Source organism: Delphinus delphis, chromosome 11 (assembly GCF_949987515.2).
Source record: "Delphinus delphis chromosome 11, mDelDel1.2, whole genome shotgun sequence".
Lineage (NCBI taxonomy): Eukaryota > Metazoa > Chordata > Mammalia > Artiodactyla > Delphinidae > Delphinus > Delphinus delphis.
Genome location: NC_082693.1, coordinates 20281063 through 20533408, shown reverse-complemented (window position 1 = coordinate 20533408; position 252346 = coordinate 20281063). Strand labels below are relative to the sequence as shown.

The 252346-nt window shown below is 40.8% G+C and overlaps 1 protein-coding gene and 1 non-coding gene across 3 annotated transcripts; one reads left to right on the top strand and one right to left on the bottom strand.

The window, feature by feature from the left end:
* The first annotated feature begins 23117 nt into the window (after positions 1-23117).
* Positions 23118-240830, top strand: BCAT1 (branched chain amino acid transaminase 1). Of its 2 annotated transcripts, XM_060026135.1 has the most exons (13): positions 23118-23179; positions 59494-59565; positions 69648-69848; positions 77018-77128; positions 79788-79907; positions 88587-88750; positions 96076-96218; positions 102320-102405; positions 105034-105174; positions 108922-108996; positions 237263-237458; positions 238766-238869; positions 240723-240830. In XM_060026135.1, exons 1-12 carry the CDS (start codon positions 23174-23176, stop codon positions 238843-238845), a joined length of 1395 nt encoding a protein of 464 aa, XP_059882118.1. In that variant the 5' UTR covers positions 23118-23173; the 3' UTR covers positions 238846-238869; positions 240723-240830. The 2 variants fall into 2 exon arrangements, with proteins under 2 accessions (XP_059882118.1, XP_059882119.1); XM_060026136.1 differs by lacking the exons at positions 23118-23179; positions 240723-240830 and adding an exon at positions 59067-59419 and having other exon boundaries at positions 238766-238930.
* On the bottom strand, positions 138470-138577 carry LOC132434674 (U6 spliceosomal RNA). Its single transcript, XR_009521389.1, has one exon. It is a non-coding gene; the product is annotated as a U6 spliceosomal RNA (small nuclear RNA).
* Positions 240831-252346: the final 11516 nt, after the last annotated feature.

Below are 252346 nucleotides of genomic sequence, written 5' to 3'. Positions count from 1 at the left end.
TACTCTCTAATCAGGATGAAAAGTCTTTTTTTTTTTTTTTTTCGGTATGCGGGCCTCTCACTGCTGTGGTCTCTCCCGTTGCGGAGCACAGGCTCCGGATGCGCAGGCTCAGCGGCCATGGCTCACGGGCCCAGCCGCTCCGTGGCACGTGGGATCCTCCCGGACCGGGGCATGAACCTGCGTCCCCCTGCATCGGCAGGCGGACTCTCAACCACTGCGCCACCAGGGAAGCCCGAAAAGTCACTTTTTAAATTAAATTTCATATGTTTCTATTGGGCCAAATGCCGTATGGTTTCTCGAAGATTAATGCTATTAATTATTGCGTCTTTTATGGGACCCTATCTGGTTTGGAAGACATAGCATATAAATTATGGAAACTGCAGTAAATGAGCAAAGAAGTAGATGAGTGGTACATTAAGCTCCAAGGGACGTCAGGATAGGGTGAGTTCAACGTGGGTTGAGAAGCCATTATAAAGTATTGTAGGTGGGACATAAGCTGGGCTTTAAATAATACATTATTTTGCATAACAGGGGCTTGGACACACCTGTGAGGTGGGGCGAGACTGAGTAAAGCCTAGTGGTGAGATTAAGCTTGTTGTTTTGGCAGCACTGGGTAAACAGCCTGATGGAACCGTGAAATAGGTGGGAGGGGGTGGAATAGTGCAAAAAATGTAAGTTTAAGTAGGGAGGACACAGGCAGATTCAGAAATAAACGAAACCTCATATAATGCCATTTCCCATCCAAGGAAATGATATTCAGCTGTGACAAGCATCTTAAAAACAGAACAAAACAAACCCACCACAAAACAAACAAACAGAAAAGCAAACCAGAATCAGGGTTCCAAATGTACAACCCGAAGCATCATAACTGGAACATTTTGTTCTCAAACTGGTAGGTTTACTTACTACCTGTGGTGCTTCCCCAGCCTGACCTCTGCAGTCCCTAATCACACGCTTCACAGACCTTAGCATCGGTGATTTCCTACTTCTCCCCTCTTTTCTCTCTTCCCCCACTCTGCATAGGGTGCTCTGAAAATCTATTTTTGGAATATCAAGATTTTTATATATGCTCCTATGCCTGTGGGTCTTCATCATTTCTGCCACCAGGCAAGAGGGAGAGGAAGTGTAGTACTTAAGAACTGGGGCTCTAGTTTCAAATAACCTGGGCCAAATCCTAGCCCTTCTGCCCACTAGTGAAAACATTGAATACCCAAAGTGGTCTCTGATAGTACATTATAAAGAAAAATTCTATATTTTTTTGAATTTTATTTTATTTATTTTTTATACAGCAGGTTCTTATTAGTTATGTTTTACACATATTCGTGTATATATGTCAATCCCAATCTCCCAGTTCATCCCACCATACCCCCTCCACTGTCCCCCCTTGGTGTCCATACATTGTGACAAAGTATTGATATTTAATTCTCTGTGCCTCAGTTTCTTCGTCTGCAAAATTGCATCAATATTATGAATGACCTCCTGAGTTTACTGCAAGGATTAAATGAGATAACATATGTATGATACACTTTCTGAAACTCAGTGTATTTATTCGGATATTAAATGTCCTCTTAAAGCACAAAATAGTGCCAGAAATAACTAATTAATCCACTCCTCTCATTAGACTTGCCCTGTTTAATTTCCCATGAAATGAACTCTCTTATAACATCCACGCTTGTGATCTTCTTATCAATCCACAGATACTAAAACTAGCAACACCCAGAGAGATTTTCCTCCTCGTCATAAAGGAAGCCAGTGGCAGAGCCAGAAATAATATGCAAATTCTGAATCCACTAGACTGTATCACCTGTCTGGCAAACTCTACTCTTTCTTCCTCCTCCAAATGAGTGTTTCATACCTGATGTTTCTCAGAGCAGTGAAACGAATAACCTGAATTTATTCAGGAATAATCTGAATAAATTCCAATGGCTCTGCAATGAATTGAATAAACATGTTATTTCATCACTTATTATTTATCACTTATTTATTTCATCACTTTTTATTGTTTGCCTTGGGCTGATTCTAACAGAATACAGTCGCCTCTGGGTATCCATGGGGGATTGGTTCTAGGACCCGCTTGGATACCCAAATCTGTGGAAGCTCAAGTTCCTTATGTAAAGTGACATAGTATTTGCATATAACTAAACAGCTTCTCCAGCCCTGAAAACATGCTTTGTTAACAGGGGAGGGAGTACAAAGGGATAAAATGCAGACTTTACCCCAAAAGAGCCAAGATGGGGCTTTGGCTTTTGGATATACTGCACGTAGGATGGATAACATGTTTCCTTGCCAAGTCATTTCCCTTTAAGGTAGGTTGACCAGACAGGGCCCCTGGTATTGCCAGACCTGAAAACAACTCTCTGTCTTGCTATAATTAGAGAACCTTTAAGAAATGCCATCCCCAACTCTTCAAAATTACATTTCAAGGAAATTAAATCTTGTTGTGTAAATAGGTTAAAAAAAAAAATCTATTCAAATAACATATATCCCCTTCTCTCTAATGCAGTCTTTTTAAAAATTTTTTAACGAATTTTTTTTTTTTTTTGGCGTGCTGCTCAGCACATGGGATCTTAGTTCCCTGACCAAGGATTAAACCCATGCCCCCTGCAGTGAAAGCATGGAGTCTTAACCACTGGACCTCCAGGGAAGTCCCTCTAATGCAATCTTTAATGTTGTTAGACATTAGCCAGTAGCTGGATCTCTGGAATTAATCTCTGGTTGATCTAAGGGACTCATTTCATCTAACCAAAACTGGATTGGAGGGGAAGAGAAGCACTATTGGAAGAAGAGAAGGAAGGAAAGAGAATTTCAGGAAAGATTTACGCTCCTGAAATAAAGCAAGACCTACTCGTCCTCATTCAGTTTCCCAGCAGACTGACCTCTACGGACAGCATCAGTCTGGCTCCCCTGCCCTCTGATTTCCTGTTGAACTTGGCCAGATAGCGGAATCCTCCTTCATGAGAGGCATGGCCAAACATACATACATTTTATTTTTCAAAACGTGTTCTATAGGGCTTCCCTGGTGGCGCAGTGGGTGAGAGTCCGCCTGCCGATGCAGAGGACACGGGTTCGTGCCCTGATCTAGGAAGATTCCACACGCCGCGGAGCGGCTGGGCCCGTGAGCCATGGCCGCTGAGCCTGCGCGTCCGGAGCCTGTGCTCCGCAACGGGAGAGGCCACAGCAGTGAGAGGCCCGAGTACCGCAAAACAAACAAACACACAAAAAAAACCCCTGCTCTATGTAAAATTCACTATTTCCTTTTTTTTTAGTGACTATTTCTTATAGTACCTCCCTTAGATTCTAGGTATCATTGTCTTTAAACTGCTTTCTGTTAATTAAACCTTAATAAGCAAAGGCAGTGTCTTCAGGAAGCCAATTTTCATCAAGATACTATCCCAGAAAGAAAGGGACTGGGAATTTTAGGGATATATGGGTTCCATTCCGAAAAGCAGGAGCCCAGAAGAGAATACTTTGGAAGAAACTTGGCAATATCTTTTTGGAGGGAGGTTAAAATAGAGTGAGGCCCTGAAGATATTACAAGGTGTGTATTAGCTGAATGACAATCATCTGTTGCCCTCCCAGATTTACGCTCCTGAAATAAAGCAAGACCTACTCGTCCTCATTCAGTTTCCCAGCAGACTGACCTCTATGGACAGCGTCAGTCTGGCTCCCCTGCCCTCTGATTTCCCGTTGAACTTGGCCAGTACAAGGCACCAGCAGAAAATAGATGGGCTGAGCAGAAAGAGCTCGGGACATTTTTCTCCTGGATCCCACCCTGCCAGGTCTGTCTGACAGTGGTCCATGCTTTTCCACAGCTCCTGTCAGGCAGCCCTCTCCTAAAGTGACAGCCCTCACTTGGTTCTGAACATCTTCCCTCCCTTGGCCCTTGCTGGGATGCTGATGGCTCCCTAGAGCCACGACCCAGCACCACGTGGCACTCCCCACTCCTTATTATTTCCCTTAACCTTGCCCACACGATCATGATCAAAATTCTTTTCATCCTCCCTTTTAAAAAACTGTGCCGTCTGTTTCCTAAGGGACCCTGACTGATATACACTCAGAGATTCTTTTTGTTGTCATGTTAATTTCCATAGCCCAATATGGCTGTCATCCACATTACACAAAGGGCATAATACCTCCCTTAAAATATTTTGTTTTTATTTTTAAACTCTGGTAGCCTTTCCTTCTGGTTAAGTACATGCAGCTAATTCAAAGAAAGAGATTTGACTTAAAAAACAAAACAAAAACAAAACACTCCACAAACTTTCTGTTGAAAATTGGGATAGCTGTTGCTACACTGGTTTCCATAGCAATTGTATCAGTTTATCATCTCACCAACAATCTGCGAGCCTGTTTGATTCCCCACACCCTCATCAAAGCAATGTGTTGATCTTTGCCAACCTGAGAAGTGAAACATGGCATCTCCTCATTTCAATTTGCATTTCTCTCCTTATGAATATGGTTTCATGTGTTTAAAGCTATTTGTGTTTCCATTTCTAGGTTCTATTTCTTCGTATTCTTTGGTCATTTTTCAATACGGGCTTGATTTTACCAATTTACAAAAGCTCTTTACGTATGAAGAAATTTAGTTCTTTGTATTTTATGTGTTAGGAATGCATTTGTACAATTCGTCATTTCTACTTTTATGGTATTTTTGCCACGCATATTTTAAAAAAATAAACTCAGATTTCTATCTTTTCTGTGTGGCTTCTGAGTTTTTTGTTTTTTTTTTGTTGTTTTTTTTTTTTGCGGTACGCGGGCCTCTCACTGTTGTGGCCTCTCCCGTTGCGGAGCACAGGCTCCGGACACGCAGGCTCAGCGGCCATGGCTCACGGGCCCAGCCCCTCCACAGCATGTGGAATCCTCCCGGACCGGGGCACGAACCCGTGTCCCCTGCATCGGCAGGCGGACTCCCAACCACTGCGCCACCAGGGAAGCCCCCTTCTGAGTTTCTGTTAGACTTAGAAAGTCCTTCCTGACTCCAAAATCATAAATCATTCTCCCATGTTCTTTTCTAGTACTTTCATGAGTCAATACATTTAGAATTTATCTTGGTATATAGGGAAATAGGACTCCACCTTCATTATTTTTCACATGACTACCAGGTTTTTCTAGGAGGTTATACTAGAGATATACTTGCACATATTTACAAAGATAAATGTTAAAATATATTTATTATAGTTTTGTTTGAAATGACAACATATTGAAAACAACCTTTGCATCCTTCAATAAGGACTGGTTATATAAATTAGAGTTTATTCACACCTTACAATAAAATACAACTGTTTAAAAGAAAGAGGTTCTCTAAGGACTGATATGGAATCCCAAAATTATGTGCTCAAGTTATAAATCAACCCTAATGTGAAGAACAGTGTTTATTCAATTTCTGATTTTAAAATATACATACAGTACAAACCAAAGCAAAACATAGGTATACATAGTTACAGAAAAAACTAGAGAAAAATGATAATCTGGGGGGTAAGAAACGGGTAGAGAAGAGATTTAGTTATTTCTTTATATTTTTTGTACTGTATTCATGTACAAGATCATCAGTTTAAATAAATGAATAAAAAAGAGAAAAAATAATAGATTTTGAAAACTCAAGTCATTCTATTTTGGTGGCTGATTCATTACCATGTTATGTAGATTTGTAAGATAATGTCATTTACATCATTGAAACCTGCCCCTTAGTTTAGCGCTTTTTAATACATAGGGGTAAAAAATGTGGATCAGCAGTTCCCTCTGCTGGTCATCAGTTGAAATGCAATGACCTAGAAATCAATAAACCTATCTTATGCTTTATTTTGTGATAATTATCATGTACTCAGTATATCATGAGTGATAATACTTTATACCATAATTTTAAAAAAATCACAGTGGGCGTTTCCTAAAGTTAAAAAAAAATCACACATTTTTGTAGCAGTTCACAATTCTAGAGTTTTAACTGTTGTCTGAGTACAGAACGCTACCTTTGATGATGTGGGAATATTGAGAATAAAATAACTTTTTTTTTTTTTTTTGCGGTACGCGGGCCTCTCATTGTTGTGGCCTCTCCCGTTGCAGAGCACAGGCTCCGGACGCGCAGGCTCAGTGGCCATGGCCCACGGGCCCAGCCCCTCCACAGCATGTGGGATCCTCCCGGACCGGGGCACGAACCCGTGTCCCCTGCATCGGCAGGCGGACTCCCAACCACTGTGCCACCAGGGAAGCCCCAAAATAACTATTTTTTAACAATAGTTATCAACAATTTGTATAAAAGTAAGCAACATTGTGTATGCCTTGTCAGGCTGTATATTTTCATCGTGTTCATCACTGTTATAATTCATTCATTCTACAGCTATCAAGTACTTGGTATGTGTCAGGCACGTCCTAATGCTGGGATACACTGTGAATAGGCAAACTTCCTGCTCTCATAGAGCTTACTTCCTACCAAAGGAGACAAAATTAACATAATTGATGAAAAATACATAGCATGCTAGTCTGATAAATGCTGAAGAAAGACAAATAAATATAATGTGAAGAATGAGTTTGGAGGGAAGGCTGCAATCGTAGATAGGGTAGCCAAAGGAGGGCTTACCTAGGGCTGAATTTGAATAAAGACCTGGAGCAAGTGAAGAGGCTAGCCAGGAGATACCTGAGAAAATGCATCCAGGCAGAAAAGCAAGTGCAAAGGTCCTGAGGTGCAAGTTTGCCCGGCATGTTTGAGAAACAGCAAGGAGGCCTGTGTGACTGGAGTGAAAAGGATAGAGGAGGGTAATAGGAAATGAGGTCAGAGCATTAATGGGGAAAACTAATCATGTAAGGTCTTTGGGTTATAGAAGAACATTGGCTTTTACTCTAAGCAAGGTAGGAAGCCGTTGAAGGATTTTAAGGAGAGCAGGTATGTGCTCTGAATAAATGAATAAACTGAAAGGAGTCAAGGGTAGAAACAGTGAGATTAGTTAGATGTTTATAACAAGAATCCAGGAGGAGAAATAATGACAAGAAGTCATAGAGAGATGGACAGATGATGATAGATAGATAGATGAATAGATAGACAGATAGGTAGATAGACAGAGAGGTAGATAGGTAGATAGATGCTGTTAGATGAGACAGGATATGCTGGCATGAGACTAACAGAAGACTCAAGAATGACTTCAAGATTTTGACCTGAGCAACTGGAGGAATGTAGCTGCGATTAATTGAGACGTCGTAGAGGGAGGGATGAGTATCAGGAGCTCAGTTTCAGAAGGTTGAGTCTAAGATCCTATTAAATATTAAATATTTGGGGCTTCCCTGGTGGCGCAGTGGTTGAGAGTCCGCCTGCCAATGCAGGGGACACGGGTTCGTGTCCCACATGCGGCTGAGCGGCTGGGCCCATGAGCCATGGCCGCTGAGCCTGCGCGTCCAGAGCCTGTGCTCCACAACGGGAGAGGCCACAAGAGTGAGAGGCCCGCGTACCGCAAAAATAAATAAATAAATAAATATTAAATATTCAAGTGGAGGTTGTCAAATAGGCAGTTGAGGACATGGTCTGGATTCAGGGGAGAGGTTTGGGTTGGAGATAGTATAAAACAGGGAGTCCTGGGGCTTCCCTGGTGGTGCAGTGGTTGAGAGTCCGCTTGCCAATGCAGGGGACACGGGTTCGAGCCCTGGTCTGGGAAGATCCCACATGCCGTGGAGCAACTAAGCCCATGAGCCACAACTACTGACCCTCCGCGTCTGGAGCTTGTGCCCCGCAACAAGAGAGGCCTGAGCACCGCGATGAAGAGTGGCCCCCACTTGCCGCAACTAGAGAAAAGCTCTCGCACAGAAACGAAGACCCAAGCAGCCAAAAATAAATTAATTAATTAAATTTAAAAAACAAAACAAAACAGGGAGTCCTCAGCATAAAGGTGGCATATAAGTCTGTGGGACCTATTGAGCTCACCCAGGAAGCGAAGGCAGATGGGAAAGAGAAGTCCAAGGCCTGAGACCTAGGACATGTCAACATTGATCAGTATGGGTAATGGGATGAGGAGGAACCAGCAAAAGAGACTGAAAAAGAGCAGCAGAAAGGTAGAAGGGGGACTTCCCTTGTGGTCCAGTGGTTAAGAGTCCGCTTTCCAATGTAGGGGACTCGGGTTTGGTCCCTCGTCAGGGGACTAAGATCCCACATACTGTGGGGGAGCTGAGCCCGTGCGCTACAACGACTGAGCCCACGCGCTCTAGAGCCCATGCACCACAACTAGAGAGAGGTCCACACACCGCGAGGAGCCCACATGCCACAACTAAGATCCGATGCAGCCAAATAAATAAATAAACAAATATTTTTTTAAAAAAAAGGAAGGTAGAAGGAGGAAAATCCAGTAAATGTGATGTCCTCAAAGCCAGGTGGGGAAAGTTTCAAGCAAGACAAAGTGATCAACTGCTGATCAGTCAGGTAAAATGAGGACCAGGACATGATTTGGGATTAGCCATAAAGGAGCAGGTAGGTGGTAATCTTGAAAAGAGCAATTTCATTTTGCGAACGAAAGAATGTTGCTCACCATCTAGTTCTACAAGAATGAAGTCACTAGCCACTGCAGTCACTGACCTTTAACACACCCTGAAAGGAGTTCAGGGCAGAGATCAGGAATGAGGCACTCCGTGCTCCGGGAAAAACTGGCAGAACAGGCCTTCAGGTAGTTATTTTCAGGAGAAAATTTTATGAACCCAATGTCTTGCATCTTCTCATACCTTGAAAAGCACTAAAATCATTAACAGAGACACCTGCTCCTCGTGACTAGCAGCGACCTTCTACCGAGATCTGTGCTTGGTTGCACGTAACCCCTTCACCAAAATCACATACATGCTGACCTCCCCCTGCACACCTTTGGAACAGTTCCTCAAGCTACCTGAGAGACTCCCGGGCTATAGTCCTCAGCAAGCCCCAAATAAAACTTAACAGCCCTCACATTGTGCTTTTTTTTTTTTTTAAGTTGACAATTATAATGTGTTTAAAAGTGAACAGGAGGAGAGAAATTAGAGACTGAGTATGGATCCTGCTTCTTAAGAGTTCACTGATTGGGGAGCTCCCTGGTGGCACAGTGGTTAAGAATCCGCCTGCCACTGCAAGGGACATGGGTTCGATCCCTGGCTCGGGAAGATCCCACAGGCCGTGCAGCAACTAAGCGCCCTGCGCCACAGCTACTGAGCCCGCGCTTTAGAGCACGGGAGCCACAACTACTGAAGCCTGAGCACCTAGGGTCCGTAACAAGGAAAGCCACCACAATGAGAAGTCAGTGCACCGCAATGGAGAGTAGCCCCCACTCACTGCAACTAGAGAAAGCCAGCGTGCGGCCACGAAGACCCAACGCAGCCATAAATTAATTAATTAATTGTTAAGAAAAAGAGTTCACTGTGATTGCTGTACAATATTGTGCTTATAGTTCACAAAATTATAGAGTGCACTTAAAAGTTTGTTAAGAGGTAGATCTTGTGTTAAGTATTCTGACCATTAAAAAAAAAAGGGCAAAGAGACATAAGGAAACCTTTGGAGGTAATGGATATAATTATTGCCTTGATAATGGTGGTGGTGTCACAGGTGTAGGCGTATGTCCAAACTCATCGAACTGTATGCATTAAGTATGTGCTGGGGTTTTGTATGTTAATTCTACCTCAATGAAGCTGTTTAAAAAGAAAAAGAGTTTGCTATGAAAGGAAAGATATAGACAATAGCAGAGAAGGAAATGGAGTCAAGGAAGTTTAGTGCTTTGGGTTTCTCTTAGTTGGAAGAAATAAGAGTATGCTTGCATGTTTATGGGAATAATCTGATGTAGAGGGAAAAATTGAGATTGCAGGAGAGAGAGTTGGGAATGGTGGAAATTGTGGGTGACCATGTATCAGAGAAGGAGGCCTAGTAGCCGGTAAGGGCTAGCCACAGAGACAGCCTATCCCCAGGACTGGGAAGGTACTGAGTTTGGGCCCAGATGCAGGTAGGTGGGTACAGGGGAGGGGTGGTGAATGTTTTCTTCTGATTGTTTCGATTATCTCAGCAAAGGGAAACAGTGTTGGAAGTTTGAGGAGAGAGGGAAACGTATAACAGAACCTAGGAGAAAGCATGAGAGAGACTGGATTAGGGAAGCACAGTATGATTGCTGGACAGTATGAGAGTCAGCACGAAGGTTCATTGTCCCTAATCTCACGTGAGACCAGCTAGCACAGTTGCATGATTTTTAGGTGCGTGGGTATAAGCACAGAGTCAATGGAAAATTGGAGTTAACTAGGGTTGTGATTTATCCAAGCAAGTTTGATATGAGACATTAGGAGTCAGTGGTTCTGAGAGTGACTCTGCTGATGGACACGGGATTTAGCCTGGGCAGAGAGGAAACATAGGATGTCAGTGAGGGGATACAGGACGATGCAACAGTAACAGAATCAGTGGAGGGGAGATGCTGGTGGAGTGAAAGAACGGTGAAGGTGGGGTAGAAGATGGCAGTCAGAGTGGAATCCAGAATTTGGGATTCGACAGGGCTCTGGCTATTGTTAAAAACAAGGTCGGGCTTCCCTGGTGGTGCAGTGGTTGGGCGTCTGCCTGCCGATGCAGGGGACACGGGTTCGTGCCCTGGTCCGGGAAGATCCCACATGCCGCGGAGCGGCTGGGCCCGTGGGCCATGGCCGCTGGGCTTGTGCGTCCGGAGCCTGTGCTCTGCAACGGGAGAGGCCACAACAGTGAGAGGCCCACGTACCGCAAAGAAAAAAAAAAAAAAAAAAACAAGGTCAAGGGTATGACTGTGGCAATGAGTGGCAGTGGTAGGGTGTTCCAATAACTATGTAAACCCAAAGTTTAGGTTCTTTCTCCAAGAGGAGGCTGTGTATGGCTCTAGTGACTGAGCCATTTATATTTTATATATCAGCCTGGGGTATACTTTCAAAAACAAGCCCTCAAGTGGTTCATGTTTCCATATTATATACTAGAACACCAAATAGAACACATACCCATATTTTTAAAATGGAAGAGAAATTTCATTCCTCCCAAATGTGCAATCATAAATACTTGAACCAGAGCTCTGATTAGTTTGCAAGACAAACATGTTTTTATTTTTCCCGCCTGGCAGGTAAGAATCAGTGTTAGTGTTGTGTTACGTAAGTATTCCACCCGCCTTCTTGTTTTTTATGATATGCAAAATGCAATCACTTATTCGCCATGACTTTTCCCCCATAAAACTACTCACAAAGTAACTAGCACACGGAGTTGAATAATGGATCACTCTCCGTAAAACCTGCGCCTTCTCCACATACCCAAATCAACAGATTCAGCTTTGTTGTGTTATGGGAGAGAGGAGGTTTCTCAGACAAGAACTTCTAGTCCTGAAAATCGGCAGCCAGGTGTGAAACTGGGACAAGGGTAGAATGATCCTGACTCCTGTGATATAAGTCAGCACTGCGTAGGTCATAAGAGGGAGTCATCAATACTTACACCTTCTTTAAAATTCTTTCCAATAATTGGTTTTGTCTACCATTATCTTGCTGGGACAACTCAACTGGGCTTCATTTCCTGATCTTCGATATAGCATTTTTGTCAACAACAACCAAAGTGTGCTGGGGATTTATTTTTTTCGCCAATCACGTGACAGTGCTCATAGCACAGATGCTGGGGATTTCTTGGTGGCCTCTGCGTGGACAGGACCGGCGTGAATGAATCTGAGGCTCTGCTGAGACCCCAGAGTGCCTGCTCCCTTCACGCTATTTTAAGTGCCACATATGGTTGCACGGAGGTCACTGTGAAAAGGAAGAGAAAGAAAGCAAAATGGCCTATGACCTCCATTATTTGTAAAAAATCACAATAATATATTTTGTTTTATCCTGGAGGAAGGCTGCATGGGTCAATCTGTTGATGAGTTTATTTCTTCTGAGGGAGTCATTTGGGATGGGAATGTTAATTTATTTGAGCAAACAGACATTATCACAGGGATAATGTCTGTGTATTTAACATTTATTAAAATAAATGTTAATTTATTTGAGCAAACAGACATTTTCACAGGGATAAAACGGAGCTAGATAACTGAGCTAGATAACGACTCAGGTGCTTTTACTGCCGGGGACCTGGTTCGATACCTGGTCAGGGAACTAAAATCCCACAAGCAGCAAGGCGCAGCCGGAAAAAAAAAAAAAGATATTATCACAAAACGGCACTGATGGCCATATCTACCTTATCTACTACTTAGGCTTTCTGTGTCTCTTGAAAAATGCTCCCAAAACAGGCAGATTTCCTCCTAGTCTGCTAGTTGCTCTTAGTGGGAGAAAGGGGGTGGGGTGTGATTTTATTCACGTAGAGTATGCTTAGTAAAGTCAAAGTTAGCCCTTAGGGAGCCTTTCCAACTTCTTGTTTCTGCTTATGCCTCCTCCGCCCCTGCCTATAATGGCAATGACCCCCGCCTATTCTGACCAAATTTGCTTCACTCTCCCCACTAGAATTAACCATAAGAGGAGCAGGACAGCAGAGCAGTTAAGAGCATGGACCCAAGATCTAGACGGCCGAGGTTTCCTCTAAGCTCTGCCTCTTGGACTTAACCTCTCTGTGGCAGTGTCTTTGTCTGTAAAATGGTGATAATAACAGGATCAAAGTGAGAATTAAATGAACTACTATATGTAAAGTACACAGAACACTGACTGCCTAGCACAATGCAGGCACTCCGAGCGTTAGCTATGTAATTGCCAAAAATATATCGGACACCCCAAGATATCGGACACCCCAAGTCGTGTCTTTCCGCTTCTTTAGGTCTTACGCACCTGTCTTTATTAATTAGGTATTGCTGGGAAGCAAATCACCCCGAGAGTTAGAGGCCCAGATCAATAAACCTGTATTACCTCACAGTTTCTGCGGGTGAGGAATCTGGAACTGTGTAGCTGGGTGGTTCTACTTCCAAGATCACTCCCGTGATTACTGGCGGGCCTCCATCCCTCACCACATGGGTCTCTCAGCACGGCTGCCTCACAACTTGGCGGTTGGCTTCCCCCAGGGTGAGCAATCCAAGAGAAAGTGGGAGAGAAAATGAAGAATTTACACAAACACACACACAGACCAAGAATAGCAAAGTCTTTTTAAAGCTAATTTTGGAAGTGATATCCCATCATTTCTGCCATATTCTATTCATTGTAATCAAGTCAGTAAATCCAGCCCACACTTAGATTCAGGGATAACACAAAGGCAGGGCTCACTGGGGGGAGCCTATCATACCTTTGATTGTGAGTTGAGCTAGAGGGGGTCCCTAAATTATTTTGCCTATACATAGATCGAGAGAGAGTATTCTTTTCCCCAGTGAGAACCAGCTTCTAACATCCACACTCTTACTAAACAGACACTAGTTTTGGCAATAAAAACTCATATTTAACATCCAATATACTAATTTGCCAAGGTTGATGGCGGAGCTCGGATAGCAGAGAGCTGGCTTTTTCTGTGCTGAGCTAGATAACGACCCTGGAACACATGCTGGAGAGCAGGGCAGCTGGTCACCCCTGGAAATGCAGCTTCAACTAATTGGCGCATACGTAATATTCTGCCAACTACATTGAAGTTTTTAAAAGTAAATTACACACTTTATAACACCTTCCTCGAAGATATTCTCTATGTCCAACCAAAGTCCTATGTCGATGAATACCTCTTATTTTAGAAAATATGGCTATCAATAAAAGCATAAATAAAGGAAATAAGAACAAGAAAATGGTAGAACTTACATATTTTTCTAACGTACATGAGTCTCAAAATGGAAAATCCAGACAAGTGGAATGTCTGTGTTGAATCCCGCTGCACAGCAGCTCAAAGCTGAGGAAGTGTTTTGTTGACTTAATAAAGCTCTTTGGCAGCTCAAAAGGCTGTGGTGGCATTTCTGCAGCACACAGTTCTGAGGAGTTGATCTTCTGTTAACTCTCAAATACAACTAAAAAGGCAGGGGGACACCCAAAGCTGATAAAACGAGAATAGTACAAAAATAATCTTTAAATTTTTAAAGCAAATAAAAGCAAATTATATATACTATGATCTCAAATATATAAAGAGAAAAGGAAAAAGCCTGAAAAGTAAACCCAGATTATTAACAATGGAAGTTCTGAGTAGTCAAATTTTACTTTTCTTTAACTCCCAATATTTCCAAAATAAAGCCATGTGCTTGTGTGTGTATGTGTGTGCGCACACGCACATACACACACACAGACATGCATGTTTTAAATAGAGCTTTTCCATATCGGACTTGCAATGTCAATGGGCGGTCGAAATCCATTATAGAAAACTAAGAAATTGAAATTCAGCTATCCTTCAATAATCTATTACATCCAAGCCTAGAAACTTCCTTCACAGCATTTTATATGCAGCCTGTTCTCTTCCAGAACAGACACTCTAGCAGTTTAATCTCTCTCAGAATCCATAGTGCTGGGCTTCCCTGGTGGCGCAGTGGTTAAGAGTCCACCGGTCAATGCAGGGGACACGGGTTCGAGCCCTGATCTGGGAAGATCCCACATGCTGCAGATCAGCCAGGCCCATGCACCACAACTACTGAGACTGTGCTCTAGAGCCCGCGAGCCACAACTACTGAGCCCGCATGCCACAACTACTAAAGCCCGCGTGCCTAGAGCCTGTTCTCCGCAACAAGAGAAGCCACCACCATGAGAAGCTGGCGCACTGCAATGGAGAGTAGACCCCGCTTACTGCAACTAGAGAAAGCCCCTGCGCAGCAACGAAGACCCAACGCAGCCAAAAATAAATAAATTTATTAAAAAAAAAAAAAGAAAGAATCCACAGTGCAACTGAGATCCCTGAGAATCTATATCTCTTCCAGGTTTGGGAGTGATTTCTAAGTCTCCTGTGGACCCATAATATCTGAAGTGCTGTCTATTTTTAAGAATATTTTCCTAAGTGGTAAAAATTAATTAAATATGACCACAAGTATATCATTCCAGCTTTATATTTCCTAAACTTGAGGAAACTGCTACGGCAAGCCACTTCCAGCTTGAGAGCAGATCCTGCCTGTTATACATTAGCCCACAAAGCTGTGAATATTAAGACACCAACTGACCAATCTGCATACCACTCATTATCTGGAACCACACCGGAGGTTTTGGAAAAAATTGAACTCCTATGATTATATATGCTGCCCATATGTGGTTATTTAAATTTAAATTAATTAAAATAAGACTTTTTAAAATTCCATTTCTCAGTCACATGCGCCACATTTCAAGGGCTCCATAGCCACATGGCTGGTGGTGACTCTATTGAACAGAGCAGAATATAGAACATTTTCGCCATCACAGTAAGCTCCATCTGACAGCGCTGCATTTGATTATTGAAAAGTTACCTGTGGGTGGACCTAGAGGTGAACATAGTAAGTGAAGTAAGCCAAATAGAGAAAGGCAAATATCATATGATAACACTTAAATGTAGAATCTAAAAAAAAAGATACAAATGAATTTATACACAAAACAGAAATGGATCCACAGACATAAGAAATAAACTTATGGTTACCAAAGGAGAAGTGGGGGGAGGGATAAATTAGGAGTTTGGGATTAACATATTCACACTATTATATATAAAATAGATAACCAAAAAGGACCTACTGTATAGCACAGGGAATTATACTCAATACTCTGTAATAACCTTTAAGGGAAAAGAAGCTGAAAAAATGGAGATATATATATATATATATATAAAACTGAATCACTTTGCTGTACACCTGAAACTAACACAACATTGTAAATCAACTATACTTCAATAAAAAAAATATTAAACAGAAAAAAAAGAAAGAAAATTTGCCTGATATCAGAAAATTCTGGTTACTTACTTTGTGACACAGATGTGTACATAATACAAAATTTTTTCTTATCTCCTGGAACTGAGAGTACAAAAATGAATAGAACTTAAGTAAAATCAAGATATTAGAGAAAAAAATGAACAGAACCTTAGGACTGCCTTCCAGGAGATTACCATCTAGACCTGTGATGGTGAATTGCTGTAATCTATTTCTTTGCTCTTCACTGACTTTCCAAATTTCCCATAAACCCTCTCAGTGGGAGTTGTGACACTAGTGAAAAACACCAATGATATGGGACATCGGATGTTGCAGACATATTCCTGCCATTTTTGAAAAAAAGTATTACTCTCTTACACAGGATTTTGTTCTTACAGAAAGACTTAGTATAAAGGCCACCTCTTTCATGCAGAGTTCCCTGATTCCACTTCCTTCTGTAACTCCCTTCCTTCCTTGGCAGCAGAGCATGGTGGTTAAAAGTCCTGATTGGAGGAGATTGCCCAGTTTCAAATCCCAGCTATGCTACTTACTAGCTGTGTGACCTCGGGCAAGTTGCTTAACCTCTCTGTGCTTCAACAGCACCATCAGGAAAACAGCAATGATAATACTACCAATATGAAGAGGTTTTGTAAACATTCCACAACTTCAAACATATAAAGTGCTTAAAGTGGTACCTGCCACAAAGACAATACTCAGTGAATGTCAGCCAGAATTAAGTTATTCAAATATTTTTTCAACAAGTAAAATATTGTCTGTCCACTGTGAACTGTCCTATACTAAAAGAACTACTAGCTCTATTTTCTAACCTTCCAGAACACTTTGTTTCTTTATTAGGTAGGTTATAAAATCTATCATCTATTAGAGAGGTCTCTGCAGTACCTGTCTCCACTACCTGATAAACTCTTGGAAGGCAATTAGTCTCTTCCATTCTCGTGGTGCTAGTGCAATACATTCATTAGCCGTTAAATCAAGTGTCGCACAATCTCTATCACACTCCTTCTTGAATAATAACAAGGATCTGCAAAGGCCCCAAGTCAAAATGGTCTTTCTATTTGAGAAATACGTCAATTTAAACTTTCGTTTAAATAATTATGCAAAATAACTTTGCCATCTTGTTTCTGCATTCCCTCTTTCGCTGACTACAAATACTTCTGTCTCTCCTATAATTTCTGGAATCAGCTTTATTCTCATGTTGTCTCCCTCATTAATGAATGAAATAAATTTTTGACACATGTTCATTCTATATTGTACGGAGTCGTGTTACTAGCTTTTGCAGTTTATTCTTTGGAAGCTTGGGAGGTCTTACTGAGATGTCCAAGTGGACTCATCTGCCAGGATCAATTAACCTGCCTTAGAGGTACACCTCATGGGCTGCTTAAGCCCAGTCATGGGTCAATAGAATTTTCCCTCTGCTGACTCTCTCCCTCAGTCTCCTTTTCTTTTAATTCTGTGTATTTGTTTTTATTTCTTTTCTTGGCCAAATCTACTAATCTATCCACATTCTGTTTAACTTGTGATTTGGGCCATTTGTCTTTTCATTACTAGGTCCAGAAACCAGTGGATAAAAGAGAGTGGTGGGCTTCCCTGGTGGCACAGTGGTTGAGAGTCCGTCTGCCGATGCAGGGGACACGGGTTCGTGCCCCAGTCCGGGAGGATCCCACATGGCGCGGAGCGGCTGGGCCCGTGAGCCATGGCCGCTGAGCCTGCGCGTCCGGAGCCTGTGCTCCGCAACGGGAGAGGCTGCAACAGTGAGAGGCCCGCGTACCGCAAAAAAAAAAAACAAAACAGTGGTAAATGTTCAACAACTGGTTCTTTGAAGTGGCACAGGGGCTTATTTTCAGCATCTACTGACTTCTGTGGTATAAGTACTTCCAATATAGCCAATGATGAGCTACCAACATGGAGTCCCTGGCTGCAAAGCTAGGAATGGCTCTTGTGAGCCAGTGGAGCTGCCGCAACACACAGCTGGTCCTGGACCACTAGCTGGGTCTTTGTTTTATAATTGAGAGAGCACCCTGTATATTCCTGAGTCCTTAGGAAATAGTGGTTGGACCACATTTTTTCTACAGTATGGTCCAGGAAGTCGTGGGTAATGGACTTTTAGGCGTCACTTCCATGTGACACACATGGTGGCAATCTCCTCATTGGTGGCAGCAATAATTGCAATAACTGAGGATCTGATTCCATCATCTGCCCCCTTGGTGATCTCTCTGAGAATGATGAGGATCAATCTTCTACGGTAGTCATTTTTTGTTTCTGTATTTGTCTATTCGTGAGCACAAGTCAATTCAGAAAATATTTTGTGCCCACTGGGAAGGAGAATAGCTCTTTGAGATATGACCAGAGAGTTTTTGTGTTTCTATATTGACTTTTGACCTGTGACTGAGAACAGAAGTTGTAAATTCTCTGAGGCCTGTGTGTCTATCACTGAGAACAGGAGGTGAAATATTAATAAATTAGATTGTAAATCATTAATACATTAAATTATAATGTCTCTAAAAAGAGTATGGACCAATTCCTTGAAAGATTCAATCTGCCAAAACTCACACTAGAAAAAATAACAATGTGAACAGGTCTATATCTATTAAAGAAACAGAATAAATAATAAATAACCTTCCAAAATAGAAAGTAACATGCCCAGATGGATTCCTTGGTTAATTCTACCAAACATTTAAGGAAAAAAGTTATTCCAACTCTCTACAAGCTCTTTCAGAGGATACAAACAGACAGAATACTTCCTAACTCATTCTATGAGGCCAGTATTACCCTAATACCAAAACCAGACAAAGACATTACAAGAAAAGAAAATTTCAGGCCAATATCTCTCATGAAATAGATGCAAAAACCCTCAACAAAATGTTAGCAAATCACATCCAAGAAAGTATAAAAAGAATTATATACCACAGCCAAGTGGTATTTGTTCCAGATATGCCAGACTGGTGCAACATTTGAAAATCAATTAATGTGATCCATTACTTCAACAAACTAAAAAAGAAAAACCACACGATCATATCAATAGATGCAGAAAACGTATTTGACAAAATTCAATACCCGTTCATGATAAAAACTCTCAGTAAACTAGGAAGAGAGGTGAACTTTCTCAACTTGATAGACTATCCACAAAATATCTCAAGATCACATTGTACTTAATGGTGAGAAACGTGAAGCTGATGAAATAAAATTTGTGTTTTAAGGCAGAACAAGAAAAAAATTGAACATAAAATTCTCTCTCTGTGTTTGTTTGGGCCTCTTCCCTCCCGAATGTGCAGGGTGCAACTGCATTACACATTAACCAGAGCTCCTCAAAGTTGGGAGGGACCGCTCAACCATAAAGATCAATTTTTTTTCTTTCTTTCTTCTTACCCTAGCTAAGTAACTTCTTAAAAGAATAGTGTTCTTTCCCAGCTCTGTAGGAGGTCATGGTGACTTGCTGCTTGTTTTGTACGTGCTTATCTGGACTATGTATCCTTGGTAAACTACCAGTATGTCATTTTGATGTTTGATCCTTTGTCTCAAAGATGTATATGATTAATGCCTTTGACTTCTAACAGGCAGAACAGTTCTCAGAGCTTTGAGAATCTGCTTCCCGGGTTATAATCCTCAGTTTGGCTCGAATAAAATGCCCTTTTTTTCTTCTTAACTTGATGGCTAATTTAATTTTTGTTGACAAAGATTTCCCACCAAGATCAGATACAAAGCAAGGATCCCCTCTCACCACTCCTTTTCAACATTTTATTGGAAGCCCTTGATAATGCAATGAGTCAAGAAAAAGAAATAGAAGGCATACAGATAGGGAAGGAAGACAGGAAACTGTCTTCATTTGCAGATGACATGATCATCTATGTACAAAATCTGAAAGAATCTACAAAAAAAAAAAAAAATTCCTGGAACTAATAAGTCATTCTAGCAAGGTTTCAGGACATAAGGTTAACATAAAAAAGTCAATTGCGTTCTTATATACAAACAATAAACTAATGGAATTTGAAATTTAAAATATAATACTATTTATATTAGCACCCCCCAAAATGAAGTACTTTGGTATAAATCTAACAAGATATATACAAAATCTATATAAGAAAGACATAAAACTCTGATGAATACAATCAAACTAAATAAATGGGGAGGACTTCCCTGGTGGTGCAGTGGTTAAGAATCCGCCTGCAAATGCAGGGGACACGGGTTCGAGCCCTGGTCCAGGAAGATCCCACATGCCACAGAGCAATTAAGCCCATGTGCCACAACTACTGAGCTTGCGCTCTAGAGCCCGTGAGCCACAACTACTGAGCCCACGTGCCACAACTACTGAAGCCCGCGTGCTTAGAGCACGTGCTCTGCAACAAGAGAAGCCACCGCAGTGAGAAGCTCGCACACCACAACAAAGAGTAGCCCCCGTTTGATGCAACTAGAGAAAGCCCACATGCAGCAACGAAGACCCAACACAGCCAAAATAAATAAATAAATCTAATGAAAAATATAATAATAAAATAAATGGGGAGATATTCTATGTTCGTGGATCAAAAGATTCAACACTGTCAAGATATCAGTACTTCCCAACCTGATCTATAGATTCAATGCAATCCTAATCAAAATTGCAGCAAGTTATTTTAGGGGTATTGACAATCTGATTATAAAGATTATATGGAGAGGCAAAAGACCCAGAATAGCCAACTCAATATTGAAGAAGAATAAAGTTGGAGGACTAATACGACCAGGCTTGAAGACTTACTGTAAAGCTACAAGAGTCTAGAGAGTATGATATTGGTAAAAGAATAGACCAGTGGAGCAGAATAGAGAACCCAGAAATAGACCCCCATAAATATAGTCAGCTGATCTTTGATAAAGGAGCAAAGGCAATACAATGGAGCAAAGATAGTCTCTTCAACAAATGATGCTGGAACAACTGGACATACACATGCAAAAAAAAAAAAAATGAATCTAGACACAGATCTTATGACTCTCACAAAAATTAACTCAAAATGGATCATAGACTTGAATGTAAAACACAAAACTACAAAAGCTCCTAGAAGATAATGTAGACGAAAACTTAGATGATCGTTTTTTGTTGTTGTTGTTCTTTTTTTTCGGTACGCGGACCTCTCACTGTTGTGACCTCTCCTGTTGCGGAGCACAGGCTCCGGACGCGCAGGCTCAGCAGCCATGGCTCACGGGCCCAGCCGCTCTGCAGCATGTGGGATCTTCCCGGACCGGGGCACGAACCCATGTCCCCTGCATCGGCAGGCGGACTCTCAACCACTGCGCCACCAGGGAAGCCCAGTAACAGACTTTTTAATGACAGTGATGACAAAATGGAGCTGGGCTGTCTGGGGCTTTGAAATGAATCTCAAAGTTAGTGTCTCTGGGAACTGTTAGAAATTCTGTCTCTTCTTCGAGTTCAGAAAAACACACAAACACATACACACAAAACAAACAAAAAGCCCACTGCCCATGAATAAAGATATGGAATACATCAAGTTTGAAGAATGCAACTTCTTTTAATATCTTTTAACTGTGACTTTCTTGAAGTGTAGCGCCACTGACAGCATAACAATCTTGGCTGACGATGACCCTCTTCATTTGGGAAACAGCATTTTTGGTGTCCAGGAGGGAAGTTTGCAGAATGTTTGCATATTGCAATGAGAGACCTCTGTGGGACACTCCTCTCAACATCAGAGGGAAATAGGAGAACAGACAGAGCCATAGAGAGATTGTTCTCATATTCTTCTGTAGATGTTAATTCCCACAATTCCTCTTTCGCTTTACTTCTAGCTTCCCTTCAAGCTCTTTGCCTTTATACCACCTTCTCTCTTCCTTTGTTGCTTACATAGGAAAGTCATTGGATCTAGAAGTCATTGCGAGGCATGGTTCAGAATTTACTCATTAATTCATTTAGGTCTATCACCCCATCAGTCTCTATCCCTTTACCATGGTTTATTTATCCCCATAAAAATTTCTACTTGCCACCTGATTTTTAAAAAATAACACGTTTATTGAGATATAATTCACTTCATACAATTGACCTGTTTAAAGAGTATAATTCTATTTTATTGTATTCACAGAGTTGTGCAACCATCACCACAATTGCATTTTAGAACATTTTAATCATCCCCCCAAAAAACTCTGTACACATTAGCAGCGACTCTCTACTCCCCCCTCTCCCTAGATTGGCAACAACCATCTATTTTCTGTCCCTATGGATCTTCCTATTCTGGGTATTTCAGATAAATGGAATTATGATTTGTGATCATTCGTGACTGGCTTTGTTCACTTTGTGTAATGTTTGCAAGGTTAATTCATTTTATAGCATGTATCAGTAGTTCATTTCTTTTTATTACCAAATAATATTCTTTTGTGTGAATATACCGCATTTTATTTACCCATTCATCAGTTGATGGACATTTTGCTACCTGATTCATGTTCATTTTCTGTTTCCCACTCTAAAATATAAGCTCCATGGGCTTCCCTGGTGGCACAGTGGTTGAGAGTCCGCCTGCCGATGCAGGGGACACGGGTTCGTGCCCCGGTCTGGGAAGATCCCACATGCCGCGGAGCGGCTGGGCCCGTGAGCCATGGCCACTGAGCCTGCGCGTCCGGAGCCTGTGCTCCGCAATGGGAGAGGCCACAACAGTGAGAGGCCCACGTACCGCAAAAAATAAAATATAAGGTCCATGTGTATCACTTTTTTTTTTTACCACTCTACCCCTAGAATCTTGCCCAGTACCTGGCACTTTATAAGAGTTCAGGGAATTCCCTGGCGGTTCAGTGGTTAAGGCTCCACCCTTTCATCACCCAGGGTTCGGGTTCAATCCCTGGTCCGGGAACTAAGATCCCACAAACCCCGCAGAGACACCAAAAAAAAAAAAAAAAACTCAATAAATTTATCAAATGAAAGACTCTGTCATTCATTCACCTAACCAAATTTAGTTAAGCATCCACACACACATTTGTGTTGATGGGGGCATGCAGGAAAGTTACTCTGGGGAGTGGAAAGTGAGGTGGGCAGGCAGCCAGCTAAGGAGGGAATGACAATCATGATCTGTGACCTGTTTTTCTCCTTTTCTTTGACATCGCCACATCAATGATATACGCACACCCAGGCACTAATTCAGGGGTTACGCGTTTGAAAAGCTGGCATCCTCCACCCCCAGGAGTGAGCGGTGGGTATGGGTCTGGACTGGGCGCCGGGTCAGAATTTTCGTGCGCAAGAGGCTCTACCCGCTGGGGCCCGTCTGCGGGAAACACAGCCTCAAGACTCTTCCTGCTGATGCAATCTGCAGGAGGGCCAGCGATCGCCGCTGCCAGGGCCAGTCTGCGAGGCGCCCGCCACGTGTGCCCGCCGCCACTCCAGCCACTTCCCCAGACTCGCGCCGCCCGGAACGCCTGGGACGCAGCGCCTTTGCCTCCGCTCTCCTCGAGCTGCTCTCACGGCCGACCGAACAATGAAGGTAACTGCTTATGATTCTGACTGTACTTTTACAAAAATGTGTGTGTGGATTGAGCCTGCGATTCCTCAAACGCACAGTTGGCAGAAAGGGGACGGAGGAAGGACCACACGGTTTCTTGCCACGCAAACGTTTGCAATTTTTCCCTTATCAGTCATCGTCGGACAGGACCTTACATTCTTCTTCTCTTCAGACTTCTGCTTAACCCCCGCTCACAGGATGTACCGCCCGCCTCAAGCTCTTTCACAACTGCATTCGTGAACCGAGATAAAAGGCTGCTCGCAGCTCCTTTCCCTGCCTGTTTTGAAGCGCGGAAAGGAAGAGGAAGCTCTTCTCAATTTTCTAAGATGCACAGGAGGTGGGGAATTTCGGAGGAGAGGTCTGGGGGATGTCACTGGCTGTAAACGGGTTTTCTGCTCGGTGTTACGTTATAAAAGAGGGAGGTGCAGAACTAGGTAAGGGGGGCTGTCTCACCGCTATTAAAACAGAAGGCTTGTCTTACTTTGTTTCTTGTGAATAGTCAAGCTTCTAAGAGTTACAAATCAAAGAAGCCTAAGGGCATCCTTTTATTCAAGAACACCCTAGGGTCTTTTATTCTTATGCTAATAAAGGATAATTAGCCCAGCTGCCTATTCCTTGGGAAGGTTTATGTGTAGAAATGAACAGATTTAAGGGTTCTGTTTTCCTGGTCCTACACGCTGGAAAACTGCAATGATATGAAAAACTGAAGGGCAGCTTTTTTAAAGGAAAGTGAAGGATGGGCAAGTAGTCCTGCCTTCTAACATCTTGGAAGTAGGAGATTCCTATATGCAGTCTGAACTTTGAGGAGAAAAAAAAGCTGAGCTTCAGAGTTTCCAAGGAGGGAGATAAGTATGGTTTTCAACTGGGCTTATCCACAACCCATTCCAGTCTACAGTTTCACTTACGAGAAATAATATGTCAATGGTGCCTTTTCACCAAACAAAAATTTCCACTATGATTAGGCAGGAAACGAGTGGAAACGTAGTTCTGTATTAAGAAGAGATATGCAAATGCGCCGGGGTGAAAAATTCAGCAGCCTTCCTCTTCTAGAGTTAAGACATTCTATTTCTGACTTGCTCATGCCTGTCTACTTTCAGCTGAAAAATACACTTTGATTGAGTATTGAATTAGTGAGTAAAAGGAGAAAATTATGAGAATAAACAGTCTTGCTTTTCCAACTTTCCCCTGTACCATGTGGAACTGTGGTTGATTATCTGTATGTAGTTGATTATCTGTAAGTTCATGGGTGCTTTAACATGAGTCCGAAACCCCCTTCCCTTTTACGACGTACTTTTTATAACACAGGAACTGAAGATATCTTCAAGTAGTCTCATTTCTGTTTTCTGATATGTTACTAAGATTAAGAAAGAAATGCTTATGTATTTTAGGCATGATCTAAGGAGTATTTAAGGTTCCTTTAAGTGTGTTTTTATTATTTCAAAAAACCTTTCTACTAATCTTTTACCTAAGTATTGCTCATACTTAGGTCATCATTTAAAAAAAAAAAAGTTATTTGCACAAGACACCATGATAGGCTCTGTCCTCAGCAAATTTTCCAGACATGGTCTTGCCTGGGAGCTATTATTTTAAGATGGACACTTACAGAATGGGCAACCGAGTGAGTAAAATAGCGTATACATTGAATAGGATGTGTATAAAAATGGTAATTACATACTATAACTTACTGAATTAAGGTGGAGATTTACAAGAGACACATATCTGAAAAGACAGAGATAAGAAGTCATTGGCAGGGGTGCATGGTTAAATGAAGGGAGAGGGCTGTTTGTGTGTGTGTGTGTGTGCACGCAGGGGGCCCAACAGGACGTGGGGCAGGGAGAGGGGATTCACATTCCAGACACAGGATGTGGCCCCTCAGGCCAGGCTCAGAGATGCATAGCTAGTTAAGCAGGCCTAACAAAAGGGCATTGGTAGAACCTGCAATGGTGAGAAAGAAAAAAAAGAAAAAGGGAGAACAAAAAATGAGAGTTTAATTTTGGCCAATATTTCATTTAGTGAGCTTCCATAATAAATAATTTTATTTAATTTTAGAACTACAGAGAGAAAGGAAGATGAGTTAAGAAAATTTTCCGTTTGTACGCAAGAATTGATCTTGCCTGTTAGCTCATTGAAACTGAGAAGGTCTAATCATTTGAAATGGGCTTAAAATCTTGTGAAAAAAAGTTGAGAACAGTCCTCTGATTATTACAGAGGTTTATGCTAAGAATTAAAATCAAGTTATGGTTTCCTTCAGTAGTTGTGTATCTCCCAATTATTTTCATAATTTTAGATGTTATCCCTTACATCAGGTCAGGACTTTTAGTTCTGTAGGGGAGGAAAAATAATTTTCCCTCTACCCTTCTAGATTCTTGACTAAGATATCCCTGTAATAAAACACAGCTTAACAGGAAAACAACCCCAGAAGTTTAATAACATGTATACCTCCTGTATGCATGAAAGATACCCAGGAAAACTGAGTCACTCCCTGCAATGGCCCAAGCTATCGCCTTAAATATCATCTTCAGCTAAAGACAAAAGAAAGATGCTGGAGCAGTGGAGCAAACCAGTTATGGGAGGTTATCAGACAATGCACAGAAAATTACAGATTTAAGTCGGTACCTTCTCGGTACAGAGAGGGAGACACCCTTACAAATGGGGATTTCCCTTGTAAATGCAACTTCTACTCTGTTTTCAAATATTCTTTTGTGTCTGCAGCCTTTCAGAGATAATCAGTTCAAAATAATCCTTCTGCCAAAGAGGCATATTTTAGGGGTGATCTATTCTGCTCCCCTTCAGTTCATTATTTCTAATATTAAGAGATAGACCAGGGAAGGGTTGACCTAAAACAAATAGACTGCGGCAAATATTTCTCCAGCAAAAATGGGTTTGTTCGGGATCAGCAGAGAATTGCAATTCGGGGTTCGCGACCAAGGCCAGCCACAAGCAAGTCTTTGCACAGCAAGGAAAGAAGTCTTTATAGAGGGGAGGACATTGGAACGGCTCTAGTAAACAGAGTCCGTGGCTTTTCACTGACCGAGTTGCTGCTGGAGTCTTTCTTCTTCTCGTTGGGCTCTGCTGTCATTGCGGGCCCGGAGAATTCCCTCTTCTGGGCTCCTGACTCTATTAAATTGAAGGTTCTGTAATTCTTTAAAGAAGTGCACAGCTGGATAGTATAACCTGAGAGGTCTAGGCTTATGAGTAAACTTTTTCTGTGCATAAATGAAGAGTTGCTTCTAAACTGTGGGCACTGTGAGAGTTCGGGTTAGTTATATCTTTGGGGGTTTCTGGTTGTTTGCTTCTCTGAATGGCCTCTCCTCAATGGGTGTAGAAAGATGAAAATGAAGAGTTTTCTCTGTCTTATTTTAGGCTTGGCAACTGTAATTCCTCTAACTAACAGATGCCACACTACGGAAACCCAGTGGAATGTTCAGCCTTATTATGCCCGAGGGGATTTAGTTACCCCATTAGAGTGAGAATCTGGTACCTCCCATGATAGACATCATTATCCCAGGCAGCCTCCACTTCCTATATGGTACATCATTCTTTCTGAGCACAGGAGGATACCATGGCTGGTCGGCTCACTTTACAGTTGTAAATGTGGGCAGCCTTTGTGTTGTAACTTTATCCCCTTAACAGCTGTCCAAATGCTCTAAACATTTAAAGTGACATATGGTAAACATTCCTACTGATGGGCTTTACTGAGTCTCTGTAGCCCATTTGGTAATACATGTCAGTGGCCATTCAACTAAGGCTACTGAAATTGGAATCCACGTACGTCAAACTTGGGTGCAACTCAAATGTTTAAAATGTTTCCAAATGAAGCATTTGGGATGCTCTGATTCCTAAACGTAACTGTAAATATTTGCACACATTTTAATCATAAGATCTAGTCTATGATTCGCAATGTCGGTTGTAAATATGAAGCCACCGCAGAATCAGTCTTTTCTATCACACAAGGGTTCATGATGTGTCAGTTGCGCCTGTGTTTCCAATCAGTCTTCTCAAATCTACAAGATGAATAATAGTACCCTAGAAATTGACTCTTACATCCTTAAAATAACTTAGAAACTGGATCACCTTCTTAATACAGTATAGCATATAAATATTTTCCTATTGTCATATAGGCCATGCCCCTTTTGTGGGAAAAGCCATTTTGCAAAATATTTCTCTCATGTTCAGTGATTAATGGGAGAAAGAAAATCTTAAAAAAAGAGATAATCATGCTCCAGAAATTTAGGGAAAAGATCAAGAAGAGAAGAAAAAGGAAGATAAGTGAAAAAAAAAAAAAATAGAGGGAATTACATTACAACAAGCAATAATCAGGAAAAGTCATACTGAAAAACATGTGATTCTTTGTGATTGAAAAATTCACCTAGTTCCATTAATAGTCTTATATTTCATCTCAAAAGAACCAATTCATTAGTTTTTTAAAATTTTGATATGTAGATCTGAATATTTGATCAATTGCATGTACAGTCTATCCCCTAGTCTGAGAAATGTTTTTGCTATTTTGACTGGAGATGGTTAAGAATCCTAGGACATAATTAGAGTTCAAATTCTGCTTGACTCCTTATAAATCTAGACAGAAGGGGCACCTGTTGGGATGTTCTAAACCAAACAAGCTACAAATGTCTCTTACGTGACCAGCAAAGACCTCAATGGATTTCCGGCATAAGGCCAAGGGTGGATTTGCACACGATGATCACTCAGCAGTTGTTAACATTCCATCTCTATTAAAGGGCAATTTTGCCTAGTACATTTCATTTCATTTTACCTGATTCAGATTCAAAGTTATATTGTTTTGATTTTAGTACTAGATATTAGCGCAGGAATCTGAAATCACAGTAAATGTTTCTTTGAACTTTGAAGATAAAAGGTAGAGTTAAAATGGAGCTGTAAGGTCACTTGGGGGAAGCATAATAATGCATTGCTCAGGGATTCCATGGTTTTCAGGGTTAGTGAATGGTTTGTACTTGCAAGGTTAGTGTTGGTGTTCATAGTAGAAACACATCCAGGTTTTGGGAAGGACTTCTTTGCTTAACAAAAGTGAGATGCTTTATATTTTTAAATGCTATATAAGTTACGTAACATTGAATTGTAACCTCAAAACAGTCATATGGGGCTTCCCTGGTGGCGCAGTGGTTGAGAGTCTGCCTGCCGATGCAGGGGGCGCGGGTTCGTGCCCCGGTCCAGGAAGATCCCACATGCCATGGAGCGGCTGGGCCCGTGAGCCACGGCCGCTGAGCCTGCGCGTCCGGAGCCTGTGCTCCGCAGCCGGAGAGGCCACAGCAGTGAGAGGCCCACGTACCGCAAAAAAAAAACAAACAAAAAACAGTCATATGAGGAAAGCACGGCGACTATTATTAACTCCCATTTTACAGGCAAGGAAAATGAAGATCAGAAAACTCACTTAAATTGTTTAAGATCACAAACTGCCCAACATTACAAGAAACTAGATATATTTGATTCCTAGTCCAGTGTGCTGTCTCCCTCACCGGTGGTTCTAGCTCTTTTTGGGTCTGATGTCACTTTGCAACTCTTAGAAGAATGGATAATCACCTCAGGAAAATGCACAATTACACATAGGCACAAAATTTTACATCTAAACTATTTATTGTTAAAACCAAGGCAATGCAGTCCATACAGCATGAAAGACTAGTGGAAAATACTGAAATGATCTAGTTATTTAGAACAGTGGAGTGCTACTGGCTCTTGCACCTGAAATCAGCTGAGATATGTAAATATATAAGCAAGAGAGCCACACTGCCCTTTGAATATTGAAAATACCTGCCTTTAGTCCAAAAGGCAAGCAATTATTTTCTTTGCCTTTTAGCAACACATGAGTTATCAGTTTCTTCTTTTTATCTCTTAAAGTACATAGTGTAGTGGAGGGAGAAAAAATTTTCTTCTTTCCTTTTAGGTTCATTTCCTGGTATCATGCAAATTAGGCTGACAAAAGACAGATTAGCAAGTGAAAACCAGAGTTTATTAGCTCTTGCAGCTTGCATACATACAGGAGAAACCCAGTGATGAGTAATTCAAGGGGTGGTTAGAACTTGGGTTTATATAGCATCTTAACAAAGAGAAACAAATTTGTAAAGGCAAACGTTTTAAGTTTCCAAGGGCAGCAAACTGTGGGAAGGTAAGTATATGGGGGATACTAGTGGGGGAATATTTGTGCAGGTCCATCTCAGTACTGACTTTCTGTCTTCTTCATGGCTGTAAAACTTCTTCAGGAGAGGAGATTTTTGGCAGTCCTTTTTCTCAGAAGTTTCTGCTTTTAGTCAGAGAAGGGAGGTTCCAGGAAGCCTTCCTGTTGCATCTGTTCATCTCATTTTGAAGTGTATGCATGGCTGTTTTTATTAAACAGGGTTAGTACACAATTTCTTAGCAGAGGTTAGTAGTTTGGGGTGCCTACCCTTCCCATTTCATTGGTAACTTCCCTACCCAAATAGGTCTACATGGCTATGTTGCTACCAGATGACCACTGCCTCAGCCGCAGCTAATTACAGCAAGGGTGGATATCTGGCCCAAGTCCAACCATCTTTCACTTCTTTCTTACTCTCTTATCCCCTACATTCAGATACCATATCCTGCGGATTCTGTTTTATCTGTTTCTGTATGTTCTCTCTTTCCCATTGCTGGTGTACTGATTTATGCTCTCATTACTTCCTGCTTGCATTATTTCAAAAGTCTCTCAACTGGTCTCAAGATTATTTTTTCTTAATTTTCCTAAAGCATTATTTTGATTATGTCATTCACCCACTCAAAATACCTCTATGACTTCACCATTGTCTACTGAACTGAACTTAGTGCATGAGGCCTTTTTCTAATCTATCCTCTCTTCTATGTGGATGTGCTCCTCCAATCATTATGGAGGATTTGCTGTTCCTCGAAATGAGCTTTTGCATTTCCATATATTCATTTCTAACTGCTTCTTCCTCATACCTCCTCCCCATTTGTGCCCTCCATCATGCCACTCACCATGTGGCTTAGCCCCCAGGCACTTTTTGAGAAAGCGACTTGTTTTACAGTAGAATGAGTATGGGTGGAAGATGGTAAGGTAAGAGTAGGGTTACCTTTTGAAGTCAGGAAATAAGATATTGATCATATCTTGCAACTTCTGCACTCACATTTCCTCTCTTCCGTGAACCTTGTACCATCATTGGGGCTCTTACAGATATTGGTTGAGGTAAATCAATGACCACTTTCTAGACTTCCTAGATCCAGATTAATTGATTCTGTTTTATACTTCTTTGTTTTCAAACAGCAGATACATTTTTTTCCACATCTGGATTTATTTGAAGTCAAAGTTTTAATTGACTCCCAAAAGATAGAGGGTTATAAAACCAGACAACTGTTAGTAATTACATGTTTTAATGCTTATTGCCAAATTCAATTTATACAGCTACTTTTTCCTGATTGATTTTTTAGGGGTGGTGAAACTGTACATAGATTGTAAGCATTTATTGCACACATTTCTGGGAAAGTTCATTCAAAAAGATGCTACATAACAATATGAACTGGACCCATGAAAATCATAAGGATCAAACTCAACAATGTCAGTCCACTAAATCGCTACCGTCTTCAGATTTATGCAGTATGTAAAGAGAAAGCATCCCTGCCACAACCCAAGGAACTGACTTAGAATATAGAACAAAGTCATGTGTCTAGGAATGTTAACAAATTCCAATACTGTTTAACATGGGAATTTTGTTGTTGTTTGCAAACAAAGCAGTTTTTAAGCAAACTAATTAGTGCGTACACAGACAAATCCAACAAAAGAGGCACTTAGAAGCAGTGTTCATTGAATATTGGAATTCTGAAAGAAAAAATCTATTAGGTCATTTTTGGCGTTTACTTCTGCTAAAGAAGGATTGTTCTTTTGAGTTTATTTTTCTAGCTTTCAATTCTATTCCACTTAAAAACCTAAAGAACCAAGACTTCTCAAATCTTCTGTGGACAATTTTGCCACTTACTATATTCACTATTTAAAAGTTTCCTGATAATTATTTTCCTTTCCTTTTAGTTCTGTATTCTATTTGCTCTAATTAGTAATGTCAGTAGTTCAGTGAATATGTAGATAGAGAATGTCAATAAGTCTTGTGCTCCTTTAATTATTTCATGCATGCCTCTTATATTAACACTGTGTCTGCTGGTCTACCAGCACCTTTCCTCCTCTTGACCAATGTTCTTAGAACATTTATTCACAGTAGTCCATCAGTCTACCATTTGATGTTAAAAGACAACTTTTTTTTTTTTTTTTTTTTTTTTTGGGCTGCGTTGGGTCTTTGTTGCTGTGCACGGACTTTCTCTAGCTGTGGTGGCGGGGGGGCTACTCTTTGTTGCAGTGCGCAGGCTTCTTATTGCGGTGGCTTGTCTTGTTGCGGAGCATGGGCTCCAGGCATGTGGGCTTCAGTAGTTGCGGTGCGTGGGCTCAGTACTTGTGGCTCGAGGGCTCTAGAGTGCAGGCTCAGTAGTTGTGGCCACAGGGTTAGTTGCTCTGCGGCATGTGGGATCTTCCCAGACCAAGGCTTGAACCCGTGTCCCCTGTATAGGCAGGCGGATTCTTAATCACTGTGCCAGGGAAGCCCGGACCTCATTCTCTTTTACACCTGATGAATATGTGGGTGACTTCCAATCTTTTCTTATTACAAACAATGCTGCAGTCAATACTCTCATTTGTATGTCACTTCACACATGTACATGTAAATACAAGGCACTTTTAATTAAACTAAGTATTAACAATGATGTTGAGCTATTAAATCTATCTCAGACTATGCAGTTAAGATAATGTGGTTGCAAATGACCCCTCATTCCCAGCATCATAATGTTGTCTTTTGGGGCTTTCCTGGTGGCACAGTGGTTAAGAATCCGCCTGCCAATGTAGGAGACACAGGTTCAAGCCCTGGTCCAGGAAGATCCCACGTGTCACAGAGCAACTAAGCCCCTGCACCACAACTACTGAGCCCGTGCTCTAGAGCCCATGAGCCATAACTGCTGAGCCCATATGCCGCAACTACTGAAGCCCACGCACGTGGAACCCGTGCTCGGCAACAAGAGAAGCCACCACAATGAGAAGCCCGCGCACTGCAATGAAGACCCAATGCAGTCAAAAAAAAAAAAGAATGAGGTTAAAGAAAAAAACAACTAATGGAGGAAAGAATGAGTGAGCTCTCTATACACAGATTAAAGGAAAATCTCCAGGAGCCTTTTCACTGTATAGGTTTGTACATTTGCTTTTTGACCATGTGAGTTTATTGCATTCAAAATTGAAATTAAAACAAAACAATGGAAATCCCTTGTAGTGGAATTAATTTGACTCTAGAGCTATTGTCAAGGAAATCTGAAATTCTGGGTAATTCAGCACAATCAGTTAAGACCAAGGATATATTTCTTGACAAAATCTCCAAACTATTATTTTTAATTATAACTAACTAAAAATTATCCTTTGCTGTACACCTGAAACTAACAACATTGTAAATCAACTATACTCCAATGTAAAATTAAATTTTTTTTTAAATTATCTATTGAGAAATCAGGTAAACATAATATGTACAGCAAACTTTACAGTAACTATTATATTAAGAATACACAGAAGAGAAGATGGCCTTCTATGAGCCAGGAAGTGGGCCCTCACCATACACCAAATCTGCCTTGGTCTTGAACTTCCCAGCCTCCAGGTCTATAAGAAATAAACTTCTGTTGTTTAGAAGCCAAAAAAAAAAAAAAGTATACAAACTCTTCTTGAAACCTGACATTTATAATAATGACTAGCAAACAATGATTGACTTGAGTTTCATTTAATTAAACACGTAGCTCTTACTAAGACTACCAGGCTTTATACCAGGTAATAGGCGAATGGAAATAATTCAAGCATTATTCATACTCTTGAGAAATTGCTCTATTCAGAAAGAGATATATAAAAAGTAACACAATAAAGTATAATGTGGGTTACAGCAGAAGTCTGCACAAAGTACCGTGGTACATGAAAAAGATTAGCCAGAGAAATCAGGGAAGGCTTGAAATCAGTGGAGGTGATGTTTGAGCAGAAGCATGAGAGAAGGTCAGGTGAACAAGGAAGTAAGAGTGTTTCAGGCACATACGTGGTCCACTTTCACCCACCCCCAGACTTCTGGGCCTAGATTCAATCACTCATTCCTTTACCGTAAAAGACCATGAGGAGGGCTTCCCTGGTGGCGCAGTTGTTGAGAGTCCGCCTGCCGATGCAGGGGACACGGGTTCGTGCCCCGGTCCGGGAAGATCCCACATGCCGCGGAGCGGCTGGGCCCGTGAGCCGTGGCCGCTGAGCCTTGCGCGTCCGGAGCCTGGCTCCGCAACGGGAGAGGCCACGGCAGTGAGAGGCCCGCGTACCGCAAAAAAAAAAAATAAAAATAAAAAAAAGACCATGAGGAAAAGCGTGCCTGGCCTCCCTTCTAGACCACTGGTAAATACAGAGGCCTGAGTACCCAACATCCTTGAGGAATGAACTATTAGAACTCACACCACTGGCAACCTTGCAGTCAGTTAAATTCACCAAATCACATTTTGCTCACAAAATGAGCAAATGGGGATCCCTGGTCAGGGAATTAGATTGTGCACGGCATGCGTGCACAATCTAATTCCCTGACCAGGGATCGAACCCGGGCACCCTGCACTGGGAATGCGGAGTCTTACCCACTGGACCACCAGGGAAGTCTCCAGCTGGCTTCTCATCACCCTGCCAGCCTCAGACTGAATGTCGCTACCTCAGAGATAACCTCACAACCCCCCAGTGATTCCCAGTCCTTTAGAGCACTAATTACAATTTACAGTTATTTACTGGTGTGATTATCTGTACGGTTTTGGGATTGCTATCTGACTCTCCCACTAGATCATACATTTCTTGAGGGCGAGGAGCATATCCAGTTTTTTTCCACTGTGTAAATGCATGTAATCCAATACCTGGCTTAGCATAAGTGGTTGGTGAGTGTGGTAAGCTGAGTAATGAACCCCCAGTTATGTCTATGGCTCAATCCTCTGAAGCTTTTACGGTAAAGGAGATTTCGCAGGTATGACTAAGTTATAGCTCTTGAGATGGGGAGATTATCCTTGATTTTCTGGTTGGGGCCAGTGTAATCACAGGGGTCTACACAAGGGAGGCAGGAGGGTCACAGGAAGAGAAGGAGATGTGACAATGGAAGCAGAGGTTGGGGGGAAAGAGAGAGGGAGTAAGATTTGAAGATGCTATGCTGCTTGCTTTGAAGATGGAGAAGGGACCATAAGCCAGGGAACGCAGGTGGCTTCTACAAGCTGGAAAAGGCAAGGAAACAGATTCTCACCCTACAGCCTCCAGAAGGAATGTAGCTCTGCTGACACCTTGGGACTTCTGACCTCCAAAACCGCAAGATAATGCCACAAAATGTATGGCGATTGGTTTCAGCAGCCATAGAAAATGAATATAGATTTTGGCACCTAGAAATGGGGTGCTACTGTAACAAATACCCGAAAATGCGGAAGTGGCTTTGAATTGGGCATTGGGCAGAGGATGGAAGAAATTTGAGGAGTACAAAAGGAAAAACCTACATTGTCTTGAACCGATTGTTAGAAATATGGATGTTAAAAGCACCGCTGATGAGGGCTCTGAAAGTACCGGAGGATATATTTATGGAAACCAGAGGAAAGGGGATCCTTATTATATAGTAGAAGAAAGCTTAGTGGGTTTGTGTATTACAGTTATGTGAAAAGCAGAATTTGTAAGTGATGAACTGAGATATTTAGCTGAGATTTCCAAGCAAAGTCTTGAAGTTGCAGCCTGGTTTCTTCTTTCTGATTATAGTAAAATGCAAAAGGAAAGAGATATGTTGAGGGGAGAACTGTTAAGCCCGAAGGAACCAGGTCTTGATGGGTTGGGAAATTCTCAGACTCTTCGGATTATGAAAGACGCTCACGTGAGGAGATTCACCATTAGGAAAGCATGCTCTGGCTGTGGTGACATGCAAAGAAGAGGTGATGGTGCTTGGACTAGTGGGGTGGTGGTGGTGTGGAAAAGGTAGAGGAATGAGTTGGTTTTATTGGGACTTTGTTTAGGGTCTTTGGGGTCTATAAATGGAAACACATGTTGCACTCTTACAGAGCTCCCTTTCCTGGCCACCTGAGCTCTCTGGCTGTCTAAACCCTCTCTGGAATGTTTTGTCTTAGTGTCCCTTGGGACCAGATCATCTTTTTCTCCAGAAATGCACTCTGGATTTCTCCCTGGACTAAAGGTCCAGTGAGGAGCAGTCTCTAGCTTCCTGCTCTTCCTCCACCACTCCATCAATGAGTCTTCCAGATGCCCTTTAGGCAACTCACTGGATCCACTTGGTCCAAGAGACAGTCACCATCACATCCATCTCACCCTGGACACAGACCAGAGGGCGGGGCCATCTTGTCCTTCAGTCCTTGGGTAGCAGACAAGTTAATACAGTGTTAACAGGATTAGAGAGAAAAGGAGAGATAATAGTAATGTGATGGAGCCACCAAAGGACCCAAAGCCTGTAAGGAAGATAGAAATCTCTTGATTAAGAGATCCAAAAACTAGAAGAACCAGAGCAGCTGGTGCCCAAAGGTAAACAAAACTGAGATGTGGTGATATAACTAATAGCAAAGAAGGAAGAACATCCACACCCTTCTTCTCATTTCCCTCAAGATGATGACTTCAGATTACTATGATGCACTCACTGAACAAATATCTGAAGAGTACTTACTGTGTAAGCATCCGGCACTGCTCGAGGTCTTGAGGCTATGAGAATGAATACCAGGCAGAGTCAACACTCTCATGGCACTCATAGGGAAAGGCCACGTAACATGACGGTTGTGGGCAAAATCTGGGACCAGACTGCTGGTGTGTTTTCTTATCTATAAAATGGTGGTAATAATAGTACCTACCCCACAGGATGCTGTGAGGATTGAATAAAATAACAAATGTAGAGCCCTTCTATCAGTGGTTTGAAATAAGTACTACGTAAATATTAACTAAAGTTATTCTAATTTACTCTCATATGCTAACAAATAAAATATGTCAATTAGTGATGCAGTAGCAAGGAAATAAAATGAAGTGATGTTATAGTGATAGAGCTGAGGGGAAGCCAATACTAATTTATACTGGCTGGTCAGGGAAAGCCTCACAGAGAAGGTGAATTTTGTGCTAAGACCTGAGTAGCATGAAAAACCATGGGGTGATCTGGAGGTAGCGTCCCATGCATAGCGAGCAGCAGAGTTAGCTTACTAAACTTCCTGGAGTTTAGTGAGAGAGGAGAAAAGTTTCAAGATGGGGCCACATCATGAATACTCCTTTAAGCCATGGTAAGGAGTGTGGATTTTATTCAAAGTGCAGTGGATCATTTGAGCAACAGATGGAATTACATTTTAAAAAGTCACTGGTGAGTCAAATAGTATTTTACGGTTACATTTTTTTCCTTACACAACCTTTTGTTTTTCCTGTAGTTAATTATTGCATTCTTTTCTTCCATTTGCTCACTTTACTACATATTTATTACGAATTATTCCCAACTCTCAAATAGCCTCTATAATTTTGCATAGATCAAGTGTATCCATTTTTCTGTCAGTCCTTTTTTATTTTTCCTGGACTATTTTTTTGTTGCCACCCTTCTTGTTCTTGTTCCAATCTGTCCTGGTTTCTCTTCAGGACAGCTGCACAGCTGTCTTTCTAAGACTTCTCCTTGGCATCCTGTATCCTCTGTGTTAGGCCCCCAGATTTCTGAATCTCATGGCTTCCTCTTTCTTAGTTTACTTCCTCATTTGTGTGGAGCATATCCTTCAGTAGTTTCCAATTAAAGAGTATATAAGAGGTAAATGTTTTGATTCCTTGCATGCCTGAAAATGCTCTTGTTTTATCACACTAGGTTGATACTTGATTATGAACAGCTTTCTGAGTTAGAAATGATTTTGCATCCAAATTTTAAAGATATTACTATATTATTTTCTAGTTTCCTGTGTCATTAATGAGAAGTCAAAGTGTGCTCTTATTTCAGATCCTTTTTACATGCAACCTATTTTTGTTCTTTCCAGAAGTATTCAGGATCTCTTTTTATTGCTTGTGTTTAGAAACTTTACAATGACATGAGTCCTTTCATCCTAGGAAAATTTCTGGTCATATATCTTTTGATAATTTCTTCCCCTCCTCTTTCTTCTTTTCTTTTTGTTAATCTCCTATTTGTTTATTGTTAGACTGCCTTGATTGATCCTCTAAAAAAATTTCTCCCCGAATGTCCAATTTGGGAAGAGGGGAGATTTCATCAATGTTATCTTCCAACCTTTTCCTTGAATTAAAAAATTTTAGTCTTCATATTTCTAAGACCACTAAAAATTCCCTAATTATTTAAATAATAACATCATGTTCTTGTTTCATGGATGAAATATCTTTTTTATATTTCTGAGGAAATTAATTATAATGAAAACATTTTCTTCCTACTCTCTGTATTGTTCCTCCTCTATACCTCTTATTTGTTTCTGTTTTTTGGGAAGAGGGGGTTACCTTTCACGTAGGAGGCTTTCTTCAAATATCTGGTGACCTGTGCCAACCCATTTATATTTAAGAATGAGGCAGCAAGAAGCCTCTGGGAAACTCTGTACACATGCTTGGTGCCTTCTCTGGTCCATTTCACAGTTTTATGACCACGGGGAAGTGACTAGTCCATTTCATTGGAGGATTCCCAACCATCCTTAATTCTAGGTCTTTTCTCAGGGCGTTATATAGTTTTTTCAGGAAGAATCATCCAATCTGCATAGGACCTTCTGCCTATGTTTTGTGGACCACTGTAGGGAACTAGTGGTTTCATCATTTAGTGTGTGGATTTTCATTATTTTCCCTGGAAAGTGTTTAGATTCCCTTAAGCCTGGATCTCTTGTGGCTCATTCCTCCAGTGACTAAATCTCTCATTTCCTGCTGGAATTAGGAAGAAGTAGTTACCTGGCTGGGCTAGGTGGGTGTGGAGCCCCAGAGGTAGGTGTATATGAACCTTATATGGGTAAGACAGGATGTTAAATGGGACCATGGTCTCCACTGAGGCTCTAGTAGAGTCGACCCTCCATATCCACGACTCTACTACGTGGTTTTATATAAGGGACTTGGGCATCCTCGGATTTTGGTGTCTGAGGGGGTGTCCTGGAACCAATCCCCAGCAGATCCTGTAGGGAACACAGAGAGACAAGTACCTATACATTCCAAGCAGACAGTTTTGATGTATCCAAAGAACTTCCTAAAGGACAGCAAAATTAGTTCTATAAACTTGTAACTCATTACTTATCTCCAATTTATATTTAACAGAAGGCTGGAGATTGAGCAGGCAGGGAAGAAAAGCATTATTTGGAAAAAAATTGTTGGCCAAGCAAGATGTGCTTGGCATTTCCTCTCCTTTACCCTGGAGGAGGGAAGGAGGGATACTCCCATCTCTCCTACAGGATCCTCACCAAAAACTTTGTGAGGAGATCAGTGGGTCCCTTTGCTGAAAGGGTCTGGAGAGGAGCCTGGAGATTTCTTGAGCGCACTTTATTTGTGTTCCCTGGCATTTGGGGGGTGGGGTATATACCAGTGTCTGACTCTCCCCTGGGTCAGTCAGGGCTGGCTGGTGCTGCCTGTGATGAAAGAGTCAAGAGAGAGGTCTTCAGAGGATGCAGTTTACAATTCCAGAGTTTTGTGTGGCAAAGATGCCATGAGCTATGAGGATTCTTAGGAAAGGAGCCATATCAGAATCAGCCAGAAAGGATCCTGTCCAAGAAGGATGCTTTCTGGGGCAAGGAGAGGCCAGCTGTCAGAGGCTGCTTAGGGGGTATAATGCCAGCGTCAGAGCTGAAGGGGCCCCATCGGAGGTGAGGCAGGGTGTGCACTACTGCAGAGGGGAACTGCAGGGCAGAGGTCTCCTTTGGTGGGGCGGTAAGAGAAGACAGGTGTGTGAAGCATCCACAGATGCCCTATGATGCTATTAAAAGCCATGGGACGGGGTGGGAGGGAAATGCCAGAATATAATGGTCCTAGACAAGTCTGTTCCCGTTTCCTCTTGTTGCTGGTGCACATGACCCTGGGGGATCCAGAAATTGCAGCTGCGGAGTAGAGAGAAGACGGAACAAGGAGAGTCGTGAAAAAATAGGAGGCCACATTCCATGCTGGGTTTGGGGTGAGGGTTGATCAGGGAGAAACAGCCGTCAATGTGATGTGAAAGTTTCATTTCAGTTCATACTGGGTCTTTTAAATACTTGAAAACGAGATTGGACTCGTACTTAAAAGTGACTGGGGACACAACAGGATCAGCCTGGTCGTCTCCACACGGGAGCTAGGTTTTAAAAAGTGGGGTTGAGGGTGGTGGTGAGAGAAAAATAAAACTCTTACTGACTGTACTCATCCCAAGTTAATGCCATTCAGTACTGGTTATGCAGATTTTTATCAAAACTCCCTACTTCAGCTTTAAAATCCCTGGTGCCTCTCTTCTGAGTCTTTCTGAGCTTCTGTGAAGGAAATCAGATTTTCTTCAGTGTCCCCTTTGCAATGTGGTTTCAGTTCCTTCTAGGCTACAGAGTTGGTGATTTCTCACTTTCCGCTTTCTGCCTTCCAGAATGGCTGACGTCACTCGGTACTATTGTCTCCTATTCTCTTTCTCCTGTGGATTACACTTTAAAAACTACTGTTGTTTCAGTGAGTTTCTGGAATGATTGTGGAGAAATGGGCTTGTATTACACCACGTTTAACTGGAATCTCAGACAAATATTTTAAGGATAAATAATAATATTCTCAGTTTTCCCAGTACTGTTACGTAGAGCTTGTCTATATAAATCACCTTGAGTTCTCCTTTTTTTCCCCCATAATTGGATTTTTGGTCATTTCATCATCACCAAAGAGCTAAAATTTTTCTTTTCTTTTTCTTTCTTTTTTTTTTTTTTTTTTTTTTTTGACCACACCACGCAACTTGTGGGATTTCAGTTCCCCGACCAGGGATTGAACCCAGACCCTTGGAAGTGAGAGCACAGAGTCCTGACCACTGGACAACCAGGGAATTCGTGAAATTTTTTTCAATTTAATTTTTTATTTTTACACAATCTTTAAAGGTACTTTCCATTTAAAGTTATTACAAAGTACTGGTTCTATTCCCCGTGTTGCACAACACATCCTTGAGCCTGTCTTACACCCAATAGTTTGTACCTCCCCCTCTACACCCCTGTATTGCCCACCCACCCACTGGTAACCATTAGTTTGTTCTCTTATCTGTGAGTCTGCTTTTTTAATTTTATATTCACTAGTTTGTTATATTTTATAGATTCCACATATAAGCGATATCATATAGTATTTAGCTTTCTTGAAGAGATGAAATTTAACTCAAACCAAATAACTATTGTTTTATGCAAAATTTTTAATAAGGGGATGAAGATTGTAACTCAGAGTTGAAGTGGGGTTTAAAGGTTGTATGCGTTTTTTAATTATTCTGTCCCACATTTTACAGACAAGTGAAAAATTTATATATATGTATGAATTTTTATAATTTCTCCACAATTTTTTTTTAGAGGACTTCCAAACCTACTGTATTAGGCAGGGCTCTCCAGAGAAATAGAACCAATAGGGCATATAGGGAGAGAGAGATTTAGGCTAAGGCATTGGCTCATGCGATTTTGCGAGCTTGCAAGTTCAACATCTATAGGGCAAGTTGACAGGTTGGAAATTCTGGTAAGAGTTGATGCTGTAGTCCCAAGTCTAAAATTTGCAGGACAGACCAGGTAGGCTACAAACTCAAGGAGCGTTTCTGTGTTGCAGTCTTGAGGCCAAATTCCTTCTTCTGGAAAACATAGTCTTTTTTTTTTTTTTTTTTTCCTCTTAAGGCCTTCAACTGATTTGTTGTGGCTCACCCACACTACGGAGGGTGAACTGCTTTACTCAAAGTCTGCTGATTTGAATGTTAATCACATCTAAAAACTACCTCCACGGTAACATCTAGACTTATATTGGACCAAACAAATGGGCACCATAGCCTAGCCAAGTTGACGCATAAAATTAGCCACCATCACACTTACTGTAGAGATGACAGAATATGCAAAAAACAACCTGTATGTCCTTTATCTAGATTCATCAGTGGTTAAGCTTTTCATGTGCTTTAACTTTCTCTCAAGTGATGAATCATGTGAAAATAAATTCCAGCTGTGATGATACTCCTCGCCCAAAATACTTCATGTCCCAGGAATAGGGACATCCTCCAAATAGCACACTTAAGAAAATTAAAATTACTGTAGTGAGATCATTTCCAGTCCATATGCTGCTTGTTCCAGTTGGCCTCAGAATATTTTTCATAGCTTTGTGCTTATTGGTTTTGTTGTTTACACATTGCATTTGTCTCTTTTCAGCCTAGAACTACCCCTTTTTTGCTGCTGTTCTTTTTCATGACGCTGTCTGTTTTGAAGATTTCAGCCAGTTGTCTTGTAGGATGTCCCCACATTCTGGATTTGTCTAGTTTTTTCTTTTGGGTCCAGGTTAAACCTCTCAGTAAGAATACCACTGAGGTGAGATTGTGTCCTCATTGCCTCCCATCAGGAGACACATAATGTTTGCATACCTCCATGAACACGTTAAGTTTGATCACTTGGTGAAGGTGATGGCCAGGACTTCTCTCCTTGTAAAGGAATATTTCCCCCTTTTTATTTTTTAAAATTTTTAAAACTTATGATTTTTGGCCGCATCACGTGGCTTGCAGGATCTTAGTTCCCCAAGCAGGGACTGAACTGAGGCCACGGCAGTGAAAGCACCAAGTCCTAACCACTGGACCACCAGGGAATTCCCTCCCCCTTTTTAATTAGTATGTAATCTGTGGCATGATACTTTGAGACTGTGGCTATCTCATTCTCCAACCACCTTTCATCTGATGATTTTAGCATCCCTTGACTGATCTAATTATATTATTCTCAGCATCGGTCCATTGGCATTCTCATGTAAGGAAGAGGTTTCCCTTTCTCTCTCTCCTCTCTCGTAATTTGTTATTTTATTATAAGTTATTAAAAATTATAATATTTTTCAATAAATGCTCAGTCTAGAAAAGGGAGGAAATGAGAGAGCAAGTTACAAACATACCTGATTGAAAATACCTAGTGCTGTAATCATGCCATCATTTAGACCAAAAAGCTACCTATGCAAAATCAACTTGTATTTTTTTGTTCATTTTGTAATAAAATCTAACAGCGAATTAGTAAAAATTAAACAAATTGATCAAGAGCCCCAGTAATTGCAGAGATGGGCATAGACTACACAGTCTGCTTTCTACTTTCACATCTGTTAAATGCTCTGTGTGGTCTGAAGACTTGGGCTCTAGTACCAGCACTGCCTCATTTTATTTTATTTTACTTTTATTATTTTTTTTCTTTTGGCTGTGCCACGCAGCATGTGGGATCTTCGTTCCAACCCGTGTCCCCTGCATTGGAAGCGCGGAGTCTTAACCATGGACGGCCAGCCAAAAAGCTGCCTCTTTTTAGATGTGACTTTGGTCAAGGCAATCTACCTTTCTGATATGCAGTTTGGTTATCTCCAAAGTGAACATGAGAACTTCACTTGGATTCTTTATGGCCTTTGCCCTCAATGACAACCTCTCCACAGTTGATCAGGTCTACTCCTGTGCATAAAAGGACTAATGAAGTCGATCTGAGATTGCTAGTCTTGGAAACGTCTACTGGCAAGGCTGGCCCTTGGTGTCTGGGAACTTGAATTTCCAGAGGGTTCCCACAGTTCCCTGATAAAAGTGGCTTACTGTACCTAAACTATTTGTACAATGTGCTTTCTGCCATACATCTGTTTCCTTCTGGGAGCCTGAAATTTGTTATGTGCTGGTAGAGGGTGCCTACCTGGCCAGCCCCCGCTAAAAACCTCGGGCACTGAGTCTCTACTGTGCTTCCCTGGTAGATGACATTTCACACGTGTTGTTGCAACGCGTTGCTGAAGGAACAAAGCGCTTCCTGTGTGACTCAGCTGGGAGAGGACCCTTGAAAGCTTGCACCTGGTTTCCTCTGGGCTTTGTCCCATGTGCCTTTTCCCTTTGCTCATCTGCCTTTGGTCCTTTTTCACCCTGTAATAAATCACAGCTGTGAGCACTGAGTCCTGCACATCATCCTAGCAAATCATCACACTTTTTCCAATTTTCTCATCTGCAAAATGGAATTTATAATGATAATAATACCTACCTTATAGTGTTGTTGTATGAAACATGTGTGGGATTAAGGGCCTGATATAAATGTGTCTGATGGACGGTGGTTATTATGATGCAGTATGTTCATTGTTTATATGAGGAACACCTTGTGTTTTGAGTGCATTCTCATGTCTTTTTGTCAAAGTAACACTGACACATCCGCTCACATAAATTAACTCTCACATCTTTGACTCATTTGGTGAGAACAACAGGTTCACACACCAGCTTATAAGGACACCTGCATCTTTCACTAAAATGTGTGTGGGGGTGTGTGTATGGGTGTGTGTTTCATCACTTAACAAATATGAAATAACTTGGGAGTTTTTTATGGTCTGAATGTGTCCCCCCAGCATTCACATGTTGAATCCTAACCCACAAAGGTGATAATAGTAGTAGGTGGGTCCTTTGGTAGGGGACTAAGCTCTCGCGACTAGGATTAGTACTTTATAAAAGAAGCTCAAGAGAGATCCCTTGCCCCTCTACCACCCGGGACACAACAAAAAGTCTGCATCCCCAAAGAAGGCCCTCACCGGTCATGTTGGTACCATGATCCTGGGCTTCCTGCCTCAAGAACTGTGAAAAATAAATGTTTGTTGTTTATTAGCTGCCCACTATTTATGCACCCCTATGTTCACTGCAGCACTATTTATAATACCAAGAAATGGAAGCAACCCAAGTGTCCATCAACAGATGAATGGATAAAGAAATTGTAATACACACACACACACACACACACACAGGAATATTATTCAGCCACAAGAAAGAAAGAAAGCTTTCCATTTGCAACAACATGGATGGAACTTGAGGGCATTATTCTATCTGAAACTAAGTCAGACAGAGAAAGAAAAATACTGTATAATCTCACTCATATGTGGAATCTAAAAACAAGCAAACAAACAAATAAACAAACAAGCAAAGCCAAGCTCATAGATACAGAAACAGATTGGCGGTTGCCAGAGGTGGGGTTGGGGGCTGGGCAAAATGGGTGAAGGGGGTCAAAAGGTACAAAGTTCCAGTTATAAAATAAGTAAGTAAGTCCTGGGGATGTAATGTGCAGCATGATAACTGTAGTTAACAATGCTGTATTGCCTATTTGCAAGTTGCTAAGAGAGCAGAACTTAAAAACTCTCATCACAAGAAAAAAAATTTCTGTTAACTATGTATGGTGACAGATGTTAACTAGACTTATTGTGGTGACCATTTCACAGTACACACAAATATAGAATTATGTTGTACACTTGAAACTAATATAATGTTATATGTCAACTATACCTCAATTTAAAAAAAACATGTAAGTTTTTTTACATGCTCACACTTTTAAAAACATCTTTTTCTATGGCAGAAGGTAGCGTGTATGAGAAATGCAATTCTTTACTGCTGAGCCCAATTTTACACAGTAGATGGCTGCATTATTGTAAAGTCATAATATCTACTTATATTTTATAAACTAATCATACTCAAATGCACAGAGTAAATTGCTTTTTAAAATCTGTACTCAGCCATAAAAAAGAACGAAACAATGCCATTTGCAGCAACATGGATGCAACTAGAGATTATCATACTAAGTGAAGTAAGTCAGAAAGAGAAAGACAAATACCATATGATATCACTTATATGTGGAATCTAAAATATGACACAGATGAACCTATCTACAGAAACAGACTCACAGACACAGAGAAGTGTCATAACTGCTCTAGTAAACGTAAGGTTAAACTAGCATCTCCAACCTGCAGAATTCACACCCCTGGGGATACAGGACGACTTTCCAAAACAGTACACAGGACAGACAAGTGTTAGGAAGCCAAGCAGCTCCCAGGTTCTTAACCTTTATTTAACTCTTTCCCAAGCTCTGCCGGGAGGAAAACATCCATGGAGCAAGCATCTTGCCAGTTCCCTTTTCCCATCTCCCTTTTCTCAACAGCCTTCTCCCACGCTACAGGAGAAAAGCTTTTCTTTCATTCACTCCAAATTGCCCAGCAAACCACCAGAGCACAAAGAAATGGACGGTTCAGATGATGTGTCAATAAAACCTTTTAAAATTAAGTCCTGATAAACCCACTGTTGGCCTTCACTTCTTCGTCTTATTGCTGTTTCTCATCTGGGGTGGAGAACGGCATTAGAAACAGGAAGTTTTGCCGTGTGTTGTGATAGTCTGAATTTGGACTATGTTTAAGATCGAGGAAGCAGGAGCAATGACAACTTTCGTTGAAAAGCCTTGCCTCTTCCATCCATTGACTCTGATTGATGAATCGTCCCGCCTGGCGAGGAACATTGAAGAAGGCGGCCGTTATTCATCCAGGTGACAGACACATGGCACTGTTCCTTCTGTGCCTTATCTTTCCACATTAAAATGAGAGTATTTGAGGTTTATAGAAAGCATGCTGGAAAGACAGATAGACAAGGCGTGCCCTTGGCCTTTTCACCTCGAGAAAGCTTGATGGCCTCTCATCCCATTTGTTTGCATTTCTCTTGCATACTTGGAATGATCTCAAAGAGCAGGTGGTGATTAAGTGTCCTGTTTACCGTTCTGATAGGGAACGGCCAAAGGGACATATCTGAGAGAAGTTAGTATTTTATATTTTCTTGAACGTATATTACACTCACAGGAAAGGCATTTTCATTAACTTTTTCCAAAAGTTCACTGTATTCCAAAATACCTAACTTTCCTTTGCTGTATATCTTTTGCTCATGTCAATCATCAACCACTCCTCATTTTTCCTACTTATCATGTACTTATTAAAATTAGTTTATCTTAATGGGAGTATGTTGTGGATTCTACTGTAAATAGTATACTTAACAAATATGTATAAAACTTAATACATCTACCTTGGTCGTGGCCCAAGGCCTTTTCTTTCTGCTGTTAATTTCCTCAAAGTAGATTAACTAGTACTCTTAAAAGCGGAGCAGCTGCTTTCGGTGGAAAACAAAATGTCCTCTAAAGCAATCCAGGATCTAATACTCTGGATTTAAAAAAACAAGCGTCATTTAGTTAGGATTAATTTCTCCCTCTCAGAAGTTGATATGTGGTTCTATGTCTGTAAAATGCAATATTATAAGCATAATTGTTTCCAAACATGAAATGAAATGTCTTATCTTTCTACCTAGAATCTTCAGGTGTCTATTTCTCTGTCCTTCTGTCACTCCTTTTTAGGGTACGTCAAGATGACCCTAGTGTAGAGACTTTCCATGCTAAGGATTTCTTCTGTGTATGAAGGAAAATGAGAAGTGCCCGTGAGGGCGAGAGGAAGGGCAGGAAGGGAGAGAAAGCAAGAGCTTCAGAATTTGCAGAATCCACCGAGCTCAGGAGTCTGCACTTTGTCTGCGAGCCCAGTGGTATCAAGGTGGCTGTGTACCCCCAGGATGTGCAACAGAGACCACTGGGGTGTCAGAAGCATTGATTATATTTATGTTTTTTCTAACATGTAGGAAAAAGTGAAATTGTACATATATTTAACTCACATGGGTTGACATGGGCACCGTCTACTCAGTCCATCGGAGGGTCACAGTCACTGACTTTGAGCACTGAGTGTCCTGAGGCAGTGCAGGGGAAGGGTCTCCTGTGCAACCTTGAGCATCCTCTTTCAGCAGAGGGGGTTGTGACTGTGACAATTTATAAGAGCCTGGTTAAGGGGCTTTGTAGATTATGTCAGCCAGTGTTAATTGATAATCCTTGAAAAAGGGACAACTACCTTTAACAGATTTCTGCAAACAGAATAAAACAAACACAAACAAAATTCAAAGCATATATCATCAAAGAGTCTACAAATAATAAATGCTGGAGAGGGTGTGGAGAAAAGGGAACCCTCCAACACTGTTGGTGGGAATGTAAATTGGTACAACCACTATGGAGAAGAGTCTGGAGCTGCCTTAAAAAACTGAGAATAGGGGCTTCCCTGGTGGCGCAGTGGTTGAGAGCCCGCCTGCCAATGCAGGGGACACGGGTTCATGCCCTGGTCCGGGAAGATCCCACATGCCAAGGAGCAGCTGGGCCTGCGCTCCTCAACGGAAGAGGCCACAACAGTGAGAGGCCCGCGTACCGCAAAAGAAAAAAAAGCAAAAAAAAAACCCAAAACAAAACTGAGGATAGAGTTACCATGTGATCCAGCAATCTCACTCCTGGGCATATATCCAGAAGAGATGAAAAATCTAATTCGAAAAGATACATGCACCCCAATGTTCATAGCAGCACTATTTACAATAGCTAGGACACAGAAACAACCCAAGTGCCCATCAACAGAAGATGTGGAGATACACACACACACACACACACACACACACACACACACACACACACACTCACACACACTGGAATATTACTCAGCCATAAAAAAGAATGAAATATTTCCATTTGTATCAACATTCAACATGGATGGACCTAGAGATTAGTAACTCAGACAAAGACAAATATTATATGATATCTCTTGTATATGGAATCTAAAAAATAACACAAATCAACTTATTTACAAAACAGAAAAAGACTCACAGATATAGAAATCAAACTTACGGTTACCAAAGGGGAAAAGGGAAGGGGAGGGATAAATTAAGAGTATGGGATTAACAGATACACACCACTACCTATAAAATAGATAAACAATAAGGATTTACTATATAGCACAGGAGCTATATTGACTATCTTGTAATAACCTATAATGGAAAAGAATCTGAAGCTGTACACCTGAAACTAAACAATATTTTAAATCAACTGTAGTTAAATTAAAAAATATAAAGTATTAGTGATATAAAAATAAGGAAATAACAAAAACAAAACAGCTAATATTTTTCCAATTCTATTTATTTGTTTATTTGTTTATTTATTTATTTACAGCTGCATTGGGTCTTCATTGCTGCATGCAGGCTTTCTTTAGCTGCTGCGAGTGGGGGCTACTCTTCCTTGTGGTGCGCGGGCTTCTCTTTGTTGCAGAGGATGGGCTCTAGGCACATGGGCTTCAGTAGTCGTGGCTCGTGGGTGCTAGAGTGCAGGCTCAGTAGTTGTGGCTCATGGGCTCTAGACAGCAGACTCAGTAGTTGCAGCGCATGGGCTTAGTTGCTCCATGGCGTGTGGGATGTTCCCGGACCAGGGCTCGAACCTGTGTCCGCTGCATTGGCAGGCAGATTCTTAACCACTACACCACCAAAGAAGTCCCTATTTTTCCAATTCTTATTACAGCTTCTCCATTATTCATATCCTGAGATAGAAATACCAATGATCTAATCAGAACTGACAAGCAGTGGGGCACAAAATTGTGGTATCATCATGAAGACTATTTAAAAGGGAATTCTGTCTACTGTCATTAATGATTACTTAGCCCTTCTGTATATTTGGCCTGTAGCCAAGGATGGTAGACGAAAACCACCATAATTAGGAAGATATTTAAAAATGCTAATTATTTCATGTTTATCTCATGTTTATCTCATCTTTTTTAATTCCTATTTTTGTGTTTGACTTATGTATTAGGTTACTTTCATAAACGACTATATATGTTAGGCTTGCAAGCTGTTTTGGTTAACATTGCTATATAATGAACTAACCCAAAACTCTGTGGCTTAAAACAATGTTTTACTGTCTCTCATGGTCCATAGATTATCTGGGCTCAGCAGAGTAGGATTTTTCTTTTTTTTAACTTTTTATTTTATATTGGAGTATAGTTGATTAACAATGTTGTGTGGGACCACCCTGGCGGTCCAGTGGTTAAGATTCCATGCTTCCTATGCAGGGGGCATGGGTTAGATCCCTGGTCAGGGAACTAAGATCCCATATTCCGCATGGCATGGCCAAAAAACAAACAAACAAGAAAACAATGTTGTGATAGTTTCAGGTGTACAGCAAAGTGATTCAGTTATACATATACATGTATCTATTCTTTTTCAAATTCCATTCCCATTTTGGTTGCTACATAATAGTGAGCAGAGTTCCCTGTGCTATACAGTAGGTCCTTGTTTGTTAGCCATCTTAAATATGTACATGTCAATCCCAAACTCCCTAACCATCCCTCCCCCCCACCCTTCCCCTCTAGTAACTATAATTTCATTCTCTTAGTAGGTGAGTCTTAGCAGAGTACTTTGAACTTAGGCTTTCTCATGTGATTTCAGTCAGTCATCTGAACGCTCAGCAGGGCTGGATGCTCAAGATGACCACTCACACGGCTGGCAGCTGGCGCTGAATGTTGGCTGGGAGCTCGTCTGGGACTGCTCACTAGTGAGCCCGTACATGGCCTCTCCCTCATTTGCGCTTCTTACGGCATGGCGGCTGGGTTCCAAGTGAGGGAGCCCCAAGCACCTTCCAAGAGGAAGGATGCAGAAGCTGCCAGGCCATTTACAGTGGACGCCTAGAATGGGAGCAGCATCGCTTTTACATTTCTGCTCTATGCTATTGGTCAAAACAGTCACAGGGCCCACCCGGATTCAGAAAGGTAGGGGAAAACTCCACCTCATGATGGAGTTGCACAGAAGAGCAGATGCAATGGGAGAAAATGTTGTGGCCAGTCTTTGGAGAATACAATCTGCCACGCATGCTATCATTTTTAGTGATGGGTTTTTAGTTGTAAGATTTGGAGCCACTGAAACAAGTCAGAATTGTAGGTAAGATCACAGTCTTGAGGACACACTGATTTAACTGACAGCTTTTTGATCTCAGGGAATTTAAGTAATGTCTCTGAGTCTCTGAAAATCAAGAAAGTAGAAGTTATGGTGCGTGTGTCGGGGAGGGGCTCTTTTGAGTATTAGGTGAGAAAATGTGTACCCAAAGTGTTACGGAATCAAACCTGGGTCCACTGGCCCGTGCGTTGTAAAGCCAATCTACTGACGCCAGGTTGTGGTGAAGGAAAGTGCAGCGCTTATGATAGAGCGCCAAGCAAGGAGTCCAGGGCAGCTAGTGCTCAAAATCCCTGAACTCCCGATGGGCTTTTCAGCAAAGCATTTTTACTTTTTTTTTTTTTTTTTTTTTTTTTGCGGTACGCGGGCTTCTCACTGTTGTGGCTTCTCCCGTTGCGGAGCACAGGCTCTGGACGTGCAGGCTCAGCGGCCATGGCTCATGGGGCCAGCCGCTCCACGGCATGTGGGATCCTCCCGGACCGGGGCATGAACCCGTGTCCCCTGCATCGGCAGGCAGACTCTCAACCACTGCGCCACCAGGGAAGCCCTCAGCAAAGCACTTTTAAAGGCCACGTGAGGGAGGGGCGTCGCAGGGTGCACAATTCTCTAACTGGTTGATGGTGAGATAACAGGGCGGTGTCACAGGGGTTCACATTATCAACCCTTAGGCACCAATAGGTCTGGGGGCTACGTACTCATGATCTTCAAGTAGTTTTCTTCCACCTGGTCGTGGTTTTTAGCATCTGTAAAACAACTCCGGAAATGTGCATCAGATACCGTTATCTACGTACTTCGATAGGAGCTAAAGCAGAAGATATGGGGGAGGGGTCTGTCCTGGGAAGGCCCCATAGGGTCCTGCTTGGTTACAAAAGTGCCCAGGACATCATAACTGGCTGGACCAGTAGCAGATATCATTATGGTTTTGAACTGGGGAGTGACTAGTTTAGAAAAAGCTTTTCAGAACAAGCACTCTGAGGACAGCATGGAGGATGTAGGAGGCAGGGGAGGAGATGGGAGATCAAGAATGGAGTGGGTGGAGGGACCACCTGGGAGACTGGAGCAGCGATGAAGGAGAGAAGCAGGTGGAGAAGTGAAATGTGCAGGCAGAGTCTCAGTGTGACTTGGGGACTTATTGAACGGGCCAAGAGAGGGGAGGGAAAAATCTAGAGCCACGCTTTTGTGACTGATCTTTTGTAGACTATAAGTAAATTTTTCTTTTTTTTGCCTGCCCCCTGCCCCCGCCCTATAAGTAAGTCTTATTAAAGATCTGTTCCCATGAAATCATAAAGTCCTGATGAAAAGTTGTGTGAAAGTCGTATGTTTTGTAAATCAATTCATTTTACTGGTAAAAGTTATTATTCAAAGTGGAAAACAGGACACTAAAGATGGCGTGATCATTAAATTTAAAGTTAGTTAACTGTTATGGGTTGAATTGTGTCCCTTCAAAAAGATATATTGAAGTCCTAAAACCCCAGTAACCTGTGGATGTGATCTTACTTGGAAGTAGGGTCTTTGCAGATGTAATCAAGTTTAAATGAGGTCAAATTGAATTAGGATGGGTCTTTAATTCAATATGACCGGTGTCCTTATGAGAAGAGAAATAGAGACACAGGAAAGGAGACACCTGTGATCTCCCATCAGAGGGTGAAGGCTAGAGCTGCAAGCCAAGGAACAACTAAGGTTGCCAGAAGCTGGAAGAGGCAAGGAAGGATTCTCCCCTACAGGTACCAAAGGAGGCATGGCCCTGCCCACCCCTCTTAAGACAGTAAGTTTCTGTGGTTTTAAGTCACCTAGTTAATGGTACTTTGTTACAACAGCCTGAGGAAACTGACACAGTAACTACAGTTGACCCTTAACACAGGGGTTAGGGGCAGGGACCTTCCATGCAGTTGAAAATCTGCACGTAACTTAGAGTTGGCCCTCCGAAGATCTCATCCGAGGATTCAGCCAACAGGGGATCAGGTAGTACTGTGGTATTTACTATTGAAAAAAATCCAATCCGTGTATGAGTGGACCCGTGCAGTTCAAACCTGTGTTGTTTGAGGGGTTAGTTGTATATACAAAGAACTGCTAATTTTACTTGGGTAAAGGAGGCATGGCATAAAAAAGGCCAACTCAGAATTCTTTTGTCAAGATTTCTTTATGGTCGTAGAAAAAAATTATTATTGACATGGAAAGGTCAAGTCAACCTTTCCAACGATGGGGTGTTCTCAGGGCAGGAAGGAGCTGTTTCTCATCCATCTGTGTCCTCCCAATGCCAAGCAGAAGGCATGCAAATAATAGATGTGCAGTTTGCTCATAAAGAGCCAAACTGAGCCTCTCTTTTTTTTTTTAACAAACTTTACATTAAAAACAAGAAACACTTGAAGTGCTAGATGTAGATTTTTAAGATTTCTCCTCATATGATATAGTTCTGATTATTAATATACCTAACCTAAGGGCTACACATAAGTGAAAAGCAATCATGGTTTTTAATTTAAAAAAACAGAAAAATAACAGCTGACATTTATTGAGCAATTATGAGATGCTAACTAAGACTGCTGAGTCCCTTATACAGTATCTTCATGTTGAATCTCATCATTGCCTTGTCACTTACTCTAATTTAAAATGTGAGACTCAAAAGAGGTTAGTCATTTGCCAAAGATCATAGAGCTGATAACTGACAGAGCCAGGACACCAGCTCTCAGCTATGGCCAAACTTATAACCATGCCCCCAAACTGCACTAAGACCAGAGCCACATATGGCTATTTAAATGTAAATGAAAATGAATGAAAATGAATGAAAATTAAAAATTTAGTTCCTTAAGCACAGTAACCACATTTCAACCGCTCAATAGCTACTCGGCTTGGTGCAGAGACAGAACATTCTCATCACTGCAGGAAGTTCTGCTGGAAAGCATTGATCGAATCCCTTAACAGTCATAAAATGTTGAAAGCCCATATGATGGGTGGTTAAGGGAAGAGATGGAATAGTAGAAGGATGAGAACAGAGGAAAAGAAAGGAGAAAGATTTAGAGAGAGCAGTTCATGGAGAAAGGAGCTAAATCTACCGGTAGAGTGGCCCCTGAGGACGTTTTTAGTCTATTATATTTGTAAACTTTGGCAGTTAAAATTCCAAAATATGTTAAATACATACTTCAAAAAAATTAGAGTTGCAATTCAACAGATAGTTAAGTCTCAGTTGTGTGCCTGGCATTGGGTGAGGGGGGATTCCTAGGTGAACAAAATGGACACAATTTCCCATCATCAAAATTAGAGCAACATTAATCCAATAATTAGAATAAAGCATGACAGTTATTTTGTAGTGGAAAGAATTCTATAGAAATAAATAGCAGAGGGACCCATGTAGCCTAGACAGGGCTTAGAAATGTCTCCCCAAAGAAGTGCTGTCAATCTGAGAAAGGAAGGATGAGAGAGGCAGTGGGCAGTAGCAGGGGGGTGTTGCAGGCAGACAGCCAGCTGTGAGAAGGCCTGATGTCAAAAAGAAGGACTGAACTAAGTTACACGGGTGGCTGGAGAGAGGAAGAATAGCGAAAGGTGAGCCAGGGAGCCAGGGACAGGTGGGGGAGCTTGCTAAAATATTCTGTCATAAGGATGATGTAAAGCCTGAAGATTTTTCAGCCAACAAGAGATATGTTCAGGTTTGCATTTTGAGACAATTTCTCTGGTTGACACGCTAAGAATGGCTTAATGGGAAGCAAGCCTGTAGGCAGAGGTTACCTGGAAGTTATTTTGTACTAGGATGGCGGTAATATGGCTGGAAAAATGGTGATTGTCATGCTATTTGGAGCTAGAATGTAGACGGTGGTGATCACTTGGTTGTGTCTGAAGGATGACACTTATATTTCTAGCTGGGGAAACTTCATAGAGTAGGGGTCAGTAACCTACAAGCCAAATCCACTCTGTACTGTTTTTGTAAATACAATTTTATGGGAACACAGACATGCCTGCTCCTTGATGCATTGTCTATGGCTGCTTTTGTGATATAGTGACAGATTTTGAGTAGTTGCAGCAGAGACCACATGACCCTTGAAGCCTGGAATATTTACTATCTAGCCCTTTAAGAAAATGTTTGCCAACTGGGATAAATGATCATTACCTACAAGGTATTAAGATTTACTAGGGAAGGCTTTAAATAACTTACATCTGTTACATATATTATGATAATCTATCTCAATCGGCAAACATGAAGTGTTTGCTATTGTCCCATTTTACAGATGAGAAAACCAAGGCAGAGATAGGACATTCTCATTCACACCCATAGCTTCAGTGATCACCACCAGTGACTTATCAAATGTTTACTTCTAATCCAGACTTCTCATTTGAGCTTCAGACAGGCTCAATATCTCTAGCAGCCTTGTATCTCTAACAGCCAGTCTCAGAGGCACCTCAAAACTCAATAGGCCCCAAACCAGACTCCTGCTCACCCTCTCAAACCACATCATCTGGGCTTCCCTTGTGGCGCAGTGGTTAAGAATCGGCCTGCCAATGTAGGAGACACGGGTTCGAGCCCTGGTCCAGGAAGAATCCACATGCCGCGGAGCAACTAAGCCCGTGCACCACAACTACTGAGTCTGCTCTCTAGAGTCCGTGAGCCACAACTACTGAAGCCTGCGCTCTAGAGCCCATGAGCCACAACTACTGAAGCCCATGCGCCTAGAGCCCGTCCTCTGCAACAAAGAGAAGCCGCCACAATGAGAAGCCTACGCACCACAACGAAGAGTAGCCCCCGCTCACCACAACCAGAGAAAAGCCCACATGCAGCAACAAAGACCCAACGCAGCCAAAAACAAACAAACAAACAAACAAACAAAACCACCTCATCTTTCAGTGTTCCATTTTTCTTGGTGAATATCACAACCAGAGAAGCAAGCCAGAATCCAGGGAGCCCTCCTAGGCCCCTCGCCCTCCCTTGTTCTTCTCATTTCCAATCTATCTAAAGATTGCTGAAATCTGACTGCTTCTCTCCATTGGCATCACCTACCACCTGCCAAGTCCAGCTTTTTAATAGGATCATCTCACATGTGGGTTCTGTTAATAGCTTCCTTATAGCCCGCTGCACCCAGGCCCTCCTCCAATCTCCAAACTGCAGCCAGAGGGCACTTCAAGCCTGTCAACTCCCACCCCCATTCCCTACCAGATCCTAATCTTTTTTTATTTTTTTATTTTTTTTTTTTGCGGTACGCGGGCCCCTCACTGTTGTGGCCTCTCCCATTGCAGCGCACAGGCTCCGGATGCGCAGGCTCAGCGGCCATGGCTCACGGGCCCAGCCACTCCGCAGCATGTGGGATCTTCCCGGACCAGGGCACGAACCCGTGTCCCCTGCATCGGCAGGTGGACTCTCAACCACTGCGCCACCAGGGAGGCCCCGATCCTAATCTTTTGAACGTTTTTTCTCCTTCTGAGGATTCCTTGGACCCTTTCATTGTGGTTTTACATTGTTTTATTGTTTTTTTGAGTTATTGTTCAGCTAACTGATAGAAATGCAAAATAATTCTTGTCAGTAGACATGCAAATCAATTCTGAAGGTCAGGGTTCAACTAACATCTCTCCTCCACTTGGAAGAAGCCAGTTTCATGTCCTTTAGCAACTTCCTTTAACAATTCACTAACCCAGTAATGTGTCTGTTCTTTGAACCAGTTTTAACCTGTGCCTGGTAACTTCATTAAATGAGTTAGATAAACTCTACAAGTTCATTTTATATCTATATGACAGTCATACTTTTACCTTTTGGGGAAACGTAACCTTTAACTCTCTCTCTGAGGCACTAGCTGGTTGGCTCTCTGCCTCTCCTCCCAGGCTCTCCTTTGATGGACCCCCCTCCCCATGTCTCTCCTCCAGCCCTGGCTCTCTCTCTTTTATAAGTACCACATTCCTTCCCTTCTCAAAGATGTCCTTTCTGCCTGGAACTCACTTTCATCCCGGACATTCTTCATCCTTTCTTCCTATAGTAAATTTGTTTATCCTCCAGATCTTTGCTCGAGGATTTCTTGCTGGAAAGTCTTTCCAGACCTTTCTGAGTCAGTTACATTCCATCATTCCGTCATTAGAGGCTCTTAAAGCACAGGCAGCACTGGCTACATTTGCAATTTCACATTTGTGGGATTAGTTAACACTTTTTTAACACGAGCAACATTTTCTATTTGGCTGGAGGCAATGCGTGGTAATAGGATGGAGGTGTGCTCACGTTGCATCTCCAGCACTTAGCCCACTGCCTGCACACATGTTACATACTTAATGAATATGTTAGACAGATTTTTGACTGTAAGCACATTACTGCTCAGGAGAGAGGTGGACTGAAAAAATATGTATTAAGAAGTCATCAACATCTAGATGCTGCCATGAAAATGCACATGAAGGAAAACCATTGGGTTGAGCAAAATGAAAGCTACTAGGAACCTTGTGTAGGTGGAATAATTGGACAGAAGTCAAATTATAGTCACTTGAAAGGGAAGGAAATAGAAGCAGTTAATACAGATGGCACCTTCTCAGAGTTTGGCTCTGGAGGGGAGGAGAGGTCAGGGTGGCCCTGTAGTAAATCTTTAGTAACACCATTCTTGTATTACACGTGCTTTCTTGGCTGAAAAAGGAGGATTTACAGGTCACATTTAAAATGGCAAGAAAATTGGAGTTGTATAGGATCTACCTTTAAAACGATAATAGGCTTTGAATGAACAGTACAGTGTAGACTTTTTAAAAATTATTTATTTATTCATTTATTATTTATTTATTTATGTATGGCTGCGTTGGGTCTTCGTTGCTGCGCGCAGGCTTTTCTCTAGTTGTGTGGCGACCGGGGGGCTACTCCCCGTTGTGGTGCACGGGCTTCTCATTGCGGTGGCTTCTCTTGCTGCGGAGCACGGGCCCTAGGCACACAGGCTTCAGTAGTTGTGGCTCGCGGGCTCTAGAGCGCAGGCTCAGTAGTTGTGGTGCACGGGCTTAGTTGCTCTGTGGTATGTGGGATCTTCCCGGACCAGGGATGAAACCCATGTCCGATCCTTAACTACTGCACCACCAGGCATGTCCCAGTGTAGACATTTAAACCAACATTTTGAATGCAAATAAGTTGTCTGTAGCTCTTCAACTAAGGGTTTCTTATTTTTAGGTTTGGGGCAGGAGTCAAAAACTGGCAGCCCTACAGTATACTTAATCTGTATATCTTCTTTACTTGTTCAATTCAATTTTACATTTCTTTAAAAAGGACTCTGTCCAATAAAATATAAAAATAAAAATAAATTAATAAATAAAAAAGACTCTGGTTTTTAGTGACATGTGACCTGTCAGGGCTCCACCCCAGCATAAGAGGCTTTTCTATGCCTAGTATTAAGGGGAGAGAGGAAGGGAGAAGTGAATGCAGTTTTCTGAGCAATAAGATTAGACCTGTATTGTCTTTAGGGCTGTATGAAATCAATTCTAAAAGCAGACTGGATTTAACCGCTTTTACCCAAAATAAACTGCTCTCTCCCCTTCCTAAGATCAAATCAGCACAAGTCACCACTTCCTATTAATTTAAAAGCCCAGAAAGGCTCATAATTTAGGTTGACATTGCTTCAGGAGCACACAGCAGACAACAGCCATTACAGTCTTCCTTTTCCCTCTTTATAAATGTTGCCATCACAGGCCTACCTCAAAAAATTGTCAAAGCTGCTTGGTTGGGAACGCGTGGTCTACTTTGCCTGAAAGCGATAAATGGGTTGGGTGGGTAGGTGGGTCTAAGTGGCATCAAGGTGTTTGGGGAGAAACATCTCTTAGGGGATGTGAACCTAGTAGCCCCGTAACACCCCAAGTTACAAATCCGACTTGGGTAGGTGGCGGAAAGAAATCTAAAACCCGGATTCACGTTCTTCTCCTTCAGTTTGCGCGTGGAGGTTGGTGGCAGACAAGAACCCAGGCACCACTGCCAGTCCCGGCTGCAAACTCTCGGGGCAGGAAGGGGGAGGGAAGCAGAAACTGCCTCTTGTGGTCTGGTCGAAGGAAAATCTGCCCTAATGTAAATTAATTTCCCCGAGGTTGCCTTCCCCTGGGCGGAGGGGCGTTTCCAGGCCCACCCAGGCGTTGTTTGGTAAACAAGGATGCTTGCTGAGTGCTTGCAGCCAGAAAGGCGCTCCTGCACTCTCGTGCCCTGGGGGCTGGGACTACGGCTTGGGGTTTCCCGACCGAAGGACCACAGAGACCAGACAGTTGAAGGTTTCTCCCCCAGGGATGCTGGAGGCGCTGCGCTGTTCCCTGCGCCTGGCCCTGGCCTGGGGTTCCGGGTGTTGGCGGCCGGCTCCGCGCGGTCCGTGCGCTGGAGCTTGGCCGCGCCGCCCGCTTTCGCGTCCAGCCGGGCGCTGCGTGCCGCCGCAGCTCTCCGCAGCCGCGCGCTCCCGGAGCCGCCCCATGGCCAGCCCTCCCCCCGCCGCCGCCGCAGCCCTCGCCCGCCAGGTACCCCGACCCCGGGCGTTCGCGGGCGTAGGGGTGGGGCGGATTGGACCCCGGGTCCCGGAAGCCCACGGGCCCGGCCGGGCGCGCTGCTGCTGTTTCCCGCACCACCCTGCTTCGCCTTGCACCACCGTGCTGTCTCCATCCGGGAGTCTCCTCTTTCCCCAGCCCTGCCCGAAATCTCGAGTCCCAGCCTGCGAATTCCTCGGAGAAGCCCCCGCCAGACAGGTCTAAAGTCCCGCCGGGGACCCGCTCCGGAGCGCGGCGCGGACAGCCACGGGGAGCGTGAGGGTCGCCATGGAAGCCGCTTTGGTGGAGGAGGGGTTGGTGGGGGGAAGCGGAATTTCTGGGCTGCCAGAACTGACAGCCGCATCCTGCGTGCCTTCGCCACCCCAAAATATTTTGACCGCAGCCTTCTGCCTCCTTGGATTCCCTTTCTTCCTCTTTCCCCTAGTGCTGTACCAGATTAGGCTTTTTTTTTTTTTTAAGGTCTTCACCGTTTCCAGTTCGACCTGTTTCCATTGTGTCCTTAAGTATGTTTAAAATTTACCCCCTAATTCCATGCGGTTTTGTCTTTCACGTGTGGGGTTTAGTGTCCTTGCGCCTGCATCGGAGGACCCTGCCCGTAGAGAAAATGGTTCACTCTGGTCCCCATCCTTTTTCTAGGCTTGCTATTGTGCGCCCGTGATCGACAAGACCACGAGGCTGAGCGCGCCCAGGAGGTTTTTTCTATAAATGGCTTAAAGCCCTAGTCTAGACTATTTTCTCGGATAAAAGGGGGAGACAATTACCTTCTTGTTCTTTGCTGGTGAACCCTGGCTCTGTAGGGCGAACCTGGAATTTAACCAGTCTGCCCGAAGCCGGCTGTGGAGGACAAAAACAGCCGCGACCTCCGGCAGGGCAGAAAGAGAAGGGCAGCCCTCAAAGGACGCTCTCCTTTGGGGCTCGTGCCTGGGTGTTTGATCCTCCTTTTCCTGTTTGCTTGGGGACCGGACCGGAGCGGAGCGAAGCGAAGGGTGTGATGGTGAGTGATATTGATTACCCCAGACCCCAGTTACCCACCTAGTTTTACTTAATGGATTTAATTCTTCTTTTAAGGACTGCAATAATGGATGCTCCGCGGAATGTACCGGAGAAGGAGGATCAAAAGAGGTGGTGGAGACTTTTAAGGTAAGTTATTTGCCAGAGGCTAAGAGAAACAGCAATTCAATTGAATACAGCCATTTCTTGTTGAGATTGGGGCAGTTTTCACTGTACGGGTTTATACAGTAGTTTAGATAAGCTGCCATGCATTTTAAATTCCACTCTTCCAGGGGAAAAGTGGAGAGCAGTGCAGTACGGATGTGTCTAAAATTACCTGGCAGTTAATTGCTTATTTTATTTCATGAATTATAAAAGTTTTCTTGGAAAGTAACCAGTTCCTGAATTTCACCTAGAGGTTTACATGATTATATAATACTTTTAACCCTTCACCCTATTTGTGGAAAAAGTTAAACTCATGTATTTCGTCTTTAAGCAGCAGCTAACATTTTACAGTAAAAGAGGAAAAATGGCAGTATTTCCTTCTTTTCTCTCTAAATTATGGAATTTATATATTAAATAATCTCATACATCACAGAGGAATAGTGAGGAGCAAAAGAGAACGAATCTTGTAAAGTACTTTAAAAATCATAAAATCATAAATGTAAGGTTTATTATCATTTTCTCTATAATTCATTATCTCCACCTACTCCCAACCCCCCACACCACAGAGATTTTTGCTTTTTTTTTTGTCTCCTTCTGCTCTTCTGCCTGTTTCAGTCACTGTCAATTGTCATCCATAGCACAGAGTGTCCTAATGATCTCACATCCTGGCAGGGTTCAGAGAGGGAGTGAAACTTGACTCATCAATTCCACACATACCCTGCTCTTACTGTGTGCCAGGGACTGTGCTAGGCATTGGAAATCCAAAGATAAATTTAATAGAAGATCTCTGCTCTCAGGACTTTTTAAAAACCAAAATATAATAGGATATAGTAATAAGTTTGTGAATTTGTTCCTTGTCCTTTAATGTCCTCTATAACCCAACAGTCAATCTACTCTGCTAGCCTATGAAGACTAAGCCCCTAATACATTTGAGGGACTTAGATGTTGAGATGTGGGTCCTTGAAAGAATGAGATAAAGAGGAATTCTACTTCATAATCTCTGAGGGTCATCTTATATAGTAAATTCCTCAAAGGTTATAGATAAATTAAAAATTTCCCCAAAGGCCTTTATACTTTTATACATAGAAGAATTGTTTGCAAAGTGAAGAGTTAATTCATGTAAGTAATCTTCTCTTTGTTAGTTTAGATTTCAGGTAAGGAGGGGTGTATTGATAGTCTATACTCATGTCTTTGCATATCAAAACATGAGTGGTAATGGTGGTTGTATTCACTGTGCAAATGTGATGAGGTAAACGAAAAATGAAATTGATAATTTGGGGGAGAAAAATGGTGGCTTTTACAGGATCGTGTTGGCTTTGGACATATTCTATCTCCCTTTTGATCAACTCCATTTATAACTTTTAAATTGCCTTTTGGGTCTCATGGGTAGTTTTCACATTGCATCTCTTCCCCCATTTTGATAGTCATTTTAACGTGAGGAAACCGTTATCCAAGAGTCCAGTAATGAGATGCCTTATTACTGGGAAATCCTACAGAATCTTTCTGTGGACTCCAGGGTTGTTCTTGTTTCAAGGAGGTCAGCTGTCTGTTTCTTCCCATCCCCCCTGCTTCCACAGAATGTGCCGCTCCAAAAGCCCTAATTTACTCCTATTCGTACCTCGTTATTAGATTTTTAGAAAGTGTCTGTAAATGATAATGAACGTAGCACCCATGGTTTTCCAAATAGAGCAAGACAAACACACTTGTTTTAGAACAAAGTTACGCAACATCTGATACAGTTGTAATGCAGAGATAGCCTTCGAAAGTTTAAGTGCCAATTCAGAGAAGTACTGATGCCATGTTGCCTGAATGCCGGCTGATACAGCCCTCAGGTGCTCTCAGTCCAGTTGCAATAGCCTGCTGTGGCTTCCCCATCTCAGACCAAATGGTTCCCCAACCACACATTTTGAGTCAAGAAATTGTGGTTTTTAGTATGCCCTGTTTTTGTCAATATTTCTTGCCATTTCACAATCCAGTCTTTGTGACCTTCCAAATTCTTCCACAAGTATATGGTATCCTGACTTTGAAGTCATCAGAGACCATTGGAGCATGGGAAAGAGCACTAAGTTGAGCATAAAAACATAAAAAGGCTTTGCCATTAACTAACCTGATCTCAGGGCAAGAGGGTCCTACCCACTATGGGTGGTCTTAGAGGTATTTTAAAGAGAGGATTCAGAAAAGTAAAAAATATATACTAGGCCTTGATCATTCTTCAAGTTGGCTGTCTAAGGGTTTGGAATAACAACAACAACAAAAAGGTCTTTTATGAATTATAGTAGTACAAGTTTTTGTTTTCAGTTTTGTTTTTACACAGTCTGTTATGTTGAGATATCCAAAACCGTGAAGATAAATCTAGGTTTAGTGAAGTTTAGAACAGAATTAATCAGACATGATACTGTGCTAAATGAGAGGCCAAAATGATAAAGAGAAATGACTCCCATTTCCCAATTGTTCAAATCAATCTGAAGGATTTTATAGAGGAAACCAAGCATTTTGGAGAGTGGGCTGTCTATCTGGAGGGTTTGCATGAGCAGTAGGTAAGGCAAGTGTTAGGCAGTTGGAAAGCTGAGGATACCCCAGACTGCTGGGCTGGGTGAGGGTACTAGTTTCCACATATACTGCTGGAGGAAGAAAGGAGGGAGTTTGGATAAACTGGAGACACCTGATTTCTGCTTTACAAGTGGAAGAAATAATGGAGAAAAACAGGTGAGGGTGGGAAGACATCTGTAGCCAAGTTTTAGTCCTTCTGTCTCTTCCCATGTTAGACAAGAATATGTAAGTGTTCAGGCACTAGGCTGATGTGTACTGCAAATACAGCCCCAGACACGTTCCTTGTTAACAGAACTCTGATTCACAGTTTTCCAACCGGCCCTGGATGACAAACCTGCCTTCCCAGCCTCCCTTGCAGCTAGAGAGATCACTATGACAGATTTCTAACCAATAAGGCATAGGGAATTTCTGGGAAATTTTTGCTTTTGCGGTCAAAGGGAACAGATTTGTCTGGTATTGTCCTTTTCCTCCCCTTTCTTTGGACTTTGATTAGATCATTAACACTGAAGCTGCAGCTACAGCTGTAGCAGCCTTCTTTTGACCCGGAGGAGACGGCCAAGAAAATCACAGAGCCTTGACATTAACAGGTGCTGGCAGGCCTGGCTCCTCCAGACTTGTTATGAGAAAACCAGCTCCTGTTTGGTTTTGATTTACTTGCAGCTGAACGCATTGATTGGTAAATGATAAAAGGTTTATGCATAACATTGGTGACAGGTAGAATTGTAAAAGGAAGTTAGTGCCTTGCTTGGGATCCTTGATTTTGGGGTTAAAATATTTGGACTCGAGTCTGTAGCCATTTAGCTGTTCGTGGACTTCTGAAGGTAATGATTAAACATGTGATACTTGAAAGTACAAGTGTCTTAATTCAGTGATCGATATGGGAAGCAGGGTTGGGAGAATGTTGTGAGAATGATAAGCTCAAAAGTAATGAACAGGGCTTCCCTGGTGGCGCAGTGGTTGAGAGTCCGCCTGCTGATGCAGGGGACGCAGGTTCGTGCCCCGGTCCGGGAGGATCCCACATGCTGTGGAGCGGCTGGGCCCGTGAGCCATGGCTGCTGAGCCTGCGTGTCCGGAGCCTGTGCTCCGCAACGGGAGAGGCCACGACAGTGGGAGGCCTGCGTACCGCAAAAAAAAAAAGAAGTCAAGAAGTAGAAAGTAATATGAGTATCAGAGATAGAGACCCAATTTTGAAGGAAATATTATGTGTTCCATTTTAGACATATTCAGTTTGAGATTACCAAGTTCATATGATTGCAAGAGAGTAAGTGGCTTTTGGTAAGTATTCACAAATCTGTGAGATTTGAATCTCTGTCACTGGTTCTCAGCCTTTCTTGTGCATTGGCATCTCCTGGAGAGCTTGAAACCAAAACTAATGTGGAGCTCCACTCCTGAGTTTCTTTTGCACTGATCTTAGGTAGGGCGTGGGCATTGATATTTTTCTTAAAAAAAAAAAAATCCTCCCAGGTAAATCAACTCAGCAGCCAATGTTGGGAACCATTGCTGTTCAAGTTGATGAAATCTTCAGGGGAGATGGTGTGGTGTGGTTCTCAGCCCTGACTGCACAGTTGGAATCCACTTGGGTAAACTTAAACAAACAAGCACCCCCCTGCTCCATCCTTCTGGGATTCTGGAACGGGGTCCAGTTTAATGTTTTTTAAAAACCTCCATGGTTGAATCCAGTGTTTGGCCAGGGTTGAGAACACAGATGCCAAGGGGGGAAGTGTAGAGGCTCAAGGAAAAAGCTCAGCATTACCCAGATTCTCTTATTTTTCCACCATTTAAATTCTCCTCCTTCCTCCAACTTTGCTCTTCCATACTTAGTAAAAACAGCGAGAAATTAAAGCATGGTAGCCTGGCTCTAGTATTATCCCTCAAATTACCTGGAATGGAGAGAGAAACTGGGTTTACCCTAACTGCCAGCAGTGTCTATGGTACTGGTCCCAGGGAAAGAAAGATGGCGTACAGTCTTGGTTACACAGAGCCAGGGCTCATGGAGAATTGGAATGTCGGTCAGTGTACAATGGAGTAACTGGCTCTCTCAGCCCCTCCCTTTCCTGCATCCCCACCATACCGGCTGTCTGCTGTTTCCTGTACATGCCAAGTGTGTTCCCACCTCAGGGCCTTTGCACTTGCTCCCTCTGCGTGAAAGACTTTGCCCCTAGATATCTAAATGACCTACCCTCTTCATTTCAAGTTTCTGCTCAAATGTCACCTCATCAGGGAGGCCTTCCCTAACGCTTCTATCTAAAATAATCCTTCTCTTTCCCACTCTATCCTTTCAAGCTGCTTTCATTTTCTTCTTCATAGCACTAATCACCTCCTGACATCTATTTATCTGTTTATTTCTTCATACTGTTTTTCCCCCTCGCTAAGAGAAGAGGACTCCCCTGAGTTTCTTTGTGCCTATAGCAATACAGGTACATAGTAGCTCAAAAACTGTTAGGTTAAAAAAAAAAAATTGTTAGGTTAATATGTTACTGAATTGATCAACCAGACCTGTGCCGGGGTCCTAGCCTGGGCCAAGACCCCAGTTTTTCCCCCAGGGAGGTTCTTTTTCCAATCAGATTGTGCAGCCAATAACAAAACCAACGCTGAGATTGGAACAGCACAAGCTTCATTCAGTGGTTAAAGAATGGAGAAGTGGGAACCTAGTTCATTAATCAACTTCTCAACCCAAGTTGGGCGGGTTGTATAGGAGGGTCAAGGTAAAAGGGAGGGAATTGGAAAGAGTGGGAGGAATATTCATGAGTTATATGAGAACAGGGGTGTGATTTGAACCCAGAACTGATGCAGCTCTCCTTTTCAGTCCTTGTACATGCTTTTCGTGCTTTTCCGATTGTTGTCATGGCAATCATCAACTGTCATGGTGCTGATGAGGGTGGCATTTAGCTAACTTATTACAATGAGCGTATAATGGGGCCCAGGGTCTAGTGGAAGTCACATCTTCCTCCATCTTGGGCCTACTTGGTTCTAACCAGTTCTTGTTTTTTTCTTTCAGCTTCATCCTGAAACTTAGATGAGTTTCTATTGGTTTCTATTCAAGGGAGGGGAAGGGGTATGATTCTGGGGCGACAACCTTCGTAACAGAATGAATGAATAACACTTGTTCACAGAGGCTACCACCTGTCTTTGGCCGGCAGCAGGTGTGCCTGAGAAGGAAGGCTGAGCCCTTGCATCTTGGTATCTGCTGTGCTTGTTAAGTGCACTACCTGAGCCACTGTGCTGGTGCAGTGTTCACTGAGTGAATAAAAAGGCAAAATACTAAGAATAATAAAGTAGGTGAGGAAGGAAGAAGAGTGAGGGAAGGAAAAAATAAAAAGAATCACCCTACAGTTTGATATGAGGCAAAGCCATAGTCTTGTTTTTAAAATATTCTATGCAGATTGTTGTTGGAATAAAGTTGTATATATTCCATTGCCTATTGGTTTCATGGCAGGTAGGGTTACTGGAAAGCCTAGAAATCCTGAAAGGTAGATGGACCCTGTGTGGTTTGCTTCTTGTTGATTAGCTAATGATAGAATTGTTTGTTTTTTTCACATCTTTATTGGAGTATAAATGCTTTACAATCTTGTGTTAGTTTCTGCTGTACAACAAAGTGAATCAGCTATGTGTATACATATATCCCCATATCCCCTCCCTTTTTCGTCTCCCTTCCACCTTCCCTATCCCACCCCTCTAGGTTGTCACAAAGCATCTAGTTGATCTCCTTGTGCTATGCAGCTGCTTCCCACTAGCCATCCATTTTACGTTTGGTAGTGTATATATGTCAATGCTACTCTTTCACTTCATCCCAACTTCCCCTTCCCCACCCCCTATGCCCTCAAGTCCGTTCTCTCTATTTGCGTCTTTATTCCTGCCCTGCCACTAGGTTCATCTGTACCGCTTTTTAAAATTCCATATATATGCATTAGCATATGGTATTTGTTTTTCTCTTTCTGACTTGCTTCACTCTCTGACAGATTCTAGGTCCATCCACCTCATTACAAATAACTCAGTTTCGTTTCTTTTTATGGCTGAGTAATATTCCATCGTATATATGTGCCACATCTTTATCCATTCATCTACTGATGGGCACTTAGGTTGCTTCCATGTCCTGGCTATTGTAAATAGAGCTGCAATGAACATTGTGGTACATGACTCTTTTTGAATTATGGTTTTCTCAGGGTATGTGCCCAATAGTGGGATTGCTGGGTCATATGGTAGTTCTATTTTTAGTTTTTTAAGGAACCTCCATACTGTTCTGCATAGTGGCTGTAACAATTTACATTCCCACCAACAGTGCAAGAGGGTTCCCTTTTCTCCATACCCTCTCCAGCATTTATTGTTTCTAGGTTTTCTGATGATGGTCATTCTGACTGGTGTGAGGTGATAGATACCTCATGGTAGTTTTGACTTGCATTTTTGTGGTTTTGATTTGCATCATTGTGGCTTTGATTTGCATTTCTCTAATGGTTAGTGATGTTGAGCATCATTTCATGTATTTGTTGGCCATCTGTATGTCTTCTTTGGTAATGATAGAATTGTTTAGCTAATGTTAGAAATAGCAGGTGGAGGAATTCCCTGGTGGTCCAGTGGTTAGGACTCCACACTTTCATTCCCGGGGCCCGGGTTTGAACCATGGTTGGGGAACCAAGATCCCGCAAGCTGTGGGGTATGGCCAAAAAAAAAAAAAAAAAGGAAGAAATAGCAGATGGGAGGTTGAGATTTTTTTTAATCTTTTTTTTTTTGTTTTTTTGCGGTACGCGGGCCTCTCACTGTTTTGGCCTCTCCTGTTGCGGAGCACAGGCTCCGGACGCGCAGGCTCAGCTTCCATGGCTCACGGGCCAGCCGCCCCGCGGCTTGTGGGATCTTCCCAGACCCGGGCACGAACCTGTGTCCCCTGCATCGGCAGGCGGACTCTCAACCACTGTGCCACCAGGGAAGCCCTATCTTACTTTTTTTCCCCCCTCCCCTTCCTCCCTCCCTATCTTACTTTTGAAGAACCATGCAAATTACTGGTTTTGTCACTGGAAAAAAAAAAAAAAAAGCTAAGGTCTGTTGCCTTTGCAATATTTCAGATGTATCCAGAATCCAGGGATAAAAAACTCACCCATTCTACTCACTCTCTCTGCTACATTTTCTTCTACTTTCATCTTTCTGCTTTTGTTTTGTATCTTACTGCTCTCCCGTTATTAAGAAACTTTTATTAATAGTGTTAATAGGTAAAATTTTGCATTAAGTTTGTCTTACTATATTGATATAGTTCTAGATTTTTCTTAGCCCAGGATCCCCCCAGCCACTTTTTCAAAAAAGCTAACTAAAGCAAAAGCACAGGTACTTGTGGAAGAATACTGTGAAACCATTCATGTAATAAAAAGTTTATGTTAGAATTTCACTCACTTTAAATCCCGGCCATCTTCTGTGAATGAGTCTGTCATTCATTACAGAGTGCATCTGAAATCAACCAAAGTTATTTTCAGCATTTAAGAAAACTTTACTGCTGTGTGTGCCGGGCACTGTGCTAGGGCTGGAGATTTAACTGCAAATACTCTAGCCAGATTTCTTTTTTTTTTTTTTTTTTTGCGGTACGCGGGCCTCTCACTGTTGTGGCCTCTCACATTGCAGAGCACAGGCTCCGGATGTGTAGGCTCAGCGGCCATGGCTCACGGGCCCAGCCGCTCCACGGCATGTGGGATCTTCCCAGACCGGGGCATGAACCCATGTCCCCTGCATCGGCACGCGGACTCTCAACCACTGCGACACCAGGGAAGCCCCAGATTTCTTATCTAAACAGTCAAGAAGGATTGGCAAGCTTTTTGAATAGGCCAGATAATAAATATTTTTGGCTTGAGGGTCATCAGGTTTCTGTCACAGCTAATGGACCATGCCATCAGGTGAAATTTGCCCAACATCCTACCTAGTCTAGAGGATAAGGGGAGAGAAATGGAATTCAAAGATCAAAACAGTTTAGCTGGAATAAATTTATTTTCTTGCACTTAGTAAAGGGTTTTAGGTTAACTTACTTACTTGGATTAAGTACTGATAGAAGAAATTTTTTCCTCAAAGTTTTGCATTTTACTGGCATATTCCAAAGTAGCGTTACTAGACTGGCCTGAAAATTACAGTTAATATGTTGTCCTTAATGCCTTATACTTTGTAATGTGAGCTTTCTGGTTGTTTTGAAATAAATACCATTTTTATGTTATTTGGCAGCCTGAATGGGAGGGGAGTTTGGGGAAGAACGGATACATGCATATGTATGGCTGAGTCCCTCTACTGTGCACCTGAAACTATCACAACATTGTTAATCGGCTATACTCCAAGATAACATAAAAAGTTAAACAAACAAAAAGTAAATAACATTTGTAGCCTAAATGTTTTTCTAAAAATAACTATCATTCATAATATATCAAATGACTAAAGCAGCTATAAAGCAGTGAATTAATCCGAAGTAATTAGATTATTTGAAAAAATAATGATCAGAGCTGGTGATACGAAGTGAAATTCTGTATTTGATTTTGGGGGGCAATGACTACTTTTGTGTATAGAAAGAAGTGGAGTCCGATCTTCCTTAGAACCTATTAACAGCTTGAACTTGTCCTTGGTTAGTTTTGTTTTTAAGTGGTCTAAAAGCTCCTTCCCCTGTGGTTTTTGTCAGTATTCTACCGCTATTGTATAGTTAGTGGTGCTATTGTCTATGATCCGGATGCTTACGTGTGGGCCATTTGTAATAGGCAAGCCGGCTGTGGAGAGCTGGTGAAATGGGGCTGTGTGAAGTTGTTTCCTATTACTCTTATTTATCTTTCTTTGAATAAGGGGTCCTTTGTTCACTGTTTCCTCAATACAGAATAGAGGATTTATATCTTAGTGTTCAATCTCTACTTCTGTTTTCAACGAGGAAAACATTTGCTTCACTCTGCTTGCTGCCTGTCCCCTACGACGCACCCAGAGGGTTTTGGAAGCCTTCTGCCAAGAATTCTTTGGGGGAGCTGGAGTATAACCATCCCAAGAGCTGCAGTTCTTAATGACATTCTTTTTAGTGTAACAAGTCATTGTGAGTGTTGCTGTTTTCATTCTAAGACCCCTCTTTCTTCTTTCTCGAAGGATCCACATGGGTTCTGTGGTGGGAGTGAAGAAGAGATATGTTCTTTTAGCGTCATTTAACTCCATCTACTCTTTTGTCCCTGTTTCTAAATGCCACTGAATTTTGGTTCTGATATTTGTTCGGCAGTATACCTTGCAGAGATCTCTCTTTTTTTTTGCTGTGCCCTGCGGCCTCTGGATCTTAGCTCCCTGACCTAACCACTGGACCGCCAGGGAATTCCCTCCATTGAAGAGATTTTAAACAACAGTCCAAATTCTGAATGCAGGCATGATTTGCTTCTCTCACACAGTGTTAAGTTTCTGCGTTAGTTGCCAACATTTAAAAGTCAAATGATGGCCAGTGACTTAAATTGTATCTGTCTTTTTACCCTCTGTCTCATCTAGCCATGGATGTTCAGTTACTTTTCTTTAATGGTGCTGATTTTCTTCCCCAGGCTAAAGATCTAATAATCACACCAGCCACCGTTTTAAAGGAAAAACCAGACCCCAATACTCTGGTTTTTGGAACGGTTTTTACGGATCACATGTTAATAGTGGAGTGGTCTTTGGAGTTTGGATGGGAGAAACCACACATCAAGCCTCTTCAAAACCTGTCATTGCATCCAGGTTCGTCGGCTTTCCACTATGCAGTGGAAGTAAGTACTTGGGAATTAATGATGGCGACATGCTTGGTCTTCACTGGGGTTACTAGGTAGCTCCCTCGCTCAAATAGCTTTAGGGCAGCAGGGCTTTACCGTATTAACTAGAGGCAATCATAAATGGCCTGTAAACAGTTGTATTGAGGGTAAGTCTTAAGAACTAAATTTTCAGATAATCTTGAATTTTTTAACATCTCAATTAAAAAATCATGTAGCTGGTAAGCACGCTGTAGGGTATACAGAAATAAAAATATAATGTGCACATGAACTTGTAACATCGGCTTATAATATCATTTAAAAACTTATTTAGAGCAGATGGGAATGACAGTTGGCAAAAAAATTAGCAACCAAAAAGCCTGTACTGTTAATATTTCACTAAATCACCTCTCTTAGATCTTCTAATGATTGAGGAGAGGTCATTGAGTACAATATTATATTTAATTTTAATGCTAACTGCATGGTTTTATGACAGCAATAACTTGTAGTTAGGCATGTTAAGGGACATGTAATTAAATGTCATCCTTCAGGCACGAGTGGGATAATTATAAGCATAAAATATTAAATAGTTAGAGGGTGCTTCTCTGGTCCTTCTCAGGATACACACTTAGCCAAATACACAATACACTCCCCATTCCCTTGACCCCAGTATATTTTACTCTTTTTTAATGTGTTAAATATCTTTCCTAGAATATTGGGGTATAGAAATGAAGCAATGGGCTACTTACTAGGAGACTAAAAGCTGGTAATAGTAAATATTCAGAATGATAATGATAAAATAACTACATTTGTTTATTGAAATCCTGCAATATGCCCTGTACCTAGGTATCTTATACGGGTCATTTCATTTAATTGTTTTAAGTGAAAAAGCATATGGTTAATTATTCAGGTTCTGGAGTCAAACTTCCTGGGCTCAAAGCCTGTCTGTGGTCATATTATTTTAATCCAAAAGTGAACATACGAATAATCTCCTTGGATTTCTTTCTCCTCCACTCATCAGCCCTACTGATTTTAGAATCCTATTGATTTTATTTTTAGAGCTACAATTACATGTGGTTTTGTTGATTTCAAAAGTATTTTTTGATAAATATGTGAAGATTTCGAAAAGTGAAGGAGAGACATGTGAAGTGTGAGTAGGGAACCTGGATGAAAGAAAATGCAATTTTATTACAGTTACTTCATTTTTCAGGTTGATATTAATATTTAGTGAGATAAAACGTAATTTGAAAAAATGGAAAACATGTACTATTTAATGAATACTTATAAATGAGTGCCCACGTAGCTACCACCCGAGTAAGGAAATAGACCTGGACCCTTTGAGCATCCCAGAAGCCTTCTCGTGTCCCTTCCGCATCATAAACCCTGTATCTTCTGGCGCTCGTTATTCTTACTTTTGTGGTAACTTTTCTTTTCTTTTCTTTTCTTTTTGGATTGTATGTATCTCTAACACTTCTTTTTGCTTCTTTCTGAACTTTGCCTAAGTGGAATTATAGTGTGCATGCATGTGTGTGTGTGTGTGTGTGTGTGTGCGTGCGTGTGTGCGTGCACCCGTGACCCTGTTTGAGCTCAGTGTTATGTGAGCTCTAAGCATCCAGGACCAACCCTAGTATCTGTGGGTCCTGGGACAAATGTACAAGCAGAGCCACCCCAAAGTCCACCCTGTATCTCTTTCTGTCCTGGCTCCATCCTGTACGACAGGGGGCCTCGCGCACACACGTAGATGCCCACACCACTTGCAAATGGATGACCCTTGGCCGTCCTTGGACTTAGACTACTACATCCTAGTAGTCCTGTCTGTTCTTAAGAGGATGAAACCAAGGATGCCCATTGAGGCCCTGAAAATAGGATCAGGGCCATTTGGGTAGGGAATTCTGGGGAACTGAGTACTTGGAGTCTGTCTAGAAAAAGGATTCTGCCAACTACTTGCTCCAAGGGGGTCACAGCTGGAGAAAGACAGGAGTGAGAGGCCCTCTGAACTGTGAGACTCCGGGCAGAGGCCCAGGTTATCTGGGTCAAAGCGTGGTAGGTACCACATCATATGCTCCTTGAAGCAATAGGATTCCGTTATGTGAATATATTCAGTCTGTTGTTGACGTGCGCTTGTGTGGTTTCCTTCTCTGTGAACATTCTTGTACACAGTATGCTGGTGTGCTTGTATACATGTTTCTTTAAATCAGCAGTTCTCAAAGTGTGGTCCACAGACCCCTGGGCTCCCCTTTCAAGAGATCCCGTGTCCCGTGCATCGGCAGGCGGACTCGCAACCACTGCGCCACCAGGGAAGCCCTATGATGACTTTTTGATGTGTTCATTTGCTTATTCTGAACCACAGTCCCCAGAATAACATTTTTGATCTCCTGCTGGGGATGGACTACAAGGACATTGTCTTGTGAGCACTGGAGGACATAGGAAGGCAGTGGCGGTTTTGTTGCGTACACACGCCTTCTTCTAGTTATTCAGTCACACACTAATTTAGGTGCTGTTTGAAGGAATTTTGCAGATGGGGTTAAAGTCCCTAATTAGTTGATTTGAAGTTGATCAAAAGGGAGATTATTCTGGGTGAGCCTGACCTCAGGACTTCCACGCAGCAGCTAGGCCTACACAGGCACTCAATCTCTTCCGCTGCCCCTCCTTCCTGACTCACTTGCAGATGGACTGCAGCCCACACCTCCTGGGTCCAGCCTGCTTGTGATCTTCTCCTTCTCACAGCCTGTCCTACAGATTTTGAACTTTGCTTAGCCAGCCTCCACAAATGCGTTGGGCATTTTATTCTAATAAATCTGTAAATGTCATACGTATTTCTTTTCTTTTTTTGTTTTTTTAAAATAAATTTATTTATTTTTGGCTGCGTTGGGTCTTCGTTGCCGTGCGTAGGCTTTCTCTAGTTGCGGCGAGCGGGGGCTGCCGTTTGTTGCAGTGCACGGGCTTCTCATTGCGGAGCATGGGCTCTGGGCACGCAGGCTTCAGTAGTTGTGACACACGGGCTCAGTAGTTGTGGCTCGCGGGCTCCAGAGCGCAGGCTCAGTAGTTGTGGTGCACAGGCTTAGTTGCTCCGCGGCACGTGGGATCTTCCCAGACCAGGGATCGAACACGTGTCCCCTGCGTTGGCAGGCGGATTCTTAACCACTGCGCCACCAGGGAAGTCCCTGTTTTACGTATTTCTACTGGTTCTCTTTCTTCTCAGTTGAACTCTGACTGACGGACCATTGAATTTTAAGGAATTAACAGAGTATGAAAACCTCATTGATGGGGTTTGATTCCACAGTGTAACTAACCTTTAAGGGACTGCCACTTGTCAAGTTTTGGAGGAGTATCAGAGAAGAAAATCCACAATTATCTGAAAAGGTTATCAAAAATACCTCCTTTCTCAACCACATATCTATGTGAGACTGGGTTTTCTTTGTGTACTTCAACCAAAACAACATTTCAAGAGATTGAATGCAGAAGCAGATATGAGAATCCAGTTGTCTTTTGTCAAGCCAAAAATTAAAGATTTGCAATAATTTTAAAACAATGCCACACTTAACATTCATTCTCTTGGAAAATATAGATAATTTTAATGAAAATATTTTAACATGTCATAGTTTATTGTTAATAAATAAATAAATTTAAAATTTCTCACTACTGATAATGGTAAATATTAATAGAATTACCTTATAAATAAAAGCTCTTTGGGACCTTTATAATTTTTAAGAGTGTAAAGACATCCTGACACCAGAAAATTTGAGAAATGCTGCTTAAGGGTCTAGGAATATGCTGCTGGTACTGGATATTAGCTTCATTTTTACACAAAAAGGGTAACTATTTTCCATAGTGATTTTACCAGTTTTTACACCCACCAGCCATGAATTAGCAACCACATTGAACCATGACTCATCAACCTTGCCAACTCTGAGTATAACCTGATTTTAAATTTTTAGCCAGTTTAATGCAATGGCATATTATTGTGATGTTTATTTCAATGGATATCTCTTTATTTGAAGTCCCTGCTTGTTTCCATCTTTTGCTCACTATTGTGTTCCCTTTCTTTTTGATCTTCAGAAGTACTTTATATATTTTAGATATGGGTCCTTTATCAGTTATGTGTTTTAAGTATCTTTTTCGACACTTTTTATTCTCTCCAGAATTTTTTGATGACAAGAAATACATTTAAATTTTAAAAAGTTGAATTTATCAATCTTTGCTTTATGTTTGGTCCTTTTGTGTCTTGCTTAAAGACTCTTTTTCTATTCCTAGATTATGAAGACATCTTCCTATATTATTGTATGAAGTAGGGTCCAATTTTGTATGAAGTAGGGTCCAATTTTTTTTTTTCCCCTACAGATACCCAATTGTCCCAGCACCATTAAAAAGACTGTTCTTTTCCTCCTGATACATTTTGTCACATCTTAACATATACACATGGGTCTGCTTCTCGATCTCCACTTGCATTCCATTGTCTTGTCTATCTGGATCTCTATTCTGTTTCATCATTTTGCTTGTCTATCTGGACAAATGCCGCACTGTCTTTATCTCCAAATCATTATAATGAGTCTGGATGTCTACTAGGACAAATCCTTCTGTTTCTTCAAGAGTGCCTTGGATATTTCTTGGTCATTTGCTTTTCCATATTACTTTTAGATTCAGTTTATCATGTCAGTCAACTTTTGTCATTCAGTTTGTTACAAGAAAAATAAATGCCCTGACATGATTTTCATTTGGATTGCATTAAATATATAAATCAATTTGGAGAGAGTCTTTATAATATTGAATCTTTCAATCTATGAGTGGCGGATTGCTTTCTACATTTAGTTATGTCTTTAATGACTTGGTAAAATTTTATAGTTTCCTTATGGGTCTTTCACTTACCTTAGATTTTCCCCACTTAAGTATTCCTTTTAATTCTACCATAAATAGTGTTTGTATTTTCTAACTGCTGCTGTTACATGGGAATATAATCTTGTATCTGGTTACTTTGCCTAAACAGATAATTTCAAAAGATTATATCAGTTTTTGTGTATTTTCTACGTTTAATCTTATCTGTGTTGCATGATCTATGACGGTTTTATTTTTTTTCTTCTCCTAACTTTATGCTTTTTATTTTATTATTATTATATTGGTAGTACAATATTGAATTAAAGTAGTCGCAGCAGGCAGTGTGTGATGTTCTCAATCTGAAAGGAAAGCTTTAAATTTTACCATTTTAATAGATAAACAACAAGGACCTACTATATAGCACAGGGAACTATTATCTTGTAATAATCTATCATGGAAAAACATCTGAGAAAGAATATATAATGTGTATATATGTATGTATATATATATATATATATATATAACTGAATCACTTTGCTGTACACCTGAAACTAACACAACATTGTAAATCAACAATGTTCCTGTTCAATTAAAAAAAATTTTTACCATTTTAAGTATAACGTTTGCTACAAGTTTATTTCTCACATAAGGAAGATTCCTTTTTTTCTTAGTTATCCAGGAAACTTTTAAAAATCATAAACGAATGTTCAGTTTTATCAGATGCATTTATTACAATGAGATGATCATATAGTTTTTTCCACATAAACTCTTCATATAATGAATCTCATTACTGTATTTTCTAATGTTAAACCCAACTTCTATTACTGGGATAAATCCAGCTGAGTTAGGCTGTGTTATCCTTTGTGTATTTTGCATCTGTATTTTTCAAGTGAGATTATCATACAATCTTTGCATAAATTTGAACTTATATCAAATGTGTATAATTTTTAAACCGGGAAGTAAATTGAACTCTACGAAGTTACCTTCTTTATCTCCAGTAAAGCTTCTTGCCTGAAAGTCTATTTTGTTTTATATTTAGCAATATAGCCTCACCAGCTTTATTTCACAAAGTATTTGTACGATATATTGCTCTCTGTGCTTTTTTGGGTTTCAGATGTTATCAGCTGAGTTAATCTGACAACCATATCTTTTAACTAAGGCTTTAGTCCTACTACATTTAAAAAATTACCCATATATTTGCACTTCAACAAAACATCTCAGTTTTTGCTTTTTAATTGTGCTCCAGGATTTATATGTCTTTTCTCATGTAAGCTTTAAGGCTGTAAGCATCTAAAGGCCCTCCTTTTCATTCTCATTCAGTTCAACATATTTTCTAATTTCCATCATTTTTCTTCTTTGACTCACACTTAATATTAAGTAATGGGTTTCTTCTCCAAAATGTGGATATCTTGGGGTTATAGTTTCGGTTTTGATACCTAGCTTATCTTAAGATCAGAAAACATGTGAAAAGAACATGCCTTCTACAGGTGGTGTGCACAGGGCTCTGTGTGTCCATTAGGTTAGTTTGTTGTTCTTGTTCAAATTGTCCATATCTTTACCATGTTTTGGCCTATTTGTTCTATCAATTACTTAGAGAACCTGTGGTAAAAATTTCCCTTTTTTTTTAAAATTTTAATTTTATTGCAGTGTAGTTGATTTACAGTGTTATGTTAGTTTCAGATGTACAACTAAGTGATTCACTTACACATATACATACATTCATCCTCTTTTAGATTCTTTTCTTATGTAGGTTATCACAGAAAAAAATTCCCTTTAAAATGATTGATTTTCCTCTTTTCTCTGTATTTGTCAGTATGCACTAAATTCAAAGCCTTTTCACGTCCCTGCCCATGTTTGTCTGTGGCAGCTCCCTGAGAAGGTGGCGTGGCCCTAACATAGTGTAGTCTTGACCTGCTTGGTTTCTGTGATTTGGGAGACTGAACCAGCTCTGGTCACATCTAGATTACCCGCTCTCCAGAGTTCATAGGAGCCAGATAAAATGAAAAGATACATGGGTGTTTGGGGGTGGATTGGGGGCCGGGTACTGCGGGGCCTTTGATTCCATTTCTATTTTCTAGGCAGTCAGTCAGTCCATGTTGTGTGGAGATGTTTTCTTCCAGCCTCCACTGATGTGTGTTAACATCTGGCTCCTGTTAAGCAAAGGATAGCTCTGAATTCCCACCAGATCTTGGTAATAAAGGGACTTCTTATGATCCCAGTGACTGTAACCAGTCTGTCCGGCTTTTCTAGATTTAGGGTCTGTGTCAGTAGCTTTACATGGTAAAGGAGATGAGGGCCCATAGAAAAGTCAGTCTTTTGAACACAGGGATTGTTTTCATTTAGTTACCTTGTAACATTTATTTCTCTTTTATCTTCAGTTATTTGAAGGATTGAAGGCATTTCGGGGAGTAGATAATAAAATTCGTCTGTTTCGGCCAAGGCTCAACATGGATAGAATGTACCGGTCTGCTATGAGGGCCACTTTGCCGGTATGTATATTTAGGAGTTTCTCTTGTGTTTCTCTTGCTGTAATGGGTCACTGAATTCCACCAGACAAACCATTTCTGAATACTTAGATCAGTATTTGGTATAAACCATATGAGTACTGAATTTCTTTCTGATCTGTTTTTTAATCAGTGAGTTAAAAATACAAGGAAATAACCATTTGGCAACTCCACAATCTGTTTCTTTATGAGTGTCTGTGGGAGATAATGGGATAAGGAAGAAAAATATGCCTCAAACTGAAATAATAAAATTTAAAGACCATATGAAATTATGATATGAAAATACGGTGTACTGCACAGATATATGTGGGACGTTTTGCCTAACTGCTTAAGACACTAGCAAGTATGCAGTGCTTTAAGTAGTTGTTTAGATATTTTAGCCCAAGTTTTATTTAAAGAAAAAAAGAAAGGATATATAAAATGGTTTCTCATGGCCACTGGGTCCTGGCTGTAACATTGTTTTTTAGGGAGCAGAATTCATTCTAAGGTGGGTTGGATTTAGACCCTAAGGTTCATGTCTAGGTAGGAGGTGACTTAGATTACTTTCATTCCCTGAGATTTGACCAGGCTGTCTTTCTGAACTGAAAGAAGTCTTTTCCCCCTTTGACATACTTTGTCCCTAACCTTCAGCTGTGCGTTGAAGAAGCCCAAGTGATGACTCCTTTTTAGCCAGGCTCTTCCTCCTTCCTTTTTTTTTTTTTTTTTTTTTTTTTTGCCGTACGTGGGCCTCTCACTGTTGTGGCCTCTCCCGTTGCGGAGCACAGGCTCCGGACGCGCAGGCTCAGCGGCCATGGCTCACGGGCCCAGCCGCTCCGTGGCATGTGGGATCTTCCCGGACCGGGGCACGAACCCGTGTCCCCTGCATCAGCAGGCGGACTCTCAACCACTGCGCCACCAGGGAAGCCCTTCCTTCTTCCCTTTATAACACACGCTTCACCGACCTTCTTCAGAGGCAGAAGGGAAATTCAGGAAATTTCTTTGGACTCCGTCCTAGTTCCACTCTTTACCCATTACAGACAAATCATTGGGAAATCCTTTAAAATGAGGACAGAAGGAAAGGGAAGTAACATTTATTGGACAGCAGCTGCCACAAACTGTGTTATGTGGTTTTACCTTCCTTGCCATTTTAATCATAACAGTAAGCTATTGTCAAGAAGGTATGTTTTGTAAATTTTAGCAGCACCTTTGTACAGAGAAGAAAACTCAAGCCCACAGAGGTTCAATGACTTGCCTAAGATGACACAGTCTAATGGGACAGGGCAAGAGCTTCACTAGGGATGTAAGTTTTAAAATCCCTAGTGAAGTTCTTTCCACTAAATCTTACATCTAGACAGCAGTATCAGGGAGATGATATGTCCTATATGATTGGCAATCCCGATTTCTATAACATTACCACACTGTGATTGCTGTTGTAAGTAAGTATTTAAATAGCCAAATCCTGATGCCATGAGCTCTATTCATGTGTGTTTCTGACTCATTTTCTACCTTGAATAACCCATAGCATCTCTGAAAGTATGTTTCTTTGCCCTGCCAAGTGAATAGAAACTACTTATTTTACAAACTGTCACCCATCTAGTATATAAAACCCTTTTTCACCTTAGAAGTAAACTACTCTTTGCTTTTGCCCATTTTCCTGTTGGATCATCTGTCTCTTTCTTACTGATTTTCAGGTTATCTTAACATTTTCCTGTTACGATCCTTTGTTGGTTATGTTACAAATAAGTTCACCCAGTGTGTCACTTACATCGTTTGAGGAACAGAAGTTCTTAAGTTTTAAATAGTCAGATTTTGTCCATTTTTTTCCTTTATGATTTATGCTTTGTGTCTTTTATTTAAGAATTCTACTTTAAGGTGACAGAGATATTTTGTATGTTTTTTTATAAAAGTCTTAATGTTTTCTCACATTTAAGTGTATAATCCAACTACAGTTGGTATTTGGTTATGGTAAGAGGTAGGGAACCACTTTTTTATCTTTCTCATGTGGATAATCTCTCATTCCATCACAGTTTGGGGAAAAGTCACAGAAAAAAGAATTCTTGTTTGGGTTTATTATTATTACTTTAAAATATTTATTTATTTATTATTATTATTTAATAAATTTATTTATTATTTTTATTTTTGGCTGCATTGGGCCTTCATTGCTGCGCACAGGCTTTCTCTAGTTGCGGCAAGCAGGGGCTGCTCTTCGTTGTGGTGCACGGGCTTCTTGTTGCAGTGGCTTCTCTTGTTGTGGAGCACGGGCTCAGTAGTTGTGGCTTGCGGGCTCTAGAGCACAGGCTCAGTCGTTGTGGCGCACGGGCTTAATTGCTCCGCGGCATGTGGGATCTTCCCGGACCAGGGCTCGAACCCGTGTCCCCTGCATTGGCAGGCGGATTCTTAACCACTGCGCCACCAGGGAAGCCCCTTATTATTTTATAATTAAAAAAAATTTTTTTTGCCCGCACTGCACGGCCTTGTGGGATCTTAATTCCTTGACCAGCATTGAAAAAGGGCCACTGCACTGAAAACACCGCGTCCTAACCACTGGACCACCAGGGAATTCTCTATTATTACTTTTTTAATAGTCAAAGCTTTCATGAGGATCATTTCTTACTGCTACAATGGAAGAACATTGCATTATTCATTATGTTTTTCATTCCTTCAGGCATTTGACAAGGAAGAGCTTTTAGAGTGTATTCAGCAGCTTGTGAAACTGGATCAAGAATGGGTCCCCTACTCAACATCTGCAAGTCTGTATATTCGTCCTACATTCATTGGAACTGAGGTGCAGACTGACTTCCTGTTTTGGGGTACTTTGGTGGGGGAGTTATCATTGTTTATGCTTGAAACTTCTAATATGTAGTTTGAAAATAGCCCCCCCCCAGTAGCATCATTAATGCTCCTTTCCCTTGATTATTAAGACTGTAAACATTTTTTTAAAGGGCCAGATAGTCAGTATTTTAAACTTTGTGAGCCATATGGTTTCTGTCACTAATCAGCTCTGCCACTGTGGTACAAACACAGCCACAGACACCAACATAAATAAGTAAAGAAATGAGCGAGGCTGTTTGCCTTCTGCTAATCAAGACTAACCATGATCTCCTCAGCTTAGCGGTGTAAGGCCAGGTAAGTGCTCCTCCAAGGTAGGAGTGGTAATGGTTTTGAAATTTGGAGGAGAGAGAGCTGCTACTTTTTTATCTTCATTTTCCTCATGTTTTGGGATTACTTGGTAAGGAGAGGGAGTGGGGGGCCCTCTTCCCCCACAGAAAATGTTGGAAATAAAGTTCACGGTGGATATTAGGGGAGGCACTTGGGAGCTAGGGGAACAGGTTTAAACAACATGGCTGTGAGATCTCCCAGTAGCTCACAGTCTATTGGTTGGTGCCCTTGCAAAGGAAGGACATGCCTGGAGTGGCCAAGGCCATCTGTGCGGGTGAATATGTGATATAAAATATAAAGACCCTGTCCCTATCTCCTTCCTCTGCTGGGTAGGGTTGGCCTTATGGAGAATGGGTGATATGAGAGATAATTGATGGGGGGAGTTGAATGTGGGTGGGGGGGTGAGGGGGTGTGTGGCATATGGAGATCTTCAAGGATAGGGGCAAGGAGACAGCTTTTGCCATAGTCTAACCATTCTGCTCTCTACGAGGTAATTGTATGGTTACCAGATTTTCCACTAGGTTGTATGAATGCCAGCAGTAAGGCCAGAGGATAAGTACCTAAGTGGTCCTTTGGGATCCTTTTCGATGCCTTTTGAAATACTATTAAGAGCCTACATAATGAATTTCATGAATTGCAGTCTCCCTCATAAGCTTTAAAGAATTGGGACAATTTAAAGAGTCATCTTCTCCTTAAGTTTCTGACATTTTAATATTGATGAGTTTTTAAATATTATTATTTAACTTCAGACTAAGAAGAAGTAATTTTTTAATTTTGTTGAAACGTTTCTAATCTCAAAGCACTACCTTCTAGGTATCCTGAGGTGCTTTCCCACTCTGAGATCTGATTCTTCTATTCCTAGTTTGTTGAGAGTTTTTGTCATGCATGCAGGTTGGATTTTGTTGAATGCTTTTTCTAAATGTCTTGACATGATTATGTGGTTTTGTCCTTTATTCTAATGTATTATATTAACTCATTTTTAGATGTTAAAACAACCTTGTACTCATTGGCTAAATCATACTTGCTCATGGTGAACAATTCACATTATATCTTGCTGTGTTCACTTCGTGCAAATATTTTGCTACGAATTTTTGTGTCAACGCTCATGAAAGGTGTTGGTCTGTAGTTTTCTAACATACCTAGTTCTGTGATTTAGTCAATTCTTTAGAGTCCTGGAATTCTATAATCTAGAGTTAGACAAGCTTTTAAATCTGATTTTATAGTCTGGCTGGTTGTCCCAATAATCCTGTCTATTGGTAGCCCTCAAATTTTTGCATATGAATCACCCAGGTGTTGTTTAAAATACACATATTTATCCCAATCCCCAGAAATTCTGGTCGAGTAGGTCTGGATGGTGATTCTGATGCCTGCCCAGATTTAAGAACCTCAGTGATAAAAATCCTGCCAAGCAGTCCTCTCCCACTGCACTCTATCAACTTACATGTTGGATAACGCTTTGGACCTAAGAATCAAGAAGTTTTAAAAATCTGCTTTCCAAGAATTGAAAGCAATAACTGATACCATCTGATGAGTCAACACTATTTATATTTGGTTGGTATGTTTATATCAACTAGAATCTTCTAATTCATGGCATAGGCAGAAAAAACAATAACGTGTAATTCAGAAATGAGCATGATACAGATAGCATTCAGTGAAGTATATGGGTTTAAACATTTGTGCACCACATGAATGTGTATACAGTCCAGTCTGGTAATTATCACTTGTTGCCTTTTCATGGTGGCTACATTTGATATGTGAGCTACTGGCTGGAGGATTGGAGCCAGTGGGTTCTAGGTCACTAGGATTCTTTCATCGGCAGGCGGACTCTCAACCACTGCGCCACCAGGGAAGCCCTATCAGGCCACTCTTAACAATGGACATCCTCTTGAGGCTGTTCTTGCCCATTTCAACATTATTACAGGGGAAGATTGTTTTTATTCTCTTTGTTTTTACTTTTTTGGAGTGTTGGTGCACATGGTTAACAATGATACCGCGCAGTTCGATGCACTTACCATCGCCGGGCAGAAGGGAGGCCCTCTCTTTTTGTTTTTTAATTCCCTTTTATCTTCCCTACTCTCATCTCCTCTTCCGCCGTTGGAAATCATTCTTATGTATTGAACGAATATTCTTTTGGTTTATATGGGTTTTAAGTATCTCTTATTACCTTGGATGCCTGTAATTTTAATTTATATAAATGATTTTGTCTTACACATCTCATTGTGTCTCTTAACATTTTCCCTCTGTGCTGTGTTTCTCATTTCTATCCAGGTTACTACGTGTAGATCCAGTCCATCACTTCTAACTGCTGCAGAGTTCCCCATGCTAGACGCTAACCACACTTTGTCCTAGTTCCTTTACTGGGATTCCATTTCCCTGTTTCCTTATATGCAATGAGCAGTTTGAAAATATGCAACCTAGGGAATTGCTGAAAGAGTTACTGTTTCCCTGAAAGATGTCGTAGGCCAATCCCAGGAAAGTCCTGCTGCCTTTCAGGGAGGTCCTGGTTCTCTTTGATGAAACACAGTGGTCCAGTCTGTCATCACCCCCATCACCTGGCTTTGTGAAGTTCTCCTAAGTGCCAGGCGCTATGCTTGGTGCCACCCCTGCACTGACTGACAGCAGCCCTGTGAGTAGGTGCCACTGGCATCACTTTAGAGATGAGGAAACTGAGGCCCACAGAGGTGAAATCAGAACCCCTGTGTTCTTGCCTCTGTGCTGTAGCATGTTTTATGCACTGGTTACTGTGCTGTTCTAGGGATGCTACCTCCCTGCCTTCATGGAACTCAGTGTCTCATGGAGCTTGTGGGAGTGTCAGACCCATGGAATGAATGTGTTGATAGATGTAGGTCAGTGTGGTGAAGAAATGGGGCCTGGTCGAATAAGACTGCTTGTTGTGGTAACTCGGATGGGAGCTAATAAGTGCTTTCCCGTCTTGTTTCTGTTTTTGTTTTTTATGGTAATTTAGTTTGACAAGGATGTCAATACAATTCATTGGGGGAAAAAGTATAATCTTTTTCTTAAAAATTTTTATTGGCGTATAGTTGATTTACAATGTGGTGTTAGTTTCTGCTGTGCAGTAAAGTGGATCAGTTATATCGATATATATACATATATACCCACTCTTTTTAGATTCTATTCCCATATAGGTCATTACAGTATATTGAGTAGAGTTCCCAGTGCTGTACAGTAGGTTCTTATTAGTTATCTATTTTATATCTAGTAGTGTGTGTATGTCAATCCCAATCTCCCAGTTTATTCCTACACCCCGTCTCGTTTTAATGTAAATCTGCCTTCATGTCCATTTCCTTTCCTCCTCTGAGCTACCAGCTTTCCTGCTCTCAATTATAGTTGACATAATCATTCCAGATTTTATATATTGTATTATATATTTTACAATATGTTATATGTATTCTATAACACATGTATAGTGACACTAAGTCTAAAGTTCATTCACAATGCTTCTGAGTTTAGGAATATCAGTTTTCACATGAAACCTGCCAGTATATTTCTGGGATTTTAAAGGAGGGATTTGGGGGAGGGAAAAATTTGATTAGAAAATTCAGATAGTACCAAAAGTATACAATGGAAAGGAAGTTTCCTTCCTACTCTTACTCTGATCCAGAGTCCACAGTTCACCTCCTTCTGAGCAATTCCTGTTGCTGGTTTTTCTTATATCTGTCTAGAGATATATATAGATAAATATACACACCTCTTACCTGCTTACATGTGTTTGTATATTAAGTATTATCCTTCTTTTTACAAAAATGGCAGTAACTCTTTGCCCAGTTTTTGCCAATACTCAAGACTGTTTTCAAATGATTTTTCTTATTGGCTGTGTTGGTTCTTCATTGCTGCACGTGGGCTTTCTCTAGTTGCGGCAAGCGGGGGCTACTCTTCATTGCGGTGCGTGGGCTTCTCACTGCGGTGGCTTCTCTTGTTGCAGAGCACAGGCTCTAGGCATGTAGGCTTCCGTAGTTGTGGCGCATGGGCTCAGTAGTTGTGGCACACAGGCTCAGTAGTTGTGGTGCGCGGACTGTAGAGCACAGACTCAGTATTTGTGGCACACAGACTTAGTTGCGCCACGGCATGTGGCATCTTCCTGGACCAGGGCTGGAACCCGTGTCCCCTGCATTGGCAGGCGGATTCTTAACCACTGCGCCACCAGGGAAGTCCAGAGAAGGAATGTCTTAGTCAGCTTGGGCTGCCATGACAGAATACAAAGATTAGGTGTCTTAAACACCAGAATTTATTTCCTCACAGTTCTGGAGGCTGGAAGTCCAATATCCAAGTGCCAACAGGGTGGGTTTCTGGTGAAGCCTCGCTTAGTGGCTTGTATATGTCCACTTTGTCACTGTGCCCCTCAGGGCGTTTCCTCTGTGTTGGGGGAGGAAGAGAGGTGCGGGAGGGAGCAGGGTGCACTTGCTCTGGTGTCTCCAGGCTGACAGGATTAGGGCCCCATCCTTTTGACCTCATTTAACCTCAGTTACCTCCTTAAAAGCCTTATCTCCAAATGCATTCACATTGTGGGGTCAGGGCTTCAATGTATACATTTTAAGTAGAAAATTGAGGAAGAATCTGAAGGGTTCTGTATGGTTTGAACATGGGTTGCCTAGACTATGAGAGCTGTGGTGAAGGCTGAGGGTAGAAGGAAGGTCTGGTTTGAACTCTCTTCACATTAGGAAATCCTGGGAATTTCACTTTTTTTTTTTTTATCAAACTCATATCGAAAAAGAGCTCTGGACTAAGAGTAGAGGGTGTAGAGCTTAATAACTGAAACTTCGGGTGAATCATTTGAGCCTCAGTTTCTTCAACTTAAAAATAGGAATTATAACCCTTAACTTCCTGGATTGTTGGATTTTCTGAGATAATGGCTATGGAATGTCTTGGAAACTGAAAAGTACTGTGTAATTATTGAGGATGCGGTACGCGGGCCTCTCACTGCTGTGGCCTCGCCCGTTGCGGAGCACAGGCTCCGGACGCACAGGCTCAGCGGCCATGGCTCACGGGCCCAGCCGCTCCGCGGCATGTGGGATCTTCCCGGACCGGGGCACGAACCTGTGTCCCCTGCATCGGCAGGCCGACTCTCAACCGCTGCGCCACCAGGGAAGTCCCTGCCACCTGGCAGGCGGATTCTTAACCACTGCGCCACCAGGGAGGTCCCTTTTGATTAATATTATACTATCATAAACTACTCTTAATTGTAGGAGTAGTGCAGAATTTAAATTGCTTTCCATGAAAGAAGGGAGAATTAAGAAAAAGGAACAAATAATGGTTCCTTGAGGGTAGAAACAGACCTAATCACCAAGTTCCCTTCCTGATAAAGGAAGGGAACTTGGTGATTAGGTCTGTTCCTACCTTAAAGTTACATTCCATAAAGTTTCCCTGTTTCCCTTCCATAAAGTTACATTTTATTTATTCTCACTCATGAAGCAGTGACCATTTTCAGTAAAGTCATAGTTCTTTTCATGAAAAGACATTTGACATAAATAATCATTTAAGGATGAAGGTGACTGAGCTATGATCAACACCAGTACTTGAAGTGCTTGTAGAGCATGAGTTGACCTTGCTTAAATTTAAAATAAAATGTTAGTACACATAAACACATTTTTTTCTCAGCACTGAAGAACTCTAGTCTATTATTTACCTGCTTGCTAAGAGTAAAAGTATTGCTTGAAGGTTTATCAAGATACTCTTTTCTAGAAATAGATTTAATGCATGTTATTCTGTTTTCCATCTGTGCTCTCTCTACTACCACCTAGTGGAATAAATGCAAGTTTACCTGTCAATTAAATCAGGGGAAGTAAATGAATAAGATGAAATTTATCTCTGAAAAATATTTCCATGATCATGAGTTATTGTTACTTTTTAAAAAATATTTACTTATTTATTTGGCTGTGCTGGGTCTTAGTTGTGGTGTGTGGGATCTTTGTTGCGGCACGCGGGATCTTTTAGTTGAGGTACGTGGGCTCTTAGTTGCGGCATGTGGGATCTAGTTCCCGGACCAGGGATCGAACCTGGGCCCCCTGCATGGGGAGCGTGAGTCTTAACCACTGGACCACCAGGGAAGTCCCTGTTACTTTTTTTAATAGTGTGTAGGTTGCAAAATATACGTGAGTGAGAAAAGTCCAGGCATTCATGTGGTATCTAATAAAATGCTTGTTAGCTTGTCCATAAATAAGCTATTTTATTGAGAACACTAGAAGCTAGGTAAATTACTGAGATGTGTCCTGCATATTGTATTTCTAAATTATGTTGAGAAGCTTAATTCCTCATTATAATGGTCAATAAAATTTTTTTTAAATATTAAGCTTCAAAGCATCGCTGATATGAAGTGTACTTACGTAACTGATAGGTAAATAAAAGTGCAGAGATAAGATAGTCAATTTTTATCAAAGTTGGGAAGAAAGGCAGATGTGTGTGTTATTCTGAGGATTTCTTTTCCAAGTAACGAAACCAAAAAAAGCAAATGGAGTTTAAGTCTCCTCATTCTTCCCTCGTAGGGGTGTCCTCTTTAGTCCCCATTAAAGAACAGACACAAATGAGCAAAAAAACCAAAACCTGTGGTCGCTTGCTGACTCATATCTTTTGTTTGTTTTTGTTTTTTTTTTTGCGGTATGCGGGGCTCTCACTGTTGTGGCCTCTCCTGTGCTCCAGACGCGCAGGCTCAGTGGCCATGGCTCACGGGCCCAGCCGCTCTGCGGCATGTGGGATCTTCCCGGACCGGAGCACGAACCCGTGTCCCCTGCATCGGCAGGTGGACTCTCAACCACTGCGCCACCAGGGAAGCCCTGACTCATTTCTTTAACTCAGTTATCCGTCACCTATAATCCGTTTGCTCTGGGGCCAGCCAAGCCCCGCGTGGTCCTCACGTTCACATGGAGTGTGAATGGACTCAGCTTCCCATTTCCTACGCCTTTCCAATGGCATCAGTGTGCACATGTCCAATCACATTTTATTCTGCTCACGGATATTTTCCCTACCTGATTCTTGATGATCTGGGCACAAGTAGTGGGTGCGGGGCCTTGAGCTAATAGGTAGTGGAGGAAGAGATTTAATTGAAATTCAGAAAAAAATATATCCCTAGGTCCACTTTCAGTCAGTTTCATCGAATATTGCAACAGCCACAAAATCAGGGGAACGGAGTCTCCTCTCATTATTTCCACGCCATACTACCACCCCATCCAGGCAGACCAGGTTCCTTTTGAAGACTAGACACAAGTATTTTATATCCCAATACTTAATGTAAGAGTCCTGACTTGTTTTCTTACTCGTGTGGTCTTGAATTGCACAGGATAGCCCAGTGGCCTTTTTTGCCTTTATAATACGTAGCCCTCAGAGCTTTTCAGTCTCTCAGTTTTCCTCAAAAAACAACTGGCAGTAATTACTTAGAACCGCTTCTGTGCTGGAGGAATTTGTATGATTTCGCATCGTTGGCTTGTGGTTTTCCAGTATTGGTGGGAGAGGCCATTTTCTATCTTTGTCATTCCTGACACGAGTTCCTGAGTCCTTCATCCCCTTGTCTTTTTTTGGGCAGGGGCGGTTACCTTGTCTGGTGTCTTTGCTTCTGGTGCAGCTGCGCTCCTGCTGTCTGCTGTCTCTCACAGTCAGGTGTGCTAACGGCACACTCCCCCGAGCCCACTGCCTGCGGGAGGCACTGGTACGTCCAGAAGCAGAAGAGCAAGTTAGAGAAGCAGATATTCGGTTTCACCCCCAAAGACTGAAATCATGTCTAGGTTCTTCCCTTTTTCAGTTCCCAATCAATGCAACACTGAAAGGTGTTATAGGGCTAGTTGTTAAAAATATACTCCTCTGAAAAAGCCTACTATTAAAAAAGTTGACAAATTTGCTTTTCCTTTAAAATCTTAACTTAGAAAGCAAAGTATAATGGAACCAGAGTACCCCATTCTCGGTGTTCTCTTCTTGAAAGAGAAGACCATCAGGCTTGTGTAACTCAGCTTTAGAAGTAACAGCTGTCCGGGGCTTCCCTGGTGGCACAGTGGTTGAGAGTCCGCCTGCCGATGCAGGGGACGCGGGTTCGTGCCCCGGTCCGGGAAGATCCCACATGCTGCGGAGCGGATGGGCCCGTGAGCCATGGCCGCTGAGCCTGCGCGTCCGGAGCCTGTGCTCCGCAACGGGAGAGGCCACAGCAGTGAGAGGCCCGCGTACCGCAAAAAGAAAAAAGTGCACTTAGAAGTAACAGCTGTCCGTAGTCCCTTCTGGGAGATGGTTACAAATCTCTTCTAGACTTTGAGACTGGTGTCTGCATTTTAAATTAACAGCTGTGTGTACTTTTGCTTTATTACAGCCTTCTCTGGGAGTCAAGAAGCCTACTAAAGCCCTGCTCTTTGTAATCTTGAGCCCAGTGGGACCTTATTTTTCAAGTGGGAGCTTTAATCCAGTGTCCCTGTGGGCCAATCCGAAGTACGTAAGAGCCTGGAAAGGTGGGACCGGGGACTGCAAGATGGGAGGGTAAGTCAGTCTGTGTTTCTGTCTCAAGGAAAGAGTCCCTCGTGACCATTTAGTTATTGCCATTTCACTTCAATACAAGTACATATATTAGTTTTTACATTGTAATGCTCATTTTTCTTCTGTGTTTAGTTTTCAGTGTTTTGAATGTGCTGGTTGTTTAAAGGATAACCTCTGTGGCCCCCTCGTAAGGGAGAAACATTGACTGTTATACATAGGCAAGAGCTAAAGTAACTAAACCAGGAATAAAAGCAGTGCTTTGAATGAACTACCCCTGGATGCTGGGCCCTGGCCGCAGGCTGAAAGTTGGCATTCAAGAGCATCTGGTGCTGGGGCCCAGGCTCCCAGTTGGCTCCAGGGAGTCCTGTCTGGGGAAGATGCCTGCTTCACTGAAGTGCTGTCTTCATTGCCACAGATTGTAGACATACCTGCTGCCAACTGGCTGAGGGATAGCCGTGCTTTGGCTTGGTCAGGCCAGTCGCATAGGCCATATGTAGCTGGCTGGAAATAAAAGAGCATTTGCAAGTGTTAGACAATTTCAGGGGTGGACTTGGCCGTGAATCGGGAATGCCCTGATGGGTGAACAAGGATTGCTGGATTAACCGGCATGGCTCTTCCTTTGTGTGTATCGCACACCCAGGGCAGCAGCAGGCCCGCAAGGTGACTCAGTGACCGTCTTCTGGGCCCTGTTAACAAAATGTAGATTCATGGAGCCCTGGCAGAATTGAAGGATGTGCTGCTGGGATGCCAGAGAGACATTGACAGCTGGCTTTGACCCCACCATAGACTTTATTTCTTTCTTTTCTACCAAGAAAATAGCATGTTGACAAAATTCTATGTCCTGTCATCCCTGTTGGTGTTCCCTCATAACTGCATTCCCTCAAGGGGTTAGAGAAACCCTGTTGGAGTCCATTAAACTAAAGAAGTCACTTTTTTCCTTCTGCACTAGAGCACTCCTTCCTGACTATGTCCTAGGCTAGCCAGGTCCAAAACTACTGTTGTTTGCTCTCTTGATGTCTTTTTTACTTGTTCAGACTTCTTCACAGAGCGTATGCATATGCACCACTGCATACCACCTGGATTACTCTATGAAAACTTCTCTTAGGGTGCAGTAAAGCAACGATCTCGATGAAGAGATAATAACTTAAACGTTGTTCTTCTTTAAACCTTGCTCTCTAGCTCCCCCTACCTGCTTAGGGAAAAGTTAACATGGGAACACTGAGAAATTGGAGGGAAATCTTTAGTTTGGTGTCTAGGCAGATTGTTATTTGTTATAAAGAAGATATAATGCAGTCTCACAGAATATATGATCACTATAGGGCAATTAAAAATAAATACTTTCTGGGACTTCCCTGGCAGTCCAGTGGTTGAGACTCCGCGCTTCCAGTGCTGGGGGCGCGGGTTCGATCCTTGGTCGGGGAACTGGGATCCCACATAACATGAAGGTCGGCCAAAAAAACAAATAAACAAACTTTCTGTACAACACAAGGAGTGAGCCCCAGTGTTACTATGTACACCTAGTGTATCAATATTGGCGGGGAAACTGAAGTGGGGGAGTAAGGGTATATAGGAGCTCTATGTTTTGCTCTGTTTTTCTGTAAACCTGAAACTGCTCTAAAAAATAAAGTCAATTATAAAATAGTTAAGCTCAGTTGGACCAGGATCAGTGGAAGTTGACTTGAAATCTCTTAGAGGAGAGAGTACTAGATCTCATAAGTAAAAGGAAAAATGGCGAGAGGGCAGGCGGGAACCAAAGAATGGACTTGTCCCACACACGCCTGTTGTTTCCAAGAAGTTGCGAAGCTCTCTACTCCTGTCCTTCCCACCTGGAGGAGTCCAAGGGAAACAAAGGATTTTGCATTTACCATCATCCAGTTTAGTTGACAAAGACTTTTGTCAGGAACCTTAGATTTGTGTATTATTGCTCTTTTCTAAACATAATTAATTTATTAGTTACCTTCTAAGCTTTTTTTAAAAAATCAATTAGTATTTATTTATTTATTTTGCGATACACAGGCCTCTCCCTGTTGTGGCCTCTCCCATTGTGGAGCGCAGGCTCAGCAGCCATGGCTCACGGGCGCAGCCGCTCCGCGGCATGTGGGATCTTCCCGGACCAGGACACGAACCCGTGTCCCCTGAATCAGCAGGAGGACTCTCAACCACTGCGCCACCAGGGAAGCCCCCAATTAGTATTTATTAAATAGCTATTGATTTTCATAAGCTCAAGAACTTTCTGCTTTCTATCTCAGTGAATCGGAGGAAGGGAGAGGAGAATATATATATATATATATATTTAATTCTAAGATTATTTCACTGTTTTGAAGCCATCAGAGATAATATTATCCTTTTATTTCTAAGTGTACTTTAGTGAGAAAAGTAACAGTGGCACACGGTTGAAGGAGAGTTCTAGCACAGTGGTTCTCACCTGTGGGTGCAAATTGAAATCACCTGGAGGAGCTTTGCCACTGAGTGATGTCCGGGTCCCCCGTTAGAGATTCTGGTTTAGTTGGTCTGGCAGATAGCCTGAGCATCAGGATTATTTTTATTGTGCAGCTAATCTTGAGAAGCACTGAGCTAGAAGTCAGTCTTTCATCAGAGGAACATCTTGATTCCCAGGCAATTTCTTAGTTAATTTGCACTGATTCAGGCCTCTCCCTCTCTCCATCTTAATCTTCCTCCTTTTTTCCTTATATTCTCTTTCTGCATTTGAGTGCAAGCTTTGAAGTCAGAAGGACCTGGCTCAAAAACCTAACTCCTTGGGCATGTTACTTGTCTAAGCCTCAGTTTCCTCATTTATAAAGTCAGGGTAATAATGCCCACTTTACCTGTGAGGATGAAGCGAGATAATATAAAGTGCATAGGACCCTGGCTGGCATATAGGGAGCTCTCAGCAAGTGTGGTGTTAGAACCAAGCAGCTACCAGAGTAGACTTGGGAATCAGATATCTGAGAGTCATACACATACATAGTCATACACGTCACACATCTGCGTAATCTTGTACAATCAAGTCCTCTCTTCCTTCAGGTCCTCAAAAGTATATTAAAGTCTAGGGTTGTGTTGAGACAATTCATTGAAATAATGGGGTTAAGCACTTAGTACCCTGCCTGGTAGGTGGTACTCTCTCAACAGACAATAGTTTCTATTGTAAGGCTCTCTTTCTTGTTTCATCTCCAGGACTCTCTTTATCTTAAGAGCAATCAGTTGGATTTCACACAATAGAATTTACTCTTTGGGAAGGATATATTTAATATGTCCATCTCCCAGATTCTATTTAAAATTATATTAAAATATTTTCCATGTAGACAGTTTTCCCACTTTTTCATTTTTCTCTTTCCTCCAAGAACATGTGTTTCTCTTCTGAATATTGGCAGCACATGGGAGGAAACCCAAATATATTACCAAGGTATCAATTACCCTGTGGCCATTAATAATACAGTTTACACCTGAGAGAGAATTTTTTTTTTGGTTGCCTGGGTCTTCATTGCTGCGCGCGGGCTTTCTCTAGTTGCGGCGAGCGGGGGCTACTCCTCATTGCGGTGCGGTGGCTTCTCTTATTGCAGAGCACGGGCTCTAGGTGCACGGGCTTCAGTAGTTGCAGCACGCGGGCCCAGTTGTTGCAGCACGCGGGCCCCAGAGCGTGTGGGCTTCAGTAGTTGAGGCTCAGGCTCAGTAGTTGTGGTGCATGTTGCCCCATAGCATGTGGGATCGTCCCAGACCAGGGATCAAATCCGTGTCCCCTGCATTGGCAGACGGATTCTTAACCACTGTGCCACCAGCGAAGTCCTGAGAGAGAATTTTGATACACACTTGTGTTTGGGGAAAAACACCACCTATAAATAAGTACTCCGTTTCCTTTCAATGCACTGAAGCAGTCGGGATCTTTAATTCTTTTTCCTGCCCAAGTAGCTTTATGATGCTGGGGAGCCATGGTTTTGATTCAGCCATACTCTCAAAAGTGTATGTTTGTTTTTAGAAGTTTCTTTGAAAGGCTAGATATTCACACTGAAAATTCTCTATGTGCCTCTTTTTTTTTTTTTTTTTGCGGTACGCGGGCCTCTCACTGCTGTGGCCTCTCCCGTTGCGGAGCACAGGCTCCGGACGCGCAGGCTCAGCGGCCATGGCTCACGGGCCCAGCCGCTCCGCAGCATGTGGGATCTTCCCGGACCGGGGCACGAACCCGTGTCCCCTGCATCGGCAGGCGGACTGTCAACCACTGCGCCACCAGGGAAGCCCTCTATGTGCTTTTGAACAGACCAAAGGGCATTATGCTTAGGAGAGAAATTGTTTCTTTGTCTTCAGATGTTTGTCTCAACAAGTTTATCTTATGAACTAGAGAAAAGTCAATTAAAATAGTCATTAAAAAACAACCTTAATTTCATTAGGCTATAACAGGCTTATATAGCCTGTTTCTTGACTTTTATTATTTTATTTTTGCCAAACAATCTATGCAGTATATCAAGCAAGTATTTTTACTTGCCAAGCGAATTCAGTGATGCACAATATGAACTGACTTGCTTTAGTTCATTTATAACCCAATAGTAGAAGCAAAAGAGCTGCATCTGGGCCTGCTGGCTCCAAACCCATGCTCTTTCTACCAGACTCCCCCTGCAGCCTGGTTTAGACTCATTCAAAAGTACTCATGATGTAACTCAGTTATTGCCTATTTGCCATTAAAAACAAAAGCCTCCTGCATATCAGAATTGTGTCATCTCCAGATTGACCGATAATTTATGTTTTATTACCTGTGTTTTGAAGTATACATATTGAGGGTCTTTTAAAGGAATCTTAACATCTTGGATTGAGTAAACCCCTTCATGCCCCAGATTGCAATAGCCCTATAGTATGATGCCTGTTTCCCATAGCTTTCTAGAATAGTTTAGTTATTAGTCAATAGTCTTTGAGTTACAAGTCAGAAAACCAGCTCAAACCATCTTAAGCAGAGAAGGGATTGATTGGCTCATGTAAGTGGGATGGTAGCTGTGTTCTAATAGGAGCTCAAATCATTGTTGCCAGGTTTCTTCTGCCCTTGCCTGTGTCCTGCCCATGCTGCTTCCTCCCCAGTCCCTCTTCCCTCCCTTTGCCTCTGCTTCCGTCCTACCTCCGTCTCTTGTCATAGCTTCTGGCTTTGTGTTAATTTAGGGCCCTCCTACTTCAGATGCCTTCTCCTTTGAAGGCTGGTGATTATGGACACAGTAGACCCAGGCTTATGTCATAGCACGCAAGCTGCCGCTACTGTCAAAGGGAGAAAATACATCTTTCAGGTTTCATACATTAAAATGAAGGGTGAATGAACTCAAATAAGAACTTATGAGCAGCTTAGTTACTTGCCCACCCTTTTGTTCAGTCGTGGCAGGACAAGATGCTATGATTGTCAACCCAAGCAGAATGACTTGGCTCCGTGGGAAGAGCCAAAGAGAATATAGTGGGAAGAGTACGTGTGCAGATGAGAATGGCACGTAGCCACTATGATATATGGCTTTTGTGCTTACCTTACACTTTGACTTAGACAATACTATAGTTTTTAATCTCGCCCAGGTGTAAAAGAGATCATTAAAAGGCCTAGGTGGGTATTTTGTAGAAGGTAACATTAATGCTTTGTAGCAGTTATTGTTATATGTTTGATTATTTCTGTGTACTTCTGGGAGTTCATGGTCCGAGGTGGGCTTAGGGTTTATTTCCTATGCCTAATTGTCATGGCAGTTCTTCTCAAACTTGTTTGCTACTATCCTCTGAAAGCCAAGGAAAGTGAATTATATAACCAGGGGCATAGAAAGGCAAGCGAGCATCACATTTATTTGAGGACTCTCATGTTTTGTCTAAAACATTGATTCATATTTTGTATTATACTCCATAATTTTCCCATTTAAGTTTAATAAAAGATAAATTTTTTTTTTTTTTTGCTGTACGCGGGCCTCTCACTGCTGTGGCCTCTCCCGTTGCGGAGCACAGGCTCCGGACGCGCAGGCTCAGCAGCCATGACTCAGGGGCCCAGCTGCTCCGCGGCATGTGGGATCTTCCCGGACCGGGGCACGAACCCGTGTCCCCTGCATCGGCAGGCGGACTCCCAACCACTGCGCCACCAGGGAAGCCCAATAAAAGATAAATTTAAATATTACTTCCTTTTCTCCTAAAGCAACATAAAATTGGAGAACTCGTTAATGAAGACAGTGAGAGCTAGGCATCGTTATGAATGAATCTACCCATGCCAAATGAAATTTTTTTTAACATCTTTATTGGAGTATAATTGCTTTACAATGGTGTGTTAGTTTCTGCTTTATAACAAAGTGAATCAGTTATACATATACATATGTTCCCATATCTCTTCCCTCTTGCATCTCCCTCCTTCCCACCCTCCAAATGAAATTTTAAGGTATAAAGAACATTAATATTTCTGTTTAGTTTAGAATTCAGTTCTCCTTCCAAATGATAGACCATTTGTGAAAATATACCTTCTTAAAAAAAGTCAATTCCAAGATATTTCAATTTCTTATCTCTGTAGTTTGAGTTTATTCTCCACGGGCCGTGTGTGTGTGTGTGTGTGTGTGTGTGTGTGTGTGTGTGTGTGTGTGTTAAATGTCAATTGTATCTTACACTCTGATTCACAGAGGAAAGTGTTCCCCTAACAAGTTTACTTAAACTTCTCCTAGGAGTCAGGTAACGAATGAATGAATGAATGAATAAACTACTAAACTACATTGTCATTCCAGGAAGATATGCCATGTTCCTTTGATTTTGAGTAATCCAAGGTGAATAGTGCTGGTTGAGAAAAACAGACTCTTGGAATACTTTTTGGTTAAAATCAGGATTTTTAACATCTTGCCTCACCTTTAAGGGAATTTAGACCTTGGACATTAGGCGTTTCTTGGTTATACTGAAAGAGGTCTCAGAGCACAGGGTTGGTGTTCTGCTAATTAATAGCTGTAACTTGATAGTAGTTACTTCTCTAAGCCTCAGTTTCTCATCTGAACCATGGAAATAATGATTGTGGCTAACTCACAGTGTTGGTGTGGGGTTTAAATGAAATGTAAAATTGATTGGTATGTGAAAAAAATAATAAGTTTTTAAGTGTTGCTAACTTGTCTCTTTACCTGTGTTTAACTTTTCAAGTTAGAATTCCATGATTTTTCTTTGCTCTCTCTTTCTCAAATGAGTGCAATTAGACCATTTAGGTTCTCTAATGGGTTTCCTTTAATATTATGCAGTTAACTAGAGAGTATATGTTATTAAAAACATAGTACATTGACTACATCCACACGTGAATTAAAGACTTACTGGGAGGTAGGAGCTAAAGTATAGTCATAATCAGTATGTTTCCTCTTTCTTAAAAGGAATTACGGCTCATCTCTCTTTGCCCAATGTGAAGCAATGGATAACGCGTGTCAGCAGGTTCTGTGGCTCTATGGAGAGGATCATCAGATAACTGAAGTTGGAACAATGAATCTTTTTCTTTACTGGATAAATGAAGATGGAGGTAATCCACTCAGATTTCAGCTCTTGGCTCTTTTTGAGTCATTTTCAGTGGGACTGGAAAGAAAAGAACTAGAACCTTAGAACAAGAGAATAAGTAACACGCTTGCAAAATCTAAGAAATTCTGTGCTTTTGCTGTCCAAGTAAACATGAGTTTAAGTTTACAGCATTTATAAAGATTTTGAGTTTTATTTTTGTTTTTTGGCTTTAGATGTACTTACTACTGAGATGTCAACTGAAGGAATTTATTTATTTATTTATTTTTGGCTGTGTTGGGTCTTCGTTGCTGTGTGTGGGCTTTCTGTAGTTGCAGTGAGCGGGGGCTACTCTTAGTTGCGATGAGCAGGCCTCTCGTTGCAGTGGCTTCTCCTGCTGCAGAGCACAGCCTCTAGGCGCGCGGGCCTCAGCAGTTGTGGCACGTGGGCTCAGTAGCTGTGGCTCGCAGGCTCTAGAGCGCAGGCTCAGTAGTTGTGGCACACGGGCTTAGTTGCTCCGTGGCATGTGGGATCTTCCCGGACCAGGGCTCGAACCCGTGTCGCCTGCATTGGCAGGGAGATTCTTAACCACTGCGCCACCAGGTAAGTCCCAACTGAAGGAATTTAAATCTCCACAATTTGAAGATATGCTGCCTTATCCCCTTTACCATCTTATCATTTTTCCTATCTGAAATCCCTTGCATTTGGAGATGGGTCCCGGATCAATTCAGTGGTTATTTACCATATACTATGTATAAAATGCTGTAGTAATAAACACAGTCTGCTGTTTCTACTGATACGAAATTGAGTGTACTCTCTTGTAATTCATTGAACAATCATTGCCCTTTCTGCTTTTTTTTTTTTGCGGTACGCGGGCCTCTCACTGTTGTGGCCTCTGCTGTTGCAGAGCACAGGCTCAGCGGCCATGGCTCACGGGCCCAGCCGCTCCGTGGCTTGTGGGATCTTCCCGGACCGGGGCACAAACCCGTGCCCTTTCTGCATATTTTGACAATACATTAGAAGCCTTGCATATTTACTCTGGAGCTCAGTTTGAATGAAGAACACTATTTTTAAGGACAGATCGATCTATTTGGGTATTGTTTTTAGATTCGGGTTCATTTGAAACTATTAATATATGTTACTATAAAAATCAGTACTTCTTTGTTACCTTTAATATCCTGAATGCTCACTTTATCCCTCTTTGCGATTATTTTTTTTAATTAGTTGGCAGAGACCATAGCAGTTCGGTGATGTTTTGGCAAAGTCTATGGTATTAGATTAAATGGTATTTTTCCCAATAATGGAGGGAAAAATACATATATATGCATTTATTTTCATTAGAATTTTAATAGTCAAAAAATTTAAAAACATTTTTAGGCCTGTTTACATTCTTTAGGCTGTTCATTTCACAGTACTGAGTGCTGAGACTAGAAATGTAAAATAAGTTTCTAAATACTTGTGAAGTCTCGGGATTGGTTTTAATTCAAATAGTAAATGAAATTTTAATTTTAAAGCAGCTATAGTAGCCTCTATTGCTCTTTTGTTATTTGGCTACAAATAGAGGAAAATGGTGATTCAAATGTGACTTCAGAGCTAATTTGAGCATTACTTGCAGAGTTATAAGATGAGCCTTATATTTCAGTCAGAGTTAGAATAAACAGAAGGTGTAGTGAGTACACCGTGTCCTGGGGTTGACCATTGGTAATCCTTAGCATATGAAAAGCCAGGTATAGATCATGCTCATTCTTCCATACCTGCTGTTTGTACTTGACACTCTTGAAAAACAAAATTTGTACTGGAATATTTGTGATTTCTAAATTTGAGTTATTTCATATGACCTGTATCAAAAGCCGTGCTTGGGGGCTTCCCTGGTGGCGCAGTGGTTGACAGTCCGCCTGCCGATGCAGGGGACACAGGTTCGTGCCCCGGTCCGGGAGGATCCCACATGCCGCGGAGCGGCTGGGCCCGTGAGCCATGGCCGCTGAGCCTGCGCATCCGGAGCCTGTGCTCCGCAACGGGAGAGGCCGCAACAGTGAGAGGCCCGCGTACCGCAAAAAAAACCAAAAAAAAAGCCGTGCTTGAATGTTGACAGCCAGTGTTGGACAGGCAGTATTACTTAGGAGATAATAAATTGATTCAACTCATTCTTTCCACTTGCCCACTGCCATCCCCACCCCCCAGAAAACCCACACAACCCCAAACAAAACCAGTTACATCATACAGAAGTGGCACCATCCTTATTTATGGATGGGAGATGTCAGGATTTAAGCACAGTCTGAATCAGAGCTACATGATTTAACCAGAAACACCAGAAACTGTCCTGGTGAAAAATGACCCATTATGCAAACAGTAATCATGAACCACTTGCACCATGGCTTTTAAAAGTCAGAGGAGAAATGAATGAATTTCTCTCTGGCTCTTATAAAATATACAAGACCTTAAGAGTTACTCTTCAGGTTATGGTTGCCTGAGATAACTTTAGTTTTAATGTGAAGATCCTCCGTCAATTTGAGGCTGTTCACCTGCCAGATCAGATAAAATTTGAAGGAAGGAGAAAGGAAATGGAATAAATGTTTGAACAGTACTCTGAGAAGTAAGTAGAAAGTCAGGAATAACCTTTGGGCTTAAAAAAAACAAAAGACATTGAAGCAACTCCCGTAACTTTGATTTACACCGTGTGGCTTTAGGAAAATACAAAGAATAATGTGTTGAAAATCAGAAGAATATTGATTTTCCTCCCCCCTCCCCAACTTTACCAAAAGCAGAGTTCTTCCCATGAGCACCCACTCTCACTGCTCCTTTGGGACAAGGTGGCTGCCACAGGGCTGTGCACTATTTTGTGGCACTTGGCCTGAAACTCATGTGGTTTTTTGTTTTGTTTGTCTTTTTGTTTTTGGAGCAGAGAAAGGTTTATTGCAAGGCCGTGCAAGGAGGTGAGATGGCTCATGCCCTGAAAAGCCTCGAGCTCTTATTTTTGCTTTTAAATTGAAGTATAGCTGATTTACAATGTTGTGTTAGTTTCAGGTGTACAACAAAGTGATTCAGTTGTATATACATATATGTGTGTGTGTGTGTGTGTGTGTGTGTGTGTATATATATTCTTTTTCAGATTCTTTCTCCTTATAGGTTATTACAGAATACCGAGTATAGTTCCTTGGGCTATACAGTAGTAGGTCCTTGTTGGTTATCTACTCATGTGGGTTTTGATTCCAGTAACAGCAGCCCTGGTTGTAAGATCGCACGGCCCCGTATTCTCCTTTTTTATTCCGTTGATGAGTAATTTAACACACACGCTTGCTATTCACTGTTGAGAAAACAGTTTTATCTTGTACCAGACACTGGAGCTACCTTGAGAGTAAGACTCAGTTGTTGTGGTTGAGTTCACAGTTGGTTTTGGAGGCATTTACACCACCTCTCCTTGGAGCACTCTTCCTGCATGGCTCCTCTTGCCCCCCTCCTTCAAGTCTTTGCCGCATACCCCATTCTCAGAAAGGCTTTCCCTGGATTCCTTAATACAAATCTTAAACTCTCCCCCCCAGCACTCCCCATCGCCTTCCCCATTTTTTGCCTCCATCATCTGACATACAATTTAATATAATTGTTTGCCTCTGCTTGTTAGAAAGTAAGCAAGGAGTTATATCGGTTTGGTTCACTGCCGTATCCCTAGTGCTTAGAACAGCCAACGGCACTGATACTGATAGACACTCAGTGTATATTGTTGAACGAATGAAGAATTGTGCTGATGGTGTTTGAGGTATTCCTGGTTCCCATTAGTGCTTGAATTTGGGAAGTCACAGATGAATCCAGCTGTTATTGCTTCTAAATCCTTCATCTCCCCAAAATGATTTCTCTGTCAAGAACAAGCTTCATTCGTAGGCTCACTTTTCCTCCTGTTGAGCAATCTGGAGCCCGTTTTGGCTCTTGTAAGCATGTTTGTGGTTGCAGAGGAAAATGAATATTTCTCACCCAAATGTTGTCATGTCATCATCTCTGTCTGGCAACCAGAGAAGCAGATGTTCTGTTCCTTGACCTCAAGCTAGTGGTTACAGTTTTGGGTGTTAAATATATTTCACAAAACTGCATTTGCACATGAGGGGCCGCTGTTTTCATTTAACTTTATGCCGTCTTAGAGCTCAGCGAGTATTAGGAATGGTCCCGTTTGGGAACACTAGAAGTGTTTGTCTCTATGTGTGCAGTGTGTATGCATACGTGTACACACATATAGATCTATACATTTATACATCCAGCGAGCTTGCTATTGCAAAACACATGTTTATTTTGAGACAAACACTTCCAAACAAGACAAAAAGTAGCCCTAAGAACAAATTTTCTTCTTTTGAGAAGTGATTTTCAGCAGATAATGTTTAGAAACAAAATTCAAAGAAATCATACTGCTGTATCCTAGCATAAAGGATTATTCATTTATTTTCTTATTCAAAAACATTTATTACATACCACTCAGGGCCAGGCACATTGCTGAGGGGACACAGGAATGAACAGAAGAGTTTTGGTCTTCCAGAGAGCTGGGTTGTTGAGGATGTCTGATGTGGCCACAGTGGAGTGGGTGAGCCCAGACCACAGTTTACGAAAGAAAGGGCGGTGGCCACAGTGTTGGGAGACTTAGGCTCTGGTCCCGACTGGTCCCCAGCGTCACCAACCTTGGCAAGTCACTTATGTTTTTAGGGCCTCAGTTTATCCTTCTATAAAATAAGGATTGCACTAGGTGATTTCTAAAGTCTTTTTTGCCTGCATCAAATGGCTTTGGAGCGCAAAGACTGATTTCTACACTGCTTTAGCTACCCAGTGATCCTTCCCAGCATCCCTTGTGAATTCCTCTGCAGACACATGATGGGCAACCCATCATCTGTTACAAGGCTCAACGTGTATATAAAGTGATGGTTGAAGGTTTGAATTTCTCACTAGATTCAGCTTCCTGAGTGCCAGAGGTGAGGAGGAGGGCGGATGTTGAGCACCAGAGACATCCTTCTGTAAGGAGGCTTGTGGCTGGCGGACCACACTGACTCCTGCAGACAGGTCATAATGCCAGCCCTCGCCACGGTTGGGAGTGTCTGCGGTCATTCTCAGAGTAGACCAGTGTCTGGGCCTTGGGTCTGTGAGTCACCCGTGGAGTGTTATTTTGGTTTTTTTGGATTTCTTTTTTTCCTTCTTTTTTTTTTAAAATTTATTTATTTAGTTTTGGCTGCATTGGGTCTTGTTGCTGCGTGCAGGCTTTCTCTAGTTGTGGCGAGTGGGGGCTACTCTTTGTTGTGGTGCGCAGGTTTCTCACTGCCGTGGCTTCTCTTGTTGCAGAGCACGGGCTCTAGGCTTGCGGGCTCAGTAGTCGTGATTTGCAGGCTCTAGAGCGCAGGCTCAGTAGTTGTGGCTCACGGGCTTAGTTGCTCTGCGGCATGTGAGATCTTCCCGGACCAGGGCTCGAACCCGTGTCCCCTACATTGACAGGCGGGTTCTTAACCACTGTACCACCAGGGAAGCCCCTTCTTTCTTTATTATTTCTTTGTTAGCCATATACATGCCTGAGCCCACTCTGAGCCCATTACATCTGAATCTCAGAGGGCGGAGTCAACATCTCCATATTTGATGTGGATACTTCACCAGGCTTGAAAATCACTCTGGATAGACTTGTCAAAGGCCAGTGTGGGAGCAGTGATGGCCTGAGTGGGCACGGACACCTCTTAGGGCTGGGTTTCTCCACAGTATTCATAGAAGGTTTGGTAATGCCCAGTGTTTCTGAGTAAGGGTCTATCTACATTATCCTAATTACTAACCAGCTTTAATCCACTGAGGTAAATTTTGACTTTGGAATGTTCCTCTTAAGAGTATTTTATAACTCTTACTGTTTGTTAGTGGGAAGCCATCTCATTTTTCACAGGTTAAGGATAAATTGAAGATGGTAGGATGACTGATTTCCTTTCTTGTTCCTTTTTTTTTAAAAAAACATAAGGATCTACCTGAAGTATGAGTTGATTTGGAAAATTTGACAATGCAGAACAGTGACCTCCTTTTCATGTTTATCACCAGCAAAATTGCAAGAAACTTTTTTTTTTTAATGGGTATTGATAAAAGGCATGGCTAATAAAGTTTGAAACGATTCCAATTTCTAATTGACAGAGGAAGAACTGGCAACTCCTCCGCTAGATGGCATCATTCTTCCAGGAGTGACAAGGCAGAGCATCCTGGACCTGGCACACAAGTGGGTGGGTGCCTTTGACATGAACCACTTTTATAAGCATGGAACAAAAAGTAATCCAAAAAAGTCCAGCTTAGTATTGAAATAATATCCTGTAGTTCCAACCAGTGCTGTCTAATCTTTAAATCTTAACTTGAGTGAAAAGAACTCTTCTAGAAGGACTGTCTTGGTGAGACTATCAAGTAAGTATTATTTGTAGGGAGGGCAGGCAGAAACCAGTTCAGCAGGTCGTCCTAGTGCAGAAGTATTCTAGTGCTAGTCTCAGGCTTTATACCAGGTGTCTCCTACCGACTCATCTGGTTTATCCTCCGAGGGCTTCCTTTTCGCCAGCCTTTAACTTTTCAAGTCTGAGTGTGTTGTTTCCAAATGGCAGTGGTACGTAGTCCTTCCCTTCCTCTGTTTATTCCAGTGTAACCGTGCTAGAAGTTAAAGAATTTTACTGACATATAAATGCCTTCTAACATGACAGTATTAGTTTCGCGGTCTTCTTTCTCCCTCCTTCCTGCCCCCTGTCCTCCCAAATTCACATACATGCTTATTTTAACATCTAAACATTCAAGCAAATGTAAAGTTGTTTTCAGTAGCCTTTCTGATTCAAGTGACACAGGCACGTGTGTTAAACCATTCGGTGTTGGAAGTGACTTAGCATATTCAAGACGAATATTGAATGAGTTGATTAATCTGGCAAAGGTTCCTGGATGGGACTTTTGACCCATGTATTGAAATGGTCTCCAAGGGACAAGAAAAGGCTTTGAGCAGACTGTGGTGAAACAGTGCTAATAGGACAAATGTTTAGAAACACACACGTCTACGAGAGTACAGTTTCTCTGGAAAAGGCTTTGGAAATAGAGAAAACGTGCTATAAATAATTCTCAAAATCCTGAAGTAGACAAGACCCAACTGCCACATGCTGGCTGGCGCATTGGGCATGACATTTACAAACTGTTGGTATAATTTCAAACAGCTTGCCCTGTCCTAATTGTGTTTTCAATTGGAAAGATGCATTTTCCAAGCTCAGTGATTTTTGTTTTATTAAAGAAAAAAATCAACCAAGTACAGAAGGTTTGATGAGAAGTTCCAAGTGGAAATTCCCCCACACTAATGATTTGCTAGCGTGAAAAATAGGTTATTATAGAGGAAGTTTCTTCCTGACTCCTTAGCTGTAATTTATTTTTAAAACTGTGAGACACAAATGCCAAGAGGCCCGCGGGGAGTTACCACTGTTTGCCAGGTAGGGGAAATTGTCCAAAAATAAGTGAGGGTGAGCAGAGTAAAAAGAATTCTGTTTATGTACAAGAGATTTTTTCTTTTCTTTTCCACAATGCAGAACTCAGCTTGTTCTCACTTGGCTGATTTGCTGGAATTTATTTATTTATTTATTTGCCTTTGTACAACTTAATTGCAATCGCAGACTGAGATAGGTTGAAACTTACAAAAAGCCATATTTCTGTTGCAGGCATATTTCCCTACCCTTCCAAATATACTTACAGCATGATGCATTCTTCTTCTAATGTTTTGAATCTTTCCAAGGGCTGTGATTTCCATTTTTATCTATTGTGGATTTGTAGATTTTAAAAAATACTCTCATCTTATTTTTAAAAAATGGATTCATTCGTTGTTGCCCTTAATTCAAATAGCCTCCTGACAAGCTTTGAACTTTAACCACTAACATAGGAGAATGAGAGTTAAACAGATTAAAGAATGAGTATTAAACAGATAGTTTAAACATAGCTTAAAAGCATCAGATTTTTTTTCCACTTCCTATCCTTGAGCAAATAAATAGTTCAGCTGAAGTCGATGAGCGGGTATACCAGTAATTCTATGATTAAACTCAACCTAATACAGCACCAGAGAGAAGGAAGAGGATTGCTGCTGTGAAGTCGACTGAATCAGTGAATTTAGGAAGAAAAAATATACAATGTAATTTCTCATATAAAGTCCAAATACACGATGTTTTAAAGTAATGAAATGTTTCCGATATTTAAATTCAGTCTCTGTTTCTACTCCATAAAAGAAACAGTAGAAAGAGGACCACATTTGGAGCCAGTCGTTATCAGACCTGAGTTCAAATCCAGTTTCTGCCATTTACTAGCTGTGTGGCCTTCAGGGTGTCACTCAGCCTCCTTGAACTTTAATTTCCTCATCTGTACAATGGGGATGATATTACCCACCTTAAAAATTAGAGGACGTGGCATGTGGTGGATGCTCGATAAATGGTGGCTATAATTATTAATATTAGATAATAATATATTTTCTCTTATGATAAATAGGGTTTAGAATACACATTAAGTAGCACTTGGGGTGCATCAACTTGTGAGACTTTGGCCATGATAACAAATAAAAGGCAGAAAAGCAGGCGTGTATTAAAACATACCATGTACTCTGTCATGCTGATCTTACATTTTCTATTCTCATCATCTCATTTAAAGATGCTGTGACCTTAGAGTAGGTTGCTTAGCATCTCAGTGTGTTTCTCAATAAGATGGTGTCGATCTCTCCAGCTTTCCCTCTAAGGACAATTATGACATTATCTGAGTTCAGTCAGAATGTAAAGTAGAATGGTCCATACCACCGGGCATTTTTTTATATGCCTTTTCCTTAAAAATATATTTATTTTTATTTCTATCCCAAACAGGGAGAATTTAAGGTGTCAGAGAGGTACCTCACCATGGACGACCTGAACACTGCCGTGGAGGAGAACCGCGTGAGGGAGATGTTTGGTTCTGGTACCGCCTGTGTTGTTTGCCCAGTTTCGAATATACTGTACAAGGGTGAGGTAAGACACTGTTTCTTCACTTCCTATCATTCATTTTCAAACATTTGCCTGTAATTTAATTCTTTAAATATGTGGACAGAGTGCTAGTTGGACCCAGGATGCGAAGGATTTTTTAAATAACTTAGCGTTCTGTTAACTGTGGCAGTTTGTCCCGATGAACTTGTGTTAGCAAATGACTTATTCATCTTTCCAGTGGTTTCCTGTAAACTCCAACAGTTTTGTCCTTCGTTATCATACCTGCCTTACATCAGTTTAGGGATTGGAGATGTACCAATAGACCTACACTCATTTCTTTCTATCATCTCACTAAGGAAGGTTTTACAACTAAGTGAAATTTCAGTCTCTGGTTTCCAAAAGTACTTCTGAACTACTGGAGTAGGAATAGCAAATTATTAAAGAAAACTCATTTGAATGATCACCTCCTACATTTTTCATCTTCATCATTATTAATTAGACCACTTCATAAAAAATTTTCATTTGGCAAACCTCATGGCATTTACTAAAATCTTTCAGAAGGAATTCAAGCATTTAGTTAGAAGAAATTTCCTCCTAGTAAATTAATCTTGTTTATATGTGCTGTACATCCATTTTCTTGTTAGTATTTTTACTTTCCTCTTTACAACACAGCTCCAATACTTATGATTAACATCGTCATCTAACTTCATAATTCAGAGGCATGTGGGCATTATTTTTATAATGTGAATGAATTGGCTTAAATTACTCATAATAAATACAAATTCTTTTGTTTTTTTTGGTTTTTGTTTTGTTTTTGTTTTTGGCTGCATTGGGTCTTTGTTGCTGCGCATGTGCTTTCTCTTGTTGCGGCGAGCGGGTTCTCATTGCAGTGGCTTCTCTTGTTAAAGAGCTCGGGCTCTAGGCCCGTGGGCTTCAGTAGCTGTGGCACACAGGCTCAGTAGCTGTGGCTCATGGGCTCTAGAGCACAGGCTCAGTAGTTGTGGTGCACGGGCTTAGCTGCTCCGTGGCATGGGATCTTCCTGGACCAGGGCTCAAACCTGTGTCCCCTGCATTGGCAGGCGGATTCTTAACCAGTGCGCCACCAGGGAAGTCCCTTCTATTGGTCTTTTTCCCTCCCACCCTCCCTATCTCACCCTTCTAGCTGGTCACAAAGCACCGAGCTGATCTCCCTGTGCTATGCAGCTGCTTCCCACTAGCTATCTATTTTACATGCCACTGTCTCACTTCGTCCCAGCGTACCCTTCCCCCTCCCCGTGTCCTCAAGTCCATTCTCTAGTAGGTCTGCGTCTTTATTTCCGTCTTGCCCCTAGATGCTTCATGACCTTTTTTTTTTTTTTTTAAGATTCCATATATATGTGTTAGCATATGGTATTTGTTTTTCTCTTTCTGACTTACTTCACTCTGTAGGACAGACTCTAGGTCCATCCACCTAACTACAAGTAACTCAATTTCATTTCTTTTTATGGCTGAGTAATGTTCCATTGTATATATGTGCCACATCTTCTTTATCCATTCATCTGTCAGTGGACACTTAGGTTGCACCCATGTCCTGGCTATTGTAAATAGTGTCTCAGTGAATATTGGGGTGCATGTGTCTTTTTGAATTATGGTTTTCTCTGGGTATATGCCCAGTAGTGGGATTGCTGTATCATAACGTAGCTCTATTCTTAGTTTTGTTAAGGAACCTCTATACTGTTCTCCATAGTGGCGGTATCAATTTACATTCCCACAAACAGTGCAAGAGGGTTCCCTTTTCTCCACACTCTCTCCAGCATTTATTGTTTGTAGATTTTTTGATGATGGCCATTCTGACTGGTGTGAGGTGATACCTCATTGTAGTTTTGATTTGCATTTCTGTAGTGATTAGCGGTGTTGAGCATTCTTTCATGTGTTTGTTGGCAGTCTGTATATCTTCTTTGGAGAAATGTCTATTTAGGTCTTCTGCCCATTTTTGGATTGGGTTCTTTGTCTTTTTGATGTTGAGCTGCATGAGCTGCTTGTATATTTTGGAGATTAATCCTTTGTCAATTGCTTCGTTTGCAAATATTTTCTCCCATTCTGAGGGTTGTCTTTTCATCTTGTTTATGGTTTCCTTTGCTGTGCAAAAGCTTTTAAGTTTCATTAGGTCCCATTTTTTATTTTTGTTTTTATTTCCATTTCTCTAGGAGCTGGGTCAGAAAGGATCTTGCTGTGATTTATGTCATAGAGTGTTCTGCCTATGTTTTCCTCTAAGAGTTTTATAGTGTCTGGCCTTACATTTAGGTCTTTAATCCATTTTGAGTTTATTTTTGTGTATGGTGTTAGGGAGTGTTCTAATTTCATTCTTATACATGTAGCTGTCCAATTTTCTCAGCACCACTTATTAAAGAAGCTGTCTTTTCTCCATTGTATATTCTTGCCTCCTTTATCAAAGATAAGGTGACCATATGTGCATGGGTTTATCTCTATTCTATTGGGGGTTTTTTTGTTTTTGTTTTTTTGCGGTACGCGGGCCTCTCACTGTTGTGGCCTCTCCCGTTGCGGAGCACAGGCTCCGGACGCACAGGCTCAGCGGCCATGGCTCATGGGCCCAGCCGCTCTGCGGCATGTGGGATCTTCCCGAACCGGGGCACAAACCCGTGTCCCCTGCACTGGCAGGCGGACTCTCAACCACTGCGCCACCAGGGAAGCCCCTATTCTATAGGTTTTTAAATTCAACATTATAATTATTTTTTCCTCAGCTGGGTGGATTGATTTTTTTTTTTCCTGCTAATTTTAATGGTGGTTGCTTCATTGCTTGAGATTTTCAAACTTGGCTCCTGACATAATTCCATCTACAGATTGATTTTTCAAGGGAGATGAATTATTCTATTATATATGAATGCTTACACTGATTATAAAGCTACTGTTTCATATTTTACTATGGTAGTATCTAGGTAATATATTATCAGTCCACTTTTTAAATGAACTAAAGTTGTCATTAGGTCAGATTTTTAAAGTCCAGTTATTACTTCTCCTCTAGAAGTAAGTTAATAAAGTTTAATACATTTTTATGGTTTTGTTTTAGGTAGCCATTCAGAGCCGAAAGGTACATCGAATTATCCTATTACCCTAAAGGGCATAATAAGAAAAGTAAGAGTACGGACTCTCTACTAAAATCAAACTATCAAAAGCCTGCAAGCCAGCAAGGCATGAATGGGCGTGACTCAAAGTATAAATTAGGGCATATAAAATCTCTGTGCCCTGAATTTAACCATGCTGTCCAACTTCGTGGAATTTGTGGCCCCTGGAAGTTTGGCTTAGAACAGACAGATTTGGCAGCCCCTTTTGTGAAGATATGGACGTGCTTCAGTTTATGTCCCTGAAAGGACTTGCTTTAATTTGCGGCACACTGTCTTTTGAGGTCTCATTCCCTGCCAAGAGCGTTAGATGTGGAGGTTAATCATTCATCCTCATAGATTCTCAGGATGCTGGAAGAGGTAGGGTTCTTTAAGTTTAGCCCCTATTCTAGGTACCCCTGCTTCTCATGGTTCCTCAAATCAGCCTGAAGACTGGCATATAAACCAGTTATGCCCTGAAATCAGTTGGTAGGAAATGAACAACCTATCACTGGCTAGTTCATTTTTATTCAAATTCAGAATAGAAAAGAGTCTTTGGCATAAGGAGTTAGCATCCGTAATGAGGTTACCATAGTGCCATTCCTTATTTCGGTAAAATTGCTGAGTTTCTTACTTGTTGTTACTGTGTATATGAATATCCTCAAATGATTTCATGTCTGGTTTTCTTTCATAGACTATACACATCCCAACTATGGAGAATGGGCCTAAGCTTGCAAGCCGCATCTTGGACAAATTGACTGATATTCAGGTAAGGGCTTCTATTTTTAAAATGCTGTCTTTTTTTCATTCAAAGCCTAGAACCAAATCATACTTCAGTGGAGAGAAGAGAGTAAGTGCTACCATCTGAGGTCAACAAATTAAATTTAAGGAAGATGTTCCCAATAGTATGTGTGGACATGAGCAAAGCAGAAATGAGAAAAAAGATATACAGTTTAAAAAAAAAAAGGAAGGAAAGAAGGGGGAAAAATATATATATATATAGTCAGGGACTCAATTACTTAACATTTTTAAAAAGTATAAATTTTGATAACACTTAAAAATCTCATGAAAAGTATAACAGACTTCTTATAAAAGAAAAGACTTTAAAGTAGAAGAAAGCACAGAAAAAAACTAACATTACCTGTGATTACATCACAGATAAAATCACTTAACTTTTGATATCTCAACTTTCAGTATTTTATAAGCACTCAGTGTATTTTTAGATAGATATTTTTCTGACAGTGGGATCGTACGTAATTTTGTTAACCTGCTTTTTTTCAATTAATAAATCATTTGCTTTTTCGTATCAATAAATTTTAGAATTCTACATATAAAGTTTAATTAAATTCCACTATGTTGATATACCATAATTTTTAAAGAAATCTTATTGAACATTTAAGTTGTTGGAAATTCTTTCACTATTATAAACAGTGCATCCTTGATTTTTTCCTTAGGATAAATTCCTGGGATTGTAATTATCAGGTCAAAGAGTGTGCACACCTATTTTTTAATACTGCTAACTTTGTTTTGCCTATTTTTTTCTGAGCAACAATTTACAGTAATGTCATCAGGCAGTTAAGCATCTTTCTAGGTAGACATATCATATACCAGGTAAACCTGGGTCACCTATAAAAGATATTGTTCTAAAGTTTGCTGAGCCCGGATGCCATCGTTGCCAGTCAGTGAAAATACCCGAGGAAGCTGAGATTCATATTGAAATGTGAAATAAAGTTTGATAGATTGGGTGACATCAAATCGTGTGGGGTCTTAAAAAGTAAGCAAAAATGTAAAGTTGGTTGGGAAAGCAGCAGGTCCCTACAGAGAACTTTGGATGAAAATGCTATTTTTTGAAGACTTAGCCACTGTTATGCAAAATTTATAGCATTAAAAGAAAAGAATTATTGTGCTTTTAGAACCAATGAGTTGTCTTACACTCTTCAATAGAAGTGTTCTATAGGAATTTTCTGTAAGCTAAATAAAGGAATATCTTAACATTGAAGACTTAAAATTTATTCAGAGTTGGTTTCTGCATAGAACCAATCCAAAGTAATTCGAAGAAATTTAATAAAAATTTCTGCATGGATGGTTCAGGTATTTTTATTTTTAGAGTTGTCTGGGTAAGATTACAGAAGCCAGGAATGTAGGTAAGGGAAGTGAATGCTTTTGATTCATTCATTCAACAGATACATAGTATTGAGCACAAACTGTGTGCCAGAGGCAGTTCCAGGTGCTGGTGATAGAGTAGTGGAAAAAGTGACCGAAAAACTAGAGAGGTCAAAGCACACTGATGTAGACGAAAGACAAATTTATTCAATTTAAATGTGAGACCATATCAAAAGGTTTAAAAATAAAAGTTATATATGAAGCAGAAAATGAAAAGAAATAGACCATTTTCCTCTTACCTGTGTATATGCTCTATATAACTTGGTGCTTGTGGCCAAGAAGTTAATACTCTAGGTAGTAAAGTATAAATGGTAGTAACACTAAAAACTAATGATACGTTCAGAGCTCCACACTGAAAAAGAAACAAGGGGACACATGAGATAATACAAGGATTCTGAATTAAACTGCAAACCAGAAGCACCAAATCTGCTCCAAATTGTTAAGTAACAAAGGACCATTCATTTGGAATCTAAGACCACCTCTTTCTTCTTCTTCAATTATTTCGTGCCTGTGGGCATGGAACCTACAGTTTCGAAATTACTCTCTTACAAGCTGGCAAATTGGTGCTGTCAGCCAAGCTACTAAATTGTCTGTTTCTCTCCAAGAAAAATAATTGAAGTATAATTATTGAGGAAAAAGCGTAGAATTGCATCATGTTTTACATTTGATCTCTCTGACATTGCGTGGAAACGTGGTGTTTCCTCCAAAGTGCTCTGGTGAATTGAAGAAGAGAACAACAATAACCAAGAAACCTCAAGATTCCTACAGTGTGACCTAGAGGGCAAGATACCTTCTTAACCACAGATCTGATTTTTATTTGACTTGTGTACTTCCATATACAAGTAAGAACCTCTGAGGTTGAGTGTTCATCCCATTTGGCTAATTATCCACATAGTTCCCTGGATCTTAGATTGCCCTACAAATACCTCTTAGGAGGGGGACATTTCAGATGACAGGATTCTTTTGTTTTAAATAAGTTTGTTTGTTTGTTTATTTTTGGTTGTTTTGGGTCTTCGTTGCTGCACTTGGGCTTTCCTTAGTTGCGGCGAGCCGGGGGGCTACTCTTCATTGTGGTGCACAGGTTTCTCATTGCGGTGGCTTCTCTTCTTGTGGAGCACAGGCTCTAGGCGCGGGGGCTTCGGTAGTTGTGGCACGCGGGCTCTAGAGCGTAGGCTCAGTAGTTGTGGCAGACGGGCTTAGTTGCTCTGCGGCATGTGGGATCTTCCTGGACCAGGGCTCGAACCTGTGTCCCCTGCATTGGCAGGCAGATTCTTAACCACTGCGCCACCAGGGAAGTCCTGTTTTTCTTTTTATTTCTTCCTTTTTTTTTTAGTGCAAAAAAGAAAAACACTTCTGTGTTCATACTTAACCAAACTTGAACTTGGAGAACATCTCCACATTGCCCATGTTTCCCCTCTCTCCCATTGCTCTTTGCTATTCCAGTTACCATCATCTTCACCTTTGCCGCTGCCATTAGGGGTCTTCTCTGTCGTCCAATATGCTCTGCTCTCTGCTGCTTCCTTTCTGCCTTTCTGTATCTTCTACAGTTTTCCCACTTGATAAGGTGTTGGTTATCCTTCGAGACACATCTCCTTTAGGAATCTTTTCAGTCTCTTGAACAGCGTCCCTTTCCCCCAGTACAAACACAGATTCACCCACTTAAGTGCTGCTTCATCCTCCAGCTTCCATGGCCCCTGGGATGATCACATACGACCGTTTTTTTTTTTTTTTTTAATGGGATGACATTTATTCCTTTTCCAAATGTTACAGTAAAACCAGGTGGAAGAGAATGGTTTTAGCAGTTAGGAAAAAAAAAAAAAATTACAAATTTGGGGTTTGGCCATTAAATTATTTACAACAATGGGAGGGGGAAAAAAAGACAACAAGAAGTTGTTTCACATCACATACCTCCCCTCGACCCCAAAGCTTAATACTTGTTTACCAAGTCAAAAAAGAGACAGTTGATTCATAGGCTGGAGGTTTGAACTCGAGTAAGACATTTATGAAAACCTACACAGGGGCAGTGTCCTCCCCAGCCCAGGGGCCACTAGGCACAACACGAGACTGAAAACTCAACAGGGGAAGGCTGGCCACTCAGGGTTTGGGAGTATAGCCACCCCTACGTGGGGCTCAGGGATTTGGGGAATAAACAACACCTACTTGGAAAAGAATTGGGGAAGAAAACCAGCAACTGCCTTCTGCACGGGTGGGGACAGGGAAGGAGGCAGGGACAGGGGCAGGAGCATTTCACATCACTAACCCAACTTGGGAAACTGCAAGGGACCATCTTCAACTGGCCTTAAGGGGAAGACCAGCTGGATGATGGGAGAATCCACAGGAGGGAGAAGAGGAAAGGGAACATGGTGAGGGGGCAACAGCCCCTTCCTTTCTGGGCACAGGAAGGCAGCCAGGGCACCAGGTCCAGGCAGTGACCACAAGGACAGCGCAGTTTTCTGCAGCTTAGAGACCACCCACCTGCCCTCACCCGGCTACTCATTCAGCCCGCCCGCTGGTGTAGGGCCCCCAGCGGTGGATGGCTCTGCACCCGGGCCCTGCACCAGCCTCTCCCCTGTGGCCTGGGGCTCCTGGCTCTCGGGTGGCGGCAGCCTTCCCTCCCTGGGCGGTGCCTCCCTCGCCGCAGGCACCGACCCCCCTGCTCCTGCCCTTCCTCTGTGGGTGACGAGGCAGACGGATGCCCCCTGCCCCCTCCCTCCGATTTCTCTTGAAGGCCAGGCCGCTCAATTTGAAAGGTTTCTTGAAAGATATTTCTTCTTCTTGGGGGTCTCCTTGGGCGGGACCTCCCCCTTGGCCTCAGCGCCCTGGCTAGGGGGTGCCGGCTCGATGGCATCGCCAGTGGCCCCGGCTGCCTCCTCTGTTCCGTTCACGGAGGGCGACTCCCTTGACCTTTGGGGGATGAGTCTGCATGGCTTTTCGCGTGGCGGTCCTCTGGTCCACTGACCTGAGCGGGGGGAAGCGCCGGCTGCCTCCTCTCCCTTCCCGTCGCCGCGGGGAGCCTTGGAGCTCTGGCTGCCCGTGAGCTGCCCGGGGCTCGAGCCGCAGTGGATCTTATCGATCCGTCCGGGTGGGCCTGACCAGCAGGAGGGATGGCGCCTGAGGGGGAGGGTTGGCGGAGGAGACCGAGCTGCAGGAGCAGACCGAGCTGCAGCTCCGCTCCTCCGCGCCGGGATGCCCCACATATGACCTTTATATTATGTTCTAATTAGTCACACACTTAACTTTGTTCTGTGGTTGTCTGAGGGTGGGCATTGTTTTATTCTCTTTTGGTAAACCTAGTATTAGATACAGGGCCTGGGCCATAGTAAGCACTCAGTAATGTTTCTTAAATAAAGGAATGAATGGGTGATTGACACACCAAGCAAGTACTAAAGAGTAAAGCCTTTTGCATATTAACACATTCTGAGAAGAGATGGGAGGAAGGTCTTGAATAACGTCAAATTATTTTTCAAAAAAACCTTCAGAGAATCTGATTTAGGTCTTTTCAAAGTGAGATACACATCAACTGCTGTCAAGATCAGATAAAAGCTGGAAGCCGGGTCTTCGATATCAGGGTAGCATGTCTGACTAACTAGCAGTCCTGCTATTACCATTTCAGAAAGTGGGAGGAGTGATTGCCAAGACCCAGAGGGGGACATCTTCAACAGTTTAAAATAAGGGAAGCTGAATGGGATAGAAGCAGGATCTGTGTTGATTGCACATCACCAGATAGAATTTCAAAAATCTGTTTTCCCACCAGTGGCTACAACTTTGTAAGAATAAATGGCCATTAGTTGTTACTGGATTTTTCTTGTTTTCAGTGGAACAACTTGATGACTTCAGTTCTGGAAGTTAAGAGTCCCACCCCTTTCGTGTGCAGACTTGGTAAACATTCCAGATTGCCTTGATGGCTCAGTCCCTTGACCAGCTTCCCAGCCCCTCCTTGTTCCCTAATCCACACTTCTCCCCTTGTTACGGGATCACAGAACTTTGCATGGCCATCGAGTGCGGTTTAGAACCAGGATGGTGAAGTGCTACCTGGTGAGCAGTGCTGGTTATATTTTTTTGGACCTTGTGGAGAGTAAGTACCTGATGTGAAGATTCACCTTTTATGTTGCTAAGAATTTTCTGCTGAATGTAGAAAGTATTTTAGCGAAGGCCTTGTAAAATTTGCCATACATGCATTGAATGCAAATAATAAGCGTGTCGTTAGTCATGTTTTAGTTCAGTGTTCTAACTGGAATTGATGAAAAGATAAAAATTCTGCGCATCCCACTGAGACTTCCAGGTGGACTCAAAGTACCATCCTACAGGCTCGATTTGATTTGCTGTGTTGCAAACATTAAAGGTGTGGGACTGCCACTGTGGTTGTGTTAACGACACTGCCAGTGGTATAAGGACAGCCTGGCTCATGCACATGAGTGTTTTCTTGCCCCTGCTTCTCTGGACACCTCTTGAGGAAAAATTTCTATCCCTGCTAGAATCTGTCATCTCTACTCTGAATTATTTTGCCTTGGAAAATTAAGTGACATTATCCATCATTGAAATGAAAGGTGATTGTTAACCACCTAGGTCTAGACATTATGAATTACCTGTATTATCACATCTCTTGGATACATCTCGAAATGCTATGATTTTACATAAAAGCATAAATTATAGGATGAGAGAGATAAACCTTAACACATATTCTGCAGGTTCATAGACTTACACAGCCTATGACTGTCGTTGTATTGAAAATTGATTTTGACTGTTTTTAAAACTAAAACAACTAATTGAAAGCAAATTCACTTTAACTGGTGAGATTCAAGATGAAATTATAGTGGTCATGAATCAAGTTTTGTAACAAGATCTGCTAAAATGTCAGTATGCTGATGCCCAATTATTATTAATGACTAGTGTCTGATGTATTAATGGGAATCCACATAAGAAAAATAAAACATATATTTTGCTCTTACCCCTAAGTTGTGTCGCCACCATCTATAAATCAGGCAGAATTTGGGAATGTTTTATCCAGCGTTCATCATTAATCAACAGAGTCAACAGTGGGGGGCCACCGTCTTTAGGAAACCCTTTCTGATATGGATTAAGCAAGTCACTTATAGTCATTGGGCTTCCTTCATTCTCCTTTTCATGTAAACCAGAAGGTTGTAGGTGGACCCATTCCTGGCTTGCAGTTTTTTTTTTACCAATTTGATAGATTCTGTTCTCTGAGGTCTTTTTTTATTATTTTTTTAAATTAATTAATTAATTTGGTTGTGCCGGATCTTTAGTTGCGGCAGGCAGGCTCCTTAGTTGCAGCTCTTGGGCTCCTTAGCTGTGGCATACGTAATGTTAGTCATGGCATGCATGTGGGATCTAGTTCCCTGACCAGGGATCGAACCCAGGCCCCCTGCATTGGGTGCATGGAGTCTTAACCACTGCACCACCAGGGAAGTCCCCTCTGAGGTCTTCAAAGTTCTTTAAGAGGCACCCAGCACATGGACATTGTGATGTAGAAGGAATAGCATTGCATAGAGGCAGAACTGGGCTGTGATTAAGAGCTTCCTAGAAGAGAGCAGACTTGTGGTTGCCAAGGGGGGCAGTGGGGTGGGGGAGGGATGGATTGGGAGTTTGGGGTTAGCAAATGCAAACTATTATATATAGAATGGATAAACAACAAGGTCCTACTGTATAGCACAGGGAACTATATTCAATATCCTGTGATGTACTGCTATATTTATTTATTTATTTATTTTTCATTTATTTGTTTTTGGCTGTGTTGGGTCTTCATTGCTATGGCGAGCAGGGGCTACTCTTTGTTACGGTGTGCAGGCTTCTCATTGCAGTGGCTTCTCTTGTTGTGGAGCATGGGCTCTAGGCACGCGGGCTTCAGTAGTTGTGGCACGTGGGCTCAGTAGTTGTGGCATGCAGGCTCTAGAGCGCAGGCTCAGTAGCTGTGGCGCACGGGCTTAGTTGCTCCGCAGCATGTGGGATCTTCCCGGACCAGGGCTTGAACCTGTGTCCCCTGCATTGGCGGGCAGATTCTTAACCACTGTGCCACCAGGGAAGCCCCTGTACTGCTATATTTAAAATGGGTAATCAACAAAGACCTACTGTACAGCACAGGGAACTCTGCTCAATGTTATGGGGCAGCCTGGATGGGAGGAGAGTTTGGGGGAGAATGGATACATGTATATGTGGCCGAGTCCCTTTGCTGTGCACCTGAAATTATCACAACATTGTTAATCGGCTGTACTCCAATATAAAATAAAAAGTTTAAAAAAATCCTGTGATAAACCATAATGGAAAAGAATATGAAAAAGAATATATATATATGTATAATTGAATCATTACGCTGTACCACAGAAATTAACACAATATTGTAAATCAACTTTACTTCAATACTTTTTTTTTTTTTTTTTAAGAGTTTCATTGAGCCTCAGTGTCCTTAAATGAGAAGCTGGGCTTGAGTTCATTGCTCTTCACACTTGATTTTTAAGCCATAGAAATTTTCTACAAATGAAACCTTTCCTGGAATCCCACTATATAAAACCAGTAGAAGTGGAACTGCTCTGAAGTGAAATCCAGAGCCCCACTTATGTGGCTCATCCCCTGCATGCTAGATGGTCATTAATGTTCTTTCCAGTTCAGGAATTCTATTGTTTGTGTTCATTTCAACTCAAGTTATATTAGTACTAAAGAGGCAATTCATGTGGAAGGGGGACATGATCTGAGACGCTAAATACAGAATGGCAATGCAAAGGCATATGTAAGGGACCTATACCAGCTATACATCGAGCTCCACAGTAATTATAAAATTTGTGATTCTTTCCAGGTATTTGTTTACACATAGTCTTATTTTCAATGTGAATATGCTTTTAATGTTCAAAACAGAAGTGAACCTTTTGTACAACGTTGGTTATATCATTACGTTTATTGATAAGCTGCCCCTGCGCTGTGAGTTTTTACACTGAAACATGTTTTCTTGCTTTTGTTGTAGTACGGAAGAGAAGAGAGTGATTGGACAATCACAGTATCCTGAATGGAAAAGAACAGGCTATCATTTGTGTGTTCTTGGGACAGACTGTTGCATTTGAATTATGAGAAATTTCTTTGGCTACCTGTTTTTAGTTGTGCATAATGTAGTTTGTATTATCAGTGTCTCCAGGGCGATTGTTTCCTCGTGCCAGAGAAGATGAATTGCAGTCATCCAGTGGTAGTTTATAAACTTGCTCCTAGAAGCTTACCTTACCTTCTCTAGAAAGATGAGAATGGAAGCCATCTAAGCGTAGAATTTTCCTCCATAACCTGAGTGCTTCCCTTGGTACTTCAATCAGATAAAAAAGTGTTTATTCTTTAGCATAAGTTACGTTCTGCTCCTCAACCAAGTGAGTGTTTTTGTGTTTGAAAAGCTGATCTGAGTAAATTTCATAGGTACCATTTCCTGCCACACATCTTCATCCTCAGAAAGTGTTTGTTGCTGTTTTTTTTTTTAAATCAAGACTTTGAGAAACTGGATTTCCTCCCCTCATATTTCTTTCCAGGTCCCCTAAGTCCGTCTTAGGGAAAATCTCTCCCTCCTTCCTGACGTCCCGGTCTGCGCCAGGCTCTCCTGGTGCATCAGCAAGGCCCACCCCTGCCCTTTCCACATTGTGTTGTAATCAGCAGTCAGGCTTCACTACAAGACTGAGGGTCTTGTGCCTTATAGATCTTTGCATTCCCCTGCCTGTCACATAACAAGGAATGAATGAACATGTACCTTCTATAGAAGTGTACCTTCTTTGTTTCTATATTGTGAAACCTCTTTATTAGAATTTGTGATCGATTCTGACTTTGTCTGTATTTACCTCATTCAGCAGTTCACATGTGCATGAATATAAACAGAACTGGTGGCACTTAAAATGATAATGATTAACTTATTTTATTTTTAATTAACAATTTTCATATTGTCTTTATTTGAAGACTGTCTTGGAATTAAAGTAATAGCTCTAGAGAGATCGTGATACCGTACCAACCAAATGGAAATGATATAGGTTTCGTGTTAAACACATAAATGTTGTGATAAATACAAAATAAATCATATTTAGTTTTTTGATAGAAAGCAAAGAGGTATATACTCTGGATTTTATACTCTGGTTTCATAGGTGCTCATTTCTGTTGAATGGGGATTGGATAAGCACATGGTTAGGGTACAGGGAGAGTGATTATAGATGATATTTTCCTTGTTTAGGAGCCATGAGTTAAAATTGTATCCTGGTTTATCTAGGGGAAAGTCAAATCTTGATAGAAAACATTTACCCTTGGAAGGTCAACTCTCAGACATTATATTTTGGTTTCCTTTAGTCCTAATAACTTTCATCTTGCTGATCATATTTCATCGTCTTTTCAGAGCAAGGAAAAAAATTCTAAAAGTTTTGCCGTGCTGGAAAATTTTCCTTAAGGCATTTAGCAGCACATAGCAAATGGGGCTTTGATTCTTTTCCAAGACTTTTGGCCATAGAATCTTTTTAGATAGGAACGGTAAAATGAAAATGAGGGAAGTATAAGATGAAAAGGAATGGTAAAAATGTCTTTTAGGGGGCTTTTAATTGGCGATCTGAAATCTTGGGAGAGTCTGTTCTTTTTAGGTAGGGCTGAAGTGCTTCAACTATGCTCTGCACAAGTTTGTTCACCAAGTAGCATTCTGAGAGTATACATTTGCCTTGGCCAAATCCTGGGACCTTATTTTCAATATTGTAGGCTAGAAATGACTTAAGGTAATCCTAACCTGTCAAGTAGCCCATGATAACCAGACTCAACATTCCTATGAGAAATGGAAATCATCTATTTGCCACAAATACATTTTATACTTTGCATCTCTGAATTAGTATGGCGAGACATGTTCGTTGTAAGAGTTCGAGAACAATATGTCTTGACATTATGTCTGTGTGATTTCTTTCATCAGACCTTAAGAGCATTTTAAGCCCTTTCTACCAGACTCTGTGAAGATGAAGGATATACATTTAAAGAAACAAGGTCTCCTAAAACAGAGGACACAATCTGCCATTCTCGTTTAAGTAATAAGACAGGAAATTGACCTTGACACTAACTTGTTAAATAGATTTAAAGGGAACATCTGCACATCTCTTTTCCTTGTGCACTATTTGTTTAATTGCAGTGGATTAATACAGCAAGAGTGGCACATTATAACTAGGCAATTATCCATTCTTCAAGACTTAGTTATCGCAACACTAATTGATCATTTAAGGCGTAAGATAGGCTAGCATTAGGAACATGTGAGGCTAATCTGCTCAAAAAGATCAACAAATTAATATTGTTGCTGATATTTGCATAATTGGCTGCAATTAGTTAATGTTTAATTGGGTTGATCAAATGGGATTCAGCAGTTCACATGTGCATGAATATAAACAGAACTGGTGGCACTTAAAATGATAATGATTAACTTATTTTGCGTGTTCTCTTCCTTCCACTTTTTTTTCAGTTTTTACACTTCAGACCGAGTTCATCAGCCTTTTTCAAAACACATCAGTAGAAACCAAGATTTTAAAACGAAGCTTTCAGGCATTAGACAAAACCTGAGCATTTCCTAAAGCTTTAGGAATTTTCTTTGTTACAGTCATTTATCAAGGCTTCAACTCATGATACACCAAAAGAAGAGTCCATTTCAGGGATGTGTATCGTGCTCCCCAGAACCTGCAGGACTGAATAAACTAGTAATACCTAATAAAACCTTTACTTTCAAAAGTACAGAGGAAAAGTAAAAGGGAAAGAGGAATAAATGACTGAGAAAACTTGTTAGGGAATCACTATTTTTTCTACCTGGTAAACACCGTTTATTCTGTTCTCAAAAGATTGTCACGAGAAAAAAAAAAAAGATCAGAGGTAGCAAGAAAGCGCAATGTCACATCGATTCTATAACTTGGCAATGTCAGCCCTCCTGAAGATCTGGGAAGCCTACATTGTACACCCTGGGTGAAAACTCTTCCTCATATCTAGCTTTCCTGAAATCAGAGTACTCTGGGGCACTTAAACGCAATTAATGAGTATATCTTGGTCAAAAGAATTGTAGGAACTTTACTAAAGCTTCGGTTTCAGCTCTGCTTTAGGGAGTTTGTGCTATAAAGTTAGCTGCCAACATAAGCTTATTTATTTTCCCCATTCCCACTTAGTGCTCAATCACTGTATTCTTTTTCCTTTAAAAGTTCCTTTTTAAAATTATATGTTCACGTTACCCTTATGATTGGGAAAAATCTATTTTAAGCAGGAAACGACAACATTCACTGTCAATGAGTGATATTTTCTAAAATATTTAGAGCAATAAACATTCATGAGAGGCACTAAAGCTTAGACAGGGGTTAGAGAAACATTGTAAGAGGGTTCTTTGATTTCATGTCCTGATTCTAAATACGATCAAAGAATTATTCCTTTAATGTGGATTTAGGATATGCAAAAACTTAAGTTATAAATAGTAATCCTGGCACATAATTTTAGCAGATGTTTATAACACCTATCACTTTGTTTTGCCACAAGTAGAATTTGTTCAGCTGTCTGTTTTCCAGATATCTCCTCAAGGAGAGGAGGCAGAGAGTACCACTCTCTGAATAAGCATTACTTATTAATTGACGAAGATCACAGAGATTATAATTAATTGGATCAGTTAACTTGAGAAATGTTGATTGAATACCCACAAATATGTGTCTAACACAACTCACAGTAGGGATTAGAAAGTTAGTTTTAGAAAATAAGTAGTGTAAAGACATTACCCTCGTGGAGTTTCTACTCTCCTACTTGAAGTTTTAGGTATAAAAGTAATATTTAATACAGTTAGATGATAAGGAGACAAAGGCCAGAGCACACCTCTGTTATTGGTGTGCTATCAAGAAATCACAGTAAACATTTTCATCTCATTTTTAAAAGAAATAATGTCCTTTTTTCCCATTCCTTTCTTTCCTCTCGTGGGAAACTACTCAGTAGATTAGTATTTAGGGGTTCTTGGTGTGAATTACCTCCCGGTTTACTGTTTACTGCTAACCTGATACATTTGTTAACTGCATCCCTTTGGAGCGATGTTAAGTTGTCATGGTTCGTCTAACAAAAGAACACCTCAAATTACAGCATCCTTGCTGATCTTAAAGTCAGGTATTATTGAAATAAACAAAATGTTCCTAGAGTGACTTTTTCTGGAAAATGTCAATTATGAATCAAACTGTTGAGACTGTTGGCTTGAAAATGATGGATTACAGCTACTCAGAAAATAGCAGGTGGAAGACTTAACATTAATACAACAGTTTTTCAAAGTGTGAGGTTTTAAAAGAAAGGCCATTTAAAGTATTTCAAAGAGATTCTTTTTTATCATTGCCAGAAAGTTCTTTTAAAAATACAAAGGTAGAAGAAAGTGATTTATTTTCCATCTTCAGTATACACACCATAGTAAAAAACTTCTCAGATGTTAATTTGAGGAAGTGATAAAGAAACATATCAATAGAATAGAAACATATCAAGTGTTTGGAGGTAAATAATTCCCTGGGATCAGATATATGTAAACATATTTGCTTTAGTGAATGATAAAGGCATGAAATTCAGTCTTAGCAAATGAGGTGGTCTTTAAAAATCTGCTGGATACAAGTATTGAAGTTTTAAGCAATCTTTGTATACTTTCTGTCTGAAAGTTTGTTTTGCATACCACATACCGATTAATAAGGTCTAAAACATGAGCTACCTAATGTTCTACCTATGGAACCCACTGTTGGGATGGTAAAAATTGTGAGCTGTGATACGGGAATGAATTTAAAATGTATTATCATTGACATGTATTTTCTCTACATGTCCACTGTCACAATGGCTAGGTTCCTTGTTACCCATCATTGAATGGAGACAATTTTAACTACAGAAGATGTCAGAGGAAGAACAAATGGTAGTAGAGAAAGTAAGGCAAAAAGTCGAACTTGCTTCTGTGCTGTCCAAGAGAGCTCTTTTTCCTCATTCTGCCAGCCGTCGGGATCTTTCAACATAGGTGCCAAGTACAAATAGTGCCAGTTAGAAAGTGACTAAATATAGTGGTCAGCTTATCAGATACTCTTGAGATAATGATCTAACGGTCTTGTTACATGGGAACTACTTTAGATTACTACCAATATGGTTAAGACTTTATACTTGCATAGTCTATAAGACCTATTTTGTCGTTTCTTCAACCATTTTATTTTAAGATCTGTGAAGCTTCTTGAGACTGAATAAAAGAATAAGTGGCAAGGAGTAGATGGTGACTTCTTTTTCCCCTTGGGAATACTATTGGCCACCATCCCCCTTGCCTTGGTGAAGGTTAACTGATTTGGAAATTAGTTGAATATTATCATTTTATTTTTAACTAAAATGTACAACACGCTGCGATTTCCTCAAGCTAATTTCACAATGGTCGTTAGAGTCATTCTCAGCGTCAAGACGGGAATACAAATAACCTGCCTCAATTTCTACTTCATTGATAAGTGTTTGAAGGGTGTTGGTATTCAGGAATATGGCAGTAAGTAGATTCTGAATGAAATTTTAAGGATAAGCTGGCTAATCTGTATGCACCTATAAATTCAGGTGGTCCCCTGTTGACGTAAAACAATGCATGATCCCATAGTTAGCCAATAAATGGAGCCTAACGCCCTAGGCTGAAGAATCTGTGCTTACTTGATATGGTGGCTGAGAGAAAAGTAGTGTGAGGAAGTAGTTTTTAAATCAGTTTATAGTTAGAAATGGGAGAATACCAGCTTAACTATGGAATTTTTAGAACGTGTTCTCTTGCATCTAAGTCTGATTGTAATGAAAAAGCCCCAGCCATTGCTTGTCTCAAATTTCTCTGGTTGTGTAGTTATTCTTGAGATTATCTTTAAGGATAATCAAGTAGAAAGAAATAAACATTTTATAAATAAGCCTGGGCTCTCATGAGCAATTGTTTAAAGATTATGTTAAAAGGATTTAAGCTCACTGAAAGCGTAATGATGGAAATGTGGAAAATATGGTGGGTAAAGGAAACTACCTCATTCTTCGAAGGTTTTGTAGAAGCACAATTAAGCATTCTTAAATGGCTTTGTTACGTATGAACCGTCTGGTGTGAAAGAACTGTATTTGTAACGTCTAAAGGACCTGGAATAATTGTATTTTGCTGGCAATAGACATATTCTTTATTGTTCGCAGGTTCCTCATCAAATCCTCATCAAATTACACACTGATTCTGTCATCAATAAAACAATTTCAAGGATTCCTGTTTGTGTAGTCTCTTGAAATCAGCATTGTTGAATGCATAAAATAATAATGCTCAATTACCGTTTTTATGATGTTCCAAGCTTTTTGGTCATGGGATGTAAATGTGGTGTGGTGTTTTTAAACCAAAATGACTTTGAGAGAGAGAAGGAATTAAGCACACCAGAAAGACCTGAAACCATACCCCTGGCTAGAGTCTAACTACGTCTCATATTTTCAAACATGTGGATGAGAAATTCAATGGGCATTTAAGAGTTGTCCTTTCCTCTGGGATGGATCCGTCCTTAGCAAAATTTAGCCTTGTCTTTTGCATTTTGAGCAGAATAAGGGGAATGGATTACTTCTTCCCATTCACTGTCATGAATCTCACTGATGAAACAACACACACACATATGTGGCTTTAGAATAAAACACAGTATAAAGTGAAAGGCATTCGAGTTAAACTTAGAGAACATCAATGATGTGTCCTTTTCGTCAAACAGTGATGTGTATAAATTACTCTCATGAGCACATATCTTTGAGAGAATAAAGCCAGATGCAGTATCTCTGAGGGTCACATATTTCATTCATATTCTTGTGATTTGTCCCAACAATTGCAAGTGCAGCAAAACCTCAGGCTTCTCAAGGAGTTACTGTAAACTGAACTTAAAAGTGTCAAAGTGCTCAGTGACCCTCTTCTCCCGACCCTGCCAACCTGTGAAAATATTGGCCTTTATCAAGATTTTTATCAAGAAGTTATGTGCAGTTTGGAAGGTCCAGGTGAAGGTTCTTAGTCAAGTTCTCTGACAGTGTCAATGCTCAAATCCCACAAGAGCGAAAAAGATAGACCTGTCATTCCTGCGGGTGATGACATACATTCACTGGAGCTTATATGATTTATCAGATGAGACAGCAGTCTCCTTCAGCGTAGAAAGTGTCTCTTCTACATGGGTTTACTAACAGAAGCCAAAAAAAAAAAAGCGGGGAGCGGGGCAGTTTTCAGCCTTTGTAATTATTTTTCTGTTACATTGATTCGATTTGATCTTAAGCATATTTTTTGAATCAAGAATTGATTCCACATACATGGCCTTTCATAGGTGCTTGACACCATCATATCTTTAGATGAAATGTTCTATGGTAGCCTGACACTACTTAAAATTGTGACGACTTGTAGAGTCACTCCTGTAACCAACAAACCCACAGCCAACACGTAGACTCTTCTGTGTGTATAGAATCATCACTGGGCTTGTTCTCTAACTATGTCTTTTAGGCAGCAAGGATAGTTTTGATGGAAACCCATGGTTCCTTCTCTCCAAAGGTCGTCATCAGGAAGTCAATAGGATTTTTGAAAAATTACAACCCTAAAGAGGTGGGTAGAGTGTAACACAAGAGCTTCACTTATGAAAACATTTTAGAGTTGCAAGGTTCAGGCTGATTGTATCCTAAATGCAATATACCTATTTTTAAACGGAACTGATTGAATTAAGAGATTAAATTGCATTGATTTCAAGATAGTTACAATAATCTAGTAAACATTTCTCATCGATATCCATGATAATGATACGGAGAGGTGGTGCATGCTTTTCTCCGGCACCCTCCAAGCCACAGCTGGATGTAACGAAACCTCTTGCTGTGCAGGTTGCCTAACAAGTAATGGTTGAGAGCCACCCACTGATCTTTTGATCTTCAACTAGCTACTTAAATTAGTGAAAAAATGGAGATCCTTGTAGTACCAACCTCATGCATTACAAAGATTAATGAGTTAATATTGTAAGGCGCTTACAACAGTTCATGTGTAAAGCTGATGAGATTTGATTAAAAATAAGAGAGTGAACACAAAGACACAGGGGCTAATAGATACTTCACCATATACTGGTGAAGAAGCTGGGATCAGCCCCTCCCTCTAGGCCTGGTGGGGGGGGGGCGGTGGAACGTCCCAGATCCAGGGTGCAAATACTTGCTACAGGACAAGTGGCATCATCTAGCTCCCCTTACTGCATAAGGTGAGTTTAGAAACGTGTGATCTGCTCAAGCCTGGAGATAAAAGCCGTTAAGCAGTGGTTGGTAAAATTATTGAGAAGTAATCAGGTGTTTTCAGTTTTTAGAAATACAAATTGTTTCATGTTCCACATGAATATAACCATGATGGTTAATTTCATGTGCCCATTTGACTAGGCAACGGTATCCAGTTGTCTGGTGAAACACTAGCCTAGATGTTGCTGTGCAAACAGTATTTTTTTTAATGCGATTAACGTTTTTTTTTTTTTTTTTTTTTTTGGCTGTGTCATGTGGCATGTGGGATCTTAGTTCCCCGACCAGGGATTGAACCCACACCCCCTGCATTGGAAGTGCCGAGTCTTAACCACTGGACCGCAAGGGAAGTCCGTGATTAACGTTTAAATCAGTAGAATTTGAGTAAAACAGATTATTCTCCCTAATGTGGGTGGGCCACATCCAATCATTTGAAGGCCTTAAGTCATGTTATATATTATACATAAATATTATATAGGTTCTGTATACATTGGTTCTGTTTCTCTATAGAACCCTGACTAGTACAACAATGAACAACATTCTTAACACTCTTACTTATGGTTCCCTCTTCTAAGGAAGAAAATCATGTGCTATATTATTTCCTTTTGACTCTGGTGTCTTACCTAAGGCATGCCTAGCTTTCAGAAAATTGTTCATTGCATAAGCCACCAGTGATAGTTTCTTCAGAATTCCAGGACTAGCTATGTTATACAACCCAAACTGATTAAATGAAGGCAGACCTCACCAGTGAAATTTCAGGCATCAGTGAGGAAAATATTTTTTAGTGTTGGGTCATGAAATACCCCATAAAATACCGTTAGCTTAGTGTTTCTTGCCTGAATCAATGTCCTTAGAATGCAATGCGGCCGAAAGTAGATGGTAAGAACTCCCTTTTTGGTATAATTAAGGGATGGGGTTATTTTGTCAGGTGAGCAGTCATCTTGGTGGCAGAAATCAGTTTCACAGACCCACTAGGCTACAAGGGTCATCATGGAGTCGTCTGGACCGTGCTGACCTCACACAGCACGGCCACCAGGTCCAACCCCATACTTACCGATGCTCTCACTCTCAATTTAGGAATCATCTTTATAGTTGTCTGGACTTTTATTTACCTACCTTCCCCATATATTAAAGTTATATTTTGCAAGACAGTCTTTGTAAACTCCTGAGTAAAGAGAACCAATCGGTCTGCTTCTCCAGTGATATTTGACAAGGCAATTTAAAGGCAATAAGAAGCCAAATGAGGTTAAGTGATGGGGACAGAGAACATCCAAAATACTTCCTCATCAGTTTGGTTTTTGTCACATGAGAAGGTGATTTCGTATTTCCTATGAGAAGAAATGGTATATTTCTTGGGCTGGCTTTTGCCATAAGCACGAGGTTAATGTTTGCATTTTCTGCAAGAGTAGTCCTCCGCCCCAGTTTAATGCAAACTCTCTCTCTCTCTCTCTCTCTCTCTTTATTTTGGCTGTGCTGAGCAGCATGCAGGATCTTAGTCCCCCAACCAGTGATTGAACCCGTGCTTCCAGCGGTGGAAGCTTGGAGTCTTAACCACTGGACTTCCAGGGAAGTCCCTGCAAACTCTCTTTAATGTCAATAATTCCAACACACTTCAACAGTTATTCTCATGACTATTCACTGACTTGAATGGCTAGTATTCAGCTGAGCATATGAAGGCCACAGATGGTTCTACTCTCATCCTTCTGCGCTCATCTAGGTGACCATGAGAACTTATCATTTTTTATGTCAACGGTTGCCTCTACCACTTGACCGATAACTCTTCAAAGGATTACATCTTCCTCATTCTCCTATCTTCTCAGAGCAAAATTCTTTAATCCTATGATATAATCAATCCTATTATGTAATTGTAAACAGTGGCAAATAACAATGACAATCATATAAGCAGAAACAAAACCTCACATGAAAAAGAAAACTTGGCACCAAAACTCAAGATGTAAAATAAGACAAGAAAAAGAAACTCCCATCAACATACTCACGTGTGGTGCTAGAAAATGTGCAATGGTGCACAGCAGCGGACAGGTGTTATCTTACAGATGCAGCCTACACTGACAAGTATGTATTAAATATGATTATGTGGTGTGTATTAAACACCCTGTGTAGTGCTCAGCATCTAGGAGGTACACAATATTTGTCAGCTCCACACTTTTTCTTGAAGCACCACTTAGCTCCAAGTATTGAAGACATCTCATCTGCAGACTTAATCTCACCTCATTCATGAGTTAATTGGAAACAGGTCTGATAGTACATTAACAGCAGAAATTCAGAAGCATGAAATGAGCTTTGCTGTCCTAATCCCAGCATCTGGTGTCTCTTGGATGAGCTCCTGGATCCCACTGCGCTTTCTCCCTAACCCTCAACCTGCATGTCCATCCATCCTGATTGACTGGATTTCTGCGCTGATACAGTTCTTTGTAAGAATCACCCTGCTCACAGCCTCAGCCCATCTGACCGGGGCCCAGCCACTGCCTCAAGCTTGGACATCGTCTCTTCCTACCTAGACATAGACTAATCCAGTTTCCATCCAGATTGACTCCTTTGGAACAAAATCATTGCCTATTGCTCGATTATGATGATTGCTGGACCCCATCAACCAGACTGTAACCATTCATTATTGAAAATGACCTTGATTAGACCTGAGTTTGCCAAAACCCATGGACAAGGTAATTCAGGCTGAGCCCTATCTCCCCCATCAGGTGGCATCTTGCCTGGCACTGTTTTTGTCTGCCAGCTTGCTCTTGATCTCAACTCGCAAGAGCTCCTTCTTGGCCCAAAGAGACATAAGCATTTAGCTTTGAAAATCATCTTAGCTTCCTGTTGCTTGGGATTAATTTAATTTATTGTTTTTAGAGAGTGACTTTTAAAATCTAAAACAACTACTGGATGAGTTTCGAAGTTATCTAAAACCTCACTACCCAAAGCATCGTTACTAGACGAACAACATGAGCCTCTCCTAGGCACTTGTTAGAAGTGCAGAATCCCAGGCCCCTCCCCAGATCTACTGAATCGGAATCTGCATTTTAACAAGGTAATTCATTTGCACATTCACATTTGAAAACGCTGATCTAAATACTTCTCAGCAAACATCAAATGGAGGTACTCCTGAGAAACTATTGCGAGGTTAGAAAAAGATTTGTTTATTTTTAAAAATATTTTCTGTTGGTTTTGTATAGATATTCTTTATTTTGTTTAGGTTATATCTCTTTCTTCCCTCTATTATTATTATTATTATTATTATTGTTGTTGTTATATTTTTTGGCCGCACCTCAAGGCTTGTGGTATCTTAGTTCTCCGACCAGGGATTGAACCCGGATCTTCAGCAGTAAAAGTGCACAGTCCTAACCACTGGACCACCAGGGAGTTCCCAGAAGAACATTCATCTGAAAGATAGAATCAATTTTATCAACAAAGGCATTTGTTCTGAAGTCGAAATGGTTTTGCGTCACTGTACTCAAGGTAGTCAAGTTTGCTCAAAACCCAGCATGTGCAGGTTTGATTATGAAATGCACTTCCTGAATTGCTAATTATTTCTGAGTTTTCTCCTGGTACTTCCTTTCTGTCTCAGCCTCATGTGAGTAAATTTTCACAGTGGTCTCCGTGAAAATTACCACACAGGAAACAACAGGAGACTCTTAATTACTGAATTCCCACACAGCATTTATTCTTTATATTAGAGCCATCGGAGAGCCTCTGGACATATATACACAATTAAAAAGATAAACAAGATTCCCAGCCAAGTTGCAGCTGTTCTTAACTTTCTTGGAACACTAACCTGGATAACTACTTCCTTTTATATCAGAGTAAGTTCCCTGCCAGTGACAGTTCATTGTCTAATAACCTGAGGGACTGGAATGTGCTTGTGAGGCAGTGCAGGTGCAGCGCTGGGCCCAAGGGATCCCGGTGGCTTTTCCTTCCCCAGCTCTGAGTGTAGTAGGTTTCTTAGAACCTGAAATGAGGGTGCTGAGAGGCAAGTCAGTTAGGTTTAGCTCCTACCAGAAGAATGTTTCTTGCTCTACTGTGGACCAGAAGTGACTCTTACATTGGCTGCACTACCCTAAACCAGCACAGACAGAAGAAACAGCTGGCCCTTTTAGATCATTCTTTTTTTTTTTTTTTTTTTAGATCATTCTTATGTTTAACATGTTAGGAATTGTTTTTCTCTAAAGTCTAAAATCCTTTTTGCTGCCAAATGAAGACATTTTCATACATATTCTATCTACAGACAGACATCTACACACTGGAGAAAATTATAGAATATTAGTATTCAGTGTTCAATAATTCTTCTCTAGGTGAAACTCCAATTCTCTTTGTGCCTCATTTTTTCTCTTTAACTTTTGTGTCTTTTTAAAAACCCTCTCAAAGCTCTCTTCTCTCAGCCTTCAGACTCTGCACCCGGACAGTGAGCTTTAGTAACCTTCTGGGCAATGGAGAGGACGCAGTCCTTACAGGCAGCATTCCTTTTATACTTCCTGATATGATGCTCTTTTTCTTACATTGCTTTCCTCCCCCCTGGAGAATCAACTGTAGTTATTTCTTCAGTGGCTTTTTCTGTTCAGCCATTGTGGTTGTCCCTTTTACCCCTCTTCATCCTCGTTTAAGGTACTTTCTCCAGTTCGCCAGTAAATAACAGGTCTACTTCTAACCTCCAGATAGTCCTTGTGTTGCTAAAATGAAATTTGGTGTCACCAGTGATTAAACCAAGAGGAAACTCCAAGCAGTTGTAGTGTAATGCTGGGCAACAGACTGAAGTCAGGAGTTCTGGACGTGAGTCTCTGACCCCCTATCTCCTCCACCAGCTCCGCCAACTGGCCCCGTGACCTTGAACAGATTTACTGCTCTAAAAAGAAGGACTTCCATTAGTTGACTCCTTAAGTCTCTTCTTGCTCTAAGCTTCCTTCAGTCTGAGAAATCTGTCATTAGTGGACTCAGTCTTTTTCACGATCCTTTCCATCCCTCCACTCTCCTTTAATTTTTCTATTTTTAAGAGCTCATTTGCTTGAAAATTACTCTTAGGAGAGAATCTGAAGGTAATCATCTACTTTTAATAAAGGAAGTATTAAGGAATATATACAAAAATCCAAAACATTATAAAGATTAATACTTTTATCATTATGCACAACTTTAATAAATAAAATATCACCATTAAAGTTTAATCCACTCAGTAATTTTTTTTTTTTTTTTTTTGCGGTACGTGGGCCTCTCACTGTTGTGGCCTCTCCCATTGCAGAGCACAGGCTCTGGACGCGCAGGCTCAGCGGCCATGGCTCATGGGCCCAGCTGCTCCGCGGCATGTGGGATCTTCCCGGACCAGGACACGAACCCGTGTCACCTGCATTGGCAGGCGGACTCTCAACCACTGCGCCACCAGGGAAGCCCTATTTTAATTTAATCCTCTCATCTATTGCCATTCCTTCTCTATACCTAGGAGGTAACCTCTCTCCAAGATAGTCTTTTAGCCTTTAATGTAAATTCAAGTCATAGTGTTATCTTTGCGAGGGCTATTGTATTTTAGCCTAAGCTCTAATAATAAAATAAATAAGTTATAAATACATTTATCAGAATTTTTGGCAGATGGAAAAGACGCGAGGAGCAGAGTGTCCATCCCAGTGGAAAGAGCTGACGCTGAGAATCATAATATACCTATATTTTGTCCTACGTGTGTCAACAAGTGGACATTTCCTGTTGCCGGTGTTTTATTTACATATGGAGGGCTCTTGCAACAGTACTAATTCTAACTTTTCTTTCACATTTTTTAATTGCTTAACATCCTTGTTCATTAGCTTTCTCTTTGGAAACTGAATATGGAGGAATATGGGAACAGTAGTGGTATCTACAGGAATGAGACAAAGAATGACTACTTTACGATTTATTAGTTCAACAACAAACTTGTTTAATTTAGAACACATATCAGTAATTATGTCAGTCCTAGCTGACAATCACCTATAACAACACTTGGAGTTACTAGGCTTTTGCTCTGCCCACAATGTTGCCAACATCATCTTTGCTTTTTCCTTACCAACCATCTTCCAGCCATACTGAACACCTTCCGGGTTCTCAAAAATATGCAGATCCATCTCTCTCCAGGCCTTTCACACATGCTCTTCTTCTGCTCTTCACAGTGTTGGTTATTTCTCCTCCTCCATCTCCTCAGATGGCCGCCTCGTCTACAGTGGATCTGCACTCCCCTTATCTCATCTCAGCCCTCTCTTAGTTTTCCTCTAAGCATGTATCACAATTGCAATTTTACTGTCTCCTCCTTTAAAACATAAGCACTGTGTGGGCAGACACCTTTCTGTCTTCCTTACCAATTGCTTACCATAGTCTTTAGCAATAGGAGGGATTTAATTGTATCTTTTAAAAGAAAAAAAGTAAGAGAGGGAAAGAAAGAAAGAAAGAAAGAAAGAAAGAAAGAAAGAAAGAAAGAAAGAAAGAAAGAAAGGGAAAGAAAGAGGAAGGAAGGAAGGAAGAAAGAAAAAGAAAGAAAGAAAGAAAGGAAGGAAGGAAGGAAGGAAGGAAGAAAGAAGAAAGAAAAGAAAGAAAGAAAAGAAAGAAAGAAAGAAAAGAAAGAAAGAAAAAGATGAGAGGGAAGGAAGAAGGAAGGAAAAGAAAGAGACAAAGTGAGTACTAACTTCCTGTATAAATCTTGTGTCTTTTTTTTTATTAGTAATTCATGGAAATATCCCTTGACTGTGGTTCAAGTCTTTGCCACAATGACTCTTATTGTATGGTAAATTGGGCATTTCTTCATTAAATTATTGGTTTGAAAGAGAATCTTGACATTTTAAAGTCCTTTAAATAGACTTAAAGCACCAGCACTAGCAGTCAACCATCTTTGGGAGGCTATTGTAGATTTTTTTTAAAAACTTTTAACTTTGTGATAATTACAGATTCACATGCAGTTGTAAGAAATAATTCACAAGAACCCTGTGTATCCTTCACTCAGTTGCCCCCAGTGGTAACATCTTGCATTACTATAGTACAGCATCACAACCAGGAAAATGATTGTTTTTAACAAAGTGACAGGTTTGTTTTGTCTTTTTCAATTCCAATTCTTTATTCATTCTTCATCTCTTTCACAAAAGAGCTTGAGGTGGTATATAAAAAGGATAAATATAATACCATTGTTTTACAATTAATTACAAAGGAGGAAAACAAGGTTAAAAGCAGCTAAGAAAATAAGGTTAACTCTTGGGGCTAATTCAAAGTTTATAACCTGGTTCTCTGCAGGGTCAACAGATTCTAATTAATTCCCAACAGGAAACATGCCAACTCTTCAATGGAAGACAAAGCCTTTCTTAGTTCCTAAAACAATAAAAAGTTCTCATAACGGACAACTAAGTATGCTTATAAGAGACACAGTTTTTAATCACTTTCCTTGAATTACAGTGAATGTGACAAGTGGGGAACCACAGAGCTAACTCTTTAGCTAAATATCTGCCTCCTGCAAGACAACAAATCTTATCATAGACCTTCAGGGTCACTCACGTAGCATCAAAACGCTAGATGCTAAATTATCAAACTGCACAGTATTATTAAACTTCTATGAGTCAGTCACAGGGAACAGGCAGATCTACTCAAAAATATTCTGGTTTTCCTCCTTCTGGGTCTCTGTTAAGATTGCAATTTCCAGTCCCCTTGAAGTTAAGCTTAGCCAGTGACTTGCTTCAGCCAATGAAATATGAGTGGAATTGACATGTGTCACTTCCAAGTGGAAGCATTTAATTGGTGGTGTCAACGGCACACCTCTTTTCCCTACTTCAGTGATAGTGGGATCATGAGTTAGCAAGAAGCCTCCATTATCCTGGGCCCCAAGAGACTAAATGAAGCAGAGACCTCTCTGCTGATCCATGTTGGACTCATTGCATGAATGAGAAATAAACCTGGATGGAGGTTGAGATTTGATAGTTGTTCATTATCATAGGTTAACTTGATAGCCCATCTTGGTTGTTATAGGAAAAAAGAATCCCTTAAAATATAGTTACTTGATTATTCTATCTAGTCAGGCTCCTTTTCTTGAGGCTATCTATGCCCATTTCCTCCCATTGATGAGTGTGGCAAAGACTGGTTGCAGAATTAAATAGATCTTGCCGCCAATTTAGCTGTAAGTATGATTTGGTCCTCGTTTGCTCTGAAAATAATCTGTCCATGACACTCTATGTGAGGATGACTCTAGCAACATACTGAAACTTGGGGAACATCTCATGACTAGTCCCATAAGAACTAGTTGACTCGTTAAAGGAGAATAGCTCATCATTAAAACCCAAACCTCGGGGGTCAAGTGACAAAGTGAGATGGGAGGATGTTTGCTTTTGATACATCTGACATCTCTCATTGCTGTGACTGCTTCCTGCACTTCATCCTTACAGGCACTGCTCACTCTTTGGTGATAAAAGGAAAGGGGGAAAGGTACTCACACAAAGCATTTTTAATTATCTGTTAATTGGATGAAATGGCAGTTAAAGTGCCTAAGGGCTATACGCATATTCACAGATTGTCTTCAAAGGGTACAATTACCAAAGCCAATGAAAAAGATTATGAGTTCATATTGGATTGTGATTTGGGGCGGAGGAGTGTGAGGTCTGTTCAGATATCTTCCTCCAAATAGCTCCTAAGATTAATTTGTCTCGCTGGTTTTATATGATAATGTGTAGAGGTACAGTTTGCCTGGGAGCATAGCATGTTTGTCAAAGGAACAATTTCCACAGTGGGTAGTCATTGGCCACTTTCCTGATTGCTCTAGGTGTACAATACTCAAGAGGTACAGGATGGATTTCTTACTCAATATAAAAGTTTAGATAATATTTTCCATGATTTCCATGTCTAATATTATTTCCATCAGAAATAAGTATTTCTGCTTGTGGTAAAGATTAAATATAATATTCCCTTTGTGAATTTCCATGGGAACATAAAAACAGTATTTTTGAGAGTAGTCGCAACATTTTCTTTCAGAGCTGCCGAAAAGAGTATGGAAAAGACATTTTGGGATACCATGCTGAACTCCTCTCTCTGCCTTGAAGAATATTTTGACAGTTAAGATTTAATGTCCGAGTGACAACGCAGTAAACATAAGTTCAAATTCCACAGGGCCCAGGAATGGATGGGAATTACAGGCACTTTACTCTGTCTGCCCGCGTTCTGCTCAGCTTCTGAGGTCGGTGCAGGGGAAGATGTGGAAGGGGAAAAAAGCCATACACGTCCCCAGGGCACCCTCTAAGTGCCTGAGTTTTTGTCACTATATTCCTGCCACTTCAGATAATGTGAGGCAAATGGCGAAATATAAATGCTCAGTGACCACAGTATGGACATTTCCAAAGATAAAAGTTTTTTCAGTTACTTTGTGGGCAGGTCCATCTGAAAGAACCATTGACTTTTTTAAAAATATTTTTTAAATTAATAGATTATTTTCCAAATGTTAATTGAAATATAGTTGATTTACAATGTTGTGTTAGTTTCAGGTGTACTGAAAAGTGATTCAGTTTGTGTGTGTGTGTGTGTGTATATATATATATATATATATATATATATATATATATATATATATATATATATACACATATGTACACACACATATATATATTCTTTTTTAGATTCTTTTCCATCATAGCTTATTACAAGATATTGAGTATAGCTCCCCGTGCTATACAGTAGGTCTTTGTTGGATATCTATTTTAGGTATAGTAGTCTGTATATTTTAATCCCAAACTCCTAATGTATCCCCCCTTCCTTTCCCCTGTGGTAACCATAAGTTTTTTTTCTATGTCTGTGGGTCTATTTTTGTTTTGTAAATTAATAGATTATTTTTTAGAGCTAGTTTAGGTTTACAGAAAAATTGAGCACAGGTACAGAGTTCCCATTCTCTTCCTTCCCCCATTCCCTTATTATTAACGTATTGCAATAGTGTGGTACATTTGTTACAATTGATGAACCAATATTGATACGTTATTATTTTTTAAAATTTATTTTATTTATATTTGTTTTTGGCAGTGTTGGGTCTTCGTTGCTGCGCGTGGGCTTCTCATCGTGGTGTCTTCTTTTGCTGTGGAGCATGGGCTCTAGACACATGGGTTTCAGTAGATGTGGCACGTGGGCTCAGTAGTCGTGGCTTGTGGGCTCTAGAGCGCAGGCTCAGTAGTTGTGGCGCACGGGCTTAGTTGCTCCGCGGCATGTGGGATTGTCCTGGACCAGAGCTTAGAACCCATGTCCCCTGTGTTGGTAGGAAGATTCTTAACCACTGCACCACCAGGGAAGCCCCAGTACGTTATTATTTATTAAAACCGATCCTTTACTTAGGATTCACTTTTGTGTTATACAGTTTTATGGGTTTTGACAAATGCGTAATGTCTTTTTTTTAATATTTGAAATTGAATAACTATAAATTTTTTTTAAAACCCCACATTTGTTTATTTATTTTTTTATTTTTGACTGTGTTGGGTCTTCGTTTCTGTGCGAGGGCTCTCTCTAGTTGTGGCAAGCGGGGGCCACTCTTCATCCCGGTGCGCGGGCCTCTCACTATCGCAGCCTCGCTTGTTGCGGAGCACAGGCTCCAGACGCGCAGGCTCAGTAGTTGTGGCTCATGGGCCTAGTTGCTCCGCGGCATGTGGGATCTTCCCAGACCAGGGCTCGAACCCGTGTCCCCTGCATTAGCAGGCAGATTCTCAACCACTGCGCCACCAGGGAAGCCTGCGTAATGTCTTATATCTACCATTATAGTATCAGATAGAATAATTTCACCTAAAAATCCCCTGTAAGAGACATTGACTTTATAGCTATTTAAGAAGTGTGTTCCCAGCCTCCTGGCCCTCTGGACACAGTCTAGCTCCACAGGGCTGAATTCTGTAACCAAGAGGTGCTCTGTAGTAATGAGAGATGTGTGGCCTGGTGGTAAAGTGAATTGGCCCTGCTCTGCCACTGCAACATCATTTAGCCTCTCTCATCTGTAAAATGGAGCTAAGTATACAGTACTTGGTACATGAGTATTAGATGAGATTATACACATAAAGAACTTAGAACAGTGCCAGGTAGATAGCAGGTACTCCATACATTTTAGCTGAAATGATTATTCAAAAATGAACGTACACACATATACACACACATGAGTACAAGTTAAATTAGGAAAATCCAAATAAGTTCAGTGGGTTGTATCAATGTCAGCATCCTGGTTGGGATAGAATCCTACAGTATTGTCACTGGGGAGACTGGGCAAAGTGCAGCTCTATCATTTCTTACATGTAGCATGTGAATCTACAATGGTCTCAATAACAATTTCAATTTAAAGTAATTCAGGCAGCGGGGGTTGGGGGGGCAGTGCTTTAGGGCTTACCAGTTAGAGATGGAGAAATGGCAACGGGGAATCATTGATCACACCCCACCTGGGAACCAAAATCAGCCATCAGGGCCTTTGGGAAAAGTTGGGGAAATTTGGATACAGGATGAGAATTGTGCTCTTATTTTTGTTAGAATGACCTGGGTATTGTGGTGATAGAAGGAAAAAAAGATGAATTTAGTGCCTCAACGCTTCATGGCCTGAACCTGCAAGGCTGTGACAAGCTGATTATTAGAAAGCCTCCCTACATAACTCTTTTTTTATATATATATATATATATTTATTTATTTGGCTGCACTGGGTCTTAGTTGCAGCACAGAGGACCTTCAGTTGCAGCCTGTGGGATCTAGATCCCTTACCAGGAATTGAACCTGGGCTCCCTGTATTGGGAATGCAGAGTCTTAGCCACTGGATCCACCAGGGAAGTCCCCCAACGTAACTCTTTATTTCAGAGTTATAATCACCACCACGCTCTCAATGTCTGCTCAAAATTTCTAGAAGAGAAACTCAAAAAGCCACAGCAGGCCATTATTTTGCCCAAGACCTAAGCCTTTAGATACTGCAAACAAAAAGTCCTTCTATAAGAGGGTCACCAGCTCTACGGGACATATTCTCAATAAGGGATTATTAATCGTACATTATGTGCAAGCTTCCTCCCAAAATGAACTACCCAGATACAAAACGGAACAACAGGCTCTACTGAGGATTCAGCCTCCTTGAATTTGAATGCCACAGATGTATTCCCAGCAAGACAAATGAATGAGTAATTATGACTCAGCACAGTGATAGACTGTATGCTTTAGACAGTGTCATTTCGACTTTAGCCAAGGCGTTTAATGTCCCTGTTTGTAAAACACTTTGTTCCAATAAACAGCTAGATCTTGGGAATTTCCTTATTATCTAACTTTCAAGTTCTTGCAACCGAGGAGTGCATTTCCAGGCATGAAAGTTTAGGGAATGCCTTTTCACCTACTGAAGATATTCACATTGCTTAGAAGTTTTAGATAAAGAACTGCTCTATCTCACCTTCAAAGAATTGTAATAACATATGCATTTTTTCCTCTCTAAAGATCTTTTGTCGACCAGGCTCCTGTCTTTCTGATCTTTTCTGATAGAAAGTTACCAGCATGAACATGCTTGTGGTATTCCTGGAACTGTTACGTTAAACTAAATTTTTAAAGGTATTTTGAATTCAAATATGAAAATAAGCTCCCGTGGGTTATTCTTCCTGAGTGTAGATATATATATTTCTTTTTTTTTAACATCTTTATTGGAGTATAATTGCTTTACAATGTTGCGTTAGTTTCTGCTATATAACAAAGTGAATCAGCTATATGTATACATATATCCCCATATCCCCCTCCCTCTTGCGTCTCCCGCCCACCCTCCCTATCCCACCCCTCTAGGGGGACACAAAGCACCGGGCTGATCTCCCTGTGCTATGCGGCTGCTTCCCACTAGCTATCTGTTTTATATTTGGTAGTGTATATATGTCCATGTCACTCTCTCAAAAAATATGGAACGCTTCACGAATTTGCGTGTCATCCTTGCACAGGGGGCCATGCTAATCTTCTTTGTATCGTTCCAATTTTAGTAAATGTGCTGCTGAAGCGAGCACTAAATATATATTTCCATTCCTATATTTTAATTATAAAAATGTGGGGTTTTAAAAATATTTATTTATTTATTTGGCTGTGTCGGGTCTTAGTTGCAGTACGTGGGATCTTCGTTGTGGCGTGCAGGAGATTTTAGTTGCTGCATGAGGGATCTAGTTCTCTGACCAGCGGTCGAACCCGGGTCCTCTGCATTGGGAGTGCAGAGTCTTAGCCACTGGACCACCAGGGAAGTCCCTATAAAATGTGTTTTTAAATGTATGCTTCACGGATCAGATATTTAGGACAGGTACCATCCACACTCCACCCACAGTAGTAGCTCGTCAACACTCAGGGAGTTATTTTTTATAGATTAAATAGAACAGTTAAATCACATACAAGTAACCTGGGCTACCAAATTTAGTTTCTCTTTTGGTTAGTATTGTTTCTTTCAGCAGCTTTACCCATATATTACAAGTTACTTCTCATTTGTTTGCAATGAAAATATTGTCTCATGCGTTAAAGTTTTTTGCTTTTTTGGTTTTTTTAAATTCTGAAAATGGAGAAGTGTTTGTTCAGGTGATGGTTTAGGCATCAATCACAATTTCCCCTTTTGCAAAAAAAGGGGGTGGTGGGAGTTGTTAACAATTAACACGTAATCTCTATTTCCCTTTCAGATTGCATATCCTTTGAGTCAACTCATTAGTAGCTCAGAAGAATACCCAGAAAGCTGTGGCATCTAATATCTGTTTTAAAAGATAATTTTCTATCTTCCCAACTACTCTTCTCAACTTGAAATGTCCCAGTTGGTTTAGCTTTCGCCAGATTTAAATTTTTCCTGGCACAAAGTTAAAGCTATTTTGGTAAATTTTAGCTTACTTTGCCTTGAAACCCATTGAAGTTTAAGTGATAAATAAAATTATCATTTTTCCTCTGAGTCAACAAACGTGAGACATTATTCTGAGAGATGGAAAGGGGAAGTTTACAACCATACTAAGTCAAAGTTTTTGATAAACTAACAGTGGTACCAGCATTAGGTATCCAGAGAACAATATGGCTCTTTAAGGTAAATCTGTCTTTGGAATAAGTAGAATAAAAGTAGTTTTCTCTGAGATCCTCTCATTTAGGGCATTAATTTGAGTGCCTTACACACACACACACACACACACACACCCCTGCTGTACTTAGAAACTAAGTACCTGGATTAAATTGTATTTCTAGATAGATAGATAGGAAGATAGATATAACATAGCCGAATGTCAGTTACAGTTATAAAAATATAGACCATGCTAACTATACCTTTATATAAATAAATAAATGGACCAGTTTTTCTCTCTAAAGCCTTTTATGGCTTTAATTGGACTGCTTGTTTCCTTTAGCCTTTCGTTGTTATAGCTATAGGGCAGTTAGCCGTACTTGAGTACATATTATCAGGTAGGTGTTTTTTTTCCCATTAAGTGTCATTTTTACTAGATTCATTTATTTATGTATTTATTTATTTTTGGCTGCGTTGGGTCTTCGTTGCAGTGCATGGGCTTCTCATTGCAGTGGCTTCTCTTGCTGCTGAGCACGGGCTCTAGGTGTGCGGGCTTCAGTACTTGTGGCGCAGGGGCTTAGCTGCTCCGCAGCATGTGGGATCTTCCCGGACCAGGACTTGAACCCGTGTCCTCTGCGTTGGCAGGCGGATACTAGATTCATTTAGTTTGGTTTTGAAGGTAAGCTCCTAAAAGCTTGCACTTGAAGCAGCATACTAAGCCATGCTTAGTACAACTGGAATTGTATCACAGCTCAATATTTTGGGCTTTTTAAAGGTAAAGGAGTAATATTGTTCTCTTAAAAGAGCAAAATCTGTCCTCATACAAAATCTGTCCTTTGGTAGAGAAAGATTCGTTCTTTAATGTGGGGAAGATGAATACTTTTATGGAGTACAGTTTCTGTATCTTCCTCCGTAAGAGTTTAAACTAGTGTTTTATTCTGCAGCCTTTCCAGGCAACCCCTGTTCTTTTCACTTTTATCATGTCCTTATTTTGGCTTTCCTAAAATAATCTCATTTTCATGGCTTGCATAACTTGAGCATACATTTCCTGATAAAACGCACTTTCCAACCCTTACTCCTTTCACTTAACACTTAAAACGTGTCCTGTCTCCAGTGATTGGAGGTCCTCATTGATTTCAGCTACCAGGATCACCCCCAGATTATTCTTCATATCAGACTTTGCATAGGCTTGGTTTTGTTGACGTGGACACAATTACTTTTTTATTTTCCAAAAGACATGCAGACCTCTTCTTCCTGTCTTAAATTAGCTTTGAGATCTGATTTGTTTCTACCCAACACAAAGGAATATTGCTCATGCTGGATATCTTCACACCTCCCAATCAGTGACTTTCCTGAAAGTTCTTTTTCTTTTTAATAATAATTTTATTTTAATGACTTTATTTTTTATTTTATTTTTTTTGCGGTACGCGGGCCTCTCACTGCTGTGGCCTCTCCCGTTGCGGAGCACAGGCTCCGGACGCGCAGGCTCAGCGGCCATGGTTCACGGGCCCATCTGCTCTGCGGCATGTGGGATCTTCCTGGACTGGGGCACGAACCCGTGTCCCCTGCATCGGCAGGCGGACTCTCAACCACTGCGCCACCAGGGAAGCCCTTAATGACTTTATTTTAATAGTGATTTGTGGTTGTGAGGATTCTATGAGTTCATTTATGTAAAGCATTTACTCATTGCTGTTAGTTGTTCTGGATATTCCTGCTGGGATTGTTACTACTGGACATTTTGGTCTTTCTTCCAGGGCTGCGTTTTGGATACTGATTGCTCTCTACTTTGGCAGATGTCCATTGTTAGCTCTCTCTTGTTGGTTGATATTGTGGGTTCTCTGCCCTCTTCTGCCTCCACAAGGAACTCTGCACTGTAGTTTCTTTTTATTTATTTATTTATTTAGGCTGCGCCAGGTCTTAGTTGCAGCACGAGGGATCTTAGTTACGGCATGCAGACTTCTTGGTTACGGCATGCCTGCAGGATCTAGTTCCCCTGCCAGGAATCGAACCCAGGCCCACTGCATTGGGAGTGTGGAGTCTTAGCCACTGGACCACCAGGGAAGTCTCTGAAAGTTCTTTTTCTCTCTTTGAAGCCTAGTCCTTGACTGCAAATCCCTCAGAATTCTTACAGTCTATTCATAGAAAATGTTGTCCTTTCCTCAAGAAATTTATGACTTAATATGGGGAAGCTGGAAGAGGGAATCAAATATTACCTTATCTTGTTAGGAATGGGTAGAATTAATTTGGAAATGCTTCTTAGATTACGTAGATTTACAGCTGTAGTCTAGTAGTATATAGCTGGATGGATAACTTCCCTGAGATTTCTGACTTCCTCAGAATATTGGAACACTTGTTGAGCTTATTTCTTTTTTTTTGGCTGCGCTGGGTCTTCATTGTGGCACGCGGGTTCTTCTTCATTGCAGCACTCGGACTTCTCTAGTTGTGGCACGCGGGCTTCAGAGCATGTGAGCTCTTGAGCACGAGGGCTCAGTAGTTGCGACGTGCAGGCTTAGTTGCCCCGCGGCATGTGGGATCTTAGTTCCCTAACCAGGGATTGAACCCACGTCCCCTGCATTGGAAGGTGGGTTCTTAACCACTGGACCACCAGGAAAGTCCCCAAGCTTATTTCTTATATAATATTGACCTGGCAACCTTAATATGTCATGGGAGATAACTGATATGATTATAGTTAGTGGATTGAATATGGGGGCCTTCTAATTTAAGGTATATGCATATTTTTTCCTCCTTCAAGAAATGCAGAGAAGTTCAGATCTGGTTTTATCAATGTGATTTTGTAATTTCATGTTAGTTGAAGTGAATTCCCTTGATTCCAAGGCTTAAATGAGAAGTGATTAAGACAGAAAGAAACTGGACATCTGAGCAACAGGTGTTTCACGTGAAATTCTCAGCAGTAAACCGGGGAATACAGGAAGGTGTCATATGCAACACACATAGATGGTGTGAAAGAACAAGAGGATGCCAGAGTGGGCAGAGGAGAAATGAAACAAGAGAAGAAGGAGGCAGGGCCAAGCGTGTGAAAAGAATGTTTCAAAAAGGTGGTTGATGGATTTCGAAGAGAGGTACTTTTATTTTTCCTTAGTTTAGGCTATGTTTAGGTGTTCACCTAATTACTCTTTACTTCCATGCAAAATGAGAGAGTGAGTTCTCATACAGAATGCTTGGCCCATAAATCACAAGTTTTGTTGATAAATACTTCAAAACAGAAGTATTATTTCTAATGGGTTTTCACTAAGAGAGTGTTTGAGATATATAGGGGTCTACTTATGGAAATTAAGAATATTCTCTCCTTAGTGTTTTTCTCTCCCTGCATCTTCCCTGCGCATATTATTTTCTCCACTTGCTTTTTTGACTCGAATACCAGGTGTTGAACAAGCCCAAAGATTATAAGCTTATAATCTCTGTCATCAAATGACCTTAATTTTGCCTTCATTTTTTAATGAGTAACTGGATCATGAGTGAGTTTTAGAAATATTCAACTAAAAACCAGGAACATTGATTAATTTCTGGAGGCCGATAAATAGGAGGCCGATTAATTTGATTATTTTTATTAAGAAAAGATTAGAGATTCCTCTTTGGTTACGAAGAAGTATAAATTTTTTTTTTTTTTTTTTTTTTTTTGTGGTAAGCGGGCCTCTCACTGCTGTGGCCTCTCCCGTCGCGGAGCACAGGCTCCGGACGTGCAGGCTCAGCGGCCACGGCTCACGGGCCCAGCTGCTCCACAGCATGTGGGATCCTCCCGGACCGGGGCACGAACCCGTGTCCCCTGCATCGGCAGGCGGACTCCCCACCACTGTGCCACCAGGGAAGCCCAGAAGTATAAATTTTGTTCACTGCTATGGAATAGCCATTGCCCCAGTTGATGGAGAAATAAATGAGAATTCATTCAAAATTGAAATACCGTATTATACAAATGATTTTACTTACAAGATTCAATATTTGATTATTTTTGAACTAAATTTTGATGACATTACATATACAAAATTGCATAAGCTTACTCTGCCTGTAAAAAAATAAGGAAAAAAAGCAAATTCGTAAAGAATATAATTATACCTCTAAAGTGATCTGATAATGCTTAACCTTTGGGATGGAAACAAGGACAACTTGACCGAAGAAAATGTCATTACCAATCTCCTTGAAGCAAGGAGTGATTAAACGCAAAGGAGCAGTATTTCTTTTCTTTTCTTTTCTTCTTTATTTATTTAATTTATTTATTTTTGGCTGCATTGGGTCTTTGTTGCTGCACGTGGGCTTTCTCTAGTTGCGGCGAGAGGGGGCTACTCTTCATTGTGGTGCACGGGCTTCTCACTGCGGTGGCTTCTCTTGTTTCGGAGCATGGGCTCTAGGTGTGCGGGCTTCAGTAGTTGTGGCTCATGGGCTCTAGAGTGCAGGCTCAGTAGTTGTGGTGCATGGGCTTCGTTGCTCCATGGCATGTGGGATCTTCCTGGACCAGGGCTCAAACCCATGTCCCCTGCATTGGCAGGCGGATTCTTAACCACTGAGCCACCATGGAAGCCCAAGGAGCAGTATTTCTTTCTTTCTTTTTTTTTTTTCTAAGATGAAATTTTTTTAATTTCAGATATGGTAGCATTAAGACCATGGGATGGTGTCAAAATAAGCAGTGCCACACCTTTGGAAGGCATTAGAACAAATGTATTAATAATTAAGAAATAAATATTGTATTTCATATTTTAAAATATGTTTACATAGAAATATGATAGAACATTTTACAATTACTGAATTTTTATGCTTTTCTGCTGCTTAAGAAATTTTCCATAATCCAAAGAATTAATTATGTTCACTTTGTAACTGTAGTTTAAATTATTGGACGGAATTTAATAAATTAAATTATAGTCAATACTTAGGAAAAATGTGCTTACCAAATCATATTTATTTCATGTAATATATATGTGTGTGTATATATAATATATATATATAAAACAAAGCACAAAGCGTTATAAATATTCTTCTCCACGCTCAAAAGACCTTCAGATAGTGAAGAATCATATTAACACAACCAATTTATTTATTGCATTGTCTTTAATGGTTATTAAAAGATGTTAGAAAAAGAGAATGCTCAGATATAGATTCACTTTATTTTAAGAAAATCTTAAGTATCCAAACCGTGGATTCTTAATCCACATAAATAAATGACTGTTCTTTTCATAAAACATAACCATAGTTTTCTCCAAAAGAGCTAGTTTTCCCCCTTATTCATTTAAAGCAGTATTTGTTTCATAAAACTTAAACTCAGAGCTTTTAAGAACTCTTCTATTTATATATGTATGACACACCCATTACTGTATTATACTAGATTACTTCTCATTTTCCTTACATTTTTATTTTTATTTAAATTTGATTTATTTTTTTATTTGGTTGCACCGGGTCTTAGCTGCAGCAGGCGGTCTCCTTAGTTGCAGCTCATGGGCTCCCTAATTGCAGCAGGCGAGCTCCTCAGCTGCAGCTCGTGGGCTCCTTAGTTGCGGCATGCGAACTCTTAGTTGCAGCATGCATGTGAGATCTAGTTCACTGACCAGGGATCGAACCCAGGCCCACCACATTGGGAGTGCGGAGTCCCATCCACTGCGCCACCAGGGAAGTCCCCCCTTACATTTTTAAATTTCAGAGAGTAGAATTTACAAAAGATAATTTTTTTTTTTAGAAATTTCATGTAATGTCTGAAACATTTATATTAACATATTTCCATACAAAAGTATTTCTTGAGTTGATTGAAGAGTGCTGTAATTTTCCTTGTTCTAAGAAGTTAAACATTTAAAAATTAACACATACTCTCTGTTGCTCACAAGAATTTTATCTTCTGAATCCTCCTCTCACTAGCTGATTTTTCGATAGGTGTGTTCTCTTTTATTGTTTCATTATGCAGCCTTTGAGTCATTTTAAAGTTATTAAATATTTTAAGTTAGATGCAGCAATTTGAAACATCTCACATGACATTATAATTTTTTTGAGCAGTTTTTGTGTCTAGGCTCCATGTGCACATGTCTCTAGAAGTGCCTTCTATTTTTCAAATATTTAGCGGAAAAGTTTAGAAAGAAACATATCTTGGAAGTTTTTCACATGGGCACTGTGTACGTTCAGGGTCATAAGTACTGTGGGCCCTCCGTATCCACAGGTTCTGCATCCCCTCAAATGGAAGATCGACTACTAACCATTTTATACAGGGGACTTGAGTATCCGCGGATTCTGGTATCCAGGGAGGGTTCTGGAACCAATCCCCCATGGATACTGCAGGATGAATGTGTATTTGAAGCTATTTTTTAATACTGCTATGTTTTGTTTTATCTATTTGTTGTGTCTATACTCTAAAATATCTATAGGGAATTTATTTCTCACGAGGATTTAATTGCCAACTTACTACCTATGTAGAAATTTAACATGGATTTGTGAGTTCCTGGATGTATTTCTAAAGTGTACATAGTACTATGTATCAGCAAGCACAGCGATCTGCTTCCAAAAGGAATGGGATGTCAGTGTAATTACACTGGTATCCACTGCTTTTCAAAAGTTTGCTTTAAGCCATGCTGCTTTTAAGGAAGACCCTCATTAGTCCCTGTTTTTGCTAATGGACAGAAATCCAAACGGGTTTCCACTTTCAGAAAAAAAGTGAAAATAGCAATCAGCATTTGTTTTGCAGGGAGTTGTTATAGAGGCATCACAGGTCTAGTAGCTTGAGTGGCCCCGCCAAGCTCCTTCCCAGGGAAATACATGCAACATCTCAGGATCAAGCCACCATAGCTTTGAACTGTGTCTGTGAGCATCTGTGCTTTATCTCAATATATTTTGTTCATCCATTAGCAAGATGTGTTCTACAGTAATTGCTTCTTCACTTTACACCATTTCAACTTAGGAAAGTTTTCATAGGAAGGATCTACTTGCGGGTAAACCTACATCTCCATTTTATTTTAGGATATGGATAACGCTACACACACACACACACACACACACACACACACACACATGCACACACACAAACACACAAATCAGGATCTGGACTTTAATAAACCGTATAGAATAATAATGTCTGTTTCATTGCCAAACATGACTGCTTTGGTGTGTATTTGTGTAATGATGGGGCAGGATGGGTAGGGCGTACAGGAGTGAGTTAAGTTAGTACCAATTATACATGGTCAAGGAACCATGGACTCACATATTTCAAGTGACCCAAGACACTGTTGCTATAACATTTTCTCAAAATGGTCTTCCCTTTGCCTGAGAAGAGTAAAATAATATTGTGTAAGTTAGCTGAGGAAATTACCATGTGCCCACGAGCCTTGAGAGAAATCAGGTCATCTTCATAGAAATCAGGTAGTAAGCCCTTGCAAAACTTAATATGTATGGTATTTCTTGCTTCCCATTGTATGCTTGCCAGAGTTTTGTGACATTCATATTTATGGTAGGCAATGTGCAAACATTTGGCTGTGGCAAATTCTGGACTCTTAATAGGCTGGGGAGAACCAGCAGGAAGGAACAGGGAGGGTGAGTGAGCAGAATCAGAAGACTTTGAAACATGGGGAACAGGTATGGGTACACTGGATTGTCTGTCAGCAACTCAGCTTCACTCATGTCCCCTTAAACATTTTCCTCCTGCAGGGACGAACTCCAGAAATACTGTTCTCAGAATCCCTCTCCAATATGTTTCTGGATTAGATTCTGCTAAATGGTAGACATTCCCATGAGGTTTGGAGGGTGCACAAAAGGAGAGCCGTTATTTTTCAGTGGCAGCTGGGATCATCCATGGGGTGGCTTCCTCTGTCTTCTGGGGTCCTGCTGGGAGTTACCCACTGCGGTGCCACAGGTGGCTGAAGATCCCCAGTGGAAGTTTTCCTGTGATCCCTGTACTTCCTGATTAAATAACTTGGCCAGGGTCAAACAGCTAAGCAAAAAAAAGCATGAATTCAAGTTCAAGAACTGAACTCCAGAGCCTATGCTTTTAGCCACTCTCTGTAGTGACTGCTACAGAGTGGAGATGGGATGCTATTCCGCTGTCTTCAAGTGCTCTTGTATTTTCTTTTCATCTTTGACAAATCCTCAGGCCAACCTTTGACCATCCCTTAACTGTATAATGTTAACCTTTTCCATTGCTTCCATTATTCTGTTAAGGCAAAATAGAGCAACAGTCTGTCCTTTCTGCCAGCCGCAACAACCTAAAGCAAGGCTCTATTTTGTTGAAAGCCTGGAGAGGTACCTTATTTGTAGAATTTATTTAACAACCTTAGCTTAGAGAGACTGTACTGGGGTAGCTTTATTAGCACTTCCAGACCTCACTGTACACTCCAGTCTCTAGGAGGACATTTCAGTAATAAGCATCCCCACGTCCCACATCAGACCTACTGAATCAGAATCTGAGGATGGGACCCAGACATCTGCATCTTTAACAAGCATCCCCAGGTGATTATCATGCATTCCGATAGATACTGATCCCCATCCTGTGGTCTGAAGATACTAACATTTCAACAGAGGAGAGGGTTATTGGAGGAAGTTCTACATACCCTGCTTCAAACAAAGCAATTCCATTTTTAGCTTGTTTATACATTGGAGTGCCATTGGATTTTATTTGCTAAAAGAGTTCCAGTACTTTATTTTTAAACCACTACCATTCTCTCAGTTGAATAGCTCTCCTCAACTCTACATATTTTCCTGTTTAATTCCTCAGCAGCAGCACAAAGTTCCAAATGCCTTTCTTTCCCAGCTCACCAGGACACTTCTTTCCGTTTTGCATTCCATCTCTTCCTGATTCTCATAGGTAACTGGAATTGAGCTGAAAATATTCCCAATTAGAAACACAGTCCTTTACTTTTCTCTCAGCAATGAAATCATTGCATGCATATAATTACACAATGGAAACACTGAAGAAAGCTCCTTGGTTTTTCTTTGAACAGATTTCTATATATCTATGTGACCTTGTTTATGTTTGTCATTTATACTAATATGTTCCGAAAACAGAAGGAGTATTTAATTTGCTTGACATAATATTCAAAATCTGAGTCAGGTGTACTTTTTTAAAAAAATTAATTAATCAATTTTTGGCTGCATTGGGTCTTTGTTACTGCACACAGGCTTTCTCTAGTTGTGAAGAGCAGGGGCGTCGAGCAGGGGCTACTCTTTGTTGCGGTACGCGGGCTTCTCATTGTGGTGGCTTCTCTTGTTGTGGAGCACGGGCTCTAGGTGTGCAAGCTTCAGTAGTTGTGGCCCGCAGACTCAGTAGCTGTGACTTGCAGGCTCTAGAGCGCAGGCTCAGTAGTCGTGGTGTATGGGCTTAGTTGTTCCGAGGCATGTGAGATCTTCCCAGACCGGGGCTTGAACCTGTGTTCCCTGCATTGGCAGGCGGATTCTTAACCACTGCGCCACCAGGAAAGTCGTGAGTCAAGTGTACTTAAAAGCTAAGATCACTATGCTAAAGTAATGGTTTCTGTCATTTAATGAAACTATTAGGTTTTTCCCCTGTGTTTAATGACTAGAGACCATAGATTCTATGTTGTGAGTCGAAGGAATTAGGGAAGGAGAGTGAACAGTACCAAGTAAAATTCCTGATGATGGCTAGAGATGGATTTCAAAGCACACACCAATCACATCACACTCACATACAAAGCCCAGAATATTTCAGAATTTTTGCTTGATGAGAATTATATGAACTTGAAAAAAATATATACTATTTTAAAACTTTAATATGCATTTACATCACTTTCATATATAGTTATGAAATATGTCTCTGAGAAAACTGCACACACCCTGAAGTGTTTTAATTTCTCAACTGATGCAACTATTGCCACCCCTCCCTTGTCTGAGCACCAAACCCTGTACCTTTTACCCATTATCTGTGAAACATCATGCAAAGCACTTTATGTGCATCGTCTCAAACCATCCTCAGTATAATGACAGGACGTAGCTATCATATATTATTCCATTGTACAGATAGGAAAGCTAAGGCCTAGAGATGTTAGGAAACTTTCCCAAGGCGATACTGCTAGGGAACAGAGGAAGCTGGATACACATCCTAGGGTTTTAATTCATCAATTTTTTTTTTTTTTTTTTTTTTTTTGCGGTACACGGGCCTCTCACTGCCGTAACCTCTCCCGTAGCAGAGCACAGGCTCCGCTCGCGCAGGCTCAGCGGCCATGGCTCACGGGCCCAGCCGCTCCGCAGCACGTGGGATCCTCCCAAACCGGGGCACGAACCCGCGTCCCCTGCATCGGCAGGTGGACTCTCAACCACTGCGCCACCAGGGAAGCCCCTAGGGTTTTAATTCTAGCAACCAAGTGCCTACCATGATGCTATTTTGCCCAGTTCTCCTGTGAAACAAATGTTAAATGTCAGCTGGCCAATCACTAGCCAAATCTCTTTTCTCCTCTGCCTTTTACTACTTCCTCCTTTTAAGGTTCAGGAGGTAGCATGCTCTGGTGGGATAAGCACTGTCTCTGTTGCTTTGGCAGATACATGAACTTGGCAGATGTATCAATTATTTCAACCCTATGAGCTTCAATTCCTCTGAAAAATGGGCACATCAACCCTACAGGGTTGCTGTGAAGATGAAACAAAATAATATGTATGGATGTGCTCTACCAGGGCCCAGTCAATGGGCGTTCAATAAATGCGAGCTTTTCTTCTTGCCTACTTTTCTCTTTTTTTCTTTGTTATTAGCTCCACAAAAACAAACAAATGGACACAAAAACCCTAAGCTGCCTTTTATTCTATGTTCTTTGAGTCCCCATAATTGGAGGTGTTCAAAGAAAAAAATGAATGACTCCTTGATGGAATGTTGTGGCTGGGATTTAGGCCATCTGGGTTACTGGCTTCACCAACACTTAATTCACCTTAACTCTCCACTTCTATGATTCCATGACAAATTACTGATCAGAATGTGTCATTTTATTTTTAAAGGATTTAGTTACGGGTAACTTTACCCTCTGCACCTCTTTTTTTGGTTACCTCTTATTGTGTCAAAAACAGATGTGAAGCAGAATGACCTCAAAGGGTGCAGTTAAGTGAACGGTAGTGCATTCATTTAATAGCCTGGTATACAAATTGATGATAATAAAGTAGAACAGAAATACACGCTTTTATATCTATTCCGGTTTAGCGACTGCCCAGATTGTGATCGATAAGTCATTCAAAGGAAGTCTATGTTGCCAGAAAGTCACTTCAGATTCTTTAACAAATTTCTCTACTATTGGACATCTAAATTTTGTATTAGGGTCAACCCTGGCTTCTGTATCCTAAAATTTTGGTAAAAGTTAATTCTTGCTCACATGAAGCACAATGTTCCTAGTCAGGATGGTCTTCCACATGGTTGTTCCAGGGAAGGACCCAGGCTTCTTCCTCTAGTAGCTTTATCATCGTCTAGGGCTTTGGGTTTCTTCACTGGATTCCTTGTATCTCACCAACATCAGGACAAGAGAGCATGAAGGATCACTCAGGAGGTAGTTAGGGACAAGAACTTGAGGCTGTTTGTATCACTTCTTTTTTTTTAATTTAATTTTTATTTTATATTGGAGTATAGTTGATGTACAATGTTGTGTTCGTTTCAGGTGTGCAGCAAAGTGATTCAGTTATGCATATACATGTATCCATCCCTTTTCAGAGTCCTTCCCCATATAGGTCATTACAGAGTATTGAGTGGTATCGCTTCTGCTAACATTCCATCACCCAGAGATGCAGTCCTATAATCATCTCTACCAGCAGAAGAGGCTGGGAAATGTCATCCAGCTGTGTGTCCAGGAAACAGATTTTGCTGAAGATCCAGCAGCTTCTACCATAGGTTATTTCCAATTTATGGCTATCATAAACAACTCTGAGATGAACACCACTTTATTTCAATCTTTGGTCACATTCTTAAACTTTTCCTTAGGATGCATTATGTACAGTGGAAATTTAGCCAAAGACTAACTTTAAAACACATCTTTGCATTTTGATATAGTCAATTGGCCTTCTGAAAAGTTGGATTAGTTTGCTGCACATTAGGATTACCCAGGGAGCTTTTAAAAAGTCATAATGCCCAGGTTACACTGTGGACCAGTCAAATCAGAATGTCTGGGGGTGAAACCAGACATCAGTGTTTTAAAAAGTCTCCAAGTGACCCAATGTGCAACAGAATTTGGGAACTACTGCCTTAGGGATTCCAGACCAGAACATTGAAGGACAATGTTTGTGTCTGTTAGTGACAGCACAGTGGTCCAGAACTACCTATAACAGGACTATCACATGTCAGAGAAATAGACTTCTAGCCTGTGTAAGTCTGTTATTTGCAATCTCAGTTACAACCACTGAACCTATATACTAATAAAGGTGGGTTACTGTCACTAAAACTGACTGACTTTATTTCACACAGAAAAAATGTCTTCTCCACCAGCATTATATAATGGTAATCATTTTTCCATACTTTTTTTTTTTGCGGTACACCGGCCTCTCACTGCTGCGGCCTCTCCCGTTACGGAGCACAAGCTCCGGACGCGCAGGCTCAGCGACCATGGCTCACGGGCCCAGCCGCTCTGCAGCATGTGGGATTTTCCTGGACCGGGGCACGAACCCGTGTCCCCTGAATCGGCAGGCGGACTCTAAACCACTGTGCCACCAGGGAAGCCCAACAAGTATGCTCTTTCAGAATCCTAGTCAATTAGAAATGAGCATTAGTTTCTTCAGCTGTAAAATGATATCTATCCCTTAGGGTTGGTGTCATTATTAAGTTAGATGGTTGGGAACATGATTGATAAATTTTAATCTCTGTATACATTCTAGTTATTTTGAGAATGATGTTCCGGTAGACCTTGAATGGCTACCCTCATTTTCAAGTCCTTTCAAAAATGCAGTGCCTTTCTTTTATTACCAAATTTGAGAAATTACTTTAAAAGACTGCTATTTTCCAAAATGTCCGTTCTCCCCATCCTGAAGTGAGGAACATCAAACACATCCCGGAGTGAATGAGGCCAGAGTAAACTATTTTCTGGATATTTCCTCTCCCCCAGAGATTTTAAAGTGGTGGACACAGGTTATAAGTCAACAAGAACTTAAACAAAGTTGTCAGCCAAAAGATGCCTTCTTGGGACTTCCCTGGCAGTCCAGTGGTTAAGACTTCGCCTTCCAGTGCAGGGGGTGCGGGCTTGATCCCTGGTCAGGGAGCTAAGGTCCCACATGCCTTGCAGCCAAAAAACCAAACCAAAACAAAAGCAATATTGTGACAAATTCAATAAAGACTTTAAAAATGGTCCACATCGGGGTTTCCCTGGTGGCGCAGTGGTTGAGAGTCCACCTGCTGATGCAGGGGACACGGGTTCGTGCCCTGGTCTGGGAAGATCCCACATGCCTCAGAGCGGCTGGGCCCATGAGCCATGGCCGCTGAGCCTGCGTGTCCGGAGCCTGTGCTCCGCAACGGGAGAGGCCACAACAGTGAGAGGCCCGCGTACCGCAAAAAAAAAAAAAAAATGGTCCACATCAAAAAAAAAAAAAAAAACTTAAAAAAATTGGAATGAAAAAAAAAGATGCCTTCTTTTTTCAACTACCACCCGTGTCTCTGGTCACATAGGGAATGGGTATGGATGGAGCGAGTCTGTGGAATGTTACTCTAGCTCCCACCCTTTGCCTCCTCTTCTAGATTAGTCATGAAATGCCAGCAACATGCTGAGCCTCCGGCAGCTCGTGATCTGTATTGCTGTTATAGATACAATAAAACTGGGTGTTGAGCACTGTCGAAGGTGTCCATCACTAACCTATCAATGGCATTACCATAGAAAAGAAAGTAACTCATCATAAATGGCATTTCGGTGTTGTAAGGTTGGTGGGAAAGTTATCTGTATGTTTTAAAAGAGACATTCAAAGCAGAGGCTCTCCACAGAACAGAAATTAACATTAGAAAATAACGACATTTATTGAATGTGTCAGTAACTGTAGATGTTTGTACGTCTCTGTGTGCACACGCATGCGTTGGTGACGAGGCTGAACGGTAGGATGAGGTGAGGGACAAAGGTTGGGTGTTGGAAGATAAGAAGAAATAAGGACTGACCCTTCCCACAAGGAATTTTAAACTTAGTTGGACGTTTTCTTAAGAGATGGCCATGTTAAGAATACTTTGCCTAATGTGCATTAGTAAGAGAAAATTAACCAGCTGTACCCTGAGTCCACAAGAACTAAAATGATAAAAATAAAAAATGTTGCAAACACTAGAAGGCAGCTTTCCTCTACTCTGTCTCCAATATAAATGGTAATAAACCACTGCCAACATGTTGATGCCACCAGAAGTCAAGGACTTGAATTTTGCATATTTGCTCAAGGTTTTTAATTAATGCTCTAACTCACAGACCCTGCACAATAATGGCTGCCCAAGGATGTCTAGGTCTTAATCCGTGGAATCTGTGAATATGTTACTTTGCATGGAAAAAGAGAATTTGCAGATCTCATTAATGAACTTGAGATGGGGAGACTATTCTGGATAGATTGGGGGCTTGGGGGGGAGAACCCAACCTAATCACATGAGTCCTTAAAAGCAGAGAACGTTTCCCAGCTGAGGTCAGAATCAAAGGGAGATGTGACCATGTAAGATTAGTTGGAAGGATGCAGTATGGCTGGTTTTGAAGATGAAGCAAGGGAACCATGAGTGAATGTGAGTAGCTGCTAAAAGCTGTGTCCACTACAAGCTAGAAGATGCAAGGATTCTCCCCTAGGAAGGAACGCTGTCCTGCTGACACCTTGATTTTAGCCCCGTGAGACCTGTTGCCGCCTTCTAACCTCCAGAACTCAAAGATAATAAATTTGGGTTGTTTTGAGTCAATGAGTTTGTGATAATTTGTTACAGCAGTAATAGAAAAAAAAATCCTGTCTTTAAAAGCCCTCCCCGTAGGAAAGTGGCGGGTGGTGGTGGTGGGATGAACTGGGAGATCGGGATATATACACATATATACATATATACACATATATGTGTGTATATATATATATATATACACACATGTATATATATATATACATGTGTATATATAGATATACACTAATATGTGTAAAATAGATAACTAATAAGAACCTGCTGTATAAAAAATTTTTTAAAAAAAGTCCTCCCCCTAGAACAATTTCCCCCTTTATTTATCCTACAGTTGTTTTGTTCTTGAACAATAGATGGTGCTAGGCAGCCATGTTTCTAGTGTCGTCAGCCAGATCCTCCAGTTGGAAATAATTAGGACCATATGACAACAGTTGAAACAGTTACTCATGAAAATCTACAAATCACAGAGCTGGGGATTCAGAAAACCTTCCTCAGAGTAGCGATGAACGCCAGGATGTTGGAGATTGGGTTGCTATAATTCAAAAGTAACTACTTATTAAAAACTCAAAGAACAATAAAACATATTTTCTGTTTGCTATATCGAATTGCTTACAACCCTTAAAAGTATTAAAACTTGAACTTCAATTCTCCTTCAAAAACACTGAACACCCTGAGGCCACACAGTATATGAAAGTGAATTGGAGATGAGAAACTACAGGGAAAAGATGCTGCCAAAGGAGTTACGCTGCCGTTGCTGGCTTTTTTACATGTGGTGTGATGCGACACTTAAGAAAAGCAGTGGAAGATAGCATTCATGTTTTTCTTGCAAACTATTCACTGTATGTTTTCTTATTAGTGCTGACTTTGAACAAATGCAACGTTATTTATATTTAGTCCCTAATGGGCAAGATTATATCAGTTTGACTAATTTTTAGTAGTCTAAAGTATCTGTATATGTAGATTTTTGATATTATTACAATTTGTAAAAGCATGATCTGTGCTATGATAATATTTTCGACCACAGCTCTATATTCAATTCTCTTCAGTCTAATATAATAAGACGGGTGGTTGGCATCTTGGATTTGATGACTAGCGTTGTATAATGTATCATTTCGGGACTCAAGTAAACCCTCTTATAAGAAGAGGGAAAGAGGGTGCATTCTGAGGTCTTTGGGGAGCCAGTGAATGGAAAGATTTAGGAGCACTCAATGATCTCAATCAGTATGATCACTGCTTCCATCCTTTTCCTTTTCTAAACGATAAATTAAAGATACTCGTTTTCTGAATAAAAGCAAACACAACCCTGAAGGATGAATATTTTTCAACTGAGAGTGCAGGCAGGCAATACATATCCACTTAGAAAAACCACAAACTCTTGGGAACTGAACGATGAATGCTTTGAAATTCTGAGACCATCGACTAGAAACATAGATAATGACAGAAATGTCAAGGGGACAGCATATAATGCCAAGGAGACATCTCATTTCTCTTTAGGTAAATAACTTCTTAGTCTCCTCTAAGCACAATTCAAGATTTTATCTATTTGAAAGCCTCCTCCATCACTCAAGGGCCAGTCCCTGGAAGACTCTCCTCCTACATAGGTAAGAATCAGGCCAAGAGACAGTACTTACGCACACTGACTACCCCATACCGCGGGGTATTCTGAGTACAATTATATTCAGCTTGCACTCTTGAATTAGTGAAATTAAAGAAGTGTTTAAAGGGACTGAATCAGGAGGAATACAAGTCATCAAGGGCCACACAAATAAAGAAAGATATTCTTTAAAAATTAAAATCAGGACTTCCCTGGTGGCGCAGTGGTTAAGAATCCGCCTGCCAATGCAGGGGACATGGGTTCAATCCCTGGTCTGGGAAGATCCCACATGCTGCGGAGCAACTAAGCCCGTGTGCCACAACTACTGAGCCCATGCACCACAACTACTGAAGACCTTGCGCCTAGAGCCTGTGCTCTGCAACAAGAGAAGCCACCGCAATGAGAAGCCCGTGCACTGCAACCAAGAGTAGCCACCGCTCGCCGCAACTAGAGAAAGCCCACGTGCAGCAATGAAGACCCAACACAGCCAAAAAAAAAAATTAAAATCAATTTCTAAAATCTGTTTAAGTAAGGAAGAAGCCAGAGCTATGATTTTCAATTGAGGAACCAGGGAATTGTCAAAAGTTTTAACTTTTAGCAGTGTCACAAAACGTGAGAGCATTTTCTTTCTTTCTTTTTTTTTAATCATATGGTTTTTATTCTTCGATTTGTTAATATGGTATATCACATTGATTTGTGTATATTGAAGAATCCGTGCATCCCTGGATTAAATCCCACTTGATCATGGTGTATGATCCTTTTAATGTGTTGGATTCTGTTTGCTAGTATTTTGTTGAGGATTTTTCTATCTATATTCATCAGTTATATTGGTCCCTAGTTTTCTTTTTTTGGAGTATCTTTGTCTGGTTTTGGTATCAGGGTGATGGTGGCCTCACAGAATGGGTTTGGGAGTTTTCCTTCTTCTGCAATTTTTCGGAAGAGTTTGAGAAGGATGGGTGTTAGCTCTTCTCTAAATGTTTGATAGAATTCACCTGTGAAGCCATCTGGTCCTGGACTTTTGTTTGTTGGAAGATTTTTAATCACAGTTTCAACTTCATTACTTGTGATTGGTGTGTTCATATTTTCTATTTCTTCCTGGTTCAGTCTTGGAAGGTTATACATTTCTAAGAATTTGTCTGTCTCTTCCAGGTTGTCCATTTTATGGGCATAGAGTTGTTTGTAGTAGTCTCTTAGGATGCTTTGTATTTCTGCCGTGTCTGTTGTAACTTCTCATTTTTCATTTCTAATTTTATTGATTTGAGTCCTGAAAGCATTTTCTTATAAATCTAATGTCATGGTCAAAATGCTCTCACAACCTAATTGTTAGGAATTTATAAAATTATTTGCAGTGTATTTATATACTTTATAGGAACGGGTGGGAAATTGTGTATGGCAAGGGGGAGGGGTGGCGGACGGTGGAAGTAGAGGCAACAGAGGGCTGGTGGCAGAGAGAGGTGACAAAAAAATCAGTCTTATTTAAAACTGACTTAAATGACCACCAGAGGGACTCCAAAGTTCACTCATTGATATTGTACTCCAAGCAAGAAACATTTTAGAAGATTCAGATTTAGGAATACGCTAAATAGTTAAAATATGGATAAAATACAGCAATAGGTGTTAGCCATTAATTCAGAGGAAGAAACTCAGATGCTTAAAATTGAGAGTTTTCAAAGACCACCAGTGGGGATAGAAAAGACTGTAATAATTGATATGAGAGATTTGTTAAATAGTTAAATTTGGTCTGGATTTAAAATGCTGTTTTATTTCCCCAAATTTCCAGTCTCTGTTCTGCCAGAAGGTGTTGCTGTAATATAGCTGGGCTTGGAGGACAAAGTAATGTGGGATGAAATGTGGTCAGACTGAATAAAAATGTAAACCATATAAGTATATAGAATTCAGGCACAAAGCTATCCATTATATGGGGAAAAGAGGGCTTTACTGTAGTACGTGTCCTGCTATAAATAGTTCAGCAAAATGTAAACATGAAATATTTCCCCAGTGATATTTGCAGCCATATAAACAGTAACCCTACTTTTCTTTTCATTAACTCTCATTTCTTAATAAAGGGACTTCTGTAGGGTGAAATTTGGGAAAAAATAGAAATGATCTGTAACTTTTTTTATAACAGGCTATAGCATACATGGAATAAAAACTGGAATTTAAAACCAGCAGATTTTTTTTTTTTTTTACAAACCAAATCCTTGCTTTAATGTATGAAGTCCCATATGTTATAGAAACAAGCACAGTGGTGCACAAAGGAAGAAAAACTAACAAAGGATTGAATAAACTGGAATACAATCTTCTTTTTTTTTTTTAAAGTTAGTATTTCTTCCAATATTGGTAAACAAAACTCAAACTGAATACTTCTTTTAAAAATCTCACACAGTCAGTCAAAATTTTAAAACTGTTAAAATGAATGTCTTTTTAACTGAGTTAAAATGTATTTTCACTCAGACTTAATCCAGAATATATTAATTTTACTCTCAAAATTCAGACCAAGGCAACTCTTTTTTTTTTTTTTTTGCGGTACACGGGCCTCTCACTGTTGTGGCCTCTCCCGTTGCGGAGCACAGGCTCCGGACGCGCAGGCTCAGCGGCCATGACTCACGGGCCCAGCCGCTCCGCGGCATGTGGGATTCTCCCAGACCGGGGCACGAACCCGCGTCCCCTGCATCGGCAGGCAGACTCCCAACCACTGCGCCACCAGGGAAGCCCGGCAATTCATTTTTTTTATGAAGAAGTCCATACCATGCAAGGCAAAATAGATCAAGCATTTAAAATATGGGACTACAGCTAACCCCAAGTTAGCTCAGCACAAGTGAACAAACCAAAAGTAAACTAAGGCACATGGATAATCCAGCCTCCTTTAAAATACTAGGTCTCAACCTTCCTATTTTCCAGTTTTATTTTTAAACCAAATTGGTAAAAACGGATCATTGGAGTTTGGAAATGCCCTTTCCACCCCGTTTTGCCCAGCTTACACTTCACTCATATTGAAAATTTGGCCCAGGTGTGATTTTTGTGCAGAAAGTTTTCTCTGAACCGAAGACTAGGCAAGCACCCCTCGTTGGTGTTACAGAGCACCCTGCACTGATTCCCACCATTACACATACTGTGTTAAAAGCAGGACCAACCCTTACTTGTCTAATGCTTAGCACCTTATCCGCGAGTTGGACAAATATCTGTAGGACTGAACTGAACTGAAACTAATTAAGACTAGATAATCCAAACATAGCTCTTTGGCAATCAGTTGTGTGTTGCCTTCAATCCTCAGTTGTAATTACCTCTGTAGAGCTTTGTGGAAAATTGAGAATCCTGCTTTATTTTTTTTAAAAAAAGCAAGACAAACCCTGCAAGGATAGGCCTGATTTAGGAGGTCTGCACCCAGATGTGTTTGAATGTTGTGCTGTGAACTACATGGCTGCAGAAGAGGGCAGCAGGGTTGTGTCTAGTGTTTAGGATCTCCTTACTGATTTCTTCTTTAAGGGAGAATAAAAAGGGGAAAAGTATCAGGACTAATAACCAGATTTCAAAGTTCTGAGAGTTCCACAGAAGAAGAACTTTGGAAGAGTGTAAAATACATTCTGAGAAATTTTTTTTTTTTATCTTAGATATGTGAATGACTCATATTGTGAACTCATTAAGAATGTTAAGCAAAAACTCCATAAAACTGCCATAACATTTTTCAGTTGTAGAGGTAAAAGGAGTAATTGTGCGACTTCAATGAAATAATTTTTCAAATCAGAGTCAGATGTAATTTATTATGTTAAATGTTTTACTTCCTCCATCTTTTTGTTTGTCTAAGGTACATTATTTTTTCCCTGTGTCATGACTATATTTGAGCACCCTTGGTTTTTTTTTTTTAGTTGAAATGTAATTGACATACAATGTTATATTAGTTTCAGGTGTACAACATAGTGACTCAATATATGTATATATTGTGCCATGATTAGCGCAATAAGTAGAGCACTGTTGTTTTTATCATCATCTCTGATGTGTATGGAAAGGTTCTTGATTAATCCAGAGAAAGTTCTAGTCCAATTACTAAGTCATGAAGCATTTTAAAAGGAAATATTTTTGTTTCTATTTCGTAAGTAACCCTTTTCTATTTTATATGAACAAGTTAAAAACTACTATATATTCGCACGGCAGCTTTCATTGATCCAAACAGAAACTCAACAGTAGATTTGATTCTGTTTGGGAAGGAATAAATTGCCTATTTTAAGGTTATTTCCTAACTATTTCTAGGCCCCCAAGTAGTGGAGAACCAATAACCTGAACAAAAGCAAGCAGTATTTCCCTCAGTATGGAGACTGGATCCTTAAACCAAGGTAGCAGCCAATGGAGCAGTTTTTCCATGTAAAAGAGATTTTAATAAATGACTAAGTCTATGTGATACAAAGTGAGATGGAGCTTTACACCTTATATCCTTATATTCAAGAGAGAACTATATTCAGTAATTAAGGTTGTGACGTCATCTGGTGCAATTCTGTACACTAATAAGATTAAGTGAAAACCAGGCAAATCTACAGCTAACTTTATGTCAAGAAGGCATGGACTATTCATTTAAAAAATATCTATTGAGGGGCTTCCCTGGTGGCGCAGTGGTTGAGAGTCCACCTGCCGTTGCAGGGGGCACGGGTTTGTGCCCCGGTCTGGGAAGATCCCACATGCTGCGGAGCGGCTGGGACCGTGAGCCATGGCCGCTGAGCCTGCGCGTCGGGAGCCTGTGCTCCGCAACGGGAGAGGCCACAACAGTGAGAGACCTGCGTATCGCAATAAAATAAAATAAAATAAAATAATAAAAAATATCTATTTAATGCTTACTATATGCCAGGCACTGTTCCAGGCTCTCGGGATTCATGAGTAAACCAAACAGACAAAGATCCCTGCTTCTGTGGGGCTCTCATTCTAGCAGTGGAGTCAGGGGATAGGAGCCATGTGGCAAGAGCTGGAGAGCAGGAGGGAGGGGAGGAGGAAATAAGGTCAAAGGGGCTTGGTGGGAGCAGATCATGTGGGCCCCACAGGCCATCGTGAGCTCTTTGATTTAACTCTGAGCAAGATGAGAGCCCCTGGAGGGCTTTGAGCAGAGGAGTGATACAATCTGGGTTACTTTTGAAAATGATCCTTCTGGCTGCTGCCCTGGGCATAGCCTGTAGCAGCAGGCAGGGCTGTTAAGATGCTATTAGTAATCCAGGTAAGAGAGGATGATGGCTTGGACCAGGGCGGTAGTTGTGGAGACAGTAAGAAGGGTTTGGAATCTGGATATATGTTGAAGGTAGAGCTAATAGGATTTCCTGCTAAATTAGATAAGGGGTGTGTGTGTGTGTGTGTATGTGTGTGTGAGAGAGAGAGAGAGAGAGAGGACGGGAGGGAGGGAGGGAGGGAGAGAGAAGAATAATGATAAGGTTTTCATCCTGATCATCTGGAATATGGGGAATATGGAAAATAGGAAGGAAAAGGTTGGCAACAAGTATAAACAACTCTTTCAAGCAGTATTCATGAAGAGAGAAGCAAAGAAATGGCGCACCGATCACAGGAGACATGGAGTCAGGAGAACAGTATTTTAGGTGGGAGAAATAGCATGTTAATAGGCTGATGGGGATGATGCACTAGAGATGGAATTTTTTTTTTTTTTTTTTTTTTTTTTTTGCGGTACGCGGGCCTCTCACTGTTGTGGCCTCTCCCGTTGCGGAGCACAGGCTCCGGACGCGCAGGCTCAGCGGCCATGGCTCACGGTCCCAGCCGCAGGGGCACGAACACTGTCCCCTGCATCGGCAGGCGGACTCTCAACCACTGCGCCACCAGGGAAGCCCTAGAGATGGAAAATTTAATGATGCAGGAGGGAGGGGCAGATTTCTGCAGTAATGTCTTTAGTAGGTTAGAGGGACTGGGATCCAGGGTCTGAGTGGAAGGTCAGGCTTGAACAGGAGAGCAGACAATTCACCTATGGTAACCAGCAGGAAGGTAGCATATGTGACTGAGGCAGGACCGGAACTCAAATGAAGGTCTGTTGGACTCAGAGTTCAAGCTCTGTCCACTATGCTACACGATGGGAAGAAAAAATGAAGCTAATCATGGCATTAAACGACCCACTCAGATGATCTATGTACCCGTCATAATCAGGGAAACCCAGAGATGCATCATGATGTGATGGAAAGCATGGGCATCTTAAGGCCTCATGTGATCCTCCACTGGGTGTGTGACTCATCATCTGTTAGGTGAGAATAACATTACCTGCAGTGCCCTTTTTCCAGGGCTGTTGTGAAGATCAAATGGAGCCGTATATATGGAAGTGCTCCAAGCTACAAAGAACTCTACAGACCACGGTGTAATAAGCACGAGTATTAACCACCTCAGGTCCTTTGTGCTTCTTGTTCCCTCTGCCTGGAATAATTTTACTCTTGTTCTTTGCACATCTCTCTTGATTTTATCATTCTTGTCTCAGCTCAGAGAGGTCCTCTTTGAGCACACAAAAGTGGCCCCCATGCCCCATACTGACTCGGTCATTCTCTATCCCCTTGCTATATTTTAATATCTTCTTAGCACTTATACATATTCAAAATCATCTTACATAATTATTTGTTAGTTTACACATTGATTGTCTTCTGTACTGAAATAGACTCCCTAAGAAGGGCAATCTTTTTCACTAGTTTTCCCCAGAACCTAGAACAGTGCCTCGCACATAGTGGGTCCTCAATAAATATCTATTGAATATTATTATTATCTTAATTATCCTAGAGATAATTTGCCAAAATAAAATACCAATTTAAAGGAAATACTGAAAAGCTGTTCCCTTTTTAAGTTTCATCATTTAACAGCACAGCAACAATAAATGACTCCGATGTAGTGGAAACTTCCAAAATAGTTTCCTAACAATTCTCCTCTTCTGTGATTTCCCTCCAGGAGAAAAATCTTATTTGATGTGCTTAACAACTGTATTAATTCATCACCGTGACAAACATCAGAGAATTGTAACAAATTGCAGGTCTTAGGAAACATTCAATCAGTATTAAGCCAAAGGAGACCTGTCTCTAGTTTTAATGGAGTTAGAATCTCCCTTCTTAGAGCATGTTAATGCCCTTCTATTGTTTTGCTTGACTATAGTAAAGAAAATTTATGGTGCAAAAGAATGTCTATGAAGGGAGGTGTACTCAGGGTCTGGGCCCAAGACGCAGTGGACTGTTCTCCCTTCCGAAAGGGCTTTCAGAGATAGCCTTTGGACCTCCTGGATACTTAGCAGGAGTTCCTGTGATTGTGCATGACCTCCACCATTCCTGTGAACTGTGCTCTCCAGAATGGGAGAATTATATGCTGTGGTCATTTGGCTTTTGCTTCCAAAGACCTGGTTATTTTTCAGTTGGGTTAGTATGCTCCACACACCAGAATTGGTCACAGAAAAATTAACAGGCAGCATTTGATAACAGGATAGACAAGTGTGAATTGACCCAGTATATTCAATAATAGATGACTGTCCAGTGATAAAGTCAATTTACAGAAGGACTGTGGGCTAGATTTTATTCCCCAGTATTTCTTTACTTCCTGTGTTAATTGATGTGGTGTGACTTGTGTTATTTTTTGTAGCAGAAAAAAAATCTCTTACTCCAAATACTATCGCTATCTTGCATGCCTTTATTTCTTCTTCTCTCCTTCCTGCCATCCCTCCCTCCCTCTCTCTCTCTCCCTTTTTTCCTTCCTTTTTCCCTACTTCCCCCCACCTTCTAGTCTTTTTCAAATGCTCTCTGTAAAATGAGGGTCTTTCAAGGAGCCTATAATCCATCCTTCTTAGAATTTGCCTCCAAAAAGGAGAATAAATCTAAAGTAACAGAAAGTTCATCTAGCCTACATTTCTGTTAGAAAGAGATTTCCATCATCGGTTTGCTTCCCTGTGTGAACATTCAGAGCCCTGTGTGCAGCTGCAGAGATAAGAACTGTGAGTTATGCTGCAGAGTTGACTCTGACCAAGATGATGGCCCATCAAGCAGCCATGTGAGCAAAAATAGATCATTTTCTTTTTCTTCCCTGCACTGGAGCATCAGAGTCTAAAAAGGTAGAACTTTTTATTGAATTCTCTTAATTTACCGAGAAGATATTTCCAAGGAAGGCCACGTGGATTTGAAGCAATGGAAATCAGGTTCATTTTCTCCTGGAACTATAAAATACAACTGCCTCGTCATCCGTCATCCATATTTCTAGCCCTTTGTGCATCTTATATGAGCCTTATCTCTCTGATTGTGACTGTTGACCTTCCCTCCTCACTGGACCATGAGTTCTTAAAGAGTAATGTGTCTTGGTTACTTTGAAACTCCCCAGGCATACATAGTTGGATCACACAATAGGTGGTAAGTGTTTGAGCAATGAATGAATCAATGAATGAGTTACATTAGAATATGCTTCTTTTTTTTTTTTTTTTGCCGGCCTCTCACTGTTGTGGCCTCTCCCGTTGCGGAGCACAGGCTCCGGACGCGCAGGCTCAGCGGCCATGGTTCACGGGCCCAGCTGGTCCGCGGCATGTGGGATCTTCCCGGACCGGGGCACGAACCCGTGTCCCCTGTACCGGCAGGCGGGCTCTCAACCACTGAGCCACCAGGGAAGCCCAGAATATACTTCTTATTGAAGTCTGTGTCAAATCCTATACGTTTTAAAATAATTAATTAATTAATTAATTAACTTTGGCCGTGTTGGGTCTTCGTTGCTGCACGCGGGCTTTCTCTAGTTGCGGCGAGCGGGGGCTACTCTTCATTGCAGTGCGCAGGCTTCTCATTGCAGCGGCTTCTCTTGTTGCAGAGCACGGGCGCTAGGCGTGTGGGCTTCAGTAGTGGTGGCTTGTGAGCTCTAGAGGGCAGGCTCGGTAGTTGTGGCGCACGGGCTTAGTTGCTCCGTGGCATGTGGGATTTTTCTGGACCAGGGCTCGAACCCATGTCTCTTGCATTGGCAGGCTGATTCTTAACCATTGCACCACCAGTGAAGTCCCCTATATTTTTTAAAAGATCACATAATCTGTCACTACACCCCAGAACTATGTACCCTTACTGTTCCCTCAGTGGCTTGAGCTGGAAAACTCTGTACTGCCTTTTAGCAGAGGGTGGTACGGGAACTGTACAAACTATAGATCAATTCACATCAAGTAGGCTTGCAAGAAATGTTAACACATAACTACCAACAAGGCAGTGAAACATCCCAGAAACAAAATTATAAGTACATTTACATGGAACATTACCATTTTCAAACTGCTCTCAGTGAAAAAAAAAGTGTTTATGTTCAGGTGTACGTCAATATGAATGACATATTCTTGTATAAACACCAAGATTCTAATGAATTCTCCTTCATTTCAAAGAGGGAAAAATAAAGTCAGAGTAATTTGTATAATTCTTCCTGAACCCGTTGATGCCAAGGACACATGGTTTCTGGCGATGGATTCAAACTACTAGAACACAGGAGAGGTGTGATTCAGTAGAGTTTATCATGTCACCCATTTTATTCCATCCCCCAGGTTTGAGAAGGGTCATTATTTGGACACTGCATGAAATCAGCACATGCTGGAAGCAGCTGGATGAATGACAGTAGTGTGGCTGTGCTTCTTTTTATTTTTTTTGGTCATCAAATAGCAGTGTTTGGGTCCAGTCTCTGTATTTTAAAGAGGATAAGACAAAAGCAATCTATCCCTAATTTACAAGTTCACAGAACACACACAATATGTCCATAACCAGACCATTAATTTGTTGCCTGATCTCAACAACAGGGCCTCAATTTGATTTCACCACTAAGTCTTCCACATTCAGAGGATGCAGGGGTGCACGCATCACTGACCATAAAAGGAATTAAAGTAACAATGTTAAATTTTTAAAAGAGGAGCTATTGTAAACTGTGACTTCCTCATCGCTTTTGATAGAGGGTTTTGTTTGTCACTTCTCTCCAAACAAAACAAAATTCAAGCCAGTGAGGATGAGGATGGAAGTCTTGTACAAACAGTACCGTTTTTCTTGAACTTCAGTAGAGCAAAAGCGACCTACATGCCTTGCCAAAGTCAGTACTTAAATCTCTCTCATAAAACTTAAAGAAGACCCTAATTTATACAATGCAGATTACAAGATTAAGTGAAGGATGATGAATCAGATAATCTGGCACAGGGCATCCTGAGGAATAGTTTAATGGATATAAATTGAAATTCTATCACACAACGAAGAGTTAAAAACCAGCCACTAATTTCCTTTCGTTCACCTCCTTTCTTCAGTTTCACCTTGAAATAGCGTCAACAATGTTTTACCCATCTTTCCCCAAGACAAATGATCAATAAGGGACAGAGTGTCCAAATACATATATATGTAATTGGGATGCGATGAGTATTTTTTATGTTTAGGAAGAGGCTTAATTGTGATGGTAGTTTTTAAATTAAGCGATGGTTCCTGAAATCCTCTAGGGACGAGCAGCAATGTGCCCTGTGTATATAGCTTTTTGGTCAGATTTTCAGGGAAGTTAATTTTATGATAATGTGGCTCATATAGCCACGGTTGCCCACGTTACTGAATCAGCCTTGCATTTTCTTTTGCCTGAGAAATAGGGCAGAGGCTCCTTGTAACATGGTCCTCCTTCAGCCTCATAGCGAGTAAAGTAACGAAGTGAAACAAACACTTAAACATCCCTAAGCCCCACCTGCTGAAATGCAGTTTGGTAGACTTGGCAATGACAATTCAGTTATGATTAACTCCTGATAGGTCATATGAGTGGTGAATATTGATAATTAAGATTAGAATTATTCTATTTTTTCTACCCTAGATCCTTAATCAGAGAGAAGAATAGATTGCAGTTTAGAGCGTGGTCCAAAGTAGCTACCATAAGAGAGAAACTTTTTGACATCTTTTAAAATTTAGTAGATGAGAATGCTGCTTTCCAGTCTATCATATATCTGTTGGCAGTTCAACGTCCTTAAGCATACAATTGCATCTCTTTAGTTTATTGTAAAGTGCTGGGCAAGTGTAGCTCAAGTCCATTCTTCCAACCAGCTGGCTGCCCTTAAGCCCAGAAGCAGAGCCTGAGACAAGGACTTGGGTACAGGTAGTTTATTTGGAAGGTGAGAGAGGTGGGAGAGTGGGCAAGGAAGGAAGAGAGGCAGTAAAGGACGCATCACTGACCTTCTTCCTGCAGGCACTGGGGCTCAACCCTCTGCAGAACCATGTATATTGCGCCTTAGGACTGTTCCTCTGAAGGACAGGGGCTGGGGTACTTACCCCTCATTAGCTGTGGATTCTGCCCAAGGACATTAGCTCTCCTGCACTTCTGGGTCTGCCCTTCTGGCAGCTTGATAAAGCACTGGTGGTTTGGGGAAAGGGCTTGAGACAGAAAAATTACAGATGGGGTGGGCACTCAGGCTGGGATGTTGTGAACTTGCATGAGAGCTGTCCTTCACTAGAGCAGATGTCATCGGAGGTGATTGAAAGGATACAGTGTGGAATGCCAGAAGCAGGTACTTCATTCTCAAATGTAGCACTTTTGAGCCATAGCTGGACACATTTTATTTTACATATTTTTCTCAATGTATATTCTGGTAAAATTGATGCTCCAGAGAGCATGTTCATCCTGTGGTGTTGAGTGGTCCTGGTATACCCATCTAGAAGCCCAGAAATAAATGCTAATTTGGAAATCATAGTGGAAGATACACTAATAGCCGAAGAGTTGTCTAGCGTGGTGGGGACGGGTAGCACTCAATGGTCAAGAGAAGAGAAGGTAGCTTCAAACTTGTTTTTCATCTGTTCCCTTAGCTTCTCTGGCTTATATTAATTTCTCTGTTTCAGCTCCTACTGTAGAATGGAGTCTTCGATTCTCTCTATGTAATTACCACTGAGAACTGCTGGGTGCATGAGACATGACTGTGGACCACCCAGCTCATAGTAGAGCAGAAACTTGGCCTAGGTTCTCTAATTCCAAGCCCAATGCATCTTCTGTTAACCATGGCAACCCCAGAGAAACAAAAGTTGGCTGAAATTTGGAAACAATATGTCCAGACGATGGTCTATTTGATCAAATAGTGTGTTATACACATTACAATCCACTCACATTCTGGAGAGCTATGTCAAGAATAAAGAACCCAGGAAATGAGTCTGAAGAAGAAGGTTTGGGTCTGATTTCTATCACTTAAGGGCAGAGGAAAGGCATTTTTGAGTACTTGCTTTAAGGAAGGCATGAGCATATTTATTGCAAATCAAGGAGAAAGATTTGGGGTTGGTACAGGCTGGAAGTTGCTTGTCCAGAACGAATACTTGTCCTCAGTATTTTTCTCTTAGCCACATTCCCAGGTTTTCATCTGTTCTCCACTAAAACCCTTAGGAAAAGCAAAACTCCTGGAGTTACCAGGAGTTTTAGTGGGGAAAGTTCTCTGGAAAATTAGCTATGAGGGAGAAAGAAAAGCAGTACTGGGCAGAGGGAGAGACAAGTCAGATGCAGTGGCAACAGAACCTCATCTGATCCAGTGGGAGCTCTGGAGCTAGAATGATACATCAAAGGTGGGCCCCAGAGAGCAAGAGGCAGAGCCTTTACACCCTCACGGAGACGAGTCCTTGCATGAGGATGAGTAACTTTGAGCTAGGTGGCTCCTTTTCACCAAGGGCGATTCCTGGAGAGGGACCCAATTACCAGTCACCAGAAACCAACACTCCCTGAGTGGGGATGAGAACCTCAGTCTGACGGGGGTGTTGAGCAGTGAGCCCTGGTATCCACAACACAAAGTGACAAAAATAACTCAATTTCTAGAGCTATCTTAGATACATCTGGCCATGAAGCCCAGATGTATGGCTGTTCTTGGATGCCCCCCAAGATACAGTGTTTGTGTGTATATATACTTAATACATTATATGTACATATAATATGTTTTGTGTGTATAATTGTATATATATATATCGTATTTTATTTATCTCACCGTATAATAACCTCTCCTCCCATTTCTTGAGCTAGCCTGAATCTCTTACCAAACAAAAAGGGAGAATCCATTCCATTGATCACTAAGGAGAAGAGAACAAACCTCAAAGGGCTATGCCAGAAGATGCCAGAAGAACACCATTAATCAGATTTAATATTAATAGACCCACTAATGTTAAATCAATACCGAACCTTCCCATTTATGAATGAATTCACTGAAGTCCTTCAATCCTGTACCTAATGGATATTGATTCTTTCTTTATGAGAATTTGAGTGGAATATCCATGAGGGCAAGGTTTGGATTAATTTCTATGAGTAAAAGAGAAAATTCTAAGAAAGTTACCTAGTCCCTGAAGATACACAGACTGAAGTGACAAAATAATTTTAGGAGACATCTGTCTGCATGGCCTGGTGACATAAGGATGGACTTCGAATCGAAGAAGGCCCAGATGTGACTGATGGCTCTGCCACTGTGTTACCTTGGGCAAGTCCCTCAACCCCTCTGAATATCCATTCTTTGTTTCTAAAATCGAGACTGCAACACATTAGTTAAAGAGTTGTTGTGAGAACTAATGAAATCATACACACACAGACGCACGTCACCAGTGGTAGTGCTTGCCACGTAGTAGCAAGTACGTACTATCCATCCTCTTATGTTTATTATAGCCAGTCCTTACTGACTGAGTAGTCTTGTTAGCAGTTGAATGTAATTAATACCCATGGAGTCGATTCTTCCTTATTCTGCAACCAGATTCCAGGAGCCCTTGATCTGCTTTGGGAATATATATTTAGGACTGGGCTAGAATCCTTCCTTTAACCATAGCCTTCCTGTAAAGCACACCTGGTCCAGGAATTTCCTTGCTTGGAGCATCTCTTCCAAGTGGATCAGACTGAGGGCCTCTGCCAATGTTGAGCTCTAGAAGGATGTGGTTAGATTAGCATCACTTCTGGCTTTTTTTATTTTTTTCCTTGGCTGCGTTGGGTCTTCGTTGCTGTACGTGGGCTTTTTCTCTGGTTGTGGCTAGCGGGGGCCACTCCTCTTTGCGGTGCTCAGGCTTCTCACTGCGGTGGCTTCTCCTGTTGGGAGCACAGGCTCTAGACGTGCAGGCTTCAGTAGTTGTGGCACACGGGCTCAGTAGTTGTGGCTTGCAGGCTCAGCAGTTGTGGCACACAGGCTTAGTTGCTCCACAGCATGTGGGATTCTCCCGGGCCAGGGCCCGAACCTGTGTCTCCTGCATGGGCAGGCGGATTCTTACCACTGTGCCACCCGGGAAGTCCCCACTTCTGGCTTATTGCAGGTATTCAACACGTATTGGGTTTCCTTTCCCACCTTTGGTCCAGGTGCATCTCTTGAACTCTTCAGAATCCCAGGAAGATTCCTTGAAATTTTACTGAACTCACAGGGAATTCCTCAAAGCAGTATACCAATGACTAATGGAACACATGGTCAGCTTCTAGTTTCCCTGTTGGGCCCTTCAGGTGCTAAATTATTACAGTCCCATCGTCAGAGTTGGATCCCAAGGACTGGGAACTTCTGTCACAGGTTCAGCTCCAGGGAATAATATTTCTGATTTTAGGTCAGCCCTGTAACAAAAACTGTAAAACCGCCCCCCCCCCGCCCCCGTAGAATGTGGTGGTAAATGCCAGCACCCTGGGGGGCCATGCCTACTGCCTGCATTCAATTCTGTAGTCTCCAAGCACAAAAAAATAATCCTGAATTCGATGTGTTCTTATAATCTAGGGAAGGCCTTTACAAAATGTTGGAACAAATAGTGTCCCAAATTGGTTCCGTAATTAAGGTATGCAGAGCTCGGCTTCAAAGATCCCTGACGTCTGTTTTAAGGGATGCTGTTAGCCGGCAGATAATTGTACATAGTAGCTATAGAGCCATTAGAGGAGCTTAATCTATACAGAAAGCTTTGGATATTAGGAGCTTCTGGGACATCGCTTCTACAGTAATGCCTCATCTGCAGATATTACCCCAAATGTGCACTTTTCTCCATTATATTTTATTTTTTAAAGCCAGAGACTTTGCATTTGGGTACAGTTTTGTAACAGGATGAATAGCTACCCCAAAGATACTTTGATTGCTATGAAAGGTAAAAACATAATGAGAAAACTAAGAAAGATTTCAAGGATACAGTTCTTATGACCTGTTAAACATGTGTGGGGTGGAGAAGCAGTCCCAGGATGGCCCCAGAGAGGAAACCTATTTGCGTTAGTCAGCCGTGCGCCAGGCACCATTTGAGGCACTCTATCTTATCCTTAAGAAGTCAGGCGAGTAGGAGATGTGAAATTCAAAATGAATCCAGGAGTTTTTTGTTTCATTTTGTTTTGTTTTACTAAAAACCTCTGAATTGTACATTTTATTTACCTATTTTCTTTTTTATTGGAGTATAGTTGATTTGCAATGTTGTGTTAGTTTCTGCTGTACAGCAAAGTGACTCAGTTATACATATACATATGTCCACTCTTTTTTAGATTCTTTTCCCATATAGGCCATTACAGAGTTTTGAGTAGAGTTCCCTGTGCTCTACAGTAGGTCTTTATTAGTGATCTATTTTATATAGAGTGGTGTGTATATGTCAATCCCAATCTCTCAATTTATCCCTCCCCCTCTTACCCCCTGGTAAATCCAGGAGTTTTGGTTTTCCTAAGGGTTTTAGTGGAGAACAGATGAAAACCTGGGAATGTGGCTAAGAGAAAAATACTGAGGACAAGGATTCCTTCTGGACAGGCAACTTCCAGCCTGTACCAACCCCAAATCTTTCTCCTTGATTTGCAATAAATATGCTTTTATAAGTAATAATTATTGAACAGCTGAAGGGTGAAACCAAATCATCTCAAACAGTGACAGAGTTAATGAGAAGAAGAATCCAACATCCTTGCTCAGTCACTTTAAATAGTATAGGGATTATTATTGTTATTATTATTAGTGTCTACTCATGTTCAATTCATCCCACCTACCTCCACCACACACATACACGTTTCACTTTTATAGTGAATCTCTTGCATAACCGGCCACATACAAAGGCTTGGTTAAAAAACCTCCTCCCCGCCTGTTGCAATATTTATAAAGCCCTGGCTTTTAACACACTGCAAGAAGGGCTTAGTAAAACAAAGGGCATCATAATTTATTGTTTTAAGATTATTGATTCAATAAATTAACAATAATTTCCATGAAGGGTAGGAAACCTGGTGCCATGAAAGTTTATTTATTCCTACTTTAACTAGCATTGATTAGAGTATTCAAATCGCCCCAGTGCTCTATAATCACTCTTTATAGGTGAAATGCCCTCCGCTGTGCAGACGGTAAAATAAACATTCTACCAGAAGCGACAATGGCTCCTTTAAAAACCAGAAACCCTAGATTTTTTTTTTCAAGAGGGAAGAAATAGTTCAGATAGAGCTTTTAATACATGCTGTGTGCATGTTGGGCTCTGCTCCCTGATATATTGCAAGGACATAGTTTTAAGAGGCTATTGCCATGGTTAGCAAACAGGTAGGATCTAAATGGTGATATTTATATCCCATCCCTCAAACAAAGAGATCTTTTTGCTGTTGTTGCTTGGGTTTAAACTATCATTGTATGTGACCTTTAAGAACAAGGTGGATTTTTTGTTTTTCATGCACGTATTGTTTCAGTGCTTTTGTTCCTCAAGTGGTGACTAAACCTTCAAGGTGACTTTGTGAGGGCATTGTAAATAACTTGAACAAACAGGTACTGCTTTTTCTTTTGTAACCACAGGGCAGATTAATTTGAAGTAACTATCTGAAAAGACAGAACAATGGGCCAGCTAGCTCCTTAGGCATCCCAGACATGCACTCGAGTTTCTCCTGTCCTCAGGATCACTTCTCCTTTCTAGAGCACCAGTATGATAGCGTCACGCTTCCCTTTTATATCTTCACCCGTCCCATCTCCCTCCTCTCTAGACATCCGGATAACGGATGGTATTTGTCGGCTTTCATGCTGTATTTTCCAACGTGATTTCTTATCTTTTCCACCAGCAAGGAATCTCCAAGCTGAAATATGATTTAGAAACAGGCGTTTGCAGTAATTAATAAAATGAAATGAAATAAAATACAATAAACCTCTTAGTCACCAAAAGGCTTATGATTTACATAGGCTTTAAATGATCGTTGGTGTTAGATTGTTTCTCAGAATGCAGCTCAGGAATTTTAAGTTGTCAGATTAACTGCTGCATTTACTGGTCTGTTTGATTAGGTGAGCATAGTTTATATTCCCTCTTGGAGACCTAAATAGCAACCATTTCCTACCAAAACAGCACTGAGAACAAAGGCCTCATTCAGAGTGCAGTGGGCATTGCTCTATAGGCCTTTGTATGTGAAACAACATGGTTTCTAAGCACCTCGAAAGGAAAAGGTGCAACTAATTTTTTCAACATACACGTAATAGGCAGAAAAAGAATCACGTTGCATACCAAAGAATATATTCTATCAGAAGTGCATGGAGTGTTTGTTTGTACTGCTGGGCTCTCCGAGGCTGGAAGAAAAAATTACTGTGGTCATTTCTGAAGGACAGCAGACAACAGAAAACACTATTGGGAGGGATGATCTGGTCTCATCATTTCAACTGCTCACAAACGCTCTAGAGATTGATGAAGATTCTTTTAGTCCAGAGCCGTCTTTTTAAGAACCTTCCATGGGCTAGGCTCTGTACTGGGCGTTGCGGGCATAAAAGCCCATCAGGGGGGCTTCCCTGGTGGCGCAGTGGTTGAGAGTCCGCCTGCCGATTCAGGGAACACGGGTTCGTGCCCCGGTCCGGGAAGATCCCACATGCTGCAGAGCGGCTGGGCCCGTGAGCCATGGCCGCTGAGCCTGCGCATCCGGAGCCTGTGCTCCGCAACGGGAGAGGCCACAACAGTGAGAGGCCCGTGTACCGCAAAAAAAAAAAAAAAAAAAAAGCCAATCAGCTTCGTGACACCAATTATTTCAATGACAAAGACGGAGTACAGAGGAGGGATGTCTTCTTCAAGAAGATGACCCCTAAGCTAGATCCTAAAGACAGGAGCTAAGGCAGCAACTCCAGATAGAGGTGGTGCACGAGCAAGGCGTGGGAAATATCCTTACAGGAACCTACAAGGGGTTACTGCTGCTGAATCATAAGTGGAGTTTAGGACTGAAAGAAGATGAAGAGAAAGGAGAAAGCGGGATCCACAGAGCACTTCCTGTGCCAGGCTAAGTAGTTTGAGCTTGATCCTCTGAGCCTCTGAAGGGTTTTGAAGGGCAAGGAGGCAGATAAATCTGGCCAGTCTGCACGATTCCAGCTCCGAAGTGATTAATTGGTTAGTTGTTCATTTGGGGTCCCAAAGTGAATCTCGTTACACTGGTAATATACGTTTTCCTTTTTGATTTTTTTTGCTGTACGCGGGCCTCTCACTGTCGTGGCTTCTCCCCTTGCGGAGCACAGGCTCCGGACGCGCAGGCTCAGCGGCCATGGCTCACGGGCCCAGCCGCTCCGCGGCATGTGGGATCTTCCCGGACCGGGGCACGAACCTGTGTCCCTTGCATCGGCAGGCGGACTCTCAACCACTGCGCCACCAGGGAAGCCCAATATACATTTTCTTGACCCGCCTTTCCTCGCTTCACTGTCTACACTGTTTGAATTCACAGATAGCCACTCAACATTTCCCTTTTCTTGCAAAGTTAATGTATCATTCGTTGAGGGACGTTATTTGTCACCCATGAAGACACACACCAATCATTTTATGAAGGACTTTCAAAAGGATAAACATGCGATACCACCAGTTCCTTAGTGTCTGAGGAATGGTATTCTCGAGGAGTTTGAAGGAAACTCAGAAGCGTCCCCCAGGGCTGTGGGGGTAATGCAAAATTGCACAATAAAATTTTTCAAAAACAAGATAAACACAATCTGGCTTTCCCCATCTCTGCTGCCATATTCTGGTAGTTATTTTCTCTTTCCAATGCATTAAGATGAAGGGGATATTTGGGTGAAGCAAATGCTCTTACAGTTACATACACTGGAAAAACATATGTTCTGTACGTATCTGTTATGTCATTTAGATGTAAAGTATTTAACTTTTGATCCCAAACTGATCACTTCAGCTAGTCTAGTGTCTTGGCAAGACAGCTGTGTGCACTCGCCAAGACAGCCAGGTTTTAACCTCTCGAGTTGAATGACCGCTCTGCAATGGGAGAGCTACACTCAGGGTGAAATGGGCAATCATCCATTTTAATTGAGGCTGGACTTGATTTACTTCTACCCGTAGTTCTCGCCACTTCTGTGAGGATAAGAATCATCCTGGGTGCCTGTTAGGTGTGCAGCCTACTAGACATGCCCTCTGTGAACTTTGCTTCAGTAGGTCTGGTTTGGGGTCCAAGGATCTGTTTTTGTCAAGCTCACCAGCTGTTCCTGCACTTCAGGGAACTTTGGGAAACACTGCACAAATGATCGAGTACATTGAGTAAGACAGCATTCTTCAACTCACCATATATGTAGCATTAAGCTTTAAGAGACGCTATAATGTAGCATCAAAATAATGAGGAAAGCGTTGGGGTTACACATTCTATAATTTTGTAGGTTATTTTAGTAGAAGGAATGAAAGCAATATAAAAAGCCACTGTGCCAACTTGTTTATTGGGTCTCCAGATTACTAAAGTACTGCCAATTAGTTTGCAGTAAAAAAAAATTGTGGGTCAGGCGATATTTTCTTTTCATTACTAAGTGAAATAAATTTGTAATTGGTGCTTCAGTTAAGAAAAATAAATCATTTGTTTCTTCCAAATACAATGAAATACATGCTTATGTGACAATGAAGGTGAAATTTTGGGTCTGTGGTACCTGCTCTGTCATCCTCCTCATCTATGCCATCCCTCCAAACCTGCCTGCCAGCAATGGTTTTTTTCAAACTAGTTTTAAAGCAGCTGGATACTTTTTCCAAAACCTCAGTATATAGACAAGTAGGAACAGCTATATTTTCATCGGGGGCTAGAGGAGTGGGGTAGGGGAGCATGTCTGCAGGGTTTCCCAGCTCTAAATCAGCACCTTCCTAATTCACCAGCCTCCCTGTGGTTGGAGAGGAGAGTTCAAGTCATGAGGATAACAAAGAGTTGATGTTAAACGGAAAATGGTGTTTTGGTAACTCCTGAAACACCTCCACAGACAGGGCAGAGCAGAGTTTGAAAATCTCTGCTAGAGTTTTCCCTCAAGGGTGATAGCCCTGTTCACTCAATCCAAACAGCACCTACCACATGCCAGAGACTAACGAAAGGTTTATCGTAGGGCATTTTCGTCGCATGCTATCAGAGAAATTTTCAGAGTTTACATCCTTTCACAAGGAACAATTACAATTTTAATAAAGCACATAGGATCTGCAGCAGCAAAGAGAAGAGAGAGTGTTTCTACTCAATTGATAAAGCATGCATGCACTTTTAGAGTAAGGTCCCACCGGTAACGGTGATATCCTAACTTTGTGTGTGGGAAGCCTCTGGGGTGCAGGGAGATGGGCTGGAATTAGAAGGCACGGCTGTTTCTGTTTAACTTGCTTTGCACAGAGCTGTCTGCAGGTGGACACTCAACAGGAGCTGCCCTTCTTAGCATCCAGAGATGCGGTTGTGTTCGGTCATATTATTAAATTATTCCTCTCATATTAAGTAACCACAATTTCAACACAGGCTTCTCTTGATCGATGTAAAATTCCTATAGACTATTGGAACTATATTTGGGGTGTGCTGTGATTTCATTTGCTGTGCCACTCATAGTGGAAAAAATATGCCACACTTTTTTAAGCAAACAGGCTTCTTTTCACAGTGGACAGAGAATACTGTTAAACAGAGGAAACACAGTATCCCTTTTCATAGCAAGAGATCAAATGTCTGCAGAAGAGTTTAATTTATACTTCGCCATGTGCCAGAGCCCAGTCTGAGACATAGCAAGGCTTCAGTACTTTCAATCAGGTCATAGTTTCCACCCTGGATGACATCATCCCTTTTAAAATAGAATAAATGGAATTCCACATTATACTACGGGGAGGGATTATAGGAAATTAAAAGACGTATAGTGCTCAGCACACTAAGTAATTGTGACGTTGAGCTGGGAAAATAACACTTAGGCAGTAAGTTCTTCTTGGGTGTTATTTGTGAAAGAGGTTTTGCTCAGCTTTCCAGGAGAGTGGAAGAGAAGTGTTGCCGTGTAGGCCAGAAAGTAAAAATCTATGCCGTGCTTGCTTGAAGTTTTCCCTTTTCAAAATATATGTAAGCATTAAGTTAGATCAGAGGTGTGTCTTGATTTCATTGTCCACCGGCCCTGCTGTCTGACGCTTTCTGGATTTAGTTCTCTGGTTTTCGTGTGTTGGCGATGAGGATTTTACAGAATGAAGTTCAGCCGCCTGCAGCTTGGGGTGGATGCAGTTAGAGAGATGGGGAGAAATCCTGTTCAACCAAAAGAAGTTCTGAAGTTAAAATATGACAGCATACTCTGTGAATGCCCTCAAATGCAATTATCCCACATGAGCTGAATTGTTCTAAAAACCAGAGGTTTATGGCTGGTCTGCAGAGAAATTGCCTAGAAGAGAAAGCTGTAACGGTCAAAAGTTAGAGGGAGGTCGATTCTTCTTTGGAGGACCTTTTCTTCACAAGGTACTTTTGGGCTGACTTTTGACCTTATTTTGTACAGTTTTGTAAGTGAAGGAATTTGCCGTGTTTCCTGAACGAATGAATATACACACTAGACCCGCCTGCAACGGGTGTATTACACATAAGCCTCCTTTCTGTTGATGGGTAATGAAAAGACAGTATTTTCATTCTGTTGCGCTCTCTTTACAATCACGTTTGTGGCATTAAATGGTTGCGGTGTTGAGATTTGCACACCTTTTAAAAAGAGCCCAGTGAGCAAGGCCTTCCCTTTGGGAAGATAATGGCTGGAAAAATGGGGGTTCCGAGAGAGTGAGTACAAATCCACTGCAGGTGAGCCAGCACACTTTAATCACATAATATATTTATAATACATCCCTAGGAATTCATGTTTGCTTTGAAGCTACCTACCAGATAGGCCACGAGGAGATAGAAATGACTTACCGTGGTCTCTAGTGCCCAGCGCTGAGTATATGCTCTGCTTCTGTTCACACATAATCAGCAAGCGAAGGAGGAGGTGGCAGCTGCTCAAAAGAGCTCTTGGGAGGGAGATGTACAGGTGGGAGTTTTTACATCTTGACACACTGATAAGATTTCAGCATGGCTTCAAAGCTTATTCCAATAAATGACCCACGCCAGTATTTCTTTGAAAATTCTAATCTGTTGCTAAAACAGAGCAAACCAAGCTCTCCTTTGTGAACTTGAGTAAACACATTCCTTACCACCATCAAAGACTGTGGCAAGAAGAGGGAAGGACCTGCCTTTGTGATTCAAGAGTCCTCCACGAGTAGTCTATGCATATTTGTGGGAACAGTCATATCTTTCAAAGAACAACCCAAACCAAATACTTCTGGTAATCTCCAGGCTTTTAATGTGTAACAAAGCAGGGTAATGGGTTCAGGTGTGTTATTTGGAGCCTTTCTGTGACTGTAGGACCAGATCAATAGCCACACTTGCTCTTCTGGGGCACCTGCTTATGGAAGGAGCTCAGAATATTGGAGAAAGAAGCGTTATACAAGGAGATGGGGAAACTGAAGCAATGAAAAGTTCTTGACCTGGTCAAAGTCAATATGACTGGTCAATAGAGGAGCAGAAAGCAGAGAACTTGCATTGTCCAGCTCTAGCTCTCTGCTATGACATTATATACAGAAGACGATGCCTTCGAGTTGGTGGAAAGGGTGATCAGGGTGAGTCTCGAGGCCACAGAGTCTAATGTGTTCCACAGCAGAGAACACTCTGTCCATTTACCCAGATTACAGTAAGTCTTACTCTTTGTGAAAGTTTAAAAGAGGAAAAATGAGCCCTAGTCTGGGCTCTATGTTAGCAGCTTCTAGGGTACTCTTAAAAATGGGTAGCAAAAAAAAAAAAAAAAAAAAAAAAAAATGGGTAGCAAATTGAAAACGGCTCGGTGATGGAAACAGTGTTACGGTTCCCCAGAGAAGCAATAGAAGTGTGTGTGTGTGTGTGTGTGTGTGTGTGTATGTGTGTGTATGTGTGTGTAGATAGATAGATAGAGAGAGAGATTTATTTTAAGAAACTGGTTCATGTGATTGTGAAGGCTGGCAAGTCCAAAATCTACAGTGTGGGCCAGCTTACTGGAGACCCAGGGAAGAGGTGATGCTGTAGTATGAGTCCAGCAGCAGTCTGCTGTCGGAATTCCCCCTTCTTTGGGGGAGGTTGGTCTTTCTCTTTGAAGGCCTTTAACTTATTGGATGAGGCCATCCCCAATATGGAGGGGAATCTGCTTTACTCAAAATCTATGGATTTAAATGTTACTCTCATCTTAAAAAAACCTTCATAGAAACATCCAGACTAATGTTTGATCACATATATGGGTACCATGGCCCAGCCAAGTGGACACATAAAATTAACCGTTACAGACCCAAGGCAGGGTAATTATTGAGATGGGAGACTCCCCAGGAGTCCCCAGGAAAACTAGATGCTAGAGACCAGGCAGCAGCTACAGCCCCCTACCTGATCACACAAGACATGGGAAATATATTCTCTGATGGAAACAGATACTTTTCCTTTTTATTGATTATGGTGGGACATTTTCTGAAAGTCATTTAGAGTAAATTTCATACCCAAAGAAAGTAATATATGGGAAGAAGGAATGTTGGAACGTTATCAGCAGAGAATGATGACACACTCTCCTACAGCACGCAGACACGTGTATAAAGCGTTGGACCAAATTTGAAGTAAGTAAGCCACATCCAAATGAAAATAGGGAAGTGAGAAAACGGAATTCAAGTAAGTATTCAAACATGTAAACATCCATTAACAAATGTATAATTGAGCTCCTACTGTAATGTGACACATTATCAAGTCCTGGTTAATCACCCCTTTTGATAAGGTTGATAAAGTTTTAAACACTTTAATAATGGTATAGGTAGAAAGATGAACTTGGGAGATCATTATTTCAACAAACCCCACAAGTAGATAAGTGATAGTATTACTGAATATATGTTATCTCTATATCACGTTTAAATCAAACAGTGCATATGCCACAGCCACTGTCTTTTTGGGTGTGGGTATGTATGCTTACACAGATATGTACTTTTCTCTTTCTCTCTTACATGTGCACATCTATGTACGTATGTATCTATCTATCTACCTACCTACCTACCTATCTACCTCTCTATCTATCTACAAATGCGTGAGGATATGAACTCGATTTCTATTGTGATAATACTAATCAATGTTTTTTGAGTACCTACTATGTGCCAGGCCCTGTGCTAATCTCTAGGAATATAATAAGGAACATAATGATCATGGTTTACCTTTTGTACATATTGGAGCTTATATTTTGGTGAAGGAGAAAGATACAAAAATTAGACAAGAATAAGTACAGTAGTTACAATTAGCATTTAAGTGTTATGAAATTAAGGGAAAGGGGCTTAAGATAGAAAATTAGGAGACCTACTTTGTTTTTTAATTAATTAATTTTAAAAATTGAAGTATAGTTGATTTACAATGTTTCAGGTGTACAGCAAAGTGATTCAGTTGTACATACATATATATTTTTTCAGATTATTTTCCATTATAGGTTATTACAAGATATTGAATATAGTTCCCTGTGCTATACAATAGGACCTCATTTATCTATTGCATATATAGTAGCATATATCTGTTAATCCCAAATTCCCAGTTTATCCCTCCCTGCCCCACCTTTCCCCTTTGGTAACCATAAGTTTGTTTTCTATGTCTGTGAGTCTATTTCTGTTTTGTAAATAAGTTCATCTGTATCATTTTCTATGATTCCACATAAAGAATATGTGCAAATGTAAAATAGATAGCTAGTGGGAAGCAGCTGCATAGCACAGGGAGATCAGCTCGGTACTTTGCGACCACCTAGAGGGGTGGGATAGGGAGGGTGGAAGGGAGGGAGATGCAAGAGGGAAGAGGTATGGGGACATATGTATATGTATAACTGGTTCACTTTGTTATAAAGCAGAAGCTAACACACCATTGTAAAGCAATTATACTCCATAAAGATGTTAAAAAAAAAAGATGTGGTATATATATGTGTACACACACACACACACACACACACACACTGGAATATTACTTGGCCATAAAAAAAGAACGGAATAATGTCATTTGCAGCAACATGGATAGACCTAGAGATTATCATACTAAGTGAAGTAAGTCAGACAGAGAGATGGCTACTTTAAATAGCAAGTCAAGGGGAATTCCCTGGAGGTCCAGTGGTTAGGACACCAAGATTCCACTGCGGGGGCACAGGTTCGATCCCTGGTTGGGGAACTAAGATCCTGCATGCCATAGGGCATGGCCAAAAAAAAATTTTTTTTTTGAAAAAAGAATTCTCAGACATTAAAAAAAATTAACAGATCATGAAGGAAATCTCTGAGAAGTTGATATTTAGCTTGAAGCCTGGAGGATGAGAGCATTCCAGGCAGAGAAAACAGTAATTTGAAGCATTTTCAGAAAGGAGGACTTGAGACATTAAAAAAAAAACAACCCAGAGATACTAGAGTGGTGGGCACATACTGAGGAAGAGCAGGGGCAGTGTGAGTTGGGATTGGGGAGGTGAACAGGACCTCACAGGCCATGATAAGGGCTTTGGACTCCATTCTAAGAGCTATGGGAAGACACCAAAGCAGTGGAGTGACAAGAGACAAAATTTATATTTTAATAAGCTGATTATTGCTGCTGTATTGAGCATGGCAGGATGAGGGGTAAGAATGGAAGAGATGAGATCAATCAAGCCTAAAATAGCCCATGCAGTGAGATGACAGTGAACTAGTCTGTGGTGGGGGCAGAAGAGATGTAGAAAAACAAACTGATTAAGATGTACTTTGGAGATAGATTTGGCAAGACTTACTGTTGTATGGACGTGGGGCGTGAGGAAAAGGAAAAATCAAGGATGACACTTGTACTTCTCACTTGAGAAACTGAGTGGATGGTGGTGACATTTACTGAGAAGGGGAAGACTGGATCTTCTGATGGGGAAACAGTTTTGAGGGGGAAATCAAGAATTCCATTTTGGATATGCTGAGTTTGAAATGTTTGTAAGGTATCCTATTTAAATAAGCGATGTGGTGCGTGAGTATGCAGCTCAGAAGTGAGGTAAGTTCTGGAGTCATCAAAATTAAGATGGTATTTAAGCCCATGGGAATGATGAGATTTCCAAGTGGATTATTTAAAGAAGTTAAGAGGCTTCCTATTTGAGCCTTGAATTCTATTTAGAGATTAGTTATAGGAGAAGGATCCAGCAAAAGAGAATGCCAGAAAAGTAAAAGGAAAATCAAAACAGTGTGTTTTTTCAAAAGCCAAGAAAAGACATAATTTCAAGACAGAAGCAGTATTTACCTGTAACAAACACTGCTGCAAAACTGCATGCATTGTGAATAGGAAAGAGTCCATTGAATTGGGAATCATGGAGTTCACTGGTGATGTTGTCAAGTGATTATGCCTTTCCTTTGAAAGTGCTTGGAGTTGGGAATTCCCTGGAGGTCCAGGGGTTAGGCCTCTGCTCTTCCACTGCAGGGGGCACAGGTTTGATCCCTGGTAGGAGAACTAAGATCTCACAAGCCGCACGGTGCAGCCCCCAAAAAAGTGCTTGGAGTAGAAACTGGATTGTAGGGACTTCCGTGGTGGTGCAGTGGTTAAGAATCCGCCTGCCCGATGCAGGGGACACAGATTCGAGCCCTGGTCCAGGAAGATCCCACATGCCGAGGAGCAACTAAGCCCATGTGCCACAACTACTGAGCCTGCGCTCTAGAGTCCACAAGCCACAACTACTGAGCCCGCATGCTGCAACTACTGAAGCCCGCTCACCTAGAGCCCATGCTCCGTGACAAGAGAAGCCACCATAATGAGAAGCCTGTGCACTGCAACAAAGAGTAGCCCCGCTCGCTGCAACTAGATAAAGCCCCACGCAGCAATGAAGACCCAATGCAGCCAAAAATAAATAAATAATTTTTTTTTAAAGAAATTAGAGGGCTTCCCTGGTGGCGCAGTGATTGAGAGTCCGCCTTCCGATGCAGGGGACACGGGTTCGTGCCCTGGTCCAGGAAGATCCCACATGCCGCGGAGGGGCTGGGCCCGTGAGCCATGGCCACTGAGCCTGCGCGTCCGGAGCCTGTGCTCCGCAACGGGAGGGGCCACAACAGTGAGAGGCCCGCGTACCGCAAAAAAAAAAAAGAAAAGAAAAGAAATTAGATTGTAGATAATTGAAATATAAATGGGAGACGAGGAATTTATGTACATAGATCTTTCTTTTGAGAGATTCATATTCAGATATGCAGGAGAACAGAAAAATGGGGTAATTGCAGGAGAAAGATGTGATTTTATCAATGGTAGATACCAAACATGTACATTTTCTGAGAGCACTGACTTCTGATTTGTAAGAAAGTACAGCTGAAGGAACCAAGAAGTAACACTTGAGATGGAAGAAGAGAAAGAATCAAGAGCACACATGGATAAATCGAATGGCAGTTTGTAATATGACTCACATGGAAAAACCCTGTAATAAACATTCTAATATACTTTTTCCTTTCTAACTCAAAGCCATTCTAAACAGATTGTTCAAGGTTTAATAGAATAACTCAACCCATGAAATGACTTGATGTCATTGTAGTGTAACCTTTCAGGGAAAGAGACCTGTATTGAGAAAGTAATTCAACTATAGCATTTCTTAAAAAGAAAATGTAAATGTATCTTTAATTTCCTGATTCTTCCCTTCTGAGTCTGGAATGCCCAGTTGATCTACCTCAAGAGGCAGAGATGGCAGAAAAATCTCTCCCCACCCTCTGTAAAAACCAGCCCACTAGAGCTTGTAGCACTCAGGACCACAGGTTCTCATGATTTCATATGCTGATTTAAAAATAACCCTATATTAGCCAAAATTTTCATCTCCAAACTCAGTGCTCAATCAATGGGACTTTCTTCATTTGTTTAAAACTGAAGGCAAAAGACTTACTCTCAGTCAATTCAGGGCTTCCTCCATTTGCTTTAGGGTTGTTTTTTGGTTTTGTTTTGTTTTTGATTTTTTTGTTGAAGTATAGTTGATTTACAATATTGTGTTAGTTTCTGGTGTACAGCAAAGTGATTCAGTTTTATATATATATTCTTTTTCAGATTCTTTTCCATTATAGATTATTACAAGTATTGAATATAGTTCCCTGTGCTAAGAGTCGAACCTAGTTGTTTATTTCATATGTAGTAGTGTACACCTGTTAATCCTAAACTCCTAATTCATCCCTCCCCCCTCTTTTCCTCTTTGGTAACCGTAGGTTTGTTTTCTATGTCTATGAGTCTGTTTCTGTTTTGTGAATACGTTCATTTGTATCATTTTCTTAGATTCCACATGTATGTGATATCATATGATATTTGTCTTTGTCTGACTTACTTCACTTAGTATGATAATCTCTAGGTCCAACCATGTTTCTACAAATGGCATTATTTCATTCTTTCTATGGCTGAGTAATATTCCACTGGGTATATATGTACCACATCTTTATCCATTCATCTGTCAATGGACATTTAGTTTGCTTCCATGTCTTGACTACTGTAAGTAGTGCTGCTATGAACATTGGGGTGCATGTATCTTTTCGAATTTAAGTTTTCTCCAGATATATGCCCAGGGGTAGGATTGCTAGATCATATGGTAGCTTTATTTTTAGTTTTTTAAGGAACTTCCATACCGTTCTCCATAGTGGCTGCACCAATTTACATTCCCACCGACAGTGTAAGAGCGTTCCCTTTTCTCCACACCCTGTCCTGCATTTATTATTTTTCTCTTTTTATTTTTGAGATTTGGAAGGATTATGTGGTACCAGGACGTGGGGTTGGAAGTGGACCTGTGCCCCTCTCCTTTGCAATGTACCCATGTTGTCGCCTGCTGGGATGCCCTCATTGTTATCTGGTCTTTGGTCATTAGTCCACACAGATTATTGCTATAAACTCCTTGTCCCTTCAAACCCTGGGCTTTTTGTGCCATGTCTGAGTTCTCTTGGATATCGGGAAACATTCCTCCGGTATCACACAACTGTGGGTTGCAGCAAACTCCGTGAGGCTGTCTCACTGCCAAGTGCCTGAACACCTCTATAGGCCTTTCTGCTCTGGAGTTTTGGACTACAAGAAAATAAAGCGGATTTCTCCCTGTTCTCACATTCCTCAAAACTATCTGGAAATTTCTACCCACTTCCTAAGAGTTGGCGTGTGGTTGGGGAAGTGGAGACCCCAGGAGGCCTGTTTCTCTAGCACGCTACATCATAAACCCTGTACTTTAAACTGCTCTCCTTCCTGAGTCAAAAAAAATATTTATTTAGTTTGAATACAGGGTAGCTTGATTCTTTCTCTTCTTGCAAATCTGTGGTTTATGACCTGATCTAAACTTGTACCTTTTTTTAAAAACAAATTTATTGAGATATAACTCGGAGACCATGCAACTCATCCATTTTCAGTGTACAATTCTATATCTTTTAGTGTATTTGTAGAGTTATACAACCACCAGCACAATTTCTAACCTAAACTTTTGAAACTTTCCACAGCCAACGGTTTGATTTTTTTTTTTTTTTTTTTTACTTTTCTTGAGGCATTGGAAAGTTTCCTGAATGAAGAAAATAAGCAGGAAAAGAAAATGCACTTGGGGAAACCTTGATTAATATATCAAAATATTAATCTGCCACAATGTGTGGGTCTCTGTGGTCTATAGCCGACCCTTCAATACAATGAACTTCCTGTGTAACATGGATGTAGAAAGCTGTATAAAGCACGGTTTGGCTTGTTTGCAAAAGATCTCCATCTTTCTCTACTTTTGCTCATCCCATCTTTAAGTTTACAGATGTTTCTTTTACATGAGTCATCAAAATTTAGAGAATGAAGCTCACAATGAATATACCATTAGGTAACTTATTCCATCTCCTATTTCTATAACGTTAGCCCCAGTTTCATCTCATATGGAATTTGCTCTGAATTCAGATTTTAACTACATTTTCTTGTCCATCCAGATGTTGCCACAATATTATAAGAGCAGTTGGGCCTGGGGCAAGTTTCACCTCTGTGATGAGGATTTGTGTGGGTACCTCTGGTTCAAAGCATGGTAAGATTTCAGGAGCCCACTAGCCATGAACGCACCACATGTGTTGAAAGATATGCCTGAAAATGCAACGTAGTGTTTTCAGCTAAGCAATCTCATGCTATGGCTCAGTCATGCAAATCCATAGCAGGAGATCATGACCCGACCTGCACAATTTGTTAAATTTTGTAGATACAGGCGAATCTGACTATGGATCTAAATTACCTAGATTTCTCAATGATATAAAACTGACGAACCACAATTTTGTCCCAAAACCTTGCTTACCTGCTCTCACATCAATATGTGGCTAAAAAAAGGAAGGGAAAAAACTTTCTTTTTATGGAACTCTGGCATTTATATTTCTTATTTTCCTTGAGAAAGGGAAATGGAGAAAGAAGTGAAAGAAATATTGGGAAACCTGCCAGACTAGCGATTAGCAATTTTTTGGATCCTAAGGAAACTGTCAGTTTTTTGTTTCTGTTTGCCTTTGTTTTTGTTTTGCTTTGGTCAAATATGAAGGCCAGCACAGCAGGTAAAATATTTTACTCTCTGTTTCGCCAGTATTTAGTCCTTATGGCTGTCATGCCTCTGTCATATCTCAGGATAGAAATTTCCTTATGGGCAACATGATTAGAAATGCAATGAGGTGACGGACTGACTTACACATATTGTGAAATGATTACCACATAGGTTTATTTAGCATCCATCATTTCATACGGATACAATAAAAAGGAAAGAAGAAAAAAAATAGACATGCAATGAGGGCTATTAAATATATTTGAGTACAGGCAGCAAAATTGCCGTGCAATGCATCTCAAGAGACAGTCCAAAAGTATTATGTGTTCACACAAATGAATCCTGCCCACACACAGTCCCTTCCTCTGGTCTCATTTTGTCCTTCCTTTCATGACTAATTCCTTCAGTGTCAGTTTAGCCTCCTGATGTTGGCATATATTTGACTCCTAAACGTCCACCAATGTCAGGAAGCAAGCCCGGATGGGAAAGGTGAGGGGGTGAGAGCAGAGAATAGACAAGACCAAAAGGAACGAAATGAGAAACAAAGGAAAAGCTGAGGTTTGAAAAACTTCTTTTCTGTGGTCGTTTTGGAAACTGGCCTCCGACACACGTCATGACTCTTTCACAGTGGCTCTGAAACTGAGGGTTCAGCTTTCACCCATGAAAAGAATCGCCAGTGTACCTGTGGTTATTTGAAGATTATACATGATATTTGGCGACCTTCTAATATGGACAGCCACGATTCCATTTTTTTAATAAGCCCCATGCAGTGGAAAAATCCAGATTTTAAGCTGAAAAGTTCTCAAGGGCAATAATCTAATAGTAACAATAGCTAACAACTACTGAGTGTTCACTGTGCTTTGTGCCAGAACGTCATGACCTCCTGACTCTACTATGATCTCATTTAACCCTTACAGTGCTCATTGGAGGAATGTTCTGTCATCCTCCCCCATCTCACAGCTAAGACAGTAAGGCTAAGAGTCCAGAGGGCTAACCATTACACGCGAATAGATACATGTATATGTATAACTGAATCACTTTGCTGTACACCTGAAACTAACACAACATTGTAAATCAACTATAGTCCAATATAAAATAAAAACTTTTTTTTTTTTTTTTTTTGCAGTACGCGGGCCTCTCACTGTCGTGGCCTCTCCCGTTGCGGAGCACAGGCTCCGGACGCGCAGGCTCAGCGGCCATGGCTCACGGGCCCAGCCGCTCCGCGGCATGTGGGATCTTCCCGGACCGGGGCACGAACCCGTGTCCCCCGCATCGGCAGGCGGACTCTCAACCACTGCACCACCAGGGAAGCCCTAAAATAAAAACTTTTTTAAAAAGGGAATTCCCTGGCAGTCCAGTGGTTAGGACTCCGTGCTCTCACTGCCAAGGGCCCGGGTTCAGTCCCTGGTGGGGGAACTAAGATCCCACAGGGCAGAGCGGCCAAAAGAAAAGCATACGAAGTATACATAAGTATATATGCTGTATCAGAGAAGATAGTTTAATATCTTTGCATTTTCCAACTAACTACATACACTAGATATAATGGACATTTTTGATGCTAGTTAACATCAAAAGTAAAAAAATCAATTATCTAATTAATAAGAAGATTTAAAAAAAAATTAAAACAAACAAACAGAAAGAAACTAAGGCCTCCAGAGGCAAAGTAGTTTGCCTGAGGACACACAGTCACTTAGAGGCTCTAGTGCCTGTACTCCTTAGCACTGCACCCTCACTACTCCCTCTTCATAGCCCGCTGCTTCTGATTCTGAAGAATTTTTTTTTTTTATAGAGTATTTGTCTCAGTTAAAAGCTTTGCAGAACAAGCAGTATAAAACCCTGGAATAAGATGTTTTTTAAAGTTCCCAGTTAATTTTCCATTTATCAGACCCTTGAGTACCACATGGAAACCCAAGAAAACGACCAACTCGAGACCCCGAAGGAAGAGCCAATGGAGACATTGTCTCACCTCCACCCGCCAACCCCTCTGAGCACAGCATGCTCCCAGCAGAGCCTGTGGGCAGCCCCGGACAACGTCTTTGAAAAGGAAGCACTTTTCCCGCCCTATACTTAACACTCCTGTGACCTTCTGTGTGTACTGCAACATAGATTCATTCTTTATTTAAAAATTTCTTTTTTTCCCCCCAAAAAGTCCCAGACTTTGGTGGCTTTTGCATAGCTGAACAACTGAATATGTGTCTCCAAAGATAACGTTAAGAGGTGGGGAACTGGGGTTGGAGTAGGCACACACACGCGCATCCTTGGCCTTATGAAAGTAATTTCTTATGAGTGTCAAATGGTTAAATGGTTGCTGGCCGAGAGAAACAGAAATGAGGAAGTATCCAGGACAGATAAAACTGAGCTGATTACAATGGAAGCACAGACACAGACACACACACACACACACACATTCATTTATTGAAAAATGTTCAGGCCACCTCCATGCTGTATTTTTCCTTTTTATTAAAGTATGATATACATGCAAAAAAGTGCATAAAGTTTGAATGTAGAGCTTGACAAATTTTCAAAGTGAACACACCAATATAACCAGTACCGAGTTTAAAACGCTATCAGGGCCCCAGAAACCTCCATTTTCCCCTCCCAGTCACTGCCTACCCTAAAGGTAATCACTGTCTTGACTTCTAACACATAGGTTAGCTCAGTCCATTTCTTACCTCTACTTTAATGGGATCATACAATATGTACTTTTTGTGTGCCTCTCTTCTTTGTATGTAGCAATAGTTTATTCATTCTCATTTTATGTTATTTTATTCTGTAAACACACCTCAACTTATCTCAATTCTATTGTTGGTAGAGCCTTGGATAGTTTCCAGTTTGAGGCTGTTATGAACAGGGCTGCTATGAATGTTCTTGTGCATGTCTCTTGGTAAACATATGTTTCTACTTCTGCTGAGATAACCATAAATGTTAAAAACAGGTTCCTTACCTGTTTTATACTCGTCTGAGTGATATTTATCCCATGAATTTCTGACTCTATTATTAAAGCAATTCAGTTGTCTTTTCTTTTTAATCTGCCTCCTTCTTTGCTTTCCCTCTTCCTGAACTTCCTTTCTTCCTAAAACAAAACTGACCTCAGACGCTGGGAAAATCAAAAATACATAGCTCCAAGCTCATCATCTGAGGATGTAATAATGAGTGTGTTGTTTTAAATTACTTTCCATCATGGTCCATGCTGTCTTCAAAGGTCAAGCCTTCATCCCTTGTGTGTTCCGTGGGAGTACATGGCACATGTGACCAAAAGTAGAGGAGTTTCCAACAAAATTCAAAAAAACTTCTGGTCTTCTCACAGAAGTCTTTTTTTTTTTTTTAAGGTAAAAGAATCTACATTTGATTCTCTGAATCTAGCTCATTTTAATATGAGCCATTTCTGTATGCAAAGGACTGCTGACACCAGCAAGTTTTATAGTACTGATTACTATGGAAACATTTATCTATAAATATAAAATCCTTTAAAGCTTAGCCTTTTATCTTTATAGAAAAAGGCCTGTTTATGTCACTTCTAAGATTCCAGCTTTAATGTAGACATGAGCTATTCTAATGCCAAACAAGATAACCTCAGTGTTGGAGCCATGCACGCTTTGAAAATTGGAATTTGTGCTAAAACTATCATTTTTTGATAAAATATTAATAATGAAATAAAAATATTTAAAGAAGCTCACTTAAGCCTATAGCCCTGGTCTGTTGGATTCTTTTCGTTGAATTTAATATTGTGAATATGTCTCACTTTTTTTTCTCTTCTAATTCATGTTCTCTTCCATTCTTTGTGCAAGTATATGTGTGTGTGTGTGTGTGTGTGTGTGTGTGTGTGTGTGTTAGTTGCAATGACTGCCAAAGTGGAAGTAATTCATTCATTAACCTTTTCCTTTGGCATATTTATGGATTTTTCTCTTTCAAAGTTCCTGTAAAACCAGATATGACGATGCAATGTCTTTGTATTATTATGACTTCCTTTCTTGTTTCTCTTTTACTAAAACATATCACTTTAAATAACTAGAGGTTTACAAAAGGAAATTATTGCAAAATGAGAGGGGAGAGGTTGCCATGTGGCCCAAGGGAGAGCACTTTATAATTTCCTGCTTCCTCATGGGATAGGTAAGTGAATTGAGATGGAAGTGGAAAAACTTGGGGCAGTAGGAAAGCAGCTGAACAAGATAATTATTGTCCTCGCTTTTTTAATATAAATTGGAAAATCCAGGAGTTATGGGTCTAACCCTAAACGAGCAGCTCTCTCTACTTCAGCACAACCATCTAAATTTAACATAATTATTTCTCAAATGTATTCATGCCTCAAATCTGTCTCTAGTCCAGCAATTTTGAGTTATGCCCAAATAATTACAGTCTGAGTAGTTAAAACCCTCTGAGACACTTCTACATTTCCGTTCACTAGCAGAAACCCCCCCATGCTTAAAAAGTTATAATACAAAAATATATGTCAGTACAATTGTCAAGCTTTCGACCAGTGTTTTATCAGTGCAGTTTTACAGAACCCCAGAAGTAAAGAGAAGAGGAGAGAGTTGCCGAGGTGCAGGAGAAAGGCACGCTCTGCAACTTCGTGGGTCTACCAGATGTCACTGAAGAGTTAAAGTGTTAAACGACGAAATCCAGAGGAGCTGCTTCTCATCATGGCTGTGAGGATGGGAATGAGATGCCAAAAAAGTGTGGCTGTCACAACTGACCCAATTAACTTTTTAATTGCCAAATTCCTACTTATTTATCTTGGTGGTACATAAATAGAGGTTCAAAACATATCTTTGAGACACCATCCATTTTAGACAACGTTTTAGATGTTGTGAGGACCGACCTCGGTTGCTAGATAAATCTTCAGTCTGAGGGAAGTAAGAGTCCATTGACAGGATATATGGGAATTATTATGGCAACATAGAATTGTAAAGTCACAGGGTTGGAAGAGGGCCAGAGACTTATCTATTCTGACCACCCAGGTCTTAGCCATAATTTTTTAGAAGCAAAGAGAAAGAACATATTTCATAGATATTAAACAATAAGGGTCACAGAGTCAAATCTCTTTTCAGTATTCTCCTTTGATCTGCTATTTTCTCGTTCCTTTGAGCACCAGGAAAAAGGATTCAACTATGGAATATTTGTCCAGCGCTGCAGATAGCAGCCACACTTATGGGCTATGCGTTGTTATTAAGTGGCATAGACAGGGCTGACTCTGAGAAGATTGTGATATAAGGAATGATCGCTGGCACATTCCTACCTTCACTATATCTCTCTGTCCTTTCTCTCCACACATCTCACCAACCCCCTTTTCCCTACTCCACACCAAGATGTGTCTTGCTCCCCGGCTTAATCCAGGCTTGAATTCTTCACTTATAGTAACAGAAATAATAATTTTATACACTTCACAGTGTTGAAATTACAAGATTAAATAATGTCTTTAGTTCCATATCCAGCACATATTAAGGCCTCGGTAAGCAATGACTCTTATTATTTCTGCCAACTGCTGAAGATGTAACCCATCCAAGGGTATTGAGAATGTAAGATAGTACTTGAAGATGGGAAAAGCCATTAATGGATGGGATTGACATTTGCAAGCAGAGTGTTACCTGTTCAACACCTATTTATTGGGCATCTACTATGTATCAAGCCCTCTGCTTCAGGGCTGGGAATAGAAGATTTAAAAACACTCGTTGTTCTTAACTTGATGGAGCAAATGGTCTAACGAAGGAAACCAAAACCAACTATGAGTGTTAGCCACACAAGTATTTGTATAACACCAGTTGTAATTAGAGCAATGAAGGAAAAATAAAGGGAGATATGAGCATGTATAGCATGGGGATCAAATTTCAGAAATGAATCGGGAAAGCTTGTCTGAAAAGTGCCACTTGAGTTGAGTTAGGCAAGGAACAGTGTTGGGGTGGGAGATGACTCTTCCTGGCAGCAGAAGTGGGTGTGCCTCCTGGGACTGGCCTTGGGTAATGCGGAAGGAATTGTAAAGAGAAGAAATTGGCCTGTGACTATCTTCCTTCCTCCTCTACCCAGCCCCCAACCTCTCTTGGTTCAAATGCCGCCATCTCAAGTTTCACAGTCCAGCTACTTCTCAGGTTGAATTGCAGAAGACTGGGGCCCCTCTTTTCCTCCTCACAAAGTAGACCACTGCTCCCCTTTTCTTCCCTTGCTTAAGAGGCACTGAATAAAACTCAGCTTGCTGTCTCTTCATATGTGCCACCCCGGGGCATCGACTGTGCCTCCAAGGCCCAGATTTGACCTGAACACACCTTTCAATCCCAAACCATATGAAACTGCAAGGTTTGCTAAACCTGATATGAACCTGATCTTATTGTTATTTTTTTTTAACTGAACTGTCAACTGAATTTAAACCATTTCAAAGTAAGCCTAAAGAACTTGTTTGAGCCAGACCTAAGTTCACATGTTTTTTAAAAAACTAATAAACCAGAACTAAATCAGAATATTGAACCTAAACAATCATTTCATTTAGTTTGAGCACCCATCCTGAAGAAAGAATATTTATTATGGGGCAATTGAAAGATATTTATGTTTAGGTTAGTTGCAACCAGAATCATGCTTCGAGATGTTCAGAAATTTCAGAATTAGTTTTCATTTCTCTGAAGAAATTTTTGACAAGAAGTGTGTATTTTTTGTTGTCAATCTGGGAATTCTACATTTCCCCCTGCAATTTTCAAGGAACTCTCATCACTATAGGAACCCCCAAATCGAGATTTATGGGAAAGTTAAATAAAAATTAAAGGTTTGATTCCTTCTTGGCGCTCCTTCTGGCTTTCCATAATAACTGTGTTTTGTTTTAGAGCTGGTAAAGGAAAAAGGGATTTGGGAATGTTTTATTTCTAGTCAAAAGATTCTTTTATGTGAGGAGACATGGGAAAACCAGATGAGATATGACAGTGTAGTGATATGCAAAAAATTTTGACCGAAAATGTAAACTCCATTTGAAAAAGCAGTGACTGACTTTGACAGCCCTTCTAGGTCTCGATACTACAGTGAGTAGAATCTTCTCCCTTTGGTGCCAATAAGAGCTAGTTCTATGGGGTCAGCAGTTTCCACTTAATGCTTCATCACTTTGTGAGGCGTTTCATAACTTGACTTTGGGTTTTAGACACTGAGCCCTGGGTAGAAGCACACAATTTCCCCTTCATTTAAGCTCCAGTTGAACTGAACCACTGGCTTAATGATAACCTCTCCATTAGTATTGCTAACAAAGAAAATTTCAAGTTGATTTACTTTGCATTTCTAATGATCTGAACTAGTTTTTGACTTTTGAACTAAGTGGAGTTCTGTGTGGGATCTTGCACAGATCAAAATGGGTTCAATTGCAAGCAAAAAACCAGTTAGCAAACACAGCCCTTCCAACCACTCCCCCGCCCCACCCTGCCTCCCTGCCCCTGGAACGTCTCTTATTTTGGAAGGAAAAATAACATTTCTTAGTCCCTTAAGTTCCAAAATTTTTAAAATATTTTACCATTATCAATGGTATCATAATAATGCTGGGACATGAGTTTTTAGTATGCCAATTTTTCAGATCAGGAAACTGAATTTTCTTTGGGTGCAGTAACTCCATTTCACGTGGCCAGTAGGGGGCAGAGCCAGGATTTGGCTTGTTTTTCTGATTCTGCAGTTTATTTTTCATGGTGCCATGTGCATCAACAACACTAGTACAAAACAAATAGCACAGAAAGCCTTTTATCAAAAGCTTAACGCCCTCCCAGTTGGGTCCTCCATCTGTAGAATGGGTGTCCCCACAGCACGTTGTGTCGAGTTACTTGTGAGTGCGTGTAAGACGAGGCTTAGATTTCCTCTATCATTATCTTCTGGGAGAGAAAGAACTACACTGGAAAGGACTTGTTCTGAAAAAGTGTCCTTCTTATACTCCTCACTCCAGTTTGAACTCTTGAACCTGCGGCAATGACACGAGAGCCACATACTTGGACGGGAAAGTCAGTGTCCTGGCGTAGGAAGCTCTGAGGCTTCTCTCCCTTTGTTCCCAAGCATCTCTGAAATATGCCATCTGCTTATTGTCAGACCTGATGAATCATCATGTTCTGGTTCTCTTTGTCTTCATCTCTTAAATGAGGGCCATACTTCCTAGGTCTTCTTGTACCTAAGTGCGGTGGTAAGATTTAATTAGCCAATATCTATGAAGTCTTTGAACATCTTGGGGGTAACAAAGTGCTAAATGAATCTAACATTTTATTAAAAAGTAGTATTTCTTGGGCTTCCCTGGTGGCGCAGTGCTTGAGAGTCTGCCTGCCGATTCAGGGGACACGGGTTCGTGCCCCGGTCTGGGAAGATCCCACATGCCACGAAGCGGCTGGGCCCGTGAGCCATGGCCGCTGAGCCTGCGCGTCCGGAGCCTGTGATCCGCAATGGGAGAGGCTACAACAGTGAGAGGCCCGCGTACCGCAAAAAAAAAAAAAAAAAAAAAAAAAAGTAGTATTTCTCTAGGGAGTAATTAAATGAAAAACTTTAATACAATAATCTCATGGCAATCTTTGCTCACCTACATTAATGAATCAAACTTTTGTATAGATGATTAATATCAACTTTGAAAACACAGAACTAAAAGAAATTTAATATTTGCATTTCTGCTTTTGTTGTTTATGTTTGTAAATCCACAGTTATAGTGATGGGAATGTAAAGTTCCCAACCTTAGTAATGTTTGGGTTAAATCTTTCTTCAGAGACTGTAAAGTTACCACCTATTTGAGATCAGTAAATTGGGAAGACAGCTTGTGCTTCTGCTGGTTTACAAGTGGAGACATTGACATTAGACCATCTAGAAGGATTGTTCTGCCTACATTAATAGGAAGTGATGATCATTTCTCTAAGTAATTTAGATGTAGCTCTTGAACAATAGTTCTGAGGCAACCAAGAGAAAGGGGCCACCCCACCACCACTCACACATACACACATACACAGTAATTCAACTGGAATACTAAGGAGGCACGGGTTCGTTAACTCAGTAAAAGGTAAGTAATGTAATATAAGTAATAGCATTGCCTTTCATTTGGGGTTGCCAAATACTTTTCCAATATCACATCCCCACTAGGAACTAGTCAGTCAAGAAAGTACAAAGAATTTAGTTTTTAAGGGCCAAATATAATCCTGAATTCTAATTTACACACCCTGTCACCTCCCATTCAACTCATTTCTAAAGTTCAGAGATACAAGGTAATGAGATAGGAAAATTAAAAAGATAGTGCCTTATGCATATCACATACTCAATAAAAGTTTGTTGAGTTAAATTAAGTTGAATTAAACAATGACCTAACTAATCCAGATTAAGGCATTCCATCCCTTAGCAGTTTCATTTTTGTTGTTGTTGATTTTGGACTCACTTCAGAGAAAAAGAACAAAGTATTCTTTTGGGAACTTATTTTTTTAAGTCCATTTTGGTTTATTTTAAATCAAATGGGAAGCCTTAGAAGAGTTTGAAATTATGCTTCTATTGCCTTCAGCTCAACAAATGACAAATCACCTGATGAGAAATTTATCTAAACCACCAAAAAAGTCCCCTGTCTTTATCATACTTCCTCTTACCACATCTTTCCCCTTCACTGCAACATGTCATTTCTAGTCTTTATGGAAAAGACTTCTTTCTTTTGAAATAGGTTTAGTAGTTTGGGCTCTTCTCTTCAGTAGGAGAAACATAAAGAATTGCATCATTTCTAAGGCAGTTATCTTAAAGAGGTGAAAATGTAGTGGCCAACATCACCGAAATCGGCACCGGTGTAGAGTAAGAAATGAAGACTTGCGCCTCAGTTTCCTGATCTGCAAAATGAAGGAGTGAGAATAAAATCTGTTCAAGCCTTAGCATTCAATGCGGTTAACTCAAGATTGTGAAACCCAAAAGGCTGAAGTTCAAAGGCCTCCCTGGGGAAAATTTTCCAGAGGAAATGCCACTTGGTATCCATGGCCACCACACTTCTAGGAGGGAATTTGTTGGGGATATTGTTTCTCATTGGAAAGAAGGCTGTGGGACTTGAGAAATTTCAAAGAGATCTTTGGTCATATCTGCGCCCATAGTTTTTTTTTTTTTTTTTTTTTTTGGTTTTTCTGTTTTGTTTTGTTTTAAGTGCAGAGTGGGGTTTTTTGTTAGTATGGTTTTTTGGTAGTGCCGTCGGTCCACTATGTAGTAGCTAATCTACGGTTTGGCTGAAATGTTCACTTTTCAACTGATTAGATGACATCTTGTGGACATAACCTTAGACCTGGCTAATTAAGATCTGTTTTATACAAACAACTGAACTTTTGAGTTTATCCTTCTCACTTTATTATGTAAGAATCTTAGACTGTAGGAGTTGGAGTATACCTTAGAGGTTTTTTCTGCTCCCTTCATTTTCTAATTGAGGAAACTGTCAAGAAGGAGAAATAGAAGTTAGATTTTCTTTCATGCAGTTTTATATTGATTTCGTAGGTGACTCTGGCAACATGTCTTAGGCTTATGTGACTATAATAGGGAATTCTTTTATATCCACAAAGCTGTCAGATATTTTTTAAAAGTCCATACTTTAGAAAAATTAAGTTCTTCATAGTGGGGTTTTTTCGTTGAAACCTCCTAATATTTAATTTTGATAATTAACTCTGTCTATCTATCTATCTGTAGCACTTTGAAGACGAAATGGGATCACATTTTTAAGATGTCTACTAGTAGGCACAAACACGTAAATTCCCTCTTTCCTGCAGCCCACCCATGCCCTACCATGTGCAAATGAGTGTTCCTTCCCTACCTTCAGTTGAAACCACAAAAGAGATCTAGTTCTTAGCATCATCATAAAGACAGCAGCAAATGTTTAGAAAAATGCTTCCATGATAACAGGCAGAAAAATGCATTTGTGAATTGATCGCATTTCTCAGATATCTTGGGGCTTCATTTTGCCCTTTTCTGTATGTGCAGTGATTGTGAATTGCACAACACTTAGCATATGTTTTTTGATTCATTCAAAGTGTGAAATGATTAATTGAGGAATCTCATATTGTTGGGGATAGACGTGTAATACAATTTTATTTTGCCAAACCCTGCCTTTCACTGTACTACAGCAATTCCCCTTTGCTCATCCCTAATAGCATCTTGGGCATATGTATGATTTACCCATCAGTTACAGTTGTTAAAAATTTGTCCAGACCTATTTAAAATTTCAATCTCATATTCAATTCAGAGCTCTTGCTCTCTTCATTGCAGCCTAGATTTCTGTAGTAAGGAGTTTGGAGTAGAGAGGAAGGCATGGCGTGGCATGGGATAGCCTCTCCTTCTTCAAAGTTTAATTCTGTTGATTTGTCTACAGTAAAAAGGAAAACAGAAGGGGAAGAAGTAACTTCAGCACAATGCTCTCTCCATGAGGTTGACTGTCCATACCCTCCTTTCATCTTCAGTCATTTTTTTATATCGACTGTGGGAAAAGAAGTTGTAGTGGTGATTGTCTGTAAGAGGGCCAGTTCTGTGCCTCCTAATACACCTGACCCCAATTGTCAGAACTTAATAGCATCTATATCTATGAGCTGAAGTGTAATTTTACAGTCTGAGTTTTGAACCTTAACTGCAGTTGTGGATAACAAAAAAGTCCTTCCCACACAACATCCTATTAGAGCAGCAAAGTAATTCTTGAGACAAATTTGTATTTCTGTATGCACCCTGTGTGTGTCTATGTGTGTTTGCAGTGGATTATCTGTAGGGAAAATGATATAACTGAAAATTCTTGACGAGACTTTGTCATATTGCATAAGAAGGGAAGTATAAGAGCTAGACATTCATTAGGTTTCTTGAGCAGAGTATTTCCTATAGTTCTTAACCTTTGATGTTCAATCTCTCTGTCTCTGTCTGTCTGTTGTTTGTCTGTCTCTCACTTACACACCCCCAAAACTGTTCCTTCCCTAGTTTTTCCCTTCTCAGAAAATAATGCTACTATGCGTTGTGAATGACCACAGCCACTGGTTTTCAAAGATGCAGCAGTAACATCAAGTTCATTGAACTTAAATAGAATTCTGGGACTGTATTTGATAACTGCCCATCTTCTCCCAATTTTGGCTACTTAAAACTAGGTTGTTTTACCATAATGGATAAGAGAGGCCTAATATACAGTAATATCTTCACCCCTTATCTTTGAATAGATATTCACATTTTATATTTTAAAAATAGGGTAGACAGATTCTGAAAATCAGAAGAGCCACTTATAGTCACTGATGTGGCAGGCATCGAACCCACAGCAATACTAAAGGATCTTGGGCAACAAAATATTACAGGCAGGCCCAAGGAAAACATTGATTTAAGAAAATTTATGCTGTTTTATTTTGGTAGAGCAAAACGTTCAGAGAGAGGTGTGTTTAAGAGATCATTTGAACCTAGAACTCAAGCTAATGTATCCTCCTCTCTACCATACTGAATTCAATTCAAATCAGCAAATATTTACTAAAGTTCACTATGTGCAAAGCTCTATTATTTTAATCTCTGGGAAAAAAATAAGTTACTAAGTTTTAAAGGTAATTTTACAAACTGTTTTTTTTGATTATCTGAAAGAAATATATTTTTGTTACCACTCAGCTACAGAAAAATGATGATTTGAATGACAAATCTGTAAACTTATTCCTCCTAGCAATATTTTTCAGTCTCTAAGCAATACTGTATTTTATTTCTACCCAGCTGAGAAAAAGTTTAGTGACTCAATTAGCAACTGTACTAACAGACCTCATTTCATGAAGTTTCAGCTGTCTTAACTTTGTCAGTGTGGCTTCTTAGGATTGGTCTTTTGAGTGAAAGCAACAAATGTTTATTGAAACTTCTTAAAATTGGACTCCTAGGTTATGTCAATACTTCAAAAGTAAAGTTGAAGGTGATAAAAAATGTTTGGACTGTCCAAATTTACAAATAACTCATCTCCAAAACCTGGTCAAGAGTCTCTCTTAGGGACACAGAGGAAAATGCAGTGGACCAGGCTCACTGAATCTTCCAGCCACTTTATATCTCTGATCTCTGCATAATCTCTAGGGATGTGGAAGCAATTTGTCTTTAGTGTCTATCAAGTATCATTTTTGTCATGTTTCCGGGCATTTTCCTTTAAGTGTGTCTTACAATTGTGCTCCATTCTGGCTGCCAAAAGCAGGTGGGACAGTGCAGGCTCAATATTTAGTCCAGTGTTGACTTTCTTTTCCTTTTGTTCTGCCTCCCTTCCCATACCGCTCTATAAACACATCAAATTACCATTATTTCTGGGTGATGAGTCTAATTAGTTGAAGAGAGGGAATTATTTTGATTACCCTGAAGTGTGAATGACCCACTAGTTGGCCTAGTGTCTTGCACTCCCAGGAGCACTTATGTTTACAAGTCAAATTTTTAAACCTAAAATAGGAAGGCTCCATGGTGGGTTCTCAGGCAGTAGAACAAGAAAAGCTTTAAATCAAACTCCAAGAGAAGAGCTGTATTTCATTGTCGTTTTCCCCTTTGCCATTTTTACTTTCATGAAATGTTTCTCCCCATCTTAAATGTTTTCCTAGACAACAGAAAACACACACATAAAGCATGCATCTATTCAAATTCTTAAATCTTTACAGAAGGTCATAATTTGTCTGGTGTCAAGAACTGTGAAGAATCTGCGAGTTTACTTTACTTGCACGCTAACAAATTGGCTTGTCATAGTTCCATGGATGCTGGTAGAAGACACAAGACTCTTGGGTCAGAGACAAAAGACAGTTTAATACTCACGGCAACAAAAGAAGCCCAGATCATCAGCATTTTTGCATCAGTTCCCCGAGCCCCAATTCTCACAAACTGATGCAAAGAGGGCCAGGTCACACCTTCAGGTCAGTGGGTTGTGTTACAGGAGAGGAGCCTGACGTACATAGGGAACTTGGATCTTTCACAATGGGCAGTAAATATTTATGCTCTTTGTTCTGGAGGGAGACTTTATCTTTATGATATTGAACTCATGTCTCCACCAAACAAATTTCTCATGATATTGCTATACAAAAAGCCCTATGTCAAGCGCCAAGTCCATCATTCCTGGTACCTTCTATTTAAACTTTGAGGACCCCTAGATTCTACAGCCAAAGTCATGTTGCTTTCTAGCTATGGCTGCAAGGTTTGCTATCTCTGGGTGATTCAGACTTGACTGAATCCATTTCTTCGAAGATCCATCTTACTCTGGGGAAACTGCCGGCTGTTACTAAGAAAGCATGTTACATTCTTGCCTAGGTTCATCCTAAGGGCTAGGGAAGTTTTCCAGGACAACAACGCTGACTACAAGAAGTTATGTACATTTCTTTGGGTCCGTTTATCACTCTTTAGTGGGTCATCTTCAACTATTGTAAAGCCAATCAGGACAAAAAGAACCCAATTCTCCTGGGAGTCTTTTTTTGGGGAAATCTCCCTTCAAAAGGCCAAAGGTCACTTTTATCAACAAGGACGGATCACAGAAAAACTTTGAGACATTTACTGTCATCTCCAAGTAGATTGAAGGTTGGCGTGATGATAGAGTGTGAGCCATTTGATGGGCCAACTGTCGCCAGTCTTCCTTGATAAGTATTACGCACCCTTCCTCCTATCCTGAGCATACTAGGCCACGTTCTACCTGTATGGTCAAAACTTTCTCTCCTTTAATGTGCAGTGTAGGTGTTATGTCTCTGCAACTCTTGTCTGAAAGAGGGCATACCAGGATGAATCTTGTTATTTGTTACAATGTGGGGGACCTGAGGCTGCCCACCAGATGGGAAAGGAAGTCCTTCCCCCACTCCACCACTGCCATCCCCACCCCTGACCTGGAGGAGAGTTAGCAAAAACCAGAGCAGTGTTTGGGCAGCTGTCTTTGAACTTTTTCCTGTGTCCAGTCTTCAACCACTTTCCAAATACCTCCTCCTTAACAGAGAGAAGGAATACTTACTGCCCAGTACACCATACAATTTGGCCAGCATATTCACTACTGATTGTATGGACTCCATCAAGTCCCTTTAATTGGCCTATGAGACCACCACCCTTCCTTCTTCATGTTGCCATGACCAGTCGACTTCCCATCCTCATCTCTAAAACTGCCAAACACTGAGAAAGGTCTGGGATTTCATTCCACTTGCAAGCAAAAATGTTAACCTGCCACAGTATCATAGATGCAGGTAGAAGACACAAGACTCCTAGATCAGAGACTAAGAACAATTCGTTACAGCAATAGAAGCAGTCAGAGTATCGGCATTTTTGTGCCAGTTCCTCTAGCGTCAGTCTGCCCAGATTGATGTAAAGAGGACTGGATGACACCCGCACACACAGTGGGTTATGTTACAGGAGAGGAATTCTGAGCTTAGGGAACCAAAATCTTTTATAATAGTCAGTAAGCGTACCTGCCCTTTGTTCCGGAGGGAGACACTATTTCCATCTTCTTCTTTGTTTTTTTTTTTAAATAGATTTATTTATTTTTGGCTGCGTTGGGTGTTCATTGCTGCCCGCGGGCTTTCTCTAGTTGCAGTGAGCGGGGGCTGCTCTTCATTGTGATGCGCGGGCTTCTCATGCGGTGGCCTCTCTTGTTGCAGAGCGCGGGCTTCAATAGTTGTGGTGCGTGGGCTCAGTAGTTGTGGCACACGGGCTTAGTTGCTCCGTAGCATGTGGGATCTTCCCGGACCAGGGCTCAAACCTGTGTCCCCTGTATTGGCAGGCGGATTCTTAACCACTGCACCACCAGGGATGCCCTATTTCCATCTTCTGAAGCTGTTAAGCAAATCTAATCTTTGCTCCGAAGTGAGAAACTGTCTCTATATTCAAAGCCTGTCTGTGATACAAGTTTCCTTGAAAAGATAGTCTGGAACAAAGGTCAGTCAATGCTTCTCTTTCAAGATGTGCAGAAATACAATAGACCCACAGAGAATAGAGAATTGTTTCCCCACACTTGGAAGGAAGGGGAAATAGTGCAGCTACAAGTAGCCTTTGTTTTATAAGGACCCAATTGAAAACAATAGCACAGGAAAACAAGTTTGGAAATATGAACAATTGAGTTTTTGTTTCCTTTTTGATAGTTGGAAAGTATATTTCAGTGAACAATATATTTAGCAGTTATCAAATATTATATTAAGCTTACAGGTTTATAAAAGATATGCACTGAGGTTTCTTCTGAAAGTTCTCATATGACATATTGTCATGCGGTGGCCTCTCTTGTTGCAGAGCGCGGGCTTCAATAGTTGTGGTGCTCTCCTAATAGGAGAGACAAGGTCTTTTAGTGAATGGGCCTAGACTCATCCCATTCAGTGTGTTCCTTAGGTTGCAAAGAGCCATGGAACTTCACAACAAAAGTGAAATTGGTAGATGTTTGGCATTGGAAGGATTGAATTGGATCTGTAGGGCAGTGGTGGCAATCTGGCTGCTTTATTTTCCTCTTAGGAAACATGATAGGTTACAATTTTGTCAATTATACCTTAATAAAGCTGAAAAAGGTAAAAAAGAAAGAAACATGATGGGATTTTGACTTACTAATAAAACAGAAAACATCTTTTTCTCACTCTGAGAACTCAAACATATACATGCTTCCATTCAGAAGGGTCTTCCCAATAGCTGGAACAGTTGTACAAGATTTGGGTAACGACTAAGTGTAGAGCAATTGTTTGTTTGCTGTGTAGGTAGATTTTGTGTCTACTCTAGTTACAGAGAATATAAGGAATTTTCCATTGCCGGCGTACACTGAGTTAGTCTTACAGTTCTAACTGGCTCTGGGTCTTTCAATTCTGACACTCCTAGTTACTGTGTAGACTTGGGCAAGTTATGCAAGCCCTGGGCCCTCTTCTTTTTTTCTCTGTTAAAAAAGCAAAAAACAAAAAAACTATAGATAACTCACTTATGAGGTTTCCTGGCATAAAATTAAATACCTTAAAAAAAACCTTGTACACTGCATAGTACATAATAAGTTCTCAATAAAAGCCTGCTCCCACCTTTCCCATGTGGTTTGACTCCATATGGAGAGAAGGTCATCATTCTTCATTTCCATGCTACTCATTGCTTCGTAGATTCCTCATTGATCCAGGAACCGAAATTTAGCCTCCGTGAAGGACCTTGCCTCCTTCTACCAGAGAACAAACTTCTCTGCTCACTGACTTCATATTCTGTTGTTTGTCACGGTCCCCAGATCACATCCATGTGGAATAATGAAGGCTCACTCCGCAGACAGCAGACAAGTCCTGGGATTGATTCCATGTGAGAGCTCATAACAGAGGGGAGTGTGTTAAAAAGCTAAAGAACAGATTTAAAAAAGCCTAAAATCCTTAGAATCTCAGCTTCAGATCCTGGCAGGATTGAATTAGCTTTTTTTCCTCTGGAGTAGTTAAACTTAGTTTCATGTGTTTTGTCTGAGTACTGCGTGTGGGAGTGGGAATCTATATCATTCAGATGGAAGCTTTCATCTGTTTCAAGCCTGTATGTATATTAAAACAGCCATGAAATTTTATATGTGCTCAAAGCCTAAAAATATCAGTACAGACCTTAAGAGAATCAGACAGAGGGCTGGAGAAAGATTTAATATTCAGTACTTCTCCTTTCTACTTCTTTTTGCATCATTTTAATAAAAAGGTGGGTTGACAGGAGCTCTAAAAATGTACTTTGAAAACTGAGCAATTGTCCACTTTAATGCATATTTTAAGATTACAATTACAAACACATTAAAATAAAAAAAAACCACTAACTTTTCCTCAATAGCAGGGAATGAAGACCCAATTTGTCCAAATGAGAGCCTTCAATCTCCTTTTTATTTATTTTCTTTTTTAACTGCTCCAGTCATGCTGTCAACATAATCTTGAGTTCCTTTAAAAACCTTCAGGGAACAAGGGGAGGAAGTAAAGATGCCTCAGAGGGATAAGTGGCATCTGTGGATGGGAGTCTACCCTGAAATTAGGTGTTTTGGGGTCTTACATTGAGGTCACATTCCTACTTTCCAGGGTTCTGTATCATTGGTACTTTAAGTGATTTATCAAATTCAAGGTGCCCCCTTTTTTTTTTTTCTTAAAAGCAATGTAAGTGTCTGTCAGTCTTCTAAAGCAATAAAGATTGCTTTATTAAATAGAGCTGGGGCTTCCCTGGTAGCGCAGTGGTTGAGAGTCCGCCAGCTGATGCAGGGGACACGGGTTCGTGCCCCGGTCCAGAAAGATCCCACATGCCGCGGAGCGGCTGGGCCCGTGAGCCGTGGCCACCGAGCCTGCGTGTCCGGAGCCTGTGCTCCGCAATGGGAGATGCCACAACAGTGAGAGGCCCGCATACCAAAAAAAAAAAAAAATAGAGCTGAATGAATGATTTCACCAGAACAGGATTCCATTACACTGGAGAGCCACTTTTTTTTTTTCCCATCCAAGACATCCTGAAGCCGTCTGTAGATGAGTCTTCGGCTCCCAGGACAATGCCTCAATCACCAAGGACCTGTAGATATGTCATTGAACTCATCCATCCCTTTGCTCCACGATCTTGAGAAAAACTTGCCTTTGCTGCACTCTGCACCATGACCTCCGCATCTTCCCCTTCTATCCACTTCTCCACATGAAAGTAAGAGCTAAAGCATATGAAGACCTATTTTTGGTAAATGTCATGGTTTTTCACATCACTGAGTAAGCATGAAAATTTCTCTCTAAATATTTGAATCACTTCATTTATAGTCAAGGACACTTTCTCAAAATGAACATTTTAAAGCCAACCAATTTGACTATACATCTGGGTTTGAACCCAAGAAAGGCAGAAACACTATAGTTGATCAATTTGTATTACTATTCTTATCTGGTGGTCTCACTTTGAGGAAACCACAAAGATGTAATTTTGGGAAGTCACAGCTTTAGGGGTGGGGCTGAGTTAGAGGTGTTGGATTTTCTGGTGGTCAATGATTGTATAACTCACAGCATAAAATTGTGAAAAAAGATTTTTAGTGAATGTTTCTTCTTAACACATTGGCTTTTTTCAGAGCAGTGATTTTGAATTATGACAATTTGGAAAGAATGAATGCAGTGTGACATCCAGCAAAGAACATACTACTAAATTTAGGGATTAGAATAAACTCAGACCTAGGTCCATCTATGCCATTTTTTAGTTTTGTTGTGTTGGGCAAGTTGCATACCAATATGGTGTCAATTCCTTCTCCATCAAATAAAGAATTGGCTTAGATCAGAGCTCTCAAAATTTGTGCTTTAGACTTGTGAAATTGTCTGCAGAAGTAAAATTATAAAATAAATTAAAATAAAGTGGGAAATGCTGCATACTATACTCTCCAAATTTACATTAGCATGGTAAAGGCTGTGGAAGGTTCTGCAGTTAAAGACCCCAGCTGTACTTTAGTACAGTATTTTCAAAAATTTTTTTTCTAGTGACACATCTTAATGTCTTTTGGGGGTAGAGTATAACAAATATCTTTAAGAAACTCTAGATTCAGTGATCTCTGACACCCTTTCTAGCTAGCACTCAATTATACCAGTTATTCTGCTTTTGTTATTTTTTTAAAACATCTTTATTGGAGTATAATTGCTTTACAATGTTGTGTTAGTTTCTGCTGTATAACAAAGTGAATCAGCTATACATATACATATATCCCCATATCTCCTCCCTCTTGCATCTCCCTCTCTCCCTCCCTATCCCACCCCTCTAGGTGGTCACAACTGCTTTTGTTATTTTTTTATATTTTGACAATAGGACAGGGTTTTTTTGTTCATTTTTGGTAATTTCTCAGATAAAGAATAACAGGAGATGAAATCATTTAGTTGCCTAAGGATTCATTAGAATGAGTCCCTCTGTCCCATTTAAGGTACTTTCCAGTATTAAAGTTTATGATTCTAAGATTCTAATTTGAGACCAGGGACAATTCTTCCTATAAGAAAAATTAATTGTAGTTTTTACCTTCTAGAAAGCCTTTTGTTACTTCTTGCACCTATTAACGTACACAAATGTTTATTTTTCCCCCCAAATTATCATCTCAACGTAAGAATAGATTTACCTACAAGCGACAGAGACATTTGGTAGCCTCGTGGCTACTACTTTTAATGCTTCTGAAAAAACATATTTTTCATTACATAGTATTTTTAATCTAATTAAATTTTAAGCTATATGTTGCTATGAATTTACACAGGCAATAAAATCTCTGGTTACTCTTCAAGACATTATATCGAAGTGTATGTGTTGTTGATTTTACTCATTTGAATACTTTTTTGTCTAAAAAATCTACATCTTTTGTTCAGAGAAAAGAGCAGGAAAGAGTGCATGCCTGAATCTTTAAATAGATGTTCAAGTTCATTTATAAAGAAGATAATCTTTGTTTTGAAAGATTGCATCCTCATCGCCTCCAGTGTATCTCTTTCATCAAAGTGGTTCAAGATGTATTGATATTTTGGTAAAAAAACAAAACAAAACACTCCCAACAGTTCCAGAATCTAAAAATAAGTACCATGTGTTTTATTTACCATAAAAAAATTGCTGAAATATTTTCTAATGACTCCCTCTCTCTAATTGGTCCCCCTTCCTCTAGGTCTAAGTGGAGGATGGTAAAATACTCCCAGTACCCACAAGGTGGCATGGCCTTCTTGTGTAATTCCGTTGCATTTGGTTTATTTCTACTTTAGCGGCTCTCTATTGTAGATTCTACTCTTTTATTAATGTTTTGAATTCCACTTTATGGTTTTATTTTTCCTCACTTGTAGCCTATGTACAGGGCTTGAATTTCTAGACTGAGACATATTTTTCACAAACAGAGGCATCCAAGCAAAACTCTTCAGTCTTTTCTAATTGTTTCCGACCACTTTGGAGCTGAATTTAAATTCTTTGACTTTGAATAATGCTTAATGTCTATCATAATGCCTGATAAATACTAGGTACTGAGTAAATATTTGCTGTGGAATTTCATGACTTGCCTTATGGGAAAAAGTATTCAAATACTCAATATCATCAGAATAATTTCTGGATACTTTTAAATATATTTACTTGCTGGTGAAAAAGATCTGCCTCCATTGCCCAGGAAGTACTGTTATTTTATGATATTACAAAAGTATGTTGTGGATTAGGGCGAAATTTCCATCCTATCTCAATTGTAAGCAAGGCATGGTTAATTCAGATTATCCATGTACTTTTTTCCTCGATAAACATTTGTGGGTGCTCTGTCTATACCCAGCACTGTGCTAACTGCTAAAGAACATGCAAGAATGGGTAAGAAATAGGTAAGTGGGTAGATATGTAATCGCAATATTATAACAGTCATACAGTCATTCATTTATTCATTCAACAAATATTTATTGAGCTTTTACTGTGTGCCAGGTGTTGTGGATGGTGAAGAGTGAATAAAATAGTCAGAAATTTTACATGAGAGTGAGGAAGACAAATAATGAACTAAATAAATAAGATGAGTGAAATACATAGTACAATTGAAAATAATAGGTGCTAAAGAGAAAAAATGAATCAGAGAAAGGGCCAGGATTGGGAGGAATGAGAGTAGTTAGGCTTTTAATTTGAGTAGTCGGAGGAGGCCTCTCTAAGAAGGCAGACTTTGCAAAAGAGTTAAAGAAGGTACAGAAGTGAGCTGTGTATTTATCTCGGGGAAGAACATCTCGGCAGCAGGGACGGGAAGTACAAAGGCTCCAACTTGGGAGTGGGTCACTGCTGGAAGGTGTGCAACCTCAGAGTCTTGTGTGAAATGAGATGGGAGCAAAGGGGAGTGAGGGGTCCCTCCGGGGAAGCTAACGAGGACTTTGCAGAAGAAGGGAAATTTCCCCGGGACCAAAGGAAGAGAACAGCACTCCTGGTAAAAAGAACAGCAGGAGCAAAGCCATAGAGGCATAAAAGCTAATGATGTGTTTGCCTGGAAAGCAAAAAAATGAGACAGTAAATGGGACAAACATGCAATAATAGTCTTGTATGCACAACTCCATGTTATATCCACTTGGGAGAAAAAAACGATGATTTTACCAGACTCATTTTGAGAAAAAGAATAGCTCAGAATTTTAATTGAGGCAAAACATGAAAAAGAAATTAACCGACAGTATATGTGCAGGGTCATCTTAACCGATAATTTGTATCTGTTTTCCATTACAGAGAAATCTATGTTCCTTGTCATTGGGATTAGGAAACTTTGCGTTCAAAATGCCTAAGAGGATAGACAAGAAAACTGAGTACCCTATATTTTCTAGATGGCAGTTCTGCTTTTGAGATAAGGCACCCGGTATGCAGTGTCTGCCTTGGAATGCACTAAATTTTAGATATCGGAGATCTGGACAGTGGATAGGGTAAGCCTCTTTTATGAGAGGTTTCACCAGAGGGAGAGCTCACTGGATTCTATCTGATGGCTTTTTCTAGGTTTTGAACCTTTAGTAGGGCTCAGATAAGGGGATGGAAAACTATCCCTTGATTGTTTTGGAGAAACAGAATCTGACATGTTCAACTATAACAACTGCAGTTCTAAATGAATGTATACTTCTGCCACTGCCGTATGTTTTCTTTGCTTTTGTTCTTTTTTTTTTAAGACAAAATGGTGGGTTTAAATCTCAGTCTACAACTTCAGGTGTGCAAGCTACCATTTATTTTCCTAAAATTCAACTTAATTTCTCCTTTCAGACATCACTCCACTAGCATGGCAGAAAACTTAACTTCGGTACTTTTAAAAAAAATGTTAGCAAAGTTTAGTTGATTTACAATGTTGTGTTAATTTCTGCTGTACAGCAAAGTGCCTCAGTTATACATATGTGTATTCTTTTTCAGATTTCTTTCCATTATGGTTTATCACAGGATACTGAATAGAGTTCCCTGTGCTCTACAGTAGGACCTTGTTGTTAATCCAACTTTGGGACTTTGATGGGCCCCTTCCCTCCTGAAGTTTTGGCAAGTGTTTGTGAAGGTCGTGAGGAAGTCTAAGGCCCTACGTGGGGTGGAAGCTGCTCCACACAGACAGCTACGGGGAAACTGTCAACCATCTGTCCCTGTGGCACCTTCAGGCCTGTGGCTCCCCTGCTGATTCCATGACACCATTGGGGGCAGGAATTTGCCGCTGCTTTCTTGGCACGCTAGGGCCATGAGAATCCTTGCCGGGCCACCCTTTGTCCCACATGCCTGAATGTTAATTCCCTGCCCAGGTTCATGTTATCTCTCCCTGACTCTGCCCTACACATTCTCAGCCTCTATCCCCTCGGGGCTAACTTGTCCCTTCTGTCTCTCCTCCCCATAATCCCAAAGAAAGTGTTTCGAAGTCTAGAAAGGAAATCTTTCTGCCCCTGTGTTTTCTTCACTAGGTGGCCTAATATCCTGAATCAGCCACATTCTCCCAAGAGTTGGGCTCTTGGAAACCAAGTATAGGAAGACCAGAGGATGTTTTCTGCCCCCTCCTGTAACCCTTCTAAGCCAGGGCCCTGAGACTGATTCTCTGCTCTAACCACTGGAGGGAAAGAGAGCAATACCAGAGGAGGAAAAAAGTTGCTATTTCACAAATATTCACATGAGTTCATACACCTAAAGGCTGTGTTCAGACTCAAAGTATTTATTCATATGTGTCTGTGCTCTTTATGGGAAGACAAGGTTACGGATCTCCATCAGGCAATCTTAGACAACGCCTTTAACCTTATAGCACTAGTTTCCTTACATGTAAACAGTGGACGCTAAGCCTGAAATTCCTGACTGGAAGACGGTTGTGAGGCTTAAATGAGGCAATTGTATGAATGTGGTTAATCATTATGCAGGTATATATACATACATAAAGTACCAATAGGGCTCTTCTGTTTTTAGTTCAAAATTCTGTTTTGAATTTCAAGAGACCTACGTTTTCAAAAGTAGTAAAACTAGGGATGAAACAGAATTATTAGACTTACAAGATAAAGTGTCAGTTTGTATTCTCTTTCCTAGGAAGAGTAGAAAGTCTCATGATTGTTATAGATCCTCCGCTTTGCCCAGACCTTTGCACAAATCTCTTCCGTTCTGCCCATTTCCTTCTTAACACCAGTGGCAGTGTCATGAGGGCATTATTTTGTCCACATCTCTGAGAATGTTGTAGCATCCTCAGGGCTGAAGGATGGGATGGTGTGTGGAGGTTTCTGAGCCAACTTTGGTTGAGTAGAGGATTAGGGGCCAGGGGCTTGCACCTGCCTTGGAACTCAGCACAGCACTGAGTACAAACCAGCTTGCACGTTACTGATCCTCACATGATAGGACCCTGGAAAGTGGGGTCCAGGATGTCTGAACAGATGTCCACACAGAGAGCCAGCAGGAGTCAGGCAACAGTAGTGGGCCTGATTCCCCGGCAGGCCAGCTGTTGCTCTCCTTACTGGCCCTTCCCTGTCTATGCTTCATTTGCCTCTCAACAGATACACACACACACACACACACACACACACACACACACACACGTGCAGACCGAGTCCTGTGACCTGCAACAACAGGGGAGCATTTTCACAGACTATTAACCCCCATGTGTATGAAATTATAGCACTTATGGTACATTTCAATCCTAGTCTTATTTCTTTTTCTTCTGACGCTACTTAATTATTTCTCCCTTCTATCATTTCTCTAAGCAAGATATTCAGATATAGTTGTGGGGTTTTTTACATAGAAAGATAATAACCCTCATTTATTGATTGAGTACTTACTGTTTGCCCAGCCTTGTGCCGAGCTCTTTACAGTCATTATGTCACTTGATCCTTACAAAAGCCTCTGAGGTAAGAATTATCATTTCCTTATCTTGCTTATGGATGAGGAAGCCAGAGCTTAGCACAATGTGTCTTTCTCTGAGGTCATGCAGTCAGTGGCAAAATGACCACTCTGACCCCAAGTGCTCTGACTCTGGAGCTTATGCTCTTAAACACCACAGTATATGGATAAGGAAACTGAGGCACAGAGAGATTCTGGGAACTCATTCACAGTTCTCAAATGAAGATCTGATCACACAAAGTAACTTCTCCTGACCTTCAATCCAGGACCCCACTCCATTGTCTTTGGTCAAGTCTAAACGCACACCGAACAGGGAAGAACCAGCTCCACTCGGGAACACACTTTGTACAATCTCACTCCAGCAGATCACACAGCCCTACTTTCTCTGTGATGAATGACGATGCACTTCAAGCTTCCCCTGATCCAGTAAGTGCCGCTACTCCTTTTCTGCTTACTTTCCTGCGGGGTGTCTCCATGGAAGCTAAAACTCAAAACATTTTGGAGGGACCCCTTTTAAAAATACACAATTAGGGATTCAACATCAGAAATATTTATTTATTCCAAATGGGAAATGAAATCAAATCAAAAAATAAGTGTCAGGAAACTAAGTACCACAGATATCCTAAAACTCATAGAAATCATATATTTGTCTCAGTGAACTGCCTGATAATCTCCACAATACTTTGTTTCCCTCTACTTTTCCCTACGTAATTCAGACTGCCTTTTCCTGTAACAACCAATAAGCAAGTCAGTCATTCCTTTAGGATGGTTGACTGATTTTTTAAATTAAGTGTTGAGATGAGCAAAACGTCAGTGACTTGACAAACAGACATCCTCGCTTTGGGTGGTGTCGCTACAGGTTTGGGCTGTACAAACACAGGGATTCTGACAAATTCTATTTCATGAAATTCGTATCAAAAAAGACAAATTGTGCATTGCATTTGTCGTTGTATACACACCATTATCAAGTACAGTCTTGACTGGAGAGAACTTCTATTATGACTAAGCAAAAAGGAGAACTCAATTTCCTACTTACAAATTTACATGTTATAGAATTACTCACTTCAGATACCATACATTTCACTTCAGATACCATACATTTCGGATACCATACATTTCAAACCTTGGCTGTTCTTTCCTTTCCACATACAGCTGGTGCTGAGGTGCTGTGGGACACTTTCATACCAGATAGAACCTCTGACCCTGTATCTTTATGGCATGACACCAGGAGAGTCAGCACAGTGGGAGAGAGGAAACCTGGAACCCAACACTACACTGGGATGAATGGCAGGAACCCAGCTGCACACGAATGTAACCTGCGAGCCACATAGATACATCCCACTGAACCAAAAAACGTGCATCCTCAGACTCACCTGAGCTAGATCCAGGAAATACCCATGACCACATCAACACCATCTGAATGGAGGAAAGTAGGACCAAAAATTGGAGTGAAAGAGCTACCTTAACCAAAATGTCTTTGGTTAATATCTTATTTTTTCAAACCTTGCAAAGACTTGTGGCCTTGGGAACACATTTCTAGAGCCTCTCCCAGAGCCTTGGATGTACACTGTATAAATGAAGGGTCCTGAAACTTCGCAATTTATGAACATGTTGGATAAAGGAATGCTTTCCGTCCATTGTAATAATTGTCAATGTCTCAAACTCCTTTGTCACTAAGGCTTTGACAGCTCAAGATGTATTTGCACTTAGTCAACTATTAGCTAAGGTATCTGTTGCATACCTTGAGGTTATGAACATAGATTGCTTCATGAGAATTAAAGAATCACAGGGCCTTTAAGGGTCTTAATTTATTTCTCTGACCCTAGGTCTTAAAGAAAGCAGAGGGTGAGTTAGAACCTGGCAAGCAGACAACCACAGTTACAATTATAATGCAATTTAATTATGACATAAGAATGCAATGAGTCACAGTGGGACACCAACCTAACTTATTAAAAAGTGGAAAACATTGTTCACCACTTGTTTTGTTTTCCCACACAAACTACTGGTTTAATGTTCACATTGGATAAATCTGTAAGTTTTCACATCTGTAAATGAACACAGTCCTACCCCCTACTAGACTGTAAGCTTAATGGAACAGAAATCATGTCTATTCAGCTTACTCTTATATCCTCAGTTCCCAGAGTATTAGCAAACATGTGGTAGCTAGCATAGAAATATCTGGCAAATGAATGAAATGAAAGGATGTCAGTTATTCAGCTTCTGCTAAGGCACATCCTAATACAAATTTCCTGTTACTGTTGTAATCAATTACCACAGACTCAGCGGCTTAAAACAACACAAATCTATTATCTCACAAATCTGGAGGTCAGGTTTGAAAAGAGTCCTATGGGGGCAAAATCAAGGTGGCAGCAGGGCTGCATTTCTTCTGGAGACCCCAGGGGAGAGTTGATCGCCTTTTCCACCTTCTCAGGGCCTCTTGCTTTCCTTGACTCACGGCCCCTTCCTCCACCTTCAAAGCACATCACTCCAACCTTTGATCCTCTTGCCCCATCTCCTTTTTCTGACTCTGATTCTATTGTCTCCCTCTCATCAGCATCCTTGAGATTTCATTAGGCCCAGATAATCTGGGACAATCTCCCCATCTAAAGATCACCAACTTAATCCCATCTACAAATTTCCCTCTGCCATGTAAGTTAAAATATTCACAGGTTTGGGGGCTTAGGATGGAAATATCTCTGGGGGCCATTATTCTGTCTACCACATCAGGAAGAAAATCACTCCCACAAGATTTGTTTTTAGGAACAATTATTGGAACCAACAGAGTTTAGACCTTCTGACTTCTGAGCTAGTGTTTCTTCATTGAAACACTTCTTTTACTAAAGTAGACATTTTTTTTTAAAGTATTCTAGTGTCTAGAAAGATTTGCTGGACACAAGGACCACAAAAAGGTATATATTCATACCAAGAAGAAGTAGTACAGATGTTGGGAAAATTGGCTCTGTGGGTAGGCTCTCTTTATTTTAGCAATTTATAATCCAGATGAGTGGATGTATCATAGGTGTGATTCTCGCCACCACTACCCTAGCAGTTCTTTCCTTATTGCTTATTCAATTCTGGGAGACACTCAAAAGGCTCTGTTAGTAAGGACTTATTTCCTTTTCTCCATTGCCTCTCCTCTTCTCTATATGAGTTACACAGAAACTAACTTCACTCAAGTGTCAAGATTAAGATATTTCTTTAATCATGCTTCTCAGAGAGCCGATAATTTAATAGGGTATATGATAATCACTGAAAACATTTTCAGAAGAATATGGGTTGCAGACTGCCTCAATGTGAACTAATAAGCGGTAGAACTCCTGACACTTTCTAGGTGCTCAATAAATATTTTTAAACTAATTACACATTTATAGTTAATGAGGGTAGAATGAGAATCATTTCAGTTTCCTAGAGCAGATAATTTCTTATAGATACACCGGCTGGGATGTAACAGTGCGTCTGAAGGCACAAATTCCACACTTAAATGATGAAAAGATAGAAACGAGAAGGGAGTGGTCCCAGGATCTTGTGACAATATATTGTGGATAATAGGCATTAAAAAAAACTCTTTTGAAACTTGGTGTCTTCCATTGCACATTAAAACATCACAGTATTATTTCTCCGGTCTGATTCAACAAAGTGCCCCCACTGAGTCATCTGGCCACTTCCTGGGTGTTCCCCCTCGAAGCCTTCACACCCAGGGTCGGCCTGTACTCCACCCTGCTGGGCAATGATCTCAACAGGGTTCATTAACTACAGCCTTGATAGACCCTACTTATGTCATGGTCCCTGTGGAGACCAGGATCCCATCCCTGGAGACTGACACAGAGGAGGGTTTAAACAACAGCAATTAGTCGGGAATTGTCTCCTACGTGTCATCTGTGAGAACCATCTGACCTCACAAGCCAGACTCTCTGTGGTGGAAAGGGTGGTACGTGCCTTACAGGAAATGCAAAAATGACTTCAGGGCATTACATACATGATTAGCCAGAGGGTGAAGTGTAGCACTGAAATCTTGCTTCAGATTTTTAGTGTAGAAAGACAATTAGGGGAAGGGAGAGAACAAAGGTCACCTGATGAAGGGTGGGATCGATGATACGGTCTAAGGCGAAAGAGCTCCTGTGGCTTCACTCACTCACTTACTCACTCACTCAGCAGGTATTCATGAAACCCTTGTTATGGGGCAAAGCCACTGTTTTGGACCTTTCTCCTCCTTACCTCTATTTTCTCCTGCTGCCAGCTCTTTTTTTTTTGTTGTCCCCAATTTGAATGTTTTTCATACTTGGAGCTGTATAAACTTCTCTTCATCACCAGATTCTTTGATCTAGGAAAAATAGCAGCCCTTTGAATAGCAGAATAGGAATCTTTGTTCCATAATTTTCCTTTTTTCTAGAGAACTTTGAACAGAACCATGTCAGGAAAATTTGAAGTTAAAGGGTTCCCATGGTTTGACCACACCCCGACCTCTTTTGGGATCCTCTTAGCTCCTTTTCACAGGGTTTTTATTTTTTACACAATTTGGTCACACTCTTTTGAGGCTAATTATATACTGGCCTTGCAATCTTCACAAGATTTGCACATGACAAGCTCTGATTTGCTTGTTAGTCAGTGAAGGCAATCTTCAAAATGAAGCTTCATAAATAACCAAAAGGGAGATTTTATACTCAACAGTAAAGCTAATTTATACTTACAAGGATTTTTCCATGATGCATTATACAGTGTTAGGCATAATATTTTAATCTCCTACACTTTAACACACATTTCAGCCAACCTGACTTTGATTGACCTATGACATCTGGGTGCTCCATAACGTTTTGTGAGACATACTGCACGACATCATATTATGGGCTGTAATGTATTATAATGCAGTCTCTTAAGACTCTCCCTCTCTGTCTTCCACACACTTGCACACACACACACACACACACACGTGCACAAACTTAGATGCTCATGTTCAACCGTCCCCAAACTTAAGCGATATTTCTCCCTCTTCTGTTATCCATTATTTATTCTGGTAGTGGAACAAAAGCAACTCTGTTTATTTCTGAGAAACTCTAAAGATGTGTGTATAGATAGCAACACATGCCAACAACCTAAATATAGACGAATCTTCCCAGGGTTCTCTCAGCATAAAATACCATGACTGACCTGACCGATAAATAACGTATCAGGAGAAAACGCGTTGTGATAAATAAGGTGCATACAGATCTAGGTTCTAGAAATAGTTTAACTACTAATTAGTACTGTGACCTTCTGGAGATCATCTAACCCTTCCGAACCTCTTAAACAGACTATTACCTACCCTACCCACTTCCTGGGTTATGAGGACAAAATAGAGTAATGCACAGGAAAGCAGCTCGAACAACTTAATCCTCTACACAGATGACATTTAAAGTCCATTTTATCTAAGTTTGTAGAGTTGCTTTAGAATGAAAACTGTTTCTTCTGTGTTTAAGTTTATCAGCTGGGAAACCGTTTTAAAAATGGGGATTGATTAACTTTTAAGACAATCAATCGCACTTCTTAAAAGAAGCTATATGAGCCACTATAAAATCCTTCTGTTTACGTTCCAAGATTCAGATTGAGGCCCCTTGGGTAACACTCAAAACTCTTCCCCTCTACACCTAATCAGACTTGGACATTTTACAAAATACTGACAACTTGCCACGGCTGTAAGTATAACTATCCTTCAAAACTTCAGGTGGACAGAGACTTTGCTTTAAATCTGATTTCCTACTCACACAGCCAATTAAGAGATTAAAAGGACAGGCCCGTTTTAAAATTTGTTATTTCCAGACCCTGGTGGTGTGTTGGCACTGTGTTTTGACTGCGCTGACAGGAGTATATTTATAGGGAAGAATTCTACCTCAATTCTTTTGTTCAGCTCGTTACAATTGATTTGTTACTGGTATAAACTCAGTATTATTACAATAATTAGCACAGATGTTAATGTAACAAAATAGTGTTTTCCAGCTAAAGTAATATCCAAACGCGAGCCTGGTTTTCCTGCACTGGTAAGTGAAGTCCTTTCAATATCTTGATACCGAGAAGGTTCTTAGTGCTCCATCTTCGGCTGAAGTTCCTTTACTTTTATTCTTTTTTTGGGTTCCTGATGGAATCTTTCCAGGTCACAGTGATGCCTACTTTGTATCATTCAATGCCAATGAGGACAAACACTCCCACAGAAGTCCAATGCAGGACTTGAAGAGTGCAGGTGTTCGGAAGATTGTACACCATGCGATGTTTGACTGTGGGATTCATTACGGCTTATGGGACAATAGCAGTGCCCGAAGGGCTCTGATGACAGGAACACATTTGCAGCTTTTGCTGCCGAGCCATACAGATGCAGAAGGGATGTTTACATTCATCTGAAAGAGACATGTTCAAGACCACCTGAGCCACCTCTGTGGCTCCTGTCCCCGGTTTGTTAGAGCCACAGGCTTACACACCTGCCAAGAAGTGTGAACACACCTTAGGTCTTTATAAAACGCATCTGTGTGCAACTTTTGATAGCTTTTACAAAACACGCAATTACGGCTCCGAGTAAGTTCCCTTCAGCTACTTTCTAGCCAAGGGAAGTAGGTGTAAAAAGTTCTCAGTGGACTGGAATTCCCAATGCCACTTGCATTCTGGACTTCGGGTCTTTTTCTATCATCTGTGCATGTATTCCAGGCATGTTCCAGCTGAGAAGGTTCGGGTTCAAAGGACACGTGGTCTAGAAAAATCACAGGTTCGTGTTAAAAATTCACCTTGGTAATAATTTGGGGAGCGGTGATTTGAAGTAAGCAATGATAAATCGTTCAGTTGTGGTGAGCAAAATGTGGCAATATGCTTTGCTATCCCTATTTAGCAATATCAATTGTCTTTTTATGTATAAAATCATGAATAAGGAGATTTTCTTTTTTGGCAACTCGAATGCCATGTTAAATTGCAAATTCATTAACACTGGGCTTTTGAATTGGAAGAAAATTGTGCTGAAGTAGTTGCGACAGTCTTTAGGGTGAAGAGAAGGACAAGGCTTAACCCAAGCTCTTTCTCCCCTTCCCTGAGGCCTAAGACCCTGTAACACCAGCATCATTGTCCTGGCAGTCTCCTGCCAGGCTGCCCACCTGAGCTGGGGGCCATTAAGGGCTTCATAGCTCAGAAGCTTTGGAGCTGCAAGTCAAATTCTTCACACGCAGCCATATCAGAAACATTCATCATCTTGAGAAAAGTTGAGCAAGAATGACAGTGACTATTTTTTAATAACTTATTTTGGTCTGTGGTTAATTAATTCTCTACCAGCTTCAGTTAGCAGTGGAGTCTTCTGGAATCCTTCCTTCTGTTGCATGAGGCCTCTTTTCTCCTTCACCCTCCAGGTCTGACTCTGCCTTTTCTCAGAAGTTCTCTTGTAGGTCCTCCCTGCTCCATGGTGGCACCAGAGATATTTGCACTCAGGCTGGAGGGTGTGAAGTTCTTTCTGAAGGTTATGACCTTCCCTTTTCTCCTCTTCTCCTCCTCCTAGGAAGTCAGAACTTGCAGCATCTTCTCAGGGCAGTTTTCACAAATCACACTACTAAAAAAGAATAGTGACAAAGAATAATGAAGAGATGATAAAGAATAGTGAAAGTACCAACTAGACATGATCACAAATATAAAAAGTGCCTAGGGAGTCCAGCTCAGGAAATACCTCCCTTATAGATGCTATACTTTTCTCTTTCTTCTTCCTTCCCTCCTTCATTCCCTCCTTTCTTCCTTCTTTCTTTTCTTCCTTCTAAAAGGTCTATTAAGTTACTTCTATGTGCTGGTGTGTCAGCACACAGTGCATTTAAATGAGGTGATTTGCATAGAGTTTAATAAAAAGGACATAAACAAAGGTGTGGGCTGGGATAAGGACACTAGCAAGATGTAGTGTAAAATTCTGGGTCTTAGTCACAAGGGGGAGCCATCACTACCCCTAGGCCTGAAGGGGCGACAGAAAAGATTACTAGAACCCAGGAGGGAGAGCTGAATGGAGAAGGCCTCCTGAGATGCACCTTGGCCTTTAGGAGAGGGACACAGTTCACAGCAGCCTGGCTCATTTTTAGACCTTATTCTCTTCTTGTCTTCCAGTCTCCAGCAGGGACCTCCCATAGGCCCACACAGCTGGCAGCTGATACGAGTCCGGCTCCCAAGGCACAAAGCCGGGAGGGGGGTAAGAGTGGCATGGGGGGGACAAACAAAGGACACACAGCCCAGCTAGAAGTGGAGTACACCTGGAGATACGAACGGGACAAAGGGGAAGCCCTGCTACTCAGTAAACTTGCATCCCTGGTGGGGGCGATAGAAAACATGAGGGAGGATCACAGTGTGGGCACAGAGAAGAGGGGGAGATTTAAACCAGATTGAGAACTGCAGTGACAGGGGAAGCGGGGGCAAGGTTGGGGAGCACGGACCTCAAAGGCTTCTGGGAGGAAGCGCGGCCTCAGCTGAGTCTTTAACAGGCTGTAGGTAGAGATGGGCGAGGGAGCGTTAGGGCAGACGGAGCAGCGCGTATGAGGCCAAGAAGTGAGAGAATGATTATGTGAAGCAAACACTGGAGCATATAATGGAAAGGACAGGTGGCTGGAGATGAAGATGGAAAAGAGGACCAGGGCCATGCTCTGGACAGATATGCATGGAGCTTGAGTTTTACTTGAGACACAATAGATACCCACTGTGATATCTTCAGGAGGCAAGAGACACAGCCGAAGGTCACTTAGGAATTGCACTGTGGGCAGTGAGGCAGTATATGTGCTGTTCGAAGTGAGGTTAAGATTAGGGCCTGGAGATGACTCGGGCTTCTAACGGTAAAACAAGGCAATGGATGCAAAAATGGGGACATACAGGACACTTCTGTCTGAAGGCCTAAGTCTAGCTCCGCCCATTCTGGCTTCTTTCTGAGTCCACAAAATGTACATATATTCCCTCCCCAGTCTGAGCTGCTCTTCTTCCAGATTTTTTTTTTTTTTTTGCGGTACGCGGGCCTCTCACTGTCGTGGCCTCTCCCGTTGTGGAGCACATGCTCCAGACGCGCAGGCTCAGCGGCCATGGCTCACGGGCGCAGCCGCTCCGTGGCATGTGGGATCCTCCCGGACCGGGGCATGAACCCATGTCCCCTGCATCGGCAGGCGGACTCTCAACCACTGCGCCACCAGGGAAGCCCCTCTTCCTGACTTTTGCCAAGCAGGAGTGCGCCTTCCCATCAGAAGCAGAATCTTCTGAACTATTTTCCTTCCTTCCATCGCGCCTCTTTCTCCGTGAAGAGGTCCAATGCCCTTGTCTTGCCTCCCAAAGACTCAGTCAACCCCTATCAGTTAACATGTATTTTATTACAGTGAAATGACCCTTTGATGGCTCTATTTCCCCCACTGAAAAGTGAGGCTCTTGGAGACTGGGACCTCATCCTCCCCACTTTGGTATCTGCAGTCCCTGGCTCACAGTAGGTTTGAGTGTGTATTTACCAGATTAAGTTGAACTGAACTTCTGACCTACCTCCCTCTTGTCTAAGTGCCCAGTGTTCACAAGAATGGGGCCAGGAGAGAGGAGGTGCAGCCTCTTGACTGACCAGATTCACTGAATCTACACTGAGACTCAAAAGGGTGACAGATGGTATAACCAGATCACCATCACATCTGAATTTCCACCCAGCTATCTGGATTCTCTAAAATTCCCTTTCCTCCAGAATTCTTTGTGGTCCTTATAAGGACCCAGGAGCAGCATCAAGAGAAATGGTATTTTGGAGAAATTTGTAAATTATGAGGAGACATATAGCGATAATTTCCTGCATTTCTAGCTATCTGTAATTAACAGTTAATTTCTTACATCCTTAGCTATAGTTAGTTTACATATGGAAACAGGAAACACTTTAAAAATATACCTATGAGGTCAGGCAAAGTCTCCAGTAAAGCCTGAAGTGTAGGGATACAAATCTGTCATATAAGCTCTTCTCTTCTATCCTACGAAATCCTTCAGAAGAGACAAAAGAACCCAAATAGAAGGGCCTGCCAATCCTAAGTGACAAAGCAGTAGAAGGATATATCACAAGGAGACAATTGCCAGGAGGGTAAAGGAAAATTATAACAGTTACAATGTACTGAGTATGTATTTTGGGAGCTGGACAGTTTATCCACACTACCTTTAATGTTCAGGAAAATCCTGTAGGGTAGATTTCTTTATCCCCATTTTATAGATAGGTTCACTGAAGTTCAAAGCAGTTCTTTCAATCAGCAGACATTTACAGCATCCCTACTAGGTACCAGGCACTGTGCTAATTCAGCACCTTTTCCAAAGCCACTCAGCAGAGCGGGATTCTGAACTCTCATATGTCTTGAGTCAAAAGATTAATCTTTTCTCTACACTGTTTTCCTTTTCCAACCCACTTGGTTTAGCTCTGTAGCAACATTTCCTTGAATTTATAGCATTAGCATAAGGTAACTTTTTTGAACATTGTGTTGCTGCGATATTTTCAGACTTACAAGGTTCAGATAGCATCTCACTTGAACCTCCCAGCATTTTAACATAAAGCCAGCTGAAACTGCACACAGTCGAATCCAGTCTTGAGTGCAGTTCTCTATGTGGGCAGAATGCATATGTGACAGATTTCAGTGGGAGAGATCTAATTCTCAACAGTTTTAGTTATATTGTTACTGGGACTTTAATACGTCTCGAGTTTTCATAGATTGATTGCAAAATGCATGTTAATTATTTGTGTCAAATATAGGCACAATGGATGCCTGAATAAACTTTGTTTTCCTTCATACTGTACTAACCCCAACTCTCCCATTCATGACTCCTGGTGGCCTGATTCATGGCAATTAATAAGAAAAACATATCCCCTTCTCACACCTCCCACATGTTTCTGCTTGAATGGGACTCCCATGAGTGGTGGCCACCAGCTTGGACACTGCTCCATGCTATTTTCAAATATGGTCAGGAAAGTGTAGGGAAAGGTCACAGTGTCCACCACTGTATGCTTAGTCGCATATGTGGCCAGGACAGGTGCAAGCCACACTAGAAAAAAATTTTAATTTTTTTAATTGTTTTACTGAAGTATAGTTGATTTACAATGTTGTGTTAATTTCTGCTGCACAGTAAAGTGATTCAGTTATACATATATAGATACCTCCTTTTTTATATTCTTTTCCATTATGGTTTATCATAGGATATTGAATATAGATCCCTGTGCTATACAGTAGGACCTTGTTGTTTATCCATTCTGTATACAATAGCTTACATCTGCTAACCCCAAACTCCCACTCCTTCCCTCCCGCAAACCCCTCCCCCTTGGCAACCACAAGTCTGTAGAAAGAACATTTTAAAGCACACTCCCAGAGAGTGAAACATTGGGTTTGATGGCATCAAAGATAGATGTTCTCCTTTCTGTGGGTCTCCATCCTCCCCCATCCCTTTCTCTCCACCAAAGAGAGCTCTCTGTGAGCTAAGCAATATCTTTTCTGAAGCCATAGTTGGAGAACCGGATTATAATTATTTTGCGTTTGTTTAAAAAGTGATGGGAAATGAAGAACCGATTATTAGGAAAATTTAAAAGTTGGCAGATTTGTCTTCAGTAACTCAGCTCCCTTAAGAGGTCCCTGTGTACCTGCTTCCAATGTCTTTTTACCCTAGAATTAATCTCCTGGACCAGTGCCTTGGGAACTCCCTATCTTGTCTCACTGTTTTTCTTCTTTTTCCATCCCTTTCCAACACGGTCTTTTACCTTACTCCAAAAGTTACTTATTTTCAAACTTATACCTTTAGGTTTCTACATTCTCCCCCACCCCACAAAAAATCTAGTTATAAAAATAAAACTTAAAAAAATAAAAGCTAACTTTTTTGCTTTGTTACTGAGTATTTTTGAGTGCTTACAATGTGGTAGACAGCCTGCTAAGCAATTTACATGTACCATCTCAGTTAGTCCTCATAACAACTCCTACACTGTAACAAAATTCAGCCATTCATTCATTCAATCAATTAGTTATTCAAACAATATGCCCTGAGTGTCTACTATATGTGAGGTAGTGTTCTAGTGTTTAACAAGACATGGGTCTGATTGAGATTAAAGTCTAGACAAGGACACAGATAACAAGGAGACAAATAAGATCATTTCAGATAGTAATAAGTGGCATAAGGGAAATAAAATAGGATTGTGCAATAAAGATGGACATTAAATAGAGTGGTGAGAGAAGACTTCTTTGAGGTAATGATTTTTAAGTTCAGACTTAAATGATAGAAGAGTTAGACATATAAATATCTGGGAGAAGAACATTCTAGAAAAAGGAAACAGTGCTAATAAAGGCTTGGAAATATAAATAATCTAAGAGAAACAGGTAGAACACTAATGCTTCTGGACCACAGTGAACAAAGGCGATAGTATTAGATTAGGGGTTGAGAGCGTAGCTGGGGGCCAGCACCTATAAAGCCGTGTAGGCAATGGGAAAGGGTTTGGCTTATATTCTGAGAGTCAGAATAAAAGAGTGGCATGGTCTGATTTATGATTTTAAAAGATCACCATAGAGAATGGATCGCAGGGGGCCAAGATTGTAAATAGACATGTTGAATAGTCCCGAAGAAAGATGGTAAGTGGCTCAGATGCTAGTGGTATAAGTGAAAGTGATTCAGTCTTCAGGACAAATAAAAGAGAAGTTTTGAGAGTAGAACTATTAGGTAGTAGGATGAATGTGGGTCGGGGTGATGGGAAGAGAAGTGAAAGATGATTCATAGTTTTTAGCTTAGCAGTTAGGTTGTGTCATGATTGAGATGAGGATGAGTAGGGGGAAGAGTGGGGTTTTTTAGTGTGTGTTTCTTTCTTAATTAGGATTGAGTTGAGGGAAATCCAGAGTTTTTCTTGGCATGCCTTTTAGACATCCAATAAAGATGCCAAGTTGGCTACGAGTCTAACAATCAGGAGAGTAGTCAGGGTTGGACATATAAACTTGGGAGTTATTAGCATTTTAATTTACAGGTGGTATTTAAAGTCTTGGGACTGAATGAGATATTCTTAGACACAGAAAAAGAAGAAAAGAGAATTCAGGCCTGAGTTGTGAGTCACTCTAAGATTTAAAGGTTAGGTAGAGAGAAAAGATCCAGCAGAGGAAATTAAAACGGAATGGCCAGGAAGGCAGGTAGGGTATTAGGAGGGAGTGGAGTCACAGGAAGCCAAGAGGAGAAACTGTTTCAAGGAGGAAAACGTGATTTCTTGTGTCCATTGATGCTGAAATGTTGAATAAGGTAATAGCAGAGAATGACCACGGAACGACATGGAGGCCGAAGAGACTAAAGTTTGATTAGAGAGAAATAGGAGGTGAAGAAGTGGAAATAGTCAGAAAATCAAGGCTTAAAGGATGGAGTAACTTGTTCAGGGTTTGAACTTAATTCAACTTTAGAACCCAAGGGGCCTGACTTCAAGGCTAGACTCGGAACTCACCTCTGTGTCAGGGAAAAGGATAAAAGTGATACCTAGTCACCCCCATCCATTCTTTTCTGAGTAACCAATGCTCAGTGACCTCAGGAAGCCAGTGATGTGTGGATGTTTACTGATCCAGAGAAGGGCTGTGACACTCTGACCAGATGGGCAGTGTTGGGGGAAAGACAGTGCCAGGAAAGGTAGTGGGAGGGGAAATACTTTGAGAGAACATATTAAATTCACAGTTTAATTATTTACATATGCATAGTTGCATTTCATAACGCATTATATCATTGGATTTCTACAGAAACCCAGTAAGTTAGAAATTGTTCTGAAGTGTCAAGAAGACATATATCTGCATGGCAATTCCTAAGGAAGGAAGGGCAAGGATTACAGTTACAAGCAAATCACTGGAGAGATTAAATCATTTTTTTTTTTGTTTTCCGTTAGCATAGCTATTCAACTTCTGTCTTCATACGCATATTTGAAAATCCTGGATTACATCTATACCATGCATTCATCTATTCATCCATCCATCCATTTATTCATCAGAAGTACACCTGGCTTTAGGCTTATCCCATGGGCTTCAATATCAAATCATGGGACTTATCCTTAAGAAATGTACATTTGTTGGGATGAAAAAGTCACAAAAGGACATAAGGGCAACATTTGCTATGATATACATACACAAGTGTATTATGCCTAACAGTGCCAGAGTCAATACCTATTGGAATTTGGTGGTTGGAAGAAGTGTTATAGGGCTAAAAGTAGGAATTGGTAAATCTGCTCTGGATGAGATAAAATGGCTTTTTCTTCCTATTGCCAGCAGTATTGCCATGCTGGCTTGGTGGAGTCTGAAGGAGAAAAGTAGAAAAAAAGAACGGGGAGGGCTGCAAGATATTTAGGACAGATTCTTCAGGCAGAAGAAGTGCTCTGAGTAAGGGCACACAGGGGTGAAACAATACTGATATTCTCGTGAAATGGCAATTAGCTTAGCATGTCTGAGCACAGTTTGGAGACAGAGGGTAAGTAAAGGAAGAAATGAAATTAGCTGGGTATTAGTAATAAATAATTATTATATACAAGAATGATTTCTTTGAAGTTTCAGACAATGCTCTATATACTATTATTACCCATTTTGCAGATGCGGAAATTGAAGCACTGAGATTTTAAGTCATTTGCCCTAGATCACAAAGCTGGTAAGTGGCCGAGTAGAGAGTTGAATCCAGGCAAATTGGCTCTGGGTCCTATCCCTCCAATGCCACGCTGAAGGCTTTTTATGCAATTCTAAAAAGTTTGGGCTTTAATCTCTAGGAAACAGAGATCTGGTGAAATTTTATATGCCATCACTTCCATAGGATCTCATGCTCCTTAGATAGGATTCAGCCATTCCCTGAATAGAATTCAAGGGATGTATGAATTTGGATGGGAGAAAAATTACATCTTTATTTACACAAATGTCTAACTGTACTGTACCATTTCCTTAAATTATGAATTTAGGTAACAAACCTCAATAGTACCTGTGGCTGGATATTTTCACGTGACACATCAAATTTGTTGCAGGTGTCTTGAAATATCATTTACACTCACTGCCGTTCAAAATCACAATAGTCATTAGACCTGCTGCTAGATCTTATTATTTAATGCATTAAGGAAGACACACATTTATTAATTTACTATATCACAAATTTGCTTTTTAAATGTTGATAACTGTCTCTCAATATCATTGGTTTCTTTTGCAATCCTCTGCATTTAAAATCATTATTAGGAGAACAGATCCACTGGCTTCTCCAAACTGCCAAAGAAATCAAGGTACACATAAAAAAAAAAGTTTAAAGAACCCGATCTAGTCCAGACTCGTATGTAATATAGTAATCCCCTTGGTTCCATTATTCAGAGGCAATTGGGTAGAATGTGTTTACCATTTCCAGTGATTGGGGAATTCACTATCCAACAAATGAATACTTTTTATTTCTTTAAAGCCCAAAAGTTTTTGAAAACTCTTTTATATATTGGAAGTAATAACTGGATAGTTAAACTTTCTCCCCCACCCCCAACCCCTTTTTAGAACTGCCCTTCCCTCTTGAGCTATGTTCCTTTTAAAAAATGTTAACTATTTCTATCTGGTTTCTTTGAGATCTATTTTCCTGAAGGCCAGGGTGTGTTTCTGACTCTTTCCAAAATTCCCACCCCTCACTCTTACAAATCTGCAAGTTATCAGGGTGATGGTTTCACAAGTTTCCTGGCACTGACACATCACCATCTAGTCCTTCCCTGAAATTCATAATGAGATTGAGTTATAGGTCTCCTTATTGCATCCTCAACCATCTGAGACATGTAACTACTAGGAAAGCAAGGCAATAATTGATCCGATACATGTTTTTAGCAGAATAAAACTTTCATGGCTGTCTAGATAAAGCCCCAGCCCTTTCCCCATCGCTTTTGGATTCTGTTGCTTTGTCAGTGGTATTGGCTGCCTTCAGAAAACACCATGCATCTCCAGTCTCGGGCCGTTTAGTGTGAAGTTTACTTCCACGACGATATCAGTTCTGTTTCTCTCTTCTTTATCATCAATGGCCAAATGATCTCCACCATATTTCTACACCTTGCTTCATGAATTTTCATACAGATGCATGCCTTCCTGACAAGTTAGATCTATTTCTTTTGAAACAGTATGTCTTTCCACTGCCATCTTACAGTTGGCAATTGTCTCCTTCCCATCAAGTCACAGTGATTTCTGTTTTCCTTGGCTGCCACTGTAAATTTGCAGAAAGGAAAGAATTTGCAGTTCCTGGGGACTATCTATGCTGCGTTGGGTGTAACCACAGAGTTAGAAAGGACTGCTACAGGCACCACTCAGGAAACTTGGCAACAGAAATCCACTTCCCATCCCCTTACCACAGCTGTGAATGCCATTGTCAAGCAATTTATAGTGAACTTTAAAAAAGTGTTTAAAGACAGAAAACTGTAGTGGGAGTTGGTAAAGTCAGTGCTTTTTTTTTACACTTCTCATTTGTTCTTTGGTGTTTGAGATATAAGTTCACTCAAAAAAAAAAAAAACGTTAGGAGACTTTCCTGGTGGCGCAGTGGTTAAGAATCTGCCTGGCAATGCAAGGGACACGGGTTTGAGCCCTGGTCTGGGAAGATCCCACATGCCGCGGAGCAACTAAGCCCATGCGCCGCAACTACTGAGCCTGTACCCTAGAGCCTGCAAACCGCAACTATTGAGCCCAAGCCACAACTACTGAAGCCTGTGCACCTAGCTCCCCTGCTCCACAACAAGAGAAGCCACCACAATGAGAAACATGTGCACCGCAATGAAGAGTAGCCCAGAATATTACATAACAGAAACTCAACAATACTACTTCTTTCTCTCCCCTAAATGTTTTGTTTCCATTTTCAAGTCTGGGATCAAATCTTTTAGGAAAAATAATAAGATAAATAAAGGGTGAAAATGCAAAATACCCAATTCTGGAGTCCCTGACCCTAAGTATATATACATTTTTCATAGTATTAATAGTATTTCATAGTATTTTTGAAGTTATATTTCCACAGAACAAATCAATTCATAACATAATACATTTTCTTTTTGTAGAGACTGGGATAAAACAGTATAATTTTTAGAAGTTAGGAGCCCAAAGTAGTAACAGATCCTAAGGCTGAGAATGCCTACATGGCTGGGTTGTTTGAGCATGGAAGGTAAGTAAAGATGCTGCAACTGTAACTACTAGATACAATTTTGTGATCACCTATTTGAAAGCCAGTAGAAAGTAGAAGCCCAGAGACATAACTTTAAATGATTATCACATATCCAAGGAATAAAGACATTGGAACACTTAAAAAGCATTTACATTCTTTTTTTTTTTAACATCTTTATTGGAGTCCAATTGCTTTACAATGTTGTGTTAGTTTCTGCTATATAACAAAGTGAATCAGCTATACATATACATACATCCCCATATCTCCTCCCTCTTGCGTCTCCCTCACACCCTCCCTATCCCACCCCTCTAGGTGGTCACAAAGCACAAAGCTGATGAGTTTTACCAAACTTTTACTTTCATGTAACCTTCACCACAACCAAGGTATAGAACAATATCAGGTCAGGTATTTTTTTTTTACTTTTACCCACATATTTATTACTTATAGCACTCTTCATTCCTTTTGTAAATAAGTTTCCATGTGGTGTTTTTTTCCTTCCACTTAAAGAACTACCTTAAAACATTTCTTGTAAATCCCTGCCCTGATATTCTCATGAGGAAGACAGACAATAAACAAAATATACAGGATGTTGGAAGAAAAAAAACATTTCTGGTAATGCAAATCTATTAGTGACAGATCCTTCCAGGTCTTGATTTTTAAAAAACATTTTTATTTTGCCTTCATTTTTTTAAAGAATATTTTCATTGGATGTAGAATGCTAGGAGGGAAGACTTTTGGTTGCTGTTTTCTTTTCAACACTTTAAAGATGTCGTTTCATTGTTTTCTGGCTTACGAAGTTCTGCCAAGAAATCCATGGTCAATCTTATCTTTACTCCTTTATTCAGACCCCTTTTATGTTAGAGGACAGAAATAGTGTGTCTTTTTAGCTGCATTGAAATTTTTCTCTTTATTCCTGGATTTCAGCTATTTGATTATGATGTGCCTTGGTGAGATTTCTTGTGCATTTATAATGTCTGGGACTCTTTATAATTCCCAAATATATGAGTTTATAGTTTTCACTGAACTTGACAAAATTTTGGCCATTATTTATCCACATATTTTTCTGCTCCTTCCTCAACACACACACTTCTCCCGAAATTCCATTGCACATGTATTGGGCCACTTGCTATCATCCTATAGGTCACAGAGGCTCTGTTCATTTTTTTGTTCAGTCTTTTTTCTTTTCATGTTTCATTTTGAAATGTTTCTGTTGGTATGTCTTCTGGATCACCCACTTCTTATTCTGTTGTAACTAATTTGCTGTTAAATTTTTGCTGGCAACCTTTTCATGTCAGATACCGTATTTTTCACCTCTGGATGTTTCATTTCATTCTTTTGATATCATCCATGTTTATGTTTCTTTTAAATTCTTTAACATATTTATAATAGGTTTTTAAACCTCTTTATTAATTTCATCATGTTGGCCAGTTCTAGGAATGTTTTTATTGACTAATTTTTCTTCTGGTTATGGGTCACATTTTCCTGTTTCTTCATATAGCTAAAATTTTGGTGGGGGGTACTAGATATTCTGAATTTTACATTGTTGAGCTTCTAGATTTTGTTTCTTCCTTAAAAGGGTGTTGGACTTTATTCTATCAAGCAGTTAATGTTTCTTGCTCAGGATTTAATCTTTCTCTGATTTTAGAGTTGCTTATTCTCTAGAGCTAGAATATTCTTACTACTAAGGCAAGAGCTTTCTGAGATTTCCAAAAGTCCCAGACTTCAACCCTCTTTGAGCTCTGAGACTTGTTTAGTTTTTTTCTTTTTTTTAAACATCTTTATTGGGGTATAATTGCTTTACAATGGTGTGTTAGTTTCTGCTTTATAACAAAGTGAATCAGTTATACATATACATACGTTCCCATATCTCTTCCCTCTTGCGTCTCCCTCCCTCCCACCCTCCCTATCCCACCCCTCCAGGCGGTCACAAAGGCCCGAGCTGATCTCCCTGTGCTATGCAACTGCTTCCCACTAGCTTTCTACCTTACGTTTGGTAGTGTATATATGTCCATGCCTCTCTCTCGCTTTGTCACAGCTTACCCTTCCCCCTCCCATATCCTCAAGTCCATTCTCTAGTAGGTCTGTGTCTTTATTCCTGTCTTACCCCTAGGTTCTTCATGACATTTTTTTTTCTTAAATTCCATATATATGTGTTAGCAAATGGTATTTGTCTTTCTCTTTCTGACTTACTTCACTCTATATGACAGACTCTAGGTCTATCCACCTCATTACAAATAGCTCAATTTCGTTTCTTTTTATGGCTGAGTAATACTCCATTGTATATATGTGCCACATCTTCTTTATCCATTCATCCGATGATGGGCACTTAGGTTGCTTCCATCTCCAGGCTACTGTAAATAGAGCTGCAATGAACATTTTGGTACATGACTCTTTTTGAATTATGGTTTTCTCAGGGTATATGCCCAGTAGTGGGATTGCTGGGTCACATGGTAGTTCTATTTGTAGTTTTTTAAGGAACCTCCATACTGTTCTCCATAGTAGCTGTACCAATTCACATTCCCACCAGCAGTGCAAGAGTGTTCTCTTTTCTCCACACCCTCTCCAGCATTTATTGTTTCTAGATTTTTTGATGATGGCCATTCTGACTGGTGTGAGATGATATCTCATTGTAGTTTTGATTTGCATTTCTCTAATGATTAATGATGTTGAGCATTCTTTCATGTGTTTGTTGGCAGTCTGTATATCTTCTTTGGAGAAATGTCTATTTAGGTCTTCTGCCCATTTTTGGATTGGGTTTTTTGTTGTTTTGTTATTGAGCTGCATGAGCTGCTTATAAATTTTGGAGATTAATCCTTTGTCCATTGATTCGTTTGCAAATATTTTCTCCCATTCTGAGGGTTGTCTTTTGGTCTTGTTTATGGTTTCCTTTGCTGTGCAAAAGCTTTGAAGTTTCATTAGGTCCCATTTGTTTATTTTTGTTTTTATTTCCATTTCTCCAGGAAGTGGGTCAAAAAGGATCTTGCTGTGATGTATGTCATACAGTGTTCTGCCTATGTTTTCCTCTAAGAGTTTGATAGTTTCTGGCCTTACATTTAGGTATTTAATCCATTTTGAGCTTATTTTTGTGTATGGTGTTAGGGAGTGATCTAATCTCATACTTTTACATGTACCTGTCCAGTTTTCCCAGCACCACTTATTGAAGAGGCTGTCCTTTCTCCATTGTATATTCCTGCCTCCTTTATGAAAGATAAGCTGACCATATGTGCGTGGGCTTATCTCTGGGCTTTGTATCCTGTTCCATTGATCTATCTTTCTGTTTTTGTGCCAGTACCATACTGTCTTGATTACTGTAGCTTTGTAGTATAGTCTGAAGCCAGGGAGCCTGATACCTCCAGCTCCGTTTTTCATTCTCAAGATTGCTTTGGCTGTTCGGGGTCTTTTGTGTTTCCATACAAATTGTGAATTTTTTTGTTCTAGTTCTGTGAAAAATGCCATTGGTAGTTTGATCGCGATTGCATTGAATCTGTAGATTGCTTTGGGTAGTAGAGTCATTTTCACAATATTGATTCTTCCAATCCAAGAACATGGTATATCTCTCCATCTCTTTGTATCATCTTTAATTTCTTTCATCAGTGTCTTATAATTTTCTGCATGCAGGTCTTTTGTCTCCTTAGGTAGGTTTATTCCTAGATATTTTATTCTTTTTGTTGCAATGGTAAATGGGAGTGTTTTCTTGATTTCACTTTCAGATTTTTCATCATTAGTGTATAGGAATGTCAGAGATTTCTGTGCATTAATTTTGTATCCTGCTACTTTACCAAATTCATTGATTAGCTCTAGTAGTTTTCTGGTAGCATCTTTAGGATTTTCTATGTATAGTATCATGTCATCTGCAAACAGTGACAGCTTTACTTCTTTTCCGATTTCGATTCCTTTTCTTCTCTGATTGCTGTGGTTAAAACTTCCAAAACTATGTTGAATAAGAGTGGTGAGAGTGGGCAACCTTGTCTTGTTCCTGATCTTAGTGGAAATGCTTTCAGTTTTTCACCATTGTGGACGATGTTGGCTGTGGGTTTGTCATATATGGCCTTTATTATGTTGAGGAAAGTTCCCTCTATGCCTACTTTCTGCAGGGTTTTTATCATAAATGGGTGTTGAATTTTGTCGAAAGCTTTCTCTGCATCTATTGAGATGATCATGTGGTTTTTCTCCTTCAGTTTGTTAATATGGTGTATCACGTTGATTGATTTGCGTATATTGAAGAATCCTTGCATTCCTGGAATAAACCCCACTTGATCATGGTGTATGATCCGTTTAATGTGCTGTTGGATTCTGTTTGCTAGTATTTTGTTGAGGATTTTTGCAACTATGTTCATCAGTGATATTGGCCTGTAGTTTTCTTTCTTTGTGACATCCTTGTCTGGTTTTGGTATCAAGGTGATGGTGGCCTCGTAGAATGAGTGTGGGAGTGTTCCTCCCTCTGCTATATTTTGGAAGAGTTTGAGAAGGATAGGTGTTAGCTCTTCTCTAAATGTTTGATAGAATTCGCCTGTGAAGCCATCTGGTCCTGGGCTTTTGTTTGTTGGAAGATTTTTAATCACAGTTTCAATTTCAGTGCTTGTGATTGGTCTGTTCATATTTTCTATTTCTTCCTGATTCAGTCTTGGCAGGCTGTGCATTTCTAAGAATTTGTCCATTTCTCCCAGGTTGTCCATTTTATTGGCATAGAGTTTCTTGTAGTAATCTCTCATAACCTTTTGTATTTCTCCAGTGTCAGTTTTTACTTCTCCTTTTTCATTTCTAATTCTCTTGATTTGAGTCTTCTCTCTTTTTTTCTTGATGAGTCTGGCTAATGGTTTATCAATTTTGTTTATCTTCTCAAAGAACAAGCTTTTAGTTTTATTGATCTTTGCTATCGTTTCCTTCATTTCTTTTTCATTTATTTCTGATCTGATTTTTATGATTTCTTTCCTTCTGCTAACTTTGGGGTTTTTTTGTTCTTCTTTCTCTAATTGCTTTAGGTGCAAGGTTAGGTTGTTTATTTGAGATGTTTCCTGTTTCTTAAGGTAGGATTGTATTGCTATAAACTTCCCTCTTAGAACTGCTTTTGCTGTATCCCATAGGTTTTGGGTCGTCGTGTCTCCATTGTCATTTGTTTCTAGGTATTTTTTTATTTCCTCTTTGATTTCTTCAGTGATCACTTCGTTATTAAGTAGTGTATTGTTTAGCCTCCATGTGTTTGTATTCTTTACAGATCTTTTCCTGTAATTGATATCTAGTCTCACAGTGTTGTGGTCGGAAAAGATACTTGATACAATTTCAATTTTCTTAAATTTACCAAGACTTGATTTGTGACCCAAGATATGATCTATCCTAGAGAATGTTCCATGAGCACTTGAGAAAAATGTGTATTCTGTTGTTTTTGGATGGAATGTCCTATAAATATCAATTAAGTCCATCTTGTTTAATGTATCATTTAAAGCTTGTGTTTCCTTATTTATTTTCATTTTGGATGATCTGTCCATTGGTGAAAGTGGGGTTTTAAAGTCCCCTACTATGAATGTGTTACTGTCGATTTCCCCTTTTATGGCTGTTAGTATTTGCCTTATGTATTTAGGTGCTCCTATGTTGGGTGCATAAATATTTACAATTTTTATATATTCTTCTTGGATCAATACCTTGATCATTATGTAGTGTCCTTCTTTGTCTCTTCTAATAGTCTTTACCTTAAAGTCTGTTTTGTCTGATATGAGAACTGCTACTCCAGCTTTCTTTTGATTTCCATTTGCATGGAATATCTTTTTCCATCTCCTTACTTTCAGTCTGTATGTGTCTCTAGGTCTGAAGTGGGTCTCTTGTAGACAGCATATATATAGGTCTTGTTTTTGTATCCATTCAGCCAATCTGTGTCTTTTGGTGGGAGTATTTAGTCCAGTTACATTTAAGGTAATTATCGATATGTATGTTCCTATTCCCATTTTCTTAATTGTTTTGGGTTCGTTATTGTAGGTCTTTTCCTTCTCTTGTGTTTCTTGCCTAGAGAAGTTCCTTTAGCATTTGTTGTAAGGCTGGTTTGGTGGTGCTGAACTCTCTCAGCTTTTGCTTGTCTGTAAAGGTTTTAATTTCTCCATCAAATCTGAATGAGATCCTTGCTGGTTAGAGTAATCTTGGTTGCAGGTTTTTCTCCTTCATCACTTTAAATATGTCCTGCCAGTCCTTTCTGGCTTGCAGAGTTTCTGCTGAAAGATCAGCGGTTAACCTTATGGGGATTCCCCTGTGTGTTATTTGTTGTTTTTCCCTTGCTGCTTTTAATATGTTTTCTTTGTATTTAATTTTTTAAGTTTGATTAATATGTATCTTGGCGTATTTCTCCTTGGATTTATCCTGTATGGGACTACCTGTGCTTCCTGGACTTGATTAACTATTTCCTTTCCCATATTAGGGAAGTTTTCAACTATAATCTCTTCAAATATTTTCTCACAGTCTCTTTCTTTTTCTCTTCTTCTTCTGGAACCCCTATAATTCGAATGTTGGTGCATTTAATGTTGTCCCAGAGGTCTCTGAGACTGTCCTCAGTTCTTTTCATTCTTTTTTCTTTATTCTGCTCCTCAGTAGTTACTTCCACTATTTTATGTTCCAGGTCACTTATCCGTTCTTCTGCCTCAGTTATTCTGCTATTGATCCCATCTAGAGTATTTTTAATTTCATTTATTGTGTTGTTCATCATTGCTTGTTTCATCTTTAGTTCTTCTAGGTCCTTGTTAAATATTTCTTGTATTTTGTCTATTCTATTTCCAAGATTTTGGATATCTTTACTATCATTATTCTGAATTCTTTTTCAGGTAGACTGCCTATTTCCTCTTCATTTGTTAGGTCTGGTGGGTTTTAATCTTGCTCCTTCAACTGCTGTGTGTTTTTCTGTCTTCTCATTTTGCTTATCTTACTGTGTTTGGGGTCTCCTTTTTGCAGGCTGCAGGTCCGTAGTTCCCGTTGTTTTTGGTGTCTGTCCCCAGTGGCTAAGGTTGGTTCAGTGGGTTGTGTAGGCTTCCTGGTGGAGGGGACTAGTTCCTGTGTTCTGGTGGATGAGGCTGGACCTTGTCTTTCTGGTGGGCAGGTCCACATCTGGTGGTGTGTTTTGGGGTGTCTTTGGACTTATTATGATTTTAGGCAGCCTCTCTGCTAATGGGTGGGGTTGTGTTCCTGTCTTGCTAGTTGTTTCACATAGGGTGTCCAGCACTGTAGCTTGCTGGTCGTTGAGTGAAGCTGGGTGCTGGTGTTGAGATGGAGATCTCTGGGAGATTTTCGCCATTTGATATTATGTGGAGCTGGGAGGTCTCTTGTGGACCAGTGTCCTGAAGTTGGCTCTCCCACCTCAGAGGCACAGCACTGACTCCTTGCTGGAGCACCAAGAGCCTTTCATCCACACGGCTCAGAATAAAAGGGAGAAAAAGTAGAAAGAAAGAATTAGTAGAAGTAGAAAGAAAGAAAGAAAGAAAGAAAGAAAGGAGGGAGGGAGGGAGGGAGGAAGGAAGGAAGGAAAAAAGAAAGAAAGAAAGAACATAAAGTAAAAGAAAATAAAGTAAGATAAAATAAAATAAAGTTATTAAAATAAAAAATAATTTTTAAGAAAAAAATTTTAAAAAAAACAAAGAAACGGACGGATAGAACCCTAGGACAAATGGTGGAAGCAAAGCTATACAGACAAAATCTCACACAGAAGCATACACATACACACTCACAAAAAAAGGAAAAGGGGAAAAAATCATAAATATTGCTCTCAAGGTCCACCTCCTCAATTTGGGATGATTCGTTGTCTATTCATGTATTCCACAGATGCAGGTACATCAAGTTGATTGTGGAGCTTTAAACCACTGCTTCTGAGGCTGCTGGGAGAGATTTCCCTTTCTCTTCTTTGTTCTCACAGCTCCCGGGGGCTCAGCTTTGGATTTGGCCCCACTTCTGCGTGTAGGTGGCCGGAGGGCGTCTGTTCTTCACTCAGACAGGACGGGGTTAAAGGAGCCGCTGATTCGGTGGCTCCGGTTCACTCAGGCCAGGGGGAGGGCGGGGCACGGAGTGCGGGGCGGGCCTGCGGCGGCAGAGGCCGACGTGACGCACCAGCGTGAGGCGCGTCGTGCGTTCTTCCGGGGAAGCTGTCCCCGGATAGCGGGACCCTGGCAGTGGCGGCCTGCACAGGTTCCCCGGAAGGGGGGTGTGGATAGTGACCTGTGCTCGCACACAGGCTTCTTGGTGGTGGCAGCAACAGCCTTAGCGTCTCATGCCCGTCTCTGGGATCCACGCTTTTAGCCGCGGCTCGCGCCCGTCTCTGGAGCTCCTTTAAGCAGCTCTCTTAATCCTCTCTCCTCGCGCACCAGGAAACAAAGAGGGAAGAAAAAGTCTCTTGCCTCTTCGGCAGCTCCTGACTTTTCCCCGGACTCCCTCCCGGCTAGCCGTGGTGCACTAACCCCTGCAGGCTGTGTTCACGCCGCCTACCCAGTCCTCTCCCTGCGCTCCGACTGAAACCCGAGCCTCAGCTCGCAGCCCCGCCCGCCCCGGCGCGGGAGCAGACAAGCCTCTCGGGCTGGTGAGTGCCTGTCGGCCCTGATCCTCTGTGCGGGAATCTCTCCGCTTTGCCCTCCGCACCCGTGTTGCTGGGCTCTCCTCTGCGGCTCTGAAGCTTCCCCCTCCGCCACCCGCAGTCTCCGCCCGTGAAGGGGCTTCTAGTGTGTGGAAACGTTTCCTCCTTCACAGCTCCCTCCCACTGGTGCTGGTCCCATCCCTATTCTTTTGTCTCTGTTTATTCTTTTATCTTTTGCCCTACCCAGGTACGTGGGGGAGTTTCTTGCCTTTTGGGAGGTCTGAGGTCTTCTGCCAGCGTTCAGTAGGTGTTCTGTAGGAGTTGTTCCACGTGTAAATGTATTTCTGGTGTATCTGTGGGGAGGAAGGTGATCTCCGCGTCTTACTCTTCCGCCATCTTCCCCTCGTCCTCTCCGAATCAGGAACACTGGGGCTGGAACCCAGTCATCTGTGTTTTCACAGGTCCTCCTGGGGATTCTGATGCACGCTAGACAGAGTTTGAGAACCAGTGATCTGCTAGTGTTGGAGGGCCTCCTGAAGAGGTGGGGGTGGCTGTACCTCACCGTGAGGACGAGGACACTGGTAGCAGAAGTTCTGGGGAGTACTCCTTGGCGTGAGCCCTCCCGGAGTCCACCATTAGCCGCACCAAGGAGCCTCGGTAATAAAGATTTATGGCTATGTTTTCTTCTAAGAATTTTGTACTCTTAGCTGTCACATTTTGGTCTTTGATTCATTTTGAGTTACTTTTTTATATGGTGTGAGGTATTCTCAAGCATTTTAAATGTTCTTCTACGTTGTTATAAGTATTTTGAATGGTCCACATCTTAAATACTCTGATTTATCTCATAAAGTTATGAGGATTATATCACTCTGCTTTCAGTTAATACATAGATCTGTGTAATAATCACTTTTATTCTCCTCTTTCTTTAAAAACTATAGAGAACAGACAACTCTGTATTTTTTTTAAATTTAAAAAAAATTTTTTTTGTGATACGCGGGCCACTCACTGTTGTGGCCTCTCCCATTGCGGAGCACAGGCTCCGGACGCGCAGGCTCAGCGGCCGTGGCTCACGGGCCCAGCCACTCCGCGGCATGTGGGATCTTCCCGGACCGAGGCACGAACCCATGTCCCCTGCATCGGCAGGCGGACTCTCAACCACTGCGCCACCAGGGAAGCCCTACACATATTTTTTTTCTGGATATAAATGTTATTTATATACCTGTAAGAGTCAAATAATTGAAGTGGAAACCCCAAACCTCTTTTAATCAGGTTAAGGATAAACAGGGTCATTAGTATCAGCTTTACACATGACTTGGAGGTTTCTAAAAATGAATTATTTGAAATTTGTTGTTTTACCATAGCTACAGCAAAATGGCTTTGTGGAAATATCCTTTATTTCTCCAAATGCTTTTTATGAAGCACATTTTAAATGACTTCAGTATATTCCATCAAGTGGACATAGCATCCTATACTTATTTTCTTTTTGTTTTGAAATTTTATGCTTTAAATGGATTTTAACTTGACTTATCTTATCCCGATGAGTACACCTAATATTTGGGTTAGCTCTAGCCCAGTTTATTGGCTAGAGCTGTAATAATGTATTTTCTCTCTCTCTGGTGGACAATTGTAATGCTCTTTGTAATAAGTAACTATTATATACCCAAAGGATAGTTGGTTGTATTAAAAGAACCATTTATAAAAGTTGTTATTTCTGTAAATGTGAGTTTCTGTATGGTTTCATTTAATCATTTGTATTTTTACTTTCCAAAATAAGTGAGCAAAATGGAAAAAGCCTATAAAAGTGGGCCTTTTAGCCTAAAAGAACAAAAATTATGCGTGTACTTGGCAAAGGGACATAGAGATATTGTTATGTGGATAAGGCAGCGATTAGTGAATGTAAAATAGTGATTTTTTAAAAAATTTCACTAACATGCCATTCATTGTTCTCCCATACTTTCTGGCAGATTCTCCTGTGACTTTGACCTTCACACTGGTCTTCGGTCCACAGTGCAAGTCACAGGTGCTGGGACGGATTGCCCTGTGAAACTTCTAGTAGAAGGAAAGCAATGTAAGTGTCTAATACATGGAAAGCAAAGAGTAAAGAAGTACTTAAGCCCTCAACTTAAAATGTGCAGGACATTTGCTTATTTGCTTTGTCAATATTAGAGAATTTCATATTACAGGATATTAGCTGAGGTTGAGAGGCCCTAAGAGGCCCAAGTAAGATATTAAAATCCATTAACATTTAAGAATCATTAAGAGTCTTTTTCCTTATTTTTCAAGGCATATGCTAATCGTCAGTTGGAATCAAGTGTTTCCTCTCATGGAGTACTATTCCATAGTTAAGTAAAAGATAGGATTTCTTTTGAAGTATATGATCACTGCTTATTATAGGGGAACTGACAAGGAAGCACATTCATTATTTTTTTTTACTGTATAGAAACTTGATTTAAGGGTTCATAAGGATAACATTTATTTTAAGCTATTGTATTGAACATAATATTTCCCTAGGACTGTATTTTCATTTACTCTTGGCATAGTATCATTTATTTTATTTAATCATTCAACTCTTTTATTTAACTGAAATTCTCTCATTCACTCAGTAAATTTTCTCAGAGAGCATTAATTGAGCAGTAACCTGCACCAGGCACTGAGGTCCATGTTACTGTCTTAGAGACCCTTGGGTTGTTTGGGGGCTTAAATAATTCGATAGGCATATAATCAGCTACTGTGTTCAAACCATAGAATTGTGTGGAGCTTCTAAGGCAGGAGCTATACTGCATTTATCTTTGTATCTCCAGTTATACTGTAGACACTCAGTTACATATTTGTCAAATTAAATTAAGTAGCATCCTTGAGCGTTAGACTTGGAGATGTAGTGTCTAAGAGGCTCATAGAGGTGCCCCAGAGATGGCCAAAAGGTAGCGTGACAAGGCAGATTTCTGGGAGTTCCCTACTTATATGTCAGCTAGAGTAGACTCCCCTTTATCTATTGGGTTTCTGTATAAGATTTCATTTTTTTAAAATGTATCTACTGCTAAAAAATATTAGAGTCATTGATAATTCAATTGCCTCAATTACAAATGAGGTAAATCTAGTTTTCAGGAATCTATATCGGTTATAAGTTACGTAAATCTTTCTAAACAGATGTAGTTCACATCATGTCCCCTGCTTGCCCTTTTTTTCTTCCTTTCTTTCTTTTCTCTCTCTCTTTTTTTTGGTTGTTGTTTAAAAAAGAAGGGGGGGCCAACAGCCTAAAAATAATTTTCTCAAGAAACGATGAAGCAGTAAAGTACAGAAGCCTTTGAAGACTGCTAGCAAGTTATGTCAGTGTTTGTAATGTGAAACTGCTTGAGGTCTCTTCAATGCTGTGTGCCCTCACACTGTGCATGAATTCATTAAAACAATGCAGAATTCTTCTGGGGCAGGAAAATAAGGAAACTAATTTTTAAATGACTAAGGACTGAGGGTAAGCTTCTCTCTTAATTTCCCTGGCCTAATGGAAAACACATACATATGCTATCAGCTCATCTCTATCATTAAAAATAAGTTAGAACCGAAAACATGTACAATCACATCAAGGCTTGTCAATTAAAAGTCAACCCAGGAAAAATGTTTTGGAGATTACTGAGCCTGTCAGCTTCCACTGAAAGTGAGACGAGGTCTAGAGAGCAAGGCCTTGGTTAATGTTGAGATCTTTGTTATAAAGCAAAGAAAAACTGCTTCCTCCAGGTAACTTGGTATTGATGTCATTTGCCTTAAGAGAATACTTCCAGATTATTAAACTGATTATTCGTCATACGCTTTAACTTGTGAACTCTAGGAATAAGTCAACAAGACTGATTCAGAAATACAAGGGCTAGGACACTTGTGGGGACTTTCCTGGCTGTCCAGTGGTTAAGAATCCGCCTTCCAATGCAGGGGACATGGGTTCGATCCCTGGTCGGGGAACTAAGATCCCACATGGCACAGGGCAACTAAGCCCGCACACTGTAGCTACTGAGCCTGCGAGCCACAACTAGAGAGAAGCCCGTGCACAACAACGATAGATCCTGCGTGCTGCAACGAAGATCCAGTGTGCTGCAACTAAGGCCCAACACAGCCAAATAAATAAATAAATATTAAAATAATAATAAACTCAGCCTCAAAATTTTTTTTTTAAAAAACGAAATACAAGGGCTAAATGTCATGAGAGGTGTATCTCTCCCTTTTGCAGCAGAAAATTACAGAAAACTCTCGAATAAGCATTTTTCTTACCACTGAGATTGTGAAATTTTTTTTAAATTCAGAGAATGGAATGCAACTCTCTGATGGACTTTTGTCTTCAATTTTCAAAACTGTTTCATGAGCTGAAATTTTCAAAGGAGTGGTTGGGAATAAATGTTATTTACAAATTCCAGAAGCCCATAAACTTCCTTTTCTTTACAAAATGGCCAACTGAATATTTTGAACTCATGTGTCTATCAGAAATGTAGATGCGGGCTTCCCTGGTGGCATAGTGGTTGAGAGTCCGCCTGCCGATGCAGGGGACGCGGGTTTGTGCCCCTGTCTGGGAAGATCCCACATGCCGCGGAGCGGCTGGGCCCGTGAGCCATGGCTGCTGAGCCTGCGCATCCGGAGCCTGTGCTCCACAACGGGAGAGGCCACAACAGTGAGAGGCCCGCGTACCGCAAAAACAAAAACAAAAACAAAACAAATAAAAAAACACAATACAAAAGGTACAAAATGAAGGCAGTCTTCATGATACAATTTGAAATGACAGGCCAACCATGCCATTTTAGTATTAAAAAGTCAGGATGATGAAGGAAAAAGGTTGGGTAGCCTACCAAAACAGAGGAGGTAGCAGTCAAAAGCAAGTATTGTTCTTCTTCCATCGACTCAGAGGGAATGGTTGCACTAAGGAGTAAACAGGCAGTGAGGGAAAGAACAGCATGTTGCAGAAGGAGAACGAGAGTATAGCTGAGGAGGGATGGGGAGAGATGGGGGGTGAAGAATGACTGCACGGCCAGGGACAGAGAAGTTGAATTGTGAATTAAAGAAGCAGAATATATGACACAGACCTAGACATCATCATACTAAGTGAAGTAAGCCAGAAAGAGAAAGATAAATACCATATCAAATCACTTATACATGGAATCTAAAATACGACACAAATGAACATATCTATGAAACAGAAACAGACTCACAGACATAGAGAACAGACTTGTGGTTGCCAAGGCGGGGGTGGAGGAGGGATGGAATGGGAGTTTGGGATTAGCAGATGCAAACTGTTATATATAGAATGGATAAACAATAAGGTCCTACTGTATAACACAGGGAACTACATTCAATATCCTGTGATAAAATATACTGGAAAAGAATATGAAAAAGAATATACACATATGTATAACTGAGTCACTTTGCTGTACAGCAGAAATTAACAGAACATTGTAAATCAAACAGACTTCAATAAAATTAATTTAAAAAGAATATATGACACAAAGCATTTATCCAGATGGAATTAAGTAACATTTATAATAGGTAACATGGGAAGTAGATGAGGGAATGTAGACTCTCTCTCTTTATTGTGTTCTGTCACAGTAGAGGGTAAAATAATATGAATGAAAATTTTTTTACGATGAAAAAGAAATGACTACCTATGCAAGGTATTTGTTCTTTGTGTCTAAAATGTATGCTCTACGTGTCTTGGTGAGAAAGAATATCTTGTCTCTTAAATACATTTTAATTCTCATTGTATTTATTGCATAACTATTCCCTAAAGGACAACGCATCTTTGGTTGCAGAGCCATAATCTTCGAATTCTTGTTAAGATTTGTCTGAGTTTTGTTTCGTATCCACCTCTATGGTGATCATTTTGTAAAAATAAACATTTATACTTTAAAAAGTTGTATAGGCTTATAACAAAGCTTAAAACAAAACAAAGCAAGACAACATCTGCTCTACGAATGCAAACTCTGCTTTCTACAGAGGCAACCACTTCCAACAGAGGGTTTACCTCTCTGTTTCCACAAATGCTTTTGCACGTCTGTTGATTGCGCATGCGTGCGCGCAGTCTCTCTCTCTCTCTCTCTCTCTCTCTCTCGCTCACACACACACACACACACACACACATACACATTTGCCTGGAATGGGAATAGGCAGGTTTTCCCAGATGAACTATAGATTCGCCCTTAGAACTGTCTCAAGGTGCTGTTCCACTGAACAACTTGGGGGAGCACTTCCCTCGTTTCTCCAAGAGGTCTCATGAGATGTGGCACGGGCCCAAACAGATCCCCAAATCAGTTTGAGCAGGCTATAATGCTCATAAACTTGGACCCTAGACACAGGCTCCAGCTTTTCCGGGAGAAATTTTAGATACTACTTGCTAATTTGGATGGTGTTATTGTTATTCAGAGTTCATCCTTCTAATTTGAGTCACATCTGTGACTGCTTAGCTGAACTGGGAGCCTCAGCATTGAGCTCTATCTTCATTTGCTCAAGGGACACATGGTGTGGTAGGAGCCATCATGTTTTGTTTTTACAAATCAAACTCTTAATTAATTACTGAACATACTGCAATCCACTAATCAAGCTGTATTTTTTGAGACATTTCTGACTGATAAATATCTAGTCATCTGGCTTTGCAATATATCCTCTTGTCCTTGCTTTAGACAAAAATGGTAGGAGTCATCGGAAATGTTTCTTTTTATGTGTGATTTGTTCATTATCATGCACGAGCTTGGAAGAAAATAATTTCCCATAGAATTATATCCATATTCTTCTGGCCCACACTGAGAGGTAGTGTTTTCGAGTCAGAGCGGGCACTGAATGCAAAATCGTAAAAGACTTGGGTTCAAATTCTGACTTGGCTATTTCCAACTGATGGAACTTTAAATCTCAGTTTCTTATTTGTAGATTTGTTTTGAAAATTAAATGAGAAAAACCACATAAAACACCTAGTTCTGTGCTGGGCATCTAGCTAGCAGTGAAGTTTCCGATCATCCATTCATTCCCTCATTCCCACAAATATTTCTGGAGGATTACCTGGAATTTCCTAGGCTTTTAGGCATGGAGAAAATGATTGTAGGCAAGATAGATAGAAAAAGTGGCTCTTTACATGAAGCTTATACTCTGGGGGAGGGGGATTCATAATAAATCAGAAATAAGTGAAATAATTGCATGTATATTATAATAGCTCTCTATTTTGTTTTTTAGATAATTGTGTATATATCTCACTTTCCATGCGATGAAAAGTTTTGTGAGAACAGTGTCTTACCGTTTTCTTTATCAAGATCACTATTGCACAAATTAGGAAACATATCTGTTGAGTAAATAAATGAACAAATGTAAGAAAGTCTCTAATCTATCTATATATTTGGAATGGCTTATGGTTTTACAGGAATATTTTAGTAGGCACATCTATTACAAAATTCAAAAAGCATTCCTGAGATTCTTAAAGAGGCAGTATGGGGCAAAGGGTAAGAACAGCGAATGCCCTGCACCCAGATTTCCTGGGTTTGAACCACAGTATGTAGCTATGTGACTTAAACACTCTGTGCCTCAGTTCACCCACAAGGAAAATAATTTGAGTAACAAATACCTCTAGAATATAGCTGTCATGCAGATTTAAAGAATTATTTCATGCGGAACATTTAAGAACCATGGCACATAGCGAGCATTCAATAAATGTCAGATTTTTTCTTTAACTAGAGAGCTATTTCTCAGACCAGACTGTCTAAACAAATGGGAGTGCTTGGGAATTTACTCAGAAGTCTTCTCATTTGTATAAGAATTTTACATTTTGTGTTTTCATTTTGATGAAAAATTTCAAAAATATTAAAGTTTGTTTATTTTGGAAACCTACCAAGCCATTTCAGTGCCCATATTTGCACTTATACTGAAAGTTGCTTTGAGCGATCACCCAACATGACAGTGTTTAACTTTTAGTTTCTCAGACTGGGCTTACATATATTCTTGAGAGTTTAAAATTTCTCGAGATTGAAAAATACTGTTTTGGAGCCTCAAGCGTATATGTGCCATAAGCCGTAATACACATGTTCACAGTGCAAAACGCATCTGTCATTCAACACATGTTTATCATGGCCCTCATTCATGCCGTCTCCCAATTCTTTTGGATGCTCTGTCTTCAGGCCACATAGTAGGATTTCACTTCTTTTTGTTTGTTTGTTTTTGTTTTTTAAAATCTTTATTGGAGTATAACTGCTTTACAATGGTGTATTAGTTTCTGCTTTATAACAAAGCTATACATATACATATATCCCCATATCTCCTCCCTCTTGCGTCTCCCTCCCACCCTGCCTATCCCACCCCTCTAGGTTGTCACAAAGCACGGAACTGATCTCGCTGTGCTATGCGGCTGCTTCCCACTAGCCATCTATTTTACATTTGGTAGTATATATAAGTCCATGCCACTCTCTCACCTTGTCCCATCCTACCCTTGCCCCTCCCCGTGTTCTCAAGTCCATTCTCTACATCTGTGTCTTTATTCCTGTCCTGCCCCTAGGTTCTTCTTAACCATTTTTTTTTTTTTTTAGATTCCATATATATGTGTTAGCATACAGTATTTGTTTTTCTCTTTCTGACTTACTTCAGTCTGTATGACAGTCACTAGGTCCATCCACCTCACTACAAGTAACTCAATTTTGTTTCTTTTTAAGGCCGGGTAATACTCCATTGTATATATGTGCCACATCGTCTTTATCCATTCATCTGTCGATGGACACCTAGGTTGCTTCCATGTCCTGGCTTTTGTAAGTAGAGCTGCAATGAACATTGTGGTACATGACTCTTTTTGAATTATGTTTTTCTCAGGGTATATGCCCAGTAGTGGGATTGCTGGGTCATATGGTAGTTCTATTTTCAGTATTTTAAGAACCTCCATACTGTTCTGCATAGTGGCTGTATCAATTTATATTCCCACCAACAGTGCAAGAGGGTTCCCTTTTCTCCACAAAATCTACAGACAGTAAAGGCTGGAGAGAGGATTTCACTTCTTGGTCTTGTTTCTGTTTGGATGGAGAGGGGACCTGTGGCTACTTCTGGCCAATAAGTGGTGAGCAGAATCAACATGTGTTACTTCTGTACCAGTGTGTTTAATTGTTGGTGTAAGACCTTCCAGAACCTACTTTTCAAGTTTTAGCTGTTCATTGTCTGCAACCCTGAGCATCCCTGCCAACTTATGTTGGACATGTAGCATACATGAGAAATAACTTATTTGTTGATTTAAGCTACTGAGATTTGTATGTTGTTTTCCATAACTGCAACCCAATTAGTATGTCATTTCATTGCACCTATTGTGTCTAAGCCATGATGAAGCTGCTGTGTAAATCAAAAGTAAGTCAGTTTCCCAGTGCAGACTTTTCTTCTCAGTTTACACCCTGCCAAATTATATTCTGAGAGCTGAGTTAATGTAAGCCTTTTATTATCTTAAACTTTCACTCAACTTGTAACTCCTCAGGTTCATGTTATTCTCCCTCATCAATGAGGATGATAATAAAGCACATACAGTGTCTACGCTTCTCACCAGATGCTAAGTAAACAGTAAAGATTTATTCTCCCAAGAGAAATGGAGAGCTGCCACAGGGAAAAGAAGAATATTGCTTGACAAGATGGTCTCTCTCAGCCTGATGTGCCACTCCCAGGCTGGATCTCTGGAGTTGCCTAGTGGTGGTTCCTAGTGGCAGCTTGAGACAGATCCTTCAGAAGTCATATTTGCCCGCCACTCTCAGTCAGTCACAAGACCCAACTGAGTCCACTAGAGCCAATTTGAAGTTCTTCAAAAGAACAGGTCTTTCTCAAAACAAATACTGTGTGCTAACACATATATATGGAATCTAAAAAAAAAAAAAAAAAAAAAACAGTTCTGAAGAACTTAGGGGCAGGACAGGAAAAAAGATGCAGACATAGAGAATGGACTTGAGGACACAGGGAGGGGGAAAGGTAGGCTGGGACGAGGTGAGAGAGTGGGATGAACATGTGTACACTGCCAAGTGTGAAATGAATAGCTAGTAGGAAGCAGCTGCATGGCACAGGGAGATTGGCTCAGTGCTTTGTGACCACCTAGACGGGTGGGATGGGGAGGGTGGTGGGGGGAGACACATGAGGGAGGGGATTTGGGGACATACGTATAAGTATGGCTGATTCACTTTGTTGTACGGCAGAAGCTGGTACAACATTGTAGAGTAATTATATGCCAATAAAGATGTTAAAATAAATAAATAAAATAAAAAAGAACGGGTCTTTTAAAGATTTGTCTATAGCATTGCTCTGGCATCAGGCGTAGGTCCAGTGAGCAAGTGGGAAAAGCAAAAGATCTTGCTTTTATCACCATGTCATCTAATAATATCTCTACTCTGCTCTAAAATGAATCATGGGCCCCGTGCCTTATAGGCTCTTCCTTGTCTCCAAGCTCATTGTCCATCTCCCTCAGAGATGTTCTTCCAAGGGGTTGGTGTTTATATCCCAATATTTTCTTGTGTCAGGACCTGAACTCAAAGAAAGAGACCAGAAAGTCTACTTCACATAACAACCAGAAAGTCTACTTCAAAAACCACCCCCTCCCATATGTTCAGTCCAGATTAGGTACTTTTAAATTTTTTTCTTGAAACATAAAAAAGTCCTAGCTCATATTTAAAACACTAAAGCATGAGTTTTGAAGTGAGATACTTTCTCTTTAAGCAACATTTTTACTTTATACAACATCGATTAATGCATTCGAGAAATTTTTTCTGGAGCATGTACATGCAAGTTAGCCACCATATTGAACAAAAGGGGGAAAGTGGAAAGAAATAAGGCTGAAACATTTTATAGGAACATGATCATGAAGGATTTGTAAGACACGTCAAAATGTTTGAATTTATCCTAAGGACAATGGAAAGCCATTGAAAGAGTCGGTGGGTAACAAGATAAGATTTGCATTTTAAAATAACCGCTCTGGCTACAGCAAGATGGTGGGGTCAAGACTGGGAGTTAAGGTAAAAGTAAGGAAGTTGTTTTAGACATTCAGATGAGAGAGGGTGGTGGCTTTGACTTGAAGATCAAGAAGGAGATTTAATATGGAGGTACTAATTTGGGAGTCAGCATAGACATGAGCACTGAAGCTCTATGAGTGGTTGATAATACAGGGATTGTATGGGAAGAACATGATCAAGGATGGAGCCAAGACAAACATCAATCCTTAAGGGTCTGGCAGGAAAAAGAACTGTGAAAGAAACTAAGAAGTATTAGAAGACAGATATACCAGGGGAGTGTGGTATCACGGAGCATAGGAAAGAGATTGTTTCAAAAACTAGTGTTAAAAGATTACATAGGTTAGGGACCAAAATATTTCTGTTAGATTTCATAACTTAGGAGATTTCTGTTGGAGCAAGCAGTGTCAACGACCATGGTAGGAAAAAGCAGATTGTGGTAGGTTGATGAGTAAAAGAAAAAAGTAAAGAGAATAAATAGAGATAGTTCTTTCAGGAAAATTATCTTTGAAAGAAAAAAGAGGAGAATAGCTGGAAGGAGATACAGACTCAAGGAAATTTTCTTCTGTTTTACTGCTAATTTTAAGGAGAGTATAGAAAGAGAGAGGTAGAAGGTCTAGAGAAAGCAGATGGAAGAATTTTCTTAAAGGGACAAGAGGGAATGGGTGGAGGGATTAACATTAGACATTAGGAACATCTCTTCCCTTGTAACTGGAGGGAAACAGAAAGGATGGCTGTGGAAATGGCTAAATTTCTAGGTTTGGTAACATACAGTTAAGGGATTTACCTTTTGGCTATTTTGCTTTTGAAGTTGGAGGTGAGGTCATCGGTTGAGATTCAGTGGTGAGGTTGATGTTGGAAGTTTGGGGAGAGAGAGTGGAGATTCTTTGAAATAACTTCTGTAAAAAACTGAAGAGAGCTGATGGTGGATGAGTACATCTTGCTCACAATTGGGGGGAGGCAGTTAAATGAAATGATGTATGGAAAGGTGTATGTGGTTGGTACAAAATAACTCAATAAATAGTAGCTATTATTATTATTAATATGATCGTTTTCCTTCTCCTTTTTATGCCACAATACTAATTCTAGCTTTTATTTACAGCTCCACTTCTTTGAAATTTGATCTCTTTGGTTTCTCTTAAGTTTCTTCCTTCACTCCACCTCAAGGCTCTTGCTTTCAGCTCATCACTTTCATCTCTTTCAACTCTTTCCGCTTGGTTGTTTTACATAATGCCTTATTGATACTGTCCCTTCCAAGTTGGCCTGGTCCCCAGCATATCTTCTTCTGATTATTTCCCTGTAGGACAGTTCGTCACCTCTCTCTTGAGCTCATCATCAGAACTCAAACAATACCGAGGCCAGGGAAATCATGAGCATTCTGTGGTTTACCAAAACTTATTGGCAAGAGAAATCTGAATCATAGCCCTGAGTTCCAATAGTATGATTCCATGAAAATAATCAAATAGATTAGAGGATCAAATGTAATCAATTATAAGACTATGAAGCTGAAAGTTTTAGAGATCTTTATGGCTCTAGCAGGCAAAACGAGGTATTTTGTCTTTATGTATTTGCAATTGCCAATCCATCTCTTAGGTAAATCTGTATTTTTTTAAGTTATAGTTGAAATCTGTCTTTAAAAACCCTTTTTGTAACAAAACAAAGCTGATCTCCCCGACAACTCTGCCTCTTCTACTGTTTGAGCTGCTGTCAGAGAAACTTCCTTCCATTCATCTAGTGCCTTTCTCCCTAAACTTGAGCTTTATCTCATGACCTCTCCAAGCTCCATGACTGGAACCCTGGGGTCTTGGCTCTGACTAGCTATAGTGTATAGTCTGAGAAGGTGGGGCATCCACCCTGCCTTTCTCAACTCCTTTCCTTATTTATTATCCTGTCTAAGCATTTTCCCTCACCTCTCACCACTTTCAAGTGAATAATATGAAACTGAACATTTTATTAGTAAAATGACCACAGTAGATGATTACTGAGTGGAGAAACGAATCTCCCTCCTGAAAAAATGATAAGCCATTTTCATTGACTGGTGATCCCACAACTATATTTCATGAGGTTGACTGTGCATAGATCAAACTTTAAACCTCTTACAACTCATACCTTGGCTGCATTTTTAGGGGTACCTAGTATATACTTCATTTTGATTATTAAAGCAGTGCAGCTTCATCACTGCTCACTGTGTAAGAAATCGTATGAAAGCCTGCTATCAATTTAAAAGTATGCAAGGAGTGTGTTTTTGAAACCTGGCAGAGGGCACATGTAGACACACCAGAAACAACCTCAGCCTCTCAATCCCAGTGAACTTTGTTGGAAAGAAACTGAGTATGCAGGTACAAAATGGTTGAGTGATTTTTTTTTTTCCTGACCAACAGAGCTGCTTGTTAGCAACTTGAAAGGACGCCTAGATCCAAAATAGTATTAACCAAGTGTTTCTTCAATATGAGATCATTATGTTTCTCTTCTAAATCCAAATACTAATTGCAACCTTGCTGTGAGCATACAGTATTAGGGCCATCATAGCCATGGCAACAGAATGCAACATAAAGTGGGATCCTGTCATTGGCACAGCACTGCTAGTGGTTTGGGTGGCGAATGAGCACTTTCTTACAGCATCTCCAATATCCAACTCCAAAGAAGGGATCCTACCGCATACCTTTAGGCAACTTTGCCATACAGGTTCTGTGACCTTTGAATGTTTTGTATATTTCTGTAATTAATTTCAGTACAAGATAGCTTGTTAATCCATGGACAAAAATACAAGCACAAATGAAAATTTCAACAGGCACTTTATAATGGCCATTTACATTTCAGAATTAAACCCGTAATAAAAACTTTTGTGTACTTATAATTGGACTGATTTTTAACAGCCAGTGATAAACATCTATGTAAATAGCCTCCCAAAGATTTTACACTTAAGAAAAAAAAGCCCTTTAAATGAGCTTCTTAAAGTCACCTTCTCTGCTTTGCATGATAATTGTAATGCAAAATAATAAACAGCACAGGGCAGGAGTACAACACTACCAGGATGATAGGGTGCCATTTATACGAAGATAACTGGGCATTTAAAACCCACCAATTAAAAAAATAACAACAGTGTGCTTACAGTAAACTCATTGAAATAAATTTACATTCGCCTTTGCCATGTTTTCATTGCAAAGGTGTCCACAGCTTGTGCTGCCCCAAGGATTCTGTTTTTGTGTGTAGGAAGTGAGGTGCAGATTAAGAGTTCATAACCCAGCCTACCTTTCTATAAAAACAAAAAGTATTTTGTAGAGATTTGCTGTAAACATATGAACCATATGCCATTGTTAAAAAGAAAGGAAACAGTTGTGTTGGCGGAAAGACTTGTTACTATTAGGAAGATTGAAGCGTGAACAGAACTCCATACTCATTTGCTCCTAGAGTAGGCAGGAAAGAGCAAAGGAGACAATGGGATCTGCCATCCACATTCAGAAGCACATGCATCGGGCTTTGCTTTCATATTCGCTTCCTCAAGAATTTACCTGAAAACGGGCCACGAAATTCATGTGAAATCAATCAAAAGATCATGTTGCTTTCCCAGATGTACAAAACATGACATGTCATTTTGACCACAAAAAAACTCGAACACTTGAGCAATAAAGAAGTCCCTAGCAGATAGATCAGTAGATATATATATATATTATTATTATTAGTGCTTCATTGATTCATCCATTCATTCATTCACTCCTTCATTTTTCAAACATGTATTAGTCACCTACTTTGTGTCAGGCATTATACTAGATGCTGGCAATTCAACACTCAGAGATGAAACATGTTAACAAGTAATTTCGGTAAAAACAGGGAAAATTATGAGTGAGTTTTACACAAAGTGCGATGGAAGCAGAAGGGAGAAAATGACTTAATCTGCTGCTGTAAAGGAAGAGTTCATAATAATAGGCAACATTTGAACTAAGTGTTGAAGGATAAACAGGTGTTTGCTGAAGGATGAAGAGGGGGAAAAATAGGTAGAGAAATCTGTGGGGGGAGCTTTAGAAGCTGGAGGCACCTAGGCATTAGATTTTAGTGCAGCAAGTAGTGCCTAGAACATAGGGTGTTCATTTGGAAGACATTCACTGTTTCCCTATTTACCTTTCCATTAAATCTTATTTCTTCATCCTGGTCTGCAAAGCCTTTCATAATTGTGTGTGTGTTGGGGGGAAGTGGGGACGGAATTGTTGACTTAAATAATTGTGAAACCCAGGAGAATCATTTTGGGCATAGCTGAATTTAAGTGCTCAGAAGAATCTCTCAGTTTTACTTTCCTCAGTTTTGGGTCCATTCTCAAGGTTGTACTTACTCCATGTATGACCCTAGAAACCCAGAAGACATTTGGATTTGTTTAAGGGATGATTCTTCCAAAGAAAAAACTGGGATATTGTCCCCAAATTGTTAACCATTTTCTAAGAACCATTTATTGAATAGTCAAATTTGTTTTATATATACCAAAAAATTGGAACAGCTAGTGCTCTTGACTATATATTTGGTTGAATTCATGAATTAAGTCAATAAATATCTATTGGATGCTTCCTATATGCCAGGCACTGTTCC

Coding starts and splice junctions, on each gene's coding strand:
- BCAT1 (XM_060026135.1), top strand. Junction 69,849..77,017: donor CTTTCCACTATGCAGTGGAA/GTAAGTACTTGG, acceptor TTTTATCTTCAG/TTATTTGAAGGATTGAAGGC. Junction 237,459..238,765: donor AGCCGCACCAAGGAGCCTCG/GTAATAAAGATT, acceptor ACTTTCTGGCAG/ATTCTCCTGTGACTTTGACC.